The following is a 213,406-nucleotide window of genomic DNA, read 5'->3' on the forward strand; positions in this document are numbered from 1 at the left end:
CAACACGTTTTTAGAACAGAAAAAAATAAGTAAGCAATGTAATGAGCATTAAAGGTGCATTGCCACGTTGACACTTTAAATTTATGTCAGTAACCCACTCTGGTCACATACAAAATTTGTGAAAGATTATCACATCCTGCTGGCATATTAGTTATTATTTTGCCATTTTATTCTTTGTTTTCATTGAGTTTATTAGTAAATAAAGCCGTTCGTGTTTATTTACAATAACAACAGAAGTACGATACTGCGCCTGCGCAGCTGGGGATAAACCAGGTAGCAGCTAACAGTTATTAGCATCTCCCAACAAAGTAATAGAAACAATGATCCAAGATCCAGTGGGGGAAAAAAAACACACAAAAAAATATATAAATTCCAAGAGGGAAAAAGCTGGGAATACAGTATAAATGTTGGTATTCCATGAAGCGGAAGCTAAAGCTAAGCTGCTGGAATGTGACTGCAGAGTTAATAAATGTTCTGATTTATACTGTAATAGCAATGCTCTTCTTAGCCTCTACAGTCTGAAGTAAAAACATAATAAATAGATCGATTGACTGGTTTGTACCTTGATGCTGTGTCCCTGTTTGCGTTTTGTCTCTGTGTTCTGAAATAAGGCTCTTAGAGTTGCTGTTAGATCGGTTCATTTCATTAATAATGGTTGGTCTTCAATCACGGCAAGCGGCCGCTTTACTGTCAGGCATTTCAGAAGGTCAGGCTTGGTTCAGCATTATTAATAGTGATTCTAAATTTTTATTTTATTATGCTTTCTGATACTTCAGCGGTACTACCAGTAGGTAGATGGCGCCATGTCTGTTTATATCTGCCCATCGCGCCGGTGCTGGGGTTATTTTTAGGCTCAGGATGGACACTTGGTGTATGTAACCTTATTTTATCATGATAAAACGTTTTTTTTTTTGGTCTTTTTTTTAATAGGCATATAATGTTAACCTGACCCTAGCCAGATTGATATCGCTCCGCCTAGCTTCACTCACATCCATCTGGGACCTCTCCCACAGAGAGTGATTTCTCCACCCAATTTTATTGTCCAGCCAAATCAGGACGCAGGGCTGGAGTTTCAAAGATGTGACGTAGTGGAGAAGTGACCATGAAACTGTTTTGATTCAATAACGGCGGCTCGCATCGAGGAAGCAAGCGTTAACATTGATGCTGCTATTTCTTCTGTGTTGTCCAATCTACCTAATATTGTTTCATTAAAAGAACATCAGAGAACGGCTCTGAAGGCTTTTGTTGGTGGAAACGATGTTTTCGCCCTTCTCCCGACTGGATTTGGCAAGTTTTGTTTTCTGGGGTGTGCCCATGGCGGACGGGGCGCCTGTGGTGGAGCAGTTAGCGCAAACCGTGTTAGGAGGCCTTTAGTCCTCGACGCGGTCAGCCCGGGATGGACTCCGACCCGTGGCGCTTTGCCGCCTGTCTTCTCCCCTCTTCCAGTCAGCTCACTGTCAATAAACGCGTGACACTAGAGCCGCAAACACATTTAAAAAAAAAAGTTTAGTTTTTTCTTGCATCGCTCTCATCAGCGTCACGGGTTGGCTTCGGTGTGAGTGATTGAAATAGCACGTCGATAAAGATGACAGACAAGTGGCTTATCCAATCATATGCAAGGATTTTTGATAAGGCCCAGCCTTCAAAAAAGGCCATCCCTATGGATCAGTCCCAGATGGATGTGAGTGGAGCTAGGCGGAGCGGAATACATCTGGCTAGGGTCAGGTTAATGTAAAGCGGTGCATGAATGTCCAAAAGGGGGTGCTGTTTTCTGCAATTTCTGGAACTACCCCAATTCTAACATGTTTGTCCTGCTGGGGACACTGTAGTGCAGGGGATTTCTGTGCGCAAACGCTGTATTCCTTACAGTGTGTTTACTGCCTGTAAGGTAAGCAGCAGCTCTGCTGAGAAGGGTATAACTGCAGAGCGTAAGAACGCCCCCACTGTCGGAACGCCCCCACTGTCGGAACGCCCACACGCCAACGCAAATGCTGATTGGTTCGTTGATTTGCCCACTTCAATACATATATTTTTTTCCCTCCATCTCCTTCATTCAGCGGGACGGACGAAAAAATCCGTCCCGACGAAAAAATCCGTCCCGACGAAAAAAATCCCTATCGCAGGGTATTAGTTTTACCTAGGGACCACATGTGATTTGTAATAATAACGGCGTAGTATGCAGACAGATATTAACCGGCTCGCGGTGTCAGGAGAAAGCAACAGCACGAGGACTATTATGACTATTATATGTAGTAGCCTACGGTAGAATTCTGTCCTGTCAGGATAAGGGCTTCTACTAGAGAAACACCCCAAATATGCGACTGCACGTTCAAAAATAAAGCTAAAAAAAAAAAAACAACTCACGAAATTTACCAGCGACTGTAGGAAAAAAAGAAAGCATGCAGAGTTGACAGCGCTGCTTCTGTCACACAGCTGCAGCGCAGCGTATTAATTACATGTAATCCCAGGTAAAAACCAGATCCGAGCGAGTAGGCGAATGGACATTTTGCTGCATGGAGCCACGCGAAGTTGGAAAAAAAAAACCCCGCTTCCTAGCATAAAGCCTGAAAAAGAAGGACAAATATGCGTGTGGGGCATTCAAAATCCGGACTGTCACCTGCCTTACAACGGACGAAAGGTTCGGATGCTTTTGTGTAACTCTGCAACATTTTTCAATGTATGGTTTGTTAAATAAAAAACAAGTGTCCTAGTGTCCTTTTATTTGCGCTCCCTTAAGCGGAGCAAAAATCGGGCATCCTCGGACGGGGCTCTGGAAGTTTGCTTACTTTCAATACAAATTCGAAATAATTTATTAAGTTAGACAATAATTGAATTCAATCAATTGGTCCTATGTAGCCCCTAAAGGGGTGACGTTTTCAGTCAGTTGATTTATCTGGAAAACGGGTGAGAATTCACCGGATTCAGTGTCTGAAAACATAAAGTACATTTTCCTGAATTGACTTGTATTGTGTCTGACTGCACCTTGGTCTGACCTAAGATGGCCGCTCTGTCGGCACGCCTCCCACCCGACAACGCGGCGTCTACGTATACATGTCTGTGCGCAGAAGGACCGCCCAGTCGGAACGCCCACACAGTCGGAACGCCCCCAGTCGGAACGCCCCCACAGTCGGAACGCCCACACAGCTCTGCAGTTACTCCTTACTGGCTCTGCTAGCCCGTTGTAAAATACACTTTACATTAATATACGGAGCTATTTCTGTTTTATTCAGTTTGCCAGTTAAATATAAATTACATTTTGTATTTGTAATGTTTATTATTTTGTAAAAAATTAAATGTTTGTATGCTGACAGTTTACTTCCCGTAAGGTGGACGAAATAAACGCGCCAAGGTCTCCCCACAACTAGAGCCCTGTGTCCGATTCCTCTTCTGCACGGAACACATACCACCTTCACCCAAAAGAAAACACAACGCAGAGCCCATAGGGTGTCTTCCACCAGCTGCAGGTTTAAAGAGGGAAAGCCTGGGTTACATTAATATAATGTGGCAATATACCTTTAAATGTCTTTTTGTCTGCTCTACTTCTCATCTCAATTGCAAACCATCTATGGTGTAGATTCTGTCATCTCTACCTGCCGCCAGGGTGTGCTATGGTTCTCGACAGACATCTGGGCTCCAGATTTTTATGACTTCCTTAGCAGTGTGCACAAGCAGGAGCAATAAAACCCCCATGTGATGTGTGTTTGGTGGCGCCAAACACACATCACAAAGAGAAAACGACAGGCCAGTTCCAGAGCAGATGAAGAAAAACAACAGCAAAGTTTGAAAGAAATACATTGAGATCTGCTGTTTTTCCAGTATGGATAATTTATCGGTCAGGAACATTAGTCATACCAAAAAAATAAAGGAAATTACTTTATTCCTTTATTTTCCTCAGACTATTTAATGTATCCCTATTTTATTTCCTCAAATGTCTATATTTATTATTAATGTCTGTTTGAGCATGTGAAACTGAAGTCAAATTTCTTGTCTGTGCACACAATCATGGTCAATAAAGCTGATGCTAAAATCGGTCTTGAGAAGGGAACCCATAAAGTGTCTATGGACAGATTGATATAAATTAAATATGCTTAAGACGCTAAAATTGTATCAGGCTTTAAATAAATTTTTAATACATTTTTACACAACTGTATAGTCCCATATCTAAGTCTGTGTTTCATATAGGAAGATCATTGATGGTGTACTGTCATCTACCTCCGTTTCCAGTGAAAATACTCTTCTGCATCTAAAGGCATCTAAGGTATCTAAAGTAAATGGGATGATGGTTTAAATGGTTTTAAAATAGTGTTCCCATGTACCACTTTGGTGGAATGGTTTAAGATGGTAGATGTCGGCTTCAGCTTGACCTCTCTGGGACTAACCATTACCTTCAGCCCGCAAGACCTACTAATTTTGATTTATTCTGAAGGAAGGTACTAAGAGGTATCTACAGTAAGACAGTAACTACACATAACTTTCATTTTCCTTCCAAATTCCCAAGCAATTCCTTCAAAGCAAGAAAAAAAAAGTTTCATCCCAAGATTCTGAACATATTTTAGAAGTGCAAAAGCCACCAGAGGGATGGGAACAAGAGAACTTCCTTCCATACACTGAGAATTTCTTTTTGGTTTTCTACTGATGATATAAAACAAGAGAGCATGCAAGTCAGAGATAACGTTTGAGGTGAATTAAACAAAGAAGTACGTTACAGACTCGTGTTAAAAATGTTGTATTTGGACTCAATCACAGGAGATCCCGTTCCCAACGTTGCCCCCTCTGACCGTGCCAGTATGCTGCACCCTGCTCAGTGTTTAAACATGCGTCTTTTTGGCAGGACAGACAAAAAAATAAAGGTAGAAAAGTTTGCCCTTGTTCTACAACATTCACATTTCACCCCTAGTATAAACATACACAGCAACAACAGCAGTAAAAATGCAGCATTTTGCTGCAGTTCATAGGTCATTACACAAAAAGAAACATCTTCTTCTGCTTATCCGGGGTCGGGTCGTGGGGGTAGCAGCTTCAGAAGGAAGGCCCACACGTTCCTCTCCCCAGCCACTTGGCCAGCTCCTCCGGGGAAACCCCAAGGCGTTCCCAGGCCAGCTGGGAGACATAGTCCCTCCTGCGTGTCCTGGGTCTTCCCCTGGGCCTCCTCCCGGTGGGACGTGCCCGGAATACCTCAACAGGGAGGCGTCCGGGAGGCATCCTAACCAGATGCCCGAGCCACCTCAACTGGCTCCTCTCGATGTGGAGGAGCAGCGGGTCTACTCTGAGTCCTCCCCGGATGACCAAGCTCCTCACCCTATCTCTTAGTGAGAAACCAGACACACCAGACACACACTACGGAGAAAACTCATTTTGGCTGCTTGTATCCGGGATCTCGTTCTTTCGGTCACGACCCAAAGCTCGTGACCATAGATGATGGTAGGAACGTAGATCGACCGGTAAATCGAGAGCTTCGCCTTTTGGCTCAGCTCTCTCTTCACCACAACGGACCGGTACAGCTCCCGCTTCACAGCAGACGCCGCACCAATCCGCCTGTCGATCGCCCACTCCATCTTCCCCTCATTCGTGAACAAGACCCGTAAGATACTTGAACTCCTCCACTAGGGGCAGCACATCCTCCCCAACCCGGAGAAGGCACTCTACCCTTTTCCGGTTCAAGACCATGGTCTCGGATTTGGAGGCACTGATTTTCTTCCCGGCCGCTTCGCACTCGGCTGCGAACTGCTCTAGTGAGAGTTGTAGATCACGCCCTGATGAAGCCAATAGGACCACATCATCTGCGAATAGCAGAGATGCAATCCAAAGGCCACCAAAATGGATCCCCTCAACACCTTGGCTGTGCCTAGAAATCCTGTCCATAAAAGTTATGAACAAAATCGGTGACAAAGGGTAACCTTGGCGGAGTCCAACTCTCACCGGAAACGAGTCTGTCTTACTGCCGGCAATGCGGACCAGACAGCCCTTATTAAAGGGCCCGGTACTCCATACTCCCGGAGTACCCCCCAAAGGATCCCTCGAGGGACACGGTCGAATGCCTTCTCCAGATCCACAAAACATATGTAGACTGGTTGGGCAAACTCCCATGCCCCCTCCAGGATCCTGCTGAGGGTGTACAGCTGATCCAGTGTTCCACGGCCAGGACGACAACCACACTGCTCTTCCTGAATCCGAGGTTCGACTATCCGACGGACCCTCCTTTCCAGAACCCCTGAATAGACCTTACCAGGGAGGCTTAAGAGTGTGAATACTCTGTAGTTGGAACACACCCTCCAGTCCCCCTTTTTAAATAGGGGGACCACCACCCCAGTCTGCCAATCCAGGGGAACTGCTCCCGATGTCCACGCGACGCTGCAGAGCCGCGTTAACCAACACAGCCCCACAACATCCAGAGCCTTAAGGTACTCAGGGCAAATCTCTTACACCCCTGGGGCCTTGGCACTGAGGAGCTTTTTAACAACCTCGGCGACCTCAGCACCAGAGATGGGAGAACCCGACCCAGAGTCCCCAGGCTCTGCTTCCGCAATGGGAGACGTGTTGGTGGGATTAAGGAGGTCTTCGAAGTATTCCGCCCACTGTCGCACAACGCCCCGAGTCGAGGTCAGCAGCACACCACCCCCACTGTAAACAGTGTTGGTGCTGCACTGCTTCCCCCTCCTGAGACGCCGGATGGTGGACCAGAATCGCTTCGAAGCCGTACGGAAGTCTTTCTCCATGGCCTCTCCAAACTCTTCCCACGCCCGAGTTTTTGCCTCGGCAACCAGCCGAGCCACCCGCCGCTTCGACTGCCAGTACACATCAGCTGCTTCTGGAGTCCCACAGGACAATAAAGCCCGGTAGGACTCCTTCTTCAACTTGACGGCTTCCCTCACCGCTCGTGTCCACCAGCGTGTTCGAGGGTAGCCGCCGCGACATGCACTGACATGTCGCGGCCACAGCTCAGACTAGCCGCCTCAACAATAGAGGCGCGCAACACGGTCCACTCGGACTCATTGTCCCCCGCCTCCCTCGGGACGTGTTCAAAGCTCTTCCGGAGGTGGGAGTTAAAGCTCCGTCTAGTGGGGGACTCTGCCAGACGTTCCCAGCAAACCCTCACAGTACGTTTGGGCCTGCCAGGTCTGACCGGCTTCCTCCCCCACCATCGGAGCCAACTCAACACCAGGTAGTGGTCGGTGGAGAGCTCCGCCCCTCTCTTCACCCGAGTGTCCAAGACATGCGGCCGCAGGTCAGATGAAATGACAACAAAGTCGATCATCGAACTGCGGCCTAGGGTGTCCTGGTGCCAAGAGCACATGTGGACACTCTCATGCTTGAACATGGTGTTCGTGATGGACAATCCGTGACAAGCACAGAAGTCCAGCAACAGAATACCACTCGAGTTCAGATCAGGTGGGCCATTCCTCCCAACCACGCCTCTCCAGGTCTCACTGTCATTGCCCACGTGAGCATTGAAGTCCCCCAGCAAAACGAGGGAGTCCCCAGGAGGGGCACTCTCCAGTACCCCTTCCAAGGACTCCATAAAGGGTGGGTAATCTGAACTGCTGTTTAAAACAAAAAGAAACAATTTGTAAAAATTCTCAAACAGCAGCTAGTGACATGCAGATCGATCGCAAAGAGGAAAGCATCAAAAAGCACAGTAAATATGGTCTTTCACAGATGAACCATCAGCTCACAAACTGTACATAATGGCAACTGTATGTAATGGCAGCCTGTAGACATAGCTGTACATTTAATATGTAAGTGACAAAGTGCAATTGTTTGTAGTAAGCTGTGTTTCAGCTCAACTTCAACTAAAACATAGATGCAAGATCAAGCGGTATGGGTGCTCTCTGCGCAGAAAGAGCAGATTTAGGAAATACACAAAATGTAAAAGAATGACAGGGATAAAACAGGGTTTAAGCAAATAAATGCAGCAAATACATTACAGCTGAACACACTTTTTGGTTTAAAGAGCCCTTCTTTAGAAGTCACTATGCAAGCGGACACATAAACTCCTAATTAAAGGTCAAAACAACAAGCATGTGATACATTCTCCAATATCCACTTGGTAATGAAGTGGAGGACGTGGTCCAGATGGGAGAACATAAAGGGCAACACTGAATGTTTGAAGGAACTGGCCCGGAAAGAGAAATGTCGCTGTTGGCGGCATGAGCTTTAGCCTGATGCTGAGATGCTTGAAGTCTGTACAGGGAAATAAAAATAATATCCAAACTATGTTGATGGGATCAGGATCTTTTGTTCCTGATACCAATCAGTCATTTAAAAAAAATTATAATTGCTGATGGAGTCCCCAATCCTTGAATAAAATCCAGGACATGTACATGGTTAAAAACTCAGCAGCGTTAAAGAGTGAAATAACACTACATTTAATCTGCATTACAAGGTCCCATCCACAATGAAATTGTGTTTTTAGTATTGTGGCTAGGGCATCACAGAATGCCTTCTGGGCGTTTGTACATGTGATCAAGTAGTTTGACTTGAAGAAAGGAATTTATACGTTTTTCTTTCTGGCCTGATTGCCCCTGCAACCTGATCTCGTATAAGCAGGAGAGGAGGACTTGATTGACGGACGGCATCTCCTAGCAGGGGCCTCACCTTAGATGGAGCCAGCTTCATCATGTCTGACTCGAGGCAGGTCACATGACACATGAGACGCTGCAGTGGCCATGACAGTTTTCCTTTGACAATAAATATTAAACTGAAAATACATTTTACAGAATACCCAGATTGGTTAGTTTAACAAAAACAATGACTATAGCCTGTAGCAAAGCTTTAAAAGGCTTCCAAACTAAAAAAGGTAATTTTTTTTAATTGTCTGCGCAAATTGCAGCTGCTTATCTCGATGGAGTGCAGGAGTTGATTTTAGTTTGTGACCCTGTAAGCTCTAGTTACCCGATCGGGACTTTGGGCTGATGCTAAGGATTGGATCATGACATTCCTACTGTACAGCTGAGCCAGCGGAGCCAACTGCCCTGAATAACCAGCAGTGAGTGTCACGCTTTGTGATCCCAGAGTGTTGGTTAATCACCTTGACTTGATCCCTCAGGAATAGTTTAGTACATCTTTTCAAAGGTCAGCCAAGCAGTTCAGTAAGGGTCTGTGTGAACGTTACCAGTGGCAGTAAATGTTTAACCTGACAACAGCCAGATGCATGTCTCGCTCCGCCTAGCTCCACTCACATACATCTGGGACACCGCCATAGGAATTGCCTTTATTGAAGGCTGGGCCTTATCAAAACTTCTTGCATATGATTGGATAAGCCACTTGTCTGTCATCTTTATCAACGTGCTATTTCAACCACTCACACCGAAGCTAACCCGTGCCACTGATGAGAGCGACGCAGGAAAAAAAACAGTGAGCTGACAGGAAGAGGGGGAAAGACAGGCGGCAAAGTGCCGCGGGTCGGAGTCGGTCCCGGGCCGACCGCGTTAAGGACTAAAGGCCTCCTAATATGGTTCGCCCTAACCGCTAACCCCACAGGTGCCGCGTCCGCGTCTGCAGGACAACAAAACTTGCCAAATCCGGTCGGGAGAAGGGCGAAAACATCGTTTCCACCAACATAAGCCTTCAGAGGCGTTCTCTGATGTTCTTTTAATTAAACAATATTAGGTAGATTGGACAACACGGAAGAAATAGCAGCATCAATGTTAACGCTTGCTTCCTCGACGAGCCGCCATTGCTATCAAAACAGTCTCACGTCATGGTCGCGTCTCCACTACGTCACATCTATTAAATGCCAGCCCTGCGTCCTGATTGGCCAGACCATAAAATTGGTTGGAGAAATCACTTTCAATGGGCGATGTCCCAGATGTATGTGAGTGGAGCTGGGCGGAGCGAGACATGCATCTGGCTGTTGTCAGGTTAGTAAATGTTAGGGGAAGGTAAAGGTCATATTTTCATTTTTGAAATTGGCAAGGCAATGTAATTGTTCTCTTCTCTATCTCAGAATTGTATGGTGATGCACATAAAGAAAAGAAAAAAAAAGATAATCTGCTGGGGCACTTCTGTCATTCGCATACAGACTTTATAAAAAGAAGGTGACTTGCTTCCCTTTTGTAGCGAATGCCTCAGAGGAACGCTGCCCTAAAACAATGTAGTAAGTTCTAAAAAGAAATGTAAAACGGCCTCCACTAGAAAGTCCACAGAAGAAAAAAAATATCCTGAGCAAAAACACAAAGAAATGTCCATATGTATAACATATTTACAGTTCCGACACTGCAGTAGTTCCAATATTCGTATTCATGCTGGAGACAGAACACCGAACAATGTGCCTCCAACCCGTGCATTGCAAAAAAAAAGAAAGAAAAAAAGGGAGTGCCTTGTTCCCTCTACTTTTGTATCAGCCATCAAGAATTATGCATTTGAAAATGTTACTTTTGTTATTTACACAAAAGCATGACATTAAGGGAGAGAACTGGTGTTTGAGAGCAGAAATAATAACAGAGTAAAAACAGATGACTGAAGTAACCTGCTAACGCGAGTAATTTCAGGTCATACAACAGTCCCATTTAATGTGTGCATGCAAGCCAACGTCCCTTCTGCTTGGTGTTTTTCACAGAGCTTGCCTGCTAAGGTCCATGAAAGCAGCATGAAACCTTTTGATCCTGCTTCTTTGTGAACGTCACAGATGGCACCAGGGTAAGAGAAAGGGCTGCAACAGTAATACAGGATCAGCCCGAAGATACCTTTAATATATAAAAAAGACTGATCTAGGATCAGCAGTCAGAAGCCCTGTAAGTTCACTGAAGAGACGATCCAGTGTCATTAACATGCTGAAGTCAGTGAGGAAAGTTATGAACAGATTCACACGCGTCTGGCAATGAGGACTTGTAAAACAGCATGCACGGACATAAAAAGGAAAGAATTTGTCTTTCGCTTCAGTGTGTAAACCAGTCGGACAACCTTGTCTTTTCCTGCAACATTAAACAGAACAAGTAACAACCCAGAAAATTGCGCTCACCAAATCACTGGTACCAGTCTCATCACTTAGCTGTTGAGCTCAGAAACCCAGAAAAAACAGCAGAAAGGAAAGAGTTTGTTTAAAGCCAACAAGAAGCTGGCGGCTGAGTAAGCTTTAGCATCCGCGAGCAATATTTCGCATTTAAAGATTTGTTTATGTACAAAACAGCCTTTTCACTGTGGCACTGATTTGAACTGGCCGCTGGCTGAAGGCATGAGTGCACAGTGTTTTAAGCAAAAAGAGCGTGAAGCGACGAAGCTCCCTTTCCCATCGGGGCCCCCTTAAACCTCAAAAGAAAGGCTCGTTTTCGTGCAGGTCTTCCAGCTCTCCTTCTCTGGGTCCATCCCCCGCGCTGCTCTTTCTAAACAAAGAACGGGAGATAAAGAGAATATGAGCAGGAGCTGTGCCACTGATCTGGAGCGTTGGAGAGCTGCAGAGAGAGCAGAGGCCTAAATGGCCTCTGAAGACTCAGTGAACGGCAGAGAGGGACAGAGAAGCAGGTGAAGCAGAATGATGGAGGCGCCATGCATGAAAGGAGCTACCATAGAGCCGCAGCAGGGAGTATCTCTGAGGAGACGGCTGGGAAGAAGCAACTGCAGCACCTCTCATGATGGAGGTAAAGTGCGTTGAAAAATAATTCAAATCCCTTGAAAGTTTGTCACATTATGTCACATTACAACCAAAGGCATCCGTTTTTGTGTGATGGACCTAAACAAAGCAGCGCATAATCATCACGTATCAGGAAACTGATATGTTTTCAACATTTGTTGTAGAAGAAAATCTGAAAAGTGCGGCATGAACTAGCTCCCTTCCCCTCACGCAAAACAAAATCCAGCGTGACAGATTGGCTTCAGAAGTCTCCTGAATGGTAAATGGTAAAAAAAAACAACAACAAACTTCACAACACTTCACAACAACACTTCACGTGTCTACCACTGTGTGCTGGTCTATCGCCCAAAATCCAGTTACCTTTGCAGCTGTAATGTGACAAAATGTGGTAAAAGGTGCAAGAGGAAGAAACACTTCTGCAGTTTCTGTAAGCGAGAACTGAGCAGGGGTGATAATGCGCTGGTAGATGGGCCACAAGGGGTTACCTGCGTGAGGGGTGCAGTTTTAAAGAGGGACGGAAGGGCCACGAGTCCCTGCGGTAAAGTGGGAGACAAGATGGACAGGTCACAGATGAGTGGGCGGAGACATGCCGACAGGTGAGGAGGCCCCACCTCCCGACATGTTGGATTAAACAACCGACATGACATTTAAAACGCTTCAAACTTGATGCCACTCTAAACGACCATGCTCTAAACGACCATCCAGAGCACCTGAAATGTGACTCAGCCTGTTGCTGTGCTCCTCACTTATTTAATGGAAATTTTGATTTTAAATGTAACTAAATCAACTCTCTAAAGGTTCCATCACAACTTTAAACATCTGGTGTTTTAGTTAATGCTTGCGTAATGTAAAGCATGACAGCAGCACTTCAGAGGTAACCTGACCCTAGCCAGATTGATATTACCCTGCCTAGCTCCGCCTAGCTTCACTCACATCCATCTGGGACTTCTCCCATAGAGAGTTATTTCTCCAACCAATTTTATTGTCCAGCCAATCAGGATGCGGGCTGGAGTTTCATAGATGTGACGTAGTGGAGAAGCAACCGTGAGACGGATTTGGACAATGGTCGCATCGAGTAAGCAAGCGTTAACATTGATGCTGCTATTTCTTCCGTGTTGTCCAATCTACCTTATATTGTTTCATTAAAAGAACATCAGAGAACGGCTCTGAAGGCTTTTGTTGGTGGAAACAATGTTTTCCCCCTTCTCCCGACCGGATTTGGCAAGTTTTGTTTTCCGGGGCGCGCTTGTAGCGGAGCGGTTAGCACAAACCATATTAGGCCTTTAGTCCTTGATGCGGTCGGCCCGGGATCAACTCCGACCCGCGGCGCTTTGCCGCCTGTCTTTTCCCCCCTCTTCCTGTCAGCTCACTGTCAATAAAATGCGTGCCACTAGAGCCGCAAAGACATTTAAAAAAAATAAAATAAAGTTTTGTTTTTTCCTGCGTCGCTCTCACAGCGTCCCGGGTTGGCTTCGGTGTGAGTGGTTGAAATAGCACGTCGATAAAGATGACAGACAAGTGGCTTATCCAATCATATGCAAGGATTTTTGATAAGGCCCAGCCAGGGTGCGATTTGCTGGGGGGGATTTCCCCCCCTCTGGTTGTGACGTCCCCCCCTCTGGTCATTCGTGTTTTATCCCTGGGGGGGATACATTCCTCCCCCTTCTGATCTGAATAAGTAATATTATCAGGGGTTTAATGTTCTCCGTCGCTGTGAGGGACTTTCGTCATTTGGAAAATGAGCGCAAAATGTTCCGTGTAGACTTTTTATTCAAGATTTTAAACAGAAGCTGCGCTTAACCAATGAATTCTGGCAGAGCTAGGACATTAGCCAATCAGAAGGAGAGTAGGGAGGGTCTTTGCAAAGCGGAAATCTACCAGTCTGTGGTTTATCGGTGTTCAATCATTTTAACTTTTAAAAGAAAATCTCAAACTGACCACAGATGCATAAATGAAAGTCAAAGGTAGTCAAAGGTTTTCTTTGGATTTATGTAAACCAGCAGGTCAGAAAGTTCAGTGCATAAAACAGCTGACAACAACTTCCCTCGGTAAGTGTGTCTGTTGCTGTTATGTTTTATTTAAAACTGAAAGAGTAACGCTGTAGCTCGGCTAATTTAGCATGATGCGCTTTTTTTTTTAAGAAGAAGAAGGAGGGTCGGAATGTGAAATTATGTCCCGGTTTGACTGGGTCTGATTCGGAAAAAGTAAAAAAAATCTGAAATATTATTCCACCTGCACTTTTCTGTAACAAAGAAGGTCGTGGAGGGGCTGTTGACCATCTCCAGCAGTCAATGAGCGAGAGGTGGGGACACAAAGAATATAGGATTGATTTATATTGAATGTTACAGTAGAGTTAATGTACAGGTATGAAGAAGATGATGTAATGATGCAAGCTGCTGTCTTTTCAATTAGCTGCAGTTAATGGAGGGTTTTGAAATTGTAAAGTGGAAAGGTGAGTGGACTGTGGACCAGTTTGGCAAAAGTGCGAAGAAAGAACTTGCTTGATGCTGCAAATATGAAAGTTAACCAGGTGATGTTATGGATGTGGAAAGTGAAGGAGATTATGCAGAGGGCTGTCCTTGATGGTGCAAAGGCTCTGAAACTGGAAGGTGGGAGAGATACAGGAATTGTCAATGGAACTGTCAGATTTGGTTAAAGTGGACTTGTTACAATAAGCAAATGAGGTTACTAAGGTGGCATGACGTCCACGGCCCGGGAATATATGGGCTGACTAGAAAATGTTTTCAGTCAAATTGATTGTTTTTGCTTTAACCCCTGAATATGATGGATTTTTCAAAATTGATATTAATACATGTCTTGTGTCCTTCACATTTGTAAATTAATTTTGTTGTTTGTATTTAAAGAGTATTATTACATTTTCTGCTCAAAGCGGTTAAAGTAAATTAATACCCACTCCTGAGTCCCGACAGTAGATGGCGCAAGTTTAAAAACAAAAGTCTAACCTACTGGATCTAGCTAGCTACCTGAAAGAGCACCTGCTAGCTAACCATTATTAATACAACTTTGATTCATTAATACAATTTTGAAATTATCCCCCCCTCTGGTTTTTTTGCAAATCGCACACTGGGCCCAGCCTTCAAAAAAGGCAATTCTATGGATCAGTCCCAGATGGATGTGAGTGGAGCTAGGCAGAGCGAAATCCATATGGCTAGGGTCAGGTTACTTCAGAGGGCCTGCCACTGTACATTAACAACACGCAGGATTTTCTTTCTGTCTGCCAGCAGGGGGCAGAATTCTCTTAGTTTTTCCACTTGGTCTGTGAAAATAGCCTTCACCTTTACATAGCAGCTCTCTGTAGTGCAGGGCAAGCCTCAGCCCAGATAGGGAAGAATTCCTCAAATGCACCCGTCACAGTTGGAGACTGTAGCAGGCTGCTGAGGTTCATCTTCCAGATAAATAAGCTGGACACCTTTACACGGACCGCTGTTCCAGGGGCGCTCTCAGCACGACGATGGGCAGCAACGGATGCCCCAGTTTGCTGCGGCTGTGTATGTGGAAACTGCATGATGGGATGAGGCAATCGGCCGTTTCCCTGCGCGACGCGTTCTGCTCATGGAGCAGGAAATCAAACCTCAGCGTCATACACTACCCTTTCTGCATCCTCTAGTGTCACTCTGAATCCTCCTGGCAATAAAAGCTGGAGGTAATTTTCACTTAAAAAAAAAATACTACTTACAAAAGCTGTAAGCTCTACTGCATACAATGTAAAAATTAAATTATGGTGCTATGGCAACACAAAGCAGTGCAAGGTAACCTGAGAGTGCGGGAAAAGGAGACAGGTGAATGTTAGAATGTCAGACTACAACGGAAATAGGACCGGGATAGTGTTGGTTTATCCTCAAGGAGGTGATATGAAAGTATTAAATATGTAAGAGCGCTGATGGGACTTGCTGGCTGGACTGTGTGTTCTTACATGAGCAGGCTGCCAGGTGCAGACATGGATCTCTCCTCTCGCCTGCTCGGGCACTCAAAGGGGTTACTGAACGAGCGCTTCCTCAGCATCGCTTTCACCAAGATCTGAAACAAACACAACACAATAAGGTGCAAATGCTCCACTTTCCTTTGAGGCGTACAGCTCTGCTCAGTTAAGGTGTAACAGAAGAAAACAATCTGAATGATATAGTTATTGAGGAAAAAAACAGGAAGTTAGGAATTAATTTATTAAAAATGTCCAATATCTTTAAAAAAAAGAAATAAAATGTGTAAGTTGGAGATAGTGGATAAAAAAAGTATATATGTACTTATAGACATATGATCTTCATTCAAAAGCCCCAGCAAGCTGTTAAATCCCTCTCAACAATGCAAGTGTCTCACTTTAAAGCTGCATTGTACACAGGTATAGGACACAGGTGTACATGATTCATGCTAAATAGTAAACAGTAAGCTCACACAGGATGTATAAACTCACACACAGTATAGGCATGTATACTATGCCTGTCCATAATGCACAGTGGAGGTTGTATTCACGCTAAAGCTGTGGAAATGCCTGGCAAATGGTTCTGAACTGATGCAATCTGCCTGCATTTAAATGAGTTGTTATGCATTCATCCAGTTATAAATATGCCCATACTTAAGATTCAGAACTGTCACCATTGCATATAGAGCCTTATACTAAAAGACCAGTGCTGTGTGCAACACGCAGGCTGTGTGAAATAAATACTGACTGCAGAAAGTGTGTGTTTTTGACGATATTTAAAGTTGTGTAGGCGATGGTTAGAGTAGGGATGCCAGAGAAGGGTAAGATTAATACTCTCCCATGCTCGCTGAAAACATCTGCATCATTTATGAATCTAGAAGAACCACCCTGAATGTGATTCCTCTCTTTACCTCTTTGATCCTATCTGCACCTGCTATGACAACTGCAACCTGATGCAGAGACAGGTAGAACTCCATCTGTTGGACTGATGGGAGTGTTTCCATCTTCATATACACGGTGCAATGTGCTCAGTGAATAATACACCGGAAACGTTCATTTATTTCCACAACAGACAACTAACAGGAGAGTGACACCAGCAAATGCAGTTTTCAAAATTCTGCATCATGAAAATGTTCTATTTTGTACTATTCTGTGCAAATACAGAATACTAAAAAATTATTTGCACAATTCTGTATTAGCATAGTTCTTTTTCCAGTATCCTTGCCCAGATTTTCAAAGCCACTGGTGAACCAGGCCATTTAATGCTGCTGCTCTTTGTTGCATTCTGGTATGTGCGACTGTGCTGCTACAAGTGTCAAATCCATGAATGGGGTTTAAATAATTGAAGGTCGCGCTGCATGTCTTACCACAGCAGAAAGGCTGGGGACGAACTTCACAGAGTTCTGGATGTCCTCCTCCGTCACCTCCACCATGGAGCAGTGCTCCTCCTCCAAAGGCAGCGGGTCCGTGCCTCCCTGGGTCACCCATTCGTCCATCTGCGCACACAGTCATTAGATCTTAATTCTTAGCTGTCAGGGCTATCGGATGTTTCTTGACGAAAGTACCTAAGAGATAGGTTGCAGACTTTTTAACTATTCTAAAATACTTCACTGCATTTTAAAACTTTGTTTTTTATTTGCATTTTCCACCAGACAGGTAGTCATTATTAATGATTAGGGTAATAAAAAGAATGAATCCAAAGGTTGAAAACGTGCTCATGAGAGACATAGCATCACTGACAGTAGCTATGTGAGAGAGATTGTAGACACGTTCATTCATCCTGTAACTCAGATGACGGACTACATATTTTGCAGTGCCTTGAAGAAGTTAGAATATCCCTTGAACTCATTGAGATTGTGTTACATTACACCCACAAATTGTTTTATTGGGATTTTATATGCAAGAACAACACAAACTGCTGCATAATTCTGAAGTAAAATGAAAACCATACACAATTTTCCAAATGTTTTCTAAATTAAAATCAGACAACTGTTTCCTCTTTCGCCCTACGATTACAATAAACCTAGAGAATCCAACCATGTTTAACACCATCTCAGTATAAATCCAGCTCTTCTCTGAAGCCCTCAATGGTTTGTTAAAGAACATCGGTGCACAAACAGCACCATGAAGACCCAGGAGCACAGCAGACGGGTCAGGGCTGGAGTCGTGGACTTGTTTAAATCAGGGTGTGTTTATAGAGACAATACTCCAAGCTTAGGACATTCCACTCTTTAATACGTCATACAAAAATGACAAGTAAAGGGCAACTTTCACACCTACCCAGACCCGGCTGTCCACCTAAACCGACAGACCTGGACATCAGAGAAGCACCCAACGGAGCCATGGTAACTCTGGGGGAGCTTCTGAGATACACAGCTCTGCTAACAGGACGATTACAAGTCAGGCGTTCCACAAACTTGGCTTTTGTGAAAGCATGGCAAGAATAAGGCCTAAACTAAAGGAAAACAAATAGAAAGTTCTGTTCACAATTTGTCACAAGCCATATAAAAGACACAGCAAACCTGTGGAAGAAGGAGCTCTGATCACACCACATCTAGGTGTGGTGTTAAACTAAACTTCTACATCACCCTGACACATTATTTCCATACAGAACTACAGCTGTGGCAGCATCATGCTGAGGGGATGCCTCTCTTCAGCAAGATCATATAAATTGGTCAGATGGATCCAAATACAAGGCAACACTAAAGGCAATCCAGAGGCTGCATAACTAAACTTTCTGGCAGGATAATGACCTAAACATCCAGCCAGAGATTTAATGTAACGGTTTCAGTCATAGCAATATTCATCTGTCAGGGCTTAAAAACTCATGTGCACAGATGTCTAGCAAGGCAACATAACAAAAAAACACATTTTGCAAGACATCTTTGGAGGCCATCTGAGGTAGAAACCAGGTGCAGGCTGTCGGCTCTTTAGTTTCTCTGCAAGGAGTGCTCGGTTGTGGCTGGCCAGCTTCAAAACACAGAAAATGCCAAAGGGAGAAAGCATTGTGCCTCAGTGCTATACTGCCCCTCATCCCATTGTTCTCTGACGTGCGTGTGCTAGAACGCACAAGGGCACACGCGATGTCTAACAGGCGCATTATCTCCCTTTCCATTAACACAAACAGTGTCTCTGGTGAGAAAATGACTCAGTGTCGCCTGATTGGATAGTGTCATGGAAACATGGCTCCATCCGTGACTGGCCCTGAACCTTCCCTGCCCCCTGAATGCAGACTGACTCAGCTTTTTGCATATCTTTACATCGGTTGTGCTCTGTACCTTGATCTCGGGAATGGTGATCCTGGTTTCTGGGTTCTTATCCAACATCCGTAATATTAGAGTCTGGAGCCCTTCATCGATTTTTGCCCTGCAAAAGAAAACAAGACGGTGACCATGTCAGCAAGGTTTGTGTACATCACTAAAGTCATCCACACGCGATGAAATGACAGACACCAAGGTCAGTGTATAATAGCTCCAGGTATCTTCAGGATATTATGATTGAATTATTAACAGTGCATTAGGTAGCCATAATAAAGACCCACGCTTATTTAAAATAGACTAGAAGCTGCCCTTTATCAACCAGGACTTAGCAGCCTTGTTAGCCCTTCAAAATAAGGCTCCAGATAAAAATTAAATTAAAACCGCAAGCGGTGATGATCGGCCCTCGCAGCCAAGCACCGCTCTGGCCTATTGGCCACCGCGGGGGTTCACGCACCGCCGGTCGCCAGCCAACGCAGAAGTTGTCACGCATTTTTCCCGCCCGTCCACCGGGCGATTCACACGAACGTGTTGGGCAGCACTCCCCCACGACTCACAAAAAATCTGGTGAAGATCGGTCGATGCAGCGAGGAGATACAGCCGTTGAATAATGAAAATGCATTGAGCCACCGGACCGGACTAAAGCGTTCAGCGGGCCGGATTCGGCCGTACGTTTGACACCCCTGGTTTAAACATTAGTATACCAATTTAATCAAAGGTATCTTACTAGCTGGTAATCCAGCTTCATGTCAAAAGTTAACAAAACCTTTTTAGTTCTTTAAAGTTAATTGTTATTTCATGTGTTTAAGGGTTTCGTTTCTTGCATTAAGACAGCTTTTACGAACGTTTGACAGTTAAATTGGTGGATAAACACCCAAAAGAAATACTGTAACAGTAACACTTTATCAATTGGAAATATTGCTAAAGTACTACTTTAGCAATATTCCACATGTGGTCTCTGGTAATAAAGTCAAAAATCTTGGTGCTATTTTTGACCAAGACAGGTCATTGAAATCGCATATTAAAAAGGTTTCCAGAGTTTCCTATTGTCACCTTCTAAATTAGAAACATTCTGTCCAGGAGCAATGCTCAAAAACTAGTCTATGCATTTGTTACTTGAAGGCTGGACTATTGTAATTCTTTACTACTATAAGGATGTCCACAAAATGCAGTTTAAAGTCTTCAACTGATCCAAAATGCTGCAGAAGGAGTTCTGATGAAAATCAACAAGAGGGATCATATTTCTCCAATTTTAGCCTTCCTTCACTGGCTTACTGTTAAATCAAAAATAGAATTTAAAATTCTTCTACTAACGCATAAAGCCCTTAATAATCAAGCTCCATCATATATCAGAGCTCTGATTACCCCTCATGTTCCTAACAGAGCACTTTGCTCTCAGACTGCAGGTCTGCTGGTGGTTACTAGAGTCTCTAAAAGTAGAATGGGAGGCAGATCCTTTAGCTATCAGGCTCCTCTTCTGTAGAACCAACTCCCAGTTTTGGTCCGTAATGGAGACACCCCGTCTACTTTTAGGACTAAGCTTAAAACTTTCCTTTTTGACAAAGCTTATAGTTAGAGAGGCTCATGTTACCCTGAGCTACCTCTATAGTTATAATATTAATTGAACTTCATTGAACTTTATTGATCTCACAATGGAGAAATTCACTTCTGTATTTTAACCCATCCCCTTGGGAAGCAGTGGGCTGCCACTGTGCGGCGCCTGGGGAGCAATCGGGGGTTAGGGGTCTTGCTCAGGGACCCAGAGTGGCAGTCTGTGGTAGTTGAACTCAGAACATCTGGGACCCAAGCTCAATGCTCTAAACAGCTGCGTTGTGTCTCTTCTCTGTCTTTTGTAACCCCAAGTCGATCGAGGCAGATGACCGTTCATACTGAGCCCGGTTCTGCTGGAGGTTTTTCCTTCCCGTTAATGGGGAGTTTTTTTCCCCGCTGTCGCTTCATGCTTGCTCAGTATGAGGGATTGCTGCAAAGCCATGGACAATGCAGACGACTGCATTCTGTTAGCTGTGGCATCATCCAGGGAAGAAAGATCACCCGCTACTACCATCTAACGTAGAACAGATTACTGGATCAATGTCTGCTTTTGTGCTTTTTTGTCTCTCTTGTTGTGTCTCTGTTCTGTCTTCTGTAACCCCCAGTCGATCGAGGCAGATGACCGTTCATACTGATCCTTGGTTCTGCTGGAGGTTTTTCCTTCCCGTTAATGGGGAGATTTTTTCCCCCACTGCCGCTTCATGCTTGCTCAGTATGAGGGATTGCTGCAAAGCCATGGACAATGCAGACGACTCTTTCTGTGGCTCTATGCTTCTTCAGGAGAGAATGCTGCTTGTCAAGACTTTGATGCAATGAACTGGTTCCCTTATATAGGATTTTTTTGACCAATGTGTATAATCTGACCCAATCTGTATAATCTGACTGATTTTGACTTTGTAAAGCGCCTTGAGATGACATGTTTCATGAATTGGCGCTATATAAATAACATTGATTTGCATCATCTCTTTAGACCAAGTAAACTATCACATTTTATGAGACAGTTATCTCATTTTAAAGATATAATCATCTAACATTATTACTCTTAACAAGTTAAAGCTCCATAAAAATTTTAGACCAGGTTTTAGTTCCACTCTTTTATTATGCACATCTAGGCTACCTATAAATATAAAGTATGGCATGCCAAAAAACATTTTCAACAAAAGGCAATTTTAGTAATTGCCTTGCAATTTTATATCTAAGCATTGAAAATGATAATATTTCACCAATTTTCACAGCAAGATGGAAATAACGACTATCCAACATTTTAAGATTTTGTAAAAACTTTTTTCCTTTTTTACCTACCTTTTGAAATTAATACTTGTTTCTACTTCTCCAAAATTATACTTCAAGAAAACTATTGTGCTGTCCTGGGGCCATATGCAGCTAGACACCTAGGACAAAAGTTCCCCACACAAAGCTTCCTTTTCTTGTGTTCTCTGAATAACCTTTATTCACAAATCTGGCTTTAAACATTCTTTTTGTAAAAAGACGAATATTTTCCAAGGCAGAAGCGTGTAGAACAAATTCAACTTCAACATTAGCAGTTTCCCTACCTTCATTGCTGAAAAGTAGCTTTTACCGGAGCAAAATACGTTAAAGATCTTTTTTTTAAGGTGAGAGCACTCACAATCTCACGTAATTCACATAGAGATCTAACAAAGTTGTGATGTCTCACTCTGATTAAATATGAACCCAAAACGTTTCTAACTGTTTTTACCATGGATTTCCTCTGACTAAGAATTAATTAATATCTTATTTATGTAATGCATTCACAACATGAATTCCTTGCTGTCTTAACAAAAGGCAGAACAACTATAACGTTACTTTCTATAATTATTACTGGTTCTGCTGAGATGTCAAATTCTGGAGAGTGCTTAGACACCCTGACACACAAATATGGATTAACTTCATTTCATGTGCACTCGTGAACTTGTTTTAGTTAATTTAGTTTTCTTGATGTACTGTAGAGCGTGATGAGGTCTGTTGTGGTATTGTGTGCACTGGATTGAGGGGACAGTTGGTGTTGTCTGTCAAACCCAATCTTCTTAAGCTGCAAATTCAGTAAAGTTACAAGATTTCTTGCAACCTCTCATATGGAACTAGTCTAAAAAATAAATTATGCATTTTATTGTAAATATAAAATACTTAAAAACAAGATAAACATAGAGTATACAAATGTTTACAAATAATTATAAACATTGTTTTGCTTTGAGTCAAGCTCTAGAAAAATATTTTACAATTCTTTTTAAACCTTTATTGTGCTCCGCTCCGGCCTATTGGCCACCACAGGGGTTCGCGCACCCACCGGGCAATACACACGAAGGCATTGGGCAGCGTTCCCCCACGACTCGCAAAAAATCTGGTGCAGATCAGTTGATGCAGCGATTCATTTGGCCACCGGAGGCAGTAGCGACCCACCAGCTCAAAATCTATGTATTGACATCTTAAAAATGGTCTTATAGCTTAAAAGATCATCCTGTTTTGGTTGATTTTGTAGACGAATAGAAGAGATGTTCTCAAAGCATTAAATAAACCTTTTGACTTTTAAAAATGTTGTCCTTTTAAGGTAATTTTAAGTTACTTTTCATTAAATTTGTCAATATCCTAGGGAAGTCTGGACATATGGCAGCGGCGTTTGAGGTGACTTCCCCACGCCCCCCTGCTCCATCGAATCCAGTTGGGCTTTCAATCCACAACACACCAACATGTCTTCTGTCACTGGACACAGTTTCATGTTGATTAGCTCAGAGGGGTAACATAGCGACTGTTTACAACAAAACCCAACACTTCCTGTTGTCAGGGGGCGTGGCCTAAGCAATGTCATCATTTGACCATTGGATATTATAGGAGACCTGATGGTGATCAATTACTGAAAGTTTGGTGGCTCTGTGAGTTTTTGTGTATGAAATATAACATTTTTGTGTTTCATGGCGAGAAGGTGAACTTTGACCCCTGCTAACCCCCCTTCACCATGCTCACCGTTTTGATAACTTTTAATTGGCCATGCCTTATGATCAGACTGCCCGAGTTTAAAGCCGCTTACTCAAAATCTCTAGGAGGAGTTCCATCAAATACCAATGCTATAAACGTCAACAATTGGGTCAAAATCTGACCTTCAATCTAAAATGGCCAACTTCCTGTGATACTTGCACTATGACATTAATTAGGCGCCCGCCTATGCATTGAAAATGCATGGCGGAGGCCTTAAACTTCGCACCTAATAAGGGTTTCTTTATTAGGCGCCTGCCTTGCATTGGCAATGAGAAGGCAGTGCTGTGCTAATAGGCCCTGCCCATGCCAATGCATGGGCAGGGCCTATTACTATTCACCTCTAAACGGCTTATTTATTAGGCGCCTGCCATAGAAAATGCATTGCATGCGCTGCCCAATGCCTTCGTGTGTATTGCCCGGTGGGTGCGCGAACCCCTGCGGTGGCCAATAGGCCGGAGCGGAGCACAATTAAGATTTAAAAAGAATTGTAAAATATTTGCATGGAGGCACCTATTACTATGCACCTAAAAACGTTTTCGAAAATTAATGCGTCCCAAACCGTAGCGTGCACCCCAACGATATAGGTATCAAAATGTGCAACTCGGTCGGGAATGGTGTGCTATTACTTTTATTGGGGTTTTAAGTTACCATGGCAACACAATTAACGAAAAACCACTTCCATAGGAAATGAATGGCGTCAGGTACAGAGGAAGCCTCGAAAAAGCCTCAACATGACCATTTTCAACGCTGTACTGTGTCGCCATGCTTTCACCTACGAACACCGTTTAACTTCCAGTTTGTAGATATATCTGTGAACTACTCAGAAGTGAAAACGGGATGTGGATATCTTTTATCGTCTCCTCAAAGCTCATGTCCAAATATCAGCAAAATCATTGTTTATAATGAAAGTCAATGACGGAATTTTCCAACCGCCAGAGTGGCCCACTCCAAACTCCGAACAACTTGAGCTTACTCGCTCAATTTTCACTCTACGTAGACAAATTATACATCAAAACATAGGTATTTTTGTCAGGATTCAGGAAATTTAACCCTCGTTGGTGTAGGATTTATAGATTTTTCGCAAATCACCTCAGACCAGCAAAATCCCCAAATGCTCCCCATTCATTTCCTATGGAGCGCTTTTAAAAAATGACACCTGAAAATCCAAAACATCACATGTTTTCGCATCGTCGCTACTCCTAAACCGTTTGATGTACAGGCATGAGACTTCCACGCATGAATGTCCCGACCCTTCTGATAACTGTTACGGTTTTTCTGCAGGAACAATTTGTTCGTGAGTAGCGAATGTGCAAAATCGTAAAAAAAAAACGCTTTGGAGCTTCATTCTTCCACATCATCCACTTCTTTATATCGTCGCTGTGCCTACACCGATTTTTTTACAAACATAAAAATTAGCTCCATAGTCCTCAAAAGCCTGCTGATACTCACAGTGAAAGAATTATTTTGATATCTCTTATACTTTTTCAGCTACAGCGATCTGTTCGGGACCGTCTTTAGAGGATTTGTGAAATTCCATAAAAATCCCCTTTATATCATAATTTTTTACGCCTATATTAAAATATTTCCAGCAAAAACCGATAGTTTGTCTTGTTCTCCTATCCGTTACGGAATAAACGCTGAAAAAAATTACCTCTCTACCATTTACTCTTCCGGTGAAATCGAGTGTTGTTCGAGGCAATGTTCTCCATTCTATTTCAATGGGACATCGTCTGAGCAAAGTGTCTGCACTTGAGTAGACGGGCCAGCTGCAGGCGTGAGTGAGTTTCCATGACGACGGAACTCTGAGGGCCAGAGGGAGAGGCTCCATTGACATAGAATGGCAACTTTCGACGCTCACTGCAGTTGCTGTGATTAATGTAGAAATCTGAAAATTAGCACAGTAACTTCCTCTTGACATTTTAAAATTTTCAAGTGACTTTCAGCCATGTGTCACTTTTTTGACCCATTTTGGATTGCACATGCTTTCCTATTGGGCCTTTGCTTCCAACAGGACCTGGCATGATGCCCAGACACGACCCAATTGGCCAATACAGCACCACCCACCTGTGGGAAATGGCGCTACAGACCATTTTGGTCAAATGTTGAGTTCTGGGCCCAGATGTGGTGAGGCTGAGTTGCTAAAGGAGGCCAATGTGACCCATGAACTTTGGTCTCGTTTGGTGACATTAAGTAATGCATGCCCATATATGGCTATAGTATAGCTCAGATGGAAAGTGCAGGCTTTGCATGCAAGAGGTTGTGGGATCGATTCCCGGTGTGGGAGACTTGGAGTTTTGTATTATAATCCCCACAGTGTGTATTTAAAAACATGTGTGCTGATCCCATGAAGTAGATTTTTGTACCACCCGCCATTTTGAGTTATCATGGCAACGTTATAAACAACGTATTTTCTCCCTATTTGAGGCTCATCCCAGTACAGGATTTGGAACAAACTGAAAGAGTACACTCACCCGGTGATACTGAACACAACCACAGACATATATACGTAGACGCGTCATAGGGCGCAGGTTCGCACGTCAACGTCACCGCCATATTGTATGTGGCAGAAATAAGTTGAGTTCTGTTGTAGTGAACGTGGATCAGAGAAGATGCCTCATTCCTGTGCTGCATGGAAATGTATTCTGGCTGATTTCACTACTTGTATCTGCCTTCTATAAACTAAGGCTGCACCATGTTGCAAAACTGGACACACTAAAGCTTCAGAGTGGTAACACAGGCTATATATCGCTTCGAAGGGATTCTGGTCTACTATCCGGTGTCTCAGGAGGGGGAAGCAGTGCAGTATCAACACTGTTTACAGTGGGGGTGGTGTGCTGCTGACCTCGACTCCGGACGTTGTGTTTCAGTGGGCAGAATACTTCGAAGACCTCCTTAATCCCACCATAACACGTAGAAAGCTGAAATTTTTTACCTAGGTAGCTTTTTTAAAATTATGAAAAAAAGTCTATTGGGCGTATGCTCTAAAACCCACAGGAAGGGGTCAAAGGGTAAAATATTGGCGGTTTTTGCCTTGAACTTTAACGAACTAGTCCTAGGCATTTTAAGATATGACTTTCAAATTTTTTCAGCGTGCAGTTAAGACATTGAGTGTTAAAAGTTATCCAAGGTTTGAAGAAACATCAATATTTGCTTTCGCTGTCGCATTGCAAAAATCAAAGTTGTGCAAAACCATTAAAAACGCATAAAAACAGTAAGCCCCAAGTCATGCTTTGTCTGAGAATTATGAAACTCCTTAAGTGCATGTAACTTCACAGGTCCTACAAAAAAGCCTCCTGGTCCAATGGTATAAACCCTAAAGAAAGTCAATTAATCTTCATTAAAGATGTCATTTTTTTCATATTTTTGGCTGTCACATTTCATGAAACTACTCCTAAACCGTTACAGTTATGGCATTCAAAGTTACTCCAAAAAATTCCTCACACATAGAGGATCAAAAGTTATCAAAAACATTTTTGCTACGTCCAACCATATTATTTTGACAATTTTTTTAACGTGAATTGTGTTTTGAAGGAAAAAACATTTATCATTTTGACCAATAGATGGAAGCAGATCCAAATGTTTGGGCATCATCTCCATGTGTCGATTGATATACATCTGAAATATTGTAATTCACGGTACATATTTTACCAAACCATTCATACACATTCACCCAAAAGTGGAAGCAGCTTTAAAATATCTTTAGCTGGCCATATAAAGAAAGAAGTTCTTAATTTGTCCTCATTCACGAGGGGATAACAGTTTGCTTGACCTGTCAAACATGTTAGATAACTTCTGTTGTCACTATTTATTTGTCCCAAGACTACAGCTAAGTTTTCACACCATCAGCAGTAGCTGCGATGACCATTCACTCAGAACTGAACGGGAATCTAACACTCAGTTAGTTATGGGAGATGGGAAGCATCCAGCATGCTGTCGTTTCTCACATTAATGCCTATATTTGAAACTAGGGATGCACCGATGCCGATACTCGTATCGGCATCTGGCCCGATACCACGTGTTTGTACTCGTACTTGTATCCGTAAATGTGTTCCGATACTATAGGACCGGATACTAGCATACTTTTCTCTTTAACAGAAAGCATTAGTTTGCGATCAGATACTAGAAGAAGAAGACAAAGCAGCGAAGAAGAACGCAGTGTGACGTCAAGAAACCGCCTGCCAGAGCATAGAGAAGGAGGAGGGAGCAAACACAAAAAGGGTGAAGGAGTTAGCCATGTCCGCTATTTGGAAATATTTTCAAGTTAACGAGGACGACAAAAGTAAGGCTGTTTGCAAAATATGTCAATCAAAGTTATCAAGAGGAGGAGCAAACCCTAACAGTTACAGCACAAGTAACCTAATAAAACATCTTAAGACGCAACACGACGCCGAACACAAAGAGTTCTCTCATGGCGGTGGGAAACTGCAACAACCAACATTGCCGCAAACGCTGAAGAAGCGGGAGAAGATGTCCAGAGACAGTCCACATGCAATGAAGATAACAGAAGCTCTTACCCAATACATTGCCCTCGATGACCAGCCATTATCCGTTGTTGAAAATATTGGATTCCGACGTCTTATGAGTGTGCTGGAGCCGAGGTACGAAATTCCTAGTCGCCAATACATCACTGACCGGGAGCTGCCGAAACTATACGACTTTGTGAAGAGACACATCCAAAGCCTTTTGCAAGACGTTTCAGCGATTAGCTTGACAACTGATATCTGGACGAGCAGCGTTAGCCCGGTGTCACTCATTAGCCTAACTGCGCAATGGGTTGACAAAGATTTTACCCTGCAGAGGGCTGTCTTGCATGCAAAACATTTTCGGGGATCACACACTAGCCAAGCCATCGCGGATGTGTTTGATGAGATGCTCCGGAAGTGGGGCGTTCCCAAAACTTTGATTCATGTTGTGCTACGTGATAATGCTAAAAACATGATAAAAGCCATGACGGATGCCGGACTTCAGAGCCTTCCATGTTTCGCGCACACACTCCAGCTGGTGGTTAACGAGGGGCTTCTGGTCCAGAGGAGTGTGACTGATGCTGTCCCTATTGGTCGGAGAATCGTAAGACATTTTAAACACTCCACATTAGCTTACTCCCGGCTGGAAGATATTCAGCTGCAGCTCAACCAACCAACAAAAAGCAACAGGATGTACAGACCCGCTGGAACAGCACATTTTACATGTTACAGTCTCTCATTGAGCAGAAGTGCACTCTTGGAATATATGGATCTGAACACGAGCTTCCAGAGAATCTCGCCGCTCACCAGTGGGCACTTTTGGAAAAAACTGTTGTTGTTCTGGCTCCGTTTGAAGAGCTTACAAGAAAAGTAAGCTGCTCTGATGCATTGGCATCAGATGTGATCCCTGCTGTGACTGTGCTTCTGAGAATCCTGAACAGAGAAACTGAAGAAGATCAGGGTATCAAAACAATGAAGTCGACCTTAGCTGCAGCTGTGAAGAGGCGCTTCACTGACATGGAGAAGATCCCCCTCTTCTGCATTGCAACTCTACTGGATCCAAGGTAAAAGTCTGCCCTTTTCTGTTTAGCATATTAGAATATGATCAAAACAGAACCAATTAAGCTGAAACGTTTTGCAAAATGTAATTAAACATTTAATTAGAATAATGCAATTACACTTATGGCATTTAACATACACAATAAGCTTACCTTACGTTATATGATATGATTTACCATTTTTCACCTACAATTTAATGACTAGCCTATCCATAAAAAGCAAATGTATTTTTTTTCTGTTGTAGGTACAAAGATCGTTTTTTTCTCAAACGTCAACATTGCCATAGATGCCAAAGAAATGCTGAAGGTGGAGTTGCAGAGTGTGAATACAGGAGAGCCAAAGGAGAATCTGGAAGAGCCACCTGCCAGAAGGCTTTGTATGACACAAGCTAGCAGCAGTCTGGACAGAGTGTTTGAGGAGATAACAGAAGAACAAAAGTCATCTTCACAAAGCCATGCCACCCCAGTGGGTGCTGCCATTCAGTTAGAGACCTACCTTGGAGAGACTACAATTCCTCGAGAAGAAAACCGATTGCAGTTCTGGGGTGTTAATAAAATGCGGTTTCCTGCTTTGGCTAAAATATCCCAGAGGTACCTCTCAGCTCCATGTACCAGTGTAGAAAGTGAGAGACTTTTTAGCTCAGTTTCACACATCATAAATGAAGACCGAAACAGATTAAGTGCAGCAAATGCAAAGATGTTGCTTTTCCTCAAGAAAAACTTGCCTCTCACGTTCTTAAAATAGGTTCCGACCTAAAAGACAAGCTTTACAAGAAGCATAATGTAATTTATCAGTTGCTCATTCAAAGTTTGTTTTCATAGTTATATATTCAATTTGCATATAGGTAAAAACTGTGACAAGGCTGTTAAAACTATTCAGTAAATGTTAAAATCTATGTTAAACTAACAGTGTTGGTTAGACTAAAAGTGGTGTTCTATGTCTTAAAATATAACAAGAGGACAGATCTATACAATTAAAATACACCAAGTGTATTTCTGTTTGAGCCAAATGAAAATAAAAAAAATAAAAATTAATTCTGAGGAGTTAATGGCACTTTATAGTACTCGTATCGGTACTCGGTATCGGCAAGTACTGAAGTTGAAGTACTTGTAATCGTACTTGGTTTGAAGAAATCTGGTATCGGCACATCCCTATTTGAAACCAGAAATGAAATTATCTGATCATTTATATGATTGCTCCAATACTACAAAACATTGAGTACATCAGAGAGGTGGCACTGAAACTGGTTTCTTTGAAATCTGTTTATTATGGTCCTTTCAAATAATTCATGGATTTGGATTTTTTGATAATGGTACTTTTGGACTAATATTTAAATGATTTAATTCTAATTCTGTTGCTTTCTGAATAATTGTCCAACCAAATGACTTATTAAGAACCCTTTCTTTTTCACTGCAGGAATGTAAAGTTACCTTTGTAGGATGGATTTGATCGTGTCCTTGCAAATTAACCCAGTAATTTAATGACAGTTGTATTGTTCTCAGTCCTAACGCATTTCACCCACTTCCACCCGTAAAGCTGATGTTGAAGTTGTCCTTATTGCTCCTGTTATTATACGCAATGCTTGATATTGTATGATATCCAATTGTTTAAGTACTGTCTCTGATGCTGATCCATACACTATACTTCCATAATCAATTGTAGATCTAATTAGATTTCTATAAACTAATCTTATAGCTATTTAAATTGCTTTACTCTCTCTAGATCTTTGTTCTGCCCTGAATATGTTTAATCTGTTTAAAAGACATTTAAAAACAACTTTGAAATGTTAATATACAGTTCTCTATTTTACATGTATTTGCGGTGCTTTTATGTTGAAAATCTTCCGAACCGGAAGTAGAACAAGAGAAAAGCGTGTGTGCATTGTCTCAGGGCTGCAACAATGCAGAAAAGCAATGGTTGTAAGTGTTGCTCATTGTTTACAGATTCAAAAAGATATGTTAATATCTTTTATGGGTTTTTTATGTATAAAAGCAACGGTAAAATGTTGTGGTCTGTGTGACAGCAGAGTGTGTGTGTTTACTTGCTTATTTGCCGCTTTTCTAGCCGGCCGTGAAAATGCCTGTTGAGTTAATATTACGCAGCTGATACGTTAATACTGATATTTATTTATTATTTATACATTATTTATACATGGCTGTTTATTAAGCCATTTTTTTGTATCCTTCTTTTCTAGTTATACACCGAATTCAAAGCAGTCAGAAATGCTGACTAAATGTGTAAGAGGATAATAAAGGAGCAAGCCGCTCACTTCCTGGCTCTTGAATAAGGAGTTTGGCTAGCTGTTTATCTGTGTTCACGCAAGAGCAAAACACAGAGAGAACAGTACAATGTTGATTATATAACTTCAGTCGTACTTCTTGATTTCTTTGTTTTATATTTATGAATTGCTTTTTGGACTTTCCCTACAATAAATTTAACATTCCTTCCACGTTTCCAAATAGCTCCTTCATCAGCAAATGATGAACAACCCAATAAATTTTCTATTTCTTTGAATGCATCATTTATCATAACTGAAAATAATAAAGGACTTATAATACTGCCTTGTGTGGTTCCATTTTCTATTTAATTTCTCCCTGAAAGACTCTTACCAACTCTTACCTGTATTATCCCTTCTGTAAAAAGGTTCTCAGGGGATTTGGAGTATGTAGCAATTGAAATATGGGTAGAAGAGAAGGTAATATTAATTATAAATTTTTACAATCCTTGTAAGAAGCTTGATATAAGTAAACTTGACGAGATGGATATGAAAGGAAATATTATTTGGTGTGGAGATTTTAATGCACATCATTCATTATGGGGAAGTGAAAAAGTTGATTATAATGGTAAAGTTTTAGAAGATTTTTTAGATGGTAATAATCTTGTATGTTTGAATAATGGTAAGAAGACAAGAATTGATATTAATTCAGATAAGGAATCTGTATTGGATTTAACAATTTTTTCTAGTTGTTTAGCTCCATTATGTGATTGGCAAATTAAAAACAAGTCTTTTGTTAGTGATCATTACATTATAACCAGCAATTTAAGGATTGGTCAGGTACAGAGTCCTCAAATAATAGGAGGAAAGTGGATATTTTGGAAAACAAACTGGGAAAAATGTAATAAATTATGTGAAGGTAAAATTGCAAATGTTCAGAATGATTTGAGTATTGAAAGTATGAATCAAGAGATCAGTCAGTGTATTTTGGCAGCTGCTGAGGAGTCTATTCCAAAGACATCAGGGAGAAATAGGAGAAAGTTAGTTCCATGATGGAATGATGAGTGTAAAAAAGTAATCAAAGAAAGAAATAGAGCATTTAAATTGGTTAAAAGGTGTCATAATTTTCAACATTTAATTGAATATAAAAATCTCAGGCAAAAGTAAGAAGAACAATAAGAACAGCAAAAAGAACATATTGGAGAAATTTCTGTGACAAAATTGGTAGTAGTGCAAAGATAGGGGAAATTTGGGGAATGATAAAAAAAATGGGAGGAGATAGAAGAGAATGGAGTTATCCAATACTTAATAAAAACAATATTGTAGCAGTAACTGACAGGGAGAAGGCTGATATTTTAGTAAGTACGTTTGTGGAGATTCATAGTGGGAAAAACTTATCAGTTAATGAAATACAGGAAAGAGAGAAAACTAAAAGGGAAAATGCTGAAAGTTTAAGAAGGAAGGAGATTAATTCTTATGATTTGATGAATTATCCTTTCTCTATTGGAGAACTGAAAAGAGCGTTGTGTAGAACTAGGAATAGTGCTCCAGGTAAAGATGAAGTGTGTTATATTATGCTAAGACATTTGAGTGATGACGTTTTAAATAAATTATTAATTTTGTATAAAAAGATTTGGAAAGAGGGGAGATTGCCGTGTAAATGGAAAGAAGCCATTGTTATTCCGATAAAGAAATATGGGAGAGATCATAGTAATCCTGGAAACTACAGACCGATTGCTTTAACATCTAATATGTGTAAATTGATGGAAAGGATGGTGAATGAGAGATTAATACAATATTTGGAGTCAAGAAATATAATTGCGCCTTATCAAAGTGGCTTTCGTAGAGGGAGAGGAGCAATAGATCTGGTATTATGTTTGGAAGATGACATTAGAAAAGCTCAGATTAATAAGGAAACTGTTGTTGCTGTGTTTTTTGATGTGGAAAAAGCATATGATATGCTATGGAGAGAAGGGCTAATAATTAAATTACATCAGATAGGGATAGGAGGTAATATGTTTAATTGGTTATGGGATTTTTTACGGGATTGAACTATTCAAGTCAAAATAGGACATCATGTTTCACAGTCTAGTAAAATAGAAAATGGAACTCCTCAAGGAAGTGTGGTAAGTCCAACATTATTCTCAGTTGTGATTAATGACATTTTTAAGGACTTATCAATTAGTTTTGGCAGATCACTCTTTGCTGATGATGGAGCATTATGGAAAAGGGGAAGAAATATAGAACATCTTATTCTAAAGCTCCAGGAACGCATAGATAAAGTGGGTAAGTGGGGGATAGAGTGGGGTTTTAAATTTTCAATTGAGAAGACAAAAGTAATGTTTTTTACAAATAAAGAAATTGGGGTTGATAAAAAGTTGTATTTATATGGGAAGGAGTTAGAAAGGGTTGATTGTTTTCGTTTTTTGGGAGTAGTTTTTGAAAAGTAACCAACTTGGGGAAATCATATAGAACATGTTATTGAGAAAAGTAAAAAGGTTCTAAACATTATGAGGTGTTTAGCAGGGTTAACATGGGGTGCAAGTTTTGAATCACTTAAAAATGTGTATGTGTCACTAATTAGGTCAAGAATAGATTATGGGAGTGTGGTATATAGTTCAGCGGCTAAAAGTTGGTTAAAAAAATTAGACGTTATTCAAGCTAGAGCATTGAGAATTTGTTTAGGGGCAGATATATATATATATATATATATATATATATATATATATATATATATATATACACATATACATATATATATATATATATATATATATATATATATATATATATATATATATATATATATATATATATATATATATATCTATATCTCAGGGCAGTCAAAAGTAGCCGGTCAACGGCGGCAAATCGCCGTCTATAGCAGCTCCTGCCGCTGCCTACTTTTCCCAGGTTATACATCCCAAAAATCACTTTGACATCTGTCTCCACTGAGAGCAACATTAACGAGTGATTGGGTTCCTTGTACCAACCGAGATGCTACTTTTACGATCAAAACACAGACCGGTGTTATGCCGAAAAGCGCAATAAAACCGTGAGAGCCGACGTGAGTTTTGAAACTGCAAGGCTTTGTCTTAAGGCACGAAGATCAACGTGCCATCTACATATATAGTCTATATACATATACATTATAATATATATAGCTTAGATTCTATATATATATAATGATAATAGATATATATTAGATATATATGATATATCTATAGTAATAGTAGTATATAGATATATATTAAAAGTATAAATATATAAATATAAATATATATATATATAAATATATAAATATAAATATAAATATATATTATAAATATAAATATATATATAAATAATATATATATATCTATATATATATATATATATATATATATATATATATATATATATATATATATATATATATAATATTAGGGCTGGGCAAGTTAACGCGTTAATTTCGCGTTAATTCATTAGACTATTAACGGCCGATATTTATTTTATCGCGCATTAACGCATGTTGCTCACATGCTTTCAGTCAGTGTCAGTCAGCAGGCGCGCTGACTGCAGCGCGCTGTCACGGCAGCACTCTCCCGCTCCCCCTCCCCTCTCGTACATGGCTCAGCGGCGCCAGCCAATCAGCACGCAGGCTCAGCCTGGCCCGCCCACTCAGCTCTCACACAAACTTAATACACAAACAGCTGAGAGAGACCGCAGCAGCGAAAAAACATGAACAGGGGAAGTAGCACCGTTTGGCTTTATTTTAATACCGTAAATGAAATCAAGCTGTATGTTTTGTAAAAAGCCGGTTCATTTCAGTGGAAACACAACAAATTTATCTAAGCACGTGAAAAAACATGAAAACGTCGAGCCCCAGAAACGGAGAGAGGAGACAAAACTTCTCTCATTGCCCCGACAGACCCACAGACGTCTCTGACTGAGGCGTTTCAGTCCTCCAGGGAACATCCAGGTAGATCAGTGGATGGATGGATGAATGGATGGATGGATGTTACTGGAGCCCACACATAACATGTAATTAAGACCTTGAAAGAACCCAGTACATATATTAAAAAGTGTTATTTAAGATAAGATAACATTAGCTAATCCTTTTTTTATCCCACGACGGGGAAATGTATAGGATTAAAGCAACAGGCAGGTGCACACAACACAGACAAAATTACATAAGGATTGAAATATATAAGAGGTGGATTAGCGAAAAACACTGAACATAACATTATTATTATTATTATTATTATTATTATTATTATTATTATTATTATTATTATTATTATTATTATTTAATTGTAATAATAAAATAAAAACCACAAAACCCAAAAGGTCAACAGTTTCATGATACATCAAGCTTAGGGACTGGCTAATATACAGCAGGTCAAAAAAGGCCATATTTTGGCTGCAGTGCTTGCTGTTCTCTTATGAAGAAAAGATCAACTAGTGCACTAAATTCAATAGATGGGTTGAAAATATCGTTTTCTTCCGCTTATCCGGGGTCAGGTCGTGGGAGTAGCAGCTTCAGTTGGGAGGCCCAGACGTCCCTCTCCCCAGCCACTTGGGCCAGCTCCTCCGGAGGAATCCCAAGGCGTTCCCAGGCCAGCCGGGAAACATAGTTCAATAGATGGGTTGAATAACAATGTTAAAGGCATCAAAAAATGGTGAAATGTATTGATTTAAATTCAAAAATACTTATTTAAACACAAAGGAAAATTAAATGTTGGGTAAAAATGTAAACCTCTGAAATTGACAGGAGAAGGATGTATAGTATGTGGGGGTAGACCCTACGGTTCGGCCTGTCCTCTCGACGTGGAGGAGCCGCTGCTCCTCCACGTCGAGATGAGCCAGTTGAGGTGGCTTGGGCATCTGGTTAGGATGCCTTCGGGACGCCTCCCTGGTGAGGTGTTCCGGGCATGTCCCACCGGGAGGAGGCCCAGGGGAAGACCCAGGACACGCTGGAAGGACTATGTTTCCCGGCTGGCCTGGGAACGCCTTGGGATTCCTCCGGAGGAGCTGGCCCAAGTGGCTGGGGAGAGGGACGTCTGGGCCTCCCAACTGAAGCTGCTACTCCCACGACCTGACCCCGGATAAGCGGAAGAAAACGGACGGATGGACGGACGGACGGACGGACGGACGGACGGACAGAAGGTCAAAACATTACCCCCCCCCCCCCAAATTTTTTTTTTAACTGCACTGTTTTGGCAGCTGCTTCTTTTAAATTTCATTGAGCTTTTTTGTGCGATGAATATAATGGAGTTTGGATTCTGATATTTTATTGTAGGTATTGTTCACGATAGAAAGGGCTCATCCGGTTGTTTGTAGCGTTTTACATCTAAATAGGATTTATCCAAACAGAAATATGTGAACAAAGGACATAACTTCTATTCAAGATGGCAGTCTGGGATTTTGAACTTTCAAGGCCATATTATGAGATGGGAATGACGCTTGTGAATAACTGACACTGAAAAAGGAGAAATGTGACAGAAATAATACCCATCAGGAATGCTAGTCTTCATCGTTATGACAGCAGAATGACATTATTTATACAAACGGCCCCGTGACGGCTCAGAACAAGGTGATATTAATTGTCCTCGACCGTTATTGCTTGCAAATAATGTGGTTACAGCCCGTGTGGGAGGATGGGAGAACCCAATGTTAGAGCTTCCCGCACGATTGTGACTCCAGTTAGCATGGCAGTTCATTATTAACAAAATAACACGTTGTCCTAACACAGCCTCCTGCTAGCACTCACAGGCCTGCCGCATTTAGATACAATCAGTCGGTTCGCTCTGTGTACTCTCACTATGTGGCTTCACATATTCTCTGACTTAATCACCCAGGAAGACCACTGCGTTTTACTTAACCTTTTACTTGAAAGAAAGATCAGGGAGGCACAGCAGCTTGTATGTTTTCAGGCTGCCGCTGCACCACACACACACGTTTTGATGCCAAATGGGTGGCATTTAAAGTTCCCCTGTTCTGACCGCCTTTCATAATCCATTTGATTTAATTTATGGGGTAAAAGGGAGATGATTTTGATTGGTAAAAAGCCAATTAGAAGTAAAAAAAAAAACAAAAAACAGCCCAATGTCAACTGAAACACGGTGAGCAACTCTGCCACCTCTTCTGGTAAGGCACAAAAAACGGTGGAACAATGAAGAAAATGGACTCACGTTTCTGAGAAATCCACAGGCTTGGTCTTTATCTTATTGTGCAAAGCCAATATGTACTCATCGATAAACGGGCACTGCAGGTAGAGTGGAACAAAAAAAAAAAAACAGGAGTGAATGTCACAATGAAGGATGGCTGAATCACAGCTCTAGCAGATACAGTCTGCATCCCCAAAGACGGATCAAACAAATCACAGCTGCGACAATCGGCCTCTGGTGTTCATTTAAATGAATGGGCGTCATACCAAACACAGAGAACGTGGCATACATTGTTCCCACAGAGGTGTCAGAGACAGAGAGACCTCACCCATGTTTCACAGTTGCAATGCGGCTAAACGAGAGAGAGTCTGAAAATATGCATACTTGCCTTGCCAAACACGAAGCAGTACAGGGTGATCCCCATAGCCCAGACGTCCAGTGCCTTTAAAACAGAGACAAAATAGGAGTTAAATGCCAATGGTTGTCACAGAACAGAAACCATTTACAGGAGACAAACCAAGTGTGATCTTTACAAAAAAAAAAAAAAAAAAATCCTAACAGATGTGGGCAGGCTACAGAGATTTATGGAATATAAGGTTGTTTCTTCAGAAGCCTTGAAGATGGATTTCTGCAGTAAGATAGCAGATGAACTGTTGCTATCCACCTCACTCTTTGTCCCTTAGCCAGTGTTTTTCACGACAGCTCCACATGTAATCCTTAACAAATAGAGTGCTGTGAAAAAGTAGGTGTCCCTCACCGATTTTTTTTCTGTCTTTGCTTATGTTTCAGACTATCAAACTGATTTTGATCTCAGACAAAACATATCTTTTTAGTCTTTTTTCCATTTCTTGAGATCAGGGCATGGTGTGTTGCTTCTTAAAATCCTCCAGCCTACTTCATGCTGTCAAATACTATAGGTTCAATTTAAGTATTTTGTTTTTTAACTCTACAGTTCTAGCAGTAGTCCAGCCTGGGTATGTCTAATGAAACTAAATTGAACAATGCGGCTAATCACAGTTAATTCAAGGCTAAACTATCAGGATGCAGCCTGAAGGCTGCATTCTGAGCTTTCCTGCTTCCTCCCTTTCCAGCGCAGCCTGACTGGGTTCACCTGTCAGGCTGCAATTAGCCCTGGACTCATTTCACCTGCTGACACAACTATTTAAACTCACCTCAGTTTGCTCTTGGTCGCCGGCCCGTAAAGGTTCAATTCCCGCTCCGTCCACAGCCAGTAACTCAGCTACTTCTTCACCACGGCTGTCCTCCAGCGCTCTTCCTTGGTCTCCGGTCACTGGCTCCGGCGTTCTGCCTTGGTCTCAGGTCATCGGCTCCGGCGCTCTGCCTTGGTCTCCAGTCACCGGCTCCGGCGCTTTGTCTTGTTCTCGAGTCCTCGGCTCCTGTGTTCCATCCTGGTCTCAAGTTCTTGACTCCTGTGTTCCGTCCTGGTCTCAAGTTATCAGCTCCAGTACTCCTTCCTGGTCAGTCTCTCCGCGCTGTACCTGCTGGCCAGCTTCTGCACCCTACAACTCAGCTTTATAGAAGACTCTGGTTCCTCAAGTCATCCATCATCCACCTTGTACAATAAACTCTCTTAAAACCAGCTCTGTGTGTGCGCGCTGTGTCCGGGTTCGTCCTAGACAAATATCATGTCATTACGGGCCGGCCAAAGGATGAACCCGAGCACGCACAGAGCTTGGTGCAGAAGCTGGCAGGGTTCTGCTCTGCCCCAGCCCTAGATCTCCGTGGGTGTCTTCTCTCAAGATCTGCTCCGCCTCTGTCATCCGCTTCTGGTTCAGCTCCGTCGGGATCGCAGTATGCGAAGCCCCGCCTCTGGCTCTGTTTCCTTGGGGTCACCCTCCGCGACACCCGCGTCCGCCGCTGCCCAGCATATTAAGGACATGCTGCCCAGCGTTCTCGTGTTCCTGCGTTAGATCTTTAGTTTCCTAGTTTAGCTTTAATTTTCTAGATTTACTTTAGCTTTCTAGTTCTGCTTAGTTTTCTGGTTCTTTAGTTTTCTAGTTAGTCTTCTAGTTTCTGTCCAAGTTCGCTAGTTTCTGTCTTAGTTTTGAGTTATTTCTTTCACCCTCTAGTTTTGCGTTACTTAACATTCCTTAGTTTTAAAGTATTTCATTGCTTCTTAGAGCCCTCGGCGCACCCGTGTCACCGCCTGTGAACCTCTGGCGCATCCGGCCTGTCGCTGCCCTGCGCACGCAAGCCGCCGCCAGAGCCCTCAGGCGCACCCGTGTCGCCATCTGTGCCCTCTGGCGTACCCGGCCTGTCGTTGCCCGCCGCGCGCAGGCTGCCGCCAGAGCCCTCCGGTGCACCCGTGTCGCCGTCTGTGAACCTCTGGCGCATCCGGCCTGTCGCTGCCCTGCGCACGCAAGCCGCCGCCAGAGCCCTCAGGCGCACCCGTGTCGCCATCTGTGCCCTCTGGCGTACCCGGCCTGTCGCTGCCCAGCGCAACCTTTTGTTTTCTGGTGTGTTAGGACGCCCTCTGTTCTTGTTTCCTGGTGTGTTAGGGCGCCCTCCGTTCTTGTTCCCTGGCGTGTTAGGACGCCCTCTGTTTCCTGGTGTTCTACATTTCTCTGTTTCCTGGCGTATAGTTACGTTCACGTCCCGGCATTTACCTCACGTCCCGGCATTTACCTCACGTCGCGGCGTTCCTTCCCTCTGCCGTTGACGTACGCCTGTTTTGTCCCTCCAGTGTCTCCATACGCCTGTTCCTTCCCCTGACGTTCCGCTCGCTAGTTGTGCCCCAGTGTATTCGTACGTCTGTTGAGCCCTAGCGTTGTCGAACGTCGGCCTTTCCCTCTGGCGTTTCCGTGCGCCTGTTCTTTCCCTCTGGCGTTTCCGTGCGCCTGTTCCTTCCCTCTGGCGTTTCCGTGCGCCTGTTCCTTCCCTCTGGCGTTCCGCACGCTAGTGATGCTCCAGCGTATCCGTGCGTCTGTTGAGCTCTAGCGTTGTCCTACGTCTGTCCTGTTCCTCTGGCGTTTCCGCACGCCTGGCCCTCTAGCGTTTCCGTACGCTCTCCCTGGTTCCCTAGTGTTTCTATACGCTCTCCTTGGTTCCCTAGCGTTTTCTTAGGCTCTTTGGTTCCCCTGTGTCTCCTAGGCTCATTGGTTCCCCTGTATTTCCTTGGCCCTGTAGTTCCCCTGTGTAGTTCTAGGTTATTTGGTTCCTCTTGTGTATGTTTTTTTTCTGATTTGGATTGGTTTTGTTTTCAGCTACTTCTTCACCACGGCTGTCCTCCGGCGCTCTGCCTTGGTCTCTAGTCACCCGCTCCGGCGCTCCACCTTGGTCTTAAGTCACCAGCTCCGGCACTCCACCTTGGTCTCCAGTCACCGGCTCTCCGCCTTGGTCTCCAGTCACCGGCTCTCCGCCTTGGTCTCCAGTCACCGGCTCTCCGCCTTGGTCTCCAGTCACCGGTTCTCCGCCTTGGTCTCCAGTCACCGGCTCTCCGCCTTGGTCTCCAGTCACCGGCTCTCCGCCTTGGTCTCCAGTCACCGGCTCCGGCGCTCTGTCCTGTTCTCAAGTCCTCGGCTCCTGTTTTCCGTCCTGGTCTCAAGTCCTCGGCTCCTGTGTTCTGTCCTGGTCTCAAGTCCTCGGCTCCTGTGTTCCGTCCTGGTCTCAAGTCCTCGGCTCCTGTGTTCCTTCCTGGTCTCAAGTTATCAGCTCCAGTACTCCTTCCTGGTCAGTCTCTCTGCGCTGTACCTGCCGGCCAGCTTCTGCACCCTACAACTCAGCTTTATAGAAGACTCTGGTTCCTCAAGTCATCCATCATCCACCTTGTACAATAAACTCTCTTAAAACCAGCTCTGTGTATGCTTGCTGTGCCCGGGTTCATCCTAGACAAATATGTCATAAACAAGCAACTCGTCTTACTTTTTCACAAAGGACCAGGTTAATTTGCATCATTTCAATTTCCCCCTCAATAAATATAATCATTTTGTATTCAGGATGTCTTTGTCTGATAATACGAATTGTTGATGGATTGAATCTTTTAAGTAGGACAAATAAAAAAACTGGAAGAAACATGTAACAGGGCGAATACTTTTTTCATAAGATTGCAAGAGATGATTAAAGCCGCCTTTAAATATTCGTTGCAATCTATCTCAGTGTTAGGTTCAACATGTACTTCTTGTAGTGACACACAAAGGGCTTTAGTGACATTCAAGAGTTGGATACTATAAAACTAATTTCTGATTTTGACATCCTTTGGAAAAAGGCTTTCTTTGTCAAAATCTGAGAGAAGTTAAAAATAATCAAGGAGGAAGAGGTACTCAGTTCCTGAAAGCTTGATAAAACAGCAGAGTGAAGCTCTTAAGTGGCTCTTTTACCCTGGTGGCTTTTTCTCTGCGGTCCTTCTCTTAGCAAGTGTGCCAGTTTTATGGAAGCCCACAGGAGGAGGGAGCAAGAAGGGATGCATACAGCAGGATATGTTATTACTATGGCTAGATTAGCCCCTTGTTGCATAGAGGTGAATGTATGCATAGCCTCATATAGACAAAAAAAGTTAGTCTATTGAAAAATATGTCTATCTGAGACAAATAATTGCAAATACTGTATAATTAAATAGGCAAAAAAGTGGTTATCTGTGTGTAATTTCTACTGCCTATCTACTTCCCATTGCGAGAGAACATGGAAAACACAAAACTAATCAAAACACCTACATCTACTCAGAGAGAGTTTATAACACGATTTGGTATGAAACTAGGATCAGAGCTGACAAAATGGGAGAAATTCAAGGAGTATGCATTTTTTTCAAGATATCTGCAGGTCACTGTGTTTTGTTATTAAAGACATGTCAGAAAGTTTCTGCACATTTCATTTCATTTCACTGGCCTCAGAAACACAGTGAGCGTATGCTCATTCAGGTTTAACACAGCTGGATTACACCAGCTGACCTTCTGCTGACCACAAGGCGGGAACCCTTGGGAAGCTTTGGCTGAATTGGGTCGAGAGGCTACAAGCAAAACTCGTAGCAGGGGAAGAAATTGTTTTAGCCACATGGTACTGGTTTCTTATCAGTGTTAGAATTGGGTTAAGGTCCACATTTATAGTTCTTAATAGCCAAGCAAACGCTGCAATCAGACAAAGTTCAGAAACATTGCCATCTACTTCTAATTTACCAAAGGTTCCTCACAATACCTAAAGGAAGATTCAAGATTTAGCATTTATCAATAACACCTGGAATCTTTAGAATTCAGTGCTTACAGGATTTAGAAAAGTTAAACTAAAAATAAAGTTTAGGATTCATTTATTTTAGACCTAACTGTGACGATGTCCTTAACATAAAAGTATTTTAAACATCTTGTTTCACATTTAATTGATAGTTTGATTTAATGTTCACTTTTATCTCAGTTTTTTCAGAAATAGTTTGTGATCATTTAGGTTTACCTAAAAAGTCAGACTTAATAACATGATCTCAGAGGGTGGAGGTGATTTGTTTCATATATTAAATCAGAGTTGCCAAAGCAGACATAGGGTCTGTCTCAATTCAGGTGCTGCATCCTTCGAAGGACCCGGTCTACATGGGTCGGGTCCTTCGTGGACCGTGAAAAAGAGAAAACCGGAAGAGATCAGCTTGGCATCACCCGCTGTCCCCGCCCTTACCTTAGCGTTACTCCTGTTGCTGAGCAACCGAGACAGCGCAAAGCAGCTGTGAAGCTAAACAAACGGAGCCCGAAGGTTAATTCTATTGTCTCCTCTGCTTTGTAAATAACTGTAGGCCCGCAAAGTTTTTATTTTCCCTTTTACATATTCATTATGGCCCACAATATTTTATTTTAAATGTTGCTTTATCATCTTTTATTATATTCTAATTCATTGATGAGCCAACTGTTTAACTTTATGTAGAAATATACCACTAAACAAAATTAATTGATGACAAATACCATTTGTAAAACATTTTAAACACTAGTCCTAGGCGCACTCGTGGCGTAGCGGGTAGCACGACCCATGTTTGGAGGTCTTTAGTCCTCGACGTGGACGACCCAGGTTCAAATCCCCTCTTCTTCCACCTCTCCCCTTCTTCCACCCCCTTCCTGTCAGTCTACTATGAATAAAAAGCGAGCCACTAGAGCCGCAAAAAAAAACGCTAACCCTACAACTCTGACCAAATTTTGAATCAATTTATTTGTAGACAATAATAATAATAATAGTAATAATAATAGTAGTAGTAATAATAACTAGAAAAATTTGCATTTCCTGTGAAAATGCACTGTGAATGCAGTAAGCTGAATGATTAAGTTAAAGATGCAGAAGTTCTGCAACAGAAAAAAACAGCTGAAAAAGTTGAAGAATTTGAAAAAGTTGAAGAATTTGAACATGAAAGAACAATAGCTGAATGATTAGAAGAAGAAAAAAACTGAGGGAATGGCACCAAACATTTCCTAACTCATTCTAAACACTGAATCGTTTAACAAAGCAGAAGTAGAATTTCAAACTTGAATATACTGTAGCCACATGTGGGCCTGCATTTCTAGGAGTATAAGGGGTTTTGCCCCCCATTGAAAAGCATTGGATGTTTGACACCTCATATCTTGGAGATGTTTTATGCGACATAGGCCAAATTTCTTGTGGAGCTTTCTCTCTAAAGGAAGAACAGACTCTGTGAACCAGAAGTTTGTACAAGCTTCCTAGAGCTACTTCCGGTTAGCAACATGCTAACAGTTAGCCGCTAACATGGTTGTGTTCAGTATCACCGGGTGATTGTACTCTGTCAGTTTGGTCCAAATCCTATACTGGGAAGTGCCTCAAAAAGGGGTGCCAATACTTAATGTCACCAAACGTGACCAAAGTTCATGTGTCAGATCGGCCTTTAGCAACTCAGCCTCACCACATCTTGGGCCAGAACTCAACATTTTACTAAAATGGTCAGTAGTGCCATTTCTCACAGGTGGGTGGTGCTGTTTTGGCCGGGGGGGGGGGGGGGGGGGGGGGGGGGTCGTGTCTGGGCATCCTGCCAGGTCCTGTTGGAGTCAGAGGCCCAATAGGAAAGCCTGTGAAGTCCAAAAAATGACAGAAAATTCAAACATGCCTGATAATCACTTGAAAAATTTAAAATGTTAAGAGGAAGCGAATTTCAGATTTCTACATTCATCACAGCCACTGCAGTGAGTGTCCAAAGTTGCCATTCTATCCCAATAGAGCCTGTCCCTGACCTGTAGTTACCTCTGGCCAGCAGAGTTCCGTCGTCATGGAAACTCACTCACGCCTGCAGCTGGCGGGTCTACTGAAGTGCAGAGACTTTGCTCAGAATATGTCCCATTGGATTATAATGGAGAACATTGCCTCGCACAACACTTTATATCTCCTGATCCGTAAATGGTAGAGACGTAATTTTTTCTGCGTTTATTTCGTAACGGAAAGGAGAAGAAGACAAGCTATTGGTTTTTCCTGGAAATATTTTAATAAAGGCGTAAAAAATTATGATACAAACAGGATTTTTATGGATATGCAAAAATCCTTTAAAAGGGTCCCAAACAAATCGCTGTAGCTGAAAAAGTATAGGAGATATCAAAATAATTCCTTCACTGTGAGTATCAGCCGGCTTTGGAGGACATCTGTGCGTATTTTTATGTGTGTACAAAAATCGGTGTAGGCATAGCGACGATGTAAAAAGTGCATAATTTGGGGGCATGGAGTTCTGAACCTGTTTGAGAAGCGATTTACCCCGCGAGCAGCACTTGGTTTCTCCGGAACGATAAAGGTTAGAGACGTAATTTTTTCTGTGTTTATTTCGTAACGGATAGGGGAACGGGACATGCTATCGGTTTTTGCTGGAAATATTTTAATTTAGGCACAAAAAATCCTGGAAAAAAGGTAATTTTGAGGAAAATGCGGAATCCCAGAAACATTGTTCTGAACAAATCGCTCTAGCTGAAAAAGTATAAGAGATATCAAAATAATTCTTTCACTGTATCAGCAGGGTTCTGAGGACTATGGTGATCATTTTTATGTTTGTACAAAAATCAGTGTAGGCATGGCGACGATGTAAAAAAGTGGATCATTTGGGGGGAAGGAGGTCCAAAGGGTTTTCAGGATTTTGCACATTCGCTACTCCCGAACAAATTGTTCCTGCGGGCAAACCGTAAAATTTATCCACAAAATTCCTTTTTTGTGAGTGCCAGAAGGGTCTGGACTTGAAAGTGTGAACGTCTGATGCCTGTACATTAAACGGTTTAGGAGTAGCGACGATTTGAAAACATGTGTTGTTTGGAATTTTGAGGTGTCATTTTTCACAATCGCTCCATTGGAAATGAATGAGGAGGGTTTAGACTTGTTGGCGGTCTGAGGTAATTTGTAAAAAAAACTATAAACGCTACACCAATGAGGGTTACATTTCCTGAATCCGGACAAAAATTCCTACGTTTTGATGTATAATTTATGTGGATAGGTTGAAAATTGAACGAGTGAGAAGAAGTTGTTCGGAGAAGAAGAATTTGTTGAATTTCTAGAGTGTGTACTCTATAACTGTCTCCTAGACGACCATAGCAACGCATGTTATTTGCTGAATTTCTTGAAAAGCCAAAATTATTTTAAGGAGGTACTATATGAAAATGGTAAAAGATATGAAAAAGCTGAAATATACCATAATAGCTGAAAGATATCATTACATTTTAAAAGTTGAATGGCGTTTCTAGCTGAAAGTAGGCTGAAGCAGTAAGCTGTCAAAAAGCAGCTGAAATGAGCGGAATTTTAATGAATTACATTAATTTCCTATGGAAGAAAAAAAAGCTGAAAATTTGCAGAAAAAGCTGAATATTTTAAAAAGTTGAAAAGTTAAAAGTACAAAAAGATATAGCCATTGATTCCAGAAGAAGCTGAATAGTTTAAAAGTTGAATGGTGGAAATCGGACAAAAACTGTAGGAGGAGAAGCGAATCAAACTTTAAACAGTAAAAACACGAAATAGGATCTCAATAACTGTGAATGCCTACTGCATTCACAGTAAATATAGAATAAAGAGAAACAGGATCTCAAGAACTGTGAATGCCTACTGCATTCACAGTAATAATGAACTAACCAAACACTGACAATTAGATATCTGAATTCTTTTTCATAGCTTAGAGACAGCAGGAGCTGCAAAGCAAAGTGCTGGGAGAGAGGCGTTCACTCTCAGTGTGGTGAGCCTTAGCCGCCTAGTGAGCTGGAAGCTGACAACGCGGAGTCTTGTTTTTAAAATCAAGCGGATATGTCAACAAGCCGAGTAGATATTCCGGTTTAACATAGCTAACGTCTTGCCTAAAAACGTTTTAAGTTACTTTTATGTCACAGAAAGTGTAATAAGTGTAACGTCCTTTGAAGGATGAACTGAGACAGACCCATAGTCTCATCCTTTAATAAATATTTTTTCCTGATCTCAGGTGGTGGATATCAAGCAGGTTAGCAGGAGATGGAAAATAATAAAAGATTAACTCAAATGTACATGGACTGCAGGCTTAAATCCATGGCTTCAACTCACCTTCCCGCTGAAGCTCTTGCACTTCTCTGACAGAGTCTCCGGCGCCATGAAAGCAGGAGTGCCTGCAGTGCTTGACAGCAAAGCATCGTTGCCCTCAAACTGGTTACTCACTCCAAAGTCGGCTATCTTCACATGACCGTCGTCTCCTAGTAACAAGTTTGACGGCTTGATGTCCCGATGGATGATCTTCTGGTAGTGCACTGAGGAAGAAGTTGGAAGAACCATCACAACTAAATCCAGAAAAAGTGCGTCAAATAAAGATTTTCCTACTGGAGCCCGGCAATACGATATAGATATATTTATTTGCTAAAAAAAAAAAAAAAAAAATCTGAAATCAGAAAACAGAGCACGAGTATTTTTTAAAGTATAGGTAGCATGCTACACTGCTAAAAAAAAAACTTAAAGGATCACTGTAATCAGAGTACAATATCTAGTCAGTTAAACTTATTGACCTGGTCAGTTCAGCAGCAGAGAGGGTTGCTAATCAGTGTCCGCTGTTCTGGTGTTAATAAAATTAACAATAGGTGAACTAAAGGGGGTTCTGCAGCCGGAGGCCACCGACATTTTTTTCTCCCCTCTTTTTTGACAGCTTTTCAGTAGCTTTTCATTGACACAACTGTTAGCATGAGGCGATACCTGGACCCTACAGAGGTTGCACAAGAGGCAGTCCTAATCCACCAGGATGGCATATCAATATGTCCCATTGCCAGAAGGTTTGCTGTGTCCCTCAACACAGTCTTAAGAGCATGGAGGATATTTCAGTAGACAAGCGGTTACTCTAGGAGAGATGGACAGGACTGCCAGAAGTCCTTAACCCATCAGGAGGACCGGTATCTGCTCCTTCGAGGAGGGAGGAGCAGGATGAGTACTGCCAGAGCCCTTCAAAATGGCCTCCGATGGGTCACTGTCATGAATGTCTCTGACCAGATTGTTAGAAGCAGATTTCATGAGGATGGCCTGGGGGCCCTGTGCTCACTACCTGACACCGTGGGTTTTGACTGGCATTTTCCAAAGAACGTTGGAATTGACAAGTTCACCATTGGTTTCCTGTTATTTTCACAGATGGAAGCAGGTTCACTTTTAGCTGACATAAAAGGGTCTGGAGAAGCTTCGGTTAATGTTATGCTGCCTGCAAAATCGTGTGGCATGATGGGTTTTGGTTGGTAGGTCAGTGTTGGTCTGGGGAAGCATATCCATAGAGGGAAGCATAGATCTGTACAGGACAAACAATGGCACCCTGACTGCCATTAGGTATCGGGATGAAACCCTTAAAACCATTGTTAGACCCTTCACTGGTGTACTGGGTCTTGGGTTCCTGATTATGCATGATTATGCCCAACCTCGTGTGGTAAGAATATGTAGGCAGTTCTTGGAGGTTGAAAGAATTGATACCCTCCAGCGTTCCGACCAAAATCCACAAGAACATCTCTGGGACATCATGTTTAAGTTCATCCAACACCACAAGGTTGCACCTCAGACTGTCCAGATGCTCAGTGATGCCCTGGTCATGATCTGAAGAGAGATACCTCAGGACACCACCTGTCATCTCATAAGGATATGCACTAACATTGTCAGGCATGCATACAAGCATGTGGGGGTATTAAAAACTACAGAATAACATTTGAGTTGCTCCAATGACATTTCAGCAAAATGGATCAGCTAGCACATCAGTTTTTCTGTTTCACTTTCTCTGTGGCTTCAGATTAAGCCCTCTGTGGGTTGATAATTTTTATCAAATGAAGTGGGATCCTTTAGTTCCTAACACATTACCTACTCCACATCAGTATGGCTCTGCAGCAGTATTTTGTTTTCTCTCCAACTGAGAACTGATGTGTTTTCAAAGTGCTCCCTTAATGTTTTTGAGCCGTATTTTCAGGTAGAAGCAGTTAAGCTATCGCTAAACCAAACAACCAATTTTGCACTATGTCATCCTTCAAGCTGTGGCTAGACGGGGGTCTTTATCTGTTGCATGGAGAGGAATTGACTTCAAGAAGAATGTTGAACAAACCAGCCCGGTTAGGTGGAAACACTCTTGGAGTAAAAGACAACGCCAAAGCGTTTGTGAGAATTATTTAGCTAAACCTGAATGAGGCACGTAAATGAGAAGACTGCATAGTTTCCATGACAACAGACAGTGGCGCTACTGTTGTGAACGGACTCCGTATCAATGAACTGTGCGTATGAATGTTAACTATCCTGCGGCTGCTGTTTTTGAGCTATTTACTTGATTAGTGATTACACCATTGGTTATGCCGTTCAGTCAAAAACTACATTTTATTTGTGGTTCAAGTTTAAAGTTTCAAAAATTCCTACCGACAAGTAGGCTTTTTTAAATTCCACAAAATAGTTGGTTAGATAGTTATTTAAAAGGCCATAGCTACAACCTTTTCATCGAAACAATACATTTTTCAAAAAGAATGCGTCCACCGAAGTGCAGAATAAAAGTAGAAATTTTACTGAAAAATAAATATTTATATGAATAACTGTTTTATAAACTTTGATGAGTCCCAATCAGTGATTTGGGTCGAAAATATTTAAATATTTATTTCTGGTAAGGAGGCCAACGTCGACGCAAAAGGAATCTGCACCTATAGCAATAGTAGGTTGAAGTCACGTAAGACAGAGCTCAGTTATTGCCAGATCACAATAGCTCTGTGATAGCACTGAGAAATTACTTCTTCTTTGATACTGTTGATCACTCCATTCTGTTAGAACACCTGGAAAACTGGGTCCCTCTTTCTGGAACAGCACTCGACTGGTTTAAATCCTAGTTAAAGGACATGGACTTTTTTGTATCAGTAGGTAACTTTACATCAGAGACGACAAAAATCACATGTGGGGTTACCCAAGGGCCCATCCTGGGTCCCCTCCTAAAATCAATGAAATCAATGCATGGATGAGCCAGAATTACAAAACGGAAGTAATAATTTTTGGACCAATAGAGAAGCGATCAAAAATTAGCACACAGCTTCTGTCGCTTCTGCTAGAAACCGCCAATCAGGCCCAAAATCTGGGTGTAGTAATGGACTCAGACCTGAACCTCCAAAAGCACCTAAAGACAATTACAAAGTTGGCCTTCTATCATCTGAAGAACATTTCAAGCATTAAAGGACTGATGTCTCAGCAGGATCTGGAAAAATTAATCCATGCATTTATTTTCAGTCAAATTGATTACTGCAACAGTGTTTTCACAGGTCTGCCTAAAAAGTCAATCAGATAGCTGCAGCTGATCCAGAACATACGGGTACTTGTAGAGCTAAATTTTTACGGACACTTAGGTGGTGTTACACTATAAACTTCTCGTCGGAAGGAAGTCTTTATATCAAACTGTTTTATATGTGACAACAAGCTTGATACACTAAGCTGCTCCAAGCAGGCGACCGCAAGGAGGCGCGGCATCACAGTCCCTCTCTGTTCTCACTGACAGGTGTGAGGTGGGAGCCTGCTGGAAAAGAAATGGCTCTAGGTGCTCAGCTAGCTAATCACACAATTTAACAATCCTTTCTGCCACTTTGTCCCGCTGGCAGAAAGTGTGGGAATTGTAGGAATTTGCCACAAGAAATGTAGGCAATAGTACGCTCGACTATGAATGGTACAACGTCCGTGGAGAGTCAGCGCGGAGTCCGCGCAGCTCACAGTATGCACACAGTACGCCGAGTATGTGGGAGCCTTAAGATCTTCTGGCTCCATCCTACTCTACATACCTAGAACTAGAACCAGACACGGAAAAGCAGCATTTAGTTCCTATGCTCCACTTATCTGGAACAAACTGTAAAAGTCCTGAAAGCCTGAGTTCTTGTAAATCAAGACTAAAACCACATGTGTTTAGGATTGCCTTTGACTGTTCTAGTTAAACTGTTTACTGAAACATCATTAGTTCAAGTTTGTAGTCCAACTGTTTTTAAAATGTGCTTTTAGTTTCCATTTTCCTGTTTTATTTTGTTTAATTTTTTCTACATTTCATTCCAGCAGTTTTTTTATTTACTTCCTTTTATTCTGTTTTTATTTTCCTATGTTTCAGTTATGTCAAGCAATTTGTGTTGTCCTTATACTGAAATGTGCTATAAAAATTATCAAAATAAACATGTTTGGTGAAAGATTACTGATTTCAACAGTGTTGTTCATATTTGGCTTTAGTCTAACCACTGTGTTCATCTGTCTAAAAACAAAAACAAACATTTTAAAATACTGACTGAGATTTTAAAATGTGACTGTCACAGAACCACCCATGTTCTCTCACTATGTATCAAAAGTCAAAGTACATAAATGCCATACACAATATTATTGTAACCATATTATTCAATATATTGTTTTAGTTTACTCAACTAAATTTATTATAGTGCACAGATAATGTAAGTTTTGTCCTGATACAACCAAGATAGCTGTAACAATGTACATTTGATTTTCATTCTTCCAAACCACCAAGATTGATTATTCTGAAAACTGCCCATCAGAGACAGAAGTAGCGATAACGTCCCAGAAGAAAGCATTACCATCTTTGATTGCTGCTTCATAAAAACGGTGGGAAGACTGAACTGAAGGTCATCTGTGAGTGAGAGTTAAGTACATCTTTAACAGCCTCCTGGATCCACGCCCTGAATGCGTCCCTGATGGGATAAGTGGTCTCTACTTGCCTGAGGAGGCCTTCCTGAAATATGGGGCACTTGACTTCTTGACAACTAAATGTTGGAGCAATGGTAAGGGTTGAATTAAAATGATGTCAGCAGTGATCTAGAGCACCTGCTCAGACTCATGGTTTAGATTCATTTAGCTCACAGAAGACATTTTAATACACTTAAACCCATGCAAAACAAAGATCCAATTGATCAAGGGGACAATTTCTAAGACTGAAAGTTTGCTCACTTTTCAACAAAACAGCTTTAACTTGGAAAGGGTTAACTTAATTTATGAAATAGCTTAATTTCTCTTCTGTGATTTTAAAAACAAAGTAAGCTCCATTATCTTATAAGCATATAAGAAACTGTGTGCTGGTCAAGCCAACTAGAAAAAAAAGAGGAAAGACAGTAGTGTCCTCTTGGAACAACAAGCTCAATAACAGCAAATAAGTGAAATTGATCCACTTCAGCTAAAAGGGCAGCTTGACAAAAACTGTTTGACCAAACTGTGGATCAGTGGTGATTGGATGGATGAGCACAAATGCTGCCAGACAGCTGTGTTGTAGTACTCGAGTCCGAGACTCGAACTCGAGTCCGAGTCATTAGCTAAATTTAGAGACTCGTGACTTGACTTGGACTTGAGCACTGATGACTCGAACTTGGACTCGGACTCCTACATTCAGATCATTCTGACTCGGAAATCGAGAAAAAGACTCAACTTTTTTTTATATCATTAGGCTATAATTTTAATATGTCATTAGAATATTATTTGGTGTATGATTTTAATATCTAAATTATTAGTGCAATGTGGTGGAGTGTGGATTTTTTTTAGTTTAAAAACATGTAGGCTATGCTTACTTTAGTGCGGAACTTGGACTCGACTTGGATCAATAGTGACTCGACTCGGATGAGTAGTGGACTTGACTCGGATTTTTTTTTAATGACTTGGACTTTACTCGGACTTGAACACTGGAGACTCGAACCTGGACTCGGACTCGAGGCATAGTGACTTGACTACAACACTGCCAGACAGTATGGCCATGAAGGCTCAGCCCTATGACCATTTTGTTCCTTTACATCGAGAAACAGAAAACACACAAAGAAAAGCCATGAAAGTGCAGTGTAGAAATTAAAACCTCAGGGTGCTTAAGATTTTTATTTACAATTTAGCATTCTAATGTGTGATAGATAGCAAGAAATGATAAGAAATCTATACAGGTAAAAGCCAGTAAATTAGAATATTTTGAAAAACTTGATTTATTTCAGTAATTGCATTCAAAAGGTGTAACTTGTACATTATATTTATTCATTGCACACAGACTGATGCATTCAAATGTTTATTTCATTTAATTTTGATGATTTGAAGTGGCAACAAATGAAAATCCAAAATTCCGTGTGTCACAAAATTAGAATATTACTTAAGGCTAATACAAAAAAGGGATTTTTTAGAAATGTTGGCCAACTGGAAAGTATGAAAATGAAAAATATGAGCATGTACAATACTCAATACTTGGTTGGAGCTCCTTTTGCCTCAATTACTGCATTAATGCGGCGTGGCATGGAGTCGATGAGTTTCTGGCACTGCTCAGGTGTTATGAGAGCCCAGGTTGCTCTGATAGTGGCCTTCAACTCTTCTGCGTTTTTGGGTCTGGCATTCTGCATCTTCCTTTTCACAATACCCCACAGATTTTCTATGGGGCTAAGGTCAGGGGAGTTGGCTGGCCAATTTAGAACAGAAATACCATGGTCCGTAAACCAGGCACGGGTAGATTTTGCGCTGTGTGCAGGCGCCAAGTCCTGTTGGAACCTGAAATCTCCATCTCCATAGAGCAGGTCAGCAGCAGGAAGCATGAAGTGCTCTAAAACTTGCTGGTAGACGGCTGCGTTGACCCTGGATCTCAGGAAACAGAGTGGACCGACACCAGCAGATGACATGGCACCCCAAACCATCACTGATGGTGGAAACTTTACACTAGACTTCAGGCAACGTGGATCCTGTGCCTCTCCTGTCTTCCTCCAGACTCTGGAGAATACAAAATTAGCTTTGAAAACATGACTTTGGACCACTCAGCAGCAGTTCAGCTCTTTTTTTCCTTAGCCCAGGTGAGACGCTTTTCGCGCTGTTTCTTGGTCAACAGTGGCTTGACACGAGGTATGCGGCAGTTGAAACCCATGTCTTTCAAGCGTCTCTTGGTGGTGGATCTTGAAGCACTGACTCCAGTAGCTGTCCACTCCACTTGAATGTTTTTTTTTTTCACAATCTTGACTAGGGCGCGGTGATCCCTATCGCTTGTACACTTTTTCTGACCACAGTTTTTCCTTCCCTTTGCCTCTCTATTAATGTGTTTGGACACAGAGCTCCGAGAACAGCCAGCCTCTTCAGCAATAACCTTTTGTGTCTTTCCCTCCTTGTGCAATGTGTCGATGGTCGCCTTTTGGACAGCTGTCAAATCTGAAGTCTTCCCCATGTTTGTGTAGGCTTCAGAACTGGACTGAGAGACCATTTAAAGCCCTTTGCAGGTGTTTTGAGTTAATCAGCTGATTAGTTTGTGGCACCAGGTGTCTTCAAAATTTAACCCTTACACAATATTCTAATTTTGTGACACACGGAATTTTGGATTTTCATTTGTTGCCTACTTCAAATCATCAAAATTAAATGAAATAAACATTTGAATGCATCAGTCTGTGTGCAATGAATAAATATAATGTACAAGTTACACCTTTTGAATGCAATCACTGAAATAAATCAAGTTTTTCAAAATATTCAAATTTACTGGCTTTTACTTGTATATATAGTTTTTGCTAACAGAAAAAAAAAAATCTTCAAAAAAATTACATATATTCTTTTCACATGTGAGATACTTACAGTATTCAATGCCCAGGATGATGTCTCTGAAGTACAGGCGTGATTGCTCCTCTGAGAAAGGAGTGTCCGTGGGCACCTCCATCACTGGTCTACAGATTCACACAGCCAGGCACAAAGACAAGATCCCATTTTTTTATTAATGTTTCAGACTTAGGAACAGAAATGGGTACATAGCTAAAGGGAATATAAGATTTTCCACAGAACCTACATTCACCAACATGTCAATAAAAGCCATGAGCTCACATTCCAATTAGACTTGAATTAGACTCCATGTAAATGGATCTAAATAGGATCTGACAACTGCATTTGAAACTAAGCCTTTGTAAGGCCTTGAGATGACAAGTCTTGTGAATTGGAGCTGTATAAATAAACTGATCTAGTGAATATTCAGGTAACTTTATTTGTTCTCTAAGCATAAAAAACAATAAAACACATCCAGAAAAAAAGCACGGCTATCTTCTATTACTGCTGTCAGCTGATGGGAAACGATGCAACAGTAACACAGGGGATTTTTTTTTTTTACACTCACATTTTTATCAGTCAATTGGAGTCTGTTACATACAGTAGCTAAACATTTAAATATAACATAAATAATATTACAATAGATGCATGTCAAGCTAATCTGAAGCTTGATCATGCCTGAATAATGGTATACTACCTCCAAGATTTGTTTTGTGAGTGCTAGTGGGGTGGGACATGGGGTGTTGGGGTTACTATTTTCAGTGTCAGTCAGGTGTTTCTAAAGTAATTCAGAGGAATCACAGAGATTTAGGAATTTAATTCAAGAGGAAACAGTTTTTTTGTTCGTTGTGGTTCAGTAGGGCTGCGAGGGAGACCAAGATTTGAAGCAGATGACAAGAAGGCTCAACAAGGTAGGTTTAGCGTGAGGCTCTACATTCTCTAGGGAATTCACACAGAGATTAGGGCTTTATAAAAACTAACCACAAAATTCTAACTGATGTAACATTAAATTTTATTTTGTCACCAGCCATTATACTGCCTAGTTTGATGTAAGTATACTTATGTATGTGAAAGTAGCTTCACATCGGTTCCTTAGAAAAGATTTTTATCGGCACAAAGAAAAACACACTTGAAAATCTAATTTGGAGTATCCTAATAAATCAGGCAGGATATTGTACCGTCTTCCTCAACAACTGTAAGAAAACACTGCACGCCGACACCTGCAGCAGGCTTGATACCTGTGTTTACATGGCAGATACAGGCATATTAACAGGAGGTAATCTCACCTTAAAGGAATTAGCAACACTTGATGATGTAACATGACTGTGGGGTTATGTGTTTACAAAGCATATGATGGAGTTGAATAGGAGATATGGCTAAAGCTATCCTCTTGTGATTGGATGACTGACGACTGACAATGCCTGGGTCTGAACAGCTTCTCAGTATCAAGGACAACAGAGTTGAAGAGAAGGTGAAATGAGGGAGAGAAGGAAGAGAAAAACATGGGATGAGACTCAAACTATAGGAAATCAAAGGGCATGCTCTCTACTTACCCCTTACGCATCAGCTCAAACACTATTAGGAACAACACAAAGGGGAAAAAAAGAGGATACATGTAAGGTGGAATAATTTACTCAGTTCATTGTCACCACTGCTGTCACTGAGGTTAGATTCAAGCTTCACATTAGTTCTCATCTTTAGCTCAGCTTTGGCTCTTAAATAGTCTGCTGTTCAGGAGGAGCCCTAACTGGGATCTGGAAATGCTGGAGGAGACTTTGACATAATGTGTGAACCCTGGGGTGGTGTGGAAGGAAGCAAAAAGCCCACTGGGTTCTAAATAAAACACTTATACACTTATTGCCATATGTTGTCAAGGAGCACAGGATAAAGGAGAAAGCAGATAAACTGCAGGAAGATAAAACACACATACCCATGTAAAGGTTGTCCTCTGATGGATCGTCCAGCACCTACAATATTAACACAGGCGAAACAGAAATTTCCATTATTCAGTCGAAAAAAAAAAAAAATACTATGGATTGTTTAAAAAGCTATAGCATGCATTCAATTTCATCAAACTATACATTTAAACTTTTTATTCATAAAAAAGGAGTCAACTGGTCAATACCGAGAGTTCTTAGAGCTGCTTGGAAAAACTAAGAAAATCCCTCTTTTTTCTTATCACACTACACACCATACACAACTGTATCAGGTTCAGCCATCACCCACACTCTTTGGTGTAGAAGTTTGTATACTGTGGGCGAAGACTAGAGTGAAGGTGCGCAAAGGCCCGAGAAGTCAAATAAAAAAGGAAACTATTTTCTATGAAGGCATACTGCCGGCTCATTCAGGCGGTAACATCAGCGTTTCACTGCACCATCATTTCAATCTTATGTAGCTTTGGTAATTTAGAACCCAGTTGTGATTGTCTTAAACCAGTAGTGAACAAAAGCTTTACAAAAATCAGAGATGGGAAATTGTCCATATTTCTCTGATCTGAACCACATTGTTTTCTCAAATAAAACCCAGAATTCTATTAACAGTTTTGAACATTCGAACAGCAGAATGCCAGTTCCTGGCTGATAAAAGATTTTGAATGAGATACTGAAGCTTTTTTTTTTTTTTTTTTTTTTTTCCCAGTGTCCTGTCTAGCAATATGGCAATAGGAATTGATATCTCAATGCCAGATAGAGCTCGACAGATTTTGCTTTTACAAGTGGAGCAAACAGCTTTCGCCATAGTGCTCCACTTGATTTATGCTTGTAAATAGCTTTATTATGATTCCTGCAAGGAGAATTTCAAATTGTATGGACATGACAATGGGAGAGTAAAGGAAGAACAAAAAGTGAAAGAAAAGAAAAAAAAGAGTAGAGGTGAAAGAAAGAGGAGATAAAAGGAAGAGAATGATAAAACGTCCTCTGTCTGCTCCATCCCCTGGAAAGAGACACAAAAAGAACAGCACAACCAACAGACATAAAGCAACAGATACACTCGAATAACACCTAGATGCCATTGCTAAATCATATATATTATTATGTAAGCTGACATGTGTAATGTGATATTTGAAAAAAAGAAAGTGAAAAAACATAAATAAATAAATAAATAAACAAATTATAAGATTACTGTATATAAGTGAACACTTAATACCTGGGACCCAGCACCTGTGGGAGATGTGAAAGTGCACTAGTTTAGGTGAAGATTATCCAGAAATAGCTTGATAGTGATTGTGGAGAACCGAGGACCCACCTTCCCCGAGCACAGAGGCAGGCGTCAGGGGACCCGTAACCCCGGACTCCCAAAGGGGTCCCTAAAGCAGGTCGCCCAAGTTTTTTGAAAAAGGCTTCTGATAAGACATTATGGGCTGTCAACATCTGATCTGTTGAGCTGCATTCAAACCGAATGTGAACAAAGCAGATTTTTGCCATCGGTCGCTTGATATTTCGGCTCTCTCGCAAACAATTCCTGCTGACAATGCAGGCTGCCCAGCTCGCTTCACCTCGTCACCAAATAGGAGGAGCATCTTTCTGCTTGCCGGTTCCTCTTGTCTGTTAAATTCACCACAGCGGACCTGAATTTTACAGAGCGAGTCATTGATGATGTATGTAATGCAGAAAGCCGAACAACAGGGTGGGTGACCCTGGGTCCCCCAGATCCTCCAGAGACGCACACAGTTTGGCGAGTACCACCACCTGCTCCAGGAGCTGCAGCTGGATGATTCTCGTTTCCAGCGGTGCTGACGTCTGTCCAGGACCTAGTATCAGGACCTGATGTCCCGCGTCTGGGGACAGCTCACCCTCTGGTACACTAGCTACTGCTACTGCTGCAGAGTGACTTTTCATCTGTCTTTAGTCAATAAATGGCTATAATTAGCAAATGCAATTATTGATGGGATGGTATGAGTTATTGAAATAACCGATATGTCTTTTGCCAGAATTTGGCTTCACCCATCCTTCTAAAAATGAGTTCACACTGATTTTCTTGTAGGTGCATAATTTGGGAAGAAATCAATCAATTTTATTGTCAACTACAATTTTTATTGCAATCAAAAATTCAGTTCCAGTACAACCGTCTATCACATACACTTAAACATTTTGGGGGAACGATTGACTGAGGCCTTGCGTTGCCAAGGAATGCAGTCAGTCGGCCGCTGCTATTTCAGGGCAGCCGTTAGGTGCGTTCCTCCAAACTGCCCCGGACTCCACCTTACACGGAGTCCACAGGCGCTGCCCTTGTAATCTGTTGAAGAAGGATTTTACATGGGGGAAGTGGAGGGAGATAAAAAAGACAGGTGCTTCACAATTTATGTTTCCACATTTAATGTGAAGCATCCGACAAATGTGCTGTAGCCCTAACCGTGTTGGGGGAAAGAATATATGAATGGAAGCTAAAATATATGAATGGAAAATTAGAGCTGGAGGTACCAAAATTTGATACAGAAGAAATTATTGCTTTCATTTTGTGTAGTTCTTTCATTAATCTTGTGGGTCTCTGACTATGGAACACCTTTGAACTTGACTATAACTGAGTGCAACAGTAACATTAATGACAGGGCGACATACAGCTGCCTGTGAAAGATTTTCTGTGTCACTTGTTATTAAAAAGCTGCCGTTGGCATAAAAATGAAGAGCGGCACAAAAAAATTGTTCAGAACTGAGAGCGACCCCTCGTTGTGTGTTAGAAAAGCGATGAGCAGGCTGAGAGTATTGAGATAAATCATTGAGAGCGGCAGAAAACAGTAACACTTGAAAATATATTAATCCAGAAATAGGAGATTTAATCATGGTCCGATCAGCCTCTCCTGGCAGATTTCTATGACGTATTTGCGCTCTAGCATACAGGCTCCTCCAGAAAGCACACACCTTTTCTGACACGTCCTTGTGCAGATCTCTACTAAAAAGAAAGAAAAACTAAGAGTTTGCCCAAACAACCCTGCTACTAAGCAAGGTTGTTTCTCTGAGTAATTTGTTGTCATTTGTTGACTCAGGATCAAGGCATCTGAGCTTTATGAAACTGAACAGTCAGGCTATGCAGGAATTTCCCCCAGAAATTACTCTGAATATCCACTAACCCAGCTTTCTGAAACGGGGCCCTGTAGTTTAAATGAACCGTAGACAGCAATATAAACTAGTCATTTCAGTCTAGATTTGGTCATGAGGCTTCAAATTAAAGATATTTCAGAAGAATATGATCCCACTACAATGAAAATAAGAGCAATAGTTCAGTTCCTAGCATGAGAACTTGAATGCATAGAACACCTTTATGGTTAATGGTCAAGTAATCAATCAATGCCACTAATCTTCAAATACAAGTACATGTCAATCTAAATGAACAGGTGGTTGTTCTGATCCCGGCCAGGATAACATGCTCTGACCTTTTAATCCCATCCATTAGGCTGCAAGCCAGAGACTGCTGGATCCAAGCTGAGCTCTGTTAATGACAGTTTCTCCACTGAACAGATAGATTTTCTCGGATGTCGATTACAAACATTTGGCAGTGGAGATCATACAGTCTAGACAGTTTTTACCACAACGGTAAATATGAGTGTTTAAATCATGAGACCTGCGTTTTATTCTGGGAATCTTTAAAAAAAACAGGGATCTGGTTGGTTCATGGCTGCATGTTGGACTGAAATGGAATTGTTTCTCAATATTAACAAATAAAATGAATAAAAATCTGATAACAAGTGGATCTTATTCTGAACTTCAGGACTGATCCATTCTTACATGAATCAAAACCAATCTTTTGTAGCTCTGACTGCATGTTTAGGGTTGTGGTGTTGGTGAAAGGTGAACCCTTATCTGTATTGGCTGTGTCTTCTATGTGGCTTGTGGCAAAGAACAAACAAACATTTTTATTACTTTGTTTTAAAAAAATTTTTTTTCCTTGAAACACTTTATAAAAACAGCCAGAAATGTGGCGTGCACAACAACTAATACTTGTCCTGTTGACAGTTTCTCCCATAAGCTTTGCATATTTTATAACCTTACCTTGCTATAAACCTCCCCATCACTTCACCCCTGACCTGTCTGCTATGGTTGGAGGACTCCTTTGGTTGGAGGACTCCTTTTTTTTCCCAACCAAATTATATGCCTTCTAGAGCCAATTGACTGCACTGGATTTTATTTTGGAGTATCAGAGAAGAGAAGACAGAAGGCTTTATCTTAATGCATGCCACACTTTTCAGATTTTGTATGTACAAATCCCAATAACAGACCTGGAAGTTTGAGGTTGCATTGTGAAGTGTGAAAAGATCCAAGGGTGTAAATGCTTCTGCAATGCACTGTAAAAGCAGTGATCCCAACACAAACTAAATGGATGGCATTTTATCTCTCTATATGAGAAGAACCATGCAACCTGCATCGAGGAGCATGCTTGTTTTTATTGCAGACGCAAACTCTGCAATAGATAGATAGAGTCCCAGTAATAACATTAACAATGGCTCACATCCATTTCCACATTAAATAATCATGGCAGTAAAATATAGCGGCACACATAAGTCATCATTAATACACATGGAGTTCCAGCGTGGACATACTGAAATGGGATAAAAAGCATTACATTATCAACCGGACCATTGAGCTGAATTGAATCAGTGATGGTCCAGACAATACGCAGACCAACTCCTCACTGCTGTCTCCTCTGCCCACCGGCACCGGAGCTTCTTTCGTGTTTTCAATGTGGGATTAAAGGAGGGAATCGCTCTGCGTTGAGCTGCTGAAAAGCTGCAGCCTTTACTGCAATCAAGCATTTACTAATAGTCCACCCTGTCACAGGCTATTTGCAAGAATAAACCCAGTTTGTGCTCTTAGTCACCCTCCAGCCGCTCTCCTGTGATATCAGCATTCTCTTTTTCAAAGCGTGTTTTCTGCTGGTCACCATTTCCTCTCGTCCCCATTTCTCCTCAGGGACTCAGTTTAGCTCCGTGTTCCTCCATTTCCTGCCTGCCTGGCTCTCATCGGGGTCTCCTCAGTCTTCAATCTCCGCCTCAGCCTCAGTCTCAGCCCATTTAACCAGCTGTAAATAAAGTACCAAGAAAGCTGCTTCTCAGCAGCGGTTCTGTGCCAGCACATGGGTCTGCGGGCCTTGTTTGTGACAAATGGCATATATAGAGGAAGCGCAGGGAAACTCTAAGAAGAGCGTGGCTGCATTAAGGGTTTAACCTGCAGCAATTACTAAATATTTCACATACCATTTTATATTAATACAAACATGAGTTATGAGCCACTAGAGGTTTGTGCCAATGTCCTAAAAGGCTCTCCCAGTTTCTAAAAAAAAAGGAAAAATTGTTTTGCTTTGTTGTTCAATTTGACAAATGATTGTAAGTTGTTAAATACTAACTCTATTCCTAATAGATATTGTAAGCACGGTTAAAAAGCTGAGATGAATGGTTGTGTCAAATCTTATTTCATATTAACAACATTAAAACTTGGCATGATTTTGGCAATTTTTGGAACAACTAGTTCCAAAAATTCCCACTAAAGCAACAGGGAAACTAGAATGTTTGCTCGTGTCTCTCTTAACAATGTTTATTGACACAGTCTTGTACAGTTTCTTTTAACAAACAAGGTATTATTTGCATTACACATTAAGCTTCTCTTTTTTTTAAACGTAGCAGGAGACAAAGGCTATTAACTGGAAATGGGGCTTTACTGCAGTCGTGTGCAAAGTCAAAGCCATTCATATTGTACTGCTTTAATTCACAACTGCTGGTTACTGCAGGGGCTAAGATTGAATAGAAGAGCATCTGGACTCTCAGGGTAATGACAAAGTGAGGTTTGGGTTATAATGGAGCTCTGATAAGAGCTAAACATGCTGGTTAGAACAGGACAGGCTTGTCTGTCTCTTCCACCCATCTGTGACAAATGACCAAATCACTTTCATCGGCATTAATCTGTTCCACTGGGCGTGGCTTTAATGTTTAAGTGACACAGGAAAAGTACATTCATAATTAGATTAGACTAGGCCGTGGTCTCCCGGGGAACATGTTGGGTACCTCTAAAGCCGGGCGTACACTGTACGAGTTTTTGCCCTTTTCGGGCCGATTCTTCAGTCGTGCGAGCATTTTTTGAATCGGGCCGAATTTTAGCTTGATCGTACAGGAGGAGAGGAGGGGCGACTGGCTTCTCACGACTACCTCCCGACCAGAAATCGGACGGTCGGTTGAAAATCAATTCAGTCGGCTGTCGTGAGGTTTTCGTGAGCGCATCCTGCTGTTCAAGCAGAGCTACGAGGGGGCGCCCTCCTCAGGGAGAGGAGGGGAGGGCGCCCCCGAAGAGACCTCCGCCCGGCCCGGTTCCGGGACCCGCGGGGCCCGGACGTCGGCTTGCGGGGGGGTTGGGGAGGGCGAGTGTTCTGGTCCGCGCGACGCGCTGGCCGTCTGTTTCCGTACGCCTCCGCTCGCGGTGGGGGTGCGGGCCGGGCGGTCTGCCGTGCCGCGCGGCTGCCGGGGCGTCTCGTCTTTCCTCTCTCCCCTCCGTTCCCCTCAATGCTCGGTGCCTCCCGTGGGCCTCGCCCGAGCCGGGCTTGACCCCCTGGTCTGGGTCCCTGTCACCCACCGGGGCACGACGTACAGTGTGGGCACGACGTACAGTGTGGGCACGACGTACAGTGTGAGCACGACGTACAGTGTGAGCACGACGTACAGTGTGAGCACTCCGGTCACGTCCGAGCGTTGCACCGTACAGTGTGAGAACACAGATCGTGAGCGGTGAACTTTTAAACCCCGCAGTTCTGTTGCACAGTTTGAGATGTATATAAGTACCACGACTGAAAAACTCGTACAGTGTATGCCCACCTTAATGTAAGTGATCTGGGCCCAAGCCACAGCCCATTTAAACAGATGAATAGAGAGATAGGCGAGAGAGGGAGGCGAGCACAGATTTCCTGTGCCCATTATGAGTGTGAGTGTAAGGGTGGACAAAGGATGGGAGATATGAGAGTGGAGTTTTCTGTTCAAGCAAGCACACAGGCCCAAAAGTAGTCAACTTTTTCCTGAAAACTCAGCAGTTCTGGCACTTATTTCAGCCAAGCAAGCTAGATCGCTTTGCTACAGCCGGACTGCTCAAGCTTAACTCCCAGCAGTGCATTTGCTTCCCCTGCCATCTGGGCTGGATTGAAAACACTGATGATATCACCTGATAGCGGCATGCATCTTGAGTCATAGTCTTCATTATCAGCGATCGTCTTTCCAAAACAAACGTCCCTGCGGACGTTTATCAACTATCAACTCTCAAATCAGGCTGCCATATAAGAATTTATTTGTTGGATAGAAGCTTTTCTTGTCTAAGAATAAGTCAGAGCATTATAAATGTGATTCGGTGTGCTGTAAAATAACCCTGGAACATATTGCCACCTTGTTCCCCAACACTGCAGGATTTAGCAACCTTTCTAAACTAATATGAAAAAGGGTGAGTCATGGTCCATTGAGGGAAAGGTTATCTAAAGACAGAGCAGTGAAGGAAAATCCTGACCATAAAGATCCTACACCTGCTGCCCATGTCGACAGGCTGTCACGAGAGAGGCAGACATGAAAAGATCTACCCCCTGCACAAAGCTGCTTTTCATTTCTCCACTCTAAAATTCAACTAAATGGAAAAACAGGGCAGAACATGATTCAATGAGGAGGTGGGTTTATCTACAAATTTACACCAATACATCTCTCAATACACCAATGTGAATGTGTGCATGACTGAGTGAATGACTGAGTGTAGAGTGAAGCTCTTTGGAGTCCTAGGACTCGATAAAAGCACTGCACAAGTATAGGTCATTTACCATTTACCCATCACACTATCTACTTTGCGTTTCGGCGGCCTACACTTCCGATACTGTAGTATATGCAACACCATCTCCAGCTAAACCAGGCTTCCACAGATTTTCTGGACATGTTAAACAATTAAGAAGTGTTACTGTTGCAACTAAGGACTATGGTACACATGCTGCATGTATGCACCACTACTCCAGGGTTGATGAAACTTTAGATGATTTCTTGCCAAGCTATGCAAATGTTCTGTATGCAATGCTGAAGATTGATCTATTGACGTTCTCATACTGAATGCTTGATGTGGCTCTGACCTCATTTCTGATCAGTTTTTAATAATTATCTAAACCCTTTTAAGTTTCCTCCCCATAAGGTCTGACGATCATTAAGTTTTGGGGGGAAAAAGACGAAGGCATCGTGCCAAAAGTAACCGTGGCATACCAAATGACACATTTTACACCCTTGATCCCAACACACTGGCACAATAGAAAACAGAGGTGCACCATAAAAAGAGACACATACTAGCCATTTTGGTTCCCTACACGGGATAGTGGTTTGGTGTTTACAGCCACGGGGGGGTTGGGTGTCTACAGATGTATGATGTTGACAGGTGATTCAAGCTTTAACATATTATGTAGATAACCTGAATAAGTACTCATATTTGGAGTCTGTGTTCCCTGTGTAAAGTCAGAAAAAGCAAAACATGTAGAGAGACTACTTGATGTGTGGCAAAAAATAATGTTCTTTAAAGCTTTTTTTCTATTCTGTTAAAACTAAGGCTGTAACACACAGATTATTTTGTGAAATGTATTAAAGATAACAGGTTGGAGAGAAGGTGAAACGCTTAATCTTAAGCATCTTATTTCCAATCAGTTAAAACACGGACAGCATCTAATTTTTTTCTAGTAGTGCCATATTTCTATGTAAAAGGAGCCAATAAAAGAAATTAACCAACAGAAAAAGTGAGCAGAGACTCACATTCTGTTTTGCATTGCTGAGCCACAAAAAAGTAGAAAAAGACCAATTTATGTTTTTTATGAGAAATACTTTCAGTACTAGATGTCTTTGTTGTATAATTATGTTTAAAGCCTGGTACACCAAACAAAAACCCCAGTTTTACTCTGTCCTACAATCAGAGCACAGGATTGAACAGGTCCATGTTAAACAGTTTAGATTCCTGCTGCTTGCCTTTCCAAATAATGCTAATCCAAGGTGTTGACAACTTTTCTCACTACAAAATCCTTTTCAAACTAAAAAGAAAATAGTTATCAACAATGTTAAAAATGTCAAACAAATAGTTGAAAATGAATGATTTGGTCACATTTTCTAAGACTAAGGTTTAACATTTTCGTTCAATACAAGTGAAGCAGCTATTTATAATAAGAAAATCCATACCTCCACCAGTTTGACAATGTTGACATGGTCCAGTTTTTTGAGGATGGCAATCTCTTGGTAAACTCTTTCCAAGGGTCCTAAAACTTTAGGCTGCTCTCCTTGGGCTGCTTTAGGTCCCCTTGGGGGAGGGCGACCTGCAGAAAAAACAAATTCCAGATTACAAAATAATTCATGTAATTATGATCGCTAATAACAAACGTCAAACTTTTTAAATGTTTAAAACAATATTTTAAATTGACATTTTTCCTTTTTCATGTTAATACATTTAGTAATTTTTTTAAAGTTTTCCCATCAAAACGTTTTCCTGTTTCTAGAAATGTGTCTTATATTTCTTCTGTTGTGCCTTCTGGTTTGTGTTTGTGCTTACTCCATGTTTTAGACCCTGATGACTGGGAACAACGACCACCCATTTTATAATCCATTACAGCCCTGTTGTTGGGGCCTTGCTTCCTGTCAATCACCCAGCTGGATCAGCTCATTAAGTTCTGCAACTTCAAACCCAGCAGACTTGTGCTGGTGCTTGTTTCAAATCTAAAATTTCCAACTAATAATTTCATCATCCTTGCTTAACATTAACAGTTGGTGCAGTGCCTTGCAAAAGTATGCATATTCCTTTTGCACATTTGCACACGCTGTGACTGCACAAGCCTTTTGTTTAGAGGCGTTATGTCTCCTGAGATAAGAAAGTTAAAAAAAATTGAAGTTAGCCCATGTTCTCTGACCATTGATGTATTGGTGGCCGAGGCTCAACAAAGTAGCCAGGCGAACGAGAGAGCACAGCGCGTCAGACCCAAAACACTCTCCCATGAACTGATTAATGGAGCTTATAGAGGCAACTGCAGTAAATGGAGGATAACTGATTTTACACGTCAGGGAATTGTAAGGGCATGTATGGGATATAAAAATAAATTTATTTATATATATATATAAATAAAACCTTTAAACTTGCGCAATGCCCCTTTAAAGAGAAGCAGTTTCATGCTTTGTTGTTTTTTTTGTTATTTTTTTTGCTAGGAAAATAATCCGAAACTCACGTGGGAAACCACACTGCTTCATTAACCTCTTCTTGGATAACACCTTCATGGCCTAGGACAAAAAGAAACAGATTAAACAGCATGACAACATACTGGGTATAGATTAGAAATGACATCTCCACAAAGGCGGTAAAGACAGACTTGCGAAAAGTACACCAGAACAAAAAATAAATGCTTTAATGAGATGAAATTTCCTAACAAAATCTTCAAACACAAGGGGTCTGCTGCCACAAATTTCAGCTGAGTTGCAGCACAAACCAACATCAAAGTGAAAAACAAAAATTTTAAGGGATGTTCTGTTACTCTCCTTTACACAAGGCCAGAGGAGTCTAAAATCACTGAATATTTTATATAAAAAGAGCATCAACTGGCTTCTAAAGAGAGCTGTGTAGGAGTTTTACCTAAAAACATCAAAATGTTCAAAAACAGCTCAAGGAAATACAATTGTATTATTACATTGAACTTAAAGAAAGAGGAAAGAAAACGATATTCGCAGACTGTTCAGCTGTCATATTGACTTAATGGTTTTACTGTTTGTTAACTCATCAGAAAGGTAGAATGTGCTCTATTTCGATAACTCAAACTGTGCTGCTGAAGTGTGTCTCAGTGGTCGTCATGGCTATGACTGTGCAGAAAGCAGCTTTGGCAGGAAGGTGGATCCTCGCTTCTACATAGTTTCCATGGTGTGCCGCCTGCGTTCCTCATAAATGTACTTTTAAAAATAAACAGCGTCCGTCTCAAAGCTGAATCAATGTCTGCACTGGGAGGGGAAGGGGGATCATCAGCAATCTGAACAAAAAAACAAGACAGACTAGACCTGACAATAGGTTGAAATCATGATGAAACGCAATCTGTAGTTTACCAATAAACATGGGCTAAGGAGGTAATGCGAGTGGTGTTTGGCTTCGATTAAAGGCAAAAGAAAACTCACAGAAGGTCTTTCCTAGCATGACACAGCATATTGATCCTGTTAAAATTATGGTATTCAGTCATTTAGACAGTGACATCTGTGTACAGGTATCTCGTGACTTCATTTACACATGCCGTCTGCAGCACCAGAACAAGAAAAAGCTCAAAACAGCAGGCTATAGGGTTTACAACTAGTGAACAACGATGAGCATAGTCCTCTGTACAGAAAAAACATTTTTGACCCCAAAGCTGCAGATAAGCCGAGGACAAAAGCCAATCTTGGAATGGTGGAAGTGTAGAAACTTGAATGAAAAAGGGGTAATTACTGACACTGACGGATGATAGTGCAGGACTTCAAAAGCAACAAAGATTAAGAGCAGAAACATCTAGTAAATATTTGGTAATTCTGCAGCTTGGCTAGATCAAAGAAAAATCGTAACGCAGATGTTTTGCCTGCAGTGGTGGTATTGTTGTAGGACAGCCTAGAAATAAGGTGTGAATACATTTGCAACACTTAGCATCATTAACACTGTCAGTGTAGTCATTGATTCCGTTTTATTGCCAATGCACTGTTCAGAATCAAAAACATGCACTACAGGAAGTTGTCAACATCATCTACAAGCACTGTTGTCTGATAGCAAACTGAAGGCACACTGTGCAAAGCAGGGCTCTTCTTCAATATCAGCACCAGGGAAGTGTGTAAACAATGTACAGGTCATTGAGTTAAAACACATTTAAACCATCGTATTTGAATTTACGCACCATGTATGTGGATCAGACTGTGTATTTCACACAGCAGGGATCTGTAGTCAGACACCTCTAATTTAACTGACCTGATGTGGATCACAGTTTGTCTGATTCCCTAATTTACACAGTGATTATCTGATTCAGCACTTGAATAAACACTAAACTTTGAAAAGATGGAGCAGAGACACACAAAAAACAACAACATAGAAGCACTGATCCAACATAACTTTCTATGTTAAAATAAGACATTTATGACAGTGTAAACTGTTTCATTTTTGGACATTGCTTGAGCTCCACATGCAGATCGTTCCAAAGGATCGACCCCACAAACAGAAATACAGAAACTTTTTCTTGCTGCTCTAATGTGCTTGATATTGATGTACACCCCTTCACTCATAAAGCCCCTTGCCCCTTTAGATTGTTGAAATAGTGGATTTGTTTGCTTTGAGTACCCAGCCTTGTTAAGTACTCGTATTGCTCTTTTTTGAAGTCTGATTAATGACTATAGCGTAGTTTTGTAATTGTTGCCCCAAATCTCTGCACAATAACTGATGCAGGGTAAAACTAAAGAACAGTACAGCACTTGGAGTGCTTTTTGATTGAATAAAGGTTTTGCTTTGTTTAATACAGAAATACCTTCTGATGGCTTCTTATTTTAATAGGAGGTTTCCAGTTTAGTTTATCATTGACACCATTTGAACATTAACCTCATTAATTTCTATTTTAGATTGCATGTGTGGTCTACAGTTCCCAAAGAACATTATTTTTGTTTTGCGTAGATTCAAGGACAACTGGTTACAATCAAACTATACTTTTAGCTTGTTAATTTCAGCAGTTAAATCCTTTGACATTGTCTTAAATTATCTCCACCACAGAGGAGATAATGTAATTTTTAAATTAACTCCTCCATTCTCACTCTCCCACATACCTTTTGGTCTTTGGATTTGTTAGTCTTCTAATTATTGTTGTAAATTACAAAAAATGACAGATGATCACTGATGTGTTGATTAAGAATCCACTCACCCACCCTACCCCACTGAATTAATGAGAATATAATCAGTGAGCATGCAATACATGCTGTACAGTATTCTCACTTATTGTTTTCCTATTTCCTTTAATATTATTATTCCGTCAGCATCTAACTACTCCTGCATACCGTTTTCAACAATTTTGGTATCAAAACGTTCGGCTCATTCCCGGCATGACTCTCATGGTTAAGCTAACTTTTACACCTTTTAAAATCTTTCACTTTTTGTGCAATTTTTTTGGCTGCTCCCATTGAAATCATGCAAATTGCTTCAAATTCCTTCAAATTCTTCCCATTCTTCTAATTGTTCAAATTCCTTCAAATTCTTCTATTTCTTCTAATTCTTCAAAATTTTTATTTTTTTTAATTCTTCAAATCCTTCCATTTTTTTCAAATTCTTCAAATCTGATTTAATTGATTTTTAGCTAGTTTTTCCTCTTCTGCAGGGATCTTCTGCATCTTCTGCTCAAGTCATTCTGCAGATTAGCATTCTCACTCGCTGTTACGCAGAACAGCTTTTTCTAGTTTATAAATAATATTTGTGTGCTTATTAATACATATCAAGTCATTGTCAAAATCTCCAATGAATTTATCCTCCAGCGTGACATTAAAAGTGTCCACGTTGGACCCAGATTCTGTATATACACAACCTATAATAAAGCTTTTACTCTTTTTAGGACAGATTTCCATTGTGATACACACTCAAGTATATTTTCAACCACAGCGGACATATTATCCAGTTCTCTCAAGTTCAATGACTTGTCTGTGTATATGGCTGCTCCACCTCCACCTTTGCGTTTTGTCCTTGCACAACTACTTGCTCGTCTCCACTTCTGCTCGTTCATAAGCTCGCGTTTTCATCCTGAAAACTGTTCAGCTTGACATCTCCCACTGGCTACAGTTCAAAAGTACATCTTAAATCCATCCAGCGTTGGCAGCCTAAGTCGACGTCACTCACCGACAGTGTTGGGCAAGCTACTTGTCCAGTGTAGTGAGCTAAGCTATCAGTTACTCAACAATAAATTAAGCTTCACAACACAAAAGCTACCACCTATAGAAATATAGCAAGCTAAGTTACACAAATGTGGTAAAAGTAGCCTAACTACATCGGAAGCTACTTAACGTTGTACCAACCTAATGTCAGATCAATTCAAAATGAGTCTGATACACTGGTTAAAACATTTATTAAAGATCAGCCAATGACCTAACACAGTGTAGACATTGCTTTATGAGCAGCATAATAAAATACAAACTGAAGTAATTACTGCTAGAAATAAAACAAAAAGGTTTTATGCCTAGTACGTGCGGTGGCGTTAATAACGTTTGGTGGCGTTTTTTGCATATTATATTATCAGGGGGTTGTCTTTTATGTGCTCAGCCACTAGATTTAAAGGTGTTTTACCCAATAAGAACACTGCAGTACCAGACACAACCAGGAGGTCCCTGATCGTTGGGGAAAGGCAGAAAGAAGATGCACCATAAGCTTTTTCATATTTCTTTTGTCATTTTAAACATGAAACTACCAAAGCACAAGCCAAGTAGTAGAACTAAATGTTGAAATTAAATTAAAAGCTAAATAAAATAAACCAGGTCACTTAATAAAGCTGCATTTTCTCGATGCTTTGTATTTATATTCACACTATAATATTTTCAGAATTAATAATAACATTTCTGTTAAAGACTTCATTTATCTTCTGCACCAAGGGCATAAGTAGGGAGAACAAGCAGAGTGAGTTTTGTGTAATATCAGACTTTACTATTGAATTAAGCAGGATTTAGACAGGATCAGAAAGGAAGGTGACTCTTCTTTCTGCCTTTCCCGAACGATCAGGGACCTCCTTGTTGTATCTGGTGCTGCAGGGTTCTAAATGGGTAAAACACCTTTAAATCTAGTGGCTGAGCACATAAAAGACAACCTCCTGATAATATAATATGCAAAAAACGCCACCGCACGTATTTTACGCGAGCGAGCGTTTTTTACACCACCGCGCGTTCTGGCTGGAAACGCGCGGTGGTACGGACGATAATTTGCCTAATCGGCTTGCCATAAGTTCCACTGCCGTACGCATGCGCATGTTTCGATAGATACAGACAGGAGAGGCAAAGTAGAAGCTCGTGCATGAACATGTCCAACCAACAACTCAGATTGATTGTTCACTCTGAATGTTGTTTTAAAAATAGCAAACCTGGTTTCATTTCTTAGTTATGTCCTGGATTTTGTAGCGTTTGTGGACGCTACGTCGCTACTTGATCAAAAAAATAAGGTCACTACAGGAAAGTTACTTGATTCATAAAGCAGCGACGCTACGGTCAAGCTACTGGAAAATGTAGTTTAACTAATAGCTTTGCTACATGTAGCGGCGCTACTGCTCATCACTGCTCACCGAGAGGCTTTCATTGTTGGCACTGCACAGGACAGCTTAGCTCTGTTAAGCCGGGCGTACACTGTACGAGTTTTTCCCCTTTTCGGGCCGATTCTTCAGTCGTGCGAGCATTTTTTGAATCGGGCTTGATCGTAGAGGGGGGGAGGAGGGGGGACTGGCTTCTCACGACTACCTCCCGATCAGGAATCGGACGATCGGTGAAAATCAAACATGTTTGAAATTCAGTCGGCTGTCGTGAGGTTTTTGTGAGCGCATCCTGCTGTTCAAGCAGAGCTACGAGGGGGCGCCGTCCCCGCCAGCGGAGGGAGGGAAGCGGGCGTCCCTGAAGCAACCTCCGGCCGGTGTTGGGGAGGGCGAACCGTCAGGTCCGCGCAACGCGCTGGCCGCCTGTTTCGGCACTCCTCCGCTTGCTGTGGGGGTGGGGGGGGGGGGGTGCGGGCCGGGCCGGGCGACCTGCCGTGCCGCACGGCCGCCGGTGCGTCTATTCTCTCCTCTCTCCCCTCCGTTCCCCCGATGCCCGGTGCCTCCTGCGTGCCTCGCCAGAGCTGGGCTCGAACCCCTGCTCTGGGTCCCTGTCACCCAACGTCGCTCGCCTGCCTCTGCCACCACAGCGAGCGGTCCCAGAGGGGACGCAGCGTACAGTGTGAGCAGTCCGGTCTCGTCCGAGCGTCGCGCCGCACAGATCGTGAGCGGTGAACTTTTTAAACCCCGCGGTTCCGTCGCACAATTTGAGATGTATATAAGTACCACGACTGAAAAACTCGTACAGTGTACGCCCGGCTTTAAGGCATCAAACGGCTTACATCCGCTGATCGGCGTGGTTTTCAATGGAACACATTACCTTGATGGAAACGCCACACAAATTACCTTGCACAAGCCTGCTTCCTACAGGCAGTCGCCTTTTGGTCAACTGCCCTCTGAGCAGTGGGTACACAGAAACAGCAGGACAGATTTGAAGAAAAAACATGAAGGATGCACTTCAAACATCACCAGCACCTCAACTCAACCAAAAATCTTAGGTTGCATACAAAATAAACTTATGTAGTCTGAAGAAATAAACCTCACTGCTAGGCAACAAAGGAAGAAACAAATAGGGACAAAAATCAATAGCACCGGTCTTCTGTCAAAACAACTAAAGGTGAGCGGCTTGATGAAAACCGCAAAACAACCAGTCAGTCTGTGAAGCTTTTCAACAAAAAGTTGCTGAGACATACAACCGTGGCCCCAACTTACATAATGTTTGTCGTCATCCTCATTGTAGGCGAGCTTCACCACGCCATAGGAGCCCTGCAAAACAACAAAAACGCTGAATAAATACAGCCCTGCATGAAGGGAACATGCATCGTTTGTTACTTCTGCTCTACATTTCATGCAAGCCCATGAACAGAACTAGTGAGAGACTGTTAACATTTCTAAAGCATCACTTCCCAGAACAGACGGCAGCACCATACTGACAGAATGTATACAAGGCACCGCGGTTCCTATTCAGAAACAACATTTTATTCTTTGGCAGCACAGAATAAGCTCGTCCCACACACACCCAGGATGTGCTCTCAGGCCTTTTCTGACATTTTTCCTCCTCAAAGTGCAAGGAGGAAAGAAAATCTGCCCAAATGATTTTCCATTTGATGAAAACAGCTACTTGATCTTTTTTCGACCGGTTTAATATTTTTGAAATGTTCTACAAATTACAAATAGGTGCCTGAAAAGTAAATAACATCCTGACACACAATATTTTCCATCAAAAGACACAAGGTTTATAGTTGCTTTGAACTTTGCATTAAAGATCTCTTCTTTAAAATTCAGCTTTTTGCGGTGGCAAGGTCATGCTTTTACTCAGGGTAAATATGAAGTATGCTGAAAGTGAAGCCCCGGAAAAGGAAAATACATGTTTTGGATGTGTCTGAAAACAGCCCCTCGACATAAATCGTGATTATTTATAGTGCTTCAGTCAGCTGAGGGGACAGCACCAGCACACTGACTAGGCTCCACAAAGGGACAGACGGGGAAAGAACACGTGCGTTCAGATCAATAAAGTATAGTTCTAAGCATATTCTAAGTATGGTTCATGCTCTGCAAGAACCTCTCTGAGGTTATTTTTTCCAGGCTGCCCTGGGATGGGAGACCCCTCTGTTTGTTCCCCAAAACATCTATGTAGAACTTTTCTCGTGTGGTGTCTGACAACTGTTGTGTGATTGGTCGGAAATTTGAAGTAGGCATGGCTAAAGCAGACAACCATGGATGTAATTTTTCTACATTTCTCCTATCCCACTCTGCTAGATGTGTTTCCATTTAAGGATCAGAGCAAACTTTCTTGTTCACTATAACCTCTGTTCTTGCAGAATATATACAGATGGAATTGGGAATCCCTGTTTTTCTAAAACAGGGATTCCCAAAGTGGGGGTCACGAGCGACCTCTTGGGGGTCGCAAGATGATTTGTTGTTGATGTGGTAAAAGATTTACTATTTCCTAATTTGTGAAACCATTACCAACATAAAACTATGCAAGATGCTCAACATTCTTCATTTTAACACAGGGGAAAGCTGCATTTTTTTTGTAAGAGTTCTAACTATACTACTTTATTCTTGCAATTTTATGACTATTTTCACAATATATTATGACTTTATTCACATAATCTCCCCACCCCCCAAAAGAAAAGGAAAAAAAAAATTCCACCAGACTAAATGAGGTCACCAGTCTCTGGGACTGTTATTTTGGGGGTTGCAGGCTAAAATGTTTGGGAACCCCTAATCTAAAATATGGGTAAAATCAATGCTACTGGGAAAACTACCAGTAGCTGTAAAACATCTGATAATAAACACCAACATTTTTACACTTTTCTTAAATCTTGCTTAAATCTGTAAAGTTTTTTTTATGGATTTTGGACTAGTGTTGACAGAGTAAAAAAAATCTGTGGAATACAGGTAGGTAGGGGTACATAACGTTCACTTATAAATACATAGAGTTATATTGAACAAATATAAAATTTTTTACAATGTACCTCGTTTGTTAGATTAAGAATACCTTTTGAAAATAAACTTTAAGAAAGCATTTTTCATGAAGCTCACCTTTCTGTATAAAACAGTTCTTCTATTGGTCCATGTAATACCTTAAACATTGTGTTTTCATCACCTTAAAGCAAAGAAACCCCCATAATTAACAGAAATAAAGGCTTGAAAACATCAGCCTGTGTGTAATTAACCAACATCATGTGCTTCCCTTTGTGAATCGAGTTACCAAAATGGATAAAACTTTTCAATAACATTCCAATTTATAAAGACATTTCATTTTGTAAAACACGCTATTTTACTAAAATGGTGCGTAACTAGGGCTGTACAGTGGCGCAGTGGGTAGCGCTGTTGCCTTGCAGCAAGAAGGTCCTGAGTTCGAGTACACCCTGGGTCTTTCTGCATGGAGTTTGCATGTTCTCCCTGTGCATGCATGGGTTCTCTCCGGGTACTCCGGCTTCCTCCCACAGACCAAAAACATGACTGTTAGGTTAATTGGCTTCTCCAAATTGTCCTTAGGTGTGAGTGTGTGCGTGAATGGTTGTTTGTCCCTCTGTGTTGCCCTGCGACAGACTGGCGACCTGTCCAGGGTTTACCCCGCCTCTCGCCCGGTGAACGCTGGAGATAGGCACCAGCAACCCCCGCGACCCCATGAGGGATAAAGCGGTTTGGAAAATGGATGGATGGATGGATGGTGCGTAACTATGCCAACTATGTCGAGTCGTTGTTGAAAACGGCTCTATATTGAAGATTGGTAGAAAGCAATCAGAAAAAGCTGTTGAAGATGAGAAGTAAAGTGTCGTTTTTACGTGGACAAAAGCAAAGGAATGCATTTTAAACATTTTTGGGAAAAAAAATGTAGATGTAGATTCTCGGTCATCAAATATATGACTATCATAAATACTGAATTAGGATGCATTGATTTTAGGAATTTGAAATAGCAAACAGAGCTCATCTATTTTTGGACACAAAGGAACAGGTTTTCTTATAAATGGTTTGTACTTGTACTTGTATAGCGCTTTAACTGGTCTTGACAACCTCCAAAGCGCTTTACACTACAATTCAGTCATTCACCCATTCACACACACATTCACACCCTGACGGTGGTGAGCTATGTTAGTAGCTACAGCTGCCCTGGGGCAGACTGACAGAGGCTTATAAAGTTACTATAATATCAGGATTTGTTTTGTAATAGTAGCAGCAAGTTTATTTGACCCCTTTTCTTCAGGATCACTACACAGTCTTAAAAAATTCCAAGAACATTTTTTGGAAAGTCTAATTTTAGTGGAAAGCCAATTGTAATGCTATTTTGTTTTTGTCAGGAACTGGTTACTGAGCCCAAATTCAGCCACACACAGAGCTTCGTTTAAGAGTCTTTATTGAAAAGGTTGAATAGTTGATAAGAACCAAAGTCCATACCAAGCTGCAGCAGAGGAATGGTGGAGATTGCTGGAGCTGGAACTGGCAGATGCGGGGAACAGTGGCTTGGCAGGTGAAGAGAGCAGTAAGGCAGACGAAGGGCGCACAGGCAGGTTTGATGTGAGGCAAGGCAAAGAAGATGTCCATCAGCGGTGTGAGCAGATGGGGGAAGGACGTTGATGAACCAGTGGCGGGAGCAGAATTGAGAGGAGCTTACATAGGAGGTTGGACAGGTGGAATGAGTCCAGACTTGATTATTGCAGCAGGTGAAACTGATCCAGCATGGAGTGATGCAGGGCAGAGTGGATGATGGAAGGATCTGCAAATGTCCATGGTGCAGCAGGGAGAACTGCACCCTGACAGTTCTCCCTGCTGCACCAAATATTTTTCCCATGCTGCCTAGCATTTTATCACATTGCCATTAGTATTGCATGGTGTCATCTTTGTGTTTCTGATTTTGCACACAATCTGCTATATTTCCCAACATTTGGGAACTCCTTCTGAAGTTTATCAATATTATGACAAGATCCAACCTATATGCACAATTTGGAGGTGTGTGGGCTTCGCTCTTTCCTCTACTTGTTTGAAATGCATGGGTTGTTTGCTTTGGCAGCTTGGTGAGATCCTTCTTGTTGAAGCCAAAGCAGTTGTAGCACATTTCCTGCTGCCTGTCTTTCCAAGGATGCTCTTGCAAAAGAGATATTCGTACATTTATAAAGAATTGTTAGGATAAATAACTTGGAGCGCTGCCAGCCAGGTGTTGGTGTTGAGGTCATAGCATTGGCATAAGACCACCCTGGCCAATCATATTTCAGGTGAAAAACCCATACAGGTGGCAGTTCATCTTAGATCCGCTACCAATGTGGCAACCAGGCTTCTCCTACCAGGACCCAGATTTGTGTCCATGATGTCATGCCTGTTCAAAGCAGTCAGAGAACTGTGGCGCTTCATCATGTCTAATGGGGGATAACACTGCATTCCTTGTGGACATCTCCAAGATCCTTCAGAGGCGATCCACGTTCTGGAGGAATTTTATGTCATCATCCGATACTAGCCCAGTGTGAGGACGGCCTTAGTCACATTATTCTTCGAGCTGTTCATGGTAATTTAACCCCACCACACACATCTAGTAAAAATCTTGAGGTAACCATGTTATTTTGGGTCTAAAAATTAAAGACTTGTGCATATCGAAACAGAGCACTGGCCCTGTTGTTGTTGCCTTACACTCACGAAACCCAGTTCTATATGTGGGTGAAAGGTTTTACCAGGAGAAAAAAAAAACAGAATCTTCACATCCATTCTTTTAGGTAACAAATACATAAAATACATACATGTTAACATTGACATTGGTGTCATTTTATTTCTGTATTTTATGGCCTATCTTTGTAAAGCATGTTCTTCTTTTTTATAAACCAGCTGACATTTCTGGACTAGAAAGGACAGCGAGCAAAAAAAGACAAGGACACTCACCTTTCCAATCTCACTCTTCAGTTTATACTGGTTCAGCCGGATACAATCCTGGGAGGAGGATTACAAAAGATGAGTTAAAATTACCAATATTGCCATCATCCCCAGCAGAGTTAATATTTTCAGTATCTCAGTCAAATAAAAACCACATTCTGTGGATCACCGAAGAAAATGTTAAACCTGGGCGAGTGTGTTTCCACGTGACCTGAAAGCCATTAACTTCTGAGGTGTAGGTAGTGAAGCAGCTTGTAGTTTGTTTACTGTCTGCAAATCCATTAGGGAGCTGCTGCTTAAATGGCTGATTTGCAGTACCATAGCAACCACCCATCCAGCACGAAGTCAGCCAGGCCCACGGCACTGCAGAGCAGACCTCAGTGGGACGCGAGGGGAGGAGGAAGAGGAGGGAGGAGGCGAGAGGCAAGGTGAGGGTCTGGTGGTGGGGGGCATTTCATAAAGAGTGTATTGCTGAGAGTGCGGGCGCACGGACTGCGATGTAATGAGCAGAAAGTGAGCAGGGATTTCTGACTGAAGAAAAAAGAGACATAACTGGAGGGGGAGAAATGATTGAAGCCAGCTCTCTGGTTGCAGCTGGGGGTGGTGAAGGCTTATGAGGCAGAGCAGCGCCTCAGGCCAGTTCCTGGAACGTCTTTAAAGGAGGAGAGGTGGAAGGGGAGCACAGACGCAACAATGTGGCTGGACTCAAAAACGCAGCATCCACTTATGATTCAGACAAAGAGCTACCAGTCAGGACATTTATCGAAAAAGTGTAATAAATAGAGGGATAACTATCATGCTGGTTATGTAGCTTACCATTACTGAATGGCTGAGAATATGGCAACAGAGTGAGAAGAATAGAAATGAAGGAGCTTTGGAAGGTTGATGTGCCTTAGAACGGGATTGCTTTGATTGGCTGAGGTGCAATTAACCAGGTGAATATAAAGAATGGTGCAGGAGAAAAAGGTGTGTGTGTGTGTGTGTGTGTGTGTGTGTGTGTGTGTGTGTGTGTGTGTGTGTGTGTGTGTGTGTGTGTGTGTGTGTGTGTGTGTGTTGGGGGGTAATAGCAATAATTCAGAGAAAGGAGCCTTTGGAGGAACTGTCTTCTGGCTGTGTCTACAGCCTATCATCTGTAGACACAGTGCCTCAGTTAATACTCTGTCAGGGCTAATAGACAATGCATGCAGGGAGCCTTAAGTACATCTGACACATTAAACACTTCTCACACAAAACTCTAACGCGGGTGCTTGAATGTGATGCGGGGAAACCTAAGAGGGATTTTTCATCTTCTGCTCTTATGTCAGACAATGTCTTTACATTAACACCGAAGCCCCACATGATTCACCCGCCTTCCGTATTCTCCTCTCTAACCAATCCTGCTTCGCCAGAGCTTTTCAGTTTGTCTCAACGCATTTCAATAGGATTTTAGGTTACATGCCAAGACAAAGTAGTAGGGAAAAAGAACGTCAAAGAAACTCGATTTTTCAACAGTATTTAAAAATGAAAATGACTAGCTTGGTAGCCAGCCACCATTCAGAGGATTTATTTACTTTTTAATCAAGCTCACTGTGATGAGAGCCCTTTTTTTTATAAAGCAGGTACTGTTACTAACCTCATCTCACAAAAAAAGAAAAACACTGAACTATCCCTTTAAGTCCTTCTGAGTCAAAATGTAGCAGAATGATCTTTTGTTGTGATTACAGCCGCATGTGTTTTACTGGCTTTGCACATCTACTCACGGAGGTTTTTTGCCTGCCTCTCTGATTAACGCTCTCCTTGCTCGTCCTCTCCGTGTAGCCGGACGGCCCTGTCTTCAGAGATTTGCACCTGTGCCAAACTCTCCTTGCTGATGATCTTGGTAGACTGTTTTATAATCTAACCTTTCATAGAAAGGTTAGGTTATAAAAGAACTTTCCAGAACTTTCTCCCCGACGTGCCTGCTGTGCTCCTTGGTCTTCATGATGCAGTTATATTCTCCAACATGCCTGAAAGTCCTTCACAGAACATTTGCATTTACACTGAGCCTGCTGCGACTAGTCATCAGCGATGCCGAGTATAATAATCCTTTGATATTGGTACTTTTAGTTAACACATCCTTTTTATAAATTTCTCTATGTTAATTTCTTAAAGTCAGTTTTTTAATGTGCTAAATAACCAGTACCTACTCCATATTGCTCTTTCAGACATATTTGATGGCTGTTAGGTATATACCTAACAGCCATCAAATATGTCTGAAAGTTAGTCCCAACTTTTTGGCTATTGGGCCAAAATTGTTAAATCGAAACCGCTCGAAGGCCAAAAAAGTTATAAAATTAAACCAAATAACCAAAAATACTAACCCTGCCCAACAAAATGTGATCATTTTAAGAAAAGATATTAAACTGTATATACCCTATTTTATTAAATGAATTCCAATTAGATTTAAAAGGCACCAAAGTCTGAATTTGAGTAAAAGTTGCACTATTTACAATGAAATTAAACTGAACGTAAAAAGTGTGCTTCCTACAAGACACATGTTTTGTGTTGTATCGAAAATTCAAATAAACATTCAATTAGAAGATTTTAATTAGTCTATAATAAATTTACCCTAATTAGAAATAAAAAGTTTCCATCTGCAAAAAGCCATCAGCACTGGTCGGCCAAATTTTTCGTGCAATTCAGTTGGAGGGCCGCACAAAATCAGCACAGGGGCCACAAATGGCCAAATGGCCACACTTTGGACACCCCTGACATAGGTCATTAAGTCTTTAACTTCACTTGTATTAGTAAGGTTATTATGATGGCTTAATGATGATCCCATGTGTGCACCTGAAATGACAATTGTGTTTCTCCCTGTTTAGATAATTTTACTGTGTATATAATCTTACAAAAACTGAACTGAAGTTAACTGAAAATGAAGTGAAGTTAATGACTTAATGACTCATGTACAGGGGTTGGACATTGAAACTGAAACACCTGGTTTTAGACCACAATAATTTATTAGTATGGTTTAGGGCCTCCTTTTGCGGCCAGTACAGCGTCAATTCGTCTTGGGAATGACATATACAAGTCCTGCACAGTGGTCAGAGGGATTTTAAGTCATTCTTCTTGCAGGATAGTGGCCAGGTCACGACATGATTCTGGTGGGGGAAAATGTTTCCTGACTCGCTCCTCCAAAACACCCCAAAGTGGCTCAATAATATTTAGATCTGGTGACTGTGCAGGCCATGGGAGATGTTCAACTTCACTTTCATGTTTATCAAACCAATCTTTCACCAGTCATGCTGTGTGTATTGGTGCATTGTCATCCTGATACACGACACCTCCTTCAGGATACAATGTTTGAACCATTGGATGCACATGGTCCTCCAGAATGGTTTGGTAGTCCTTGGCAGTGACGTGCCCATCTAGCACAAGTATGGGGCCAAGGGAATGCCATGATATGGCAGCCCAAACCATCACTGATCCACCCCCATTCTTCACTCTGGGCATGCAACAGTACGCTTCTTTGGGGCTTCTCCACACCGTAACTCTCCCGGATGTGGGGAAAACAGTAAAGGTGGACTCATCAGAGAACAATACATGTTTCAAATTGTCCACAGCCCAAGAGTTGCGCTCCTTGCACCATTGAAACCGACGTTTGGCATTGGCACGAGTGACCAAAAGTTTGGTTATAGCAGCCCGGCCGTGGATATTGACCCTGTGGAGCTCCCGGCGGACAGTTTTGGTGGAAACAGGAGAGTTGAGGTGCATATTTAATTCTGCCGTGATTTGGGGAGCCGTGGTTTTATGTTTTTTGGATACAATCAGGGTTAGCACCCGAACATCCCTTTCAGACAGCTTCCTCTTGTGTCCACAGTTAATCCTGTTGGATGTGGTTCGTCCTTCTTGGTGGTATGCTGACATTACCCTGGATACCGTGGCTCTTGATGCATCACAAAGACTTGCTGTCTTGGTCACAGATGTGCCAGCAAGACGTGCACCAACAATTTGTCCTCTTTTGAACTCTGGTATGTCACCCATAATGTTGTGTGCATTGAAATATTTTGAGCGAAACTGTGCTCTTACCCTGCTAATTGGACCTTCACACTTTGCTCTTATTGGTTCAATGTGCAATTAATGAGAGGTGTTAGTCCAAACTTTTTGGACATTCACTGTTCCAGAGTATCACCTCACACACAGAAAAACAGAAAGTCTTCTAATAATGAACATTTAAATTGGCCAAACTCATAAATAGAACACGCAGCTAATAACTGCAACTGATATGCATGTCACAATCTCCACTCTTATTACATTTTTAATAAGGACTTTATATATTTCTATTAATCCCCATAATCGCTTTCCTCTTGAAATTGCAATCATGTCTGAAATGTGGCCTAGTTTTGCTTATTTCCAGTTAAGTCTCATCATTCTTTGTAACATTCACAACATGCTGAATATTCAGGCATTTATGTTTTATGTTAGTTATATGTTTTAACCACACAATAGGGCTTCAGAACTTAATTTTCTGTTGCTATGTGCAGTTGGCTCTTTATATCTATATGTCACTTTATACAGTAAGATATTTTCTGGAACACAATGAATGCACTATTTGTCTGGGACATAAATAAATAAAAATGCTTCAGAATTTTGGTGGAATGTTACCTACTTAGATGAACTGATTAAACCAATTTTCTTCGACAATTTGATAGTATAAGTTGGTAGCAGCAGCCCTAGTTAATGATTTGGTTAAAATACACACAGCTACTGTTTAGGATAATTCTGAAGGTAACTGGTTGCACTAGATGTTTTTGTTTTTTTAGGAGTATTATGGGCTTGACACATGAGGAGCGACAAATGACAGCGACTAATGGCTTTCGTCGGCACCGCCGTGAAGACCCAACACATAGGACGCAACGACAGTGTGCGACAAAACGACAGTGATTGTTTTCCGGAAATTTTATTGGTTATGAAATTTGAGGGCTTTTAATATTTTCAAAGCAGTCCGTGACAGACACGGATGAAGAGTCTGAAGATTTTGCTGGAATCGACTGAAATCTTACTTATATGCTTACTCTACAAAATCAAAATACAACTGGATTCTTCCAAGTAACTGTAACGTTCCTGGCACTGGGGCTGTTAATTGCTGACACCTGTTCCGGCTCCACCTCACCAGCATAAAGGTTCCGTGCCTTTCAGCCTCCAGTGCCAGAACGTCTCGAGCCATCTCGGTGAGAACTTCCAGCCATTCTAAATAACCTGTCTGTCCGTCTGAAGCCCGACCTGTTTTTGCCCTGTTTTTGAGCCAGCTCTGCCCTTCTCGGATTCTGTCTGCCCGCCCTGAGTTCTGCCCGTCAGTCTCTGGACTTTGGATTGCCCACCCGTGTTCTGACCAACTCAGCCTGTGAGTACCTGAGATTGCCTGTCCCCTAAACTGTCTGTTCTTCCGGATTCCGACTCGGACCTGGACCTGGAACTTCCTTTCGGATTTGCCCTCGGATACCTCTGCCTTATCAAACGACCTCCCGCTATCGGACCCGGACTGGACTAGGACAAACGGCCTTGGATTATCCTGCACGGACTCTGCCGCTCTCAGGGACCAGAAGTAACCCTGACAAGCCTGCTCTCCACCAGGAGCTGCCAGCCGCTGAGCGTGAGCCGCACGCAGCAAGGGCCGTGCAACCCTTTCCTTTAAATAAAACATCAAAGCGTGACTGACCTGTTTTCGGGTTGTCTTTTGGGTCCATCCAAAATCATAACAGTACGTTCTGGCCTAAAGTAAAATGGATCCTTCACCCGAGGCTCAGTGGCGCGCGGGAGTTGATAAATCTATTTCAGAATAAGAAACCGGTGTTTCGGAGATCCTCAATCATCTCCGCAACCCGACTAATCCGTCGCCTCCACTTCCGCAAACAGCTCCTACGAGCTGCTCGTCACTTCCGGTGACATCGTCTTTCCCGGAGCCGCGTCTCACCCCGCCTGGCTCTTTTTGTGGCGATCCAGAACAATGCCGGGCATTTCTGACACAGTGTGAAATTCACTTCGAGCTGCAACCATCCTCTTTTCCTTCTGAACGGTCTAAGGTGGCCTATGTAATTTCCCTGTTGACAGGGAAAGCCAGATTGTGGGGGGCCTCCGAGTGGCAAAATAATTCACGCATTTGCCACTCGTATTATGACTTCTCTAAAGAACTGACTAGTATGTTCAGTCCCGTGCTGCCATGCCGAGACTCCTCTAGGGGGCTCCTATCTTTGAGACAGGGGAACAAGTCGGTGGCTGACTACATTATTGATTTCCATTTATTGGCGGCAGAAAGTTTGTGGAATGAGATTGCTCTCATGGATGTTTTTATTCATGGTTTGAACGACAAAATAAAAGATGAGCTTGCCACCCGGGAGTATCCCAAATCGCTGAAACAGCTCGAGGAGCTGGTTACACGAGTTGATCTCCGCCTCTTGGAGCGACGGAGGGAGCGTCGTTCAACCTCCACAAATCACCCTCGTTTTTCTGCTTCCTCTGTTTCATCCTCAGCTCCTCCCAAGCCGCCACGACCGGAACCAATGCAACTTGGAAAGGCGGAGTTGTCTAAGGAGGAGTACCAGCGCAGGCTGCAGCTGGGTCTCTGCCTCTACTGTGAAGGAGCGGGTCACCGAGCACGGTTTTGTCCGGTAAAAAGAACAAGCTCATTAGGGGGTAGGGGATCCCTACTGAGCTACACCAGACTCGCTGTCCCTTCCGACCGGTTACTTCCGGCCATTCTAACCACTTCTTCGAAGTCCTACAATGTTTCCGTGTTTATCGATTCTGGTGCCGACACAGAATTCATGGATGAGGCTTTGGCCAGGAAATTGAACATTCCTCTTCATCATGGTTCCTCCCCGCGCAGTGTGCTCGCCCTGGACGGCCACCAACTGAACCACTCTCGCCTAATCTCGGAACCTGTGGAATTAACTATGGGAGGTAATCATAGAGAGAAACTGTTTTTTATGATTATTGACTCCCCGCAGGTCCCAGTTATTTTGGGTGCGACATGGCTCAGAAGACACAACCCCCAGATAGACTGGCGGCGGGTGGAAGTGACGGGCTGGCAAGTTCCTGTTCTGAATCGTGTCTGTTCTCTGCTCAGCCGCCTAATTCTTCAGAGGGTAGGGCTGATGATTACTACCCCGATTTGTCCAAAGTTCCTTCCTGCTACCATGATCTTAAGGAGGTGTTTAATAAGGCCAAGGCCACGAGCCTTCCTCCTCATCGCCCTTTTGACTGCGCAATCGAATTATTACCCGGAACCACCCCATCCAGAGGTCGTCTCTATTCCTTATCACCGCCTGAGTCCCAAGCAATGCAGGATTACATTAATGAGGCCCTAAGAGCGGGCATCATTCGCCCCTCATCTCCTGCGGGGGCTGGGTTTTTCTTTGTCGGGAAGAAGGACGGCTCCCTTCGTCCTTGTATTGATTATAGGGGGCTCAATGGCATCTCGGTGAAGAACCGATACCCTATCCCATTAATGAACACCGCTTTCGACCAAGTCCAAGCGGCGAAAGTTTTCACTAAGTTGGATCTGCGCAATGCCTATCATTTGGTCCGCATAAAGGAGGGCGATGAATGGAAAACCGCTTTCAACACACCAACCGGCCATTATGAATATTTGGTGATGCCTTTTGGCCTAACCAATGCCCCAGCGGTTTTCCAGAATTTGGTAAACGAGGTTCTCAGGGATATGATTGGCCGCTTTGTTTTCGTTTATCTGGATGATATCCTCATTTATTCTGAGAACCTCACCCTCCATAAACAACATGTCCGCTCAGTCCTTCTCCGTCTCCTTCAGAACCAGCTTTATGTAAAAGCTGAGAAATGTGAGTTTCACACAACATCAACCTCCTTCCTCGGTTTTGTTCTGTCCCCTGGTCAGATTTCCATGGACCCAGCCAAGGTCCGCGCCGTCACTGAGTGGCCCACCCCTGTAGACCGTAAGCAGCTCCAGAGGTTCCTGGGGTTCGCTAATTTCTACAGAAGGTTCATTCGTAACTACAGCCAGGTTGCCTCTCCACTTCACGCACCCACGTCAAGCAAAACAAGGTTTGCTTGGAACGAGCAGACAGACCAAGCCTTTAAGCGCTTAAAGAGACTGTTCACCTCTGCTCCGATTCTCGTTTCTCCTGACCCAGAGAGGCAGTTTATAGTGGAGGTGGATGCTTCTAGCTCTGGTGTTGGAGCAATCCTCAGCCAAGAGTCCACTGACGGCCGCATTCATCCCTGTGCTTTTTTTTTCCAGAAAGCTGTCTAAGGCTGAGCAGAATTATGATGTGGGCAATCGTGAACTCTTGGCCGTTAAGTTAGCCCTCGAAGAGTGGAGGCACTGGCTCGAGGGTTCCAAGCTCCCGTTTTTGGTCTGGACTGATCACCGCAATCTGGAGTACTTGAAGACCGCCAAGAGACTCAACCCTAGACAGGCCAGGTGGGCTTTGGTTTTCGGCCGTTTTAATTTCACCCTCTCCTACAGACCCGGATCCAAGAATGGCCCGATGCGCTGTCCAGGGTTTTCGAAGCTACTGAAGAGGACCTCGACCAAGTTCATTTTGCCCGACACAGTAAGGTGTGCCGTTTCCCGTCTCGGGCTTGAGAGAGAGGTAAGGGAGTCTCTAGGGTCTGCTCAGATACCTGAGGCCTGCCCCAAGGACAGACTCTTTGTCCCTCACCACCTCAGACCTAAAGTCATCGACTTCTGCCACAGTTCCCGTCTGTATGGTCATCCCGGCATCAATAAGACCCTGAGGCTCGTTCGCCCCCAGTTTTGGTGGCCCTCCTTGACCACAGACGTCAGTCAGTTTGTCTCTGCCTGCAACCAGGCTAAGGCTTCCCGTCGCCCCCCTGCAGGTTTGCTCCGTCCTCTACCTGTCCCTTCCCGGCCTTGGTCCAGCCTTTCAATGGACTTTGTTACTGGTCTTCCGCCCTCAGACGGCTACTCTGTTATCCTCACTATTGTGGACCGCTTTTCTAAAATGGTCCATTTGGTCCCTTTACCCAAGCTTCCTTCAGCCAAGGAGATGGGGTTGATCTTAGCCAAGGAGGTGTTCAGACTGCATGGCCTACCCTCTGATATAGTTTCAGATAGGGGTCCACAATTTGTGGCCCGTTATTGGCAGGAGTTCTGCGCCATGCTTGGTATCTCAGTTAACCTCTTCTCCGGTTTCCACCCTTAAACAGATGGCCAATCAGAGAGAATGAATCAGGAGGTTGAGACTAAGATTCGCCTTTTTTGCCAATCTGATCCCTCTAAGTGGGCTCAACATTTACCCTGGGTGGAGCACGCTATTAATGCCACACCCTCCAGCTCCACTGGTCTCTCCCCATTCTACGTGGTTTATGGGTTCCAGCCGCCAGTGTTCACCACTGAGGAGGTGAAGTCCAGAGTCCCGTCTGCCCGTCTCTCAGCCTTAAGGTGCCAACGCGCCTGGAGGAAGGCCAAGAGGGCCATTCTCGCTGCCTCCCATAATCAGGCCCGCACAGCCAACCGTCGGCGGGTTCCTGCCCCACAATACCAGGTTGGAGACAGGGTTTGGCTGTCCACCAGAGACCTTCCCCTGAAGGTCGACAGCAAGAAGTTGGCTCCCCGATATATCGGGCCTTTCACCATATCCAAAGTGGTGAATCCTGTGGCGGTCCGTCTCCGTCTGCCTCCTGCTATGAAGGTCCATCCCACGTTTCACGTTTCACGAGTCAAGCCTGTCAAGACCTCCAGTCGGGTTCCCGCCGCCACACCCCCACCTCCCACCCGTCTGGTTGATGGCTCCCCTGCATACACCGTTAAGAAGATCCTGAAGTCCCGTATATGGGGTCGGGGCACCCAGTACCTCATCGATTGGGAGGGATACGGGCCTGCAGAACGCCAGTGGGTTCCCTCCCGCCACATTTTGGATAAGTCTCTAATTAGCGACTTCCACAGGGCCCATCTGGACCAGCCCAGGGCGCCTGGAATTCGCCCTTGAGGGGGGGCTCTGTAACGTTCCTGGCACTGGGGCTGTTAATTGCTGACACCTGTTCCGGCTCCACCTCACCAGCATAAAGGTTCCGTGCCTTTCAGCCTCCAGTGCCAGAACGTCTCGAGCCATCTCGGTGAGAACTTCCAGCCATTCTAAATAACCTGTCTGTCCGTCTGAAGCCCGACCTGTTTTTGCCCTGTTTTTGAGCCAGCTCTGCCCTTCTCGGATTCTGTCTGCCCGCCCTGAGTTCTGCCCGTCAGTCTCTGGACTTTGGATTGCCCACCCGTGTTCTGACCAACTCAGCCTGTGAGTACCTGAGATTGCCTGTCCCCTAAACTGTCTGTTCTTCCGGATTCCGACTCGGACCTGGACCTGGAACCTCCTTTCGGATTTGCCCTCGGATACCTCTGCCTTATCAAACGACCTCCCGCTATCGGACCCGGACTGGACTAGGACAAACGGCCTTGGATTATCCTGCACGGACTCTGCCGCTCTCAGGGACCAGAAGTAACCCTGACAAGCCTGCTCTCCACCAGGAGCTGCCAGCCGCTGAGCGTGAGCCGCACGCAGCAAGGGCCGTGCAACCCTTTCCTTTAAATAAAACATCAAAGCGTGACTGACCTGTTTTCGGGTTGTCTTTTGGGTCCATCCAAAATCATAACAGTAACAGCATAGAGAATATCATCCTTAAGGGCACACATCACAGCTGATCCAGATAAATGCCTGCAGTGCCAAGCCATGGCGCCAAAACATTGTTCAACTTTGTTGTGTAGCGTCACAAGCCCACGTGTCCACGTTCACGTGTACGAGATTGAAATGTCACATGTGATGAGGTGACAATCGCGCGATGAGGTGACAATCGCACAAGTTCCATAGGAAATGAACGGCGAGGGAGTGACGTTGCTCCCCATGTGTTGAGCCTATTAGAGTTAAAAGGGGCTGACTACAGATATGCAGCCACACTTTTCAGATTTTCTTTACTATTACTTTAAAAAAACACCATAAATTCCTGTTTAATTTTTTTAACTACATTTGCACTACTTTGCCTCACGTCATTATATAAAAGGGCAATAAAATATGCTGAGGTAGTTGTAATGACCTAATAAGTAAAGCAAGGCACCGTGACCTTGCCATCTCTTCTTACGGGTCTTGGTTGATCTCTTTATCCATTGTATTCCAATGCAACCTACCATGGCAGGTAAAAGAACAGGGTGTGCTTTGTGATCCGCAGAAAATATGACAAAAAGATTAACCTGTAATCGATGTTTAAATCTAGTAAGCGTAAAGCAAAATCTCCCTTTTCTTTGTTGAAAATCTGATCGGTCAGAGGGAAGTAAAAAAAAAAACTGGAGGCAGTGTCACATCTAGAGAGGAAGCCTGGGGTTTAACTGTTTAAATCTTTTCCGTACAAATACTGTGAGAGATGGAATCTTAGCGCTGCCGAACACCTGTGCACGCTGTGTATGCGGGGTGCTACACTGCATAAATAAACCTGCCTTTGCCTTGAATAAGTGAAAATGCTCACTGACCTTCTTGAAGACGTTTGGTTTGTATATTAAACAGTAGATTAGTCGTGTTTGTGGGTTTCCAGCTGGATTTACCCTTTTGTTGTGACAATGGCAGGGGTGATTCAAACCTCTTATTCTGATTGCGGTCTGTCTTGAGCTCCCATAGACATAACCACATCCAGCACATTATAGTCGGTCTGTCCCTGCTGCCCTGGACTAATCTCCCATTTCCTCTGGATTATCTTAATCCCAACTTTAATCCACCGAACAGCAAAGTTATTGTGTTTGAATCTGAACCTAGTTCTCTCTGCGGCAGGAAATGATGAACACACCATGTTTGCAAAGCAGAGTAAAAAATAAATAAATACCTGCAACAAATATATGCTAAGAGGAGAAGCCTTTCCTCAAATGGTATTATTTGGGGTTTCACACAAGTACCTGAAATTTTCTTCTGTTTTTAAGAAGAGCTGAGACACAAAAAAAACTCCTTTTGGCCTTCTCTTAAATAAGAACTTTGAGCACCTAGTTTGAGCAAGATAGTGCTCAAAGTAGTATTATTTTCAACATATCTTCTCAGGTTGAAAGAAAAGTAAATGACATAACTGGTGTTTGTGCAGAAAGGAGATGTTGTCATAAGCGCCTGAAATATGTCGTCTTTACAAATCCCGGGAGAGAGGTAAAATATAACCAAGTTTGTTAAGAAGCCTACTAAGAGAAGGATGGGAAAAGTGTCATGGTTGAGTTTTGGTTTGGCTTTGTTTTTCTGTTATTTTCATTCTTTCATCTCTTTTGAGTTAGGTTTAATTTTATTTTATGTTTTCAGTCATCAGTTATTTTCTGTCAATTTTCACTTCACCTCCTCAGCAGTCAGTCACACCTGATATCATTTATTTGTTAATTAGTCAGACCCTTGTTTCACCTGTTAGTGCTCTATTTAAACCTCCCTCTGTCTTCAGTTCAGCACTGGGCCGTCTTCTGCTATCCACCACTCCATGCCAGTCCTCGTTTGTGTCTTGGAAGATCTGTTTCTGTTCTTTCATTAAAGGTTAGTCCTGCCTGTTGCCTTAAAAGACTTGGTACGCTACTGTTGTCCCTGGAGAAGCTCTGTTCTGTGTCCTGGTGTCTCCAGAGAGCTGCTAACCTGACTAGCCGCCCAGTGGAGGCTCTGCTCTGAGTCCTGGTGTCTCCAGAGAGCTGCTAAAGCCGGGCGTACACTGTACGAGTTTTTCCCCTTTTCGGGCCGATTCTTCAGTCGTGCGAGCATTTTTTGAATCGGCCGAATTTCAGCTTGATCGTAGAGGGGGGGGAGGAGGGGGGACTGGCTTCTCACGACTAGTTCCCGATCAGGAATCGGACGATCGGTGAAAATCAAACATGTTTGAAATTCAGTCGGCTGTCGTGAGGTTTTCGTGAGCGCATCCTGCTGTTCAAGCAGAGCTACGAGGGGGCGCCCTCCCCTCCTCTCCGTCCCCGCCAGCGGAGGGAGGGAAGCGGGCGTCCCTGAAGCAACCTCTGGCCGGCCCGCTCGCGGGGGCATTGGGGAGGGCGGCAACGCGCTGGCTGCCTGTTTCGGCACTCCTGCGCGGTCCGCGCTGGCCGCCTGTTTTCGGCACTCCTCCGCTCGCGTGGTGGGGGGGGGGGGTGCGGGCCGGGTGACCTGCAGTGCCGCGCGGCCGCCGGTGCGTCTCGTGCCTCCTCTCTCCCCTCCGTTCCCCCGACGCCCAGTGCCTCCTGCGGGCCTCGCCAGAGCTGGGCTCGAACCCCTGCTCTGGGTCCCTGTCACCCACCGTCGCTCGCCTGCCTCTGCCACCACAGCGAGCGGTCCCAGAGGGGACACGACGTACAGTGTGAGCAGTCCGGTCTCGTCCGAGCGTCGCGCTGCACAGATCGTGAGCGGTGAACTTTTTAAACCCCGCGGTTCCCTCGCACAGTTTGAGATGTATATAAGTACCACGACTGAAAAACTCGTACAGTGTACGCCCGGCTTAACCTGACTAGCCGCTCTGAGGAAGCCCTACTCTGTGTCCTGGTATCTCCTGAGAACTGCTAACCTGCCTGGCCACCCTGGAAAAGCTCCGCTCGGTGCCCTGGTGTTGCTATGAGGCCTGCTAGCCTAGCAGCCATATGCTTCCTAGCCTCCAGGCTTGAATGGACTCTCACTCCGGGCCGTCAGCTCCTGGCATCACCTACATCCCTGACCTTCTGCAGACCTGAACCTCCGGTCTTCATCACTCACCACCCAGCATACTTGTTTCAATAAAGACTCAATCTTTTAGTCCCGTGTGTGCGTCCTGAGTTCATCGATAAACAAACCATGACAAAAAGAAACAATGACAACTATGCTCATTTGTGGCAGCAGTCTTTTACTGTAAATTCTGGTGATCCCACAGCCTGGAGAGGTTGATGGATATGCCGGAGACACCTACTGTCGGATGAAACCCCTTCTACATTACTTGTACTAACATAAAACAAGCTAACATTGCATGCTCTCAGTATGGCACAGGTGATAAATTCTGTCATTTGTACCAAACTGCTGCCAGACACTGGAATGAAGAGAACCACATTTAATAAAGAGGTTTCTTCCTGTTAAAGGGGAGTTTTCCTTCCCATTGTCACTACATGCATGCTCGGTATGAGGAATGGCTGCAAAGTCTATGATACGATGAATGCACTGTTACTGCATGCTAATCTAGGAGGAGTGAATGCTGCAGGTCAATGACTCAATGCAATGAGCTGGGTTTCCATAGGCAGAAAATTCTTTTAACTAATTTGAATTGTGAACTATACCTGAATGTATTGTTTGATAACTACGGTCCATTTAGAACGCATGCAACTGATGATACTGTCTGTATGATTGGATTGAATTTTTTTGTAAATGCATAGAGACCATACTCAATAGAAATTGGTACTATACTATAAGAACAAGACGACGACAGGCTTTCTTTGATTGGCATGATCTATGATTTCATCAGATTTGATGAAGTTCAGAGTCTATTAAAGAAAAACGTAAGGCAAGAAGCTGATGGTAATCTTTAGGGATCGTCTAAGGTTTATTTTTGACAGACTGCTGCTTTCACGTATAGCTGCAGTCAGCCACCCACGTAGGCTGGCACCTAGGACTGGCGGTCCGGTTCTTGGGAGCAGGAAGGTGAGATCGCATATAGGAGCTCATCCTGTCATCATTATACAGCGACGTCGTGACCTGATTTCTGTGGTGTAGCTCTGTCTGCTTGTTAGACTTATCCATGCCATAAAGGTGTTAAAACTCTAATAACTGTCAACTGTAATCAAGACATTCAGAGCTATTTAACAAAAAAACTATGAGCACTCTATAACAGCTTCAGTGCACTCAAAATGTGTCAAGTAGCTGTGATGCTTGGACTGTGCGCATCCTGCTCTGTTGTAATGTGTCTAACACTGGGTTTGTCACTTAACTTCTACCTTCATTAAAACTGTGAAAAGCAGGTAAGAGGGAAGGTTTCAGGTTGAGTTCTAACACTAGATGTAAAGAAACCACATAAAGGTGACTTTGTAGAAAACCTCATATCTGAAGTAGACTTGTTCAACAGCTGTGAGATTTTATAAACAAACAGAATGAACGCAAATGTAAGAGCCCACCTGAGAGTCTGATATGGACACCCGCTTCGACTCCACTGTGGGCCTGCGAGCCCCACGAGGGGAAACGTGCTCATAACCTCCCTCAGAACCTGCTGATAGATAGGTGCCCCTCTCCTGGAGGGACATTTTCCTCCCAGACAGGTGAGGTCGCAACACCTGGACCCTCTTGCCTTGACTCCCTTCCTGTTGGGCCTTGCCGTTCTTTACACCATTGGAAGGCGAGTCTTTTGTCGTCATGGCGGCCATGATATCGGCGAGATTGCTCGTCTGTTTGGAAGAGTTGGGGTCCAGCCTCTCACAGCCAGGGTCACTACTCATTGCCATGGCACCCAGTGGGGGTGGACGTTATGCAGGAGTACCAAGGAGCACCCACCAGCATCAATGTGACCTGGGCCAGCCTGTGGTCCTCAGCTGACCTGGAATTAAACACAGAATGAAATATGACATGAGAGATAAGAATCTGTATGTGACCTGTAAAAGTATTAACTCCACATTCTTCATGCTCTTTTGCCTCACAACCTGGGAATTAACAAGGATTGTGCGAGCTCACCACATCTTGCCACTGAATGGGAATTTTACTTTGAGCCAAAACAACTCCAGCTCATTAATGCTGGATGGTTGAAGTCTAACCATAGATTCTCAATTGGACTGTGGTCTGGACTTTGAGTAGGTCATTCCAACAAAGCACTGAATATAAAACGTTCTTGCAAATAAAAGGTTAAATGTCTATTAATTCTGCCCACTCTTTTTTTAGCTTTGAAGAAATAAACACAACCTGTTCTCTAGAATCATCCAAAACTTTTTAAAAGGAAAATATAGTACAACATTTTTTCATATTGTGGTCATATTGTTGGATTGTTTAAGTTTAAAGCTGTCAGCCAAACCCTCAACTTCTCTGCATCTCTGGTTGTTCAATGCTAAATTAAAGTGGCTCCACAGCATCGACACAGTGAGAATAAAATGTTTAAAACACTAAAGATTGAGAAAGTTTTTTCCTTCCTTCCAGTTATTGCTCATGGTTTAGGTGAAGATAAAGATTTGCTTTAACACAGTTCCCTGCAAAATCATGAAACATTTTCTTATTTTTTTTCCTGTTGCAGACACAGACTTGTTTTCTTAAAGGCTCAAAAAGGCGTTCTTGCAGGATTTTCCTTTATTCAGCTTCATCTTTCCATCAGCTGTGACCAGTTAGTCCTTACAGAGGAATAACATCCCCACAGCATGAAGGTGCCACGGCAGTTTTATTTTATTTATTTTTTTTACAATGTGGATGGTGAGTTCAGGGTGATGTGCAGTGTTGGTTTCCATAAAGCACAGAATTTGGAATGCAGGTCAAAAGTGTCCACTTTAGTAACTACTACTGTCTTCATTTCATTTTTAGATCTATTTTTCTTGTCATTAGATCCAAGGCCATGCATTTTTTTAAAATCTTGTTCCACAAATATCAACATCTCATAGAAAAAAATTGATTGATCAATCTTTTGCAAGTTTGATGTTTTTCTTTATTCTAAAACCTAAAAAAGAAGAAAGGAAAAAGAGGTTCTTTAAAAATTACAAAAAATTAAAATAGTAGGCATTTATCAATATTCTAAGTTATATTTGTTTTAAAATAAAAAGGGTGATTAGCCAGACTGAGGCGGATGGTAATGGCTACAGCCCCCTGGTTTAGGTGGACGGCCATGTCTCTGTTGGTCTTGTCTGAGATTAATGCCATACTGTGCCAATTTACTGACGTGACTTTCCATTGTGAATTTATTGCATTGGATATTATGTGGGAGTTTCAGGGTAAAGGGAGCTGAATACAAATCCATATCAGGTTTTGTTTTGGTCTTTTTTTTAGGTTTTTATCAGGAAAACAAAAAAAAACAACAACCTAAAAACGTGTCACCGTTGTCTCCCCCTTTACTGCTACGCACTACGTTGTGTTGGACTATCACATAAAATCTCAATAAAATACATTAACATTTGTGGTTGTAACGCGAATAAAATGTTGAAAAAGTTCTAGGACTGTGCAAGGCACTTCTCCTACAGTCATTACCCTGGGCTTTAAAAACAAGTTTGCATTTGCAAGGTTATTGTTAATAATAATAATCACTATTATAAAAAGGTGCTCATTTAAAACTTCTTTGTGCAAATTGTTTGCACTACTGAAGGTTAACAACTAAAGCTGATCAGAGCCCCAACACAAACCAGAAGCTGAAGTTTAATTAAGCAGTCTGACAAAAATAGGAAATGTCATCTTCTTGTGTATGTGGGTGGCCTGGTGGGTCAAGTTTTCTACTGTAGCTCATTAATTCAAATAAAATGTCAGAAATAATAAAAGTGAGCCCTTTCATTGGAAAGCTAACTATTTGTGATGCCTTTGGTCATGACCCACTGTATTCCTGCAAAATACACAATGGCAGACTGGACATGAAGAGCGTAAAGATTATTAGATTTAGCCTAATGATGTGTATATTCAAACATTTAAGAATGCTTTACTCATTTATCTATAAAGAAAAGGAAGTCAGAGGGAGAAAAAATATTGAAGCCCTCTCCAACATCTACTTCAGCTATTGATCATGACGTGAGAGGACAGAGAGATGCTTAAGCCTCCCTGGCCTGACGGTCTATGGAAACCCCATTTAGATCCCTTTAAACAACAGTCAGCGTCCCAACTGTGAGAATCAAGAGGTTTTTATTTCACCGCAGCTTAGACAAGTCACCTCTATCTATGTATGCATCTAGAAAAGAAACCCTAAAGGGAGACTAAATGCGAGGTCACCTCTGAGCTGTTCAGTAAGTGGGCCATGTTGCAGTGTGCTAATCGTGAAGTGTGTCAGAGAGATATAGTCACACATAACAGTACTGACGTGTTCCTGGATCTCAAAGTCATCTTCTACACTAATCAGCCACTTTATTAGCTACACCTAACTGATTTTCAACCAAAAGCACTTCTCTGGTTTGGTCGTTAAAATTAGAAAATATCCAGGAAGCAGTAGATGTTGGAAGAATAACCGTTTTGATGATGTCAGATAAGCATGGGCAGACCAGTTGGAGAAGATTAAAAGGAGACAGTAGTTCAAATAACCACGCATTATAGCAGAGGTATGCAAAGCGCCATCTCTGGCGGCATTGCCAGTTGAAAAATGTAATAAATGATAAATTTTAACTGATGATTTATGCCAACCTCAACACTGACAGCAATGCTGCAATTGTTACTTTATATTATTTTCACAGTTAGTTCCATGAGACCATCAATAAACGTCTAAAAACTAGAAAATATGACTAAATGCAACTACTGTGTGCCTCTTTATTCAACTGGTGTCCTAAAGAACATACAGTCCTGCTCACCATTATTGGCACCCCTTCATGTTTTGCATAGCTGACTGAATATCATCAGAAATAAATGGAAATGTTCAAAACTTATATCAGCAGGATCTTTCAATTTGAGGTACAAAGTAATTTAAGAAAGACAGTTGCCATTTCAACACAAATATTTGAATTCCAAAGGACAAAACAGAAAACCAGCATGTGCACTAATATTGACACCCCTCCCTAATATTTGGTTGCACAGCCTTTGGCAGCAATGACAGCCTCCAAACGTTTCTTATATTCATCTATAAGCTTCTTGCACTTCTCGGGTGGCATTTTCTCCCACTCTTCCTTTGCAATCTGCTCAAGCTCTTGTACATTTGCAGGGTTCCTTTCTCCAATGGCAGATTTCAGCTCTACCCAAAGATTTTCAATTGGATTGAGATCAGGACTCATTGCTGGCCATTTTAAAACAGTAAATTTTTCCCTTTCAACCTTGCCTCCCCTCCCTGGGCTGCCACCTTACCGTGGTGGAGGGGTTTGAGTGTCCCAATGATCCTAGGAGCTATGCTGTCAGGGGCTTTAAGCCCCTAGTAGGGTCACCCAAGGCAGACAGGTCCTAGGTGAGGGACCAGACAAACTGCAGCCCAAAATGCCCCTTATGATGAATACAATTATTGGACCTCGTGTTCCCTCGCCCGGACGCGGGTCACCGGGGCCCCACTCTGGAGCCAGGCCTGGAGGTGGGTGCACGTTGGCGAGCGTCTGGTGGCCGGGCTTTTGCCCATGGAGCCCGGCCGGGCTCAGCCCGAAGAGGCGACATGGGTCCCCCTTCCGATGGGCTCACCACCTGTCGGAGGGGCCAAAGGGGTCGGGTGCAATGTGTAACGGGTAGCAGTGGAGGGCGGGGACCTTGGCGTTCCGATCCTCGGCTGCAGAAGCTGGCTCTTGGGACGTGGAATGTCACCTCTCTGGTGGGGAAGGAGCCTGAGCTTGTGCGCGAGGTTGAGAGGTTCCGACTAGAGATAGTCGGACTCACCTCGACGCACCGCTCTGGCTCCGGAACCAGTCTCCTTGAGAGGGGCTGGACATTCTTCCACTCTGGAGTTGCCCATGGTGAGAGGCGCCGAGCTGGGGTTGGCATACTTGTTGCCCCCCCATCTCGGTGCCTGCACGTTGGGGTTTTCCCCGGTGAACGAGAGGGTGGCCTCCCTCCGCATTCGTGTGGGGGGACGGGTTCTGACTGTTGTTTGCGCTTATGCGCCAAACAGCAGTTCAGATTACCCACCCTTTTTGGAGTCCTTGGAAGGGGTACTGGAGAGTGCCCCTCCTGGGGACTCCCTCGTTTTGCTGGGGGACTTCAACGCTCACGTGGGCAATGACAGTGGGACCTGGAGGGGCGTGGTTGGGAGGAATGGCCCACCTGATCTGAACTCGAGTGGTGTTTTGTTGTTGGACTTCTGTGCTCGTCATGGATTGTCCATCACAAACACCATGTTCAAGCATAAGGGTGTCCATATGTGCTCTTGGCACCAGGACACCCTACGTCGCAGTTCAATGATCGACTTTGTTGTCGTTTCATCTGATCTGTGGCCGCATGTCTTGGACACTCGGGTGAAGAGAGGGGCGGAGCTCTCCACCGACCACTACCTGGTGGTGAGTTGGCTCCGATGGCGGGGGAGGAAGCCGGTCCGACCGGGCAGGCCCAAACGTACTGTGAGGGTTTGCTGGGAACGTCTGGCGGAGTCCCCTGTGAGGCGGAGCTTTAACTCCCACCTCCGGGAGAACTTTAAACACGTCCCGAGGGAGGCGGGGGACATTGAGTCTGAATGGACCATGTTCCACGCCTCTACTGCTGAGGCGGCTAGTCGGAGCTGTGGCCGCAAGGTTGTCGGTGCATGTCGTGGCGGCAACCCTCGAACCCGCTGGTGGACACCAGCGGTGAGGGAAGCCGTCAAGCTGAAGAAGGAGTCCTATCGGGCTTTTTTGGCCTGTGGGACTCCGGAAGCAGCTGATGTGTACTGGCAGTCGAAGCGGCAGGCGGCTCGGCAGGTCGCCGAGGCAAAAACTCGGGCGTGGGAAGAGTTCGGAGAGGCCATGGAGAAAGACTTCCGTACGGCTTCTGGTCCACCATCCGGCGTCTCAGGAGGGGGAAGCAGTGCAGTACCAACACTGTTTACAGTGGGGGTGGTGTGCTGCTGACCTCGACTCGGGACGTCGTGCGTCGGTGGGCGGAATACTTCGAAGACCTCCTTAATCCCACCAACACGTCTTCCATTGAGGAAGCAGAGCCTGAGGACTCTGGGTCGGGTTCTCCCATCTCTGGTGCTGAGGTTGCCGAGGTTGTTAAAAAGCTCCTCGGTGGCAAGGCTCCGGGGGTGGATGAGATTCGCCCTTAGTACCTTAAGGCTCTGGATGTTGTGGGGCTGTGTTGGTTAACGCGGCTCTGCAACATTGCGTGGACATCGGGGGCAGTTCCCCTGGATTGGCAGACTGGGGTGGTGGTCCCCCTATTTAAAAAGGGGGACCGGAGGGTGTGTTCCAACTACAGAGGAATCACACTCTTAAGCCTCCCTGGTAAGGTCTATTCAGGGGTTCTGGAAAGGAGGGTCCGTCGGATAGTCGAATCTTGGATTCAGGAAGAGCAGTGTGGTTTTCGTCCTGGCCGTGGAACACTGGACCAGCTCTATACCCTCAGCAGGATTCTTGAGGGGGCATGGGAGTTTGCCCAACCAGTCTACATGTGCTTTGTGGATCTGGAGAAGGCATTCGACCGTGTCCCCCGGGGGATCCTGTGGGGGGTACTCCGGGAGTATGGAGTACCGGACCCTTTAATAACGGCTGTCAGGTCTCTGTACGACCGGTGTCAGAGTCTGGTCCGCATTGCCGGCAGTAAGTCGGACTCGTTTCCGGTGAGAGTTGGACTCCGCCAAGGCTGCCCTTTGTCACCGATTCTGTTCATAACTTTTATGGACAGAATTTCTAGGCGCAGCCAAGGTGTTGAGGGGATCCGCTTTGGTGGCCTTAGGATTGCGTCTCTGCTATTCGCGGATGACGTGGTCCTATTGGCTTCATCAGGGCGTGATCTACAGCTCTCACTGGAGCGGTTCGCAGCCGAGTGCGAAGCGGCCGGGATGAAAATCAGTGCCTCCAAATCCGAGACCATGGTCTTGAACCGGAAAAGGGTAGAGTGCCTTCTCCGGGTTGGGGAGGATGTCCTGCCCCTAGTGGAGGAGTTCAAGTATCTTGGGGTCTTGTTCACGAATGAGGGGAAGATGGAGCGGGAGATCGACAGGCGGATTGGTGCAGCGTCTGCTGTGAAGCGGGCGCTGTACCGATCCGTTGTGGTGAAGAGAGAGCTGAGCCAAAAGGCGAAGCTCTCGATTTACCGGTCGATCTACGTTCCTACCCTCATCTATGGTCACGAGCTTTGGGTCGTGACCGAAAGAACGAGATCCCGGATACAAGCGGCTGAAATGAGTTTTCTCCGTAGTGTGTCTGGGCTCTCCCTTAGAGATAGGGTGAGGAGCTCAGTCATCCGGGGAGGACTCAGAGTAGAGCCGCTGCTCCTCCACGTCGAGAGGAGCCAGTTGAGGTGGCTCGGGCATCTGGTCAGGATGCCTCCTGGACTCCTCCCTGGAGAGGTGTTCCGGGCACGTCCCACCGGGAGGAGGCCCAGGGGAAGACCCAGGACACGCTGGAGGGACTATGTCTCCCGGCTGGCCTGGGAACGCCTTGGGATTCCTCCTGAGGAGCTGGCCCAAGTGGCTGGGGAGAGGGACGTCTGGGCCTCCCTACTGAGGCTGCTACCCCCGCGACCCGACCCCGGATAAGCGGAAGACAACGGACGGACGGACGGAATCTTGCCTGTGTGCTTTTGGTAGTGTGCTTTGGGTCATTATCTTGCTGGAAGACCCAGGATCTTCGCCTCAAACCAGGTTTTCTTACACTGGGCAAGACATTTCGCTCTAGAATTTCTTGATAATCTTCTGATTTCATGATGCCTGTGATACGGTCAAGGCCTCCAGTACCAGATGCCGCAAAGCAGACGCACAACATTATGGATCCTCCATAATGTTTGATAGTTGGTATGGTGTTCTTTTCTTTAAAGGCTTCATTGCGCCGCCTGTAAAAATACTGTTTGTGTGAGTTACCGAAAAGTTCCACTTTTGTTTCATCTGTCCATAAAATGTTGTCCCAGAAGGCTCGAGGCTTGTCCAGGGTCTCTTTTGCGATAATTTGTCGTTCTTTTATATGTCTTTTCTTTAGCAATGGGGTCTTCCTTGGCCTCCGCCCATAAAGCCCCACTTTCTTTAGTGTGCAGCGTATGGTACTTGCTGAAATAATCACACCAGACTGCTCCAGGTTGGTCTTTAGGTCTTTAGATGTTTGATGTGAGTTTTTTCCACCATTCACACCAACTGTCGAAGACTACTGTCATCTATTTTTCTCTTCCCCCCACGTCCAGGGAGGTTCTTGACAGTTCCATGCCTGAAAACTTTTTAAAACAGGGATACCTAGGTCTTTGGAGATGGCTTTATACCCTTTGGAGTTCTTGTGCTTACAAATAATAATATTTCTGGTGTCTTTACGATTGTCACATGCGAAGATGGACTAACAGGTGCCTTTTAAAGCACCAACATGATCATTCATTCGTTAATTCATGTCACATGTGTGGAGGCAGTTCATCACAAGTGATCTTTATTTGTGATTTGCAACAGGTGAACCGAATTGGGTTTTGATACTGATTTGCAGCAACGGGTGCCAATACCATTGACATGGTAAACATTATGTTTTTCTTTGTTTTCCTCATAATGATTATCTTTTTAAATGTTTTTTATCATTTGCTGTTTTGCATCAAGTACAAGCTATCAGCACTAAAATGTTGTTTCACTTGATGAATTTCCTTTAGGAAACATTCCATTATATGTACTTAAACTACAGGGGTGCCAATAATGGTGAGCAGGACTGTACATCAATTCAAAACAGGCCTGTTTTTAAGAGCTGTATTAGAGTTTGTGGCGCTTTGACTGAACTGGCATGCAGTCAAAGCGGTAAAGTTGTATACAAAAGCGTGCAAGACATTTGTAAATACTTGTTGTCACTTTAACTGCTACCCCAAAAAATACCACAAACAATCTTGCTAAGATGTTAAGTCCATATCGCCCATTCCTAGCTGGATCACGTGTTATCAGTTAGTTGCAATATCAGCTGTTGCCAGCAGACGACAAAACATTTGTTTAAAATGTCACAGTTGCTTCAGTTCTAATGTTTATGCGCCTTCTATAGATAAACTAATCCTTTACCCATCAGCTGTAACAATGGTAAGGAGAGCATGGCGGTAAGTAAACCACAATAATGACATTGGTGATATAAACTGACAGCGACCCTGCTGGCTCATGTGACAAATACGCAGCTCTTATCCATTCTTGTGGGCGACCCTGCCTTAGTGGGTAGAGCTGTTGTCTTGCAATCTGTTGGTTCGATTCCAGCATCCTTCTGTCGCATGTCAAATTTCCCTCATGGCAAGGCACTTAACCCCAAGTCGCCTACCGATCTGTGAATGCATTAGTGTGTGCAATTGGGTCAATGTGGTTCTAGTGTAAAGCACTCTGAGTGGTAGGTATGACAAAAAGCTAATTTTAGCTGCACTGCGACTTTCTATTGGTTTACAGAAGCACACATTGCCATTATACTGGGATTTTTTTTTCATTAGGGCTAAAATTTAATCTCACATGGGACCTTTTTATATTTGCTGCTTCAATCCATCTTGTCAGATAATTGTTTTGAGTTGAAATTAACCAATTTTTCCTCCCCTGCATCACGCCGGTTCTCTATGCCACAGCTTGAGTGAGACTCATAAAAAGTATGGCCGTTTGTTGTTTACTGCTGTGAGTGATTTCAAGGGTTTGAAAACAAAAAACTAAAGTAGTGAGGTCTGTACATTTTCTTCACCAACATAATGAAGGGTGGCATCCAACTCTAGTTCATGGGTAAAACCTGATTTAAATAATTGAGCAACACTTGATGATATACATGTGAGAAAAACAATTAATTTGATTTAGGTGCACTAAAGCATAGAGAAACCTAAAATATTTACAGTAATGGCCTTGAAAGACTGCAACTGCATTTAGTGGGTATCGGTGTGACGATTCATTCTCTACCCCACCCTATCTCTACAACAGCTACAAAATTAATTTAGATCTGGGGCAATTGGAATATAATTAGCTCCATTAGGAAACTGAACGATCCATTGAAAATTGAACTATTTTCCGTTTCTGTAAACATGTTTACATAAAAATGTTGTAATTACAATCTCCATTTACACAGCAGCAGTAGAAAATTGAAAATGGTATAATTTCCATGCTGCGCCACTACTGTTGCTATGTTCTTTGAAATTCTACACGCACATGCTTATGGCCTTATGGTCGGCGCAACTAATAAACATTCGAGATAGAGAATAAAGTTTTTTTTAATGGACAGACAATGAAGTCCAAGTGTTCTTAATGTGATTTTGACCTTCAGCCATGCCTAGCCATGGTTACATTCAGAAGAGTCAGCAGCAGCCAAAATAGTACTCCGCTATCTGGCATTTTTCTTCTTCCTCTGTGGTTTTTAAATTGTAGGCAGCCATAATGTGCCCGTGTGCAATAATGTCTACTGATTTCTGTCATATTGCACATGAGTCAGTTTTGCTAATTTACATGACAATAAAAACCGGGATGTTTATGAACCATTACAATCTGGAACCATTTTCGAATTGTACAGATGTCAGAGAAAACATTCAGCACTGTCATGTAAATGAACAGTACAAACGCAACCAAACCGCTTTTACCAGAAAACATTATCGTGTAGACCATAGTTTTAACTACTGGACAGCTGGCTTAATGGTCCTTGACAAAACTGCTTGAGAGATATTACCACCCCTGGCCACCATAAGCCAATGTTTGGCTACCACTGCAGCCACCTAATCCAAGTGATTTTTTTGTTGGCATGGGAACACATTTCACTAGCAGAGTGCCCCTCTGGAAGAAGCGGTTCCCCTCTAAAAAGGATAGGTGGCAGCAGTAATAGTCTCAAATACAATGTCAACCACTAACCCAATAATAACAGAAGTGTTTTTTCTTTTCTTTTTAACTCTTAAGAACAACAAAATGAAATAGGACACACTAGTTTAGCAGGTAAGTAAAACAATCGGTCATATCGTGATAAAAGCATGGAATTTGGTCAATGTATTCTTCAAAGCACACTTTCAATGCATTTACTGCTGGCCACAGAAAAATTCAATACAGTGACCTTTTTTAAAGATAGCTGACCCATCTGACTGAGCCCTATTGTTATGAATCAGATAATTGAAGCAAAAACAAACAAAAAAAGACATAAATAAAGTCCTATCCAGTTTTTTTTACCAACATGGTAAGTGAACATAATTTTGTCCAAAGCAGTTATTAGACTTTAACTAAGATGTCATAACTCTCATGTTCAAGGGAATAGTGGGTTCTAGGTAGTATTAATTGTTCACCTCCTTTGTCTTTTATACAAGACAACATTTTGACCAGTCGATCTGTCATTTATAATTCAGATTAAGGTTAAGGGGCTATCCTTTTACCACCTTAAACAAATTACACACACATTCCTGTATGGGATACAACCAAGTTCGGGTGACCTACACCTACACCTAGCCTGATCATTCATCCAGTACCATTTAAGTCCAGTGTGATCTGTACACCATCCAGGTAAGTGCATTATAAAATCATTTAATGTACTTACCCTTGGCTCAGCTCTCCTAAGCTGGCACACCCTGTCAATTCAGTAGTGGCCATCTACTACCTACCAACTACTGTTAACTAGCCAATTGATATGAGTCTGTCAGAAAGCATTTGGGACATTAAATTAAACTAAACTACAACTATTAGTTTAATTCTACAGCATTAGTACAGCAAGATAAGCTGACACTGCATTCCATAAAAAGTTCAATAGCAGCGATGTCACAAGTGTGCCCTGATTGTGTGCTGACATCACTCTATTATAACTGTAAGATCTCGACACTGCCTCAGTCCTGTATAAAAGTAAAAATTGATTATTTGGATTCTCTGACCCAAAGATTGTATGTGCACACCAAAATAAATCCGGTATATATGTTGGGTAGTTCTTTAGATATTTTGAGCAATTGAAATGAATGGCAGCCGTCTTAGACGCCATCTTGAAATTCCAGTTATTGACTATTATAATCTGGGTGCTGGGGGGGGGGGGGGGTTTCCAGACATCCAAAACATCACACGTTTTCGCATCGTCGCTACTCCTAAACCATTTGATGTACAGGCATGAGATTTTCACACATGAATGTCCCGACCCTTCTGGCACTCACAAAAAAGGATATTTTTGGATAACTGTTACGGTTTTGCTGCAGCAACAATTTGTTCGGGAGTAGCGAATGTGCAAAATCCTGAAAACGCTTTGGACCTCCTTCCCCCCAAATGATCCACTTTTTTACATTGTCGTCATGCCTACACCGATTTTTGTACAAACATAAAAATGAGCACCATAGTCCTCAAAACCCTGCTGATACTCACAGTGAAATAAGTATTTTGATATCTCATACTTTTTCAGCTAGAACAATTTGTTCGGGACCGTTTTGAGAGGATTTTTGAAATTCCTTAAAAATCCCCTTTAGATCATAATTTTTTACGCCTTAGCATGTGGAGCATTATACAGAATGCTCCACAATAAATTTGGGCCTCGTCACGTAAAGCATCTCCAAGTTAGGAGGTGTCAAACATCCAATGCTTTTCAATGGGGGCGAAACCCCTTATACTCCCTAGAAATGCAGGCCCACATATGGCTATAGTATATTCAAGTTTGAAATTCTACTTCTGCTTTGTTAAACGATTCAGTGTTTAGAATGAGTTAGGAAATGTTTGGTGCCTTTCCCTCAGTTTTTTCTTCTTCTAGTCATTCAGCTATTGTTCTTTAATGTTCAAATTCTTCAACTGTTTCAAATTCTTCAACTTTTTCAACTTCTTCAACTTTTAACTTCTTCAATGCTTTTCAGCTATTTTTTCTCTTCTTCAAAGATCTTCTGCATCTTTTGCTCAATCAGTCAGCTATCTGCATTCACAGTGCATTTTCACAGGAAATGCTAATTTTTCTAGTTATTATTATTATTATTATTATTATTATTATTCCGTCGCAGTCTAACTACTCCCGCATACTTCAACCGATTTCAACAATGTTGGTATCAAAACGTTCGGCTCGTTCCCGGCATGACTGCTATATCTCATGGTTTTAGCTAACTTTTACACTTTCTAAAATATTTCAGTTTTTGTGCGATTATTTGGCTGTTCCCGCTGAAATCAATGCAAATAGCTTCAAATTTCTCCAAATTCTTCACATTCTTCAAATTCTTCACATTCTTCCTATACTTCCAATTCTTCTAATTGTTCTTAATCTTCAAATTCTTCAAATTTTTCAAATCTTTAATTTTTTTCAAATTCCTTCAAATTCTTCAAAATGTTAATTTTTTTCTAATTCCTTAAAAATTTTTCAATTTCTCCAAATTTCTTAAAATTTTTCAAACTCCTTTAAATCTTTCAAATTCCTTTAAAAAAATTAAAAAATTCTAATTTTTCACATTTCAAATTCGTCAAATTCTTCAAATTCGTCAAATTTTTCAAATTCTTCAAATCCCTTCAAATTCTTATTTTTTTTTTCAAATTCTTCAAATCTGATTTCAATGTTTTCTGTCTCTTCTGCAATTATTTTGTAGATTAGCATTCTCACTCGCTGTTATGCAGGAACAGCTATTTCTAGTTAAAACAGTGATCATTATCTGTGTGATCTAACTAATCTGGTTAGCAAGAAAGATTTATATTTAAAAATGTTCAAAAGTAAAAATAATATCTAATTTAAGCAATATCTGGTCAGGCTCGTCAGCCATCTTGAAGAATAACCAGCATCTTGGATTTTCATGTGACGGTGATATTTCAGAAAAGAGTGGACGTTGAAGGACACAAGTACCAAATTCCATGCTTGTATCACTATTTGAATACCTTCCATGAAATAGCCCTTAATCTGCTGCAACTAGCAGGTTAATAACATAAACTGGTCAATATAAGTGTATCCAAACAAGACATCCTTCCAGCGTGAGGAAAAACTAGGTTTAAATAAGTTCACGTTCACAAGATCAGTAAATACACTGTGTATGTTTGTTAGTTATTAGATAGCCTCTGAGCTAACAGAAGTGGACCTTTTTTCCCCTCACTTATTTTTTGAAGAAGAATAATTAGCACAAGTGCTCAGCTCCATTACTATTGCTTAATTTACTGCAATTTCCATAATAGTCGTGAACAGCTCCACAGTGTTACTGCTGTTTAGAGGGAAAAATTTGCAGCTTTATCAAGTGAGAATGCTATTCAGCACTTGATTATTATTCCGTACGTTTTTCGGCATCTAACTACTCCTGCATACTTCAACCGATTTAAACAATTTTCATATCAAAACGTTCAGCTCGCTCACAACATTACTGCTATGTCTTTTGGTAATTATAACTTGTATAATATTTAAAATATTTAACTTTTTGTGAGTTTTTTGCTCTCATTGAAATTAAATGGAGAATCCTTCAAATATTTCTGCGTTTTGACAGCTTACTGCTTCAGCCTACTTTAAGCTAGAAATGCCATTCAACTTTTAAAATGTAGTGCTATCTTTTGGCTATTATGGTATATCTCGGCTTTTTAATATCTATTACCATTTTCATATAGTACCTCCTTAAAATAATTTAGCATTTTCATAAAATTCAGAAAAATTAATGCATTGCTATGGTTACTAGGGAGTTCACTTAGAGTGGCCACTCTAGATTTTCCAATACATTTTTCTTCTCTGAACAACTTCTTCTCCTTCGCTCAATTTTCACTCTATGCACATAAATTATACACTAAAATGTGGAAATTTTTGTCTGGATTTAGAAAATGCAACCGTCATTGGTGTGGGATTTATAGATTTTTTGCAAATCACCCAAGAGCACCAAAAACTCCAAACTCTCTTCATTGATTTTTTATGGAGGTGTGGTGAAAAATCACTGACATTCCCAAGCGACACATGTTTTCGCATCGTCGCTACTCCAAAACTGTTTGATGTCCAGGCATGAAACTTTGCCACATTCATGTCCAGACCGTGCTGGCACTCACAAAAAAAGGAATTTTGTCGATAAATGTTATGGTTTTGTCACAGGAACAATTTGTTCGGGAGTAGTGAATGTGCAAAATCCTGCAGTCTTTGGACCTGCATCCTTCCACATGATCCACTTTTTTATTTTTTTTTTTATTTTTTTTTTTTTTTTTTTTTTTTTCCCCAGTGTCCTGTCTAGCACTATGGCAATAGGAATTGATATCTCAATGCCAGATGGAGCTCGACAGATTTTGCTTTTACAAGTGGAGCAAACAGCTTTCGCCATAGTGCTCCACTTGATTTATGCTTGTAAATAGCTTTATTATGATTCCTGCAAGGAGAATTTCAAATTATATGGACATGACAATGGGAGAGTAAAGGAAGAACAAAAAGTGAAAGAAAAGAAAAAAAAAAGAGTAGAGGTGAAAGAAAGAGGAGATAAAAGGAAGAGAATGATAAAATGTCCTCTGTCTGCTCCATCACCTGGAAAGAGACACAAAAAGAACAGCACAACCAACAGACATTAAGCAACAGATACACTCTTATTACACCTAGATGCCATTGCTTAATCATATATATTAATATGTAAGCTGACATGTGTAATGTGATATTTGAAAAAATAAAGTGACACAACATAAATAAATAAATAAATAAATTATAAGATTACTGTATATAAGTGAACACTTAATACCTGGGACCCAGCACCAGTGGGAGATGTGAAAGTGCACTAGTTTAGGTGAAAATTATCCAGAAATAGCTTGATAGTGATTGTGGAGAACCAAAGACCCACCTTCCCCGAGCACAGAGGCAGGCGTCAGGGGACCCGTAACCCCAGACTCCCAAAGGGGTCCCTAAAGCAGGTCGCCCAGGAGGGGCCGACACAGGATATCTGCAACCCCCCCCCCAAGGAAGGAGCAGAGACGACCCCGAGGAAATCCCCCAGCCACCGCAATGTCGACGCCCTCAAGAGCCGCGGAGACGAGCCCGTGGGCTCCGCCGGCAGCCAGCCCCGCTGAAGTGGTCCCGGCCATGGGCCCTGAGGGCCAGAGGCCCCAGGGGCGCCCCGCCCCCGCGACGAGGGCCCCGGCCGCCCCCCGGGGGGCCAGGCCCCGCGAAGAGGCCGCCAGGAGCGGGCCGGCGCACGCCCGGGAACCCGCCCCAAACCCGAAGCCAACTAATGCGCCAGGGGGCCAAGGCGCCCGCCAACGAAGTGGAGGAGGGCAGGACGTGGGGGGATGGGCTCCGCACCTATCGGAGACTTGAGATGTTCTTGGGAGAGGGAGCGGACCACACCCATACCTGAAAAAAAAAAAAAAAAAAAAAAAAAAAAAAAAAACTCATTCACCCCATCCCTCCCTTGTGCCCCACTCGCCACACACAGAAAAAAAAAAAAAAAAAAAAAAAAAAAAAAAAAAAAAAAAGACGCTGTACACACATTCCCACATAACACTCACATCCAACACTGACCAAAGGGGGGGGGACACCCCAAATCGACTATACGACTGCTTGTGCCCGACCCCCGGCCCCGGCCCCCGACCAGACGTCCCCCGGACCGGGCCCCCCCAAGAGGGCGGGCCAACACGACCCGCACGAGCCACCCGGCCAGAGCCCCCCCCTCCCCCTAAATACCTAATAAACCCACTCCCTCCCCCCACCTTACCCTTGCCATCCCTGCCCCCCGCCCCCTGGGGGGAGCGGAGGCATCAGCCCCAGACCTGGTAGGCCGCTGACTGCACACCGCAGCCCCCCGCCAAGACCCCGGACACAGTGGCCCGCACCTCCTCCAGGCCCCAGACTCCTTGCTTCCATCGGAGAACGGGGGTGTGCAGAAGACCCCGACCCTCCCTACGCCTGCTCAAATGTTGTGTTGTTGCATGTTGTTCTCAAGTGCGTTTAAAAACTGGGAGCGCCGAAGGGGATGCACGGCACAGCCCACCCCCCTTTCGGAAGGTAGCTGTTGCCAGCGCACCCCTTCCGTGTGACTGCCCAGAACCCTCAATGTCTAAGTGGGAGAGGAGGTGAAGGGAGCCGTCCGAGGTGAGGCCCACACAACATAAGCCCCCTCCCAGACGTCTTCCCCCCCCCCCCCCCCCTACCATGGCCTATATAAGTGTGTGATGTGAAAAATGTTTGAAGTGAAAGTGTCTAAGATGCAAAATAAAATTGGGGAGAGGGGCGTCACCAGAAAGTGGCAACCTCCAGTAACGCCCCCTCCCTCATGACCTGCACCTGCATGATCCACTTTTTTTTACATCATCACCATGCCTTCACCGATTTTTGTACAAACATAAAAATAAGTAGAGTTGTCCTCCAAAGCCTGTGGATACTCACGGTGAAAGAATTATTTTGATACCTCATATACTTTCTCAGCTATAGCAATTTGTTCGAGACAGTGTTTTGAGCATTTGTGCATTTTCTTCAATATTCCCCTTTATTTCAGGATTTTTTGCACCTACATTAAAATATTTCCTACAAAAACAGATAGTTTGTCTTGTTCCTCTATCTGCTCTGAAATAAATGCAAAAAAATATGTCTCTAGTATTTGCGGTTGACGAAATACCCAGAGTTGTTCGAGGCAAAGTGTTTCCGTTATATTCCAATTAGACCTACTCTGACCCAAAGTGTTTGCATGCAGTAGACAGACATCAGCAGGTGTGAGTGAGTTTCCGTGACAACGGAACTCTGCTGGGCAGAGGTTACTATAGGTCGTGGTCATGCTCCATTGGTATAGTATGGCACCTTTTTATGCCCACTGCAGGGGCTGTGATAAACGTAGGAATCTAAAATTCACAAAGTCACTTCCTCCTAATATTTAAAAAATTTCCAGTGAATATCAGGCATGTGTCATTTTTCTGTCACTTATTGGATTTCACATACTTTTCCTATCGGGCCTTGGACTCCAACAGGACCTGGAAGGATGCCCAGACATGACCCACCCAGCTTATACAGCACCACCCACCTGGTTATGTTAACTTTTATACTTTTTAAAATATTTGTACTTTTTGTGCGTTTTTTGCTCCCACTGAAATGAATGCAAATTCCTTCAAATTTTTCATATTCCTTCTCCTAATTGTTAAAATGGTTCAAATTCTTCAATTTTTTAATTTTTTTTCAAATACTTCAAGTTCCTCAAATTTTTCTAATTCTTCAAATTCCTTCTAATTCTTCTGTTACAACTGATATTACTACTAGTACTACAACAGATACGAGTACTCCGACTCCTACTACTACTGATACTACTACTACTCCTACTACTACTGATACTACTACTACTCCTACTACTACTGATACTACTACTACTCCTACTACTACTACTACTACTGGTACTGATACTACAACTACTACTACTGATAGTACTACTACTATTACTAACTTTCAAATATCCTTCAACTATCTTCAACTAGTAGTTTTTTCACAACATTCTTTTAATCCTTCAGCTGTTTTTCATGTTAAAATTGGTTCTTTTATTTCATTTCAGCTATTTTTTTTCTGTTCTTCAAATATCTTATGCATCTTTTCCTCAGTCATCAACCGGCTCTACCGAGACGACCGGAGCGCTCTGGTGCTGCGACTCCGGGGGAAGCCTTCAGTCATGCAGCAGCGATCTTATGGAAGGTAGGCTGATGAATTATCTGATTCAGAAACATACTGGCTGTTGGCTTGTTGTGATTAGATTGCTGGTCAGTTAATTTTGTAATGTTTGTGATTAAACTGAGGTTATAAGTGGACATCTAAACATTCTGCCCACTTCATGTTTTGGCTTGAAATTTTACATTTAAATGGATAGTTTAAGTTATCACTACAAACTGTAATCCATATTTTATATAAATATTACACCAAGGACTGTAATATAAAAATTAAAGGTTTCTTTAACTTTGTCAAAAGGTGCAGTTTGCTGTGGCCAAATGTCTGACTGGATTGTCCTGCACAGATGAGCAGTGCCGTCTCCAAAAGGCAGAATGATAGATGTTTTCTGCCCCACAAAGAATTAAATGGCCTACAAATATGCTACAAGTGAAATGTACATAAGATATACTTTATTTCTTTACATGTCCAACGTCAACATCCACTTGATCAAAAATATGAATAAATGCAAATTACATAAGAAAGTGAAATGGATTGCAAAATTTAATAAGACACATTTTAGTTGGACACAGTTTTTGTTTAAGTAAACATTTAAATAGTCAGGAATTAAGGATATACAATACTTAAAGTTATTAAAAATGAAAAGTAATTCCAAAATGTAAAACCTCAAGGGGCTAAATAAATAACATTTAAAAGCAGAAATCCAAAACACATTGTTGTGTCTAATAATTCCTCTGGTTTACAGTAGAATATAATTAATCAGGATCTTGTTGACATGTAAACTTCTCTGCTTCCTCATGTATGATTTCCCCTTCATGCTCACAGGAGCTGCACAGATTCTAAACATTGTTTCTATTTTATAAACCAACTTCATGGTTACAGTCTGGGAGATTACTGTGAAAACTCTGAGCCTCCTGATAACTCTTTACACATGTATGTGGATATTATTATTATTCTCCTTGTGGCAGTTACATCCTCATCAAAGGACTGTTCTCCTTTTATAAGTGAATGCTGGTAGAACAAGGTTAAATCTCCTCCCAAACAGTAGATCTCCGATGGTAAAGCCTCTGTCTGCCATTACTTCATCGCCAGGACGAAGATACTCCAGGAACCCAGCCACATACATTCTTCTGTTTCTTTTCTCCTTGGTGTGATTATCAGTGCCTGTAGTATCAGCATCTTTATTCATAGGTGACTGATTATGGAGCGGTCCGATCAGCCTCTGCATCACAGCGGCTGTCATCTGTCAAACACAAGACCGCAATCAGTTTAGCAAACAGCATAAAATATATCAAGACTACTTAAAACTATGTTAAGACCAAACTAATAGAGCAGCACCTGTATCATTACACGTTCAAATATTCATATCACACGTTCCTTCCAGTTTTTACAAACACCTGAACCCTGCCTTTTATGTCTTTTGACAGGCTAAATATATTTAGCTGTAAAATCGTTCATTGGATAACTTTACAAACGGACCTCCATAGACCTACCATCAGGGATGAAACACATCCAGATAATAATTTACAGAGAGAACAAAGCTAAAGACGGTTGTATTCATGTGAAAGTGTATGTTTTATCAGAAGCAGCAAAAACGAATGAATTAAGAGTTAAATAGTGCTAATGTAAACATCCCTACGCTTACCTCTCTTCTCTCTTCTTTACGTCTCCTGTTAATGTTTTTCATGGAACTTCGCAGCACAGACACTTTTCTGGCATTGTGTGGTCTACTGTTGGTTTTTTGTCCACAAAATGAAAACAACATACGGTGGCTTCTTCAGATTTTAAGCTTTTAACCACAGATGAAGGGATTCCTCCTTCTTCGGCTGAGGGTGAATGAAGTAGGGTGCGTCGTATCCACAGCTCTTGTCCCGGTCGATGATTAAAACACTCCTGCTCCACGTAAACCTCTCTTTTACACCCGTTATTATGACAAGCAGGAAGTGACAGCGGGAAAAAAACTCTGCATTAACGGGAAGGAAAACCTCCAGCAGAACCGGGCTCAGTATAAACGGTCATCTGCCTCCATCGACTGGGGGTTACAGAAGACAGAGCAGAGACACAACAAGACAGACAAAAAAGCACACATTGATCCAGTAATCTGTTCTACGTTAGATGGTAGTAGCGGGTGATCTGTCCTTCATGGATGATGCCACAGCTAACAGAACGCCAGACCAGGTGTACTTACTATTAAGAAAAAAGAGAGAGAACAAAAAGTTAAAAGCTGTAATGACAACAGTCATGCAAAACTGGAGAACAGTAGACTGGAGTAGAACTAGGTAGAGTGAGAAATATAGGCCCTGATGTCCTCCTGTAACCTAAGCCTATAACAGCATAACTATAAAGGTAGCTCAGGGTAACATGAGCCACTCTAACTAGAAGCTTTGTCAAAAAGGAAGGTCTCAAGAGCCAGCTTCTAGTGGAGGAGTTCAAGTATTTTGGGGTCCTGTTCACGAATTAGGGGAAGATGGAGCGGGAGATCGACAGGCGGATTGGTGAGGCGTCTGCTGTGAAGCGGGCGCTATAACGGCCCATTGTGGTGAAGAGAGAGCTGAGACAAAAGGCGAAACTCTCGATTTACCAGTCGATCTACGTTCCTACCCTCATCTATGGTCACGAGCTTTGGGTTGTGAACGAAAGAACGAGATCCTGGATACAAGCGGCGGAAATTAGTTTTCTTTGTAGTGTGTCTGTGCTCTCCCTTAGACATAGGGTGAGGAGCTCTGTCATCCGGGGAGGACTCAGAGCAGAGTCACTGCTCCTTCACGTTGAGAGGAGCCAGTTGAGGTGGCTCGGGCATCTGGTCAGGATGCCTCCTGGACGTTTCCCTGGTGAGGTGTTCCGGCCACGTCCCACCGGGAGGAGGCCCAAAGGAAGACCCAGGACACGCTGGAGGGACTATGTCTCTCGACTGGCCTGGGAACGCCTTGGGATTCCCCCGGAGGAGCTGGCTGGGGAGAGGGACGTCTGGGCCTCCCTACTGAAGCTGCTACCCCCGCGACCCGACCTCGGATAAGCAGAAGAGGATGGATAGATGGATGAAAAAAGGAACGTTTTAGGATTAGTCTTAAAAGTAGACAGAGTGTCTGCCTCACGGAACAAAACTGGGAGTTGGTTCCACAGGAGAAGAGCCTGATAACTAAAGGATCTGCCTCCCATTCTGCTTTTAGAGACTTTAGGAACCACCAGAAGACCTGCAGTCTGAGAGTGAAGTGCTCTGTTAGGAATTACGAAAGTTGGTACACAACATACACATGTTGAATATTGCTAAAGTATTACTTTAGCAATATTCCAATTGCTAAAGTATTACTTTTACATTATTACTTTTGGGTGTGAATCCACCAATTTAGATGTCAAACTTTCATAAAAGCTGTCTTAATGCAATAAACGAAACCCTTAAACACATGAAATAACTTTAAATAGCTAAAAAGGTTTTGTTAACTTTTCACATGTTGTGATATTACCGCCAGGGTCATCAAAATAATTGATCTCGGATTGGATTCTGAACAGTGGAAGAGGGTCACAAAGGAATTCCACTCTGCCCGTAACAGGAGACCCCCAAGGCTTGGACGGCCCTTTTTCCCAGCAGGAGGTCAGCTGTGACCACTCCTGCTGAGATAAAACCTTTCTCCCACAGACAAAGAACCTCTCTTCTCTTCGTCTCTTCTCCTGACTCCAAGCTGCTGAGACCCACATCTTCATACCCTCTGAGGACCAGCACTCAAGGAGAGGGGGGAGCCATGTGACTGAAGGCCTCCGGGAACCATCGATGGGGCCTGGAAGAGGCTGCAATCTGAGTGAGGATGAGCCTTTCTGAAACTCAGTTCCTCCCTGGCATAGGGAGAAACTGCCAGCCGATTCAAAGATAAGTCTCTCACTTCTGCTTAAAACAGATGCCGAATTGAAGGAATCCATCTATGCCAGCTTTGTTCTGCTTTCTCAGCGCACCACAGATGGAGCTGGTTCCAGGCAACGCAGAGCTGAAAAACCGGCACAGAAGCAACGTCTCCATGCCGAGGAGAGATCTGCTCAAATTGGACTGCAACCGAGGTCAGAGTCTGCCTGGAGGACCAGGCCTCCAACCCAGACCACGCCGTTAGCCACATGCTGCTGCAAGGCTAACGCTAGCCTGCCAAGAGCCAAGCGTTAGCCCGCTAGCGCTAGCTAACAACTTCCCTCCTTCAACGCTCCTCCCGTGAATGGCCAAAACTGGACCGAACTGACACGAAACAAAGCACAGAGGTTTGGGCAGCGGTCTGAAAGTGAAAAAAAAGGTTTATTGGGAAATGTTTGTAAACCGTGGTGTTTAAAACAATGGGCTAACCGGTAGGTCGCGCTAGCCAAACATGCCATTAGCCTTGCCAACATCCGGTTTCGGACAGTTCCAAAGGGGTTCGTTTTAAAGCATAAAGCGTAACTGTTCTGTGCCGCCATCCTCCGATGTCGTTATGAGCCTTATTCCCGCATCAATATGGTATATTAATGCCGGTTTTCAAGATAATTTTGATAACTATAGATTTTAACCAGGTTAGCGACGATCGCTGTAGCGACCCCTAATGGCCGGAGGTAAAATCAAAGGCAAGCGATTCTGAATTAAATGATTTTACAGGACAAAACGGTCCTCAGAATATTATTACAACAAATAATGTTTTGTTTGACTTGGGCTTTGCATTGTGAATGGATTGAAATACATGGCAGATGTTTTTTTAACTCCATTCCATGTTTTTGTTAATCAGATCTGCAGTGAACCAGGATTCACTGAAGTATTCTGATTATGATCAACCACTTTTGTTTGTCTTTTGTTTGTTTTGCATGTAACTAGTTCCTTAGCTTAGCTTCTTTTTATCTTCATTTTGCTTAGTAGTTTAGTTAAGTTTCACTAGCCTAGTAGAGAGGATTTATTAATCGAAATATTGTGTTAATTCAGGTAAACAGCATTACATAGTTATGTTCTCTGGATGTTCATTTTATTTCTGTTATTAAATTCCTGAACTTGAAAAGAAGCTGTCACTCCTTTATTCTATGTGTGTGCAGGTTTTGCTGTTAAAAGATCGCTAGTGCTCGAATTCATCCCTTTCAACCGTTGTCTGATATCAGCTTAAGAGCTGATCATCACCAGACAATACTTAACAGACAGAGAGTTATTTATGAAACATTAAATAACTTTTAACAGTGTATAATTGCACAACACACATGAAGCTGGATTAACAGTTAGTAAGATACCTTTAATTAAATTAGTATACTAATGTTTAAACCAGGGGTGTCAAACGTACGGCCTGCAGTCCGCCAAACGCTTTAGTCCGGTCCGTTGGCCAAATGCATTATCATTATTCAACGGCTGTATCTCCTCGCTGCATCGACCGATCTGCACCAGATTTTGTGTGATTCGTGGTGGAGCGCTGCCCAACGCGTATGTGTGTATTGCATGGTGGACGGGCGAGGAAAATGCGTGACAGCTTCTGCGGTGGCTGGCGGCGGTAGGTGCGCGTACCCTAGCGGTGGCCAATAGGCCCGAGCGGTGCTTGGCTGCAAGGGCCGATCATCGTTAATTATTATTATTATTATTATTATTATTATTCTGCCCCCCTAAAGAGGGGCCTTTTTGGGGGCTTTGTCATTTTCAAAAACTCACCAAACTTTGCAGATGCATGGTGACTATTTAAAAATTTTGTATTTTAAGGTCGTCACAAAAATCTAAAGAAAAATGCCTCAACGGCGGCACCTAGAAATTTTCAAAGGACCCTTTGCTATTCACTTACTTCATCGTAGAGACATGAAATTTGATACAGTTGCAAAGCTCAACAAGACGCTCAGAATTTACAATTAATGTCATAGTGCAAGTATCACAGGAAGCACCAAACTTTCCGTAATGGATCATCATCGGGTCTTCTACAATATCTATGGTCAAATGATGACATTGCTTAGGCCACAGCCCCTGACAACAGGAAGTGTCATGTTTTGCTGTAAATGGTCGCTATGTTACCCCTCTGAGCTAATCAACAGCAACAGCAACTGTGTCCAGAGACAGAAGACATGTTGGTGTGTTGTGGATTCCAGCCACAACTGGATTTGATGGAGCAGGAGGCAAAGTCACCTCAAACGCTGCTGCCATACATTTGGCTCTGAATTCCACAGTTTTGGACCGAGCTGCTTAAAATTTACTTGGATGCATCCTTATCCACCCCCGATAGGAATCCATAACAACCTTTGGTGGGCATGACCTAATTTATCTATAGCGCCACCTAGAATATTTTAAATGATCAGCCCCAAGCCATGCTTTAAGCTAGAATTACAAAAGTTGGTACACAACATACACATGTGGTATATTGATAAAGTAACAAGTTAGCAACATTCCAATTGCTAAAGTGTTACTTTTACATTATTACTTTTGGGTGTGTATCCACCAATTTAACTGTCAAACTTTCATAAAAGCTGTTTTAATTCAAGAAACACAACCCTTAAACACATGAAATAACGATTAACTTTAAATGACTAAAAAGGTTTTGTTAACTTTTCACATAAAGCTGGATTAACAGCTAGTAAGATACCTTTGATTAAATTCGTATACTGATGTTTAAACCAGGGGTGTCAAACGTACGGCCCGCGGGCCGGATGCGGCCGTGTGAATCGCCCAGTGGACAGGTGGGGAAAATGAGTGACAGCTTCTGCGGTGGCTGGCGGCAGGTTGCGCGCGAACCCCCACGTTGGCCAATAGGCCGGAGTGGCGCACAACAAAAATTTAAAAAGAAAAACATTTTTCTGGTGCTTGACAAAAAAGCAAAACAATATTTATAATTATCTGTAAACATTTGTACAGATAATTACAGATACTCTATGTTGATCTTGCTTTTAAGTATTTTGTATTTATAATAAAGTGCATAAATATTTTTTTAGACTGGTTCCATACGAGAGGTTGCAAGAAATCTTGTAACTTTACTGAATGTGCAGCTTAAGAAGATTTAGCTCAACAGACAACACTAACTGTCCCCTTAGTCCAGTGCACACAACACCACAACAGACCTCATCACGCTCTACAGTACATCAAGAAAACTAAATCAACTAAAACAAGTTCACGAGTGCACATGAAATGAAGTTAATCAATATTTGTGTCAGGGTGGCTAAGCACTCTCCAGAATTTGACATCTCAGCCGAGCCTGTAATAATTATAGAAAGTAACATTATAGTTGTTCTGCTTTTTGTTAAGACAGCAAGGAATTCATGTCGTGAATACATTACATAAATAAGATATTAAGTAATTATTAGTGAAAGGAAATCCATGCTAAAACAGTTAAAAACGTTTTGGGTTCATATTTAATCAGAGTGAGACATCACATCTTTGTTAGATCTCTGTGAGAATTACGTGAGATAGTGAGTGCTCTCACCTTAAAAAAAGATCTTTGACGCATGTTGCTCCGGTAAAAGCTGCTTTTCGGTGAGGAAGCTAGAGAAATTGCTCATGTTGAAGTTGAATTTGTTCTACATGCTTCTGCCTTGGAAAATATTTGTCTTTTTACAAAAAGAATGTTTAAAGCCAGATTTGTGAATAAAGGTTATTCAGAGAACACAAGAAAAGGAAGCCTTGTGTGGGAAACTTTTGTCCTAGCTGTCTAGCTGCATATGGCCCGTGTTGTGAGGACAGCACAATAGTTATCTTGAAGTATAATTTTGGAGAAGTAGAAACAAGTATTCATTTCAAAAGGTAGGTAAAAAAGAAATAGTTTTTACCAAAAGCTAAAATGTTGGATAGTCGTTATTTCCATCTTGCTGTGAAAATTGGTGAAATGTTATATTTTTTAATGCTCAGATATAAAATTGCAAGGCAATTAGTAAAATTGCCTTTTGTTGAAAAAAAGATTTCGGCATGCCATACTTTACATTTATAGGTAGCCTAGATGTGCATAATAATAAAAGAGTGGAACTAAAACATGATCTAAAATTATTATGGAGCTTTAACTTGCTAAGAGTAATAATGTTAGATGATTATATCTTTAAAATTAGATAACTGTCTCATAAAATGTGATAGTTTTCTTGGTCTAAAGAGATGATCTTTTCATTGTTTTAACAAGTACTATAGTGGTCATCTTGACTGCTGCAACTAAATCTCAACAAATTCACATTGTAAGTTTGTTCACTTATGGAACTTAATTAGCTGAACAATGTTTTATAACGTAGCGTCCAGATTTGCTTTCATCAATCAGTAATGTCACCTCAAGGCACAGCTGACTATGCAAATATTTGTGCATGACTTTCTTTGATAAGTCATAAGCATTGCAACTCTATTGTAGAAACAGTCTGGTGGAAGAGCTCTGCTTGTTTTAAGGCGGGTGGGGGCCCATCTCAAGAGATGCCTACAGTTCCATAATAATTTACCTATTTATTTTAGAAACTATGGATAACCCAAACGATTACTTCAGAATCGTTTGGGTTGTCCATAGTTACTGAACTTTGCTGAATCAAGCTATGAATGGCCACAAAACTACTATGAATAGCAGTTTCAGCTGACGCTCTTATGAGGGGTGTAGTACCACAGGACACTCAGTAGAGTTAAACAAGTGCTCCCGTTCTGAGGCTGTGGTTCTATTGGCTGGAAAGGTTGCTAGGCGATGATCCAGCTCCAATCTGAGAAAGAGCAAAAAAAATCTGCAAGCAGAGCCTATGTTGAGTGTTATGTTTTCTCTGCTCTATGTCTTACTTTTACTATATTTTTAATATGGATTTAATGCTGTGCATGCTGACATAAAATGATATGATGATGAACTCATTGTTGGCTACTGGCTGAACCTTGTGGGCATGGCCAAATGGCGAATATCAGTCCCTCGCCGTATTCATATGATTGTCTTTAAATCACACATGAATGATCCGACTGGCACCAAACTCCATATGTAAGACCTTTGTTCACCTCTGAAGAGCCCGACAGTATTGAAATGTATTTTGACTCCGTTGCGGCCCTAGATTAATCCGTCGTCTGTATCTCCTCGCTGCATCGACCCATCTGCACCAGATTTTTTGTGAGTCCTGGAGGAGCGCTGCCGAACGCGTTCGTGTGTATCGCCTGTTGGACGGGCGGGGAAAATGCATGACAGCTTCTGCGGTGGCTGGCGGCCAGCGGTGCACGAACCCCCGCAGTGGCCAATAGGCCGCAGCGGCACTTGGCTGCGAGGGCCAATCGACGCCGCTTGCGGCTTTAATTTAGTATTATTTTTTTCAACAAAGGATCAATATTTTTTTCATGTCTCTTGGTGAATTGATTTGGCTCGATCAGTCTCCTTCAGCACTTTGCAATGAGTCTACTCTGTAGTGTGTATATATTTGTAAATCTGTCTCTGATGACGTCAGTGCCTCACCAGCTATGAACCCTACCGCACGTCACTGCCTCATAAATGATAAGGTATCGCAAAAGAATGTCTCTGAAATTGCTGATTACAATTTCAAGATATATTTTTCTGGTGAGGTAAAATGAAGAGAAAAATTACATGCATTGTGTCAATTTAACTTTTCTATCCTAAACAGATGATCATCGTAGTGACAGTGATGATGAAGGAGATCCCCAAGGTTCTACAGTATATAGTGAATTTCCAGGTAAGTTATAGTATGTAACAGTTTTCGATAATAAATTTATTTTATCTGTTTGTTTTAAATGACAAATATTAAAAACATATTTTTAAAGCTATTTGGATGCAATCAGGACGTCTAAGTATATTTATTAAATTATTTCATATCTCAACTAACGAAGACCAAGCAGTGAAGTTGGGCTGTCAGTGAAGTGCCAAAAGCTTTGTGGACCAACACGTATTCTGTTAAGTCATGCACCCGTATCAGGAATTACACATACATATTCTGGAGGAAGTAGGGTAAAAGAAAACAATAAAAAGGCATAGCTAGAAACATGTTTTGGTAATACTTTATTTTGCTCCCATTTCTTTCCCCACCAAAATACTATGGAGTACCCTTCAATCAAACTCAAAACCACGCCCACATTTCAAAAGTGACAGACAGAAGTCCCGCCTTCCACTACCGGATGTCCCACCTTCCACTTTAGCCGGATGTCCCGCTCCGGAAGTCCCACACTTCGACTCCGCATAAATTATTAATATTGTTTTAAAGCATAGTGATATTTTTGAAAGAGAGATCCCCGAGAATATTGTATCATAATCGTCAACTTCAAGACACTCTGTCTGCCGTGTGTGGTCGCCATTTTGTTTATTATCTGTGTCATAAAGCCTGTGGGCTTTCGGTGCATGACATATTGGCTACCACCACGATTATGTTTATAAAAATGATGTCATGGTATATGATTTTGTGAAAAAATATCAGTATTGTATCAAAAATAGGACCTCGTGCTTGTTTAATCATGGAACTTGTTCTTTACAAATGTTTAAAGATTGTTACAAACTGTAACTTGTGTAAAAAAAGAAAAAACACTACACATGAATAATTTGAAACATTAAAGTATCTATCCATCCATCCATCCATCCATTTTCCAAACCGCTTAATCCCTCATGGGGTCGCGGGGGTTACATCAAAGTATCTTTATTATAAATTCTTTTCTCCAGTTTTTATTTCATACAGACTTTCAAGGTGAAAATTTCAACCATGCGGGGTTTTTGACTCTTTTGCTTCGAGCACGTCCGTTCTCGGCAGTGGGATCCTCAAAGTCTATTCCAGGGAATTTAGGGGACAACACAATTTTTCCTTTTCGTTTCATGACAGGTTTATCACCGTTCTTCTCCGATACACCTGTTTCTGTCATGCCTCTGTATTGGTCGCAAGCTTGCTGATTACTGACTGACGACACAGGGATGTTTAGCTCCTTCAAGGCAGCCATGAACGGGGTCCAACCTACAGGTTCCAGGGTCTGTGTTTTCCTCTTACGGGAGCAGAAGGTTTTTCAGCAGATCGATCAGATGTGAGCCCCCCATCACATGATCCCGGTAAACAAATTTGCCTTTCGAGGTCCAACTCCTGCCAACTTCGTATAACCTTTTCAGTATGTATTCAGCGTTTTTGCGATCTCTGTTAGGTAGCGCTGTTTATACCTCGTTTGGTCCAATTCTGCAGGAGAGGCTGTAAAACCGGTAGAGTCAGCCTCATTATTTTCAGGCATAGGGTCACACTGCATAGTTAAAGTCACCCTGGGTTCGTCCAACTGACCCTGCTTCATTAGAGTGAGATATCTCTGCAACAGAGCGTTGTACCTTTTAATTTTTTCATAAGAACTCAGTCCCGGTTCATTCAGAATCTCTCTCATTTTAGAATCCAAATCCTCTTCAGCCGTCTGTCTGATATAATGCTCTGACAGGGTCAAACGTTTGAACAAATGCGGTGAAACCAGATACATCTTTTGCGCCGTCCTAAGAGACATTTTCTGTCATCTCCTGGTTTCCATCTCCACCACCCATCACCTCTCCTAATAAAGGGGCCACGACGCTCAGCAAGGGAAGAATAAACCCGCCTGTTTGATTTTTCAGAACCGACTGTGTGTTTTAAACCGGTTCTTTTATCAGCCAGCAGTCTGATGATCTTTTTCTGCTTTTCCTGTTTTTTATGTTGAGAAGGAGATACTTCATTGTTACCTTTTAAGATATTCAGAGCTATCTCACACAAGGCTTTGAGAAAGTCGGGTGAGCAGTGGGCAAGAATGTCATTCCGTATCTCTGGTGTAGCGTGAAACAGAGCTCTGAATAAGGGTGCATCCTTATGCGCGTCGACATGATGAATTAATTTAACTTAGGTACATAGACAGCTGGCCACTGACCTGGGAGCATTCCAGTTCTCAGTCTGAAACGATCTGGGCAAGTGGGAGTCAGATCGACGATTAAATACCCATGAGGTTCTTTGGTGGCATCTTGAAAATTCTCCATAAAAAAAGTTTTCTCTGACGGAAATATTTGACGGGCTAATATATTCAGTTGCAGTTTATCTCTGGGGTTCTTAAACAACACCATATAATTAGTGTTTAAACTGATGGTACAGCTATACTTGCCTTAATGAAACACATTCTGAGTCAGCATAATAATGCTCATACTTTTATGATGCCGGTATTGGGTAAAAATCTTGATCACTTCTGGATGCTCTGAAGTCTGGAAAATTACATTGTCTAAAATAACCAAATGATTTTGATCAGAAGGAAACAGATTTTCATCATCAAAAGAATCAGGTAGTCCTTTGATGAATTTAATCTTTTTATGAATTTTTTGCAATTCAGAATACATACTTTGGAAACAAGTGTAAATCCAGACTATATTTACAGGAACAACATCCATAACATGGTTAAAATTTTGCAAAGCACTTAACAAAAAAAGATTTACCACAACCACTCGGCCCTGCTATTAGAAGTGAAAAAGGGGTTTTGAATCTTGGATCAAATTCAACCTCCTGTGCTTCACGGAAGAGTGACATTTTTTCCCATTCAGTTAACCTTTAGTAGCCAAATGGAAGGGTTGTTCCGTCAGGAAAAAGCCTTCTTTTATCATACGCCACCTGGAGCTTTTTCTGAAATATGGCATTTTGAAGCTTCTTTTATCTCTCCTGATGGTATGCTTTGGAGCCTGTAAAACATCCCCTGTAGAACCTTGCAAATAACCTTCTACCAGGTCTTTCGCGCTGTCAAAATTCATCCTCTCACTACATTTGTGTGTCTGAGTGATACCTTTAAATTTCATCACAACTTTTTTCTGGCTTCTTGTCTGGTAAGCATAGCTTTTGGGACCTGCTGAAACAAATTCCTGTATGGTATCACCTGCTAAATCCCCAAAAAAAATTCCCAGCTTGAGTGAGGTCTGATCCGGTTTAATCACGTAGATCAAGCTGTCCGTGTCAATGTACCAAACACACTGTTGAAGTCGTTCGAGACAGGTGTACAATTTAAGACGTGCATGCGCAGTCGGAAAGGCAGCAATGAAGACATTATTCACCTTGTTGGGTGGAGAGATGCAGTGCTTGTTGTATTTCCACTGAACCATACACAATCATCGTTCAGAAAATGAAAGTAGCTCACTGTGTTTACCTGAAAACAGGAAATTAAAAAACTCATCGGGCTCGCTCACGATGCTTGTCTGAGCCAAATCATTTCTCTGTGCAAATTTTCCCCAAAAACTGACACAATTTAGCCAGCTGCCTTTCAGCCGGATTCACCTCGATGTTCTCCATATCCAGCTGGATGCCTTGCACACGTTTGTAGTCTGCCACATATTTCAATCGACTTTTCTCATCCATCGCTTCAGCCGGGAAACCTGAAGCTTCCTGCTTACTAGTGATGGTGAGATGAAGCCTTATAAGGCATTGAACCACTTGAGCCAACTGGTTCGAGAAAGGGTTCATTTCTTGGAGCTTCATGTGCACACAAAACCACCTACTGGCCAGGTGTATAATCACAGCCAGCTGTATCTTAACACGTGTGATGCATTGATTTTTTGTCTATTATGACTTTTGGGAATGACTTCACAAAAGGTGTAGGACGAAATTATTTATGTATAATAAAATATTGTTTGAATGTATTCTGTGTGTAATTATTCCCAAAATAGTAGTGTCATGTGATATGGCATGGTGTGTAATAATCAGACCTCTCAAGTTTGATCAAAAGTTAAGAGTGATATTATGCTAATTTTGGGGGGGGGGGGGGGGGGGGGGATTATGGTCAACAATTTCCCCTCAGCAGCAACACTGAAGCACACAGAGGTTCACGCTGCGTCTTTACGCACGATCCAGCTGCTGATGTCTCCCTCCTTTCAGCTCAATGCACTTCTAGGCTGTTACAGTTTCTAACATTCTCATCACCTTTCACAGCGACAGGTTTCTCAGTCAGTCGCCGCGCTGACCAGACAAATTTCTATTGCTCTCGTCAGTGCGGCGGTGTGGTGGGCGGATTTTACCCCCATTGGTGCGCTGCGTGCAACGGATAAACAGTGGTACTAAAGGGAACAGGGGTACTGACAGGTCTGAGATGAAACCCCTGATGTTACAAGTTCTTTAAAATGACCCTTAAAAGTGCACACCTGAATTAAAGCGCGAGGCAGCACGCCCACCGAAGCGCCACTGATTGTATGTTGTTAAAAACAAAAGAGCATGAAACACAGCTAGTAACTCTCCTATTGACTTTAACTGGCACACGTTGCTACCGATGTGAGGACATTAAACGTAGTGTTTCACGTTTTGAATGGTGAACGGTGATAAAAGCACCTGCTCCGAGGGAAAAGAGGGGGGGAGAGGAGCAAGCGCTGAGGCACAGAAATACGGTGCATGTAGTTAAAAAATGCAGAATTAATAAAAACGAAACTTATAAACAGACCAAGTGGCGTTTTAAACTGCATCTGGTTAGCAGAACTGTTTTATGATCCAGCGTGCAGCCATGACTGGTTCTGAATGAACTGGTCATCTGGCAAAATCTGAGCCACTTCCCGAAGCAGTCACGTGGTACAGCTGGGCAGCGAGGCTCTGGACGTCATCGTTTTCGGCTCCTCCCCTAAATGAAGCAAGCTTCGATGCGCGCTTTACGGAAACGCCCCCTCTATTACTCGACACACGCCTCGAAGCCTCGGCACATCACGTAACATCACTACTGCTTACCCTTGAGAAAAGTGTGGATATACGGTTTAAAGATTCAACTGCTTTGTTTTTCAAAATGCCAGACCTCTGTGATTTCAGCGAGGAGGTAACCCTGTTCTAAAGCTTTGCAGAATTCCACACTTACCCATACACCTGTTAGCGCTTTCTCTTGGTCAGAGTTGGTGCAGGGACCTGTCTGATAGTTCATTTCGGCGCAAGCCCAGCACAGAGTGAACACAAGTTTACCAGTAGATGTCCTGTATGGCAAAACTGGGGAAAAAAGACAGCGCGGAGGAAACACCCTCGCCCTGATAAACCCAACGTAGCTAAGGGGATCGTCAAAATATTTGTAAATGATTTTGGGATGGCCGAGTGGATAGCTGAAGTTTGCATTCACTTACGGGTACAGGTAAGTAAACTCAACATAATGCACTGATTCCTCCACCCCAGCCGTGTACCTCAGCCTAAGAGCACAAGTTCTGCTGCCAAACAGAGCTTCTTGTGGGGAAAGAGGCTCCGGTGCGCTGAAACACTCCAGAAACCTTTTGAGACCCGTGTGCGACGCCTTCATCAGAATCCAATCGTGTTCCCACATAACCTGTAATTGCACGCCGTAAACCGATTGCAATAGCCTGGCTCTCTCCATGGTAGCTAAGTCCTTGAAGTTTTCTATGTGATGTGATGTGTTCCCCACCAGGGGGGCTAAAATACTAGCAAGCTGTTTAGCAATGTTATATGTTACTGAATTAATGCTGCTGACAATGGGTCTAAAATTCACAAGGTAGGAACACGACTCAGACCTAAGATGAGCGGAGTGGTGTATGCAGTTCAGTGCAGTGAGGAATGTTCTGATCTTTATATTGGAGAAATTAAACAACCTCTCCACAGCTCTCCACGGCTCAACACAGGAGAGCTACCTCCTCAGGACAAGACTCTGCTGTCCACCTACAGTTTAAGGACAAAGGACACTCTTTTGAGGACCAAAATGTTCACATTTTGGACAAAGAAGACAGATGGTTTGAAAGGGGTGTGAAGGAAGCCATCTACGTTAAGAGAGAAAAAACAACTTTGAACAGAGGAGGAGGCCTTAGGTTTCAACTCTCAAAGACACACAACACAGCTATAGGATTAATTCCGGCCAACCATTACCTTAACTCTCACACTCATTCGGGTGATCAAAACATTGTTCCTTTAAGCCAAGCCAATAACGACCCGGACGACTCCTCGTTACAGAGGAGTGGACCAGTTTCGGTCCAATCTGCTGTCTTAATGGCTTTAACGACCACCCATTACTAAGGGGTGGTCCTGTTTCTGTTGAATTTGCATGTTATCTAAGCTATTACAAGGCCTTTGTTTGCCAGTTGTATAAAGCTTGTTACTCCACATTACTCCAGACTTTTTGAATTGAGAGAGCTTCCTGGAGAGGAAGCGAAACGTCTTCAACTACGGAAAACAAGTCCAGTTGCTTTGTTTTTTACCTTTTTTTTGGATAGAAATCCCCATGCGCCTAAGACTTCCTCTCTGCCCTTCGGTCCAACAACAATCTTCACTATTATGACACATTTTAGCCTTCCTGTTATGTGATACTGGAAGCCCAAATGAACAGCAGACATGTATCAATGTATTGCCCTAGTTCCCTTTTATTTAACCTATAACATTTATTGGCTTTCTCAGATCTTACCATATCACTAATACTGAAGTAGCTAGCATTGAGTCTCTTTCCGCAGTAACAAGCATCGTCACAGGGGTGGTGCGCTCACAGAGTAGAAAGAGATCAGACTTATAAGCTTCTGACTCGTCGGTCAGCAGTCAAGGCTCATGAAGATGAAAATCTGCAGATTCCAGCCACTAACCAATTTCTCCATGCATTTCTAGTCTACTAGTCTACTGAAGCTGCTGCCCCCGCGACCCGACCCCGGATAAGCGGAAGAAGACGGACGGACGGACGGACATACGGACGGATTTCAAGTCTTCAGTAGGATTCAAACCTCCCAGTCCCATGACCACGTTACTTGTGGCATGCAAACCACTGATTTGCGCAGCAAGATTGTTGTGACAACTCTAACCCCCAGAATCCACATCATCCACTCCTGTACTTGTCCGCTCTGTTCCAGATCGCCTCTGAGCTCCTAAGGAACTCAGTCTTGCGCCACTCTGAATTCCTTGGGGCTCGAGGAGAGCATGTGCAAGCGGTATGCGTTCACGCCATTTAAAAATAAGGGGATATAACAGAGCCGTATATGTTTTTGTATTTAATTTGTGTTTCAGCTTACGTTAATACACATTTAAATCCACACTTCATTATTTTAAAGGAATTTCAGTAGAAAATAGTGGGCTATTTTTCTCTGACTGGAGTCCGACGGACTGGAACGAAGTAGAAAACAGACTTGTTCCGTATTTTGACAGTGAAGGACAGAGAGCTTGTCCGCTGATGATGACGTTCGGAGAAGTGATGGAAAATGTGGGGGGAAAAAATTCTCAATTAAAATAACAACATAGTTGCTCCATCGCATGGACATTGCACGTTTGTGAACAGAATGGAGCAGTCACGGAGGATGGGAAATGTTACCGTCACTGTACGGACCGACAGCAGCGATCACTCAAAAGATGGTCCTGAACATGCAGGGACAAATAGGTCACAAAAACATTTGATCCAAATTCTGGTAAGAAAGTTCTATTTAAAATATCTCTTTTTCACTAAGTTGGTGAAAACACATCACGTTATTGTTGCCTATGAGCTTAGAGCGAAAACTGAATGTCTCTGGGTGGAGCATGGAGGTCCAACTGACCCGGTGTAGAAAGATTAGACGTGCATAGAGGTCAGTGGGGTCCTATCCTAACAGACTCAGATCGTTTTTAGCTCTGTAGCAACTTTTATGCTCAGTTCAGTGATGTATGAACCTCAACAACCCCCAGTACAGCTGAACTTGCTCAGCGAAAACCGCTTTAAAAAGTAGGTTTTGCTAAAGTATGGTTTTCTGTCACATTTTCAATAGCAACCTGTACAATACTAAATAATACCATCAATCACTAAAGTTCAGAAGGATGAGCAAGATAAGTATAGCACGACTACTTCCTGCAGGTTTATCACCAATGGGTTTACTATGCAATAAAGTGAGTCAGGTGACATAAAGCTACAAAGTCTGTGTAAAAGAGGGTGGTCTGGATGGACAGACAGATGCTGAAAGTATGCTTCTTTATTTTTCAGAGGGCCTCCATCACAGCGAGCCATGAATGTGCCAGCACTACAAATCCAGTAAATGCAGTCAAGCAGAAGAAATTAAATCCAACATGTATCATCTTAAAGTTGAAAGTACACGCTGAATCACTGAGTTTTTGGTCACGTTTTTTTGGCTTTGGAGATAAGCAATAAACATTTACAGCCTCTCCGAGAAGCTTGTACACTTCAGGGAGTTTGATTGCTTTACAGACTGCTGCCTGATGCTCCATTTGCACTGGGCTTCAATATCTATGAGAGAACCACTGTGTTGGACTTTAACGGTGCAGCGTTACACACCGAAAGCACTAGCAAGTCATGGAACCAGAATGCTGCTATTAATCACCAGTGCAGAAGCTACTGAAACGAGCATGTACAAAACATAATTTTTCACCAACTGTATGTGACTGCTGATTAACAGGTTTATTTGTCAACCTGCAATATTCTCAGCATAAGCTGAGTGAAAATGGCGTTCATGCAATTATATCATAGTTCAATCAGGAAATAAAATTTCATTGAAGTCAACGCACTTTTGCTGGAGGCTTTTACAGACTACAGACACACTGGCTTCTTACACTGCCTCGCAGAAATATTCATATCCCACCTTTTTTCATTTTGTCATGCTACAAGCACAAAGTTCAGTGTACATTATTAGGGATTTAAAGTGAGGAAGAAACACAGATTAGGGCATCATTGTGCAGTGAAAGGAAAAATACATAATTTCAGCATTTCTTGCAAAAAAAGACATGACAAAATGTCAAGTGTTGTATATGTATCGTGACGGCCTGTCACTATAACAAATTTTGCTCTATGGTAGACTGTTACAGAAATTATTGGGATTTACAGCTGTGAAATTGCCATTTGTGACAGGTATGTTCTCCCAGGCAATATGTATTGGGTGTATAATATTTACAACATTTTTCGAAATCCCAGCTTTTCAACTAAATTAAAGGGCAGCATCTCTTTAGAGATGAAACGAACTACGGTGTCTGAAAGTGCACACCAATTCGCAATGCCCTTTTTGTATTTGGTTTGGCGATTAAATGCTCCAGTGACTGAGGATTGTCAGGAAGACTGAGGCGACCCACTGGTTGTAGTAGTTTTTTGCCCAGCTGTGAAAAACTGCATTGGGTGATTGTGTTTTAGGTGCAGCTGCAGGTTTGTTGTATTGCTGCTTTGGAACAAATGTGACATACTGGCTCATCCAGATTGTTGGTCAACACAGTTGCTCAACACAATTCTTTGGTTTAAATCCAATATGTTCCCAAACTGCCGGTATCATTTTCAATTTTAAAACCAATCCAGCGTTTTTTTTTTGTCTTTTTTTCCCAAATCTCGACTAGAAGGGGAGAGGTGAGTGGAGACCGATGCACCGGAGTGAAACCTTCTGTCATCCAGTCTCTTTGGTAGAAGGAGAGGAAACTGCAAGGAAAATAAACAAGCATGCAAACGGAAATTAGGATTTAAATGTATAAAACAAATAATTTATCATGCGAATAATGGCTTTATTGCTTATTGTAAAAGGCTTACGTATACATGTCTTCAGCCACCACCCAACAAAACGAGTCAATACTTTAACACTCCTGCTGCATCTACAGCTGTAAGGTTGCTTTAGCTCTGTCCTAAAGCGAAGGCTGCTTTAGGGGTGTTGGACTAAAAGAGGCCTGAGGCAAACCACCAGTTTTTAGTTTATCTATTTTTTGTAAAAAAAAAAAAAAAAAAAAAAAAAAAAGAAGAAAAAAACACATGTACTGTATCTATTACATACTGAAGTTTGTGGCTGTAACATGAAAACATGTAGAAAAGTTTAAAAGGTGTGAATACTTTTGCAAGGCGCTACATATTTAACAAAGGGCCCCATTCAGCTCCAGTCAAAAAATTTGCATTTTGCTTTTCTAAATAAAGATTTTTTTCCTCCCTGTAGCTACGTCCTCCCTGTTCTCCCAGGTTGTTCAGGTCCAGTCACATTTTATCTAACTCAAATGAAGGATAGGTCACACTAAGTATTCAGGGAAAACAAAGTGCTGGAAGAGAAGGCGTGGACGAGCCAGAGTGAACGTCCACTGGCTGCTCTTGATGGATGATGCAGCACGACTAAAATGTGTATTTTAGATCTTACAGTCGCACACAGCTCATGGCTGGCCCACACACACTTGCACAAATCCTGATCTTTTTTTCTCTTTTATAGGATTGACACTAGAATGAGGTTTTCCCCATGTTTTTCCTGTTCTAACAAACGCTTGGCAACAATTATGCCACATCCCTGTTGACTGGAAGAGCCTCATCCATATGAGCATCAGCGTGCCGCATCTTAAGTCAAAGACCCCATAATCCATCAGACTGAGCGACAGCCTCTTTTCCTCTCTCTTATCCCCTGTGGAATGAGATTGTTGATAAATTTATTTTACGTCAAAGCAAATTTATTTTTAGCACACACAACAGAAGCAAAATGACACATCAGGATCCAGAACCACTCAGCAAAACACCAGGCGTTACAAGAGGCAGACCAAATTATCCAGAACACAGCAATCGCTCCCTCTAAAGCTCATTTGGATTAGTTTCAAATCAGTGGCTGTGGTAAATAAAAACTTAGAAGGTGGTAATCAAAGTGATTTATATCAATTTGATTTTCTGTGAAAATACATTGTTTATTAGTTTCTGTGGGGGGGATTCTCAATTCATTAGAATTTATTTTAAAATATGCAAAGAGACAGCTCCTTAGACTTCCTGGCACCTGAAGAATGTACTTGAAGCCTCTTAAATGTGTAAAAATAAGCGACATTAACAAAAGAGAAGAATTTGATATCATTTAAGACACCAGAGGAACTGACTTAAGTCTTGATGAGACCTTTGGTGAGTCACTAAGACTTTGAAAAACAAAAACAATACGTTCCATTATCACTTACGTTCTGTTGAGTTAACCTGCGGCACACTAATCCCCCGATCACTTTAATTCAATCATTAGGATTAGCTGCTAACACTATAAAACACAGTTGGATGCGTAAACCTGTCCAACACACATTTGTGCATCCAATCCAACTGATGCGTCACATAATGCAGCCATTGCTGCTCCCCAGGCTAGACAATGGACACAAAGTCCATGAGCTGTAATCAATCTGACTGAGCGGAAACAGTTTGGGACAACAATCCCAACCAAATCCAGGGCCACCCTCTCCGAGCCTGGCTGCCTCAGGCGAAAATAAGCCCAGGATTACACAGGATGTACAAGTACAAACTGGCAAGTTGGATGAGCCAATTATTTCTGACAATGAGCGTGCAGTGTCCAGCATAGCTGACCTACATTGAATCTAAGAAATGTCATCTGACAAGGATCCTTTCCAACCTGGATGGACCTGCTTTGTGTCCCCCGGCACCTCCACCTCCTGACCTAAGAGAATTTCCAGACTCTCCCTCAATTTTAATTGAGGCAGGTCTCGGCTGTGGACTTATTCCTCTATTTTTAAAACCAGCTAGAGCTAGTGTATTGTTAACACAGAGAAACATAATAATATTTTGCATGTTTTTTATTTTTTTGACCGTCAAATTTCTGCCCCGGGCTTGAGACACCGGGATGTAAAATCCCCGGGATGATGTGAACCTGCAGAGGATTAATCTACTGCTGTGGAAAATGAGAAGCCATTTATCTCTCCCCTTGGGAGTAATATTCTAAATCCTTCAGAGAGGAAGAGCATCCAATTGATCTCTATGCCTTCTCATCACTTGTACAACCCTATGGGCTGTTGGGAAAGCCCTGATGCAGAATGGCTGTCGGCTGCATCTCTCTGACTGATAAAGCGCCCCGAGAGCTGTGACTGTGCAGCAAGAAAAGCAATTTAGCTTGCGCTGTTTTTTCAATCCAAAAAACCTGAGGTTTAAATGGGTGAAAAGATGGCACACAGACATGTTCAAGTTTTGAGATAAGTTATAAATATGAAATCTTCTGTTCAGCATTAAAATCGGTATCGACAATGTTGGTTATTTTTAAACATATCTAAATCGGTACGATAAGTAAAACTAGGGTGATATTTTATGTGGTATTTGTTGGTGGCATGCAATTTTGGTAATGCACCGATTTAATATCGGCCCATCTCTAAAATTTCCAGTAATCCCCCCCCCCCTTCTCTTGTTTCAAAAGCTTTAAGACTTTCTCTGTTCTGAAGCTTAGAAACCTGACCTGAAGGCAAAAAAAAAAAATACAATCAAAGTTTATATAGCAGGTATTCATAAAACTTGATAAGCCTTTTGTTTCTTCAAAAAAGGTCCATAAAGGTTTCGTGACTCTAGACAAAATTTATTTGTTCGGTGTGAGGGTAAAAATGCCTCTTTGGATTGCAAAGGTTGACGACCCCTGTGTTGGGAGAAAAACTTCCAATGCCAATTTAGCCTTTAATTTAACTGTAATGCATTTTGGGAGACAGCCCTTCTTTCCACAATGAATATCGTGACATTTTCATTTCTCAGGTACTTGCTATCAGCTTCTGGCTGTAAATATTGTAGCAAGATTGAGATGGCCTGCTAAAGCTTTTTGAGCTAGTGATATGGTTTGCACCTTGATTTTTTGTCACACGTAATGGCTACTACTTTTTAAGAGCTAAAATGAGCTGCATCTTCAACTGCTTCTGAGAATACCATCATTGAAAATGAAAATAAAGCAACAGCTTTTCCCAAACCGATGAGTCTCTGGAAGAATTTAAAACAAGGCTAATCGTTTTAATCCTTATCTCTGTAAAACAGGCTCCGAAAACCGTTCTTGCCGTTTAAAACAATTTAACCCGAAAACACTCTTGGAAAAACAAATTGGATGTAAGGTAGCGCTCCTTGTTTGAGGAAAGGTCACAGACAAAGGAGTAGAGAGGCATCGCTGTGAGCAGGCTGCTGGTATCAGAGAGAGGAATGTTTAGCCCAGTGGCCCTTTGATGACTCATCTAAATAATGTCAATCTCTAAAGAAGGCTGCGCTTGATTTCCATCGATCCTGTGTTTTCACTGCTACCGCATAAAGAAAAAGGTCTGAGTCAACTTCCACATCCCTATTAAATTGAGTATAAAATGTTCATGTTTTTGAGTTCATTCTGATGCATAGCAAGCAGCTACAGCGCTCCCACAGGTTTAGTGACAGGGTGCCCGTAAATCCAGCATTTCCTCATGTTCAGCTTGTTTCATACTCAGGTTTTGCTTTAATTCAGCAACCGATTTCAGCATCTAGGTCACAAAGGGCTCTCATGAAGACATCAGGGTCAGAGTTACAAGCAAGCTGGGCATACTCCTTGGTTTCATCCATTGGCAATTAGGAAAAGTTTGTGAAAAACTAAGTAAAGCCTTAAAAAACCCAAGATAGTGTAAAAGACAGACAACACTAAAATATAAAGTGGGTAAATTGTAAATGGCCTGTACTTCTATTAGTTCTTTATTAAGTCCAGAGGACCTCAACACGCTTCACACAAACTCCCACGCTGACGGTGGTGAGCTACATTTGTAGCCATAGCTGTCCTGGGGCAGACTGACAGAATCAAGGTCGCCATACATCAGTCCTCTGACCACCGCCAACAGGCAAAGCGGGTGAAGGGTCTTGCCCATGGACACAATGACTGAGACAGTCAAAGTCACAGTCACAGGGGCTGGGGTGAACCTACTGTTTCAATAGATCTCGATCATGCTGCATTAAAAAGATGCCTTCTAGATCCCATTTGAAACACAGTAAAAGAAAGTGGCACTAAATCTCAATTGCTTCTCGGTTATTTTTTGTCATGTCCCCCCAGGAAGAAGAAAACATTTCATATACGGTTCTACTAAACTTTCACATTAAGACAAAGTTTCATGCAATTCTAGTTCAGATGTCAGAATAGTTTAGTTGTCATTTAGACCTAAGTTAATAAATGCTCAATAAAACTGTTAGTAGGCCTGAAGCTGGAAAAGAGAAGCAAATGAACACGGTAATGCAAAGTTACTGAGAACAGAACTAACATCCATGGCAGTTTGTAAGATGGATATAAAAACACAACAAATGAATAACGGCAATACATTTTTATTGGAGTAAATAATAGCCTAACCCGAACTGTTCGAATGAGCTTAAATATATAACAGATGTAATGTGTGAAAAGTAAAGGAGACCAACATCAGAATAACATCATTGGTAACAGTAAACTGTTGGATGCATCATTTAACATCAGACATAAGCTCTTTGTATAGGTTGGTGAACATACGATCTCCATGTCCACCTGCATCAATTCGTACACAAGCACTGCCATCTGGTCTCAACTTTCTTTTCTTTTTTTTTCCAGAGCACAAGACTTTAAATTGCAATCACTGCCAATATAAGTGAGTGCAATATTTCAACTGCAAGACACTACTCAGAGGGAATACTTGGTAGGTAATTATGTTTCAGGTTTATTTCAAATTGCTGTTTGCCAATAGTACATTCAGCCAGCAGAATGGACTTTCTCTGCCCTCTATACCTATCCATGACAGCATTTTATGGTTTGGGGAGAGTGGTGAGGACATCATGACAATGGAAAGGGAGTAGAAAGGAAATGTGAGTTAATCAGAATCACTATTATCACAATATTCAACAATTATTTTGCAATATCACTTTTTCCTTAAAATTCTGCAGCATTTTTTGTAACCATTCAGAAAGCATTTCATACCCATGCACCTATCAATAGTGCGTGGTAGTAACATTAGATAATTACTATCCCTGATCAAATTAAAATACCTGAACAACCTCCTGGTGATATATTTAAAGGCCACATGGAAAAAGTCTGGCACAAAAGGACCAAAACTGGACCAAGTACAAAACGGTGAAGGTATGACACGATCAACACCCATAAATACAACATACTGGATTAAAAGCTCCAAATCTGACAGAGCAAATTATATGACAGTCACTATAATGACAAAGCTCAGTTCCAAAAAAATGGAAACCAAATTTACATAGAAAACTGCCTGGGTGTTTGAATATATTAAAGACATTGGGACAAAATGGCAAGAAGTTCACTAAAGCTTTGACCTCCTAAAATGTCTTTTACATATAACTGTTTCACTGTTAGATAAGGATCAGCAGAGCCTTATTGTAAACAGGGTACCTAGTGAATGTTATTTTCAATAGAAAATATCCAGCTTTTCACTCTACTGCTTGAAAGAGTCATGTCTGGTCTAGATATGCACTGATTTAGTTTTTCCAATCCGATACCAATACCTGGGCTCGGACGATATCCGATACCGATTCCATACTACTGTTTAATGAATAAACCGCGTTCCTTGCCATTTGAGTGAAGTTATCAGGCTAGAAATAAACATTGTTAAAAAAAAGTTATGCATGTTCTTTAGCATGGTGCTTTTGGAGGTGCTTATTTAAGTTTGTGGTTTTAATTTACCAACCTTACCACCCCCCCTCACAGCTTATGCATTGCAGATGCTGCATGTTGCAGTCAGACTTGTTGGCGTATCAAGTTTGAAATGTTTCCAAATAGCAGGCTTGGCGTGCTCTGCGTAACCGCCATTGGAAACATAGAATGGAAGTGACTAGATCTGCGTAATTGTATAGCTGTGTATGATATTAATTTAAAAAAATGACTGGATCGAAATGCTGGATCGGCTTCAATCATCCGATATATGATCCAGCTAAATAGTCAATATCGGAGCAGATATCCGATCCGGGTATCGGTGCATCCCTAGTCTGATCAGAAAGAAGTCTTTCAGTGTGTGCCAGAGCAGATTGAATTCAGATAGCTAAACTAATGCAGGGAAAGTGTATTGGAGAACCTCTATGAAAAGATGAACCACTCTTCAGCACGACCAAGTTAAACGACTGGATCACCAATGGCACCAATTCCACAAATAATCAACAGCCATAGAAAATGTATCCAATCTCTTTTTACAAACTTTTTTTTTTAAACATAAACATGGTTTATACAGGAATGAGTAACTCTAATTTAATGCTTTTTAATGCTCTTAGAAATAATTTTAATGCCACTCTCAGACAGACAGACAGACAGACAGACAGACAGACAGATAAATGTCATTTTGTTTTACCTCGTGTTAAAGTGCTATTTGAATAATGATGATGATTATGATCACCAGAAACTTTCGCATCACCTCCCAGAAGCTGGAAAGAAAAGAGACAAAAACATATTTCACACCTCACTTAGTAACTCAGGGAATTATTTTAAACTAAATATTTTAGGCTAAAACAATAAACTGTTTATTGGTTGTTTTTTCTTCAATCCCACCATTATGTTTAGTAATTTCTGCCAAATGCTGCAGGATTTTGATTTAATCCATCTGAATGCAGTATTTGCAAGCCTTACTCTGATTGGATGAAAAGAAACCTTTCTGTGATTGGCTGGTGAGGTGGACAGTTTTTGAAGTCTCGAACGCACAGACAGAGCCGAGCGAACGGAAAAACCAGACATTATATATTATGTCTATGGGAGAAACAGCCGAGCGAGCGCACAGCTTGTATTGACCGTGGAAGGAGCAGGTCTAGCGCGCGAGCAGACACGGAACTGAACGCAAGGATAGTGGGTTGAAAAGAGTTTATCAGAGTTGAGCGTGCGCCAAACAGGTTTTGAGCGTGTGCGCATGATGTTTAAACGCCAAATACCTGTCTCACTGCGCGCTCAAGCAAAAGGCACAAATATCGCTCCATTAGTTGGGATGGAATGCTGACTGAAAAATAAGAGGGTATATGCTGTATACCCTGGACTACACCACTGCCTGTCCGACTTCATGTGAGATCGTGAAGCATTGACACCCATTGTGCAAAGCTTAATTTTATTTTTACAAACACGGCAAAATCCTCGTCATCTTTACCGTCGACAGGCTGCAGCCGAACTCCTCGTTTTCCATCCACTTTTGTTTAAATTAGCATTTTCCCCATTCTCTAGCTCTTTCTCCGCCTCGAGCTTCTTTTTCAAACATTGTAAAAACCATTGACATCATATATGTAGACGCCCCGTCGTTGGATGAGAGGCGTGCTGACAGAGCGGCCATCTTAGGTCAGACCAAGCTGCGCTCAGAGAGAATACACGTCAATTCAGGAAAGTGGTACTTTATGTTTTCAGATACTCTGAATCCGGTGAATTCTCAACCGATTTCCAGATAAATTAGCTGACTGAAATCGTCACCCTTTTAGGGGCTACATGGGACCAAATGATTGATAGTATTGATTTGTATTGACAGTTAGCAACTTCCAGAGCTACTTCCCAGGATGTCCGACTTTTACTCCGCTTATGGGTGCGCAAATAAAAGGACACTACGAACCACATCCCGGGGAATTACCTTCCATAAGTAAGATTTTATGAGGATATATATAAAAAAAAAAAATCGGTTCAAAGCCCTGATATATATATATATATATATATATATATATATATATATATATATATATATATCAGGGCTTTGAACCGATTTTTTTTTCCCCAATCGGAATTATAACGTTTACGGTTATGAGTTCCACCAATAAATTGACGTTCCCGAACCGGTTACAACAAAAAAATACTGTTCCCAGAACGGTTAATTTCGTTCCTTTCGTTTGACAAATATAGCTATTGATATTGTGTTTAAAATGAGCGTTTTACTTAACGATGGATCGTAATTTACCTCTTATTTAAGATGTGTAGCTCTAGTGGAGACACCGCTCTCTCTCCATTCAGTCAGCGAATGTGTGATGTGATGTCACACAGGAAGTGAACCTCAGCTGTCATGGTAACGTGCGCTAACCTGACTCCGCCAGCTGTATGTTGCTCCGCCTAGCTTCACTCACATACATCTGGGACACCTCTATCCCAGCAAACACGTCCTGGTGGGGCCCATAAGGGCCTCACTTGGGCTAGAAGGGCTTCAGCTGGGCTTTGTTGTTTTATTATTTTATTTTTAAGTAGTTTTTAAGAGCCTTTTAAAAAAACACGTTTTGCTAAAATGTCTTGCAAACGAAGGATGCTAAGAATTTAGTATTTCATTAATTGTGGCCTTTATTAACTAACTTTAGAAGGGGAAAAATAAATTACCACAATTCTCAATTCAGTCACTAGGGGGCAGTGAACACGGGACAGGGGAACGTTTATAATGTTCACATTTTAATCATTTCACACCTAAATTAGTATCTTAAAAATCACCCAAGCTAACTAAACAAATACGAAAATTGTCTGAAACAGAACTAAACCTTGGATCGTCCAGGATCATCCATTAGTCTCGCTAACAAAACAGTTATATTTCTACCGGAAGTGGATTCCGACACCACGCTTAGCCGGAAGTTAACAGACGCCATCTTGTTGGAAGGACGTTGTTTTTATCCTTGGAGAGGAGACGGTATTTCGGACGACATACGTTTTTTCGGAAAGTAACTATAAAGAGTGCAGGAGCTAGGTTTAAAGTGTCTGCTGCAGACATAGTTTAGAGAATGCTACGGGTTTGAGAGTAATAACAGCAGCAACAAAAAAAGCCACAGTTTTAGGTGACCACGACCGCAACTGCTACCGCCGTCGGCTCGGAGTTTCGGCTCTGCGGCACATTCTACCGTCTTAAGGAAATCAGAGCTGGACTTACACTATTAGACCTTAGCTGCTTGGGCTGTTTAGTGTATTTATTTATTTTATTTATTTTTTGGCAGTCGGTATTTGACAGAAAGTTAAAAGGGCCGCGAGTAGACTACAACGCCTTTTTTTAACGCGCGTTAATGGCGCTGATGTTTTTTTCCCTCGACGCGGTTGTTCCAGTGACCCGCACTCAATGTTTCCAAGCCTGATTATTTCATACGACTTTAAGGTTTTTTTTTTCTATTTGCAGGTTGCTGTTCTTTGGGTTTGTTTCTGAAAGTGAAGTCGCTTTTTGACTCTTAAATAAGTGACGATGCAGTGCATATAACCAGCTGAAATCCCTCCGCCTTATAATGCACACATTAGCCTATAGTCACCTCTGTGATGTGATAAACTCAAAACAAATCTAGCTTCATTTTACATGGATTTAGATCTGTGATTAACCACAAAAACACATTTTCTAACCAAATCATTTGCAGTTGTTGGTTGGAGTTTATCTCCCGTGTTTGTTATCATAGCTGAAAGCTAAAACATTTCTCTTTTTTTTTTTTTAGAAATAATGGAGACTTCAAGAACAAAAAGGAGGAAAATATTGGCAAAAGTGGAGGAACATTTGCTTATGCTCGAAAAGGAGTCTATGGCTTTGTTGGCAGTTAATTCTGAGAACATAGATTCCATGGACACTTTCTACGATGCTTGCGATGAGAATTTATCAAGTAATCATGAAGAAGAAAATTCCACTGATGTTTTTTATGACAGTAACATTCCATCATTTGATCATATTAATGAAAATTGGGATTCATATGATATGCCAGATAGTGATAGTATAGATCTTACAATGATGGACAGACGCTGATCTCCTCTTCTTGTGGCAACAACTGTTTTTCTGTTGGGGGAAATGTTGTTATTGTGCAAAACATATTGTCACATTCCGGAACCGTTAAAGTACTGTGTAATTCCTTTGAAAACGCCCTGCCGTTTTTCCACCTATCCAATGGACTCCTCACTTATTGGAATTCATTTTGTCTTTAATTTATCTGAACACTTGCAGCTACTACCTGTGGAGGACTTAAAAACAAAAATGGTTCTGTTACCACACAAGACTGGATATGTGGCATTGCCACTCCTGCACTAGTGTGCTACCTATTTGTTTTTTTTGTTTTTTTTTGTTTTTTGTTATGCATGTATGAATTTCTATTGATGTGTATTTTTTTTTCTTTAAGCATGTTGCCTTTTGCAATTGTTGATTTTGAAAATGGTGGAGGATTGGCAGTGATTCCGACCAAATGGTTTATCGGGCCTGAGGAGGATGAATGCTACTGGTCACCAGCAAGAGTTAACATTGCAAAGGCGGTCATAGAGCAACAGGACCCCCACCCTGACTGGGCAATCTACAAGTTGACTGTCAAGAGAAAAGCAGTTAGTGTAACCGTCTTTCTTAATTAATGTATGATATGATGCGACATGATGAGCTCACCAATGATTTGGTTAGAATTTGTTCTCTGAAGTAATTGTAACTTTCTTTTGTATCTCTCAGACAGCAACATACGAGATAGCCCGTATAAAATTGGTTGAGTTTGAACAGAACACAGATGTCCCGACAGAGTCTGATTCTGCGGAGAACATTGGAGGGGAAGCGCAAAAAGAGGTAAGGCTGTTTGGATTATGCATGTATGTTAGTGTCGTCTCCCAGCACCACACACACTGATAGTCAATGGAAACACTGATGTCTATGTACGATTATATGCACAACTGTGTCACCTGTTGTATAAAATATATTGTTTTAGTATTTTGTACCCAACTACTTTTAAAACACTTCAATTCACTAAACTGTAACAAATAAATTATCTGTTTGTGCTGGTATATTTTACTGACACACATCCTGACACACAGTGATGCGAGTGAAACTGATTAGAATGTGTACTTTTCAATCGGCCCGTTTAATTGTCTGATTAAAGTGTCTGTGCTGACATCTCCTTTGCCTCTATCCAACTGGTCTACAATTACACTTTTTTGCTTGTACTCCTTAGGTCAGCCACATCACCACCCGAAACAAAAAAGGGACAACATCCTTGTTCGCATCCTGACAGTCCTTGAGGAACTCAAAGAAGACAATCGAGTCACTAGAAGGATGCTACAAACCATGGCACAGCGTGGCAGCAGTGGCAACACCATTTCTTTCATCCCAGATGGTTTCCCCCTAAAGACAGTTAGGGAGGTTGAAGTAACGGAGGAAAAACTGTCTGACCCAAGCTTCATGTCTGAACTGGTATGTATGTTAAGTCTAGGCTAGGCAAGGCAAGGCAAGGCAAATTTATTTATATAGCACAATTCAGTACAGAGACAATGCAAAGTGCTTTACATGATTAAAATATAGGAAAATAAAACAGTGAAATTTCATTCAGTTTTATTGGGGGGCTGGCAGTAGATCTGATCTGAGCTGCAACAAATCATCAATAAATTGAACAGTAATCAATAATTCAATTAACTGGCAACTATAGTTTTCTTAAAGCAAAAAAGTCCTAATTCTATGATTTCAGCTTCATAAATAACAATATTTCGGTCTTCTTTGTTCATTCATGGCCATAAACCGAGTATGTCTTTGTTTTTTGGATAGAACAAGAGATTTGAGAAACACCAACATATTTCAAAATGTTTTGACATTTTATTATTATAGCAACCAATTGATTAATTATTGAAATAATCAACAATTATACATTAAACTAAATCGATAGATTAATCAACAATGAAAATAATCTAGATCCAGAGTTTGTCTTTTTGTCCGGTTTACTCCAGTGGCTATAACAATGATTTAGCTGGGGGTGCGCTCGTGGCATAGCTGGTAGCGCGACCCATGTTTGGAGGCCTTTGGTCTGACCCGTGGTCCTTTGCCGCATGTCTCTCCCCTTCCTCCACCCCTTTTCTGTCAGTCTACTGTCAATAAAAGCGAGCCATTAAAAGCTGCAAAAAAATTAAAAATGATTTAACTTTGTACTGACTTTGTTCCCCCTTGGGTCACAGCAGTGGCAGACATTGGAGGGAGCACTGTGGATGAGGCTACAAGACGCATGATGGTCTTCACCATGGACCATGACCTGTCAAGGCAGTATAACTTTGTGGGCCGGAATGGAAAGCGGGAATTCAGGACATTAAAGCTGTTTGAAGTCATATTTGGTAAGTGCATGATGGATTATAACTGTAATATAATAACTTTTGTCGAGAGAAATTTATACTAATTTATTGTGACCATAGTGACCATAACATATATTTCCTGCAGGAGCTTTAAAGAAGAACAGCCTAATCAGCCAGATCACCAGGATGTGGAGAGGGCAGTGTCAAAATGGCTGATTGGATCAAGGGACAGGAGAGGCAATAGACAGGCCAGACAGGTCCGTCCTTCTCCCTCCTTCTCCCACTAGATCCACTTCTCGCTCAGCCGAAGAAAATTTGTTATGGGACCATTTTTTTTTCTGTTCCATTTTTTGTCTTGTATAAAACGTTCATAATTTGTATCATATTGTGTTTATTATGCATCTGTAAAATACATATTATGCTTTTGAAATAATAAAAACCTTGAACAATGACATGACATTTGTATTTATATAGTGCATAGAGGCAACTCGCAGTTGACTGCATCAAAGTCTTCCCAAGCAGCATTCACAAAAAATAATACATATTACAATAATAACACAAAATGACCCACTCCAAAATTAAATAGCCTGTAATAATAAAGGCTATACAGTGTAGGATATAAGGACCCATAATTAGCCGAGGGTCCAGTGTGGGTCCCATGTGGGTGAAAACTGGGTTGCCCATGTGAAACCCACCCTCAGCCCATGTGGGCTTGCCCACAAGGGGCCACCATGGAACCCACTGACAAAACTAGCTGGGGCCCAGCCCACATCTAAACCGCATGGGCCCCTCATGGGTGTGTTGGCAGGGATAGGAATTGCCTTTATTGAAGGCTGGGCCTTATCAAAAATCATTGCATATAATTGGATAAGCCACTTGTCTGTCATTTTTATCGACGTGCTATTTCAACCACTCACACCGAAGCCAACCCGTGACGCTGTGAGAGCGACGCAGGAAAAAAAAAAAAAGACAGGCGGCAAAGTGCTACAGGTCGGAGCCGATCCCGGGCCAACCGCGTTGAGGACTAAAGGCCTCCTAACATGGTTTGCGCTAACCGACAAGATGTCCGCGGCGGACGCGCCCCGGAAAACAAAACTTGCCAAATCCGGTCGGGAGAAGGGCAAAAATATGGTTTCCACCAACAAAAGCCTTCAGAGGTGTTCTCTGATGTTCTTTTAATGAAACAATATTAGGTAGATTGGACAACACGGAAGAAATAGCAGCATCCATGTTAACGTTTGCTTCCTCGACGAGCCTCCATTGCTATCAAAACAGTCTCATGTCATGGTCGCATCTCCACTACGTCACATCTATGAAACTCCAGCCCTGCGTCCTGATTGGCCAGACAATAAAATTGGTTGGAGAAATCACTTTCTATGGGCGATGTCTCAGATGTATGTGAGTGAAGCTAGGCGGAGCGACAGACAGCTGGCGGAGTCAGGTTAAATGTGCGCAGGAAAATAATTACTTCTTTTTTTTAGTTAATTAGGCAACGAAAACTTTGAGGAACGAAATAAAACCGGTATTAACCGGTTACCATTATTTTTAAATAAGTGTTGCAGTTTGAGAACATAAAAAATAATAACGTTTCCGGTTTTGTTTCTGTTCCCTGTAAAATACAAAAAGTTCCCAGTTTTCGTTTTCGTTCCTTGAACCGGTTCAAAGCCCTGATATATAAATAAACAAAACAAACAAAATGGTCCTAGATTACTGAACAGACATGATTTATGGGGGGAAAAAACAGAAATATTTTTCTTTTTGCTATGATTTTGTAATCTCTTTGATTCTAAAATGCATTATTTAGTTTTTTTGTTGATTTTTTTTTTCTTTTCTCCCTCACATTGCGGTTTGTATTATATAATTTTTAAATGCTGATCACATACTCTTAAAAAGTGGCAGATGGTCACTGATGAGTATCTGTTTTTTGTACAGTTTAAAGTGCCTTTGGTAAATGTACATAAAGCAGGAAGCTACCCTGTTGGAGCCAATTTACAATAAAAGGCATTGCGATGAATAGTGTACGAAAATATATATTTATCAAAAAACAATATATATATATATATATATATATATATATATATATATATATATATATATATATATATGAGAGATGTGTGCAATTTGTGTGTTTATTATATTAATATGTAACTGCAAAATATATAACTGCGATATCTCATCCAGTTTGGCTTCAGTTTAAATTGTTTTAGTTCTGAATGAATATGAGTAATCTAACTGAAAGGTCTGAAAAATGAGATCTGAGCTGCTTCCTATTCATTCTGACAGCACCTGTCTGATCTGTGGTCTGACCCAAGATGGCCGCCCTGTAGGCACGTTGGCCTAGCGGCCGGCAGCGTCCAGTGGGGCGTCTACGTATATAATGTCTATGGCAAAAACATATGGCTTTACGATCAACCGGAAGCAGTTCAGCGCGTTTGGTTCTGCGCAATCATGCGGAACCAGTTATATCTGATATAATATTTCCTATACGAGATATTTATCAAAAACTCTTTTTAGACATGTTAAACAGTTGAATTAGTTTTATTTAGCTGGCCTGAGGGCAAAGATGGACTGTAAAGGTTGCGGACCCCCACTCTTAACCATCTCTTCCCAGCACTTTGGTAAATAATGGCCTTGTTGGCATCCCCTACTTAAGGCTAGACATGGTGATGGCTGAACATGTCTAGGTATTTTGATCTATCTTGCCCTACAACAGTAAATCATTCCATTAAATTAACCTAATCCCCCCTGAACTAGTACTCTGGGACACAACATTTTCTCCCCTTCAGAGGATTAGTGACAGATGTTAGCAAAGTATTTTCAGTGCTGCCATTCTGGTTATTTTGTATCTAAAGAATGAAGGGCAGCTTTTTAATCGACAAAGATAAAGATTGAGCTCCAAAATCTTTTTTTCATCCTATGCAAATGAGAAAAGTCACATTAAAAAGGTCCCTTGCTCCCTACCCCGGTGAAAGCTTCGAAGAGAAATGTTCGATGCAGGCACCTTGGTGAGGCCAAGGTTGGTTGAGCTCCAGAATTGGATTTAAAGAATGCCTTGCTCGCTGAAAAGGGTTCTTTCTGAAAAGGAGGGCAGTAGTGTCAGCTGGCTCACGGTCACATTCTGCATTACACTCCTCCAACAATTCAATACAGAAGCGCTCGCAGCTCATCAACAATGAAGGGTGTTTATACAGAGCAAGTGCGTGGATATCTCAGAAGAAAAAAAGCAAAGCGAGCCATACAGAGAAGCTGAAAAGGGAGCACAGCGAACAGAGCGTTAAGCTTCTTCTTCTTAACTGGCAAACCTCATTGTGATCAGCAGCCTGTCCTCTGAGTCATGACGGCAGAATTCTTGCACAGCAACAATGTTCCCGGTAAATAATGGCAGACAATCAACCAGAGCCACCTACAGCTAGGTGCTTCAGAGTTTACTGAGACAAACATTATCATTCATGTAGGATTTACCGCTGACAGCAAGACCCCCGCATTCTTTGGTGGACTATATACATAGTCAGTGAAAGGTTGGCATAAACCCATAAAAAACCAGTTTGTTTTTTTCAGGGCGGAAGGGTTAAAAAAAACAAAAAAACTTTAATGGTTTCAAAAACAAGAATAGGGTGCGTAGGTTTGCATTTTTGTGTTAATTTTCCCAGGGTCAAAATTATCCAAAATTTTCAAATATATACATTCACTTTAATATTTGGTTAAATTTTCATAAGCAAGTCACAAAAAACATGTTTTGCTGCATCAATGAAAAAACATCTGATTTACAGAGTTAATCTTGGTTTTCTAGCACCGAACCAGGGTATGAACTCAGTCCATCCATATTTTTTTGGGTTGGGGTGAAGGACTTTCCAGAAACGTATTGTTAGCCTGTTTCTTTATTTCTTTATTGTTGTGTGGTTGGCATCATCGACCTGCAACACCCACCTTTCTCCATCTTGATCCGAGTTCAAGTTCGGGAAATTGTGGTTGTCCTCAGTCATTATTCCACTGACAGCACTTTGCTGACAGTGGAATAATGACTTCAAGCTTAACAGATTGAACAGTTTCTTCTACTTAAAAAGTAACGTTTTGACGACTCTAAACAGATGTCTTGACATTTAGAAATGGGCAAAGCTAGGTATTATTAAGTTTTTGGAAAGGCACCAAACTCAGCTGGATTACAATTTTGTGAATTTTGCTTAAAATTGTGACTTTCCAAATAAACCAAACAATATAAGTAAATTCTATATTTCCTGATGAAAAGAGGGTTAAAAAATGATCTGTATCTAACCCAATCGTCTGCATCTTCATCAGTAACACCAAACACCTTCACGTCCTCTTCAACCCATAAATCTCCTCTTTGGTCTTGCTCTGGGCCTCCTGCCTGGCAGTTCCAGCCTCAGCATCCTTCTACTGATGTACTCACCATCACTCCTCTGTACATGTCCAAAACACCTCAGTCTGGCCTCTTTGGCTTTATTTCAATACATCTAGCATGACCTATCCCTACTATTGCAAGACTTGTGCATTTTAGTGGCTACAAAACATGCATGGTAAAAGGTTCAACTAACTAAGGAACATTTAATCAGAAATTAATGAAGGTGCATGCATGTATTTCAAAAAGTGTATGTATAATATCAACCTTGTGTGAAATAAGACTAAATTCACAATAAATACAAACTTTGGTACTCAATGCTTTTTTTTTCTTTTTGTAAAACCACTGAAGTTGGTTTCCAGCTTTGAAGGACATCCGGGGCTTAGCACAGACCATTTTATGTATATACAGGATCACTTGAAGTGTTTTTTATTATTATTAAAGTAACAATTTACTTTGTCAAAATACATCTTTAACATTATGCTCTATCTATCTCTCTCTCTCTCTCTCTCTCTCTCATATATTAAATTATTTTTGTTCTTTGACAATGTATTTTGGGAAAAACTGGTTAGTTTTAAACTAACATATATGCTTGTGCCTGTTATGTTGCTCACATAAAACTAAGAACCACATGTGTTATTTTGTTATAACTTGTTTTAACTTGTGGTGGGAACCTACGACAATGTGTTGTTGGAAAGACTGATTCTATATTCCTTATTTTGCTTATATTTGCGCTATTATCTGAGTTTGCAATATTATTTTGCTTCACACACTGCTGAGATGCTGGGAACGGTTTTTGTTTTGGAAACGGGACGAACAGCTCAGATGGGAGGGAAAAGTGGCCACTCTCGCTCCCATCTGATACTTTGTTTATTGGTATAAAAAGGAGGGGACCGCCCTTAGTTGTTGAAGTCAGCCGTGGGTTGTATGAACGCCCGGCCACGTGGATTGTGCTCTAACCCGACTGACCGACTTCCCAGTCCTAACCATGGTAAGAGATGGAACAACACGCCTGTTTGAAAGCTTGTCGACTTTAAGTGCTTGCTACTTTGCGTGTGCAAAGTGCTTGCTGTTTTGTGTTGCTGTGTTCTGTGGGTAATAATAGATGTGGGCTTTATATTCTAACAGAAACAATGTTTGAGTCCTTATTTGTGTTTGCCGATCTCTCCCGATCCTGAAATAAACATTTCATAAAACACTCTCTCATCGAGGAAGCAAGTGTTAACATTGATGCTGCTATTTCTTCCGTGTTGTCCAATCTACCTAATATTGTTTCATAAAAAGAATATTAGAGAACGGCTCTGAAGGCTTTTGTTGGTGGAAACGATGTTTTCGCCCTTCTCCCGACCGGATTTGGCAAGTTTTGTTTTCCGGGGCACACCCGTGGCGGGGCGGTTAGCGTGAACCATGTTAGGAAGCCTTTAGTCCTCGACTGTCAGGGGGCAACTTTCTTCCACCGGGATAAGTTGCTACACATAGCAGTGATCTCAAAACACCAATGTTCCCACGTTTTCACTTGCACATTAAGAAGTTATAGCCGATAAAAAATCTAAACTGTGGCACTCCGGTCCAAGAGGTCACGTCATTCGATTTTTGCTGCTCAGCCAATCAGATCGCTGTATTGTCAGCTGAGCGAGTTTACCACGTCATCATGGCTGTGCCCGTAAGATGTTTGTATGCATCTGTTTCCAGACGAAGAAAGCCCAATAATAGCATTTTCTGGCGCCAGCTGGCAGTGATCTTGATGGCAAGAAAAAAGAAAAAGCCCAGACCATCCATCATCCATCCATCCATCCATTTTCTAACACGCTTATCCCTGCGTTCGCGAGGTGCCGGTCTCTATCTCCAGCTGTCAATGGGCAAGAGGCGTTGTATAAACTGGACAGGTCGCAAGTCCATCGCAGGGGAGAAATAGTCCAGACTTTTGCCCAATTTACTGTGATATCACCAAGACCTGCTTCGCTAGAATAGCACAGGTGTTGTGCCAAACAACTTATCCCCGCCAGAATTTGTATTCCCTGCGCCAAGAGCGCATTCAACTGGAAGAATGAATCCAGTCAACTCCGCCTCATTTCCAACCTATTAGGCGTGGAAATGAAGATGTTTTACTTTTCGTAACGAAATATAGCAATGGTGTCGTTACATTATCGTTCAGTTAGTGTGAAAAAACTGAAAATGTAACACTTGTTAGTGCTATCATAAGGGATTGCTATGTCGGTTAAAACTCGATTGATCACTCAATATAACACGTTATGAGAAAGTAAACGGCTCTGTGGTCATTTTCACATGTGTCACGAAAATATTAGCTTTATGTTATTAGATTGTTGCATGTCTGTCTGCTTAAACCAAAAATCCACCTTCCTGAGTCCATCACAACCGTCCATTGGTTTGTCTTTTTTCTTTTTCTTTTCTTTTTGACCCGCAGGAATGGATCATATAGAGCGGATTTCACGTGTGATCAAATGAACACTGAATAAAAGGTACAAAATTATCAGATTTAATAATATTTTAATTCAACCAAGAACCATATAGAGATATTAACCATATTAAGAAAACGAGATATGTCTCTTTTAAAAATAGAACAATGTATTAAAAAATCAATTTCATTTTATTAGAATGTGATATTTAAAATATTTAGACTTCACAAAGCTGAAGGTTAAAACTTTTATTGATTTCAAAAATACAATACAAAATTCTACAAATTCCTAAGGGGATAACTCGTTTGGCACAACGCGTCTCGCCCATTGACAGCTGGAGATCGGCACCAGCACCTCGCAAACCCAGCGGGGATAAGCGTGTTAGAAAATGGATGGGTGGATGGTCTGGGCTATTTCTTTTTTCTTGCCATCAAGATCTCAGCCAGCTGGCACCAGAAAAAGCTATTATTTGGCTTTCTTCGTCTGGAAACAAATGCATACAAACATCTTACGAGCGCAGCCATGATGAACTGGTGAACGCGCACAGCTGACAATACAGCGATCTGATTGGCTGAGCAGCAAAAATCGAATCACGTGACCTCTTGGACCGGAGCACCACAGTTTAGATTTTTTATCGGCTATAACTTATTAATGTGCAAGTGAAAACGTGGGAACATTGGTGTTTTGAGTTCACTGCTATGTGTAGCAACTTTTCCCGGTGGAAGAAAGTTGCCCCCTGACAGTTCATACGAAACTTCTTAAGGAAGCGTCCTACAGATTCTGGCCCACGGACTACTGTCAGCTCACTGTCAATAAAACGCGTGCCACTAGAGCCGCAAACACATTTAAAAAAAGGGGGGGGGGGGTTCCTGCGTCGCTCTCACAGCGTCACGGGTTGGCTTCGGTGTGAGTGGTTGAAATAGCACGTCGATAAAGATGACAGACAAGTGGCTTATCCAATCATATGCAAGGATTTTTGATAAGGCCCAGCCTTCAAAAAAGGCCATTCCTATGGATCTGTTCCAGATAGATGTGAGTGGAGCTAGGCGGAGCGAAATCCATATGGCTAGGGTCAGGTTAATTACATTCGGGGCTTGACTAAAAACATTCGGGGCTGAAGCCCCGGCAAAATCGGCTGGCTTCAACATATATTTACTCAAGTAAAAGTTAAATGCACCCAACCAACTTCACTTAAAAAAAGAATTGGATAGGAAGGCTACTCAATTACTGACTAACTAATTATAACATCACCTCTGCTGCTATTCTTAATTTGTATATCTATCCATCCATCCATCCATTTTCTTACTCGCTTTATCCCTCATGGGGTCATGAGGGGTGCTGGTGCCTATCTCCAGCATTTTGATGGGAGAGAGGCAGGGTACACCCTGGACAGGTCGCCAGCCTGTCGGAGCTTAATTTGTATAAGGAATAATAAAATCTATATTTACCCAGGTAAAACATTAAGAAACATTTCTCTCTTTTTTCTGACTACTGTTCCTAAATCATTTTATATCATAATCCTAAAATGGTGTTGGTAGTCAAAGCTCCAATATTGGCCACCAATCGTCGATTGGTGCATCTCTCTCAAAGTGATGATATGTTTTATTCTTTTTGATGCACCAAAACTCTGAAGATAGCAATGCTAAGAAGTACCCACCAAGAAAAGTGAGCATAATAAGCAAAAATACAATTAGTATAGATGTTCAGTTTCCTCTAATAAGGATTGTATACAATAATATACATTCACACTGAGCCTGGTTCTGCAGGAGGGTTTTCATCCCTGTTAAAAGGGGAGTTTTTCTCTCCACTGCCACTTCATGCATGCTTGGTATGAGGGATTGCTGCAAAGCCATTGACAGCGGAGCAACTGTCCACTGTGGCTCTACACTCTTTCAGGAGGAGCGAATGCTGCTTGTCAAGACTTGATGCAATCTACTGGGTTTCCTTATAGGAAACTTTTTGACCAGTCTATATGATTTGATAGAATTTTACTTTGTAAAGTGCCTTGAGATGATGTGTTGTGAATTGGCGCCATATAAATAAAATTTTATTATAGAAGTACAAACTTAAAACAGGTTTAGATAAACACCTTTACTCCATCATCAGGGAAGTAAAATAATCAGTGTACACACTCCTCTCTATCTGTTTTCCTTCCATCATCTGAACTCCGACAGAGAATCCTTCTGTTATTCCCCTAACCAGTGTCACTCAACCCAGCAACACTAAGGTGATTTCATAACATCCGAGTTTTGCAAACACACGCTGAGAGCTTCCAGGAACTGGGGGCCGATTCCACAGAGGAGACAGCAGCAGATGCAACACTAACAGAGGCACAGCAGCGAGTACAGCTGCATTTTGTGTCAGGGATGTAAGATTAAACACTGCAAGACTTTAAACACAGCGCTGTTTGCTGTGGATACAGCAGAAATGGGCTTCGTGACACCCCAGATGTGAAAACCCGTTGCCTTCTTTCCTGAAGGCAAGTACTCTCTTTAAACTGCTCTCCTATATGAGCTCATTTAAACTAAGTAAGGTGGATTCCACCAGAAAAAAAGGCGAACTTTGAAAGAAATCTCACCAATCCCTCACAACTCCCATTTTGATCCAGCTTGAGCTAAAAGTCAGTGGGTGAGTCTCCCTTAAACGCACCCACGCAAAAATATCCACACCTTTCCTTGACAATCTGGAATACACTAAGTTATTTAGGAACAAACACAGTTAAACCGATATTATCAAAGAACAGCAGAGATGCACTGATCAGTGTCCAATAATATGGCAATAATGGAAATGAAATAGGTTGTAATATCAAAAGCTGAGGAGGTACAGTCACAGCTGTCCCCAATCAGCAGAGGCCAGATCTTAGCCCAGATTGCAACCCTCACTGTATATCTCAGGCTCATGGGTGGAGCTATGATTAACATAACATGGGTGAGCAACACCCAGCTGTGCATATTTGACTGTCAAGACAACCAAAAAAGCCGCAGAACAGAATAAATCTGTTCTGCGGCTTTTTTGGTTGTCTTGACACCGCCATGTGTGACTCCCAACAGCCATACATGGCGGTGGCAGTGTTGAGCTGTGGGAATGTTGTTCCTCAGATAGGAAGCTGGCTATCTTGGGTTCAAGTAGAATGCCGGGAAGAACACATGTTTGACGCTGCAAAAGACTGTGTTACGTCATGCATGACATATTACACGAGAGCAGTGTTGAGACTGTCAACATATGTGTTATTGAAACTAGAGTGACGCGCAATGCAAAAGTCCTCGGCACGGCTCACTTTATAAAAATATCTTACAGAAAAAAAAAAAAAGAAAAAAATATAAATATCTCACGGGAAACTAGATTGTCTGTTTCTTTTAAACAACTGTTTTTGAATGAAAATAAGACAAAAGGCTTTGTGTTTATGCAACCAATTTGCTTGAGAAGCTGTAAGATCTGGGAAATGTTGAGGTGTCCATCTTCAAAAAGACAGCTTCAGTGGTGTAAAGAGAACCTTTGTCATGTTAGGATAGGGTCGAAGCCGTCAACACACATAGCAGAAATAACAAAAGAAAAGAAAATCAATAGTTCAGAAACAGCTTTCAGCAAGGCGACTTCCCTTTGTCTTTTTTTTTTCCTTCTCTTTCAGCAAAACTGCCCAAACCACTATTCTGAAGCAACGTTGTGCAAATGTGCACATGCCCAGCAGGACAAAATGAAAGCCATTCACTTGCTGCTGGATTGCTCCAGTAGGAAACCCCATCTAAAGTGCATGGTATTCCTCCAATTATCCTTTTCAGGTTACGTCTTTCAGTGCCATTTTCTGACATTTACTGCCCATAAAACTGGATGCAAAGCATTCAGTGAGCTCAGAAAGAGGGAAGTTGAGCAGCTGAACGCAATGAGCCATAAATGTATCAGCGTTGTTGCAACACAGCCTCTAAGCAGCTCAGCTGAACTCTTTTTATACATGTCCTCGGGGGATAGAAGTTGTCATACTGCCAACATGGTTTTCTCTGTGCAAAGCATGCATCATGTCACATTCTGCTGGTTCCGCTGGTCTGAGGAGCAGAACAGACGTGCAATGTATTACATGTCATCCATGTACTCAGTGGCACTTCTTGCATGAAAGCAGCCCTGGGCTAGCCCCTCGTGCTAACCACCCACCCCCCACTTGAACTCCCCCGTTGAATAACTCTGTCAGCCGCACCTTCTGCCCATTTATTCTTGTTACAGCCATGCAGAAAAAAACTAAACAAACACCATCTTGAACAAAGTAGCAAGGCTAAAGTGTTGACTGTTAATTTCATTCTTTATAAAAACAGGATCAGAAGTTCTACAACAGGGGTCACCAACATGGTCCCCATGGGCACCGGGTAGCTCCCGAGGACCTTATGTGGTGCCCACAAGCCTGTTAAAAAAAATAGCAAAACCCTCCAGAGAGTTACATCTAAAATGTCATTTTATTTAGTTGCTCTTCCTATTTAATCATACTTGTACTTACATAGATTTAAAATGATAAATGCATTAAAAAGATGTTTAGATTACATAAAAGTTAAGGTGAGCTCTGACTTTTCTAGTTCAAAGGTCAGTACAGGTAGCCCTTCATATGGCACAGTACCAATAAAGTAGCTCTCAACTTCTAAAAAGGTTGGCGACCCCTGTTCCACAGCGATTCCAGCAAAGCAGAAGGTTTTCCTAGTGCAGATTATGTGTGCAACAAAGCCTTACAGCAGGTTTGTTAGGGTTCTTTTTTTTTTTCTTTTTTCGTCCAATGACTAATGCATTTGGTCTGGTAGGGTGCCTGGCCTGTGCCTGGTACACAGAGTTGTGTAGTTGACTTATTGATTCTAGGAACAAGGGAACAAATAAATCGTTTGCACAACGTAATAAAGAACTTTTTTTTTGTTTATAGTTGATTTTGGATATGGTGCACAAAACACGAGTCCAACACAGACACTAAAAGCAGTCTGATCAAACTAGCATCTTTAAAGGTATGACTGTAAACACAACTGGGGGGGTGACAAAGAGCCAGGATCCCTTCATGCCAGGTGCAGCGTGACACAGACCCACGCCGTGAATGCTGTGCTTCAGTGCAGCCTCCGGGCTCCACGCTGCAGAGCGGGTGCAAAGTGCAGAGCATCCCGCAGACGGAGTGAACAGGCTCGGGAAGGCGTGCGTGGTTTGGAGCCCTCCGCACTACACGCCAGCCTGCAACTCCTCAGCCCGGGTATATGTGCGCGGGCAAGAACGCGAGTCCACCATGCATGAAAAAAGTTCCACTCACCCAAAACGGGCTCCTTTAAGCTCTCCGCCGAAGGGATGTCCCGTTAGGATGCTCCGCAGCTCCGTCCGCTGCCGGCCGTTCAGTGCAGCAGGTGATCAGGCGGGCTTCCGTGCTTGGCGTGGGGCAGGATCAGCTCCCTGACATGAGATGTGTCCCATGCTTCACACCCTCTCTTCCGGAAAACACGGACACGCAGCAGCCCACGCTCCTCCTTTCCCTGCGTCTGTAAACATATATTGGTGAAACGGGGGAGGGATCGCTGCACTGAGCTGTCTGCCGCCGCCGTCGCTGTTGCTGCACCGCGGCAAAGCAAAGCGCTCCGAGTGGATCGGAGCGGCACCGGATGCTGACCCAATAGCACTTTGACTCAGTCCGGCTGCTTTTGTCGCACGTCAGAAGCGCACGGGTCCAAACAACTTTTATTATTCGAACAGGAATTCACCCGTGGGTCCTAAAATCCGCCCAATTCACGCAGCGCGATCACCAAAGACCGCACGGCTGCAGGGAGCCACGGGATTCACGTCCAACAACGACCCGACTCGGTTTTCCTTATAACGAACACGTGTTCTGAGTTTCAAAGCAGGATTTTATACAGCATGATCCAGTAGTCCAGCTGTTTATATCGCGCCTCCATTAAACACTGGACCGTGGTTTTAGGGCAACTGGCGCCCCTAGCGGCCATCTTACCGAGCGGCAAAATTCCAGTGAAAGTCTGATAACTTCTGCAGAAGCTTTATAATTAAAGCCTTAATAATACTGGGATCTGCTGGGCCAGCTGGGCACGGCCGGTTAGGTTCTGTTGTGATAAAGATGTTTTTACTTTATCAGATCAGTGTCTTTAGATGATTATCAACTCAGTGTAGACTGTTCCAATTCAATGCCTTTAAATATCATTTCATCATTATTTCGAAAGTGCCTTGCACTCATACCTTTTAACGTTTAAGAACTTTTAAACCACAATACGCTCTGTATTTTATGTGATAAAGAGACACAACACTATTCTATGGAAGCCCGTTTCTGTCACATGAAAGTAAAAAAAAGTGCACATAGAAAGTCATAATTATGAGATACTGGGTCATAATTATGAGATACTGGGTCATAATTATGAGATACAAAGTCATAATCTAAATTTTCAAAGTCATAATTATGAGATACTAAGTCATAATTATGAGATAAAAAAGTCATAATTATAAGATACTGGGTCATAATTATGAGATAAAAAGTCATAATTTTGAGATACAAAGTCATAATCTCAATTTTCAAAGTCATAATTATGAGATACTAAGTCATAATTATGAGATAAAAAGTCATAATTATGAGATACCAAGTCATAATTTCAAACTATGAGATAAGCCTACCGGAGCCGTTGAGAAACAAGCCTCCTTGGAGGAACAGCGTGGCTGATCAAACTAATTTACAGGCATTGCTCCTAAATACTTGGTAAGCACAATTAGCATCTATAAGTCACTGCGCTCATTACTTTAAGGGTTATACAGGTAGCCTGCTTTGATCACACGGGTTGCATTGTAGGCTACGTGTGTTAATTTTCTGTCTCTACAGGGATGTCTGCAGACAGGATTTACCAAATCATACAAATGTTATCGAGGGAAATGTAAGTATCAGAAATAAGCTGCTGGATGATTTTGTTTTAATTCTTTCGTTTTGAAGTGGCTTTAGAATGCTTGTTTCGCTTGTGCTGTTGTTTCCAGCCGCACAAGCTTAAAACAGCTTTTGCCGCAAAGTTAGCATAGCAAAGTTAGTTTTAATTTGTGATAAGTATGTGGATAATTTGAAGGATTATTAGATCGTTTTTATCTCAAAGTGTGAAAAGAGGTCAATTAATACACTGATTGAGGCGAGTTAATGTGTACAATTCTTAGCCTGATATTAACCACCATCTAATTTAAGCTTAAAACAGCCCTCAACTTGCATATATGCATAGTCTCCGAACGGCACCACATAAGGGGACAGATCAAATAATAGAACTATAGATGTCAAGGATTTAATGATCACTAGACTATAAAGGGTAAGTCTTGTGAAATGCATGTTACTAAATGCTTATCATCATAAAGCAACCTTACTACTATTAGGCCATGGGCCAGAATCTGTAGGGTGACTTTTCGTATGAACTGTCAGGGGGCAATTTTCTTCCACCGGGAAAAGTTGCTACACATAGCAGTGATCTCAAAACACCAATGTTCCCACGTTTTCACTTGCACATTAATAAGTTATAGCCGATAAAAAATCTAAACTGTGGCGCTCCGGTCCAAGAGGTCACGTCATTCGATTTTTGCTGCTCAGCCAATCCAATCGCTGTATTGTCAGCTGAGCGAGTTTATCACATCATCATGGCTGCGCCCGTAAGATGTTTGTATGCATCTGTTTCCAGACAAAGAAAGCCCAATAATAGCATTTTCTGGCGCCAGCTAGCAGAGATCTTGATGGCAAGAAAAGAGAAATAGCCCAGACCATCCGTCCATCATCCATTTTCTAACACGCTTATCCCCGCGTTCGCGAGGTGCCGGTGTCTATCTCCAGCTTTCAATGGGCGAGAGGCGTTGTATAAACTGGACAGGTCGCCAGTCCATCGCAGGGCAGAAATAGTCCAGACTTTTGCCCAATTTACTGTGATATCACCAAGACCTGCTGCGCTAGGATAGCACAGGTGTTGTCGTGCCAAACGACTTATCCCCGCCAGAATTTGTATCTCCTGCGTCGAGAGCTGGAAGAATGAATCCAGTCAACTCCGCATCATTTCCAACCTATTAGGCGTGGGAATGAAGATGTTTTACTTTTCGTAACGAAATATAGCAATAGTGTCGTTACATTGTTGTTCAGTTTGTGTGAAAAAAATTGAAATGTAACACTTGTTAGTGCTATCATAAGGGATTGCTATGTCGGTTAAAACTCAATTGCTCACTCAATATAACACGTCATGAAAGTAAACACCTCTGTAGTCATTTCCACATGTGTCACGAAAATATTAGCTTTATGTTATTAGATTGTCGCATGTCTGTCTGCTTAAACCAAAAATCCACCTTCCTGAGTCCATCACAGCTGTTTACTGGTTTGTCTTTTTTCTTTTTCTTTTCTTTTTGACCCGCAGGAATGGATCATATAGAGCGGATTTCACGTGTGATCAAATGAACACTGAATAAAGGTAGAGACAAAATTATAAGATTTTAAAATATTTTAATTCAACCAAGAACCATATAGAGATATTAATCATATTAAGAAAACGAAACATATCGCTTTTAAAAATAAAACAATGTATTAGCAGTTTAAAAAAAATCAATTTCATTTTATTAGAATGTGATGTTTAAAATATTTAAACATCACAAAGCTGGAGGTTAAAACTTTTATTGATTTCAAAAATACAATACAAAATTCTACAAATTCCAAAGGGGATAACTCGTTTGGCACAACGAGTTTATACAACGCGTCTCGCCCATTGACAGCTGGAGCTCGGCACCAGCACCTCGCAAACCCAGCGGAGATAAGCGTGTTAGAAAATGGATGATGGACGGATGGTCTGGGCTATTTCTTTTTTCTTGCCATCAAGATCTCTGCCAGCTGGCACCAGAAATGCTTTTATTGGGCGTTCTTCGTCTGGAAACAAATGCATACAAACATCTTACGAGCGCAGCCATGATGAACTGGTGAACGCGCACAGCTGACAATACAGCGATCTGATTGGCTGAGCAGCAAAAATCGAATGACGTGACCTCTTGGACCGGAGCGCCACAGTTTAGATTTTTTATCGGCTATAACTTATTAATGTGCAAGTGAAAACTTGGGAACATTGGTGTTTTGAGATCACTGTTATGTGTAGCAACTTTTCCCGGTGGAAGAAAGTTGCCCCCTGACAGTTCATACGAAACTTCTTAAGGAAGCGTCCTACAGATTCTGGCCCACGGACTATATGTTTTATTGTCATCAGTAGATATAATTTCGCAATTTATTAGGCGCCCGCCTATGCATTGAAAATGCATGGCGGAGGCCTTATGCTATGCACCTAATAAGGGTTTCTTTATTAGGCGCCCGCCTATGCATTGAAAACGCATGGCGGAGGCCTTATGCTATGCACCTAATAAGGGTTTCTTTAATATTATTAGGCGCCCGCCTATGCATTGAAAATGCATGGCGGAGGCCTTATACTATGCACCTATTAAGGGTTTCTTTATAATTTGGCGCCCGCCTATGCATTGAAAATGCATGGCGGAGGCCTTATGCTATGCACCTAATAAGGGTTTCTTAGGCGCCCGCCTATGCATTGAAAATGCATGGCGGAGGCCTTATACTATGCACCTATTAAGGGTTTCTTTATAATTTGGCGCCCGCCTATGCATTGAAAACGCATGGCGGAGGCCTTATGCTATGCACCTAATAAGGGTTTCTTTAATATTATTAGGCGCCCGCCTATGCATTGAAAATGCATGGCGGAGGCCTTATGTTATGCACCTAATAAGGGTTTCTTTATTATTAAATATTATTATTATTGGGCGCCCGCCTATGCATTGAAAATGCATGGCGGAGGCCTTATGCTATGCACCTAATAAGGGTTTCTTTATTATTATTAGGCACCCGCCTATGCATTGAAAATGCATGGCGGAGGCCTTATGTTATGCACCTAATAAGGGTTTCTTTATTATTAAATATTATTATTATTGGGCGCCCGCCTATGCATTGAAAATGCATGGCGGAGGCCTTATGCTATGCACCTAATAAGGGTTTCTTTATTATTATTAGGCACCAGCCTATGCATTGAAAATGCATGGCGGAGGCCTTATGTTATGCACCTAATAAGGGTTTCTTTATTATTATTAGGCACCCGCCTATGCATTGAAAATGCATGGCGGAGGCCTTATGTTATGCACCTAATAATGATTTCTTTATTATTATTATGGTTTATTAATATTCCGTCACCGTTAATACAGCCCGAACCGTAGGGTCTACCCCCACATACTATATATCGAAACGTTCGTCTCGACGCCGCGATCAGGGCTTTTTGTACTTGCTTTCACCTACGAACTTCGTTTAGCTTCCAGTTTGTAGATATATCTTTGAACTATTCAGAAGTGAAAATGGAATGTGCATATCTTTTATCGTTTTCTCATCACGCCATTTTTATTTACCATGGTGACAAAATTCTCCAAAAAACACCAAACTACTCGCTCAATTTTCGCTCTACGTTGGCAAATTATACATCAAAACGTATGTCATTTTGTCTGCATTCAGAAAATGTAAACCTCATTGGTGTAGGACTTATAGATTTTTTTCATCACGCCATTTTCACCTACCGTGGTGACAAAATTGTCTAAAAAACAACAAACAACTTTAGCATACTCGCTCAATTTTCGATCTACGTGCACACATTATACATCAAAACGTAGGTATTTTTGTCTGGATTCAGGAAATGTAACCCTCATTGGTGTACGATTTATAGATTTTTCGCAAATCACCTAAGACCGGCAACAACCCCAAAGTCAAAGTTATGTAAAAAAGACCGAACAACTTCAGCCTACTCGCTCAATTTTCACTCTACGTTGACAAATTATACATCAAAATGTAGGTCTTTTTGTCTGGATTCAGGAAATGTAGCCCTCATTGGTGTACGATTTATAGATTTTTTGCAAATCACCTCAGACCGGCAACAACCCCAAACCCTCCCCAAATTGAGTTGTAGTTGTTGGGATTTTTCCATGCAGCAGAGAGCCAGCCAGGGCCGGTCAAAGCCATTGGCGTACTAAGGGGCCGCTTGGGCACCCTGGTGTAATGGGGGGGGGCCCTCAAATTTTTATTTTTATTTTTTTTTACAAGTAACAATTAAATAACTTGAACAATTGATATAAATGAATGATGATAAATGAATTTGTTTAATTTATTTAATTTATTTTGTATTCAGAAGTTTTATGAAAACATTAAATTATTTATTTATTTCTGTATTTATTTTTAAATATGGAAGACTTGGTCCTCCATACTCCAGGGCTCAACAAGAGTTCATCTAAAGATGTTTTAGAACTGATTGGTGACCTTTAGTTTATATTTCAGAAAGTTAGTTATAAGTAGAGTTATGTGGTTTTATGTTTTTTGGATACAATCCGGGTTAGCACCCGAACATCCCTTTCAGACAGCTTCCTCGTGCGTCCACAGTTAATCATGTTGGATGTGGTTCATCCTTCTTGGTGATATGCTGACATTACCCTGGACACTGTGGCTCTTGATACATCACAAACACTTGCTGTCTTGGTTACAGATGCAAGGCAAGGCAAGGGAAATTTATTTATATAGCACAATTCAGTACAGAGACAATACAAAGTGCTTTACATGATTAAAATATAGCAAAATAAACGCAAGTAGGAATAAAATGTAGCTACAAAATAGAATAAAAGCAAGTAGAGATAGAATGTAGAAACAAAGAAGAACATTAAAAACAGTAAAACAGTTTAACTAGAACAGTCAAAGGCAATTGTAAACAAATGTGTTTTCAATCTTGATTCAAAAGAACTCAGGCTTTCCGCACTTTTACAGTTTTCTGGAAGTTTGTTCCAGATAAGCGGAGCATAGGAACTAAATGCTGCTTCTCCTTGTTTAGTTGTGGTTCTAGGTATGCAGAGTAGGCTGGAGCCAGAAGACCTTAGTGGTCTGGAGGGTTCATACACTGATAACAAGTCTGTAATGTATTTAGGTGCTAAGCCATTTAGGGATTTATAGACTAACAGAAGTATTTTAAAGTCTATTCTCTGAGATACAGGGAGCCAGTGTAAGGACTTTAGAACTGGGTTCATGTTCTCTACTTTTTTTAGTCTTAGTGAGGACGCGGGCAGCAGCGTTCTGGATCAGCTTCAGCTGTCTGATCCACTTTTTAGACAAACCTGTGAAAACACAGTAATCAATTCTACTAAATATAAACGCATGGATTAGTTTTTCCAGATCCTGCTGAGACACCAGTCCTTTAATCCTGGAAATATTCTTCAGGTGATAGAAAGCCGACCTTGTCACTGTCTGTAAATGCTTTTGGAGGTTCAGGTCTGAGTCCATCACTACACCAAGGTTTCAGGCCTGATCAGTGGTTTCTAGCTGAAGCGACTGAAGCTGTGTGCTAACTTTTGATCTCTCCTCTATTGGTCCAAATATTATTACTTCAGTTTTGTTTTTATTCAATTGAAGAAAGTTTTGACACATCCAGCAAGATGTGCACCAACAATTTGTCCTCCTTTGAACTCACCCATGTCACCCATAATGTTGTGTGCATTGCAATATTTTGAGCAAAACTGTGCTCTTACCCTGCTAATTGGACCTTCACACTCTGCTCTTATTGGTTAAATGTGAAATTAATGATGATTGGCCACCAGGCTGGTCCAATTTAGCCATGAAACCTCCCACATTAAAATGAGAGGTGTTTCAGTTTCATTGTCCAACTCCTGTATATAGTGTATTTCACTTACTGAATTGAGTTACTGAAATAATTGTCCATACTTTTATTTATTAAGATTTAATTCTAGTGTTTATGTAAGGCAGAGGTTACAAATGTAAACGTTATGACCTTTTGTTTGGACCGTTTTTGCCTTTTCTTCTTTCTATTAAAAACGGCTCTACGAAAAGAAGTGGAAACAACGCCCCCAAAATGACGCTTGTGGCCAAAAAGTGTATTATGTCAGTAGTGGTTTAGGACTACCGTAGAAAATGAATGGCAAACTTTGACTGTCGGCTGTCGCCAATTAGCTCATTAGCTGCGTCTCAGATCGAAGTACGCAGTTTGCAGCTCTGCAGACGCAAAGTTTTCCTGGTCGGCAGGTTTTGATGAAGACAAATCCTTTTCACTCAGAAGGTTTGATTTAAAATCCCCAAGCGATGAAAGCCTACGACCACGGAACTCGGAAGCTTTGCCTTTGACGGTCACGCCCACCACCAGGCGGGCGCCTTCTTCAACTTCTTCAGAAGTTGAACGAATCTAGTTAGGCGCCCGCCTATGCATTGAAAATGCATGGCGGAGGCCTTATGCTATGCACCTAATAAGGGTTTCTTTATTAGGCGCCCGCCTATGCATTGAAAATGCATGGCGGAGGCCTTATGTTATGCAACTAATAAGGGTCCATCACCGTTAATACAGGCCGAACCGTAGGGTCTACCCCCACATACTATACATCAAAACGTTCGTCTCGACGCCGTGAAGCGGGCTTTTTGTACTTGACGCCATTTAAAGTTACCGTGGTGACAAAATTAACCAAAAACCACTTCTCAAAACCACTTCCTAGACACAGTTGACCTCGCAAAAATACAGACCTCAGCATGGCACTTTTTTTTGGTACAGTGGTTTAGGTGTTGGACTGGTGCACCAAAGGTCGCAGGTTCGCAACCCGCTGGGGGTACCCAATATTTTTTTTTTATTTTTTACAAGTAACAAATAAACAATGTGAACAACTGATATAAATGAATGAATGATGAAAAAATTGCAACAGCAAGAACTACCCCCCGGCACCACTCACCTGTGGGAAATGGCACTACACACCATTTTTGTCAAATGTTGAGTTCTGGGCCCAGATTTGGTGAGGCTTAGTTGCTAAAGGAGGCCGATCTGACACATGGCCTTTGGTGAGCTTTGGTGACATTAAGTATTGGCACCCTTTTTGAGGAACTTCCCAGTACAGGATTTGGACCAAACTAACAGAGTACAATCACCCGGTGATACTGGACACAACCATGTTAGCAGCTAACGCTTAACATGTTGCTAACCGGAAGTAGCTCTAGGAAGGTCTCACCAACTTCTGCTTCACAGAGTTTGTACTTCCTTTAGTAGTTTGTAATGCCTTTATCATTTTTATTCACATATTTCATTTTTTCATGCTACATTGAAGTATTTAATCATGTTTTAATAACACCAATTTTCCATGCTACTTGGATGCAGACCTTCTCCTGTCGGCTGGTTTTGACGAAGACAAATCCTTTTCACACTCAGAAGATTTGATTTAAAATCCCCAAGCGATAGAAGCCTACGACCAAGGAACTCGGAAGCTTTGCCTTTGACGGTTACGCGCACCACCAGGCGGGCGCCTTCTTCAACTTCTTCAGAAGTTGAACGTTTCTAGTTATTATTATTATTATAGTACCGTTAATACAGCCCGAACCGTAGGCTGTACCCCCACAAACTATATATCAAAACGTGCGTCTCGATGCCGCGATCAGGGCTTTTTGTACTTGACGCCGTTTTGACTTACAGTTGGAACAGAATACGCAAAAAACACTTCTTAACACAATTGACCTCTCAATAATGCTCGGCTGAGCACGACACTGGTGTTTTGGTCGAGTGGGTTAGGTGTCGGGCTGCAAAGCAGAAGATCGTAGGTTCGACTCCAAGCTGTGCCAATTTCAGAGAATTACATTTTCACCCAATATTTCATTTCCCTTTGGCTTTAAAAAACGATTTTTTCATTTAAATCATTAGCCAGATTAATTTATTCAGCATATATCTTAAATATACCAAATACAATATTTCATTTCCCTTTGGCTTTAAAAAACGATTTTTTCATTTAAATCAATAGCCAGATTAATTTATCCAGCATATATCTTAAATATACCAAATACAATATTTCATTTCCCTTTGGCTTTAAAAAACGATTTTTTTCATTTAAATCAATAGCCAGATTAATTTATCCAGCATATATCTTAAATATACCAAATAGTACAATAAAACAATCAAATTCATCACAATCTCTTTAATCTTACATATGAAAAGTTATCCCTCGAGCCCTGACGTCAATAGTCCGTCGATTTAAACAAAAATACGCCGCACAGTGCTGGGGTATCGTTAGTGTGTTCAGCTTGAATCAGCAGGTTAGGGTAGCAGGTCGACCGCCCCAAGATGGCGGCCGTATTCAAATTCATCACAATCTCTTTAATCTTACATATGAAAAGTTATCCCTCGAACCCTGACGTCAATAGTCCGTCGATTTAAACAAAAATACGCCGCACAGTGCCGGGGTATGGTTAGTGTGTTCAGCTTGAATCAGCAGGTTAGGGTAGCAGGTGGACCGCCCCAAGATGGCGGCCGTAATTCGAGGGGCGCTGTGTATTATTCAGAGCAGACAAGCAGTACTCTTTGAGTTCCGGGTCAGAGGTGAACTCCTCCATCTTGTGGCTTGTTGTGCTGTGCTGTGCTGTGCTGCCGTTTTTCCTAAATTACTGAAGGATATTGTTGAATGAAGTCCAATTTACCCAGACGAAGGGTGTTCCATTGGGTGTTTTCCTTGCAACTACGTGACGGTGAGTCGTTTATTTAATGTCGGTTTTATATTATGGTAGAAATGCGGTGGCTAGGCTACACGGCACTGAGGGATGGAAGAGCTGCATGAAGCTGACACCCCACCCACAGAAAAAACTCCGTTAAATAGACGTAATGGTTAGTGCTTCGCTTGTGCAGGTTTGTGCCGTTAAAATTAGCGTTTGTGCTGTTTTGGTTTTGAAGATATTAAAGAATATTTGTTAAGGTCATCCAGAATTCACCATCTCCCCATTTTGCTTCGAATCCGATCAAACTGGGCTACTTTTTTTAGTGCTCCGTTTGTGCAGGTTTGTGCCGTTAAAATTATCGTTTGTGCTGCTTTGGTTTCGGAGATATTATGAATTTTAATTTCAACCGATGACGTCATCCCAGCCCGCCGCTTCAAAATAAAGTGCTACGGTAAATCATATGTTATTGCCGTCACTGGAAAAAACGTAAGTCTTTTTAATATATTTCTACTGATAAATCAGTAACATTACTATGAAGTTGTGTCATCTACCTAGCCTCCCCCCCATACAGCATTCTTATAAAATGATTTATATATTCCTGCTTATTGGCAAAGATCTCTTGGGACACATGTTTTTTTTTTTTTTTTTTAGTTTCCTGACTGAGGGGAGAGGCTGAAACAGTCTCTGTGCAGGATGGCTGGCGTCCTTAATGATGTTCCTCATTTGTGTAAAAAGATGTGGTCAGATCTACCTTTTGGTCTCAACACTTTTCTCAAGAAAGCAGTTATTAATTTTATATTTTTCTTTTATCATGCAAGTTGTTTTAGCTGCTATTGTAAAATGTGTGTTATATTGTTTTGTACTTTATTCCTGAATAGATATTGCGATTTATTTTGTCTCATTTAAAGAAATTTACTTTAGATAGCAATGTCAAGTGACATTGCCAAAAAAGGCATTTCATTTATTAGAATGTTCAACTGTTTTCATAAAGTCTATTTTTCCTAATCAGAAGGGTTTATTCTTCTTCGAGAGTATAATGTTTATAACATTTTCAAACAATAACTTGGTTATAGTTGATCTTAGTAGTCATAGTTCATTACTCCTCTGAATTAATTAGAATAGCAAACCTTTATTGCTCTACAATAGGGAGATTTGGGGGTGTCTGCACCTAACAAAAGGGCAATTAAAGTATACAGGCTTATATAACTCAGAAAACATACCCAAACTAAAATCAATAACAGAAAAACTGCAAAAAATAAATCACACTGGTCAGCCTATAAAGTATAACAACACTGTAAGGAACGATCTCCTAAAATGTTCCTTTGTCCACCTAAGCTAAACCTTTAATTAGGCTGAAGGACCACTCCACTTTTTATTGGCTTTATGCATGAAGTGGGAAATATTGTTCAACTATGAATATATTGACTGAGATCAGCGTGGCCCACCGCGACCCGAGTCATTGGATTAGAACGGGAGAAAATTAAAAATTATTATAAAAAAAATACAAAGTACAGTAGGACAAATAGTGACTCGTGTGTATTTCACTGCTCTTTTGACTGAGGCGCTGCATCCGTGACTCCGCTCTGTAGCGTTTTTTTCTTCTAAAGCCCGCGGTGCAGGTGAGTTTTTTTTTTTGGGAGAAGAACACATTTTTATCGGTAGTTGTCACTCTTTTTTCAAAAAAGATTCTTATAAACCGACACGCCACCTGATGAGAACTGTAATGAACGGCTCATCAATGCAAATCCGTGAAGCAGCGAGACCGTGAAAGGTGAACCGCAATATAGCGAGGGTTCACTATATATATATATATATATATATATATATATATATATATATATATATATATATATATATATATATATATGCTGTTTATTCACTAATGTCTAACAACAACTTTGTATCTCCTAGTATTAGAAAACTTACATTCTGATCAAAAATATAAACAATGTCTTTTCATCTTGCTTGTGAAAAGTTATCCCTCGAGCCCTGACATAAATAATCCCTCGATTTAAACAAAAATGAGCCGCACAGTGCTGAGGCATCATTAGTGTGTCAGCTTGAATCAGCAGGATTAGGTATGAAGTCGACCGCCCCAAGGTGGCGCCCGTAATTCCTGCGCAGCGACAGTCAATGCGGGGTCTACTCTTATATTATGTCTATGGACACAACCATGTTAGCGGCTAACGCTTAGCATGTTGCTAACCGGAAGTAGCTCTAGGAAGGTCTCACCAACTTCTGCTTCACAGAGTTTGTACTTCCTTTAGTAGTTTATAATGCCTTTAACATTTTTATTCACATATTTAATTTTTTCATGCTACATTGAAGTATTTAATCATGTTTTAATAACACCAATTTTCCATGCTGCTTGGATGCAGACCTTCTCCTGTCGGCTGTTTTTTTTGGTGAGGCTTAGTTGCTAAAGGAGGCCGATCTGACACATGGCCTTTGGTGAGCTTTGGTGACATTAAGTATTGGCACCCTTTTTGAGGAACTTCCCAGTACAGGATTTGGACCAAACTAACAGAGTACAATCACCCGGTGATACTGGACACAACCATGTTAGCAGCTAACGCTTAACATGTTGCTAACCGGAAGTAGCTCTAGGAAGGTCTCACCAACTTCTGCTTGACAGAGTTTGTACTTCCTTTAGTAGTTTGTAATGCCTTTATCATTTTTTATTCACATATTTAATTTTTTCATGCTACATTGAAGTATTTAATCATGTTTTAATAACACCAATTTTCTATGCTGCTTGGATGCAGACCTTCTCCTGTCGGCTGGTTTTGACGAAGACAAATCCTTTTCACACTCAGAAGATTTGATTTAAAACCCCCAAGTGATAAAAGCCTACGACCAAGGAACTCGGAAGCTTTGCCTTTGACGGTTACGCGCACCACCAGGCGGGCGCCTTCTTCAACTTCTTCAGATGTTGAACGTTTCTAGTTATTATTATTATTGTTTATTAATATTCCGTCACCGTTAATACAGCCCGAACCGTAGGCTGTACCCCCACAAACTATATATCAAAATGTGCGTCTTGACGCCGCGATCAGGGCTTTTTGTACTTGACGCCGTTTCGACTTACAGTTGGAACAGAATTCGCAAAAAACACTTCTTAACACAATTGACCTCTCAATAATGCTCGGCTGAGCACGACACTGGTGTTTTGGTCGAGTGGGTTAGGTGTCGGGCTGCGAAGCAGAAGATCGAAAGTTCGAATCCAAGCTGTGCCAATTTTAGAGAATTACATTTTCACCCAATATTTAATTTCCCTTTGGCTTTAAAAAACGATTTTTCAATTTAAATCAATGCAGTTCACCTCATGCCTTTAACTTTGTTATTCACATATTTTATTTTTTCATGCTACATTGAAGTATTTAATCATGTTTTAATAACACCAATTTTCCATGCTGCTTCGATGCAAAACTTCTCCTGTTGGCTGTTGGCTCATTAGCAGGCTCATTTGTTGTGGTCTCTTGTCATTCACACAGAACAATAAACCGTGCCAGCCGACATGAGTTTTACAAACGGCAAAGCTTTGTCTTAAGCAGAAACGGGCCTCTAGTCCGCGCTGCGTTCTCAGACCAGTGTGATGCGTTCGCGAGCGTCAGAAAGCTATGGTGCTTTCAGGAGCATGGGACATTTCTAATTTACAATAATAATTTTTTTTTTTTACAAGTAACAATTAAATAACTTGAACAACTGGTATAAATGAATGATGATAAAGGAATTTATTTAACATGTTTTGGAACAGTTTGTATTCAGACGTTTTAAGAAAACATTAAAGTATTTTATGTATTGTTTATTAATTTATTTTATATTAATACTTAATCTCCTCCTTTTCCTGTTAAATCCTGCCTCAAGCATTTCGCTGGCTCTCCTTATTATTGTAAACTTTGTAATGTAACGAGAGTTCAGGGACATCCTACAATCAGGCTTAGGCTACTGGAGGACATCAGGGCCAGTTTTTCTCACTCTACTGATTTCTACTGTTCTCCAGTTTTGCATTGCATTGCATTGAAATGAAAGTCACATTTCCTGCCAAAGTTGTTTGCTGCTTCTCCACCGAAGCCAGGCCTGCAAGCTCTCCACCATCAGCCATCACTTATCAGTTACCCTCCTTCACTGCCTCGAATTTTAGTCATACTCAAAAACTGCTAGTTGAAAGAATAATTAATTTCATTATTATTTTCTGTTTAAATATCCAGTCATATTCACTGAATTAGAACATCTTTTTAGAATGTTTTTTAGTCTGAAAATGACAAGTACCTTTTGAAATTAACCTTAATGCAGGTACCAAACTTGTCCTTAAACCACAATAATTGTATTTATTTTACTACTATAATGTACTATTTTAATCTTAAATCTTATTTTTATTAGTTGGGATGGCTGCCAGCACAACACTGCATTATGTCCTCGTGACAGAAATCATCGCTAGAAAAATGCATTATCATCATTCAACAATGATTACTGAAAAAGACGTACTTCGTTCCTGCAGTTCCTATACTGTCCACGAGTGGCGCTGTGTGAGCAGACAACAAGCAGTACTCTTTGAGTTCCGGGTCAGAGGTGAACTCCTCCGTCTTGTGGCTGCTATTGCTTGCTGTGCTGTGCTGTGCTGCCGTTTTTCCTAAATTACTGAAGGATATTGTTGAATCAAGTCCAATTTACCCAGACGAAGGGTGTTCCATTGGGTGTCCATTGGGTGTCAGTGCTGAACATGACATGAGAGTGAGGATTTTCGGTAAGTTGATTTCTCCTCCGCTGCGCGCGCACACACACACACACACACACACGCGCGCGTATACATATAAACTGTAGGACCCGACAGAGTTTGCCCTGGAAATTAGTACGGCTGGATTCCGTCAAAAGTCCGGTTTCTGTCAAGAAACTCTTCTAAAAAAATCCATATCGCTATCAGATGATGATAGCTCCACGCAAGGACGTGAAGAGACTGTTGGAGGGGCAGGTGCTCAAAGTTAAAAGAGGGAACATGGGGCACGGATTTAAAACACGATACAGAAACATACCTTGCTATACAACCGGCTGAACTGTACCAACCCTTACTATAAAGAATGTAACATGGAATCAAGGGCGTAGGTTTGATTTGAACTTTGGTAGGGACACTATTGGTCCAAAGCTTCATTGGTCCTACACAATATGCATGCTCCTATTTTTTGATGCTTGATTTGAGCATTAGGATGCGTTTTGCCTGTCTAAAAAGAAAAGGCAGCATTATTTGCTAAATTTATACAAATTTTATAAGCACGACACACACTATATGCTGTTTGTTTATCTTTAAAGCATCACAGGATCTGATCAATGTCGAATTGGGACTTTTTCCCACTTTGAAAAAGTTTGCTTTGAACTTACCAGCAACAGAGACAGATGGTAAATACGTGCCTATTAAACCAAATATATTCAAAATATGTCTGTTGTCTAGATATATCCTGTATTTTATTTTGAAGATATAGAAATGTGCAGAGATAAACCCCACCCTTATTCTTCTTTTAAATCTAAGAAACTCTGTCAGCATCATAAAACACAGCAAAATTATACATTCAAGGGACTGCAAATAAATGTATTTTATTTACTTTGCACTGGAAGTAGAAGTGTCACTGACACTGACAGCATTTCAAATTTTAAATTCAAACTTCAACAAATGTACAACTGCACTGTAGTTACTCTTTTTAGCCCATTTCATGTAATTTATCTTAACATTCCAAACACATTTCTTACATCATATATCTGAAGTGTAGATAACAGCTTCTCCTTACCTACATCCTCTCAGACAACTAATTATTTCCCTAACAATAGTGAGATTTCAATGTTTAAATGTGCAGTAAATCTTAATACATAAGGAGCATGGAGGACCCAATACTGTACTTTAAGTAAGATTAGTGACACCAAGACTGAGTTGTCACATGAGTGGTTGTCCATTTCATTATTGAAATGAGAACATATTAATATACTATTGGGATATACTAGTAAGACTATTAAAGAACAGCAGATTAATCTTTAAGATATGTAAAGGCCTATATTAAATTAATTTTGCAACCACATCAATAGATTAAATAATTTTTTATTTTTGTCTTATTAAAATTGGTGGGGGTGTCGGCGGCGTTGCAGCGTAAACAGGGGCGTAATGCAGCCGCTGTCGGGTGAACATTATTGCACACTGATAGCGCAAAGAAAACTAAAATGATGCGGCGTGCTGCTGCTGCAGCACATTGACTCTGCTTCTCCCGGCACCGTCTAGCGATCACCACCTCCCCTCCGTCGCTATCTAAGTAGAACAATGACCAGTGCAAAATTAAGTTCTATTTACCGAAGAGGAAGTGTAGACTGCACATTCTGTTGTAGTATGATGGCTCCCACAGTCCATTGAGATTGTCTGCCTGCATCCTTTTCATGGATATTATTAATTTCTTTCTTCTTTCCTCGTCCTTTGGTAAATGACAGAAACGTACATCCGACGATTTGGAATGCCTCTGTGTGCAACCGGGAGCACAACAAGTCGTAGACATTGTTTAGATTCCAAAAATAAACTAACTAAAAGTACGCTCTAAACACCGGTTTTGTAATGATAGTAGACGGGAACAGTTCTGCTTTTGCCTACCCGCTGGACCCGGATGTAGCGCGGACGTCACGCATGACGTCACACGTGAACTGGTCTATAGTGCATCGTGACAAACAGAGCGTTGGGACTTGCTCAACAGCGGGTCCGCTGAGTGACATCACAAAATGGGAGGTGACAGTACTATTCTGGAACAAGATGGGTTCCTCCACATAAACATGATTAAAAGAAAATTATTCTTAACTAAAAAAAACATATAATTTATTGCACAGTATGTAGTAGTTTTATATTTAAAGTACTTTCAGCAGTTTGATTTCTGATTTTGACCGGACTTCTCCTTTAAGCGGAAACGTGCCTCTACTCAGCGCTGGTTCTCAGACCAGTGTGATGCTTTCGCGAGCGTCAGAAAGCTATGGTGCATTCAGGAGAATAAGACATGTCTAATTTACAAGGAAAGGCACATAAAACCAAACACAGCCCGAACCGTAGGGTCTACCCCCACAAACTATATATCAAAACGTGCGTCTCGATGCCGTGAAGTGTGCTATTTGTACTTCACTCCATTTCCAGTTACCATGGCAACGAAATTAGCGAAAAACCACTATTGCCTGTTTAAAGTTTGTTCTGTTTTTTTCAGTTAATAAATATGTTTATGTCAATGTCAGAAGTGCCTTTTTAGGGCTAAAGACAAAATAACCAAAGCTGTTGATCTGTGATCGACAGTACTCCATTGCAAAAAGTTATATATTACAATATACATGCTAAATTATGGGAAAACCACAAGGAAAGCAACTTAAAAAATCCAAATAAACAACAAATGTAACAAAACAGAAAAAGCAGTGCAAGCCTCTAAGTAAACTAGGAGTTTATTTCACAAGTGCACAATGATAGAAAAAGGCTTCTTTTAAAAATGTTGCCAACTTTGGAACAGTGCTTGTAATGGTTTCATTCTAGGGCCCCACAATTCCTAGCAATGCAAGGGAGAACCACCCATGCAGATAAAGACAGCAAACATTGAAAATGGAAACATAAGCTTGTTGTTGCTAAGTATCTGGTTGCTACAACTTCCAGAAGGTGTAGGTTTTGTTTGTGTCACATTAACATATTTAAATATTATGTTGAGCACACCTTTTTGTTATATGTTACCCATAAACACATTGAATCTGGTACAGAAATGTCCAGTGCTGAAATGGCTGCAGACTTTCCGGGCTGGGCTCTATAGTCACCACAGGTGCTGTCCAGTGCCTAATCCAATGAGACTCTGAGTGCTAATGGAGGTAAGGCCCTGTCTTAAGTTTTGACCCGTGGCAAAAGGTTAAATACTAAAATATTGGAAAATCTTGGGGTATTTGTCTTACCTTCCACAGTGTCAGCACACTGATTCAATTGGTTTTAGTGTCTTCCCTGTGTTGTTTTCTGATGTTTCTTTAATGACAACAGTTTACATAGAAGACAGACATTTTGCCTTCCTGCACACAAATCTTTTTTCAAACACTTGTATCAAACCTCTGCTTAAGAAGAACCTCTAAAAACATTTGATTTAAAATCCCCAAGCAATAAAAGCCTACAACCAAGGATAATTTTTAAACAACCAAAGATATTTGAAATAAGCAGCATCCGATCTGAACAGCTTACAATTTCCTTTCCACCACATACAGAGAGAGACACATTTATAATTCTTACAAGCTCTTAACAGATATACCTTACACCCTACAAAAGCTCAGCCTAACCAACACTCAGAAGCTTTGCCTTTAACGGTTACGCACACCACCAGACGGGCGCCTTCTTCAACTTCTTCAGAAGTTGAACGTTTCTAGTTATTATTATAGTACCGTTAATACAGCCCGAACCGTAGGGTCTACCCCCACATACTATATATCGAAACGTTGGTCTCGACGCCGCGATCAGGGCTTTTTGTACTTGACGCCGTTTCGGCTTACGGTTGGAACAAAATTCACCAAAAACCATTTTTTCAACACAGTTGACCTTTCAAAAATGCGCGGCCTAGCACGGCACTGGTGTTGTGGGGGAGTGGGTTAGGTGTCGGGCTGCAAAGCAGAAGATCGTAGGTTCGACTTCAAGCTGTGCCAATTTCAGAGAATTACATTTTCACCTAATATTTCATTTCCCTTTGGCTTTAAAAAACGATTTTTTCATTTAAATCATTAGCCAGATTAATTTATCCAGCATATATCTTAAATATACCAAATACAATATTTAATTTCCCTTTGGCTTTAAAAAACGATTTTTTTCATTTAAATCAATAGCCAGATTAATTTATCCAGCATATATCTTAAATATACCTAATACAATATTTCATTTCCCTTTGGCTTTAAAAAACGATTTTTTCATTTAAATCAATAGCCAGATTAATTTATCCAGCATATATCTTAAATATACCAAATACTACAATAAAACAATCAAATTCATCACAATCTCTTTAATCTTACATATGAAAAGTTATCCCTCGAGCCCTGACGTCAATAGTCCGTCGATTTAAACAAAAAAAATACGCCGCACAGTGCCGGGGTATGGTTAGTGTGTTCAGCTTGAATCAGCAGGTTAGGGTAGCAGGTGGACCGCCCCAAGATGGCGGCCGTAATTCGAGGGGCGCTGTGTATTATTCAGAGCAGACAACAAGCAGTAGTCTTTGAGTTCCGGGTCAGAGGTGAACTCCTCCATCTTGTGGCTTGCTGTGCTGCCGTTTTTCCTAAATTACTGAAGGATATTGTTGAATCAACCCAGAAGAAGGGTGTTCCATTGGGTGTTTTCCTTGCAACTACGTGACGGTGAGTCGTTTATTTAATGTCGGTTTTATATTATGGTAGAAATGCGGTGGCTAGGCTACACGGCACTGAGGGATGGCAGTAAAAGCCTAACAGCAGCGCGATCTCTCCTGCGCTGCAGCGCCGGTAAAGAGCTGCGTGAAGCTGACATCCCACCCACAGAAAAAACTCTGTTAAATAGACGGAATGGTTAGTGCTTCGTTTGTGCAGGTTTGTGCCGTTAAAATTAGCGTTTGTGCTGTTTTGGTTTTGAAGATATTAAAGAATATTTGTTAAGGTCATCCAGAATTCACCATCTCCCCATTTTGCTTCGAATCCGATCAAACTGGGCTACTTTTTTTAGTGCTTCGTTTGTGCAGGTTTGTGGCGTTAAAATTATCGTTTGTGCTGCTTTGGTTTCGGAGATATTATGAATTTTAATTTCAACCGATGACGTCATCCCAGCCTGCCGCTTCAAAATAAAGTGCTACGGTAAATCATATGTTATTGTCGTCACTGGAAAAAACGTAAGTCTTTTTAATATATTTCTACTGATAAGTCAGTAACATTACTATGAAGTTGTGTCATCTACCGAGCCTCCCCCCCCCCTACAGCATTCTTATAAAATGATTTATATATTCCTGCTTATTGGCAAAGATCTCTTGGGACACATGTTTTTGTTTGTTTTTTTAGTTTCCTGACTGAGGGGAGAGGCTGGAACAGTCTCTGTGCAGGATGGCTGGCGTCCTTAATGATGTTCCTCATTTGTGTAAAAAGATGTGGTCAGATCTACCGTTTGGTCTCAACACTTTTCTCAAGAAAGCAGTTATTAATTTTATATTTTTCTTTTATCATGCAAGTTGTTTTAGCTGCTATTGTAAAATGTGTGTTATATTGTTTTGTACTTTATTCCTGAATAAATATTGCGATTTATTTTGTCTCATTTAAAGAACTTTACTTTAGATAGCAATGTCAAGTGACATTGCCAAAAAAGGCATTTCATTTATTAGAATGTTCAACTGTTTTCATAAAGTCTATTTTTCCTAATCAGAAGGGTTTATTCTTCTTCGAGAGTATAATGTTTATAACATTTTCAAACAATAACTTGGTTATAGTTGATCTTAGTAGTCATAGTTCATTACTCCTCTGAATTAACTAGAATAGCAAACCTTTATTGCTCTACAATAGGGAGATTTGGGGGTGTCTGCACCTAACAAAAGGGCAATTAAAGTATACAGGCTTATATAACGCAGAAAACATACCCAAACTAAAATCAATAACAGAAAAACTGCAAAAAATAAATCACACTGGTCAGCCTATAAAGTATAACAACATTAAAATTCATAATATCTCCGAAACCATAGTAGCACAAACGTTAATTTTAACGGCACAAAGATGCACAAACACAGCACTAAAGAAGTTGACCACTCTGGTTTGCTTTGGCTCCAGCTCAGCACCAGCAAAGGAATAACAATGTAGCGCTTTATTTTGCAGCGGCGACCTGTGGTGACGTCACCGGCCGGAATTAAAACTTATATTATCTGCGAAACCAAAGCAGCATAAACGCTAATTTTAACGGCACAAACCTGCACAAACGAAGCACTAAAGAAGTTGACCAGCTTGGTTGGATTCAAAGCAAAATGATGGGATGGTGAACTCTAGATGAACTTAACAAATATTCTTTAATATCTTCAAAACCAAAACAGCACAAACGCTAATTTTAACGGCACAAATGTGCACAAACCAAGCACTAACCATTCCGTCTATTTAACTGAGTTTTTTCTGTGAGTGGGGTGTCAGCATCTGACACATGGCCTTTGGTGAGCTTTGGTGACATTAAGTATTGGCACCCTTTTTGAGGAACTTCCCAGTACAGGATTTGGACCAAACTAACAGAGTACAATCACCCGGTGATACTGGACACAACCATAGACATATATAAAGAGTAGACCCCGCATCGACCACTCTCGCCTATAGGCGCTGACGAGATTCAGGGGCGCCATCTTGGGGCGGTCGACAACTCCGCTCAGTCTAATGTGTTAACCAGGTGCAGAATCAATTTTAATCAACTATAACTCGTTTAATGTTGAACTAATTTTCACATTTGTTTAGCTTAAAACTTTAAAACTATAGCTATTATAACAAATGGTCCAGTGCGTTTAAATAATCTTAGTGGGGTTAAAAGTAATAGAATATTCTGACATGATGTATGTATGTTTCAAAACACAGCCACGCACACATTTTTTATAATTTTTTTATTGCTATATAAACAAACACGTTTGTACATGTACATATGTACATATACTTCCCAAAAAGAACCCGTGATGGGCGAAATCTGTAAAGTAGTAACCTTTATTTTTTTTTACAATTATTATATACAATTAAATACACTATAGTATATTTAAACCATAGAACAAAACCTTTTTACCGGCCCAAGCATTTGTTTAACAAATGAAAGTACTATATAAACGTTTTTTTTTATTATTATTTACAAATAAGCTGTAAAATAATAATTTTAATCAATACGAACTGAAGGCTTCAAATTGCGGAGATCAGCGTGGCCCACCGCGACCCGAGTCATTGGATTAGAACGGGAGAAAATTAAAAATTATTAAAAAAAAAATACAAAGTACAGTAGGACAAATAGTGACTCGTGTGTATTTCACTGCTCTTTTGACTGAGGCGCTGCATCCGTGACTCCGCTCTGTAGCGTTTTTTTCTTCTAAAGCCCGCGGTGCAGGTGAGTTTTTTTTTTTCGGGAGAACAACACATTTTTATCGGTAGTTGTCACTCTTTTTTCAAAAAAGATTCTTATAAACCGACACGCCACCTGATGAGAACTGTAATGAACGGCTCATCAATGCAAATCCGTGAAGCAGCGAGACCGTGAAAGGTGAACCGCAGTATAGCGAGGGTTCACTATATATATATATATATATATATATATATATATATATATATATATATATATATATATATATATATATATATATATATATATATGCTGTTTATTCACTAATGTCTAACAACAACTTTGTATCTCCTAGTATTAGAAAACTTACATTCTGATCAAAAATATAAACAATGTCTTTTCATCTTGCTTGTGAAAAGTTATCCCTCGAGCCCTGACATAAATAATCCCTCGATTTAAACAAAAATGAGCCGCACAGTGCTGAGGCATCATTAGTGTGTCAGCTTGAATCAGCAGGATTAGGTATGAAGTCGACCGCCCCAAGGTGGCGCCCGTAATTCCTGCGCAGCGACAGTCAATGCGGGGTCTACTCTTATATTATGTCTATGGACACAACCATGTTAGCGGCTAACGCTTAGCATGTTGCTAACCGGAAGTAGCTCTAGGAAGGTCTCACCAACTTCTGCTTCACAGAGTTTGTACTTCCTTTAGTAGTTTGTAATGCCTTTAACATTTTTATTCACATATTTCATTTTTTCATGTTACATTGAAGTATTTAATCATGTTTTAATAACACCAATTTTCCATGCTGCTTGGATGCAGACCTTCTCCTGTCGACTGTTTTTTTTTGGGGAGGCTTAGTTGCTAAAGGAGGCCGATCTGACACATGGCCTTTGGTGAGCTTTGGTGACATTAAGTATTGGCACCCTTTTTGAGGAACTTCCCAGTACAGGATTTGGACCAAACTAACAGAGTACAATCACCCGGTGATACTGGACACAACCATGTTAGCAGCTAACGCTTAACATGTTGCTAACCGGAAGTAGCTCTAGGAAGGTCTCACCAACTTCTGCTTCACAGAGTTTGTACTTCCTTTAGTAGTTTGTAATGCCTTTATCATTTTTATTCACATATTTCATTTTTTCATGCTACATTGAAGTATTTAATCATGTTTTAATAACACCAATTTTCCATGCTGCTTGGATGCAGACCTTCTCCTGTCGGCTGGTTTTGACGAAGACAAATCCTTTTCACACTCAGAAGATTTGATTTAAAATCCCCAAGTGATAAAAGCCTACGACCAAGGAACTCGGAAGCTTTGCCTTTGACGGTTACGCGCACCACCAGGCGGGCGCCTTCTTCAACTTCTTCAGAAGTTGAACGTTTCTAGTTAGGCGCCCGCCTATGCATTGAAAATGCATGGCGGAGGCCTTATGCTATGCACCTAATAAGGGTTTCTTTATTATTATTATTATTATTATTATTATTATAGTACCGCTAATACAGCCCGAACCGTAGGCTGTACCCCCACAAACTATATATCAAAACATGCGTCTCGACGCCGCAATCAGGGCTTTTTGTACTTGACGCCGTTTTGACTTACAGTTGGAACAGAATTCGCAAAAAACACTTCTTAACACAATTGACCTCTCAATAATGCTCGGCTGAGCACGACACTGGTGTTTTGGTCGAGTGGGTTAGGTGTCGGGCTGCAAAGCAGTAGATCGTAGGTTCGATTCCAAGCTGTGCCAATTTCAGAGAATTACATTTTCACCCAATATTTAATTTCCCTTTGGCTTTAAAAAACGATTTTTTCATTTAAATCATTAGCCAGATTAATTTATTCAGCATATATCTTAAATATACCAAATACAATATTTCATTTCCCTTTGGCTTTAAAAAACGATTTTTTTCATTTAAATCAATAGCCAGATTAATTTATCCAGCATATATCTTAAATATACCAAATACAATATTTCATTTCCCTTTGGCTTTAAAAAACTATTTTTTTCATTTAAATCAATAGCCAGATTAATTTATCCAGCATATATCTTAAATATACCAAATAGTACAATAAAACAATCAAATTCATCACAATCTCTTTAATCTTACATATGAAAAGTTATCCCTCGAGGCTTGACGTCAATAGTCCGTCGATTTAAACAAAAATACGCCGCACAGTGCCGGGGTATGGTTAGTGTGTTCAGCTTGAATCAGCAGGTTAGGGTAGCAGGTGGACCGCCCCAAGATGGCGGCCGTAATTCGAGGGGCGCTGTGTATTATTCAGAGCAGACAAGCAGTACTCTTTGAGTTCCGGGTCAGAGGTGAACTCCTCCATCTTGTGGCTTGCTGTGCTGTGCTGTGCTGTGCTGCCGTTTTTCCTAAATTACTGAAGGATATTGTTGAATGAAGTCCAATTTACCCAGACGAAGGGTGTTCCATTGGGTGTTTTCCTTGCAACTACGTGACGGTGAGTCGTTTATTTAATGTCGGTTTTATATTATGGTAGAAATGCGGTGGCTAGGCTACACGGCACTGAGGGATGGAAGAGCTGCATGAAGCTGACACCCCACCCACAGAAAAAACTCCGTTAAATATACGGAATGGTTAGTGCTTCGCTTGTGAAGGTTTGTGCCGTTAAAATTAGCGTTTGTGCTGTTTTGGTTTTGAAGATATTAAAGAATATTTGTTAAGGTCATCCAGAATTCACCATCTCCCCATTTTGCTTCGAATCCGATCAAACTGGGCTACTTTTTTTAGTGCTTTGTTTGTGCAGGTTTGTGCCGTTAAAATTATCGTTTGTGCTGCTTTGGTTTCGGAGATATTATGAATTTTAATTTCAACCGATGACGTCATCCCAGCCCGCCGCTTCAAAATAAAGTGCTACGGTAAATCATATGTTATTGCCGTCACTGGAAAAAACGTAAGTCTTTTTAATATATTTCTACTGATAAATCAGTAACATTACTATGAAGTTGTGTCATCTACCGAGCCTCCCCCCCTACAGCATTCTTATAAAATGATTTATATATTCCTGCTTATTGGCAAAGATCTCTTGGGACACATGTTTTTGTTTGTTTTTTTTAGTTTCCTGACTGAGGGGAGAGGCTGAAAACAGTCTCTGTGCAGGATGGCTGGCGTCCTTAATGATATTCCTCATTTGTGTAAAAAGATGTGGTCAGAAAATTGAGAAAATTAAAAATTATTATAAAAAAAATACAAAGTACAGTAGGACAAATAGTGACTCGTGTGTATTTCACTGCTCTTTTGACTGAGGCGCTGCATCCGTGACTCCGCTCTGTAGCGTTTTTTTTCTTCTAAAGCCTGCGGTGCAGGTGAGTTTTTTTTTGGGAGAAGAACACATTTTTATCGGTAGTTGTCACTCTTTTTTCAAAAAAGATTCTTATAAACCGACACGCCACCTGATGAGAACTGTAATGAACGGCTCATCAATGCAAATCCGTGAAGCAGCGAGACCGTGAAAGGTGAACCGCAATATAGCGAGGGTTCACTATCTCTCTCTCTCTCTCTCTCTCTCTCTATATATATATATATATATATATATATATATATATATATATATATATATATATATATATATATATATATATATATAGTGTTTATTCACTGATGTCTAACAACAACTTTGTATCTCCTAGTATTAGAAAACTTACATTCTGATCAAAAATATAAACAATGTCTTTTCATCTTGCTTGTGAAAAGTTATCCCTCGAGCCCTGACATAAATAATCCCTCGATTTAAACAAAAATGAGCCGCACAGTGCTGAGGCATCATTAGTGTGTCAGCTTGAATCATCAGGATTAGGTATCAAGTCGACCGCCCCAAGGTGGCGCCCGTAATTCCTGCGCAGCGACAGTCAATGCGGGGTCTACTCTTATATTATGTCTATGGACACAACCATGTTAGCGGCTAACGCTTAGCATGTTGCTAACCGGAAGTAGCTCTAGGAAGGTCTCACCAACTTCTGCTTCACAGAGTTTGTACTTCCTTTAGTAGTTTGTAATGCCTTTAACATTTTTATTCACATATTTCATTTTTTCATGTTACATTGAAGTATTTAATCATGTTTTAATAACACCAATTTTCCATGCTGCTTGGATGCAGACCTTCTCCTGTCGACTGTTTTTTTTGGGGAGGCTTAGTTGCTAAAGGAGGCCGATCTGACACATGGCCTTTGGTGAGCTTTGGTGACATTAAGTATTGGCACCCTTTTTGAGGAACTTCCCAGTACAGGATTTGGACCAAACTAACAGAGTACAATCACCCGGTGATACTGGACACAACCATGTTAGCAGCTAACGCTTAACATGTTGCTAACCGGAAGTAGCTCTAGGAAGGTATCACCAACTTCTGCTTCACAGAGTTTGTACTTCCTTTAGTAGTTTGTAATGCCTTTAACATTTTTATTCACATATTTCATTTTTTCATGTTACATTGAAGTATTTAATCATGTTTTAATAACACCAATTTTCCATGCTGCTTGGATGCAGACCTTCTCCTGTCGGCTGGTTTTGACGAAGACAAATCCTTTTCACACTCAGAAGATTTGATTTAAAATCCCCAAGCGATAAAAGCCTACGACCAAGGAACTCGGAAGCTTTGCCTTTGACGGTTACGCGCACCACCAGGCGGGCGCCTTCTTCAACTTCTTCAGAAGTTGAACGTTTCTAGTTATTGTTTATTAATCTTCCGTCACCGTTAATACAGCCCGAACCGTAGGGTCTACCCCCACATACTATATATCGAAACGTTCGTCTCGACGCCGCGATCAGGGCTTTTTGTACTTGACGCCGTTTCGACTTACAGTTGGAACAAAAATCGCAAAAAACACTTCTTAACACAGTTGACCTTTCAATAATGCACGGCTGAGCACGGCACTGGTGTTTTAGTCGAGTGGGTTAGGTGTCGAGCTGCGAAGCAGAAGATCGAAAGTTCGAATCCAAGCTGTGCCAATTTTAGAGAATTACATTTTCACCCAATATTTCATTTCCCTTTGGCTTTAAAAAATGATTTTTCAATTTAAATCAATACAGTTCACCTCATGCCTTTAACTTTTTTATTCACATATTTTATTTTTTATGCTACATTGAAGTATTTAATCATGTTTTAATAACACCAATTTTCCATGCTGCTTCGATGCAGACCTTCTCCTCTCAGCTGTTGGCTCATCAGCAGGCTCATTTGTTGTGGTCTCTTATCATTCACACAGAACAATAAACCGTGCCAGCCGACATCAGTTTTACAAACGGCAAAGCTTTGTCTTAAGCAGAAACGTGCCTCTACTCCGCGCTGCGTTCTCAGACCAGTGTGATGGATTCGCGAGCGTCAGAAAGCTATGGTGCATTCAGGAGCATGGGACATTTCTAATTTACAATAATTATTTTTTTTTACAAGTAACAATTAAATAACTTGAACAACTGGTATAAATGAATGATGATAAAGGAATTTATTTAACATGTTTTGGGACAGTTTGTATTCAGACGTTTTAAGAAAACAAAGTATTTTATGTATTGTTTATTAATTTATTTTATATTTAGGCGCCCGCCTATGCATTGAAAATGCATGGCGGAGGCCTTATGTTATGCACCCAATAAGGATTTCTTTATTATTAGGCGCCCGCCTATGCATTGAAAATGCATGGCGGAGGCCTTATGTTATGCACCTAATAAGGGTTTCTTTAATATAGCTTTTTATTCTTCCGTCACCGTGAATACAGCCCGAACCGTAGGCTGTACCCCCACAAACTATATATCAAAACGTGCGTCTCGACAGTGCAAAGTGTGCTATTTGTACTTGACGCCATTTAAAGTTACCGTGGTGACAAAATTAACCAAAAACCACTTCTCAAAACCACTTCCTACACACAGTTGACCTCACAAAAATGCAGAGCTCAGCATGGCACTTTTTTTCGGTACAGTGGTTTAGGTGTTGGGCTGGTGCACCAAAGGTCGCAGGTTCGCAACCCGCCGGGGGGTACCCAATATTTTTTTTTTTTTACAAGTAACAAATAAATAATTTGAACAACTGATATAAATGAATGAATGATGGAAAAATTGCAACAGCAAGAACTACTGCTCATTAGCAGGCGCAATATGGACTTTTCATCTCTGCACCGTCTCATAAAAAAAACAACAGTTTTCCTGAAGTTTTTTTTAATCTATTTTTCACCGGACTTTTTCTTCCAAAACTGCACCGCGTTGCTGCGCAATAGCACACATGAATTTCTGGACCTTCGGAGCTATAACAGTGATACATTTATCGCCGATATTGCCGTCATCCTATAGTTCTTCAGAACACTGGAACCTGCCGACTTCTCCCAGCCGGGCGGAAGTGCAACTCAGCCGGCATAAACAAAGCCTGTGAACCGCGGAGGGTGGTGCGTGCTAGGCTAAAGCTAACACCACACTGGCTATCTTTTCTTTCAAAACTGCACCGCGTTGCTGCGCTATAGCACACATGAGTTTCTGGACCTTCGGAGCTATAACAGTGATACATTTAACAGGTGTTACGGTAGCTGGTTGCGCTGCTGATAATATAAAGATGAGGAACACAGCGCACCACTAGAGGGGCGCTAATAATCCTTTTGGATGTGGTCAGCACCCATTAAAACACGAAGAAGAAGAAGGGCGCACCGCTTTTAAAACAGAAGAAGAAGAAGTGGTCATGAACGGTGATGCGGAGCTGTTATGGTAAGTGTGTTAAGCCGGCATACACTGTACAAGTTTTTCAGTCGTGGTACTTATATCGTCTCAAACTGTGCGACGGAACCGCGGGTTTAAAAGTTCACCGCTCACGATCTGTGTACGGCGCAACTACAGACATCATATACGTAGACGCGTCATAGGGCGCAGGTTCGCACGTCAACGTCACCGCCATATTGTATGTGGCAGAAAAAAGTTGAGTTCTGTTATTGTGAACGTGGATCAGAGAAGATGCCTCATTACTGTGCTGCAATAAATACACACACACACACACACACACACACACACACATATATATATATATATATATATATATATATATTTGTGTGTGTATATGTTATGAGGATCGATTTGTTAAATCTAAACATTGTTGTCTTCATTATTTCATAAAACCGTGTCACTTGTGAACCTTTAGGAACATACTTTTTGGGTGAGTATTAAAGAGGTAAAATTAATAAAATGAGAGAAAAAAGTCCTAGGTCAATAAAGTAAAAATAAACAAACACAAAAGTGATAATGTTATGATAAAAACATCATATCATGAGAATTAAGGGGGAACATTTCCAGAATACACAGTTTGCAGAATTATTTTACTCCTGGAGTAATAGGGCCAGGTTAGATTATTTTAAATATTTTTATTTTTTAGGAGAATAAATTCAGGAGAATGAAGCTAAAGGGATACGAAAATAAACTTGTAAAATTACAAAAAAAATACTATGAATACAAAGTATATTCAGAGATTCAAGTCCCTCTGATACTGTTTAAGTGACTGAGTAACTGCAGATTTGCCACATTTAAGATGGTGGACGCTCTGACGCATCGCAGCATAGGCAGAACCCGCCCAACGACGCGTCTACTCTTATATTATGTCTATGGGCGCAACGCTCGGACGCGACCGGAGTGCTCATACTGTAGAAGAAGAAGAAGAAGAAGAAGAAGACGGAAGTGTCGATGGCTACTGTAAACATTACCGGAGAGAAACGTGCTGCTTTGGCAATATGTGCAATTTTGTGTGCAGAAAGCCCTAAAAAGAAAAGGCGACGACGTATTTGGAGAAAGACATGGCTGAGGAAACATGACTACTACGGTCTGCCAGTTTTACAGAAAGAACTTGAGGTAAGCTGGCGACAGTTGTTGTGCCAAACCAGGTATCCCCGCCAGGATTTGTATCCCCTGCGTCGGGAGCGCGCATTCAGCTTGCTGAACGCAGTAAACTCCGCCTCATTTCCAGACAATTCGGCGTGAAAATCAAGATGTTTTATTTCTCTTAGCGAAATATAGGAATAGTGCCGTTAGATTATTGTTCAGTTAATGGGTTACAATTGAAAACGTAACACTTGTTAGTACGATCGTAAGGGATTGCTATGTTGGTTAAAACTAGTCTGATCACTCAGTATAACACGTTCTGATAAAGTAAATGGCTCTATGGTCATCTCCAGATGTGTCACGAAAGTATTATGTCATTAGATTGTTGCATGTCTGTCTGCTGAAACTAAAAACCCACCTTCCTGAGTCCATCACAGCTGTCTACTTGTTCGTTTTTTTGTGTGTGGATAGACCCGCATGAATGGATTATATAAAGCTGATTCCAAGTGTGATCAAATGAACACAGAATAAAGTTACTGCCAAAATGATCAGATCTAATTATATTTTAATTCAGCCAAGAACCATATTAAGAAAACAAGATGTGTCGCTTTAAAAAAAAAGAACAGTATGAGGAGTTTCAAAATATATTACAATATATAACATTGTAATTGGGATTTTGAGGTTCTATTGGCTAATTTTTTTTAAAGTAGGCTGACAGGAAAGGGGTTATGAGAGGGAGGAAGACACGCGGTAAAGGACCTCAGGCTAAGTTGAGGACTAAGGCCTCTTATATATATATATATATATATATACCCGTGCACCATCAGAGCAGGCCCAATCTTTGGATTTGTAAGTAATGCTGTCCTCATCTTGCACAAAGTCAGCCAAGAAATGTATGCTGGAAACAGACTATCATGCTGAGCATATATGCATCCCCTTCCAAAATGGATTAGCAATATCCCACATTCTAGATTTTTGGCATATAAACACCTCTTATAACAACAAGCACCTGCTGAAAATTTGAAGCTGTTAGCTCTTTTAATGAAGAAGTTACAAGGGGATACAAAAAATATCGGGGTCAGCCAGCCAGAATATGTATCCCCTTCCAAAATGGACTAACAGTAGCTCACATTCTTGAGTCTTGCCACATAAACACCTCTTATAATCACAAACAACTGTAGAAAAGTTGAAGCTGTTAGCTCTTTAAATTAAGAAGTTACAAGGGGATACAAAAAATATGGGGTCCAGCCTGCCACAATGTGTAACACCTTCCAAAATGGACTAACAGTAGCCCACATTCTTGAGTTTTGGCACAAAAGGTGGGTTTTTAGTTTCAGCAGACAGACATGCAACAATCTAATGACATAAAGCTAATACTTTCGTGACACATCTGGAGATGACCACAGAGCCGTTTACTTTATCAGAACGTGTTATACTGAGTGATCAGTTTAGTTTTAACCGACATAGCAATCCCTTACGATCGTACTAACAAGTGTTACGTTTTCAATTTTAACCCATTAACTGAACGATAATGTAACGGCACTATTCCTATATTTCGCTAAGAGAAATAAAACATCTTGATTTTCATGCCGAATTGTCTGGAAATGAGGCGGAGTTTACTGCGTTCAGCAAGCTGAATGCGCGCTCCCGACGCAGGGGATACAAATCCTGGCGGGGATACCTAGTTTGGCACGACACCGTGCCCATTTAACACCCCAGCCTTTTGCTGTTTATCAACAACGAGATATGTCGATTTTAAAAACAGAACAATGTATTAGGAATTTAAAAAAATCTATTTCATTTTATTAGAATGTGATGTTTAAAAATATTTAGACTTTGCAAAGCTGGAGGTTAAAAGTTTTATTGATTTTAAACACTCTCCTGATGCAGGGGATACAAATTCTGGCGGGGATAAGTCGTTTGGCTGTGCTATCCTAGCGCAGCAGGTCTTGGTGATATCACAGTAAAATGAGCAAAAGTCTGGGCTATTTCTGCCCTGTGATGGACTGCCGACCTGTCCAGTTTATACCCCGCCTCTCGCCCATTGACAGCTGGAGATCGGCACCGGTCCGAACCCAGCAGGGATAAACGTGTTAGAAAATGGATGATGGATGGTCTGGGCTATTTCTTTTTCCTTGCCATTAAGATCTTTGCCAACTGGCGCCAGAAAATACTATTATTGCGCTTTCTTCGTCTGGAAACACCTTACACATTGAACGCACTCAGCTGACAATACAGCGATCTGATTGGCTGAGCAGCAAAAATCGAATCACGTGACCTCTCGGCCCGGAACGCAACAGTTCAGATTTTTTTATCAGCAATAACTTATTAATGTGCAAGTGAAAACGTGGGATTATTGGTGTTTTGAGATCACTGCTATGTGTAGCAACTTATCTAAGCGCAAGAAAGTTGCCGTCTGACAGTTCATCCGAAACTTCTTAAGGAGACGTCCCACAGATTCTGGCCCACGGACTCGTTTTGAGGAAACTACGGTTGTAGTTCAGCGTCTGCCTTGCGGTGGTTGCGGAGAGGTGTCTGTTTTGTAGAATAAATCATCCGCCGATGAGTTATTGATCTGGAAAGCCGAATCTGAAACCAACGAAAAACATTTCAGATCCCAAATGTACAGCGTTCTAATTCTTCCAGTCTATTAGCAGCTTCCCGTAAGAGGTCGGACACTGAACGTCTGCCTGCTGAGTTATTATTAAACAATGCTTCATGTCGGGGAAAAGCCATGTAGATTTGACCGACGCAGTAAAATGCTAACCAACCAATGGGAAGAAGTTGAGTTGAAGAAGAGGTGGAAACGACGCCCACAAAATGACGCTTGTGGCCAAAAAGTGTATTATGTCAGTAGTGGTTTAGGACTACCGTAGCAAATGAATGGGAAACGTTGACCGTCGGCTGTCGCCAATTAGCTCATTAGCTGCGTCTCAGATCGAAATACGCAGTTTGCAGCTCTGCAGACGCAGAGTTTTCCCGGTCGGCAGGTTTTGATGAAGACAAATCCTTTTCACTCAGAAGGTTTGATTTAAAATCCCCAAGCGATGAGAGACTACGACCAAGGAACTCGGAAGCTTTGCCTTTGACGGTCATGCCCACCACCAGGCGGGCGCCTTCTTCAACTTCTTCAGAAGTTGAACGATTCTAGTTGTTTATTAATATTCCGTCACCGTTAATACAGCCCGAACCGTAGGCTGTACCCCCACAAACTATATATCAAAACGTGCGACTCGACGCCGCGATCAGGGCTTTTTGTACTTGACGCCGTTTCGACTTACAGTTGGAACAGAATTCGCAAAAAACACTTCTTAACACAATTGACCTCTCAATAATGCTCGGCTGAACACGACACTGGTGTTTTGGTCGAGTGGGTTAGGTGTCGGGCTGCGAAGCAGAAGATCGAAAGTTCGAATCCAAGCTGTGCCAATTTTAGAGAATTACATTTTCACCCAATATTTCATTTCCCTTTGACTTTAAAAACGATTTTTCAATTTAAATCAATACAGTTCACCTCATGCCTTTAACTTTTTTATTCACATATTTTATTTTTTCATGCTACATTGAAGTATTTAATCATGTTTTAATAACACAAATTTTCCATGCTGCTTCGATGCAGACCTTCTCCTGTTGGCTGTTGGCTCATTAGCAGGCTCATTTGTTGTGGTCTTTTGTCATTCACACAGAACAATAAACCGTGCCAGCCGACATGAGTTTTACAAACGGCAAAGCTTTGTCTCAAGCAGAAACGTGCCTCTACTCCGCGCTGCGTTCTCAGACCAGTGTGATGCGTTCGCGAGCGTCAGAAAGCTATGGTGCATTCAGGAGCATGGGACATTTCTAATTTACAATAATAACTTTTTTTTTTTACAAGTAACAATTAAATAACTTGAACAACTGGTATAAATGAATGATGATAAAGGAATTTATTTAACATGTTTTGGGACAGTTTGTATTTAGACGTTTTAAGAAAACAAAGTATTTTATGTATTGTTTATTAATTTATTTTATATTAATACTTAATCTCCTCCTTTTCCTGTATAATCCTGCCTCAAGCATTTTGCTGGCTCTCCTTATTATTGTAAACTTTGTAATGTAACGACAGTTCAGGGACATCCTACAATTAGGCTTAGGCTACTGGAGGACATCAGGGCCAGTTTTTCTCACTCTACTGATTTCTACTGTTCTCCAGTTTTGCATTGCATTGCATTGAAATGAAAGTCACATTTCCTGCCACAGTTGTTTGCTGCTTCTCCACCGAAGTCAGGCCTGCAAGCTCTCCACCATCAGCCATCACTTATCAGTTACCCTCCTTCACTGCCTCGAATTTTAGTCATACTCAAAAACTTCTAGTTGAAAGAATAATTAATTTCATTATTATTTTCTGTTTAAATATCCAGTCATATTCACTGAATTAGAACATCTTTTTAGAATGTTTTTTAGTCTGAAAATGACTAGTACCTTTTGAAATTAACCTTAATGCAGGTACCAAACTTGTCCTTAAACCACAATAATTGTATTTATTTTACTACTATAATGTACTATTTTAATCTTAAATCTTATTTTTATTAGTTGGGATGGCTGCCAGCACAACACTGCATTATGTCCTCATGACAGAAATCATCGCTAGAAAATAAGTCATCTACAGGGGTTGGACAATGAAACTGAAACACCTGGTTTTAGACCACAATGATTTATTATTATGGTATAGAGCAGAGGTGTCAAACGCGGCAGCCAAATGCATTATCATCATTCAACAATGATTACTGAAAAAGACGTACTTCGTTCCTGCAGTTCCTATACTGTCTACGAGTGGCGCTGTGTATTATTCAGAGCAGACAACAAGCAGTACTCTTTGAGTTCCGGGTCAGACGTGAACTCCTCCGTCGTGTTGCTGCTATTGCTTGCAGTGCTGTGCTGCCGTTTTTACTAAATTACTGAAGGATATTGTTGAATCAAGTCCATTAACCCAGACAAAGGGTTCCATTGGGTGTTTTCCTTGCAACTACGTGATGGTGAGTCGTTTATTTAATGTCGGTTTTATATTTTGGTAGAAATGCGGTGGCTAGGCTACGCCACTGAGCTATATGCTACATGTATTGGCATCTTAAAAATGGTCTTATAAGCCTAAAAGATCATTCTACTATTGTTGACTTTGTGGCCGAATACAAGATATGTTCTCAAAGCGTTAAATAAGCCCTTTGATTTTTCAACATTTTGTCTTTTAGGATAATTTTAAGTTACTTTTCATTAAATTTGTCAATTGCCTATGGAAGTCTGGAGGGATGGCAGTAAAAGCCTAACAGCAGCGCGATCTCTCCTCCACTGCAGCGCCGTTAAAGAGCTGCGTGAAGCTGACACCCCACCCACAGAAAAAACTCAGTTAAATAGACGGAATGGTTAGTGCTTCGTTTGTGCCGTTAAAATTAGCGTTTGTGCTGTTTTGGTTTTGAAGATATTAAAGAATATTTGTTAAGGTCATCAAGAGTTCACCATCTCCCCATTTTGCTTCGAATCCGATCAAACTGGGCTACTTTTTTAGTTCTTCGTTTGTGCCGTTTAAATTAACGTTTGTGCTACTTTGGTTTCGGAGATATTATGAATTATAATTTCAGTCGATGACGTCATTCCAGACCGCCGCTTCAAAATGTGCTACGTTTTTCTATCTTTGCTGGTGCTGAGCTGGATCCGAAGCAAACCACAGTGGGCTACTTTTTCAACATGCAGTGACCATTTCGAAGAAGAATGTTTTGAACATGACATGAGAGTGAGGATTTTCGGTAAGTTGATTTCTCCTCCGCTGCAGCGCCGGTAAAGCCGTGCTGCAGCGGAGCGCGCGCGCACACACACACATACGCACACACACACACACACACACACACACACACACACACACACGCGTATACACATAAACTGTAGGACCCGACAGAGTTTGCCCTGGAAATAAGTACGGCTGGATTCCGTCAAAAGTCCGGTTTCTGTCAAGAAACTCTTCTAAAAAATCCATATCGCTATCAGATGATGATAGCTCCACGCAAGGACGTGAAGAGACTGTTGGAGGGGCAGGTGCTCAAAGTTAAAAGAGGGCACATGGGGCACGGATTTAAAACACGATACAGAAACATACCTTGCTATACAACCGGCTGAACTGTACCAACCCTTACTATAAAGAATGTAAGATGGAATCAAGGACGTAGGTTTGATTTGAACTTTGGTAGGGACACTATTGGTCCAAAGCTTCATTGGTCCTACACAATATGCATGCTCCTATTTTTTGATGCTTGATTTGAGCATTAGGATGCGTTTTGCCTGTCTAAAAAGAAAAGGCAGCATTATTTGCTACATTTATACAAATTTTATAAGCACGACACACACTAGATGCTGTTTGTTTATCTTTAAAGCATCACAGGATCAGATCAATGTCGAATTGGGACTTTTTCCCACTTTGAAAAAGTTTGCATTTGAACTTACCAGCAACAGAGACAGATGGTAAATATGTGCCTATTAAACCAAATATATTCAAAATATGTCTGTTGTCTAGATATATCCTGTATTTTATTTTGAAGATATAGAAATGTGCAGAGATAAACCCCACCCTTATTCTTTTTTTAAATCTAAGAAACTCTGTCAGCATCATAAAACACAGCAAAATTATACATTCAAGGGACTGCAAATAAATGTATTGTATTTACTTTGCACTGGAAGTAGAAGTGTCACTGACACTGACAGCATTTCAAATTTTAAATTCAAACTTCAACAAATGTACAACTGCACTGTAGTTACTCTTTTTAGCCCATTTCATGTAATTTATCTTAACATTCCAAACACATTTCTTACATCATATATCTGAAGTGTAGATAACAGCTTCTCCTTACCTACATCCTCTCAGACAACTAATTATTTCCCTAACAATAGTGAGATTTCAATGTTTAAATGTGCAGTAAATCTTAATACATAGGGAGCATGGAGGACCCAATACTGTACTTTAAGTAAGATTAGTGACACCAAGACTGAATTGTTACATGAGTGGTTGTCCATTATTGAAATGAGAACATATTAATATACTATTGGGTTATACTAGTAAGACTATTAAAGAACAGCAGATTAATCTTTAAGATATGTAAAGGCCTATATTAAATTAATTTTGCAACCACATCAATAGATTAAATAATTTTTTTCTTTTTGTCTTATTAAAATTGGTGGGGGTGTCGGCGACGTTGCAGCGTAAACAGGGGCGTAATGCAGCCGCTGTCGGGTCAACATTATTGCACACTGATAGCGCAAAGAAAACTAAAATGATGCGGCGTGCTGCTGCTGCAGCGCATTGACTCTGCTTCTCCCGGCACCGTCTAGCGATCACCACCTCCCCTCCGCCGCTATTTAAGTAGAACAATGACCAGTGCAAAATTAAGTTCTATTTACCGAAGATGAAGTGTAGACTGCACATTCTGTTGTAGTATGATGGCTCCCACAGTCCATTGAGATTGTCTGCCTGAATCCTTTTCATAAATATTATTCATTTCTTTATTCTTTCCTCGTCCTTTGGTAAACGACAGAAACGTACATCCGACGATTTGGAATGCCTCTGTGTGCAACCGGGAGCACAACAAGTCGTAGACATTGTCTAGATTCCAAAAATAAACTAACTAAAAGTACGTTCTAAATCACCCGTTTTGTAATGATAGTAGACGGGAACAGTTCTGCTTTTGCCTACCCGCGGGACCCGGATGTAGCGCGGACGTCACGCATGACGTCACACGTGAACTGGTCTATAGTGCATCGTGACAAACAGAGCGTTGGGACTTGCTCAACAGCGGGTCCGCTGAGTGACATCACAAAATGGGAGGTGACAGTACTATTCTTGAACAAGATGGGTTCCTCCACATAAACATGATTAAAAGAAAATTATTCTTAACTAAAATAAACATATAATTTATTGCACAGTATGTAGTAGTTTTATATTTAAAGTACTTTCAGCAGTTTGATTTTTGATTTTGACCAGACTTCTCCTTTAAGCAGAAACGTGTCTCTACTCAGCGCTGGTTCTCAGACCAGTGTGATGCGTTCGCGAGCGTCAGAAAGCTATGGTGCATTCAGGAGCATGGGACATTTCTAATTTACAAGGAAAGGCACATAAAACCAAACACAGCCCAAACCGTAGGGTCTACCCCCACAAACTATATATTAAAACGTGCGTCTCGATGCCGTGAAGTGTGCTATCTGTACTTCACTCCATTTCCAGTTACCATGGCAACGAAATTAGCGAAAATCCACTATTGCCTGTTTAAACTTTGTTCTGTTGTTTTCAGTTAATAAATATGTTTATTGTCAGTATACTGATGTCTGTTTATTTGTATACATGACAATGGTAACTAGTACAAGGTTTAACATGCAAAATGTATAAACATACAAACATGTTAAAGAAAATTGAGCAAAAGGAAAACATTTACTCCTAAACAGTGCCCCAGCAACAGCAAGAACTAGCTTAATCTCCTCCTTTTCCTGTCAAACCCTGCCTCAAGCATTTCGCTGGCTCTCCTTATTATTGTAAACTTTGTAATGTAACGAGAGTTCAGGGACATCCCACAATCAGGCTTAGGCTACTGGAGGACATCAGGGCCAGTTTTTCTCACTCTACTGATTTCTACTGTTCTCCAGTTTTGCATTGCATTGCATTGAAATGAAAGTCACATTTCCTGCCACAGTTGTTTGCTGCTTCTCCACCGAAGCCAGGCCTGCAAGCTCTCCACCATCAGCCATCACTTGTCAGTTACCCTTCTTCACTGCCTCGAATTTTAGTCATACTCAAAAACTGCTAGTTGAAATAATAATTAATTTCATTATTATTTTCTGTTTAAATATCCAGTCATATTCACTGAATTAGAACATCTTTTTAGAATGTTTTTTAGTCTGAAAATGACAAGTACCTTTTGAAATTAACCTTAATGCAGGTACCAAACTTGTCCTTAAACCAAATTGTATTTATTTTACTACTATAATGTACTATTTTAATCTTAAATCTTATTTTTATTAGTTGGGATGGCTGCCAGCACAACACTGCATTATGTCCTCGTGACAGAAATCATCGCTAGAAAATAAGACATCTACAGGGGTTGGACAATGAAACTGGAACACCTGGTTTTAGACCACAATGATTTATTATTATGGTATAGAGCAGAGGTGTCAAACGCAGCAGCCAAATGCATTATCATCATTCAACAATGATTACTGAAAAAGACGTACTTCGTTCCTGCAGTTCCTATACTGTCTACGAGTGGCGCTGTGTATTGTTCAGAGCAGACAACAAGCAGTACTCTTTGAGTTCCGGGTCAGAGGTGAACTCCTCCGTCTTGTTGCTGCTATTGCTTGCAGTGCTGTGCTGCCGTTTTTCCTAAATTACTGAAGGATATTGTTGAATCAAGTCCATTAACCCAGACGAAGGGTTCCATTGGGTGTTTTCCTTGCAACTACGTGATGGTGAGTCGTTTATTTAATGTCGGTTTTATATTTTGGTAGAAATGCGGTGGCTAGGCTACGCCACTGAGCTATATGCTACACGTATTGGCATCTTAAAAATGGTCTTATAAGCTTAAAAGATCATTCTACTATTGTTGATTTTGTGGCCGAATACAAGATATGTTCTCAAAGCGTTAAATAAGCCCTTTGATTTTTCAACATTTTGTCTTTTAAGGAGAATTTTAAGTTACCTTTAATTAAATTTGTCAATGGTCTATGGAAGTCTGGAGGGATGGCAGTAAAAGCCTAACAGCAGCGCGATCTCTCCTCCGCTGCAGCGCCGGTAAAGAGCTGCGTGAAGCTGACACCCCACCCACGGAAAAAACTCAGTTAAATAGACGGAATGGTTAGTGCTTCATTTGCGCAGGTTTGTGCCGTTAAAATTAGCGTTTGTGCTGCTTTGGTTTCGGAGATATTATGAATTTTAATTTCAACCGATGACGTCATCCCAGCCCGCCGCTTCAAAATAAAGTGCTACGGTAAATCATATGTTATTGCCAACACTGGAAAAAACGTAAGTCTTTTTAATATATTTCCACTGATAAATCAGTAACATGACTATGAAGTTGTGTCATCTACCGAGCCCCCCCCCCGCCCCCCCCTACAGCATTGTTCCTCAATTGTGTAAGAAGATGTGGTCAGATCTACCGTTTGGTCTCAACACTTTTCTCAAGAAAGCAGTTTTTAATTTTATATTTTTCTTTTATCATGCAAGTTGTTTTAGCCGCTATTGTAAAATGTGTGTTATATTGTTTTGTACTTTATTCCTGAATAAATATTACGATTTATTTTGTCTCATTTAAAGAACTTTACTTTAGATAGCAATGTCAAGTGAGCCACCAAAAAAAGCATTTAATTTATTAGAATGTTCAACTGTTTTAATAAAGTCTATTTTTCCTAATCAGAAGGGTTTATTCTTCTTCGAGAGTATAATGTTTATAACATTTTCAAACAGTAACTTGGTTATAGTTGATCTTAGTAGTCATAGTTCATTACTCCTCTGAATTAATTAGAATAGCAAACCTTTATTGCTCTACGATAGGGAGATTTGAGGGTGTCTGCACCTAACAAAAGGGCAATTAAAGTATACAGGCTTATATAACGCAGAAAACATACCCAAACTAAAATCAATAACAGAAAAACTGCAAAAAATAAATCACACTGGTCAGCCTATAAAGTATAACAACACTGTAAGGAACGATCTCCTAAAACGTTCCTTTGTCCACCTAAGCTAAACCTTTAATAAGGCTGAAGGACCATTCCACTGTTTATTGGCTTTATGCATGAAGTGGGAAATATTGTTCAACTATGAATATATTGACTGTGTTATCAGCTGAAAGTACAAAGCATATAGATTGAATTAGAAATGCCTAAAAATATAGACCAATTTGGTTTGTTGTGTATTGAGCTCAGCACAAAATATTAAAAACTTAACGCTCCCCAAAAACTATTGGGCTGCAAACCTTAATGAAAACTTTATTTTATTTTATTCCAAGGTTGTTGTTGCACAAACAAAGCACTGAAAAAGTAGCCCACTGTGGTTTGCTTTGGATCCAGCTCAGCACCAGCAAAGAAATAAAAACGTAGCACTTTATTTTGAAGCGGCGGTCTGGGATGACGTCATCGGCTGAAATTAAAATTCATAATATCTCCGAAACCAAAGTAGCACAAACGTTAATTTTAACGGCACAAACTATGGGGTAAGAGAGCTTTCTAAATAGATTTGTACATAAAAGGATAGTTGTGTCCATATCAGTCAGAAGTTGTGCATAACAAACATTTGTAAACTCATAATAATTTAAATCACATTCAAAAGATACAACATACAGTTTAAATAGTTACAACTTCAATAACTAATAAATACAAATTTCAAGTTTAAATTTGTGCTTTACTCTTTATGAACACAAACAGCAGCGGCTGCTTGAGAATACGGATTTTTTCTTTGAGAATACGAATTCACAACAGTGGTCTGACGTCACGGTTTCCAAGGCTGGTTAATGGAGCACAGAGTGCGAAGATAGGAGCCGCGCATGCGTTCTTCAGACTGACCGTCTCAGAATGCACCGCGGCTGCAGCTTCATTCCAGACAGCGCAGAGCTCACAGTGGTAAGTTAAACACTCCCTTTTCTGCTGCTGTTGTTCAAAAGTACGTTTTCAGATTGTTTGAGGCGAGAACATTATACTTTTAAGCTTCCCTACGTGGCCTGTTTACAGAGTTAGTGCATCATTTTAATAAAAAGTCCGACGTTGAGCGTCTGTGCCAACTGGTAGGTTTTTTAAGATTGACAGCCTATTTCCTACTTTTATCTTTAAAAAACAACAACATTGAGGATGGTATTAAACATGTGATCACGTTGAAATTGTGACTATTTATCTGTAAAGAATTAAAATGAAAACATAATTTTTATAACAGTAAAGGGAGTAGGGTTAAGCTACTTTGTTGCACCTACTAACCTTCACAGCATTGTTCATTAAGGAAAAGTTATTTCTGTCTGCCCACCTTTACAATGATTAATCTATAAATTGTGTGCAGTTAGTTCAGTTAATTCTTTCAGTGAAATGGTAGAAATACCAGAGAAGGGAAGCCATTTGTTACATTTACTACTATATTAATCTGCATGTTAACCACATATAGTTTTATGGTGTAAAAAGGTGAGAATTGAAAAAACAATGATGGTAACATTTGGCATTTTTTTATTTACAGTAAGAAACAGAAACAAAAAATGTGAGGATAAACACTTCTGTGCCGATCCTCCAAATATTTTTTAATGAAGGGGACCTGAAACCAGCCTTCAGGCTAAGAAGGGCCACCATCGTCCTCCTCCTTCAGCTGCTGCCCATCCAGAAGGTCCATTGATGGCCACAGGAGATAGAGGTGCTGCTGACCCTCTACTGGCTGGCCTGTGGTGCATCCTATAGGGAAACAGCTTGCCAGTAAGATCTCTTACCTTCTTGTCCTTAAATAGAGCCAACAATGACACACAATTGATACATAGATTATATAAATTGGATAGAAGATTAAGACAGATCAGCATATTACCTAAATTACAAGTTAATTTTATATTAGGTACAGGTCTAGTGGAGGCACGCTACAACAGGCACCACGACAAGGCTGATAAACATCACTGAGCGTGTCTTTGGTGGTCTGAAGACACGGTGGCGTTCCATCTTCTTAAGGGTGCTGGAGGTCCGCCCGACGTTTGCCCCAAAAGTAATCGCCGCCTGCTGCATCCTCCACAATATTTGTATAGAGGCAGGTGACCAGCTAGATGAGGAGGATGACCCAGAGGAGGACGCCATCCGGCGGCTGAAGTCAGGAAGCTGCTCCAGCTGGCTGCATGTTTAAGTGAACATGACTACACCTGACCTAATGTAGATCAGTTCTAGTCATGTACACGTGCTGCTTCATTTCATTTTTTTCACTACCTGTAAAAATACATAAAATAATCAGTAAATTAATTTCCATTCCAACTATTTTTAATTGTATGTTTGTAGGTGTTGTCTATTTGTATAAGATGTGAATAGAAGTTATTTCTTTGTTTTAAACCACGTTAGTAACTGTTAATTTGTTGAATATGTTACACCTTCATTCTGTTCCAAAGTTAAAACATTTGTCTAAAATAAATATCTGTATTTTTTTTCATATATTGTTACTATTGTTTTCTTTCCCTCTTTCTTCTCTCGATTCTTCGTGTCCTCACTCAGAGGAAACTCACTTAGATAGGAAAAACATTTATAGAATTTATTTATAGATTTATTTATAGATTTTATATTAGGGCTGGACGATATAGAAAAAAGCATATTGATAAAAAAAATGCATATTGATCGATAGATAATTATCAAAAAGATTTAAAACCTGGCTCTTATAATATTGCTAAATGACTTACTTTTAATATATCACACACAAACACTCAATCCCAATTTAATTCTTATTTAACCAACATTTTTAATTATAACTGATTTTTTTAATGAAAAATGACTTAACTTAAGAGACCTGGGTGATGTTATTAAATACTGACAAAGAATAAACTAATGTGACCAGCGCTGTTAGGGAGCGCTGTTAGAGAAAAACTTGCAGCCCGGAACTTTTTTATCGCGGATCATGAGTGGCGAGTAATTGTTTGAAGCCAGGTTTTTCATGTCCATCACTATGAAGCACGTTACTGCATGCGTGATGTCCTTACGCCGCCAGCACGCTTTGTTATTTTATCACAAAGAACGGAGTCCAGTAGCTGCTATACCTGCTTTGTTTTGGAAGAACTTCCAGAAGATTCCTAAGAAGATGACGCGCAGCAGCGCGGGGCTGACACAGCTCGCGCTGCTTCGGCAGTGAGCGGCTTACGTGATGAAACAAGTTGGTTGCGTTACCAGACTTTGTTTTTACCGGTTCCTTGCAAATTTTACAGTTCACTGTGGTTTATTTCAGTCAGGCTGGCGAACAAGTAAAACCCCGTTTTGGGACAATTTCCTCCGCCGCTCCTTGCTGCGACATATTCACGTGGTCTGTGTTGTGGTTTGAGAGGGCGGGGCTTTGTGACGGCGTGCCTGGGTCCGCGATTACGATTGGTCGAGAGGAAGCAGTGACTGCAGCATCGACTAATATAGGCTAAGAGGAAGGAAGGAAAACTGTCTCTATAACCAACTTTTATAGACCCTTTTTTCCCCTTATTGTGCCACACGTCTTTCGACTGATATATATTGTTATTAAATTATGGTCCAGCTCCATTTTATATGCTGCTGTCATTCTTTGGAGACATTTACAATTTATTCCAGCAATTATTGAGTTAATAAAGCAACACGCGTCAGCCTGATAAACACAAAACAAATAAATCACTCTTTTTTTAAATTACGCACTAACTCTGTAAACAGGCCACGTAGGGAAGCTTAAAAGTATAATGTTCTCGCCTCAAACGATCTGAAAACGTACTTTTGAACAACAGCAGCAGAAAAGGGAGTGTTTAACTTAACACTGTGAGCTCTGCGCTGTCTGGAATGAAGCTGCAGCCGCGGTGCATTCAGAGACGGTCAGTCTGAAGAGCGCATGCGCGGCTCCTATCTTCGCACTCTGTGCTCCATTAACCAGCCTTGGAAACCGTGACGTCAGACCACTGTTGTGAATTCGTATTCTCAAAGAAAAAATCCGTATTCTCAAGCAGCCGCTGCTGTTTGTGTTCATAAAGAGTAAAGCACAAATTTAAACTTGAAATTTGTATTTATTAGTTATTGAAGTTGTAACTATTTAAACTGTATGTTGTATCTTTTGCAGGCGATTTAAATTATTATGAGTTTACAAATGTTTTTTATGCACAACTTCTGACTAATATGGACACAACTATCCTTTTATGTACAAGTTTATTATGGAACCGCTTTTACCCCATAACAAACATGCACAAAGCACTAAAGAAGTTGACCACTCTGGTTTGCTTTGGCTCCAGCTCAGCACCAGCAAAGGAATAACAATGTAGCGCTTTATTTTGCAGCGGCGGCCTGTGGTGACGTCACCGGCCGAAATTAAAACTGCGAAACCAAAGCAGCATAAACGCTAATTTTAACGGCACAAACGAAGCACTAAAAAAGTTGACCAGCTTGGTTGGATTCAAAGCAAAATGGGGGGATGGTGAACTCTAGATGAACAATGGCCTATGGAAGTCTGAAGGGATGGGAGTTCAAGTCTAACAGCAACACTTAGTGTGTGTTTTAAGTCCCAAAAACCATTGAAACCAACGTTTGACATTGGCACGAGTAACCAAAGGTTTGGCTATAGCAGCCCGGCTGTGTACATTGACCCTGTGGAGCTCCCAACGGACAGTGTTGGTGGAAACAGGAGAGTTGAGGTGCACATTTAATTCTGCTGTGACTTGGGGAGCCGTGGTTTTATGTTTTTTGGATACAATCCGGGTTAGCATCCGAACATCTCTTTCAGACAGCTTCCTCGTGTGTCCACAGTTGATCCTGTTGGATGTGGTTCGTCCTTCTTGGTGGTGTGCTGACATTACCCTGGACCCCGTGGCTCTTGATACATCACAAACACTTGCTGTCTTGGTCACAGATGCAAGGCAAGGGAAGGGAAATTTATTTATATAGTACAATTCAGTACAGAGACAATGCAAAGTGCTTTACATGATTAAAATATAGCAAAATAAACGCAAGTAGGAATAAAATGTAGATAGAAAATAGAATAAAAGCAAGTAGAGAGAATGTACAAACAAAGAAGAACATTAAAAACAGTAAAACAGTTTAACTAGAACAGTCAAAGGCAATTTTAAACAAATGTGTTTGTAATCTTGATTTAAAAGAACTCAGGCTTTCTGCACTTTTACAGTTTTCTGGAAGTTTGTTCCAGATAAACGGAGCATAAGAACTAAATGCTGCTTCTCCTTGTTTAGTTCTGGTTCTAGGTATGCAGAGTAGGCTGGAGCCAGAAGACCTTAGTGGTCTGGAAAGTTGATACACTGATAACAAGTCTGTAATGTAATTAGGTGCTAAGCTATTTAGGGATTTATAAACTAACAGAAGTATTTTAAAGTCTATTCTCTGAGATACAGGGAGCCAGTGTAAGGACTTTAGAACTGGGGTTATGTGCTCTACTTTCTTAGTCTTAGTGAGGACGCGGGCAGCAGCGTTCTGGATCAGCTGCAGCTGTCTGATCCACTTTTTAGGCAGACCTGTGAAAACACCGTTGCAGTAATCTATTCTACCAAATATAAACGCATGTGGAGCAGGATGAAGCCTCTCCTGAGATTGAGGACACCTGGTGTTCAATTAGCTTATGGGTGGAGAGCATAAAGGGAGTCTCCCTCACCTGGGTGCTTTATGCCTACACTTGGTCATGTTGCAGTGAGGACATTGTTTGGCTCACTCAAGGGAAAATAATTCTACCAGTAAGTAATGTTTTCTCCTGCTGCGTTAGCTTTATAATTTTAGTGGCTGACTCAAATTGTTTGACCTTAGAAAGTGCCTGAAATCTCTTGGTTGGGACTGGGGTGTGGATGAAACGACCCCCAGTGCAGTGTTACGACACCAAACTGTTAGGTACTCTATCACACCCACGTATATATATATATATATATATATATATATATATATATATATATATATATATATATATATATATATATATATATATATATATATATATAGAGAGAGAGAGAGAGAGAGAGATGAATAATCCAGCTCGGGTAGGTGGCCTGATTCCCCTTTACTTTCTGCAGTTTCTGAAATCACTTCTTAACCTGTACTTTGATTGCAGAGATAAAGCTGCTGGAGACTTTGCTGCTTTGTTTTATTGTTACTGTCTTGCTTTATTTTTGTTGTTTTGTTTATTTTGGGTTTTGTTTTTGCTAAATTCTCAATTTGGGTCTCTTAGTTCTGTATTTTGGGTTAATATTTGTTTATTCTAACCATCCTGTTTCCGTGTGCCATCTGGCCTTGGGTTTCCTTGTTTAGGTTATCCAATTAAAGTTTGAATTATTTTTGATTATTCTGAGGTTAAGAACAACCTCATTTTAGCTTTGGTGTATGTTTAAACTGTTACTATTGCCTTTTATTTTTGTTTTTTGCTCTATTAGTCCTACCCTCTCATTTCCAGGCTGAGAGCTGAAGGAGCAGCCCAGACATATCCTGACAGGACTTAGACTTAGTCGTAGCTAAAGGTTAGGGTGAGTTTCCGAAGTGGCAGAGCGTTTCCATTCATTTTGATGCTGCCATGCCAGTCAATGTTCCTATGTGGCGGGGAGAGCCGCATGGGCCTTTTCGGTATCATTTTGAATACAGCCATGCGGAAACCCCTAACGCCATTTCGGTAAATCTGCAATGATAGGCAAAATCCACTAGATGGCGATACTGTATCATAAGTTAAAAAGTGCCCTTGTTTTCAGAGAGCATGCCACAAGGGACTATTGTATGCCATTTGGCTATTATGTACATGTTAAGCATGCCACGAGGGATTATTGTGTGTCAACTAGGTATTATGTCCATTTTCTAAGTGTTAGAGTTCTGATGGTCCATTTGTGGGGGAGGGGCGGCATGCCACAAGGGATTATTGTTTGCCATTTGGCTATTATGTACATGTTAAGTATGTCACAAGGGATTATTGAGTGTCAACTAGGTATCATGTCCATTTGAATTGTAGTTTCTAAGTGATAGAGTTCTGATGGTCCATTGAGTGTGTGGGGGAGGGGCGGCCGGCCACTGGAGGTCGTTGGTTGGTGTTCCTAAATGGCAATGGGTCTTCATGCTGTTTTCTAAGTCTATGAGTGCTGGTGGTCCATTGGGAGTGTGTGGGGGAGGGGCGGCCGGCCACTGGAGGTCGTTGGTTGGTGTTCCTAAATGGCAATGGGTCTTCATGCTGTTTTCTAAGTCTATGAGTGCTGGTGGTCCATTGGGAGTGTGTGGGGGAGGGGCGGCCTGCCACTGGAGGTCGTTGGTTGGTGTTCCTAAATGGCAATGGGTCTTCATGCTGTTTTCTAAGTCTATGAGTGCTGGTGGTCCATTGGGAGTGTGTGGGGGAGGGGCGGCCGGCCACTGGAGGTCATTGGCCGGTGATCCTAATTGGCAATGGCCTAGTGTTTAAGTTGAGACCATGATACAGATTGACACATGTGTCAATCGTATCATGGACTCAACCAAATTTAGTTAAGTTAAGTCTTAGTGAAAACCGGTCATGCCACAAGGGACTATTGTGTGCCACTTTGGTATTATGGCATGTTAAACATACCACAAGGGATTATTGTGTGTCACGTGGGTATCATGTGCATATTAATGCTATTTTCTAAGTCTATGAGTGCTGCTGGTCCATTGGGAGTGAGTGTGGGGGGAGGGGCGGCCTGCCACTGGAGGTCGTTGGCCGGTGTTCCTAAATGGCAACGGGTCTTCATGCTATTTTCTAAGTCTATGAGTGCTGGTGGTCCATTGGGAGTGTGTGGGGGAGGGGCGGCCTGCCACTGGAGGTCGTTGGCCGGTGTTCCTAAATGGCAATGGGCATTTATGCTATTTTCTAAGTCTATGAGTGCTGCTGGTCCATTGGGAGTGAGTGTGGGGGGAGGGGCGGCCTGCCACTGGAGGTCGTTGGTTGGTGTTCCTAAATGGCAATGGGTCTTCATGCTATTTTCCAAGTGTTTAAGTGCTGGTGGTCCCTTGGGGTTGTGTTTGGGGGAGGGATGGGGGGGTCCAGTTATGGATGTTGGTTCTAGAGAACCAGGGGCTTCTCCATAGAAGTTCCTGCGGGCCTAGGGTGCACATTTCCTGGGTAGGAAAGGCCCATGTGGTGCCCTGGTTCGGCTTGCATCCGTGCATCCATAAGGAGCACTAGACTACCGGAGCCATAAACCTCAATACACCTTTTGCCCATCCAATTCATAAATAAAAATACAAAAATAGCCACCGATGTGGCAAAAGATGTCCTTAGAAGGACATCCAATGCTGGACTGGATCGGGAATCGAACCCGGATCTCCCGCTTGGGAGTCGTTTGCCTCGACCACTTCGCCAACAGGGACAGGCATTGGCGAAAAAATAAATAAATAAAATGGTTCCAGTAGTCTAGTAGTCAACGTTCTTACTTCAGGAAAGACCAGTACCTGTTAGGACGTGACCTGAGCCAGATCAGCATCCAGCTCAAGTCGGGAACCTTAACCGCTCGACTGCCGGAACCACCACTAATACAATGGCTCATAGTCCTTATATCATCGATTCCCTCCTGGTTCTCTGGGGCTGCAGCGTCCAAAGGCAGGTTATGATCTATATTTTTTCCCCCAGAAAAAATAAATAAAATGGTTCCAGTAGTCTAGTAGTCAACGTTCTTACTGCAGGGAAGAGCAGTACCTGTTTGGTAGGGACTCGAACCAGATCCGCGTCCACCTCGAGCCAAGAACCTTAACCGCTCGACTGCCGGAACCACCACTAATACAACGGCTCATAGTCCTTATATCATCGATTCCAGTCCACTGTGGGGATTCCAGTCTAAATTCAGGGGCTCTCCTGGTTCTCCGGAGGATTAAATTAACTAAGGACAAAAAAAAAAAAGGTTCCGATAGGCCGGAATCGTACCCCGGTCGCTGGGGGCACACGCCGGGGCACAGACCACTAGGCTACCGGAACCATGGTGATACAATGGCTCATAGTAATTACTGTGAATGCAGTAGGCATTCACAGTTCTTGAGATCCTGTTTCTCTTTATTCTTTATTATTATTATTATTATTATTACTGTGAATGCAGTAGGCATTCACAGTTCTTGAGATCCTGTTTCTCTTTATTCTTTATTCTTCTTCTTCTTCTTAGTGTTTATTCTTCCTAATGCGTTTTTACTGTTTAAACTTTGCTTCGCTTCTCCTCCTACAATTTTTGTCCGATTTCAACCATTCAACTTTTAAACTATTCAGCTTCTTCTAGAATGGATGGCTATGTCTTTTTGTACTTTTAACTCTTCAACTTTTTAAAATATTCAGCTTTTTCTGCAAATTTTCAGCTTTTTTTCTCACATAGAAAATGAATGTAATTCACTAAAATTCCGCTCATTTCAGCTGCTTTTTGACAGCTTACTGCTTCAGCCTACTTTCAGCTAGAAACGCCATTCAACTTTTAAAGTGTAGTGATATCTTTCAGCTATTATGGTCTATTTCAGCTTTTTCATATCTTTTACCATTTTCATATAGTACCTCCTTAAAATAATTTTGGCTTTTCAAGAAATTCAGCAAATAACATGCGTTGCTATGGTTGTCAAGGAGGCAGTTATAGAGTGCGCACTCTAGAAATTCAATAAATTCTTCATCTCCGAACAACTTCTTCTCACTCGCTTAATTTTCAACCTATCCACATAAGTTATACATCAAAACGTAGGAATTTTTGTCTGGAATCAGGAAATGTAACCCTCATTGGTGTAGCATTTATAGATTTTTCGCAAATCACCTCAGAGCGACACAAACCCGAAACCTCCCCCATTCATTTCCTATGGAGCGGTTTTGAAAAATGACGTCTGAAAATCCAAAACATCACACGTTTTCGCATCGTCGCTACTCCTAAACCGTTTTATGTACAGACATGAGACTTTCGCACATGAATGTCCCAAACCTTCTGGCACTCACAAAAAAGGAATTTTGTGGATAACTTTTATGGTTTTTCCGCAGGAACAATTTGTTCGGGAGTAGCGAATGTGCAAAATCCTGAAAATGCTTTAGAGCTGCATTGTTCCACATGATCCACTTTTTTACATCGTCGCTGTGCCTACACCGATTTTTGTACAAACATAAAAATGAGCAACATAGTCCTCAAAAGCCTGCTGACACTCACAGTGAAAGAATTAATTTGATATCTCTTATACTTTTTCAGCTAGAGCGATTTGTTCGGGACCGTTTTTGGAGGATTTTGGAAAATTCTTAAAAATCCCGTTTAGATCATAATTTTTTACACCTTTATTAAACTTTTTCCAGCAAAAAACGATAGCTTTTCTTCTTTCCCTATCCGTTACAAACTAAACGCAGAAAAAATTACGTCTCTACCATTTAGGGATCAGGAGATATGAAGCGTTGTTCGGGGCAAAGTTCTCCATTATAATCCAATGGGACTTATTGTGAGCAAAGTCTCTGCACTTTGGTACACTGGCCGCTGCAGGTGTGTCAGTGAGTTTCCATGACGACGGAACTCTGAGGGCCAGAGGGAGAGGATCAATTGAAATAGAATGGCAACTTTCGACGCTCACCGCAGTTGCTGTGATTAATGTAGGAATCTGAAATTCGCACAGTCACTTCCTCTTGACATTTTAAAATTTTCAAGTGACTTTCAGCTATGTGTCATTTTTCTGTCCCATTTTGGATTTCACATGCTTTCATATTGGGCCTTTGCTTCCATCAGGACCTGGCATGATGCCCAGACACGACCCAATTGGCCAATACAGCACCACCCACCTGTGGGAAATGGCGCTACACGCCATTTTGGTCAAATGTTGAGTTCTGGGCCCAGATGTGGTGAGACTGAGTTGCTAAAGGAGGCCGATCTGACCCATGAACTTTGGTGACCTTTGGTGACATTAAGTATTGGCACCCCTTTTTGAGGCACTTCCTAGTACAGGATTTGGACCAAACTGACAGAGTACAATCCCCCGGTGATACTGAACACAACCATGTTAGCGGCTAACGGTTAGCATGTTGCTAATCGGAAGTAGCTCTAGGAAGGTCGGACAAACTTCTGCTTTACAGAGTCTGTACCTCCTTTATACAGAATGCTCCACAATAAGTTTGGGCCTCGTCACGTAAAGCATCTCCAAGTTAGGAGGTGTCAAACATCCAATGCTTTTCAATGGGGGCGAAACCCCTTATACTCCCTAGAAATGCAGGCCCACATATGGCTACAGTATATTCAAGTTTGAAATTCTACTTATGCTTTGTTAAACGATTCAGTGTTTAGAATGAGTTAGGAAATGTTTGGTGCCTTTCCCTCAGTTTTTTCTTCTTCTAATCATTCAGCTATTGTTCTTTCATGTTCAAATTCTTCAACTCTTTCAAATTCTTCAACTTTTTCAACTTCTAACACTTTTTCAACTTCTTCAATGCTTTTCAGCTATTTTTTCTCTTCTTCAAAGATCTTCTGCATCTTTTGCTCAATCATTCAGCAATCTGCATTCACAGTGCATTTTCGCAGGAAATGCAAATTTTTCTAGTTACTGTGAATGCAGTAGGCATTCACAGTTCTTGAGATCCTGTTTCTCTTTATTCTTTATTATTATTATTATTCCTGTTTATTCTTCCAAATGCGTTTTTACTGTTTAAACTTTGCTTCGCTTCTCCTCCTACTATTTTTCTCCGATTTCAACCATTCAACTTTTAAACTATTCAGCTTCTTCTGGAATGGATGGCTATGTCTTTTTGTACTTTTAACTCTTCAACTTTTTAAAATATTCAGCTTTTTCTGCAAATTTTCAGCTTTTTTTCTCCCATAGGAAATGAATGTAATTCACTAAAATTCCGCTCATTTCAGCTGCTTTTTGACAGCTTACTGCTTCAGCCTACTTTCAGCTAGAAACGCCATTCAACTTTTAAAATGTAGTGATATCTTTCAGCTATTATGGTCTATTTCAGCTTTTTCATATCTTTTACCATTTTCATATAGTACCTCCTTAAAATAATTTTGGCTTTTCAAGAAATTCAGCAAATAACATGCGTTGCTATGGTCGTCAAGGAGGCAGTTATAGAGTGCGCACTCTAGAAATTCAACAAATTCTTCATCTCCGAACAACTTCTTCTCACTCACTCAATTTTCAACCTATCCACATAAATTATACATCAAAACGTAGGAATTTTTGTCTGGATTCAGGAAATGTAACCCTCATTGGTGTAGCATTTATAGATTTTTCGCAAATCACCTCAGAGCGACACAAACCCGAAACCTCCCCCATTCATTTCCTATGGAGCGGTTTTGAAAAATGACGTCTGAAAATCCAAAACATCACACGTTTTCGCATCGTCGCTACTCCTAAACCGTTTGATGTACAGGCATGAGACTTTCACATATGAATGTCCCAACCCTTCTGGCACTCACAAAAAAAGAATTTTGTGGATAACTGTTACGGTTTTTCCGCAGGAACAATTTGTTCGGGAGTAGCGAATGTGCAAAATCCTGAAAATGCTTTAGAGCTGCATTGTTCCACATGATCCACTTTTTTACATCGTCGCTGTGCCTACACCGATTTTTGTAAAAACATAAAAATTAGCAACATAGTCCTCAAAAGCCTGCTGATACTCACAGTGAAATAATTGTTTTGATATCTCTTATACTTTTTCAGCTAGAGCGATTTGTTCGGGACTGTTTTTAGAGGATTTTGCAAATTCCTTAAAAAAACCCTTTAGATCATAATTTTTTACGCCTTTATTAAACTTTTTCCAGCAAAAACCGATAGCTTTTCTTCTTCTCCTATCCGTTACGAACTAAACGCAGAAAAAATTACGTCTCTACCATTTAGGGATCAGGAGATATGAAGCGTTGTTCGGGGCAAAGTTCTCCATTATAATCCAATGGGACTTATTGTGAGCAAAGTGTCTGCACTTCGGGTAGACTGCCCGCTGCAGGTGTGTCAGTGAGTTTCCATGACGACGGAACTCTGAGGGCCAGAGGGAGAGGATCAATTGAGATAGAATGGCAACTTTCGACGCTCACCGCAGTTGCTGTGATTAATGTAGGAATCTGAAATTCGCACACACATTTCCTCTTGACATTTTAAAATTTTCAAGTGACTTTCAGCTATGTGTCATTTTTCTGTCCAATTTTGGATTTCACATACTTTCCTATTGGGCCTTTGCTTCCAACAGGACCTGGCATGATGCCCAGACACGACCCAATTGGCCAATACAGCACCACCCACCTGTGGGAAATGGTGATACACACCATTTTGGTCAAATGTTGAGTTCTGGGCCCAGATGTGGTGAGGCTGAGTTGCTAAAGGAGGCCAATCTGACCCATGATCTTTGGTGACGTTTGGCGACATTAAGTATTGGCACCCCTATTTGAGGCACTTCCCAGTACAGGATTTGGACCAAACTGACAGAGTACAATCACCCGGTGATCCTGAGCACAACCATGTTAGTGGCTAATGGTTAGCATGTTGCTAATTGGAAGTAGCTCTAGGAAGCTCGGACAAACTTCTGCTTTACAGAGTCTGTACCTCCTTTATACAGAATGCTCCAAAATAAGTTTGGGCCTCGTCACGTAAAGCATCTCCAAGTTAGGAGGTGTCAAACATCCAATGCTTTTCAATGGGGCGAAACCCCTTATACTCACTAGAAATGCAGGCCCACATATGGCTACAGTATATTAAAGTTTGAAATTCTACTTCTGCTTTGTTAAACGATTCAGTGTTTAGAATGAGTTAGGAAATGTTTGGTGCCTTTCCCTCAGTTTTTTTCTTCTTCTAATCATTCAGCTATTGTTCTTTCATGTTTAAATTCTTCAACTCTTTCAAATTCTTCAACTTTTTCAACTTCTTCAACTTTTTCAACTTCTTCAATGCTTTTCAGCTATTTTTTCTCTTCTTCAAAGATCTTCTGCATCTTTTGCTTAATCATTCAGCTATCTGCATTCACAGTGCATTTTCGCAGGAAATGCAAATTTTTCTAGTTACTGTGAATGCAGTAGGCATTCACAGTTCTTGAGATCCTGTTTCTCTTTATTCTTTATTATTATTACTGTGAATGCAGTAGGCATTCACAGTTATTGAGATCCTCTTCCGCCTTTTTACTGTTTAAACTTTGCTTCGCTTCTCCTCCTACAGTTTTTCTCCGATTTCAACCATTCAACTTTTAAACTATTCAGCTTCTTCTGGAATGGATGGCTATGTCTTTTTGTACTTTTAACTCTTCAACTTTTTAAAATATTCAGCTTTTTCTGCAAATTTTCAGCTTTTTTTCTCCCATAGGAAATGAATGTAATTCACTAAAATTCCGCTCATTTCAGCTGCTTTTTGACAGCTTACTGCTTCAGCCTACTTTCAGCTAGAAACGCCATTCAACTTTTAAAATGTAGTGATATCTTTCAGCTATTATGGTCTATTTCAGCTTTTTCATATCTTTTACCATTTTCATATAGTACCTCCTTAAAATAATTTTGGCTTTTCAAGAAATTCAGCAAATAACATGCGTTGCTATGGTCGTCAAGGAGGCAGTTATAGAGTGCGCACTCTAGAAATTCAACAAATTCTTCTATCTCCGAACAACTTCTTCTCACTCGCTCAATTTTCAACCTATCCACATAAATTATACATCAAAACGTAGGAATTTTTGTCTGGATTTAGGAAATGTAACCGTCATTGGTGTAGCATTTATAGATTTTTCGCAAATCACCTCAGAGCGACACAAACCCGAAACCTCCCCCATTCATTTCCTATTGAGCGGTTTTGAAAAAATGACGTCTGAAAATCCAAAACATCACACGTTTTCGCATCGTCGCTACTCCTAAACCGTTTGATGTACAGGCATGAGACTTTCACATATGAATGTCCCAACCCTTCTGGCACTCACAAAAAAGGAATTTTGTGGATAACTGTTACGGTTTTTCCGCAGGAACAATTTGTTCGGGAGTAGCGAATGTGCAAAATCCTGAAGATGCTTTAGGAGCTGCATTTCCACAATGATCAACTTTTTTACATCGTCGCTGTGCCTACACAGATTTTTGTACAAACATAAAAATGAGCAACATAGTCCTCAAAAGCCTCGTGATACTCACAGTGAAAGAATTAATTTTGATATCTCTTATACTTTTTCAAGCTAGAGCGATTTGTTCGGGACCGTTTATAGAGGATTTTGGAAATTTCTTAAAAATGTCCTTTAGATCATAATTTTTTACGCCTTTATTAAACTATTTTCCAGCAAAAACCGATAGCATTTCTTCTTCCCCTATCCGTTACGAACTAAACGCAGAAAAAATTACGTCTCTACCATTTAGGGATCAGGAGATATGAAGCGTTGTTCGGGGCAAAGTTCTCCATTATAATCCAATGGGACTTATTGTGAGCAAAGTCGTCTGCACTTGAGTAGACTTGCCCCTGCAGGTGTGTCAGTGAGTTTCCATGACGACGGAACTCTGAGGCCAGTGGGAGAGGATCAATTGAGATAGAATGGCAACTTTCGACGCTCACCGCAGTTGCTGTGATTAATGTAGGAATCTGAAATTCGCACAGTCACTTCCTCTTGACATTTTAAAATTGTCAAGTGACTTTCAGCTATGTGTCATTTTTCTGTCCCATTTTAGGATTGTCACATGCTTTCCTATTGGGCCTTTGCTTCCAACAGGACCTGGCATGATGCCCAGACACGACCCAATTGGCCAATACAGCACCAGCCCACCTGTGGGAAATGGCGCTACTGACCATTTTGGTCAAATATTGAGTTCTGGGCCCAGATGTGGTGAGGCTGAGTTGCTAAAGGAGGCCAATCTGTACCCATGAACTTTGGTGACGTTTGGCTGACATTAAGTATTGGCACCCCTATTTGAGGCACTTCCCAGTACAGGATTTGGACCAAACTGACAGAGTACAATCACCCGGTGATCCTGAGCACAACCATGTTAGCGGCTAATGGTTAGCATGTTGCTAATTGGAAGTAGCTCTAGGAAGCTCGGACAAACTTCTGCTTTACAGAGTCTGTACCTCCTTTATACAGAATGCTTCCACAATAAGTTTGGGCCTCGTCACGTAAAGCATCTCCAAGTTAGGAGGTGTCAAACATCCAATGCTTTTCAATGGGGGCGAAACCCCTTATACTCCCTAGAAATGCAGGCCCACATATGGCTACAGTATATTAAAGTTTGAAATTCTACTTCTGCTTTGTTAAACGATTCAGTGTTTAGAATGAGTTAGGAAATGTTTGGATGCCTTTCCCTCAGTTTTTTCTTCTTCTAATCATTCAGCTATTGTTCTTTCATGTTCAAATTCTTCAACTCTTTCAAATTCTTCAACTTTTTCAACTTCTTCTACTTTTCAACTTCTTCAATGCTTTTCAGCTATTTTTTCTCTTCTTCAAAGATCTTCTGCATCTTTTGCTTAATCCATTCAGCTATCTGCATTCACAGTGCATTTTCGCAGGAAATGCAAATTTTTCTAGTTCTTATTATTATTCTAGTGTTTATTCTTCCTAATGCGTTTTTACTGTTTAAAGTTTGCTTCGCTTCTCCTCCTACAATTTTTCTCCGATTTCAACCATTCAACTTTTAAACTATTCAGCTTCTTCTGGAATGGATGGCTATGTCTTTTTGTACTTTTAACTCTTCAACTTTTTAAAATATTCAGGTTTTTCTGCAAATTTTCAGCTTTTTTTCTCCCATAGGAATTGAATGTAATTCACTAAAATTCCGCTCATTTCAGCTGCTTTTTGACAGCTTACTGCTTCAGCCTACTTTCAGCTAGAAACGTCATTCAACTTTTAAAATGTAGTGATATCTTTCAGCTATTATGATATATTTCAGCTTTTTCATATATTTTACCATTTTCATATAGTACCTCCTTAAAATAATTTTGGCTTTTCAAGAAATTCAGCAAATAACATGCGTTGCTATGGTCGTCAAGGAGGCAGTTATAGAGTGCGCACTCTAGAAATTCAACAAATTCTTAATCTCCGAACAACTTCTTCTCACTCGCTCAATTTCCAACCTATCCACATAAATTATACATCAAAACGTAGGAATTTTTGTCTGGAATCAGGAAATGTAACCCTCATTGGTGTAGCATAAATAGATTTTTCGCAAATCACCTCAGAGCGACACAAACCCGAAACCTCCCCCATTCATTTCCTATGGAGCGGTTTTGAAAAATGACGTCTGAAAATCCAAAACATCACACGTTTTCACATCGTCGCTACTCCTAAACCGTTTGATGTACAGGCATGAGACTTTCACATATGAATGTCCCAACCCTTCTGGCACTCACAAAAAGGAATTTTGTGGATAACTGTTACGGTTTTTCCGCAGGAACAATTTGTTCGGGAGTAGCGAATGTGCAAAATCCTGAAAATGCTTTAGGAGCTGCATTGTTCCACATGATCCACTTTTTTACATCGTCGCTGTGCCTACACCGATTTTTGTACAAACATATAAATGAGCAACATAGTCCTCAAAAGCCTGCTGATACTCACAGTGAAATAATTGTTTTGATATCTCTTATACTTTTTCAGCTAGAGCGATTTGTTCGGGACTGTTTTTAGAGGATTTTGAAATTCCTTAAAAACCCCCTTTAGATCATAATTTTTACGCCTTTATTAAACTTTTTCCAGCAAAAAACGATAGCTTTTCTTCTTCCCCTATCCGTTACGAACTAAACGCAGAAAAAATTACGTCTCTACCATTTAGGGATCAGGAGATATGAAGCGTTGTTCGGGGCAAAGTTCTCCATTATAATCCAATGGGACTTATTGTGAGCAAAGTCTCTGCACTTGGGTAGACTGGCTGCTGCAGGTGTGTCAGTGAGTTTCCATGACGACGGAACTCTGAGGGCCAGAGGGAGAGGATCAATTGAGATACAATGGCAACTTTCGACGCTCACCGCAGTTGCTGTGATTAATGTAGGAATCTGAAATTCGCACAGTCACTTCCTCTTGACATTTTAAAATTTCAAGTGACTTTCAGCTATGTGTCATTTTTCTGTCCAATTTTGGATTTCACATGCTTTCCTATTGGGCCTTTGCTTCCAACAGGACCTGGCATGATGCCCAGACATGACCCAATTGGCCAATACAGCACCACCCACCTGTGGGAAATGGCGCTACTGACCATTTTGGTCAAATATTGAGTTCTGGGCCCAGATGTGGTGAGGCTGAGTTGCTAAAGGAGGCCAATCTGACCCATGAACTTTGGTGACGTTTGGTGACATTAAGTATTGGCACCCCTATTTGAGGCACTTCCCAGTACAGAATTTGGACCAAACTGACAGAGTACAATCACCCGGTGATCCTGAGCACAACCATGTTAGCGGCTAATGGTTAGCATGTTGCTAATTGGAAGTAGCTCTAGGAAGCTCGGACAAACTTCTGCTTTACAGAGTCTGTACCTCCTTTATACAGAATGCTCCACAATAAGTTTGGGCCTCGTCGCATAAAGCATCTCCAAGTTAGGAGGTGTCAAACATCCAATGCTTTTCAATGGGGGCGAAACCCCTTATACTCCCTAGAAATGCAGGCCCACATATGGCAACAGTATATTCAAGTTTGAAATTCTACTTATGCTTTGTTAAACGATTCAGTGTTTAGAATGAGTTAGGAAATGTTTGGTGCCTTTCCCTCGGTTTTTTCTTCTTCTAATCATTCAGCTATTGTTCTTTCATGTTCAAATTCTTCAACTCTTTCAAATTCTTCAACTTTTTCAACTTCAACTTTTTCAACTTGTTCAATGCTTTTCAGCTATTTTTTCTCTTCAAAGATCTTCTGCATCTTTTGCTTAATCATTCAGCTATCTGCATTCACAGTGCATTTTCGCAGGAAATGCAAATTTTTCTAGTTATGCGCCTGCCATAGCGTTTGCAATGAGGAG

General features: G+C 41.5%; 2 protein-coding genes and 2 long non-coding RNA genes across 5 annotated transcripts; 3 read left to right on the plus strand and 1 right to left on the minus strand.

Moving 5' to 3' along the window:
* Positions 1–10,530: 10,530 nt before the first annotated feature.
* Positions 10,531–154,448, minus strand: camkk1a (calcium/calmodulin-dependent protein kinase kinase 1, alpha a). Of its 2 annotated transcripts, XM_036129419.1 has the most exons (17): positions 153,818–154,448; positions 92,306–92,721; positions 77,248–77,295; positions 72,583–72,636; positions 66,283–66,334; positions 65,249–65,382; positions 56,030–56,066; positions 55,653–55,674; positions 54,139–54,227; positions 46,657–46,856; positions 37,580–37,633; positions 37,216–37,289; positions 18,785–18,872; positions 16,874–17,002; positions 15,504–15,607; positions 12,055–12,102; positions 10,531–11,321 (listed from the first exon to the last, which is right to left on the minus strand). In XM_036129419.1, the coding sequence occupies exons 2-17, from the start codon at positions 92,627–92,629 to the stop codon at positions 11,249–11,251; spliced, it is 1,530 nt and encodes a 509-aa protein (XP_035985312.1). In that variant the 5' UTR covers positions 92,630–92,721; positions 153,818–154,448; the 3' UTR covers positions 10,531–11,248. The 2 variants fall into 2 exon arrangements, with proteins under 2 accessions (XP_035985312.1, XP_035985313.1); XM_036129420.1 differs by lacking the exon at positions 12,055–12,102.
* LOC118558857 (zinc finger BED domain-containing protein 4-like) lies at positions 27,302–30,008 on the plus strand. Its single transcript, XM_036129421.1, has 2 exons — positions 27,302–28,832; positions 29,072–30,008. The coding sequence occupies exon 1, from the start codon at positions 27,539–27,541 to the stop codon at positions 28,640–28,642; it is 1,104 nt and encodes a 367-aa protein (XP_035985314.1). The 5' UTR covers positions 27,302–27,538; the 3' UTR covers positions 28,643–28,832; positions 29,072–30,008.
* Positions 139,706–140,766, plus strand: LOC118558859. Its single transcript, XR_004928531.1, has 3 exons — positions 139,706–140,064; positions 140,183–140,293; positions 140,676–140,766. It is a non-coding gene; the product is annotated as an uncharacterized LOC118558859 (long non-coding RNA).
* Positions 140,836–142,327, plus strand: LOC118558858. Its single transcript, XR_004928530.1, has 3 exons — positions 140,836–140,914; positions 141,667–141,819; positions 141,923–142,327. It is a non-coding gene; the product is annotated as an uncharacterized LOC118558858 (long non-coding RNA).
* Positions 154,449–213,406: the final 58,958 nt, after the last annotated feature.

The sequence above is a fragment of the Fundulus heteroclitus genome, unplaced genomic scaffold (assembly GCF_011125445.2).
Source record: "Fundulus heteroclitus isolate FHET01 unplaced genomic scaffold, MU-UCD_Fhet_4.1 scaffold_167, whole genome shotgun sequence".
NCBI classification, from domain to species: Eukaryota; Metazoa; Chordata; class Actinopteri; order Cyprinodontiformes; family Fundulidae; genus Fundulus; species Fundulus heteroclitus.

Bases quoted from the DNA above. Each gene is read 5' to 3' on its own strand.
- LOC118558857 (XM_036129421.1), top strand. From the start codon at position 27,539: ATGTCCGCTATTTGGAAATATTTTCAAGTTAACGAGGACGACAAAAGT.
- camkk1a (XM_036129419.1), bottom strand. From the start codon at position 92,629: ATGGCAATGAGTAGTGACCCTGGCTGTGAGAGGCTGGACCCCAACTCT. The intron at 65,383-66,282 runs GTGAGTTTCGGA...TTTTTTCTGCAG, and splicing joins GAAGCAGTGTGGTTTCCCAC to GTCGCCCTCCCCCAAGGGGA. The intron at 11,322-12,054 runs GTAACCCCTTGT...TTCTTTGTTTAG, and splicing joins AAACTGCACCCCTCACGCAG to AAAGAGCAGCGCGGGGGATG.